General features: G+C 36.6%; 1 protein-coding gene across 3 annotated transcripts; it reads left to right on the top strand.

The window, feature by feature from the left end:
• Positions 1-35,267: 35,267 nt before the first annotated feature.
• On the top strand, positions 35,268-176,154 carry Gabra2 (gamma-aminobutyric acid type A receptor subunit alpha2). Of its 3 annotated transcripts, XM_042257494.2 has the most exons (11): positions 35,268-35,378; positions 36,335-36,422; positions 38,851-38,966; positions 99,129-99,196; positions 123,441-123,661; positions 125,290-125,372; positions 129,995-130,138; positions 131,172-131,324; positions 161,830-162,032; positions 167,754-167,933; positions 174,571-174,985. In XM_042257494.2, the coding sequence occupies exons 2-11, from the start codon at positions 36,352-36,354 to the stop codon at positions 174,865-174,867; spliced, it is 1,536 nt and encodes a 511-aa protein (XP_042113428.1). In that variant the 5' UTR covers positions 35,268-35,378; positions 36,335-36,351; the 3' UTR covers positions 174,868-174,985. The 3 variants fall into 3 exon arrangements, with proteins under 3 accessions (XP_042113428.1, XP_006979733.1, XP_076402533.1); XM_006979671.4 differs by lacking the exon at positions 167,754-167,933 and having other exon boundaries at positions 174,571-176,154; XM_076546418.1 differs by lacking the exons at positions 35,268-35,378; positions 167,754-167,933 and adding an exon at positions 35,658-35,774 and having other exon boundaries at positions 174,571-176,154.
• The last annotated feature ends 101,460 nt before the right edge of the window (positions 176,155-277,614 follow it).

The raw sequence follows: 277,614 nt of genomic DNA, 5'->3' as shown, positions 1-277,614 counted from the left end.
TCTCTCTCTCTCTCTCTCTCTTTCTCTTAACTTCTCATTTTCTCTTCTCTCACCTGCCCCTTTCAAATGATCATGTTTCTTCTTTTCATATAAAAATTAAGTGGAATATATTAGTCTTGAATAGTTTCTGTAAACTGGCTGATATGATCACTCTCATTTCCAACTTCTTTAAGATAGCTAACTTCAGGATCTTCTCTTCTACCTATTTTTGTAGTACTTTGCCATATTTAATTTTTTTATTTTAAAATGGTGTTACTGTGTAATGTACTAGAGAGAAAAGAAAAAAAATGTTTTCCCCCCCACGGGTCATCTTTCATTGAAGATATATTTTCTAACTCTGGTAACAGTATGAATTATATATATAAATTAATGCTCAAAATATTTTATTATACAAATGGAAATAATGACTTTTAACAATGGCGCATAACCAAATACAATTCAGCACCCCAGAAGATATCATAAGCTAGAAATCTCAAGATGGTTAGAAGATACATAATTCATTGTAAAATGTGTGGAACATTTTTGAATTAGTCAAGGCTATGGTAAAGGGTGGACAAAGAGTATGATCCATTTTGACTGACAATTTGAGGAAGTCAGTGAACTCTTTGAAAATGTGATAAAAATGCTGGTGTTTCCCTAGTTCAAAGTAAAGAAAGGAAACATAAAAAGTTAAAAAGTACATGGTGAAAAAAAAAAAAAAAACATCTCCATGCAATTTGGAGATGTTTGCTGTTTGAGTTGTGAGTAGTTACATGAAAAGTAATGCGCAAGATTACTTTTGCTATTCCTATTTCTACCCAATGAGAGTTTATCTTAGCCCCAGCCTCAAACCAGAATCTTTTTCTCACCAAGCTAGGGACATGATTAAACATGCCTTGTATTGACATGGTTTGATGAGACACAGAGGGCGCCTCGTGGAGAAGAAATCCACTGTACACATGCTACATGAAATGGGAATTAGATAAGGGATAAGAAAGCAGTGAACCCTTGAACACTGACAAAACATGCTGCTCAGCAAGAGTTGACTTTGAGCAGACATCTTAGAAGACACTTTCTCCAGCGTAGGATTTACCCTCTCTGCTGAACTTTTGTTTCATTTGTGTGGAGTGATTTTCTATCATATTGCCTTGTTAGTTCAGCAACCTTTACTCATTTTCCATGATGTAGCATAATTTTGACAATGATGAAGTGAAATTATAACTGGAATAATTACCAATAGGCATTGAGTAGTTTGTTAGACGGCAGTTACTGGATATGCACAGTCACTGGTCAAGAAACCCATTCTGGAGGAACCCTGATGTAGAAGGAAATGATAGACAGAAGGCTTAGTCAGTCAGCTTAATATCACACAGGTGTTCAGTGACAGAAGAACTATTATCTTTGCTGAGAATTGCATTGCAGATTAGTATCCCTTCTTGCATGTTTCCAACTTGCCCTACATTGTTCTTATTGTAAATCTTATCATATAGTGAGATACAATTGCTCACAGGGTCAAGTCAAGGGGAAAAAAGCATCTTTCTGATAGTTTCAGTGTCTCCACTAATGAGTCCTAACAGCTAGCATATAAGAAGCACTTAGTAAATGTGTTTGAATATCAGCATCAATGAGTGAGTGACTGTTTGGGTAAATAAATGAACTTAACAATTAGAAAAAAAAACATAGACAAGTACTGAATAAATGGAAGAAATATCATCTTCCCTCTCCAACTTGGCTAACCAGTGGTAATTCTGCTATGTATAGGACAAGGTTACATTCAGTCTGATTACTTGAGGCAGGGCCTACATGCCTGAATTTACAGCAATAATCAGCTAAGACATTTATGTGACCAAAGCATGAGTCATAAGAGCAAAATTTTTTTAAAAAATAGGTGAAAATAAATAATAAGAATATATTTGTTTGGCCTACTTTACAAAAACTATATGTGGTAGACTGAATATAATTGGCCCACATAATCTCATAAGAAGTGGCACTATTAGGAGATATGGCTTTGTTGGAGTGGGTATGGCTGTGTTAGAGGAAGTGTGTCACTGTGGGGGCTGGCTTTCAGGTTTTCTATGCTCAGGATACTGCTCAGTATTTCAGTCAACTTTCTGCTGCCTGCAAGTTGTAGGACTCTCAGCTACTTCTCCAGCAACGTCTGCCTGCACACTGCCTTGCTCCCTGCCATGATGATAATGGACTGAACCTCTGAAACTGTAAGTGAGACACCTCAATTAAATGTTATCCTTATAAGAGTTGCCATGGTCATGGTGTCTCTTTACAGCAGTAGAAACCCTAACTAAGACACTATCCAGTACCTCAGACTACAGAATAATAAATATATGGAGTTACTTTGAACTAATACAACTTCTGTACAGAAAAAACAACCAAAGTAATAAAAGACAGCTGATTAAATGGGAGAAAATATTTTAAACCCAAATATTAGATGACCTCACACAATAGGAAAGAAGTAAATTACCAAATTAAGAAAAAAAATAAGCCGATGACTTACATAAAATTTTCCCCTAAGAATATGTAAAAATGGCAACATACATAGAAAAGATTCTTTAACCCCACTAATCCTTAGGATTATGCAAAAAAAAGCATGGTGAGATATTGCCTTCTGCTCTCAGTTGACTACTATTAAAATGAGAAAGAAACAGCAGTGATCATTTAGAGAATATGGGACTCTTGTACATTGTTGTTGAGAATGTGTATTGGTGCAAACATTATACAAACCAGTACAGTGGTCCCAAAGAAATTAATAATGGAGGTACCATAGAGATTCAGCAATTCCTTTGTATACATGGCTATATCCCCCAATGCAAAATCAAAATCATTGCCCTATAAAACATCTGCATCTCTCTCTTGTTCTTTGCAGCATTATTCACAGTAGCCAAATTATAAAATAACCTAAGCACTCTCAGTGGTTGAATGGGTAAAGAAACTGTGCCACATATGATAACTGAGCAAAAGATTTGCTACAATCTAGATTAACCTGGAAGATGTTCTCATTGGGAGAATAAGTCAGACCTGTAACAGATATACTCATTAACATCTCCTGCATATGGAATCTTAAAATGCTGAACACTCACAGAGAATAGAATGTTAGTTGCCAGGGGCAGAGAGTAAGGAGAAGTGGGAGAGCAGAGGCCATGGGATCACCAATCATGGATAAACAGAAGGAATAACATTAGAGGAGTGTTCAAGATGAACACTATTGTCAATAATACTGCAATGGACTTGGGAGTTGGGCTAGAAGGCAGATTGTAGGTGCTCCTGGCACACACACATAAGAGAATGTTTGTGTAAGTATACAAAATGGGAGGTAGGTTATCTTCTCTACAATAACTACTTAATTATACATACATATATCAAAATCACACGTTGTCTTCCTTGAATATGTGCCATAAAATAAAAAACAATCTCATGAAAGATCATGTAGAATTTACCCATTTTTCCTGTTGGTACCAACTGGAAATTCCTACCTTAAACATGAAGCTCTATCACAATGATGGGAACTTCCCAAAGGCAAAACTGATCATCATCTTGTTTACTAGTGTGCAGTGGACCGATCACTGGGGTTTCTTTAATGAAACTTTCTGCTCACTCAAATCAGCATAGTCCTACTCAATGCAAATGCATATGCTCCTTTACCACTGAGTCTTCCCCTAAATTCTTCCTCCATTCCATGCTCTCTGCACAGGACTTTCTCAATGCAACACAACACCACATGGGGTTAGAATCTACCACCAATGAGAAGTCTTTGTTTTCCATAGACATGCTGTAAATGCCATCATCTAAACTTACTTGCAATATATCAAACACAGGGGTTATTTAATGGAACTGTCTACTCAAGTCAGTTAAGTTTTACTCAATGCCAACCTAGTTTAATGATGTAAATTGTGACTATTTCTTATTTCCTATGACAATAAATGTATCTCCTTTAGAACCTCACAAAGTTCACTTTCGACACTGTTTATTGGCATTCAGTGTTGTACTGTCTTCGACATTCTTTTTGGTGTTTTTTTTGTTTGTTTTCATTTATTCATGCTACTTTTCTTAATTTGATGGTCAGCACTGAGGACAGAGACTGGGTCTAGCTGCCTGCTGTCTGTCATGGGGTCTCTCCTCTTGGCTATGTGGGTCTAATGTCTGATGACTGCACATGCTTCTGCTCCTGGGGTGAGCATTGATGAGATGTACTCATAGAAGCACATAATTCCAGGCAGGAGACTTGCCAGGCTGAGTCACCCAGCAGCTGCAGCCTGTTTGCAGTATTTTTCCCTATCTGGGTGTGAGAATTAGGAATAAAGGAATCTCAGCTTGAGGTGTAGTGAATAGAATTGGGGTTCCTATCTTTCACAATTTGATAATTCGCACTTCTTCCTTTTGAGTCTAAAGCAGATAGCATAATGTTAGCTGCATATAACAGAAATGGCTTCAGTATTAAGTAAAAGACAAAGGGGAAAGTTAAGAGATCCACAATGATTCCAGCCTTAGTTAAATTTATAAATCAGTGCAATGTTGGGAGCAAGGCCTCCTCCATCTTTTTGTGATGCTCCGGGTGAAATCTTTTATAAAATGCAGATGGTGGCAAATTCAGATCGAATCCTTTGTTGAAGATGTCTATGTCTACTGGAGGGACAGAACACTCTCTTCTTTCTTGACTCTGTTTAGAAGGGAAGAAACTGTCTCTAGAAGCCAGCATGATTCTTATTTGTTGTTTGGTGAAGTGGGGTTACATTCTTACCCTTACACAGGTAAGGAAGAGGACAGAGAGAAAAAGAAAGAGCAAGTGATGGGGGTTGGCTAAGAATGTACAGTGTGTGACTGTGATTAAAAATACTTTTTCCTATCCCTAAAATTTGATAAAATGCAGATTTTATTTGTTTACACTTAAAAAGTAACTCTCAGAACTGAGGAACGTGAACTACCTTGAGTGTGGTGACTATTTTATAAAATAAAATTATATAACTTAAATATGAACAATTTTAATTATCAAATATACTCATTGAGTCCATTTATGTTTGATGAAGTTGGGAGACAAAAGAGTGGTGGAGTAAGAAAGAAATTAGAGGGAGAGTTGTATCCAAATACATTATATGCATGTATGAGTGTTAAATAATTTAATTAAATCTATAAGTAATTTTTACAAGAAAACGATTTTAAGATTCACTAATTTTCTGTAGGACAATAGCCATCAGAATAAAACAGATACCTTTGCAAGTAAGTAGGGTCGATGGTTGGTGAAGTTACCATCCAACATGTATAGTCTATTATCAGTTAATGATCCCACTACAAAAGGTAGGCAACACTCCTCTATTCTCTTTGTTTTCAAAGGATAGAAAAGCCCAAACAAACAAGCAAGCAAGCAAACAAACAATCAAAAAACCAGTTCAATTCTTTGGGGTGTGGTGGGGTGATATATGCAGTTACCAGTGCATGAAATTTTCCGCCAAAGCATTTTAGTGGGGCTGGGGACATACCTCAATGGGTAAAGTATTTGCCTTGAAAGAAAATGGATGTGAGTTGGATCCCCAGAACCCATAAAAAATGCCAGAGTGTGTTGCTGGTCATTTGTAAACATCAGAGCTGGGGAGGTAGAAGCAAGCAAATCTCTGGGACTTGTGCCCGGCCCAGCCTACTTGGTGAGCTCAGGCCAGTAAGAAACCCTGTGTCAAAAAAAAAAAAATCTATTACATATGCCTCTCTGTGTGTGCTAAAATATTGTTGTAATTAAGTATAGAAGTTTCTATAGGACAGTATTTTGAAAGTGTAAATTTGAACATGGAAATGTTTTCCTACACCAAAACATAAAATCAGGAGATAATTATCCCTGTCCCCTTTTCTGTTACTTTTTTATGACAGTTGATTTGATGGTTTGGGAGACTCTGTTACCAGGCTCTCACTCTAACCTCTACTCTACTCCCTGTTCCTTGTAATCTCTATGGAACAAATTCAGACAAGACGCATAGAACTGTACTGAAGAAGAGTCTATTACAGAGTAAAGTATAACAATTTCAAGGGGTGACAGCAGGGAATGACCAAAGGTATCATTTCTTAATTTACATTTTCCATAAGTATTGTATCCTTCCTTCCTTCCTTCCTTCCTTCCTTCCTTCCTTCCTTCCTTCCTTCCTTCCTTCCTTCCTTCCTTCCTTCCTTCCTTCCTTCCTTCATTCCTTCCTCCTTCCCTCCCTCCCTCCCTCCCTCCCTTCCTTCCTTCCTTTCTTTCTTTCTTCTTCTTTTTTTTTGTTTTTGTTTTTTGAGACAGAGTTTCTCTGTGCAGCTCTGACTGTCCTCAAACTCCCTCTGTGGACCAGGCTGGCCTCAAACTCACAGAGATTCATTGACTCTGCCTCCCTGAGTGCTGGAATTAAAGTAAAGGTGTGCACCACCAGTGCCCAGCTTGTCTTCTAAGAGCCCTAAAATAAACAGTTTTCCTGAAAGGCTTTTCCTTGTTCAGGTGACTGACAGTCCCATATTTATTGATTGTCAGTGGAAGAGGCAATGGTATTTTGTTGCTCTTTACCAGAAAGTCTTATGAACTTCTAAGCAATTCAGAAGGCCACACCTATACTCAGAGCCCAAGTAATAGTTGAGTTAGCATTTTTTTTTAACCAGAGATCAGAGTCCTGTAATTTCAGGTTCTGATTTTACAAGCTGCTGATTTTGATGGAGACCATTCATACCCAGTGATCTTCAAGTTGGCAAGGTCTGACCAGATCACTAACAATCCTAGGTTTGTTGGTATTACAAGACGTTAAATATAAGTATGAAGTCATTGAAAATATTGAAATATTGAAAATATTTCAGTTAAGCATGTAAAGTAGTGTGAGTGTTATTAGTCCAGGCCAGCTTCAAACTTGCAGTACTCTTGTTTCAACTTCCCCAGGCGCTAGCATAACAGGCATGCACCACCACTCCTGACAAGGTGAATGTTGTGTATTGTTATCCTTATTACATTTATATTTAGTATCTCTATTTGTCAGCTTATAGGAATTTTGCAATAAATGTGCAGAACAACAGTATGGTAACTGTTTCATCCAGGCTTGACATGACCATCAATGTCACAAAACACCGTGATTGTTATACCCTATAGAAGACCTTAACCTGAAGTCATGGCAACAAAATAAGAGCAGTATAGATGATGGATAGGTCTATAGTAATAGTAATAAGGCTCGAACACCCCACCTGCAAGGAAGGGGAAGGATCAAGATAGTCCCTTCTGAGATTCGATCACTCCTTCCTCCTGATCATGCCGCACTTGATCTTGGGGAATTCTAGAATATGTAGGTGATATAGTGTGGAGGAGAGGGATTGAGACGTCAGTGGTACATTTGTTGGTGAATCATTCATACTGATGATGGGAGTGTCTGATGGTGCAACTGCCGGAGAGTTACCCAATTCCTGTCAATAAGCCTAGTAAACATATTGTCTCCCCTATATAGACTTGCATGGGGTCCTTTCTTTGATTTGTTGGCATCCTTCTATCTGGGAGGCAGGGAACCACAGAGTGATTTACTTATCACAAATTCTCAAGAAAATTCCACTAACATCAAATCATTAAGATGAATACTCAGAGAAATATACAGTGGGTGTATATAGTAGTTATTTTTCTTATTACTTTGACCTACTACGTAATAAGAGGTAACAAAGTCTGACAAACATATTTTGTCTCATGGTTTAAGAATGGATAGAGTGTGTCATTACAATACAGTCATTGCATCTGCAACAGGGAAGCAGAGAAGCATATGGACTTTGAGCTCCCGTGGTTGGAGGGAGGAAAGGAAATGAAAGGAGTAAATGATGCAATTATATGTTAATTAAGTGAAAAAATTAAAAAAAAAACACAGAATTTAATTTATGTGTATGTGAAAGGTAGGGTGAATGCCATGTATTCGTGTGTATGTGGGTGATAGTAGAAGCCAAAAGAGAGCATCTGATGCTCTGAAGCTGGATAGGCAATTGAACTGAACACCTGTTCTCTGAAAAAGCATCAAGTGCTTTTAAGCATTGAGTCATGTCTCCAGGCAGTATTTCCCACTTTCTGCTTAGTCTTAGGATTCCATTCCATGCAATGATCCCACCCAAATTCCAGGTCAGTCTTTTCTGCTCAGTAAAACTTCTTCGGAAACTGATACCCAGAGATGTATCTCCAAGGTGATTGCAAATGCAGTTAAGTTGACACTGAAGATTCGCCACCTTGGTCTTAAGACACTTGGCAATAATTTTGCTTCAGATCAGCTCCTTCCAAAATATGCTTTCTCAAAGACTGTGGAAAATAGAATGTCATTAAAATATTTCCACTCTTCATTTGTTCTCTTAAAATCACTTTGGATATAATACATCCACTTACTTGGGTTTTATGCTACACATGCAACCACCAGTGCTACTGAAGTGTTCAGAATTGCTTAATGAGCTTTGTGTGAACAGTCTTAAAAGGTTAAACTTAGATTACGTCAGGTTTCTGACATGTATTCTATTTGACTAACCATATTATTCCTTCCTCTATCTCTTTTGAATAGACTGATAAGATTATTTTTCTCTAATCTGTCTGAAAGAAATACTAATTAGAATAAGGCTTTTGAAAGAATAAATTAAGATTTCTATGAATAAATTATGATTTTTCACAACATCAAATTTTAAGAAATTAGAAGACATTTATTGCATATGGGTTTTGGCCCAAGGGCTAATTTGACACACTAATCCTCTGTGAAGCTTTCTACCAGTCTCTGCCATCTAGCCCAGTGTGATTCCCATCCTAATTTGGGTCTCTGCAAAGTATTTATGAGACTTACACTCCAATTATTTTACTTACCACAGTGCACCACAGTTATTTGTGGATACTCTTAAACTACAATCCTCAAGGACTCAGGGAGCACTTCTGAATAATGTCTGTATGTCTAATAGTCATGCAAGTGCCAAGCTCACACTGGGTGTCCAATGCCTGTTGGAAATAGCTTGCTCAATTTTGATGCCTTACTTTGAATTACTCTAGCTACTCCATAAGAATTGGAGCCATGCTGAACTGTCCATGAAAGGAGATAACTGTAGGACATCATGACACCTTTTCCATCTTTATTCCTTTCTTTTGGCTAGACTATGTCCTGTGAGAGTGCTCTCACAGTCTGTACTTCCTTATCTCTGGATTCAGTCACTCAAACATATTGATTAGATAAGTACTGTATGTTGGTCACTGGTTTTCAATGTGGGATCCATTAATGAATACAACAGTAAATAGAAAAAAAAAAAGGACTGCATTCATGCTGTTTACATTCCGCTTGTTTGCATAGAAAGAAGAAAATAGATAGCTAGGTGGATACATAATGTAATGTCAGTGTGTGATGCTGTAAGAACAACAAAGTATATAGAATGAAATAATGTGAAAAGATGTGCCAGTCAGTCATCAGAGACAGCAGATACCAGGGATAGGATTCTCTAAGCAGAAATCAGTATACGTAAGAGACTAAAGTAAAGTATGTACCATGTGCCTGGCACATGGTGACGGGAAGAGGGCTCTTGTTGCTATAGCTGAGAGGACATAGAAATTGTGGTAGGAGAGAGGCAGCGTGGATGCTGATATTGTAGGTCCCCAAAGGGAGCGGCACTATTGGGAGGTGTGGGCTTGTTGGAGGACGTGTGCCACTATGAGAGCAGGCTTTGAGGTCTCTTTTGCTCAAGCTTTCCTCGGTGTGACAATCCGTCAACTTCCTGTTGCCTGCCTATCAAGATATAAGGACTCTCAGTTCCAGCACCATGTCTGCCTGCACACTACCATGCTCCCTATCATGATGATAATAGACTGAGACTCTAAAATCGTAAGTGAACCACCCTAATTAAATGTTTTCTTTGTAAGAATTGCTGTAGCCATAGTGTCTATTCACAGCAATAAAAACCCAAACTAAGACAGGTACCTTGCAGGCAGCATACTTTGTAAAGCCATGGGTATCATGGTATATGCACAAACATACTCATAAATTAATACATTTGGATAATATTTTATACAAATGAGGAAACAGAGGTGATGGTGGACAGAGAAGTGACTACGTGGATAATAAGAGTGAAAGCAGGCTGATGCAAAGCTAATGTCATTACTCAGGAATGCAGTAGTAATAGTTTGGATTAGGATGCCACTAGAAAAATGATTGAGATGTGCTTAGTTTCTAGGTTTATTTTTTTGATGAGCAGATAGGAAGTTTAGATGGGTTATATAGGTTTTCCAAAGGTGGATCAAGCTCCATGAGTTTTGTCCTAAAATAATCTTAGAAAGATAGAACTCTTGAGTAAGATAGGATTCAGTGCAGGGTGGGCAGAAGGAAGTCAATGAATCCCATTAGGAAATTATTTAGTGGCGACTATGAAATTCACAAAGAACATAACTTGATTCCTATCATCCTGGAGGATGGCAAGTCCAAGGTGAAGGAACTGATAGCTGGTGAGGGCCTTCCTGCTCTACTGTCATGCTGTACACAGTGGAATGATCCTGGAGGGCTTAACACAGAACAACACTTTCAATGAAGGCTTTCACCCCACTAGCAAGAGACAAGATGTAATGGTCTCCACCTCTTAAAATCCCCACCTTTTATCCATCATGTAGGCCACATGTACATTTTGGAGGGGACGTGTTTAACAACTGGAAGGGCTCTAAGTTTATAATGCATACTAGACTATAGGTTCAAATTTTGAATTTTTGCAATGACTTGTAACAGTGAATCTAGCGAACACATCTAGCAATTAACTATAGAAAATGAATGGAGGAAATGTGAGAGATCTGTAGTGGGAGGAACTCTATATGTGTGAGCTGAAACAGAAGAAAAGCCACCAGGCCCTGAGAGGAGGCAGCTGTTGCAGTAAAGCTAGAGGGATTTGGTGCTGGGCTCTCCTTTGTATGCACCACAGGAAGTGATGCTGCAATAGAGATATAAAACAATATTGAAATTATTTGGACTGACTCCATTCAGTTACTCCATTCAGTCAGCCAATGTTTAAAGCGCCGAGTCATCCACTGTGGGCTCTGTGCTCCTGATCCTATCAGTTAGTCAGCTGTCTGGTCTTGCACTTATAGCAGTTGTCGGGGGGTGGGGAGGGGGGAGATAGCCCAAATGCTTGCACTGATTCCATTAGATTTATGAACAGGCTCAGAAAAACAATTTATCCTATAATGTCCAATTATGCTAAAACTTGCAAATGCTTTGTATTATAGTAAAAGCCTTCTATTGGCCTACTGCTAAAAACATACATCCCAACATCCCCTTTAGAGACATGGCCACATAACCCAATGTTTTTTTCCCCCCAATTGATCCTATATCCTGAAGGTTCCAATAATGCCATAATTTTGGATAAGGCCTTCGAAATATGAGATTGGGCTAGAAATGCAGCTCACTCTTAGAATGTCTACATAACATTCATGAAACCTTGAGTTTGACTACCAATAGTACATAAGCCAGATGTGGGGACACATGCCAGTAATTCCAGTACTCTGGATATGAAGGCAGTAGGTTCAGAAGTTTGAGGCCAGCCTGAGAAACATAAAACTATGTTCCATAAAAGAAACAGTAAAATGGGAGCTTTTATAGTAACATAGGAGATTTAAATATCTTAACTAATGTCTGTTATTGAACAGCCTAGGCTTTATTCCAGGTCTTTGCTGTAGGAAGACTAGTCCTCTTTGATTGCTTTCTAGCTAGATACTCAGAGGGGCAGACAAGCAGAGTAGATGGAGATGCCACTCTCTTCTTAAGGCTTGCCATGTGAAGCTGGTTGACAATTCAATCTGAGCACTATGATTTGAATGATGATAATAACAGTACCTTTATTCCTTTTGATCTATTTTTAGTTGATGAAGTATTTTCTTATTTCTCATTCAATCCTTATAATTTCTAAGCATGGCATATAAATGTGTCCTATCTCTATGTTACAGGTGGTGAAAGTTAATCTTCTTGTCCCAAATCACATTATCCAACTCAGAATAGGAGAGTGAAGAATCCAGCAGAGGGATCAGTGGAAAGCCTAGAAAATGGTAAAAAGAGACTGTCTGAGAGAATTATTAACATCATGTTTGAAAAAGCATTTAAAAATTAGTAAAAAAAAGTTAGAAAGTAATGATTTTTTTTGGGGGGGGAAGAAATGCTTTAAATATTAGGATATGGATAAGAGAAAATGATAGCTGGCTTCTGGTATAAAATATTTAAGAGACTATACTCACTTGTGTGCATTTATGTATCCAACAAGAATTAGAAGTAAAAACACACAGACTCCTGAGAAAGATATAGTGAGCTGGTTTTTAAAGGCATAGTTCTTCACATAAAACAGCAGGGACAATGGAAAATATTAGGATTTAGGTAATCAGGACATTATTGTGGTTTTTATTTCTTTAAGTTGCATTTAGAGGAAACTGCTGGGAAAAACAGCTAATGGGTTAAAAACTATGTTTTCTCTAAGGTGGGGCAAATCTAATTTGAGATAGGTAGTTTAAGTTTCATTGAAGGTCTCTGTAATATTTATATGTGTGAGCATATCATACCAGTTAAAAATGACATTGATGTAAGTTATCTAAAAAAATGTTCAATATTATGGGAAGCCCCCAATTAATGAATTTTTACCTTTAAAATACAGAATATTCAGTAGTACTTTTTCGGATTTTGAAGTTTTATATTTTTTATGTTTGTGATATGTGATCTGGTACCCTCTGCCAGTGCTGAGGAAGGACAGTGAGTGAGCATGAGCTCCTGGTCAGACACATCATCTCCAGTATTAACAACTGTTACGCTCCAATGTGCTACTCCATTTTTAAACCTCATTAGGTTAGAAACACTTTTTACATACCCTGTTTTTACCCCACAGTAAAGCTATTAAACTTTCTCTCTGTAAGTTAAACATCATTTGCTGTCAGGATAGACTATCCACCCTTGGTCACCTGACACAAGTTAATTAGCCCACAAAATCACACAGAGATGGAGATAGAAGTGGAAGGTTTTATATAGTGATGCCGGTTTACATGAAACAATATGGTGGAGGAAGGTAATAATGGATTCAAAGAGAACATTTAGAAGTAGTTATCTTAATCCCAATAAGAAAGTTCAGGTGGGGCTGGAGAGATGGCTCAGGGATTAAGAGCACTGACTGCTCTTCCAGAGGACCCGAGTTCAATTCCCAGCACCCACATGGCAGCTCACACCTGTCTGTAACTCCAGTTTCAGGGGACCCTGACACCCATGGCAAAAACACAAATGCACATAAATATAAGAAAGTTCAGGTTTCTGTTAAAGTATTCATACTCTTTTTATTAAGAAACTATTATACATTTTACATACCAATCACAGATCCCCCTCTTCCCTCCTCCACCCCTCCAGTCTCCCACTCTACAAACCCCCATTCCCTCCTACAAGAAGGTAAGGCCTCCCATGGGGAGTCAGCAGAGCCTGGTACATTCAACAGAGGCAGATACAAGCCCCTTCCCCTGCCCCAAGGCTGTGAAAGGTGTTCCATCATAGGTAGCAGGCTCCAAAAAGCCACCTCATGCACCAGGGATGGATTCTGATCCTACTGCCAGGGGGCCTTTTAAACAGATCAAGTTACACAACTGCCTTGTTTATGTAGAGGGCCTAGTCCAGTCCCATGGAGGCTCCGCAGATACTGGTCTAAATTTCATGAGTTCCCACTAGCTTGGTTTGGTTGTCTCTGTAGGTTTCCTCATCACGATCTTGATGCCCTTTGCTCATAGAATCCCCCTTCTCTCTCTTTGACTGGATTCATGGAGCTCAGCCTGTGTTTGGCTGTGGTGTCTGAACTGGCTTATCTCAGTAATCAGATGGGAAAATACCCTAACTGTCATCATAGAGCCTTTTTCCAGTAACTGATGGAAGCAAATGCAGACATCATACTCTTTTTGAGAAAGACCTGCATATACTTTGAGGCAGAAACAAAGGATTAGCAGATAGATCACACACAAGAGAAAGTGGGTTGTCAGTGAGCACGGTACCATTTTTGTTGTGGCACCATGAAGGATGAAATTATCATTTTATGGAAATTTGAAAAGACCTGGAGGATACAGACTTCAGGATAGAAATCAGTAGTCCTGTAGATCTGATGATTTTGCTCTGCCTAATATGCTTCTAAGTGGAATACTTGGTAGGTACTTAGATATATGAAGCTGGACTTGAACATGGCTAAACTAGAGATCTAGACTGGAGAAATAATGTGTAGATGGCATTTACACGTACAAATGAATACAGTTACCTAATGAGTGAGTGTAGACTGAAGAAATGCAGGATGAGAGCAGAGGGCCGGTCCCTCTAGCTGTTAGAGATAGGGAAGGTGAGATGCTCAAGAAAAGATGAGCGAGGAGTTATAGCCAGAGAACTAGAAACTTAAGCTGACAAAGTGGTATCTAAGAATCCAAGTTAAGAGATTGGTATTTCAAGGATGCAGGAACGAGAAACTGTAGCTAATGCTCTTGATGAGCTGAGTGATGACTTACATCAAGTGACCCTTACAGATATCAACAAAGAGACAGCAAAAGACTTCAGGTTTGGTAATGGGGAAAAAAAAAAAAACTCTGTCACCTTTTCTCCGAATAATGGGAAGCAAGGCTAGCTAGTTTTTAGCCAAATTTATAAGATTCATAATCAAAGGAGCATTGCAGAAAGACTTGAAATTTTGTAGGTTGCCCAGAAAAGAAACACACGCAAAAGGGCACCCAAGGGAGAGATGGTGACTAATCTTAGTGAAAGGCATACAGATGATTTTCAAGAGAGGAGAAGGAAAATCAACTGGAGAGCCCCCTGGGAATCTGCAAAGCCACTCTCTGATAGTGTGATGATGTGACTATGAAATGGCTCTCATGGGTTCATGTGTGTGAACCCCTTGTCCCAAGTTAACAGCATTGTTTGGTGAGGTTATAAAACATAGCAGAAATGGCTCACTGAATGAGCCAGCTCTCCTTCTAGTTAAAAGTCTCTCTGTTTCTTAATCTGTTGAGTTGTTAATATGACATCCTGCAAGATCCCACAGCCATGGAAGGTGCCTTGATACCTGATCTGTTTTCCCCACCATGATTACTGCATGCAATAAACAGGTAATCAGATAAGCTCTGCCTTCCTTAAGTTACTTCTGCCTGGTATTTTGTCACAGTGACAATAAAAACAATGAATATATGCAAGTTCAAAAACATAAAATGCAGACTTCTTTCCAAGAGCTGTCCGTAGAGTAAATCCTTCGGTACCCTTTTCAGTCAGGACTGCCTCCCTAGAAAATGGTTTTCTGGGATTTATTCTTTGTTAAGGCATTCAGAGGCCAAATTACCTGTGGTTCAAGAAGGTCCCTGTAAAACCACTCTCTGAGTAGACTTTGTTGTCATCCACACAGAAATGGTTTTTCAAACATGCTATTTAAAAAGGGAGTGGTGGTACAGCAGCTTTCAGCTTTCTGGAAGATTTTAGAAGAAATCCTTTGCATGGAGGGAGTGTGCTGCAGGGGTGGGCTCTGTGGAAACAGCCACTGGAAAAATGATGCATGGAGATACGGAAGGTAAGGTGAGATTTTAATGCTGCCCCAGGAAGATATAGATGCCAGCAACACATAACAGCTGCCAAGGAAAGTTTAAGGCAGTGTGCAAAATGTGGCCTGTGAGAGTTGCCATGGGCATGCAGCCAGCAAAGCCGTGGGGGAAGTGCTTTCCAAGGTCTTGGGATGATGTGTCCCACTGCAGTATGCACCATATGATAGCCATGGAGTTTGAGGATTTAATCTATTTAATGACATCCTAGATTTTGGCCTTGCATTTGGCCAATCACTCTAGTCCTCTATTTTTTCTCATTTGGAATAAGGATATTGACACCATGACTGTCATATTTGAAGTAGCTTCATTTAGTGTTTTATATTGACTGAGAGCTAATACAGCCTTGAATCTTTGAGTCTACTCTGGAGGTAGACTTGGGAGCAATGCCAATAGCATACCTTTATACTTTTCCTCAAACAGACACTGTATCTTAGTGTTACAAAAGATATTGAGGAAAGATAAGGCAGAAACAAAGAATAGTCACAGCTTATGTGAGCCAGGCAACTCAGCCTTCTCCAAAAATGGACACGACACGTTCAGACTATGACAAAGGAACACAAATGAATACTAAATGAATATAATATGCACTTGAAAACTTCTCATGTAAGATATTATTTTCTACATTATATTCTATAAAGGTACTATTATAATCTGCATAATAAAGCTACAAAATTATATAATTTACACATGTACCTTTATAGTGTGTTTTACACATTTATTAACTTCTATTATTTTATAAGGAAGTATTAAAATGAAAATGTCCAAGGAAACTTTAATATGAAACAACTTGTTGTTTTATGGCTGCTTATTCTGTGAATTTCTTCTTTTTTTTAAAAAAAAATTAGATCTGGGTTTAACATATTCATTTTGAAGCTTAAATATTCACCACTCAGCGTTTTGCAAATTCCTTCATAGTATTTGTTAGCAATAACATCCCTTGGCTCTTTCGCCAAGTAGCTGATATCCAGATGCTTGTAAGCACAATAATGTGTTGGCATAAACTAATTATTCACCACGTGCAACTATTTATACATCCCGACTACATTAGGAAGATATGAAAGCGATTTATAATTTCCTTTAAATAGCCACATGCACCTGCAGGCACTTTTGGCTCAGTAACACAAAAATGAATGATAAAGATAGGTTAGGCAACTTTGTCCTTTATGGCTTTAACACTTTCAATAACTATGAATAAAGCACTTCCTGTGCAGCGTTGCAAATACAATGGCAATTTCCTCTGTAAGTTTCCCAAATGATACTGGAGTATTACAGATCAGAAAAAAGGAGAAAAAATGGTGTTCTGATTTCTATGAGTTTGTAGAACTTAAGTAGATATGGTAGTTATGTTAATAATGTGATAATAATTTTTGAGATAGAGAAAACTGGGAGGTTTGTAGTCTGGTGGTGATGAAGATGGAGGGAATATGTGGAAGAGCAAATATGATTTAGGTCCATCATTTTGGGGGTTAATGTGTCTCTTCTAGCTCAACTTACATTTTAATCACTATAAACACATACAGCAGTATGTACAAATTTTTAGGATCTCACAGATACACCTTAGTTTCTTTGGAAAGCAAAAAGAAATAAAATGTAATAATAACCAGTATGTAACAGCAAATACACCCTGCATTATGATCGACTTTACATTTCTACATTTCTTTCTCATGGTAAAAGTGGATCATTATGAAGGCAGAAGTCCTCAGACTTCACAATGGCCCATCATCTTGAATGAGTCACTTGGAATAACATCCTGGTTAGATAGCATCCTCCTCATCTTCAAAGCTGAGGAAATATCTAAGCATACTATCATAAGGTATTCACAATCTGCTATAGGACCTCATATATGGTGAAACAGCTCCATCAAAGTGAATTGCCACTAATTTGGATCTATTACCAAAGCCAAATTAGTTTTTGAAAACAAACAAAAAACTAAAATATATTTTTTTGCTATATTGATACAGAGGAAATTAGTGTAGAAATTTGGCAAGTTTATATAGTATCTATTTATTGTGAATATCATTGTTGCCTTAATAAAGTTATAAAGGTAACAGCTTAACCTTAGGCACAAAGCAAAAATATGCCGGTATCCTTGGCAGATGAAGAGCCAAATAATACGTGGATTATTTTTGTTCCTTTGTGTCTGTTGGCATTTTGATGTTTTATAAATGAGTGAAAAATCTAACATTCTTTTTCTTTTTGAGACACTTTTATGGTAAAAAAAAATTGCAAATAAAAAAAAACACACATCAAAATTAGCCAGACCAAATTACTATATAGCACAATAAAATTCTAACAGTTAATATAGTCATTTGTAGTGGAAGCTGTGGAGCTTCTAATTGGATTCTGTGCTTTTATTTCACTATCAAATGTATTTTTATGTGCTTATCTATCTATCGTCTGAAATGAAATATTCATTACATAGGTAGAACTAGAAACATGATTGTCTTTATATCCTCTTTCATTATTTGAGTTCATTACCTAAATATAGATAATTTTTTTAAAAAAATGTATTCATTATTTTGCATGTGAAAGTGTTTGCCTATGTGTATGTAAGGACACCAATGTGTATACAATGCCAGTGAAGGTCAGAAGAGGTTGTCTGTAGAGATTTGCTTTAATGTGAAAGAGAATGTAAACATTTTGCCTCTACTATGAATTGTAGTAGAATAAAGAAATATCATTTTAATATGTCATGTTTCTTGGTACCTCATGGTGACAGGCAGGGCTTTAGCAAAAAAAAAAAAATTATTGGGCATTATTTTGATTGTTGTCTGCTGCTTTTAAGGAAAAGAGTACTTGAAGAGAGAGAAGGGCCTGAGCATTAATCTCCCAAAGAGCTTGATATAAAATGTCCATTTGTAACTGGGGGCAATACATATTGTCACAAGGCCAGATGGTATAATTATTTGCTTCATTTTCTATTATTAAAATGTAGTATTCTTATTAGCTCTTTAACTATGCCTCCCTACCCCTCGTATAAGATAGGACAGAACCTGATGATTCCTCTGTCAGCAACTTAGACTTGCTAACCTTTCAGCATTTGTTTTTTTCTTTTAGCTTTTTTCCCTCAAGTTCAAGGCTATAAATCTGTTTTCTTTGTATTTCCATCTCATTCATGGGGGAGAAATTACAAAAACATTCTTTTGTAACACTAATCTTAAAAGGTCTTATTAATAATAATTAAAAAACCCTGAGACAGATATTAAATGCTGAAAGATCAGAGAAACAGAACAAGCCACAGCCAACTTCACGTTATCAACTCCTCAGCTTCTTCTGTTTCCACAAATCCTCAGACTAAAAGCCTCTGAGTCCTCACTCCTGAGGTGTAGATGTAACCAACTGTCTTATTAAATAAGAAACATAGTACCAATGCAAAGAAGAAAGCCAAGAGGTCAGAGCTAGGAGCTAAAAACCTTACCCTTCCTCTTGTGGTGGTCCTACCTCTCCAGCCAAGAGACCTACCTCCTGTGTTTTTGTCTTTATATAGACTTTCTGTTCTGCCTTCTCATTGGTTGTAAACCCAACTGTAGCTTGAGTTTTCCTGCCTTGCCCACAGTCAGGACAAATCTCTGTCACCCGCCAGTCCCACAGCCGCTCAGACCCAACCAAGCAAACACAGAGACTTATATTGCTTACAAACTGTATGGCCGTGGCAGGCCTCCTGTTAACTGTTCCTATATCTTAAAGTAACGCATTTCTACAAATCTATACCTTGCCACGCGGCTCGTGGCTTACCAGCATTTTCACATGCTGCTTATCCTGGCAGTGGCTGGCAGGCAGTGGCTGGCAGCGTCTGGCAGCATCTCCTTCTGCCTTCCTGTTCTTTTATTTCTCCTCTCTGTTAGTCCCGCCTATACTTCCTGCCTAGCCACGACCAATCAGGTTTTATTTATTGACCAATCAGAGCAACTTGACATACAGACCATCCCCCAATACAGCCAAGTGCAGACCATCTCAGACACCTGCACTCAGGCCCATGGTCCTAATCATCCTCTATGCAAACCTGCTGGGTAACGCCACAAGGAACCCAAGAAGGGCTCCCACAGGACATACATTAACATCCCACAGCACCCAACCATATGACTGCCTCGTCACTGCCTGTCTGTACAGATCTCCAGGTCTTCTATGGTTGGTATTGAGATTAAAGGCATGTGTCTCCAATGCTGGATGTATCCTTGAACACACAGAGATCTACCTAGCTCTGCCTACCAAGTGCTGGGATTAAAGGTGTACACCACCAACGCCCAGCTTTCGCTATGGCTCTAATAGGTTTGACCCCCAGGCAACTTTATTTATTAACATACAAATCACATTTTAGTACAAATAAAATATCACTATACTGAGAGTCTCAGCTGAATTGCTTAAAAGCCTCTAGTTCCTGGTCCTCACACCTTATATACCTTTCTGCTTTCTGCCATCACTTCCTGGGATTAAAGGCATGTGTCTTTCCCAAGCAAAGACATGAGATCTCAAGTGCTGGGATTAAAGGTGTTTGTTACCACTACCTGACTCTTTTCCCAGTGAGACCTTGAACTCACAGAGTGATATCTGCTTCCCAAGTGATAGGATTAGAGGTGTGTTCCATCACTGTCTTGTAGCTGAAGTTTTCCTGTGGCCTGTGGTCAGGAAAAATCTGTCTCACCCATGGGTCCCACAGTCACTCAGAGCCAAGTAAACACACAGAGGTTTATATTAATTAAAACTGCTTGGCCATTAGCTCAGGCTAACTACTGACTAGCTCTTACATTTAAACTCAGCCCATTTTTGTTAATCTATATGTTGCCACATGTTCAGTGGCTTTACCTGTGTACTGTTACATGCTGCTGTAGTCATAGCAGACTGGTGTCTCCTGACTCAGCCTTCCACTCTCAGAATTCTCCTTCTCTGCTTATCCCGCCTATACTTCCTGCCTGGCTACTGGCCAATCAGAGTTTTATTTATCAAACAACCAGAGCAACACATTCACAACATACGGAACATTCCACAGCACTATCTGGCCTCTATGTCTAATTTAGTGGCTGACTCTGTCCTTTGATCCCCACATAAGTTTATTAGGGTGCACAACATATTGGGGTACACAATATAACACCACATTCTTTGGCTTTGGCTTAGATAATCCAACAAAAATGTTCAACAGTTGTTTTCATATGGTCTACAATTGTTTTAGAAATAAAACTTTTCTTGCCCCAGTTCATCTACTTGTAGTATAAACAAAACCCATTCCCACATCTATTTGCAGAGGGTAGATGTAGCTGGGAGACAGGCTTTTCTTTCTATGCTGATTTCAGTCAACATGTACCACCATGAAACACTAGTATATTTTCTTAAAAGTCAGTTTCTCCTCAATCTCTCATTTTCAAACTTCCTGGTTACTTCAAATATATCCAGAACACCAACATAAGCTAAAACCAACTTGATCCTTTACTAAATGCCAGGTAAGCACCATTAATGTTCCCTGGCTAGAAATGGCCCTTTTCTTCTATGTCTCTGCCACAATGAAAGTAGTTGTTGGCTCAAAATCAGCAAAGCAGAAGATGCTTAAAAAGCATTTAACCATAACATTTTCTAGGCTTGGGAAAATTCCATTGTTTTCATCTAGGCCTATGGATGGACCACCATCTTTCGGAAGGCTTTATCCTCAATGGGATATAAGAAATTTGAATAGTAGAATCTCTTGGCCTTGTCAATGAGTCTGATTGAAAGCTATCTCCAAGTCAAATGCTTTAATAAACCCTGTTCTGCTTAGCTTTGAAAAGAATATGGGTCTTCTTAAACATCTTTTAACTTTTTACATGTCTAAAATCACAATATCATTGCTAAGAAAGCTACTTCTCACAGGTTTTGTGCTAAGTAATTAACATGAAGAGTATGATTCACAGTGAGATTTTATTAGTTTAATTAAGATTCCTTAAGTTATTAGTTAAATTTAACTTATTCGTGCTCATATATTATACTAACACTAAGATTTTAAAGTTAATTATGCCTAAAAATATAAAGAGTAAACTATCTCACTGAGGGTACAAGAGTTCTTCAGGGAATTTCTAAATTATCTAAATCAATGATAAATGAATTAGTGGTGTTTTGGCACTGTTCATCTTTATGGGTCAGATACTATCTTTAGTATAAATGAATGGTGGTGTAGATTTAAATGGTGCTTAAGGACACTTGTAATATTATAGTCTATGAAACCCTACAGTTTGTGTTTTTTTAGACATCATATATTGTCAAGCTGTTCATCAATTTAATGGACTATACTCCATTTGGTTGAAGAAATAGAAATGTCATGAAAATACAAAAGATCATAATAAACAATGATGTGAGAAGAGGGATACAGTGACTTAGAATTCAGGACCATGATTTGTAGTTCCAAGAGCATAAAGAGAAAGCAATTCTCAAAAGAAAAAAATAAATAAATAAGTGAACTACAGTAAGAGTTGGGTGTGGAAGAATAAAGCAGAAGTTAGCTCATCACAACCCAGCATTGGGTAGGAATGTCAAGCAATATGCTCTGTTTCTATGTCTAAAAGGTCAGATCTTGGAGAAAGCACAGCAAGGCTGACTTGAGGTTTGGCCATTAAACTGTTTCCAGGGCACACTGTATTATTCTGCTCTAGTTATTTTAAGAGCCCAGGGTAGGATTCATTCTTGGATGCAACTAAATGACCTATAAGCACTGGTTCCTATAATACGTCTAGATTACTTGCCCCAAAGACTTGCACTTTCTTAGCTAATGTTAAGGACAGTCATCCCATTACTTACTTTGATATTGACATGCAAAATCATGCTGCTAGTGTATATCATGAGAAGATGCTTATTCTCTGCTTTGTAACTACCTTTCTGTGTCTGTCGGTCGGCTCCACCTTGGCACTTGTGCTTTATTCAGATTCACATTCCTTCCAACAACCAGTAGAAAAGCCAAAGGCTGAGAATTCCTGTTCATCATAGACATACACGTTTGTTTTCTAGACAAGTGATTTCTTGACAATTGGTAGGCTATGATACCTGATACGATTCCATCTGCTCTTGATTAAATTTCACTTCATCTTATCAGTCTTAACGTACTTTTATAAGAATTAACTGTTGTAAATTGTTGATGTTCAGTATATTTTGTGAGTTAAATAGTAGAAACCTTTTAGGATAACCCTGGAACAGGAATGCACTAGTTGGAAAGACAGGAGTGCTAAAGGAAGTAATAGTGAGCAGGGAACACAAATATGGATGCTCACAGATATCTCCCCAACACAGATGCTATAATCTCTGAAGGCCAATTGTTTTAGGATCTTCTGACCAGGGCTGGAATAACCATGTGCAAGAGCAACATTGATTTGAAAGAATCAGTGACGCATAGATCTGTTTTCTGAAGTATGTCTTGTTAAGCATCCATTTCTGTGCTACACAGAGGTGGACACAGAAATAAATTAGTAGCTATTCCTTTCTAGGAGTTCATGACCCACTGAGGAGATGGATGTCTATCATTTCAGTAGAGTGACAGTACAGGCAGAGGACCATGCAGCAACACAAGGGAAGTACACCAACACACAGTGATGCACGCAAGAGCTTTTCCCTTAAGTATTTTTGGTCTAGATTTCATGATCATTCACTGAACACTTTCTTGAGGTGTGGTAACCCTAGTTTTTCCTATTCTAATCTAAAGTCTAGCATATTACTTGATATTTTACAAAGTGCACATAAAATACTTTTACTCATCTTTTTTTAAAAGATGATTTTTGATTTACGGAGGCATTTTTTGATACTAAGTGTATAACAATTTTGTTAGTAGTCTTAAATATTAACTGTTTAAAATGTATAAAACAACCACTTTTTATAGCACTACTTTTCTAACCTATCATTCAGATTTTATGCATATCTCAGTCCAGAGGGTAGTGAATTTTTTGACTTTCAGGGAAAGCATGAAATAGAATAGGTTCTTTGGGCCATGTAGGTTCACTCACAAATACTTAGTTCTCTCATTATAGCACACAAGTAGCCATTAGATAACACTTCTATTTCAAAATGGACATAGTTTTGGTCAAATAATGCTACATATACAATAACAGTAGGCCAGGCACACTCTTGAAGCCTAATTGACTAGTATTCATTATACATATGTGTGTATGTCAGAGTACAGCTATTCACTTATACACTTATGAACTACTAGCCTGTTTCTCTGGTTGTATTCCAGGATTTATAGAAATATGGGCCAGAAAACAGTTCATCAGATGCAAGAGCTTATGACTAACAGACAAATGAAAATTGTAATAAATATTTAATGAAACTAGTTTCCTAAAAATAAGGAGAAACACCTTAAAACAAGAATGAAAAGGACATCTTCCAGTTTATTTATTTCCATTCCTTCATGACACCAATATTTCTAAGAATACTTTAAGAACCTGTATCTGTATGATTCTACACTCCTACTAAGTAACAGTAGATCATCCCATTTGAGGCAGAAATTAGAAAGCACAGTTTATGAAGATGTTCACTTGCTGAGCACTGACAAAGACTTATATGGCATCTTATCTTTTAAAGGTAAGAGTCCGCTAATCTCCAGGATCATGAACTCTTTTACACCTGCAGACTCAGTCTTCCAGCTTGTGAACCAAATACACTATTTTGTCAGCTCCCTTAATCGAATCCTCTGTCCCACCTCCCTCTACATACATACATTTGCTACTTACAGTATATCCCTTCTCATTGTACATAAATACAGAGAAATAGTGTCATGCTCTTCATTTCATTGCTCTTCAGGAATTCTTTATCACTGTGGCAAAATCTCAGTTTTAGGACTAAAATTTTAAATTTAGGTATAGGAGAGAGTGGCCTTGAGAGTAATAAATGCGGTGCTTCTTATCCATTGTTCTATATGTTTTCCAGCAATTACTTATTCAGTGGTCACTCTGAATCATTGGAGATACACATTTAAAGAGTCAATGTTATGTAAAAATAAGCACAGGACCTGAAATTATGGAACATATAGCATATCTGGTAGGCAGATGCCAATTGTATCACAAAACAAATGGAAAGGAGTTACCAGAAAGAAGACACATATCAGAGAGGAATGCAGCAGAGGTTGATGTGGGATGCTAGGGAAGAGTTTTTGAGATGCGCTTCCTATTCCACTTTCAGTGAAGAATGAATGAGTAGATACAACTGAGATGAGGGTGGTGGTGGTAGGAGCTTTCCAACACAGGCAAAGAGTGATACAACATCCCATGACAGGATGAGAAATAGCAGCCAGGAAGCTGGCACATTCTAAGAACCAAAAATAGGCTAGTGTTGATGGAATGAGGGAACTGGTAGCCTAGGACTGGACAGCAACTAGATTATGTAAGATTTTGGCCATGATAAAGATTTGGGTCTTAACCTGATGAGAAGTAGGAGTATATGAAAGGCTTTAAGGTCTGCAGTGACAAGACTAGACTGCTGTAGGAAGATCAGACAGATAGGTATGGGGGGCATGTGGCTATTCATAAACAATGTTTAAGGATTTTCTAACAGCTTGGTGTTCATTTATTAATTTATTTGTGTGTTTTATTCGCTTGAGTATATTTCCATAAGTTAACATTTATTGAGTGTCTTCCACATGAGAAGCACTGTGAAGCATAGAAAGAGATATAAATCAATTTTGGCTCTTCCAAGAACTTATTAAAGATGAGTAAATTTTTCTTTGGGTAATTTGAATCTTAACTTACTGCAATGGCTTGTACTTGAATGATGCTGATTGACTAGCTAAAAGTACTTTAAAGTGAGAAAATTTTGCTTCAGTGAATTGTGCGATGACAATAGAATTTATATTAAAATCTGTGACTGGTTGGCCTTTTCTGCCTTGTCAGGCATCTCTGAAAATTGCTTCAAGTGCTCACACTGAAATTTTAGGCTAGAATTGATTTCTTTTGTTTTTTCTTCATGTAGTAGAAGTTGGAGATATATTCTTCACATGATTCCCTACTCAGATCCAGTTTGCTTAATCATTTCTCATCCACTTGAACATTTAGAAGTTGTTATCACAGTTCAGCCTCTTTTTCTAGCTCTTATTTTTTTTATACATTTCTTCATGTTATTATCATCTTCTTTTAAAATATATTTTAATGTTATACATTATAATATAATACCTTCCATATATTTTAACAACCAGAATCGTGTTATAACTCAATGAATATCATGTACCCACTCAAGGTCTGCCACCATGGAGAAGGATAAAGTGATGTTTCATAAGAAATGTTTGTCAAGAACAACTTATGACTTTTTATCCTTTGTGTTTATGTAAAGAAAGACAGAAAGATGAAAGACAGAGAGATGAAAGACAGAAGTACAAATATCAATACAGTCAGTGGGAAACAATTGGGACACTCTTATGTAAGCAGATAATTTGGGGCTATTATTTCTGAATCTTTAAGAAAGTCTTCTATGATTGAGAATATTTGACGTGTGATTCCATTATATAGGTTGTTCAAATAACATAGCATCAAATGTCATAGTGGTAATCATCCTTCTCCTTCTCTTTCTCTTTTCTTCAAGGGTCATGATAAGTCAAATTATTCTTATAGTTGTACTTTACTGCAAGATGTAGAAGCATAAAACAAATACTTGTTTTCTTATATACTACACATCCAATGTAAGTTAGCTAAAAGCTCTGATCTTTGTTGTTCACTCTTGGGTATCCACAGGCCAACAGTTTAGGTCATCACTCTCCCTGGACAACTAACAGGGAAGAAGGCAATATACTGTATCTGATCCATATCAATCTATACCCAGCTGTCATCTGGAAGCAGCTCTTATTTTGCTCACATTTCCTGGTCAGAGTCAGTTCTGTTGGCCCCTCTATTTTCAAGGGGGAGCAGTCAAACTGAAAATTTCTCTGTTTTTTTTTTCCTTTTGTGTAATGAGTCTTTTTCTGTCCTACCAGCCAGCTCCCAAATAATGACATGGAGACTTCTTATTAATTATGAAAGCTCAGCCTATAGCTTAGGCTTGTTTCTAACTATCTCTTGCAACTTAAATTAACTCATTTTTATTAATCTACATTCTATCACACAGTGTTACCTCTCTTCCATCTTGCACTTCCTGTTTCCTCTTTGTGTGTCCTGGCATCCTGTGCACCTAGATCCTCCTCCTCTTCCTTTCTTTCCTGGAAATCCTGCCTAGCTATTGGTCATTCAGCTTTTTATTACAACAACCACAGCAATGTACCTTCACACAGTATACAAATATCTCAGAACATCTCTCTTCTAACTGAACACCAGAAAGTACATTGTTGTTCCAGAGGTCTCACAGAAAAAAGAAGATGAATTTCTGGTCACATTAATTTGAGGAAGTGACAAGAATGGGGCTGCTGGATGCCCCCAGGTTGCCAAGTGAGTTTGGCTCTTTGAATACTATAGCTATGGGTCTCATTTTTTTTTTCAAATCCCAATTTGTGGCAATTTTATTATTTTAGGTAAATTAATGGCCAATTCAAATGCAAATAATCACCTGAGTTTTCAATATAATCAATACAATATGTCAATATAATACCCTTGAGTGGATTTAATGTAGGGATTCAAAAAGAGAAATGTAGACAAGAATGCATGTGCACCTCCAGCAGACATTCACATTCCTGTTTGCTTAGTCACCTTATCTGTACATGTCATTAACCCATGGTCTTTCCAAAGCCAAAGACAAGTTACTTGCACAAGTGTGGGCTTAGGCTATACATACATACTAATGGAGAAGGAGGAGGAAAAGGAGCCACTATGGAATGAAAAGGAGATGGCAATGCAGTCTGGGTAGAAAAAAAAAAAAAAAGAGGACATGGTGTACTGAGGACAGGAGCAGGAGAAAATGAAAAAAGATTGGGGGAGGAAAATGCTATATTCACAAGAAAGAAAAAAGTATGAATGGATGTTTGGCTCTGATTGATTATTCTGTGAAGGTTGAAGCTTGACGCTTGGCAGGACAGAGTGGATGTGAACATACTCATGGGAAAAATAAAAATCAAATGATTTGGTAAAGTCAAGGGCTGTGAGTAAAAGTGAATTCCGTCTTCTACATGTAGAGTCAGGGATCTAACAGCTTTCAAATACTTCTGTAGTAACAACAAGGGCTGTGTATTGTTGCCTACTAGCCAATTATTTTCTGTGCATGTATATCAACCCACGGAGTCCTCATGACAGCCAAATGAAGTAGGATCTGCAACTGCTTTTATTCTTTGTGAATGAGAACTAAGACACTGGAGCTAAAGAATTTGTCGCAAGCCTCATGGTTAGTAAAGACTGTCAACAAGATGTTCATCTAGGTGTTAGATGGTTATGAACTCTTAGCACAGCCGTTTCCCCTCACTGTCCCTAAAGGAGGTTTGATGGTTTACATACCTATGGAAGCACCAACATTCTTGTCTTTTCTCACTAATTCATGGGTCATTCATCCTTTAATTGATTCATTTTATTTATTCCCCAAGAATTTCCTCAAAGACCATAGAGATATCTGGCTCTATCTGCTCACCTGGAAGAAAGAGATGACTAAGATAAGACTCCTACCTTTAAAGATCTCTAATGACATTATCTTTAAGAAAAGACACAAATAGAATAATAGAGGCTCCCTCCCATGGCCTGGGTCCCAGACTGAAAACAACGGGAAAACAAGAAGATCAGCTAAGTGCCACCAAGCACCTTTTATGGTGTGAATGTTTGTGTCTTGCTCAAATTCCCACACTGAAACTCTACTGCCTAAGGTATTGGGTGTGGGGTCATTGTGGGTGGTATTCAGGTCATAGATAGGAATCCAGCCCTAATGAATGAAATTAGGCCCATATAAAAGAGGTCCCAGTGATACATAGTTCATCCTCCTTTATCCTGTGAGGACAGGGTGAGAAGTTACCTTTTGTGAACCAGAAAGTAGCCCCTCAGCAGATACTGACTGCATTAGCCCCAGTGTCAGGCTTTTAAGCCTCTAGAACCATGTAGCAATGATTTATGTTGTTTAAGAGCTTGCTGGGTTATGGCACTTTCTATAACAACACAAAATGAGATAGGATATTTAAGTTCAATTAAATGGTTTAGGTCCCATGCCAAATGCCTGTCCTAAATTGAGTGTGGTTATGAATACAAGTATGACAAATTTACTTGGAACTTGCAAATAATTTCTAAGGGTGAAACATGAAATGTTCATCAGTAGACTATGGAAGTGAGTTTCCAATTGGTAGAGCCATGGGAACATGAGGGTATGCAACAGCCAACATTTCAAAGAAATGGATGAACTTTGAAGGTATAAAGCATATAGAAAAGAGAAGATGCTAGAAGGAAGAACGATGACATTGTATATGTATGAATCACATGCAAACACACACATGCACATATATGTGTGACATGAGATGGTCAATGTGATTGTATTAAACAAAATCTAGGGTATTAGTGAGATATTCATCTGGATATTTCTATGAGGCCATTTATTCACATTTCTAGGAAGGATGACATGAGGGGAAAAAAGACAGCCTGAATGTAGGAGGCACTGACCCAAAGCCTGGGTCCTGGATTGAATAAAATGGGAAAATGAGAAGACCAGTTGAGTGTCAGCATGCCCCCTTTTCTGCTTCTTGATCTCACCCAGTATAAACAAGCTGTTATTACCAAAACTGCAAAAACACTCTGGTTGCTATGTCTTCCCTGATGCAATGAACTGTATCCTTTTAAAATGCTACCCAAATAAATCTCTCCTTTAAGTTTCTTCTTATGGTTTGAACCACAATGACAAAAAAAGCTAACTACTACACAAGACCAGTATAGAGAGGGCAGAACTGAAGCTACAGTCAAATGTGATATGCAAAAACGTTTGGTAACTTGGACTGTTTCTAAGAAATGACTCTAAATAACTGAATGGCACTCTTATGGCTGTTAGGCCTTAGAAAGGCAAATCAGAGAAAGCTGTGACAGGAGAGAAGCTAGCTGGCAGGCTACTGCTTATTGGTACTGAAGTGCTGCAAGCCAGGAAATAGTGAAGGATGATAGCAGCACATCAACAATCAACGTGTCTATGTAGTACTAATGGGGTGTTGAGAAAGCAAGAGTCTACTTTTCAGGATGCAGATCTGATGAGGCCTAAGTTAGACAACACCAGAAGTGGAACCTTTTGAGAAAAGAACTGATATCTAAGTGGTGGTGTCCAGTGATGTTTTGGAACTGAATTTGGGGGAGTTACTATCAAGTATTACAACTGAGACCACCCAAGGTCATGCCATCTTTATTTCTGCAATCAAGTCTTCAAAAGGGTTTAAATTTACAAAGGTCAGCAATTATTTAAGAACAGCTGTGAGCAAATCACTCTGGCAAAGGCAATGAGTCTCCAAGGACAATGGTCTATTAACTTGCCATGGTATTATTCACTCTTTTCTTTGAAATAATTCATTTCTATTTTCTGTTTCATATTTCTGATTGACCATGAAATACTCACAATCTGATTGTGTATTTTTGCTTTTTTCTTCTCAAAATATATGTGTCCTTTCTATAATAGTTAAGAATACAAAATCAACATTTTCTCATCAGTAAAATGGAAATAATAATAGCTTAATTCTTATTTTCAAAGATTACATATACTAATATATACAAGGTATTTATAAAATAAATTGTTCTACAAGTGGAATTGCCATAAGTTCATTATTTTTGTTAGTATTTACAGGACATTCTCAGGCAAAGGCTGTTGGTGATATTTGGTGATACAGTAGCATGCCATTGAACAAAACTCATAGTGAAATTTTCTAGGAGTGTTTTGGGTTGAATGATTGAAGTTCCATTTGTTCTTTAGGAACAGCTAAATAAGCCAAAAAAGAAATCTATTGATAATTTCACAGAAAGGCAGCAATAAATTTCTTATAAACTAGTCTGTATGTGTGTAATTGTATAGTCAGCTTTAAAAATATCAGAAACCATCAGTGTACACCGAATGTTTGATATGTCCAATTTGTAAGTTGAATAAGAATTTGTAAAACTACTTTATAAATATTTACTGACTCTCTTTGAAGCAAGTAATGTGTGTAGCTTAATCCAGCTAGTATACCATGATACATTTAGCACTAATGAAATGTGACCCAGATACATTAGTGTAAGAGAGTAGCTTAAAGTTTATTTCTTTATAAGACTAGTTACTCCCACTTTACAGCTGTTTTTCTTTCAGAATCTGGGAGTCTAACCATCCATCTAAATACAGCTTTCAAGGAAAATAGAGTTTGATCAAGCTACAATTTTGACTTGAGAATTGCCAAATGGGTGTTTGCTCCAGTTTTCTTTTCATTTCTCTGTTTTTGTTTTTCTAACTTGGTAAATATGAGAAAACAGACTTATACTCAAAGCATATTTGGGAATTATTAAGATATTCATGTATTTAATTTTGTAAACAAGGTTGTATGCTTTAGGTCCCGATTTGCATCCTCATTTGGTGTTTTTGTAGGGATTTATTTACTTTAAAGACACATTTACTTACTTACTTTAGGGAAGGGTACATGTCATGATATACACATGGATGAGTTGTTTTTCTCTTTTAACCATCTGATCCTGGAGAATCAAACCCATGTCCTCAGGCTGAGCAGCAGGCTGCTGCCATTGCTGAGCCATTACACCCGTCCATATATCTTCATTTGAATACAAGTTTATTTTACACTAACACACTCAACATTTCACATATGATGAGATGCTGGTTTAATAAACTCACTCTTTTTTTATCATTTTAAAGTATAGAAAATCAAATGAAAACTAAATAAAATTTGTAAAAATGTTATTAAAATGTTCTCATTAATTTTGTTTATTCAGTTATTTAATACAGCTTTTTTTATCACACATTGTTTGAACATTCTTATATTTTCTTTTTACAGATTTGGAAAAATTGTTTGGGAATTTTATACATGCATGTAATGTATTTTGATCAAATCCACTCCCCTTTCCCTACCCTCCAATTCCTCCACAATCTCTCCTACCAATTTCCCCTCCCAACTTCATATGTGCTTTTATTTTCTCAACCCACTGAATCCACCTAATGCTGGTCTGTATGTACTTGTGTGTAGGACCATCTTTTGGAGCATGGGTGGTCTCTTGCCTCATCCCTGAAGAAAACTTACTCTCCCTACCAGGCAGCTATCAATTGTCAGTAGTTTTTCAGCGTGGGCTGAACTTCATGAACATATGCTGGCATTTTGTCTAGTTTGATCTTGTGTAGGTCTTGAACATATAGTCACAGCTATTCTGAGTTCATGTGTGCAATGGCCTTGTCTTGTCCAGCAAACACTGCCTTGTTGTAGACTCCCACTGTGTCTGGCTCTTACATTCTTCCCACTCTCTCTTCTGTGAAGGTCCCTGAGACTTGAGAGGAGGAGTGTGGTGTGGCTGGCCTATTTAGTGCCGATCACTCCACACTTTCTTATGCTCTGCACATTGACCAATTGTCTCCATACTAGCTGCCCTATACTGTAAACAGAAGCTCCTACAATACACTCTTAATGTATGTATGTATGTATGTATGTATGTATGTATGTGTATATATATATATATGTGTGTGTGTGTGTGTGTGTGTGTGTGTGTGTGTGTGTGTGTACTATTTGCTTTCTGTAAGAAAGCTTCAAGTGCTGTGATGACCTCTAGTCATGTGGAGGTCTTGGAGTAGCAGTGCCCAGCTGGTCTGTAGAAATAAAAGCAACAGTTTTTGTACCAAATTTAAAAATTATACAGTATTATGAGATATAAAGAAAAATGTAGCAGAAATAAAAGGTCTCCAAACTTTTCTGCTTTCTTTTACTCTTGGATTTCATGTGGCCTTGGATGCTGGAGATGTAGTGTTCCTCTCATTCTAATCCAATTTGGATGAGTAAATCAAATGGGTTCAACACTAGAGGTTCTGCACTGGCCAAGCATGGATGGGAATGGATTTACTGATAACCCATTAGCTGTCCGTTTTTCAGGGTCAGCTTCTCCAGGACATGCTCCAAGAGAAATGGGTAGAAAAAGCTTAGTCACCAACCCCAGGCCAGTCTCTTCAAGTCCAGGCAGTTAACCCACACTCTATCATAGAGAGCTCAGAGGAAAACCAGACTGCATTCAGACCTTTGAAGAGATTAGAAAATCCCAGTACTCGGGCCAGATATCTGTCTGGATATGGCTTTGAGGCAGATGGATGCTCTCGGCTCTCAGCGTTTCTGATTCCCATTTCCTTTAATGTGCCTTGAAGTTTAAATCACTGATATCCAACATCAATAGAAATCATAAAGCATTTTCTGGGGGGGATGACTAAAAAATCAGAATTTTATGATATTTAAACATCTAGCTTTACTCTAGGTCCAGTAAATGTGTATCCAAATCTTTGAACTGTTTCAACATACACTTTCAAAGAAACTAAGTGGTGGGAAAAAATAATCATTCCAGACAGCTTGCTTGAACTTCATGAAGTTTCTCAAATGCAGACAGATCATATGTCAGTGAGATTTTAAGTTTAATCACAGTGTTAACAGACAAAGCTGATTTTTTAAACAAATCACTTCAATTCATAAAAGTTTTAAAATGGAAGCAAGCAATTAGAATCAGAATCTATTTTCTTCAATAACAGAATGAAGAGAAAAATAGTGGTAAGAAAGCGTCAGAATAGAATGTGAACATACTTGGAGAGATTATGAGGTTCGTGAAAGAGAAATTTTGTAGGGGCAATGTCAAATAGAGTTGCATCGGTCAAAATATAGACAGTTGAGAAGTGATCTACATGGCCTAATGAGAGAGTTCCTAACAGTAACTGACACACGGGAGCAGAACAGGAAGATGCAGCAGGAAGTGGAGTGTTCTCACCAAGTAGAAGACTCTGGGTTCCCTGCTTGCAAGGTTTTAAATGGCATGCTTTTTATCTTTGTGAATTTCAATTAGACTCCACAATGGGCAAGTCAGGAAAGGAATATTAATGATGGAGGGGGAGGAGACTGCACAGTGCTCCTTCCGTCATCAAGCCAGCTAACTAAGAGCAGATGTTTGTTTAGGTTATAACATTAAGTGCTCATTGGCAAAGTGGTGGCTTATATATTAAAAGGAGCAACTTGAAATATTTCCATTGTAAAGGTCCCCCCCCCCATCATCTTCAAAGCAAAGCTAATACGTATTGTAGATTAGCACTGCCTGTTAGGAAAACTGCACCACCTAGGGAAAAAAAAATCTGATTTTTTGGGGGACCCAACTACCAAAATTTCAAGTATTTGTCACATATTGACTCTGAATGTAAACAGACATACTAAACTCTCCTCTTTTTCCTTTTATAGTGTTTCACGTTTATAACAACTTTTGGGAAAAGATAAATACCAGCTCTGATTTGCCTGAGTAGAATGTAGGTAACGTTCTGTTTCGTGTGCAGTACAGAAAGAGGAAAAAAATATAACAGAACTCGTTTCTTTTTCATTTGTTTCCCTTTTCTTCTTTTTCTTCTTCTTTTTTTTTTTGTTCAAGCTACACGGTTGGATTTTATCGCCCCAGATAAAACGAAAGAAAAATCAGACAGATCAAGCACAGAATGCTCAAAGTGTATGATGGCATTGGAATTACAAGTCTCTGCCACGAAAAAGCCCTAAAGGGGGAAAAAACCTCAAACTTCTCCATCTCGCTACTGTCTGCAGAAGGCGCTGAGAAGGCGGTTGCGGGCCCCTTTGCTCCAGCCTAATGTAAACTTTTTATAGCTCTTAGATTGAGTCTTGATTACCAGGTAAAGAGAATACCTGGCAAAGAGATTAGGGAAAAGCCATTGCTGAAAGCAGGCAGGAGGTTTCCTGAAGTGGAAGGTCGGTCCAGGGCCTTCACTGACCGGCTCTGGGCAACTCTCCAGCCCTCCTAGCTTGAGGGGAAATTGGTCCTGATTGCAGGAGTGCGGAGGAATGAGAGGTATATCCAGAAGGCTAAGGAAATCAAAGAAACTTCCTGCTGTGTAATTCCACATAACGTGCATTTAACTTGGTCCTGCGTGGATGCGCTGATGACTAAGTAAAGGCGTGATTAGCCCCTTCGCCCTCCAGTGGGAGCCATACATCGTTACCTCTTCCAGGCAGCCACATCGCTCCACCAGGGATGATGTTGGGGGACCAGCGGCAGGGAACAATCCGCAGGACCTAGGGCCTCACAGACACATACCATTCAGGGTTCCTCACCCACACTCACCAGCAGCGCCCCCCTAACCCTCACACCAGGAAGCTCGGGGCCTCCGGAGAGCAGCTCCGGGCGGGGCGTGGGCTCTGCTCCTCCAGAACGGTGTGGGCGCCGGGCAGCGGAGCTCCGGGGCTCACTGGGGTGCCCCGCGTCTCCCCGGCTTGACCGGGATTGGGGTGGGGGTTGGGGGGTCCCCTATTCCCAGGAACCTCATTAGCCCTCCTCCTCAGGCTGGCTCCTCCTTCTCCAGGCGCGGGGCTCGTGCCCGCCGCTGCCAGCGCGCATCGCGCATCGCGCCTCCGCGCCCCCACCCCCGGCTCCTGCCGTCGCTACTCCCTCCTCCTCTTCCTCCTCCTCCGCCCATCACCGCCACTACGGACGCCTTCGCCGCCTACTCCTCGCGCGGCCGCGGCTCCTCGCGCTCTGCTCCAGCTTCCACCAGCCCATCCCTTTGCTGCCTGTTCCTTAGGCTGCTGCAGTCAGTCTCTCTCTCTCTCTCTCTCTCTCTCTCTCTCTCTCTCTCTCTCTCTCTCTCTCTCTCTCTCTCTCTCTCTCTCTCTCTCTCTCTCTCTCTCTCTCTCTCTCTCTCTCTCTCTCCTCTTCTCCCCTCTCTCTTCTCTGTTTTTCTCCTCTCTCTTTCTCAAGTTTTCCATTTCCCCAGAATCAGAGCTACTGGAGGAAAACATCTACTTCTGCTTGCTGTTCAGGTAGGGTCGCAGACATTGGTGGCAGCGGGCGACCTTTGCCCATTTTCCTCTGCCTCGCCAGCATTTAACCCCCCCCCCCATCTCCCCAACCCACTCCACTCTTCATGCTCCCTCGAAACAGAGGCTCCCCTGCCCTCCAGCTTCCAAAATCCAATTCCAATGTCCCTCCCCAGGAACGTATTTGCAACTACAATAAAAACCCAAGAGCCAGTCCGGCGGCAGCACGCTGGCCCGGCTCTTTTACAGTCTCCAACTTTGCACACAGTGGCTGCGCTGCCTGCCTGCTTGGTGTTTGATCCTAACGCCTCACGCTCTTTTGGTTAATCTTGGCTCTAGAGCAGCTGTCCAACGCAGAGTTCGCAGCACTCAATTCCCACCCTGCTACCTCCTGAACGTGTATGTGGGCAAACGTGGCTGGGCAGGGAGAAGGATTTGGATTTCATTTTCTATTTTTTTTTAAATTTTTTTTGGGGGGGGGGCGGCGTGAGAGGGGGGTTGTTGGGGAAAGTGAAGACCCGAGGACTGCAATTCACTGGAAGGAAAAAGACAGACATTGAAAAGTAGGCTGCTAGCTGCTAGCTTTTCCTGCTGTGCTTGCGGAGGTGGTCTTCGCTGAGAAGGCGAGGCATGGAGTATCCATCTCTCCACCTCTTTTCCACTCACTCCTCCGATCTATTCCTTCGTAAGCGCATGTGTCAGTTTAGAGTCCCGGGTGTTGTCATTTCATGTGTGCACAGCGAAGTGTTTGCAGAGGATAGGGTTGGGGGAAGTTAAGTGGCAGGGGGGAGAGGAGATGAGGAGCGTCATTCCGCCTCCTCCAGTCATCTAGCCCTACACCTATACACCTAGTGCACTGGAGGAACAACCCTCCCCACAACTGAGATGACATTCTTTGGGGCTTACTTGGATGACAGGACTGAGGACAGTTTTAATTTAATTTTGTTTTTCTTCCATAGCTTCGCAAACAAGGAAGATGGAGACAAAATTGAACACCTGCAATGTACGGTCTCTGCTGCTTGTTTTCCTGGTGTGGCACCCAGCCAGGTGAGATGTTGTGTTTGATTTCTTCGTTTCAGGTATAGCCGTGATTTCTAAATGCCCCAAGTGTCTCTGTGATCTTTCAGAGTACAGAGGTTTTGAAGAATTGTTTTTAATGGAAATGTATTGTATAGGAAATTGACCCATTAAGTGTCTGAAACTCGAAAAAGTTTGCTGATCTTTTTTTCTTAAAGCCACAAAAAAAAAAAAAAAAAAAAAAGAATGAGCACATTTTCTATATGAAGCATTTAACTGAAGAAGAGACTACCCTATCAGGAGTTTATTAGTGCAAAGGATGCCTGCAGTTAAGATACCTATAATGTCAAAATCTGATGAGGAAGCCAAACTATGCTTGGAGATGACAGAAAAATATCAGCTAAATGATTTAAGTGGCAACTTAGGTTTTTTTCCTTTTCTTTCTGTGTCTTCCTTTGCATTTTTGTTTTCAATCATTTGGGGCTTCTATAAACAACATAGAAAACCCAAATGATATGTGAGTCTTAAACCTCTAGGTGGAGATAGTATACAACTTGACAATCACAAACAATAAAACAAAAGCTTGATGTATGAAGCAACTTTTCATCTCATTAATTTAAAGGTATTTTTCTTTTCAGGTGGCTACTGATAGAAAAGAGTACTTATTTCAAATGTGTGATTTTCTTCTTTTGCCTATAGTCTGCACAGAAGTAAATTTGATTAATTTAAGCAATTTCATATTAATTGCAGTCTTTTCTGATTATAAAAAAATAAGCAGTGGGTATATATCATTTAATGCATTTAGGAAGTGTTTATAAACCCTAGAAGAATTAAATTTTTTAAGGATTTTTCTGTAGCCATTACTTTTTAATAAATATTATAGCATTTTATTATTCCCTTTAAGAGTTTTGACCAAATAATCTTTAAAGTGTGAAACGATATTTTGAAACTGAAAAGAAGTCCGTTTGGAAATAATTTAATTGGGAAATACCCACTCTAACTGAATATTGTCTTTAGAAAGAGAATATGAAATATGACTTAACAACACCTCTGAGTGAAATCTCAGACTCCTGTGACTATCTTAGTGAGGGGTTTTAAAATTAGCTTAAAGTAGGCAAAAAGAAACTTTTGAGAGTAGAGTGTATGAACTGATTTATTTATATATATGAGGCTGTTCATCTTCTTGTTCACACTTTAATATTCACTCTGGTTTTCAAAATGTTAGCTTCATGTTTGTTGCCAATATTGATTATTATGAGTATTGTTAGCTACTGTTTCTGCATTCATTTTGATGTAAAGGGTCTCTGTCAGTGATGTTTTATATGATAAACATTGACTAGAATGTAAGTACATCCAGTCTTTGACTTTAATGGCATAGATGATTTATTATAAATTAATAACCATTGAGAACTACCACCAACTGCTTAACTAAATATCACTCTATTCATTTTCTATTCTATATTTGACCAATAATGTTCACGGCAGAATTTTATTCTATTATATAAATGATTCTTTTTTGGGGACAGTAATTTAAATCTCTGAATCATTCTGAGAAAAAATGGCAATGAAAAGGGACACTCTGTTTTATACATTCAGTTTCTTTGGTACCAAATTGCTGTCACAAAATCAGGTCTCTGGCTTTATGACGGAGAAATAATGGAGAAAATCCCTGCTTCCAAAGCTTTGCTGGGGATATTTTAAGACCATTCCTTACCACAAATTTATCACCAAAGAAGAGGTAACTGGACACTTTTATCTTTATGTAGCCCCTTATCTCTCTTCTGAGACCACTCCAAGGACCTAGCCTTCCCAGACTCTGAGGCTGTGTGTTGCTGCTGCCTTCAGAGCCCACCTCCATCTCCTGGTCACACTGAAGCCTGGCAGCCTGCCAGTGGAGTTTCCCTGATGTCTATATTATACTTGGCCATTGGGTGGAGGTATACCCCAAGTCAGGAAATTTTCTTGGTCTAAAAATGTGAAAGGCATAGAGAAATAATGCTACATATGAGAACGATAGAGGAATTTGTACTACCAAGATGGCAGTTTATTTTCCAATTAATGTCCACAACACTGAAGAAACATTTCAGAAGTCTCTCTAGTCATTACACTCCATCTAACTGCTAAACAATCTTGCTGATAATGTTTGCACATGAGAATCTGTAAACATGGTATGTTCTATGCAATAGATTTTTTTCATACAGAATGCTAAGTGTCAGAAATCTCAAAGTGTTATAATTATGCTTCTGATATTCTGATATTTATTATCCATTTTTAAATAGTATATTTAGTGTTCCTATAAGTTTAGTACTATTTATAGAGTGAAAAAGGAAAGAAGTGTGTATCACTAATGGCCAAAGCAGCCTCAAATTCAGATCAAGTAAGAAGAGCATGTTGGCACTTAGCCAAACACTGTATGCACATATATAATATATACCAATTTGTGAAATTTTCTATTTAGGTTGGTGCTGGCTAACATCCAAGAAGATGAGGCTAAAAATAACATTACCATCTTTACAAGAATTCTAGACAGACTTCTGGATGGTTACGATAATCGGCTTAGACCAGGACTGGGAGGTAAAAATAGTTCTCCTTTATCTTAAACTGTCACAAAACAATGACTTTACAAGTTAAAGGCAATATTCTCACCTTAATATATTTCATTCATGAAGACATTATTAGGCATTTGAGGTCCTAGGTAACAGAAATTAAGATGCATAAAATAAACCTTATTGCTTTATTTTTGCACACACCTAACATATGTAATATATATTGTATAGAATGCTCACATTTATATGGAGACAAGTTTGTGTGTGTGTGTGTGTGTGTGTGTGTGTGTGTGTGTGTGTGTGTGAAGAGTTTTCTAATTAATTTATTGGAAAAAGCCTGTTTTTCAGTCATTAAATATGTTTACGATTATTTATCTGCTGTACCTGTGTTACTTAATTACCACTTTTCACAGATGTCTGTTTTCCCGATCAGTATAGTTGCACAATAATAATTTGACACAGATGTCTTAAATATGTAGTGGCTATAAACCTGTTTTACAAAGTTGTCACACAGTTTATTTTCAAACTTCAACAACAATTTTCAAGTAAAACAGGTTTTTTTTTTTTTTTTTTTTTTTTTTTTAATCAAGGAAAGTAAAGGAAATTAGGGTTGGCTAGTGTGCTGTTTTAATGACCCTTTAGCATTGCTAAGTGACGCTCGAGTCAGATAAAAGTTGTGTAGATGTAGGACTTCTAAAATATCCCAAGCCATGACATTGTCACTAATGTTCTGATTTTTAATTTGAATTTTAAGATTGTTAAATATTTATCTATTTGTACAGATACAGTTATGTTACAGAAACTTTAGTTATGAAACTACATGTGATAAATATGACTATATACACATACTTAATGAAATGCTTAGTTGATTCAAAAAATGAGACAAATTAGCTGTACCTTCTATGCCAGGTAATGACCAGCACAGTTACTTGGTTATTCCAGCATTAACAACTTAGTTAATTCTGCTGATTGGGGTTTGTATTCAGTTGGGCCCGGTGGCACACGTCTGTGATCTCAGCATTTGGGAAATAGAGGTAAGCTGATTAAGGGTTCAAGGTCTTCCTTAGCTACATAGTAAGTTCCAGTCCAGCCTGAGCTACATCTGAGTTTGTCAAAATCTGGCACTGACTTAATGTGTGAACTTTTATACTAGTAATTTATTTCGATAAAGATAGACAGTTGTTTATTTTAAATGTATCCACGGAAATTTTCCAGATGTGTTCAGAGTGGTAGAGAAGCAGCCAAATTGACCTAACTTGTTAAACAGTATGCCATTTAATTAATGTTAATATTCACTTGAACCCTTGAGTAGTATCTTAAGTTTAAAAGAGGACCCAGGGAAGAACAAATGTTTCAAATATGACACAGTAATAAGTTGCATCACCAAGAGATTATTTTATCAGAAGAAAAGTTTAAAAAACCAATTAATTTTATAACAGAAAACATAAAGCAGAAAAGTGTATCTCCTTAATACTGGCTATTTCTAGCTAGCAGGAACATAATAACTTGCTACTCAAGTTAGAAAAAAATGCCAGCAAACTCTTACCATACTCATACCAGAGAAACAAGCCTTGCGCAAAGCCACCAAAATTCATAATGGTGGTTTAAAATGTGTATTGTACTAGGGTAGCTCTTTTGTCTCAGACATAGGAATTTTTATTTTTAAATAAATTGCTTGATACAAAATAAACTGGAAAATGTTAAAGCTAGATCTTGAACTTCATTTCTTTTCAGTTTAAAAAGCATTTTTTTTGCTTTTGAGTTGCATGGCGGGGTAGGAGAGGCTATCCATTTTTTACTTTGGCTGTTTCTATGGTCTCTATCTCAAATTAAAAATTCAATTTGCTTACATTCATATGTGGTTCCCCATTATTTTGTTACTTGGTTTAATGTAATATATTGTGTCCTTTCTTTGGTTACTCCTTTTCTTCCCCAATGCCTTAATAATGATCATCTGCTGTTATTTCATGATCTGATTATTCTTACTATGCCGACACTGCTAATTTATGTGTGCCACTCGGTTCTCTTGATCACATAACTTTGTGGTTCCCAATTTGATAGATGGCATTGAGGGTACTGGAAGAGCATAGGCTGTGCATCAAACTCTCTAGAGTAGTATTCTACTTCATCTGTCTCCCACAACGGTGACAGAGCAGAGAAACCTTGATTCCTTTGATTAAAATTGGATGCACTATGTCTACCTTTCTCCTTCACAAGCTGATTAGGAATGTTGCATAACAACACCGGGTACACAAATGTGTGCCCCATACTAATATTTCAGCAAATCTGTCTTCTTTCCTCTTCTCCTAGTATCCATGCTTCTCGGGGTGCATTTTTTTCATATTAGGTCAAATCCCATCTATTTTGCACCTCAAACTTTACTAGTTTCTTTTGAGAATGCCTGCCATCTGCTCCTTTGACCTTTGACTATATTATCTCCTGTTACTAGAAAGGCTTCTATTCCACTTTTTTACTGCTTAAAAAATATAACATTTCTCTGAAAACCATTATGATGCCAGTGGTCTTTAGCACAGACTTTCTTAACTGAACTGAAATACCAAAATTCAATTCTCTCTCTGTTGAACTTCTTTAAGAGTTGCTATTTCTATATCTCACCTAGAACTTATTACGTGTTATCTTGTATTATTTATTTCATCTTTATGTTCCTCTTGTTACCTTAATGAGATCAAATGGACATTGAATCATAAGTCCTCTGTGACTTCTGCAACTGGATATTGATTTGCCTATTGTTGCCATAAAATAAATGTTGATTTCTCGATTAACTTTCTGCCATCTGGAAAATGGGACTACTTGTGTCTGGCTGCCCTTTCAATGATGAACGCTGAGGTGAGCAGTGTGACTCAGTGAGAAAAATGAGTCTTTTATTCAGAAGACTTACCACATCAGCTCTTGTCCATAGCACTTGTGTGAATTTGAAACACTCTTCCTCTGTAGATGCACAGTTATTATTCCTGAAATAAAGTTTATATTACAATTCCTTTGATAAATGTTGAATATGATGGCATATTCAGTGCACTTAGCAAAGTTATGTGCATATAGACAACTCGAAAATGATTGAAAATAAACGAAAGCCTGTGAAAGTTTTTTTACATGTACTCTAGAAAATTTAAATGATTATCACCACTTCTGCAACACAGCATTTGTTCTTTTTATTTGTAATTAAATCTATGTATGTGTGGGTGCATGTGTACATGGATGCAGGTGTCCTTGGAGTTTAGGAATGTCAGATTCTCCTGGAGTTGGCATCGCAGGAAGTTTTGGGGGTGCTGGGAAGTAAACTCAGGTCCTCTTTGAGAACAGTGTGCACTCTTTACTGCCTAACCAGCTCTTTATCTAAAAGTCTTAACCTGAATGCACATTATGTTACTTGAAATAGAAAGTTCAGGTAAATAATCTGTGTCATATTCCAGAAATTAATCAGGGAAATAATTAATATTCACTTCAATAATAATCTACTGAAATGAACATCTTCATTGATAGCTAATCAGACAGCTAATCATAAGTGTTATTTTAATCCATTTTAACTTAAATCTACATAACAATAAGTGAAATTATTCACCTGCCTTTGCTACTAGACCTCACCCAGAGAAGTTCCTTAGACACTCTGAGACTTGGTATTTCCTTTGGGAAAGTGAGAACAGTGATATTTAATTCTGAGAGAAGGATGGTATATTGAGATTAAGATACATGGCACAGGTTATGCAATATATTGAATTATACATTTTTAAGGTTTTAATAATTAAGTTAGGTCCTTTTTAAAATTTAAGTCATGTCATACCATTTGCCTGTTCAGGACCCCGAAATCACACCCTGTTCATCCTGCATTGGACATCTGTGCATTCCTGAGGGATTTGCCTTCCATTCATTCTTTGACATCGTCTCATGTAGCTCTCTGTTTGCATATACTTCTTCAGTTACATCTTCCTGTTATGTGAACACATTAGGACACTCCATGTTTTCTTTTCTTTTTTTTTTTTTAAATCTGGCTGAGAAGTCTTTCAAATGGTTAGCTCACTAAAAGACTGACATTTGTGTTTAGACCAATTTTATGGGGTCATTGGCAGAATGAGTGTGTATACAAGCCTCATATATTTATGACAGTTAACATTCACAGAGCTCAGCAGTGATAACGATTAGAAATGACAAGCCTTGATATTTAAATTATGGATGCGGTCTGCGAAATTTAGATTGAGTACCATGCGTAACTACAGTTTTGAAAAGTTGTTTTGAAGAGCTTGTCTAGAAAATATTTTCCTAGTGTTCTTCTTTTATGATCTGAAATCATAAGAAGTTTAATGCCTATAGTCATGAAAGACATGAGGCCAGGTCATTGGTGTGTGATCTGAAGGACAGTTTCTAAGTTAAGTCTTATCCATAGACTGCGGCAAGATGCATGATCACTTGTTTCTATGAATTGTATTACTTCAGATTTTATAAAAAATAAAACATAGACTATTCAGGTGGCAAAAATGTACAGAAAAAATCAATGTCTCTCAGAATGGATATAATCAATAATGACTGAGATAAGCTTTTTCTACGGGTCTTGAAGTCTGTTGCCCTAAGATGCTAATTAAATAATTTTTGGTATATAACTCAACCTTTATTCAGAGTTTTTTTTTTTATTTTTAAAATGGAGGTAAAATAAATGACATATTTTCCCCCCTTCGGTTTTTTCGAGACAGAGTTTCTCTGTGTAGCTTTGCGCCTTTCCTGGAACTTGCTCTGTAGACCAGGCTGGCCTTGAACTCACAGAGATTCACCTGCCTCTGCCTCCCAAGTGCTGGGATTAAAGGTGTGCACCACCACCACCTGGCTGACATATTTGTTTATAAGGGGTTTATGCTATTGTGTACATCTGAGTCTTTTGTACAGTGTTGAGTAAACAGAAGATGAAATATTTGTAGATATTATCATAGTTACTGGTTGGACTACACATGCAGCATAGACAATATTCAGTATTACACTTGCTTTATAAGATTGTGACTTTTAAAACTTGTTAACTTTTGAGCAGATAAAATGTAATGTTTTGTATTATTTTGTTCTGGTTTTGAGGGAGGGTCTTATTTCAGCCTTGGCTGGCTTGAACTTGCTATGTAGGACAATCTGGCCTTGAATTTAGAGATCTAACTGCTTTTGTCTCCTGTACCAACATTAAAGGGATGCACAACCATGTGTTTAACCCGAAGATATTGTGTAGTGTTAAGGAAAATAGATAGTTGTGTTTTTCCTTACTCATTCAGTCTTATTTGTCCATATTATCCTGTATATTTGAGAGATCTCTGCAAACAAAATCAATACAAGAAAGAAAAATTCCCTTTGTGTTGTGCTTTGGGATTATCATGAAATGAAGCAATGTGGAATCATCAATGAATGAAAATAGCTTTCTTTATAAAGCAAGGTTGTAGTCACACAAGGCACACTATATAATGTTGGTGATGATCACCAAAGCTAACCTAACCTGGGTGGTGTCAGAACATGAATGGAAAAAATTGGGTCTTACCACTGTGCCTCCTGTAGATAACGATTTCAGATCTAATTGTATGAAACGGAAGAGTTAAGGTGAAGACAGGGAAAGCATAGTCTTCAGTGTATGCTGAAAGGAGGAGATTGAGCTGATCTGCTAAAAAATTGTCATCGCCAATGGAAGCAGTGTGAACCACAGATGACAGAGGTCTCTGCTTCTCTTAAAAGCTGTGAAGTCTGACATTAGCCTCCACATCCATGCAGTTGAGGATGAGTGCTACGCTCCTACAAAGGAATAATGAAGCCGAGCATCTAGCTTGCTTTCCGTTATGACAGAGACTCATGGGTCCCCTAGAGAACCTGCAATAGGATAAATCTGGGGAAGAAGAAGATTTCTAGAGCCCATTTTGTGCTCAATACCAAGTCTGCCCATTCCAGTTGACCTACAGGTCACAGAAAACACTGCCTTTGAGATTTCAAGAGTGACAAAGGGAGTATAAATTGGAGAAATTTCACACAGGTATGTAAATAGGATTCTATTGTATCGGTAACGCCAGCATTACCGATACCCCTTTACCATGTCTGAGCGAAGGGCTGTGGATTAAAAAATAGAGACAAGAGACAGCGGGTCATTCGTACAATTGGATGTCGAATGCCGTTTATTGAAAGAGGGAAGAAACCTTAAATACATACAGGCTTACAGCACAAATGGAGGAACCCCCGGAGGGCAGAAGTTCGCTACCAATGGTCTACATTCCAGACCCAATGTTCTACATTCTTGCATCTAAGTTGTTAATGCCCCAAATGCAGGATACACAAACAAGGAACTTCCCTTAAGCATTCAGAAGGGTGGATACCGGCAGGGAATCTGAATAGGGAGGACATCTGATCGAGGTCAGCAAGCAAGGCCGCAGCCACTCCCAGTCGGGGGCCAGGGCCCATGGCGCCCACATTCTATAAAAGTGCTTATGTTGAATATCAAGTCATTTGTCTTTTATTCTTTATTGAAATATGTTTACAGGAGGTGTTAAAGAAGGCCTAAGCCTCTAGTTTCCTGTGATGCAATACCACTAGGCAGATGCATACCGAGGACATCATTTTAGTTTGTCAGGGACCCTCCCAGGTCTCTTAGTCTGGTATGGGACTAGACTACGGATGGCTTCATCATAGTCCCTGCTAGGTTAAGCAAAACATGTGATGATGTTATATACAGCATTCTGAATTTTTTTCAGTAATTTGTGGTTTAACTGGCAAGTGTCTTTGCATTTCTGAACACCCTTCCTAACACTATGTGTTGTTTTTTACTCCATGCACAAAAGATGCTAAGGCAGGCCTCTTCAAAAATTGGTGGTGTTTGATAGTTCAGCAGAGTTTTCCCTAAATTTGTTCTTATATGCATGGACAACTTGTACTATTTTATAAGAAAGGCTTACTAAGTGCATTCTAGCAGGAGTGTGCTTTAGACTAGATATAACTGTGCTTTCAGAGGGTGACATCATTGAAAGGCAAGACACATAGATACTATCAATGCTTTATTTATTATTATTTTGCCTCTTAGAGGCAAAAATAAATACATGTTACTTACTAGATTTACTTATTCAAGCACTTAGATTCAGTGCAGTTACAGCTCTCTCCCCACCCCTGCCAATGGATATAGCGAACATATGAATGACGCATTCATTTGTTTCAGTGTTATTTTTCATTAAGTGTAGAAAACCTGAGTCATTAGTGGAGATGGCCAAATGAATAGTTTCAGCAGTTTGCAATGCATTACTGTTCAGAGGAATGAATCAAATGAAATTATTTTGCTATTCAATTACTTAATGTGTATTGAAGATATATGACATGAAAGACATTCCTGGATTCAAAGATGGTGTTGGTCTCATGGATTGGAAGTTCCTTTGGCTGAGGGGCAGAATAGACATGTGAGTTACCGTTCTTCAAATGACTTTAAACATCACCATGTGCTTCATGGAAAGGCCAAGCTACTGAAGCCCAGACAAATCAATTACTTTTACTTGTAACATATAACTGAGAAAATCTGTAGTTACACATATGCTTCCATTATTCTAATTAGTCATTGAGAATTTTCTGATATTAGTTTAAATGTTAGAAGAATCAATTCCTTTTTGTTTGTTTGTTTGCTTATTTTGTTTTGTTTGGTGTCTGTCCTGGGTCTTGCTCTGTAGACCAGGCTGGATTTGAACTCACAGAGATCCGACTGGCTCTGCCTCCCAAGTGCTGGCGTTAAAGGTATACACCACCGCCACGTTGCCTAGAAGCATCAATTCTTACAGATGCTGAGACAAGTACAATTCCATTTGAAATTTCTAGATACTCCTCACTTACCTTACAGAAAATATATGCCCTTTCCTATGGAACGTGTTTTGATCTACAGATACATGGAAAAATAGATAAGCCTGAAGTATATAATAAAAACAAATACAGGAGGAATGATCTGTTAAGCAATATGTTTATTTCTTTTGAATTTCTAATTTTTTGATACAACATAGAGTCCTAAAAACTTGTTTTTACCTTGAAACACCCTCATTATCTAAGGTACAGATAATTTTACTTACAAAATGACCTTTAAGAATGAAATTAATACTTAGAAATATTTCATTCAGATCTCATCAAATTTAGGATACTAACATATTGTAAGATATAGACTTAAAATTTTCACTTTATACTTTGATTAACTGCCATTATATAGTGGATTTGATATGCTTTTTACATTTATTATGTCTTTAATAAATTCTAAGCCCATTATAGGAAAACAGGATTTCATCTACATCTTAATTTGAGTGGTGGGTAAAATTTAGTTTTTAAATCTTCTGTATATTTCTCATAGTTTTTTTTAAATCAGTGTTTAAAGCATTTTAAGAGCAACAAAATGCTTCATATAAAATTTCAAAAGTAGTCCTGTCTTAAAACGGCCTCCTTTTTATTAACACAAAGGGGAAATAAATGTCCTTATTAAACTCAGTATGTTATCAGCTTTTTAAGGGAATAAGTACAAAGTGTTCCAGCATTACCTGTGGTGACATTGTCTGTGAAGAAGCATTTTAGTCTTCTTAAAAAACTTGCTTGATTAGAATATTACTAAATTGATTTGATATGTGGCCCATGACAATTCTTTATCCTGTGTGGCTTAGAGAAGCAAAATGGGTGAACATTCCTGATCTAAAATCTGATAAAATAGTAAAGTCTTTGCTTGCTGACACAGTTGGCATGAATATCCATGAAACAGAAGATAACTAAGATAAGGCTATTTTCAACTGTTTATGAAGATGGACAAGGTCTAAACATTTCTGTAAGTGCTTCAAGTATTTAGAATGGTGCACATTGCAATTGGATTCTACCTGTAATTAGAGGACTCAAATTATAGTCCAGGGTTAGAAGAGATTGAAGAAGGGTCATGCTTCTATGTGTCTCAACAGGATTCCCAATCAATGATGTATCCTTAATAGCATTCCCAAACTTTTTGTTTAGGTTTTGTTCTATGGTGATATCTAAGTATTCTCATATAGATGTAAATAAGCATTTGGGAACAAAAGGTAACCAGGTCTGACAGCACAGACCTACAACTAGGGAGGCTGAACTGGGAGGATAATGAGTTCAAGGTTAGTCTGGATAACAGAATGAACTCAGGGCTGACCTGTGCAATATAAAAAGACCATATATTAAACTTAAAAGTAGAATAGAACAGGGCTGGAGATCTAGCTCAGGGATGTACAATACCCTGAGTACAAGTTCAGGTAGTAAAAGAAAAAGGAAGGTGAAAGGCTCATGTGCTTTCAGAATGAAGTGTGATGTGCATTTAAAGTTTTGGGGTACAGAAGAGGACTTCAGATATGAACTATATGAGTGGTTTGGGAGGGAAAGACCTATCTTTTGGGAGACAATTAAAAACAGATTCAGAGTTTTTGATCTACTCTCAATTACATGTAAGAACATGTTAGAAGCAAAATATGATGAATTTCTATGCAGGTCCTTGGGTTAGAGATCTATAGTACATTTTTATTATATGAATTTCTTAGAAGTTGCTACACCAGAATTAAGCAGCCCAGGCATAGAGAATTGTGATGAATGGAGAAAATTCATTTTTGTTACCATAATTGCATACAGAAACTCTTCAGATTCTAAAGAAATGAAATAGTGGACTAAAATACCCGACAGGTTTACAAGGAAGATTAGAATTTGCATACCCAGAAAGGAAGTCTTAATTAAAAGAAAATGGAATTTCAAGGTTGGTGTTTCAGTCAAGTAGAAGGGAATATGGGAGTCTAGATTTAATTAGTTATCTAGGGCATGTAAGGGTAATCATTGAAGCAAAAAGAATGTGAACTGGCGATTTTACTGGGGAGAATATAAGAATGATTACATGAGTTGGGAAATCTTTGAAGTGTTTGGAAACTACATGGGATGAGCTTAGATGGTGAACAAGTGATGAGAGAATGATTGTGAATATTTTGTGGCCACTGTCAAGGGAGTAATAATGAAAATATTACTAAGAGAACAATGTCACCTGATAACTGTAAATTAAAAAGAGACATCTTTTATGGTTACCAGTGGCTCTTGACTTAGTAGAATTTACAGGATTAGATCAAGATAACTAACATAAAATCTGCATAAAAGCCATTCTATTAATAATGGTTATATTAACTGTGTATGTATGTTTCCACATAAGTGTAGAAATCAAAGGATAAACTTCATTCCTCATTTGACTTCCACATTTGTGTGTGTGTATGTGTGTGTGTGTGTGTGTGTGTGTGAGAGAGAGAGAGAGAGAGAGAGAGAGAGAGAGAGAGAGAGAGAGAGAGAGAGAGAGAGAGAGAAATCTTGTTAGCTTGATGCTCAGAAATCAAGCTAGACCGGTTGACCAAAGATCACTAAGAATCCACTCATCTTTACTCTCTCCTCACTGAGATTGCACGTGTGCACTATCTTGCTTCGGTTTTGTATGTAGGTATTAAGGGTTGAGCATAGGTCCTTGTACTTTCAAGACAAACACTAACTTTGAGCTATCTTCCTAGGCCCTAGTGTCTGGATCCTTTAAAGTAGAGCATGAGGCAGATGGATCAGTGAGCAGAATATTGCTTTAACAGAAGGTTCTTTTTAGCTTTCATTCCTTTCAGCATCCCACATAATCTGTAAGGTTCTTGGAGATATTTTTGGCTGTCAACAAACTGAAGGTTTGACTCATAGCTTTATACTGGGAGGGTCACTTAGGATTTACATTACTATGTGTGAAACACATGGGTGGTGACGTCTCATGGGATCAAGCTGTTGACTCAGGATGGAGACATTTCCATCTTGGGGCATGTGAAATGATAACATCACTGGCCTGTCATACTCCTTTATCTGTTACTACACCCCATTTGGGCTTTTGTCATTTTTGGTAACAGCTTCTAATAGAGGCATCTCTTTCCCAGACAGTTACGGGAGGCAGCTGCAATTTCAGCTTTTGTTGCCATTGTCTTGAAACAGCTGGGATGTTAAACAAAATCTACCAGCAGATGAGGAAGTGGGCAGGTGTATGTTTAAGTGACTAGATCTAAAAGTTAGTGGGGCAGAAAACAGATGGCTCCCCATCAAAAATTTTCTCCTCTAGGGAGCTGTTTTGTGGCCCATCATCTCTATAATTTGCTCACTCATTGAGATAGGGTGGTGTGACATAAAGATGTGTTTGTCTTGAGACATTGGAAGATATGATATTCCTAAGTAGCTTTTTATACTTCATGTTTAAAGCCAATTGCAAAGAGGGAAATGAGCTCATTTGCATTAGAAATTAATAATCCAATATAGGTGAAAGAAGAAAATCACAGCAGCCTTTAACAATTAACAGTGTGGTAACCTGATACTTAAAATTTTAATCTGCACTGACTACATTATGGGTTCAGTTTCCTATAAACCATAGGTGACTGGCACTGACATAAAGACCACAGACTTATCTAGGAGTGGTTATGAATTCTTATGATGCCAGCTCTTAGGAGCTTCAGAGATTACAGCATTCCAAATACCAGGCCAGCTAAGACTAGGACTCCGTGACATGATCTTGTTTCTGAAAAGAAAACCATCTTCTATAGTCTCTAATTTCATCCTTATGTGTATCACTTCTTGTTTTCCTTTAATTGTTCTCATTATTTGTAAATCTGTAAACACCACCCCTGAGTCCATGCAGTGTTTCTAGTATGTAGTATGCATGTGTTACTAGGCTTGACCACTGGCATTGCATAGCTAATTAGGGCGCTCATTTTGATTCTCCCTTTCTCAGTAGTCATTATCTGCCTGTAGGTCTTGATAATAATAATATTAGTAATAATAATAATAATAATAACTTAATGTTATTATTATCATTAGTCCTTTGAGAATCTCTTCCAGTGAATTTTGATCATGTTTATCCTCTCTCCACCAACTCTTGGCAGATTCACTTCCTTTCCCTTCCAATGTAACTTCATGTCTCTTTTCCACCATTAAGGGCAATTCATGCTGCTCAGCATTGTTGAGTGGATAGCTTTCCACAGGAGTGTGGTCAACTTATTGATGTTCTGCTCTTAAAAAGAACTGATTCTTCCTTTCCCAACAGCTATCAACTGTCAATAGTTCCTTGGCTAGGAATAGAGATCACCGTCCAATGCCCTCTCTTTGCCGATCCTGGGACTTCTATGGGGTTCCAGCTATCCTTACCACCATAGTTACCTGAACAACAACAACAACAACAACAACAACAAAAGAATCACTCGAGAATCCGGTTCCTGTTGTCAAAAATAAGTTTTCCCTTGCCTCTGATTTCCACCTTTAGCTCATAGCTTTATGAAGTGAAGAAAAATGTCTGGGAAAGGGAGTGTTTGCCTTAGGGTATTTTTGCCCTCAGCCTGACACCTGTCTTATTTCTCCAGTGAAGGCATTATTAAATGTGTTTATTAATTTTCTGCTCTGTAAAATGGGCATGAGTCACCAGGGTGGTCTGAATGTGTGTGTGTCTCTTGTGTTCACCATCCTGCTTTCTGACAAGGTTTCCATTATACCTATGCTGTCAGCATATACCTATGTTCCAGCTCACGAGGGCTGAGATTATAGGAATGCTACACTTCATTTTACAATTCCAGGAGGAATCAAAAAGACTATGAAGCAAATAGAGAGGTGCCTTAAACCCTCCTTAATTTTTTTTTTTTTTGCTTTTAATATCTTTTCCTCTTGAGAGTCAGGAGTTCATAATTTTTCTTTCTAAAAGTTGGTACTATCATTCTTCATCTTCATCAGAATATAATCATAGGTATATTTATTCCCTATGCTAATATTTTGTAAAATTCTCACAACATTAATTTAGGTGTGTAATCTATATAATGTAAAATATACTTTGTTCAGTCATTAATACACTTTAGTTATACCATGTACTACAATTGGCATATATGTTGAAAAACTGAAATGAATATGACTGAGGCTGAAAATGTGGTGTGGTTGGCAAAGTGCTTGCCTAGCATGCACAAATTCTTGGGTTCAATACCCAGCACCTCATAAACCAGGTCCTTTAACACATGTTTATAATCCAAGTTCTTTGAAGGTAGAAGCAAAAGAATCAGAAGTTAAAGGTCCTTTTTATTTAACCACATAGTTAGTTTAAAACCAGCCTGGGCTACATGAGATCTTGTTTTAAATATAATGGCATGGTGGCAATTGCTTTAATTAGTATTTTTTAAGTATTGTAGTTAACTAGTTGGGGGGTATCTTAGTTAAGGTTTCTATTTCTGTGAAGAAGCACTATGACCATATCTACTCTTATTTTTTTTCATTTTTTAAATTTATTTATTAAATTTAATTTTACATATCAGCCATGGATTCCCTTGTTCTCCCCCCTCCCGTTCCACCCCACGCCACCCCCCAACCCTCCCCCGCCTTCCCCCAGCCCACCTCCCATTCCCATTTCCTCCAGGGCAAAGACTCCCCCGAGGATTGAGTTCAACCTGGTAGATTCAGTCCAGGCAGGTCCAGTCCCCTCCTCCCAGGCTGAGCCAAGTGTCCCTGTATAAGGCCCAGGTTCCAAACTGCCAGTTCATGTGCTCGAGAGGCCCACAGAAAACCACAAAGACACCCCCACAATAGACGGCTGGCAATGGTCGAGAGACAGCCGGAACTGACCTACACTGGTGATGGGATGGCCAAACACCCTAATAGTCATGCCAGAAACCCCATCCAAGGACTGAGGAATCTGCATGCAGAGATCCATGGCTAGGCCCCGGGTGGAGCTCCGGGAGTCCAATTAGCGAGAAAGAGAAGGGTTTATATGAGCGAGAATTGTTGAGACCAAGGTTGGATAAAGCACAGGGACAAACAGCCAAACGAATGGAAATACATGAACTATGAACCAAAGGCTGAGGGCCCCCCAACTGGATCAGGCCCTCTGAATAGATCTCTGAAGTATTCGAAGGCCACCTGGCCAAACATCCTCATTGTCATGCTAGAAACCCAATCCATATCTTCTCTTATGAAGGAAAGCATTTAATTGTGGTGGCTTGCTTACAGTTCAGAGCATTACAGCTTAGTACATTATCATCATGATGGGAAACCAGGCAGCAATGGTGCTGGAGAAGAAGCTGATTGTTCTTCCTTCTTGACTCACAGGCAACAGGAAGTGGTCTCCCTGTCACAGGAAGTGAAGTTTGAGCAAAAGAGACCTCAGAGCCTGTCCCCACTGTCACTTCCTTCAGTAAGGCCACGCCTACCTCAGCAAGGCCACATGTCCTATTGGTGCCAGTCACTTTGCGGGCCATTTTCTTTCAAACCACTGCAAGGGTTACTAATTAAAATTAAAGTTGTGAAGGAAATTTATATCAATAATGAATTACTACTTAAATTGTATATATGGAATTATGCTGTATAAGATTTTCCCACAGATAAAATCTAAATGGCAGAGAATTATAAAGCTCTCTTTTTAAATGAAAATAATGATAATTATTATTATGAGCATAATTTACGCTACCAGGTTTGGTTTTGACCTCCTAGACTCAACCAGTTTTCTCTTCTCATCTTCCTGGCTAGTTGGGACTACAGTTGAAGCCACCAAGTTTAGCTTCTTTAAATATTTTTACATTACTGTTATAGTGTATCAAATTTTCACTTGGATGAAATAAAAATGGCGTTTTATAAACATTATATATGATTTATGTTAGAACACCCCAAGGAGACTGTATTATGAACCTGGGGGATCTTTTGTAGTTAAGGATCTATTACGTTTTTATTTTAAAGAATTAAGAGAAATACGGGCCTTTCATTGATCTAGGTAGTTGTGATGGAAAAGTGTCTAATATTTTAAAACAAAGTACTATTGTATTTAAGAAAAAAACCACTTTTATTAAAGCTGTGCTTAGATACTTTTTATCCTAAACAAAGTGGGTAGATTCTTAGACACAAAATGCATGTATTAGATAATCAACAAGTTTTGATAAATCATTACTATTACTGTATCTTCATTCCTGAATCATGATCTTAGGCCTATAGATAGGGATTTGCATATGTTCCTTCCATCTAAAATGTTTCCTCAATTTTATAGATTGGTTCAAGGCAAATAGAGTAGAAAATGAATTTCTGGGAACACAAATATAAAAGCATTTTTTTCTTTCATTGTAGAAAAATAGAGAAACAGTAGGTGTCTCGATACAAGCGAGCAGAATAGGCTTCTCTGCCTCTGATGTCTGTCCAGGCTGGAAGCACATGGACTGCTTTGGTCTTTTGATTCTAAGCAATTAGGACCTTGTACAAAACGAGGTACTCCCACTGCATGACAACGCAGGCCGAGAGTTCTCAGATCTGCTTAAAACTTGAAGCAGAAGTGATTGTTAGAGCTAGTGATAAATGAATCAAATTGTGTTCACCACTGTTTATGTTTCTAAATCTTGCTCTACTCCACAGGATAGTGATGTGAAGGGCAACATCTCTCCTAAGCTCATCCTTCAGGCTGTGGTAGACATTCTAGACAGACTCTTCTTAAAACTGGTTCTTCTTCCCCAGTTTTCAGTCCCCCACCTTCCTCATTACTTTTGTCCTTTGAATTTTTTTCTGTTCTTTTATCTTAAGTGTGTCCCAATATTCTGTACTTCAAGAATTTTCCCAGAACAATCTCACTGAAGCCCTTACCCATAATTATTACTTGTGAGAAGATAGTTCAACAAACTTGGTTTCTAGTTCATACACTACTTCGTGGTATGAATTTGCTCATTATTGTCCAAATGAACTCTCATTTCTTACCCTCACTCATTTTAGGTATAAGTATAGAACATTTAAAGTGAGCCACATGGCTTCTGACTTTGGTTGTTATTTCTTCTACTCACAGCTGTTTTGTATGAGGTAGTTCAGATTCATAGGCTTTATTTGGGTGGGTTTTTTTTTGTTTAAATTTTAATGTATTTTTTTTTCATTCATTGACTTTTTTGTAGAAGCTGTTGCTTCTGCTTCAAGCATTTTTTCTTTCTTCATGTTCTATTTAAATACCACTACTTTGGGAAGCCTTATTGGACTACCAGGCACCTTCTCCACACAGACAACTTTTTTATGAGTAAATCACAGGGTTCCTACACCTGGTAAAGCTTTGATGTTTTGTATACTGAGTACAAGTTATCTAAATGCAGAGATTTCTGACATCTTGTCTGGTGTTCTATCCTTAATATCTAGAAGATAGACAGTAATTGTGTTTGCCTACTAGATGGATTCAAAGATGAGTTGCCTAGTTTCTTATAAATTTCTCAAAGGCAACTTCTGGATATGATACTCAGAAATTTATTTATTTATTTTCTCACTTATTTATTTTGAGAATTTAGAACTCACAGTTTTGCCCATGGAAACTACTTTGCCTACTAAGGCTTTTGTGTGTGTGTGTGTGTGTGTGTGTGTGTGTGTGTGTGTGTGTGTGTGTGTGTTTGTGTGTGTTTGTATAATGTTATTATTAGTTGTCAAGCTGCAACAATAGAGCAATTCTGACAATATGTTTTTCTCATCTCATCTTACTCCTATGAGTCACTTGACTCACTCATCTCGCTAGTCTATAGTTTAAGAAGTTTAAGAAATCAATCTGACATATTGGCCTGTTTTATTTACATAAACAACTTAAAAAGTTTGGAAATCGGAATATTCTCCTTCTCTTTTAGAAATTCCAGCATATGAGTTAACTCCTCTTATAATAGTATTTCACTGAAACTGGGCGACAGTTTCTGCAATTACAGAAATCTGTATGTTGCTGGAGTTTTGACCCAGTTTGCATCCTTCAGCAAAGTGAACTGCTAGCCATTGCGTATCATGCTACCCCAAGAAGCACTGAGGTGGAGACATCTATCCCCATGCTTTCATGTTGCCAGGTTTCTTTCTTTTGATTGGATTAAATTATGAAATCCTAGGCTCAGCATTCCTCCTGGATTTGTTTTACCTCGAATCCAAACTCTGATCTCCAGTCTGTGTAATACAGCATTTGATAACAACAGGAAGGAGGTATTCACTTAATGGCTACCCATTTGCAGGACAAAAATGGGTTGAGCTCAGCAGTTTGGAGGGGGAGTCTCTGGAGAGTATGTTAACCAGTGGGAATGGGCTGAGTCTACCTGGTTACAATTGTGTGAGTGCTGGAAATCAGATTTTCCAGACATTCAATTATTAGTCAAAAGCTGTTGAAAAATCTTGAATTAATAGACAATTTCCCAGTTTTTATGTCTGATGATGATGATTATTATTACTATCATCATCATCATTTTGTGTGTGTGTGTGTGTGTGTGTGTGTGTGTGTGTGTGTGTGTGTGCGCATGCCATACAGTGGACATAAGGAGATCAGAGAATAGCTTGTAGGAACTGGAGCTCTTCCTCCTTCACAAGTCCTCAGGTATGGCATAGCCTGTCTTTACCTGATGAACAAGCTCTCTCAGTGAAGACTTAGTTTTCAAAGATCAATAAATTCCAGTTGAAATAAAAACAAACCGACTCTTGTTTTTCCCCCAAAATACACACCTGAAAAGCAATAAAGTAGTTTGCAACTTCTGGCCTTAAACGAAATGAGCTGTTTGTTCGTTTGTTTCCTTTTCTTCCTTCCTTCCTTCCTTCCTTCCTTCCTTCCTTCCTTCCTTCCTTCCTTCCTTCCTTCCTTCCTTCCTTCCTCCCTCCCTCCCTCCCTCCCTCCCTCCCTTCCTTCCTTCCTTTCTTCATTTCTTTCTCTCTTTTTTTGGTGTTGGTTTGTTTATTTTCTATAAAGGATGTGAAGGAATGAATTAGAGAACTTGTCAAACAGAAATTAAACACACCTTTAAATATATTGTTGTAATTTTTCAGTTCTGTATTTCACAATTCATCAATGTTCTTGACTTTGATGTGCATGGTCCGAGATCTGGATTTTGTCATCTGTCCACAAGCTTATGTTTTAAAATGATATTTTCTTTTATCTTTCTCTCAAAGTACTTTATTTCATCTGTGAAGTAAAGAAGAACAGTAACTATGGATAGTGATATGATCTGTTACCAGATAAAGTGGGCTTGATACAGTCTCTGTAGTCAAGCTATGCTTTGACTTCCAGTTTTCTGAGCTTGTCTTCAGTTTTGTATGAATCAAGACCTATTTCTTTTAATTGGGCAAATGCATCATGGGGAACTAGGTTTTTGCTGTAGTAACAACTTTCAGTTCTGCTTTTCTCTCATATACCTTGTATATAATCTAGACTTGCCCACTGAGATGGGATGAATCTCTACAGATGGACTCACCTACACAATGTCTTCATTGCACTCTCTGAGAGATGATGGGCATTCACAATGCTAAATGCCGGTGACTGGAGCTATGGGCATGTGGCTAGGTGCAGCCAGATGTCAGCTGTGACAATCTCATGTAAATGGAAGTCAGAAATTATGTCAAACTTTGACAAAGGAGAGAATGAAAAACCTGTAACTTAATTAGAAGTAGAAATGGGAATATTTGGCAAGTGTGGTGATATTGTGTTCCCCAAAATATTGTGTACCCCAGTGAACTTATCTGGGGTCAGAGAACAGAACAGCCACTAGATACAGAGGCCAGAAAATGGTAGCACACACGCCTTTAATCCTGGCATTCCAGAGGCAGAGATCCATCTGGGTCTCTATGAGTTCAAAGCCACACTGGAAACAGCTAGGTGTGGTAACAAGAGCCTTTAATGCCAGGAAGTGATGGCAGAAAGCAGAAATATATATATATAGCGTGAAAACCAGGAACTAGAGCTTGTTAATATTTTAGGCTTTTGAGCAGCAGTTTAGTTGAGATCCATTTGGATGCAGACACAGAAGCTTCCAGTCTGAGGAAACAGGATCAGCTCAGGAATTGGTGAGGTGAGGAAGTTGTGGCTTGTTCTGCTTCTCTGATCTTCCAGCATTCACCCCAGTACCTGGCTTCAGGTTTGATTTTATTAATAAGACCCGTGAAGATTCATGCCACAGGCAAGTAGATTCATGACTGTCACCATTAGCAAGAAGGAGCCATTGCTCTAGTAGTGACTAACCATTCACACTGCTTGGTGACATAGGTTGTGTTTCAACTTAGGATTTGTAATTCCACGACTATTGGTATATATAAAATGCATAGTGATTTTATGGAATTGTGTTTTCTTTGGCACAATAAATTTTTGGGTACAACTTCAAAGTCATTTTTCTGAGTTCCTAAGACTCAAAGCTTTGCTACAAGTCTAGACATTTTAAGGGAAATAGTAAAAAATTTCAAACTCCTGTGACAATAATTACCAGGAAGAGTGGAGTTAGAGGGGAGAGGAGCAGGGTCCATGCCTTCCTTGGCTTCTGCTGTCCTCTTAGTGTGAACATAGAGGTGTCTAACATTTACTATTGGTTAATCAATTAAGAATTTGAATATGGCATTCATGGCACATCCATACTTGAAGTTCTTGGGTTTCCAGATATTTGGATACTTAACATTCAACTTTATATCTAAATATTGGTGGTTTAGACTTATGATACTTATCACAGTTAGTTTCTTCAGAAACAGTGTTAATTGCTAGATGAATTCAATTGCTGTGTTTAGCCTAAAGTCTAACAGCATATAAAAGTCACTAGAATGACCTTGAATTTAGCATAATCCGATAGGCTAATTCACTGTCTTCACTCTTACAGAAACTCAAACCAGGAGCACAGACTCCATGGCTTTAGTTGTCTTTAGAGCATGTATCACAGTTTATAACACTACCAAGAAAGATCTGGAAGTGCCATTAGTTGAACATGATGGAATTAAAAATGGAACTTGTATAGCACAAGTATAAAATGTGTTTCTATGTTGAGATTGTGCAAAACTATTATTAATTTTGTATCTACAGAAGCTATGCAATTAACTATAAAAATGAATATCAAATGAATGGTATTATCCTACATGTTTTGAGTGTTAGGAACAGTATTAAATATATATGACTTATTTTTTGCAAATCCTATGAGATATGTAAATAATAATATCCCAGTTTAAAAGTGAAACAATGAGAATTAGTGATCAATTCTTTCTTGTCACTCAAACATTTTTAGACAGAGTTAGCATTCCATACAACACATATTTTTCATAGCCCTTCACCCCAAATTTCATCCATAACTCCTAAATCTACCAAATACAGTGAATGGTAATGGGTATATCTCTGTCTGGGTTTTGTATTCTGGATTAGCTGTGTTCTCAATGCAGTTTTTATACCTATTGATCAGATCCTCTAAGTCTTAGTTTCTTTTCATTAATAAAAAGATCATTTATGGAAAGGTTGCAGAGAGTAAACAAAATATGTGTAATATTGTAATGAAGGTAGGCAGCATGTGATAAGTACTCATTCATAACTTACTTCATAAGTGAGTGCCCTTAAATTCTGGTTACTTCACATAATGTAGAGGCTTACTCATAGTTCACAAAGTGATATATTAAAAGTAGTGGTCTTGCGGGGAGGTGGTGGTGCACGCCTTTAATCCCAGCATTTGGGAGGCAGAACCAGGCGGATCTCTGGGCTTTCGAGGTCAGAATGGTCTCCAAAGAGAGTTCCAGGAAAGGCACAAAGCTACACAGAGAAACCCTGTCTCAAAAAAAAAAAAAAAACAAAAAAAAACAAATTAGTGGCCTTTTGCAAATAGGACACACAAATAGATTTACTGAGTGAATCAATTGAGTTTTGTGATCTTCATGTAAGTCTCTATTCCAGAGTTACCTGTGATTAAACCACGTTTGTTTCCAATAGTATTCTGTAACACAACACTCCATAAAATTTGTTATTTGTATAGGAGTCCTTGTCTTACATCAGAATTAACAGGATGTGAATTGTCAGTATTTGAATCTACCTTTATGTAAATAAAAGACCCAAGAGGATTTCTCAGAAATCCTCAGCAAAACAAGTATAAAATGATCTAGGTTCTTCAGAACTTAGAAATTCAGACTCCCACTGTATCTATACACATATATATCTAAAAATAAATATTAAATATATGAGAACTTCAGAGTAGTTACTAAGTTCTGGTCATGTGATTTCTTCAAACTTTGGATAAGATAACTTTAAAAGTAATTATTAAGTTTTATTAATTATTATTGATATTAAATACTATAAAATTATTACTAAGGTATTATTCAGTGGACAACTATGATGATTGCTATCATAACTATTATATCAGACAGAATTCTAACCCCTTTGTGCTTGCTACATGTTTCACATGCCCTGCAAAATCCCTGGGCCTTTGACTACCATTATAATCCCATAGTTAGCATTCACTATTTAACACAGTTTTTTATTTAACATAGAAGGGGAAAATACTCAAGATGGGCCTGACCTCATCACATGAAGCTTTTATATCTGAATGCAGAGGTCTGAAAAAGAAAAATCAGAGATATTTGAGACACAAGGGAGAGCCTTCATCCCTGAAGATGAACATATGATGATGACTGCTGATGGTCTCTGAAAAGTGAGATTTGACATTCACCAAGGAAATGAGGACCCTCGATCTAAAACTGCATCAGCCAACTTGCCAACAACCACATGAGGCTTTAGAAAAAACCACAATCCAGTTAATACTTTGAATTCAGTCTTCTAAAATCCTGAGAAGCATCCCTTCTTCAGGGACTTCTGACCTACCAAACTGTGCATCAATGCTCATTTATCCAGTGAGTTTGTATTAGTTTGCTTAAAAGCAATAGGAAATTAATATAGCTTTTAAAAGCTGTGTTTCTTCAAAGCTTAAATTGTGATAGCCATAATAAAGTTAAAAAAAATCATCTCATTTGATTAAAGAGGTATTTTAATCCTTAGGCCATTGAACTATTAAACTCATACAAATTAGGTAATATTCACATACACAAAATTATCAGTATATTATTCAGACTTACATTTTTACTTCTATGGATTTAAGGCTAAGTGTCTTGTGTAGCCCTTAAGTATGTAGGAACAGATATTTTGAAGATGAATGAAATGTCATTTACAGAATAAAAGTTAGTTATGACATTCAATCCTGTTTTGTATATTTCTGAATGCTCATCAGAAAAAAATTTCATTTGATTTTTATATGATAAGCTTACTAGCTGTGGATGTTACAGATTTCAACCATTGTGTGTAAGTGAAATTTTCTTTTGAAATACTACAGAGAAGTTGAATTAAATCCAACAATTTTGGGGTGTCAGTTAAAGCTCAAAGCTATCATTTATCTGACTGAAATTGCATGGTACAAATGGCTCCCTTTTAAAGTATATTTTTGATACATTTATAATGTTAAATTTTATTTTTATTGCTTGTTCCTGCATTTAATAAATGTTTCTTAAAGCCGTTTTAAGATTGTTAATATTCTTATGCCCTTATTAAATATGTCATTAAATATTCTTAGAATATTAACTTAATGGCTGAAGGGCTGAAACACCACATATTAGAAGTTCCATGTAATAAAATCCAGTTTTTCTTTAAGCATTTAATTACAAAATTGTTCTTTTAGCTTGTTATAGATCATTCTATATTCTTAAACAGGCCAGTAGCTTATCAAATTTTAGTTAATATATTTCTGTCTCTGTTCCACGAAGGTTTTCCTGCTCTTTCATTTTTGGTGGTCTCTTTCTTTCTCAAGAATTTAGTTGCTTCCTGTGTACATGATTCCAGAATCATTTTCTGGCTCAGAAATCTCACATGAGCTCAGTGTGTGTGTGTGTGTGTGTGTGTGTGTGTGTGTGTGTGTGTGTGTGTGTGTGAATGTGCGTATGTGTATGAGTGTGCACGTGCCTGTGTATGTAGTGTTTAGTTTTTGAGACCCTAGATGTCAAATACGCTGTCACTTGTGCTCTATACGAAACCCTCATGATCTGTGCTATTTGTAACTAATTAGTGACTTTTGTGAAGCATAGACTTGGGAAATAATTTGTAGGCAGTAGAAATATAACTTGTTTTACTAAATAAGGTGAAAGGAGAGAAGCTAAGAGAATACAAAGATGTGGCTGTTTGGCCTCATTTCTTTTTTCTTCTCCTTTTTAATTTTGTGTTTTTAAATACATTTTAATTAAAATAGAAATACATCCCCTTTCCTGCCTCCTTTTCCTCCAGGTAGCCCCTCCTAAGTATTCTCCCTCCAACTTCTTCCTTGCTCTCTTTTCTCAAATCCATATCTTCCTTATCTATGATTGTCATTGGTATGTATGTATGTATGTATGTATGTATGTATGCATACATGTGAATGTATGTATGCATGTGTGTATGTATCCTTTCATTATTGCTAAAAAGTACCTGAGGTACATAAATACAAGCAGAGGGAAGGCTTATATTAGTTGCCGGTTTTGTGTGTGCTAGCCTAGGGATGTTTGACTTGGTGATTTGTTGTGTTGATACTCTGTTTTGGCAAAGCATATAGTAAAGGAAGCCCGGTCGCCTTATGGCAGGGCAGCTAATGAGAGGGAATAAATAAGTCACTCCAAGGACATTACATAAACATTTACTCCAAGGACACTTCTCTTGATAGGACGACCTACAGGAGGCTCCACCTCTCAATGGTTCCACCTCTTCTTCACAGCACGGAGTTAGAGTCTAATTCAGATATTAAAAAAGAGGATATTCAGATCTAAACCTTAGCCCAAAGAGTGGAATTTACAAAGGGAGAAGACTGAATTTCATGTAAATTGGAAAGATCTATATTATAGTATTATTTCACCCACCTTGGCTTCTCTTAAAATATTTCATTTATTCTTTAAAAATGTTACACATGTAAACAATGCTACTGCTATCATACCCACCTTCCACCACCCCAACTCTCCTCTAATCTCTCCAACACATCTTTTCTCCAATTTCACATCCTTAAAATTTTTGTTTAAAGTTTCTACTTCATCCATTTAGGGCTGTCCATATGTTCATGGATGTATGGCTGTCTACTGGAGCATGGGCAACACAATTGTGACCACTCTCTCAAAGAAAAATTACTCTCTATTCCCCAGCAGGCATCAACTGCCAGTAATTCTTTTCAGCTATGGTGTGTGGCCTTTTGAGTTCCTCTACAGTCCTTGCTGGAACTAGCTTGATTTTTGTGCAGGTCTTGTGGAGGTAGCCACAAGTACTGTGCAGTTATGAAAACAACAGCCACACATTTGCTTTTTTAATAAATTGAATGTAAGAGGTAAGTATTCTTAAATATATCATTCCACTGTTTTAGGGTTTCTAGTGTTGTTATAAAACACTGTGACCAAAAGCAACTTGGACAAGAATGGGTTATTTTTTTTTTTTTAAACTGGCTTATAGTCCATCATCCAAGGAAGTCAGAACAGTAATTCAAGAAATGAGCCTGGAAGTAAGAACTGATGCAGAGGCTGTGGAAGAATGCTGTTTACTGGCTTGCCCACTACTCATGGCTTGCTTAGCCTGATTTTTAATAAACCCAAGAATACCTGCCCAGGGGTGGAACCACTCACAATGGGCTGGAGCCACCAACATCTATCACTAATTTAGAAAATATCCCTCATAGGCTTGCGTACAGGCCACTCTTTTGGATGAATTTTCTCAGTCAAGATTTGTCTTCCCAAATATGTCTAAGTTGTGTTAAGATGACAACCAACCAGCACAATTGACCCCTTGTCCATTTGATGTTACTATTAAATTACAACCTTTCTTTTCTTATATGTCCCCACAAGCTCATAATAATATCAATATCATAATATTAAATATATTTCAAACTTTAAACATTCCATAGTCATTAAAAATTCAAGGACATTAAATGTCTTGTCTTTTTTAAACACCCTAACTTTCTTTCAACAGTCAGCATCTCAATGACATTAAAAAGTTCTATAAAAGACAAAAATCTTAGTCTATTAACTGTGGGCTCCCACAGAATAAAATTAAAAAAAAAGTTACATACCCTCTTAATCCAAGATGGAAGAGTCAGTCACAATCAAGTAATATCAAAACCAAAGTCCAACACTGTAAAAAGCCAAGTATAGAAATCTGGAATTCCCTCCTGATGCTTTGGGTTTCAGAGGGCTTGGCAAATCCACTCCTCTGACTCTGTCCCCCATAGCTTGCTTCATAGACTCATGCTGGCTCTACTCCAGAGCTATTGTTACTTTTAGTGTTTCTCCCATGGCACTGGCATCTCCAAAATGCTGGAGTCTCTGTTGCAGCTTGACTGCCCTTCACCAATAGCCTCTTTTGGACTATCTTCAAGGGCACTGATTCTGCCATGTGATGCCAAGTCTCAGCTTCTTTCCATGACCCCTTCAATTCTGCAGCTTCTATTGCACGTGAGGTTGCACCTTCACCAGTTGCATCTTCTGGCCTCTTGCAGTGCCAAGCCTCCATTGCTGTCCATGATCCCACCAGGCCTTCAAACCAGCACCACCTGGAAGACTCTAACACATTTCAAAGTTAAGCTTCCAGCACAAAGTCCAGCCTTGGCCTTTTCAGGACCACAGTTTCTATTTGCTTACCTTGAGGGAATACTTCCCAGAATATTTTGTCTCAATGATGCTAGTCTCTTCTTAATCACTCCTAATTTCTCAGCTCTAGCTAGCAGCATTAACTGTCCCCACAAAATAAAGGTTTCACTTTCATGGTCTGGTCTCTTGTTACTCACAACCTGTTCTTCAGCCCCAGCTTATCAGAACACAGACTCTTCATTTTAAATATTATATAAATGGCTCTCTGGAACTTCACAAACCAGACCTCTATCATCTGCATTTCTCTCAATGCTCTTAACTTCCAAGCTCCCACAGAACATCCCCTGAGATCTGAACACTCAGGGACATTTACAGCCCAAATGCTACCATAAGCTTCTCCAAAAGGCTTGATCAGATCTGTCACAGAACTGTCTCGTATACCTGGTACCAATTTCTGTCTCAGTTAGGATTTTTAATGCTGTTATAAAACACCATGACCAAAAGCAACTTGGAAAGAAAAGTGTTTATTTAATCTTGCTGCTTTCAGTCCACCTCTAGGGAAGTCAGGGTCGGAATTGGAGGAAGAAACTGCAACAGAAGTCATGGAGAAGTGCTGCTTACTAATTAAGCAAATGCCCTATAGGCTTGCCTACACACCAGTCCTATGGAAGCATTTTCACCAATGAGGATTTTTCTTCCCAATATGTCTGTTATGTAGCATTGAAAAATTCCAACCAGCACAGTCCATGATAATTGGCACACAACATCCTTCAAGAGCTATTATGCAAAAATGTTTAATAATTAAGTGGATCTTTTGCAGATATTTCCTTTGTGTATCTGCTAACACTTGGGTTTTCTCTTTTTTATGTGTCCACCAGTGGTTGTGTGAAGGGTTGTGGAGGAGGACTCATGTGTGCGCACATACGTGCATATGCCTGTCGAGCCCAGAAGCAACACTGGGTGTCATCCTCAGGGACTCTGCCCATCTGCTTTGAGGCAGGAGCTCTCATTTGCCTAGCACTCATGAGTTGTGCTACAACAAATTATTAGCAAGCCCCAGGGCTCCTGTCTCCATACACACAGTGATGCACACGTCCTTCATTTTTAACTTGGTTCTGGGGATGAAACTGTGGCACTTATGATTGTGAGCATTTTACCTAGCAATTGAACTTTCTCTCCAGTCCATCGAAGTTTTGCTCTATAATTACCAGAAATACATTTGGAAACTGCTGACAGAAAGTTTATAGATATCATCTCAGATCTTTTACTTAGTGGCAGTTTGTCATTCTGTTGCCATGTAATTATTTTTAAAGGTATTTTTATTTATAAACTCGAATTTTTTGTTAACAAAATGCCAAGTAACATCTCCTCTATAAAATAGTGATTTTAAATTTATTTATTCCTTGCTTACCTAGCTTGATTGTGGTACAACTGATGAACAAGAATGCATGTTTTTTTATATTTTGATGAATTTTCTTACACATATACTAGTATACTGATACCACAATCAAGGTGCATAAGTAAACTTTCCTACCATTATTGTTTTGCACTTCTTTCAAATAATCCAATATTTTATTAATTATTTGAGCATTTCATATTTGTATACAATATATTTTCATAATGTTCACACCTCTACTCTTTCCCCTACTCCTCACATATCCAGTCTCCATTTTTCCACCCTCCCCAAATTCACATCCACATAGAAAAAGTTATATTTTTATAATCTGATATGTCCAGTTTGTGCTGTGAATATGTTCATGGATGCTTGGTCATTGACTAGAGCTTGGTGGACTTCTCAGGACCCACACCTTTAAAGAAACCAGAATCTTCCTGTCCCAGAAGCCACCAACTGTCAATAGCTCCTAAGGTATGGGGTCATGGTTCTGTGACCCCTTCCTACATTGTACTGTTAGAATGTTAATTTGGTGCAGGCCACAGTAATCTCTGAAGAGAGAACTACAGCTGAAAATTTGCCTCCATTGGATTGCCTGTCTTCTGACTGTATCTGTAGGATATGTTGATTAATTATTGAGGTGGAAGGGCATGCACCACTGTCTGCAATGCCATTCCTGGGTAGTTGGTTCTGGGTTGTATAAGACAGCAAGCTGACTGAGGCAGTAAACAAGCCACTAAGTAGTACCCCTCTGCTTTACTTCTTGTCGTGAGTTTTTTCTTTGGCTTTCCTTAGTGATGGGCTATAACCTCTAAGCTAAGTAAGCCTTTCTTCTCTAAGTTGCTTTCAACCACAGTGTTTCATTTACGCATCAGAAACCTTGTTAGAATACCCCTCTATGATGGAACATTGAATGAGATAATGTCGTGCTGACAAGCACAACTGCTATGCTCATGAATGAAGTGATCTGCTGTGTCTAGTAGACAATGTTTAGGATCAGTCCTCCTGGGCCTCTGGGTCTTAGGATTTTTCTGCGGCTTATTCTGAGATGGTCATAAGTTCTGTCGTGAGGAACAATGATGCAGATGTCCCATTGTGACTAAGAAGGTTATATGTTCCTTAAATAAAACCAATTTCTGAAGAATTAGAAGATATATATGTGGCTCCCTGACTACCAGGATAGAAGATGGGATTCTTCTGTTCTTTGCCCCACTTGCTCTTAGGAGAGAAGCATCTACTACACTGACAATCTTTAGGATTTCTGTTTATTTAGCATTGTAATGTAGAAGTAAAGATCACTAACTACATTAGGGTGCCTTTCAAGCTGAAGGTCATTAGTTTTAGGGAAAAAGCTATAGGACTCAGCAAAGATGTTTTAATATTAGTTACTTTTTATATTATAATAGTAGATATTTAAGTGACAATTATGGAGCAAAGAAAACCATACTTGTTCATCATCTTATATTTAACAGTTTTAGGGGGAGCTGACAGTACATTTTCTTAAATCTAGACAGAGTTAGGTATCATAAACATGAGTATCTACAGTTGAAGTTAGGAGCTAAAGTGTCATTGAGTAAATCACTAAAATGATGAGTTCAGTCGCAGTATGCAGCTAACTGTCAGGTGCATAGATAGCATGAATGATGCTCCAACTTTGATATTCAGAACCATAAACACACACATACCAATGTATACTCAACCATGATCACTCACACAGAGACACATATACATAAACGCCCAAGTACATTAGCACATACACATAAACACACTCAACACGTAAATAAATGAACACAAATACAACTCTACCAAACACAATATTTTCTTTATAAATATATCTTTATAATTTGGATTAGTGAAATTTATTAGACTTTCAAATGGTGAATGTTTTGGAGAATTTTAGATGCAACAAATATTTTGTATGAGAATATCACCTTAACTTTGGAGCAATAGAATTTCAATACATTTTACAACTTAATTGAACAAGTTTTGACATTATTTTTCAGTCTGATATCTGTAGCTTGAAAAAGTTTATGTTTCAAGAATATATTTTGATAAATTTCTCTGGTACCTATTCTTTTTATGACCCATATGTAGTTAAACTATGAATTTTCTGTTTCAAAATAAAGATGAAATTGAAGATCCCATCATTTGATAAATAAAAGACATGTGTTTATAATAGTCAACTGAACATATAAATAAATGAACTTGTTGATGGATATTGATTAATTGTGCAAATAATCAATCACTGTTTACCTATACAGGATATTAATATGGCTAAGATTAAATGGCCCAGTCATGGGTGGATAGATAGGAATCTAAGTGGGCAGATTATACCAAGTGGCTAAGACAGAGTGTGAGACCATTATAACTGACATCATATGTATGTGAAATATTTCTCTGATGGAGACAGTAGCTTTGCATGGACCTAAGATCAGGGTTGTAACCATTTCCACACTACATTAAAAACTAATAAACATATAAGCTTGGAATCCTTAATTGATCAGTGCATGCAATTGAGATCAAGATTATTACAGGTATAAAGAGATATGACTCCATAAGTGTAATTATTTAGTGGTAGGCTATTTATTTCAAATGGAACCACAGAAATAAAATTAATACTGTCTATCACAATGCACTTCACACCACAATGTGTTGTACAATAGATGCTTTTGTAAATGTTGCAAAGCAAATGAAAGTAAAAATGAAAGTCAACTTCCTTGAAAGGTAGAAAATAATTCCCCCCACGACACAACATTCCAAGTTAAATACCAGTATTCTTTTAGAAGCTAGGAAGTTGTAAACTATTTCTCTCTTGCATTATAAGTGCTTCTTAATCTCAGAGACAAGAAAATAATTCATTAATAGCTATGGTTGTTCAGATATGATTTGCTTCCCTTAGTGAAATGCAGATCATTATCATCACTGTTATCATCATAATCACCATTATCATCATCAACATCCACTGAAAGATTACTCTGCTATAGGTATCATTGTGTATTCATATACTATTCCATGTGATCTTTATAGTGATATTAATTTTATAGAATTATTTCAGTGTTACTCAGTGGAAATTCTGTGAAGTTGACATTGTCATTGATCTTTTCACTGTGTAACCCCAGACTCTAGGACAGTGAATAGTATACTGTTTGTACTTGATAAACATTAGCTGAATACTACTTCCTCATGAGGAACTGAAGCTCTTAAAGTATATGTACATGTTTAAGATTGTAAAGATATTAATGGAAAAAGTTAAGATTTGGGTTGAAGTCATCTTGCTCCATGAGGTCATCATATACTGAAGTATGCAAAGTAGGAAACAAGCACAATTGCCTCTCTCACTGTTCAGAGACTATGGGGCCTGGAAATAGATTTTAGGGATGGATTTGAGAGGGAGATGGCATTGTTTCAGGAGAATTAATGAGGTGAAGACATCGAGTAACATGATGCAAGTAATGATTTAACAGGGTGGGATCTTTGTCGTCTTATTTCAAGTGAGAAGTGTTATAGTTCAGTTTCTTTTCTAAGAACTGCCAATACCAATATACCAAATGCCAACTAGACATGGAAAAGGGAAGCATAGAGATCTTTCAATATTTTGGTTGATAAGGCTAGTTTAGAGTGTGTGGTTACTCAAGCCATCAAAATCAAGTTCTATGATATCTCACCCTAGGGATTGTGGAGGTTTGTGTTGGCCCGTCTGAGATAACTGTTTTATGTGTAGAGTGCTAAAGATGCAGCTAGGAAGGTATATTCTTTCAAACCTTCATCTGGATCACAAGTTGATGCAGACCTGATGCTCATCACGAGAAGCAAAAAGAGAAAAATCATAACTAGGCAGAGATCCTAAGCATGCTGGAGAGGTGGAGCTGATTATATTTATTTCCTGTTCCCAGTCTTACTTGGGTGATATCCCTATTGCTCTTTCAGGGAATGTAGGAATAAGTAGTGAGTGTGTCTGTAGATGTTACTTCAATAACATTCATCCTAGGGAGGGAACTACCCATGAACATATCAAGCATGGAAATAAGTGTTTTCCACTAAGCCTTATCTTTATAAGGCTGTAGCTGTTTCTTGCTATGTCTTCCTATCACAGAATATGGAATATATAAATCCTGGAGCTATGAACTTTCTTCTTGATCATACTGACAATTTTGCAGTACTGAAATTCTCATGGACATGGTTTTCATGTGTGCACATTAAGTTCTTCATGGGATCCTTATTCTGACATATTAGATTGATACATAAAGGAGAGGGCAACCACTCTGTGCTCAGTGAGGTTTCAGACATGCTGACAGTTATGAGTGACTTTCCTTATGGCCAGGGGTGTGACAGTTGAGGAAAGAAAAGAAAAGTAGAACATCAGCACCAGGATTTGCTTTGGCACATCTGGAGAGAGACTGGATGGAAGGATAAAATTGGAATTCTTCAGGGAAGAGATGCTAATCAGAGCAAAAGTAATCTGACTTTGATTTCAGAGAGAACATTGGGACTATGAAAACTTCCTGAGGAAGACAAAAGAGAGCAGTGGCTGAAAAAATTGATTTTAGGAATGGATTTGAGAGGGAGATGGCATTGTTTCAGTAGAATTAGTGAGGTGAAGGCACCAAGTACCATGATGCAAGTACTTATTTAACAGGGTGGGATCTTTGACATCTCATTTCAAGTGAGAAATGTTACAGTTCAGTAATTTCAGTCAAGGTAGAGATAAGCTCTGAGTCTCTTGGAGTAAGTAATAACTCAGTGACATGGTGAGAATGATGGATGGGAAATGTAAACACAATTTTTAAAATCATATTTGGTTCCAGTCATCCAATAAACTGATAGAGCATGTAGTTCTAAAGAGCCTTGGAGATTCTTATTATATAATTGACATTTTAATTAGCCTGGTGCTATTCTAAAGTAATGTGAACTATTGTAATAAGTACATGTAAACAAAGTAAAAATCTGCAGCGAATTTGTTCTGTATTTCTTCAGTAAGTTCAAGATAGTACCCTGTGCTGTATAGATATAGTTATTTGGGGTTCCTGTGCCCAGGAATTTCTTTGGCAGTAGGAGAATCAGAAGCATTGTTTATGTAAATTAGCTTCCCTACAGGTGGCTTAGGTAATTCATTCTGTAATTTTTTTTGTTTGTTTATTTTGCACATACCCAGTCTTCTCTTGTTTAATTTAATAAGAACATTAACTTAAAACAGTATTTTAGAATGCATTTTAAAAATGTTGTTTGCAGTTAAAGGCTTGGCTGTAGGGGAAATGGAACATAGTCTGACCCCACAGGATGTGTTATGTCTTCATGAACTTGCTAAGGAAGGGACAACTGCTGTTTAAAGTGCCATTGAGAAAGACAATCTAGTGGAGGATTTTTAAAGTATGATTGATGTTGAATCCTATAGGAAATTGCTGTTTTGTGCATTGAAATGCTTGGAGTCTGTTGAGTGTGTATAGATTCCTCTGTGTTTGTACCCAGAGTCATGAACCATTGCCACTATGAGGGCTTTCAGGTTAAGAAACAATAAAAAAAAAAACCAGGAAAAAGAATAAGAAGCAAGAATTGGGATTGAAGCATTTAATATAAATTGCCAGCACTGATATGACTCACCAGCCAAATGAGGAAGAAAGTGAAGTGTTGGCGTGGGTGGAGGGTGCCTCAGCAGGGAGTAGAGAGGATATTTTTATCAGAATGCACACATTGAGAGTCTACTCTGTACATGGCTGCCTGTGAGGTCAGTATCAAGTGAGTTGGGATGTATAATTGTATTCAGCCCCCTCTCCCAGGGAAACTTGGGATCGAAGACATAAATTGAGCCAGGAATGACACATGACACAGATGGATATAAATCCATCCAGTTGGATGACAAAATTTAAACTTGAAATACAGTTATGGGTAGAAAGGGCAAGTGCTTACATCTGCTCTGTGTACTAGGAAAGTTAAGGACGATGTTTTTTCTGAAGCTAGGATTCAGTGTTATTCTTGAGACCATGGTCAAACTGGACAGAAACTAGTGACACTCATTGACAGTGAACTGATCAGTTGGTTTATATGACCTCAAACCAACAGTTTCAATGAATAAAATCAGTTATCTAATGTGTCATTGTTTGGGTTTTGTGTTAGTTAGAAGTAAAGAACAGAGGTCAAGTCTTAGAGATGCTTTGCAGTTATCTCTAAGGGAGACCTGAGAATGAGGATAGGATGTAATAATAATAATAATAATAATAATAATAATAATAATAATAATAATAATAATTAAGTAACAAACTGAATTTTGCTCATGGACTAGAGGGATGGCCCAGCAGTTAAGAACCTTCTTACCCTTGGAGAGGACTCCAGTTCAGATACCAGGGCCACATCAGGCAGGCAGCTCACAACTGCTTGTAACTCCAACTCGAAGGAAGCTAGTGCCCTCTTCTGTCTTCTGTGGACATTCATACAAATATCACACACAAGCCCATCTCTCTCTCTTTCTCTTTCTCTCTCTCTCTCTCTCTCTCTCTCTCTCTCTCACACACACACACACACACACACACACACACGCAGAGAAATAAAAATAACAGCAAATGTAAAATCTATTATAAAACTAATCATTGTACTCTGTGTTTTATTCAATGCACTCTGTGTTTTATTTACCTTTCTTTGTGAAAATTACAAGCCAGTGTCTTGTGAAGACGTTTTTTAAATTTACTCTGGAGTAACATAAGCCTGGATTATTACTTTCTTATCATCAGTCCAGAAAACTTCAATTGTTTCTTACACATAACAGTCTTATGCTTATACAGAGCTATGCAGTGAAACAAGTTTTACTTTTAGCATGTCACAGACAGTTAATATCCAAGCTTTAGCTTTAGTGTTGAATATAAGTCTCTGCCCTGCCTCTGACACTTCCATACTGTGCAATCTTGAACAAACAAAAAGTGGTGTAGAATATCAGTTTCTGTAGCAGCCAAGAAGAGCAATACTTACCTCATATATTTTATGAGAGGAGATAAGATAATTGAGCAGAATACTTTCAAAGCACTGGTATATAATTTCTTCAAAGATAGTGTTTGTATTCCTTTTTTCTTACATTTGATTATTTGGTACATATATGTTGAGCATCGAGTATATGCTATTGTTCAACCCACTGAAGTCCATTAGAGGCCACCATAGGTTCCTGGTGCTCTAAGTTTCCATTTTAGTGAGTGGGACAGAATAGTCAGCAGAGGAAAGAAGTAAAATACATGGCAGGTAAGTGAGTGATAAATGAATTGAGGAAAATAAAAGTAAATGTAAAATAAGACAGAGGATGAGTAATGGGAAAATTGGAAGTAAGGTATTTTTTTTCCAGTTTACATGGAACTGTTAATATTATTCTCATTGAGACACTGACATTTTAACTAGGACTTGAAGATTAAGGAAATCACTGTAAGGAAGGCTGGGAAAAGATTTGCTGGAAGGAAAGCAGGCAGCCCTGGCAATTTAAGGGGTAGGCAGTGCATTTCTAGAGAAAAGAGGCCAAGATGATGGAAGGCAAGGTTGGCAGGAGGGAGTTGAGTTCATGTGAGGATGACACAGATCATTGAAGACCCCACTGGTCATTATCAGAACCTTGACATTTACTTCCTAGTGAAATGGTGAATCATGGCAGTGTTCTGAGCACCAGGTTTGGCCTGGTTTGATGACATTTTATGAAGGGCACTCTTGTGTGCTGTAATGACACTCTTGGTCCAGAGCAAAGACAGAAGCAGCAGAGGAGTCATGGAGATGTCACAGATCCCCAGGTGAGAGACAGTGGTGGTTGAGTTCTGGAGGGGCAGCAGGACCCCTTGTACATTTTGATGGTAGTATCAACAGACTTCCTCATGGAACAGATGTGTGTGAAAGAGGAAGGTCAAGGACAATCACAAACTATTGGCCTAAGCATCTGAAAGGATGAAAAGACACATGATTATTGTTATTTCAAGATGTGTGGCTACTTGACTTGAACAGTTCAAAAAAAAAAAAAAAAAACAAAACAAAACAGTGAGTATATCCATGTAATTCCACATTCTTTTTTTTCTTTTTAAGTTTTTAAATTTTTTTGTTCATTTCATGTGCCAACTACAGTTCCTCCTCTACCCTCCCCCAGCTTTCCCCCAACTTCCCCACCTGACCCATCCCCCATCCACTCCTCCAAAAAAGGAAAGCCTCCCATGGGGAATCAACAAAGCCTGGTACATTCAGTTGAGGCAGGACCAAGCCCCTTCCCCCTCAATCAAGGCTGAACAAGGTGTCCCACCATAGTGAATGGGCTTCACAAAGCCAGCTCATGCACCTGGGATAGATCCTGGTCCCACTGCCAGAGGCCCATCAAACAGACCAAGCTACACAACTGTCTCCCACATGCAGAAGGCCTAGTCTGGTCCCATGAAGGTTCCACAGCTGTTGGTCTAGAATTCATGAGTTCCCACAAGCTTGTTCAGTTGTCTTTGTAGATTTCCCCATCATGATCTTGCTCCCCCCCCCGCCCCCGCTCCCCTTGCTCATTGAATCCCTCTTCTCCCTCTTCGACTGGACTCCTGGAGCTCAGCCTGGTGCTTGACTATGGATCTCTGCATCTGCTTCCATGGATGAAGGCTCTATGATGACAGGGTATTCTCTAATCTGATTACTGGGATAAGCCAGTTCAGGCACCCTCTCCACTATTGCTAGTAGTCTTAGCTGGGGTCATCATTATGGATTCCTGGGCATTTCCCTAGCACTAGGTTTCTTCTTAACCCCATAAGGGCTCTCTCTATCAAGATATACCTTTCATTGCTCTCCTCTGTCCCTCTTCCAGCTCAACCATTCCATTCACACATTGCCTCCCATCCTCTCCCCTCTACAGCTTCCCCAACCCTCAGTTTACCCAGGAGATCTCATCTATTTTCCCTTCCCATGATGATCCATGCATCCCTGTTAGAGTTCTCCTTTTTACCTAGCTTCTCTGGAACTGTGGGTTATAATCTGGTTATCCTTTGCTTTACATCTAGTATCCACTTATGAGTGAATGATACCATGTTTGCCTTTCTGGATCTGGGTTACCTCACTCAGGATAATTTTTTTTTTTCTAGTTTCATCCACTGCCTGCAAATTTCATGATGTCATTGTTTTTCACTGCTGAGTAGTACTCCATTGTGTGTATATACCACATTTTCTTTATTGGTTCTTCGGTTGAGGGGCTCTAGGTTGTTTCCAGGCCCTGGCTATTATGAGTAATGCTGCTATAAACATAGTTGAGCAAGTATCCTTGTAGTATGATTGAGCATCCTTTGGGTATATGCCCAAGAGTGGTATCATTGGGTCTTGAGGTAGATTGATTGCCAATTTTCTGAGAAACCACCATACTGATTTGCAAAGTGGCTGTACAAGTTTGCACTTCCACCAACAGTGGAGGAGTGTTCTGCTTGCTCTGCATCCTCTCCAATATAAGGTGTCCTCATTGTTTTTGATCTTAGTCATTCTGACAGGTGTAAGATGGTATCTCAGAGTCATTTTGATTTGCATTTCCCTGATGACTAAGGATGTTGAGCAATTCCTTAAATGTCTTTTGGCCATTTGAGATTCTTCTATTGAGAATCTGTACCCCATTTTTAAATTGGACTATTTGGTATTTTGATGTCTATCTTCTTGAGTTCCTTATATATTTTGGAGATCAGCCCTCTGTCAGATGTGGGGTTGGTGATGATCTTTTCCCATTCTGTAGGCTGTCATTTTGTCGTATTTACCATGTCCTTTGTCTTACAGAAGCTTCTCAGTTTCAGAAGGTCTTATTTATTGATTGTTCCTCTTAGTATCTGTGCTACTGGTGTTATAATTAGGAAGTGATCTCCTGTGCCAATGTGTTCAAGGCTTCTTCCTACTTTCTCTTCTATCAAGTTAAGTGTAACTGGATTAATGTTGATGTCTTTGATCCACTTGGACTGGAGTTTTGTGCATGGTGATAGATATGGATCTATTTGCAATCTTCTACATGCTGACATCCAGTTATGGCAGTTGCATTTGTTTTCATTTTTCTCATTATACAGTTTGGCTTGTCAAAAATGAGATTTTTATAGATATGTAGATTTATAACAGGGTTTTCAGTTTGATTCCATTGGTCTACATGTCTGTTTTTATGCCAATACCAAGTTGTTTTTCTTAATGAAACATTTATTTATTTTTGTATGTGTGCAGAATAGGTGCTAGAAAAAGTCTAGTTGTACTACCAAAGGGTATAGTGGTGATTCTGCACAAAGAAAACAGAAGACAGAGAGATAAAAAGACTATTATAAAAAAAAAAAAAAAAAAAAAAAAAACCAAAAATTTTTGCTCTGCTCCAGGCTCTCAGTTTGGTTCTGCCTGTTTATCCCTGTTAAATATCTGGCTTATGCACTCTGCTTCAGCCACTCTCCAGAGTCAATATGGATGCCACAGCCTTTGTCATCTCAGACAATATTCTGCCTTAGGAGTGCTGAGGGTTATGTGACTTCATTGTTCTCTGACGACATAGACGATAATTGCGGCGCTGATGGAAATGGACAATGGGTGAAATTACCTGACTAAATAAATTCCTGGACATCTGTCTAAAATTTCTTTTCCCTAGGCAAAAAGGCATCTCAGCTTTTTTCTCTATGTGCTGTTATATCCTTAGGAACTAAAGAGAACTGCTACCATGCTTCCAGGAAATGATACATTTTATTTCTGTATCAGATTTTTATCCCTGTGAACATTTACAGATGGGATATATAAAATCCTTCCCACCGAGAGAAGAAGAAAACATTATTATTTCTGGGAGGGCCAAAGGAAAAATAAATCACGTAGCTCACTTTTTCTTCTGTTTTCCCTTCATAATCTGTGAGTCACAAATATAAGCAAAACGTCAAGGTTCAACAGTTGTAAATAGAGTTCAGAGCGGTAGTGTCAGTTCTAAGCAGGAGCTGTGGGTGGGGAATGCCAGGGACCAAGTGGAATGGGCTGATTTAGCTGTAACTGTCTCTGAGCTGCAGACTCTCTGTGTTGTTATGGCGTGAGTTGCAAAGGCTCATTGACAGTAATTCTCCACCTTTACAGCAAAGCCTCACAGTTCCAAGTTCAGCATTCAGTGAAGGCAAGCATGGGGTGAAAGTCTTTGATCTATGAGCTGGGGTTGTAGCACAGCTGCCTTTGAAATCTATCTGGAGAGCTGAAATAGCAGCATAAAAGACTATCAGGAATGGCAGGAACAAGCAGGGCTGAGCAGGTGGGAATCATTTTCTAGTCAAACCCCAAACACATTAATTTACAAGTTTAGACAGCAGTAAACATTTTTTTTGTGACAAGTGAGGCTAGAAACTCAGTTTAATACTGGGGAATGTCCAGTACTTTATAACATTTATCTGAACACAAAAAGAAAAAAAGAAGAAATGGAAGAACAAGTTTAAAATCAAGTGAAATGATGGCAAAACCAAGAATATTTATAATAAAATATTTTATAAGACCCAGTTGCAGCTGAAAATTTATGTTTTAGAAAATGGTTAGAAAACACTTTTAAAATTTTCAAGCAAGGTTGCAATCCTGTTTTTTGTTTGATGATCAGTTTTTCATATACCAGTCTTGAATGTTATTCATTTATTTCTTCAAATGTTATGTCTTTGAGAATAATGTTTGTAAAACTACATTTCTAGTCTATTTTTTGTTGAAAAATGTTTAAAATAAAAGTATATTATTGTTCTGAAGAACAGAGACAACATTAAGATTTGAAAATACATTTTTAGAAAAAGTAAAAGTTTAATTCTTACTCCTTAGCTCTGTTTAGGTCATTTTTATCCACATCGACATCCAAAAAGGCGGTGGGAAACACTGTAATATAAACAGTACTGTTGATGGTGAGAACAGCTATGAAATGCTGACTTCTGGGAAATAACATGACTGTTGGTACACATCAACTCACAAAACCTCTGGTTACCTTCCTCAGATCAAGCCATTCAAAATCTCAGCACATTTAGGGAAGAGGTCATGAAGTCTCAACCTTGTTGTTAATGTCTTCTTGGGTGGGAGACACACACTGCTTTGGGGATGTGTCTGCTGGCAGCTTGCCCACGTTCCAGCAGACAGCCACACATCCATGTTTATATGGGAAGTACTAATTGAACTTGGGGGGTTATCAATAACTATAAAAAAGAGAACATGAAGCTGGGAGAGGGGTAGTTTTCAGGGCTCTAGGGGGCATTAGAGGGAAGCAATAGTGGATGGATGCTATCCATATACACTGTATAACCATATGAATTTTCAAAGAATAAAATATTATTTACAATTAAAAAGGAAGAAAAAGTGAAATTAATTTGTATTAGGCAAAGAATACTGAGTTTGAGAACTTGCATTCAATCAGTATTAGCTTTTTGTGGTAATAGCCAGGTGTGGCTCCCACAACAATTTTGAAGATACTTGAGGTTCCTACCATAATGTTCATTTCATAGTTATGTTTCTTTTGGTTTATTCATTTCTCTCTGATATCTAGAAATTTTATTGTTACTGTCAAGTCATTTTTCTATTATTTTTTATACTCACTTTCAGGCATAGACTTTACATCTAAGGGTTTTTCCCTATGTAGATTTTTAAATCTCTTTGAGTTCTCCATATGTGCTTGTTATCCTAGTGGTAAGTCACTTCTCCTTCTCTCTCTACTCTTCTCTGCCCTACACTACTCTACACGCCCTCATCCTACCCTACCCTACCGCAGTCTACTCTATACTACCCTACTCGGCCCTAGTCGTCAACTCTGCTCTCCCTACCCTGCTCTACCCTACCCTGCTCTACCCTACCCTGCTCTACCTAATTTACTCTTCTCCTTTCTTGCCCTTCTTTCTCCTCTGCCATCTCTTTTCTCTGTTCTTTGTTTTCATAGTTACAACCTTGATACTCTTTAATGAACAAGAAGATGTGGTGATTTTTCTTCTTAAAAGAGAAGCATACATTATAAGAAAGGTGTGGTCTGGGAAGTATCCAATGTGATTTCTCTTTAGCTCCCAGCTCCAGGCCTTCTGGTTTTTTGTTTGTTTGTTTGTTTGTTTTTGTTTTTGTTTTTTGGGTTTTTTTTGCTCTTATTATTTGTTTTAGCTCCCCAGCTCTGAGCAGTCTTTGGCTCCCTACATCCACCTTTACTTATTATCACCTCTCTTCTATCTCTCACATGAGCTGTTGGCATTTTTGTTTACTCTTTTGTGTGTCCTTACTTTATTGACATTAACCCATTGACTTGGTTCTTTACCCTCAAAGACCATGGTAAGCATATGCTACATTCTTTGTCTTTTGCCTAAGATAGTGAAGAGCATTAGAGACATTTAGCATTTTTTCTTTTCTTTTTTTTTCATTAAAGAAGGAAAACAGGAATAAAAGGATAAAGAAAAGAAAATCCATTTATTTATCTCTGTATATATTTAGTACTCTTGGGAATTTATGAAGATAAAATAATTTTATAATTAACTTGAGGCAATTTAGTACCAAAATTACCATATGAATCATATATACATATACATACATATATATATATATATATATATATTTTATTTTTTAAGAACAAGATGGCATATTTGTATATATTTATATAGTTTATACTTAAACATACTTTATTCATCTATATCATATATCTTTTAAAAACGTTTTACTATTTCTATTTTTTTTCTTATTTTGAAAACAGATATTTTTCTCTCATAGTATTTCCTGATTGTTTTTTTTTTCTCCCTCTACTCTTCCCAGTTCCTCCCTATCTCCATTCCCATCTGTATTTACCTCTCTGTTTCTCAATAGGAAACAAACAGGTTTCTAAAGGATGATAATAAAGTAAAATAAAATATAAAACAAAAACTAGCACATCAGAATAGGACAAAACAAACAAACCAAAGGGAAAGAGCCCTAGAAAAAGCACCAAACAGATACAGATGCTGTCCCACTCATTTGCACACTCAAGAGTACCATAAAAACACTAAACTGGAAGCCACAGTATATACTCAAAGGACTTGTAGGATAAAAAGAGAGAAAATATGAAAATAAAGCCCTAACACAGATATGAGACAAGGAACCTCCAAAGATGTTCCTAAGAACAAATGCTAGAAGCAGACACAGTGCATCTATTATGTTACATACAGAAGACAAGATGAATGTTTACTTGACATACTTTGTAGAATGAACTTTAGTTGGGTAACTGGGTTACAGGTGTCTTCATTATTCTATATCCCCATATATGTGCAAATGACTTATAGTTACTTCATAGTATATATAGTTTTATAATGGCACCATTCAAAAGGCCAATAATAAAATAAATGCAACGTCTTTTGTACTGCTATGTTTTTGTCTGATTTTATATGATTGAATCTTAGACTTTGTGCATGGTAGGCAAGTGGTCTACTAGAGTGCTGATTCCCCACACCTGTAGTCTTTGGCCTTTTATTACTGTAGTGCTTATGAGAACTCCATATGAAGCCAGAGGAATATGCTTCAGTATAGTTTCACCCCTTTTAACTGTTAAATTTGGATAAAAGATAAAATAAATACATTAACATCAATTCACAAGGTGATGATGGAGATAAATTGAACCTAGAAGAACATATTTTAAAAGCTTAATAGGTTGTAAATTTCTATTGTTATCTCACATTGGGTGTTCAGCAGATATGAGGAATGCAAAGAGTTGTGACTTAAGTTTCCAAAAGTTCCTAATTACATATTAGCTTTAGAGTATTCATAATATTTCTCAATATACATAGCTCCAGGAAACAGCATCTAGAAGTCTGTGTTGAAGTTAATTACTTCAGGAGCTATCTTCTTTCCCTTTCTGTTCCTTTAAGCTGAAGTTATTGTTGAGGAGAAAGTGATACTATCATCAAATGAGAATATCAATAAGCTCTGTGCCACTGTGTTATGAGTACAGTTTCTTCTTGAGGCTGATCCAGGAGATTCAGGGAAAGATAGCGACAGCTTTAATATTGCCAACAAGGCTCTGCGTGCATTCCTCTTTGGAGTGCTAGAGATGAAAAAACATTGGATTGTTGAATGTGAAATCTCAGCTCTACTTAAAACAAAGTAAATACTCTGAAATCCATGGTTTTGAGCATTTTAATCTAGACCCCCATCATTAAAGTTTTTTGTACCCCCAATATAACTAATGCAGCTTAGCATTTGTCATCATAATAATTTTCCTATAATTAATAGATCCAGTTTATTCTTGAATAGAATATACTATCCAGTAAGAAGACAATCCAAATGAATTCTCTATCTCAACATTATGCTTCTGAAAGTGACATAAGTAGATGATGACAGAAAGCCGAGAAAAAGAAAGTAGAACATTCTAGGAACATTGTTTTGCATAATTCTATATGGTTTATTTACTTATTATGTGTTGTTGCATGCCTCTGTTTCTGTGCTTACATACGTGTTTGAATGCACGTGGAGACCCAAGACACAAAAGCAACCTTTGGGTAACTACTTAGATGCAGTCCACCTTTGTTGTTTGTTTCTTTTTGTTTTTGTTTGTTTGTTCTTGTTACTATCTTTCTTTGACACGCAGCTCAGCAAATAATCTAGGTGGCCTAGTTAGCCAGGTATATTGACATATACTATTTAACTCTGCGTATATGCCTGTTGCATGCTACCTAGTGGGATAAGTTGCAGAAGGTGTTATTCCTCAATTGTTCTCCACCTTGTTTTGAGGCAAGATTAATGAGCCTGGAGCTTGCTCATTCAGTTGGAATGGCTATCTACCTAGCCTCAGGGATCCTCCTATCTCCATCTCCCAAGCACTGGGATTATGGTTGTATACCACTGCACCTGATATTTAGGTGCTGGACATATGAACTCCAGGCCTCATGCTTATGACGTAAGCACTTTATTGACTGAACTATCTCCTCAAACCTTGAAAAAGCACTTTTCAAAGTAATGAGAAATGTGGTCAGAAGTGGTATTATGTGAGTATAATGAAAAGATTATAAATGCTGGGTAGAGTATTTTAACTCATATACCTTTGGCATTAGTATTACCCAGAAATTGTGGGTCTCTTTTTGTGGTGAGGTTGTTCAAGACAGGGTTACTTTGTGTAGTTTGGGTGCCTGTCCTGGATCTTGCTCTGTAGACCAGGCTGGTCTTGAACTTACAGAGATCCGCCAGGCTCTGCCTCCCGAGTGCTGGGATTAAAGGCATGTGCCACTGTCGCCTGGGCCGAATTGTGGATTTTACAACATTAAGATCTTCAGTGTGTTTTGATTTGTAAAGTATTTTATTGTCTTATTTAGATGAATTTAGCCCTCATTATATGTTGTATATTCAAATTATTTCTTATTATAATGAATATTGAAGCCAAGTAAAACTTTGTATGAACATAGGTTTTATATCTGAATCCTCTTTACTCAGCCGTTAATCCAGTTTCTATCAGTGGCTCTGGGAGCAGCATAATTGGGACTAATAAATGGTAATCTATCACACCCAGCTGCACTTGATCTCCTGCAGCTGTTTTGCTAACTGATCTTTGAAACCTTAGGTCTGTAGCAAGTGCGTGTGCTCAAGATGCCATCTTTAACAACATGGTGGGTGCCAAAGTCCCTGGGACCTCTTTCCAGGAGAATAAATATCACTCCTAATAAAACTGTGTCTCAAAAACAATCCAGCTTCGGTGCTTGTTCAAGGCCTAGGCTGAGTTGATAAAATAATGCCTTGAGGGTTGTAAATGGCCTGTGACATCACATACACTTTGCCTCTGTGGAAGCATTCTCTGCCTCAACTCTCAGGCGGGGTGCCTTTGTGTTGTACTTAGTAAGCCCTTGGTAGATATTTGTTAATCGAACCAAATGGAACTAAATGGTTCCTATTAAACCAACGCGAAGCAGTCTGTGCTAGGTCTCCTCCGGCTCTCCCCTTGGATTTCCTTCAGTGCTACTTTGGGAAGGTCTGTGAATTTAGCCCTCTCACCAGAGTAAACTAAATCTACACGTTAGAAATAGACTTCACAGGGAGAATAAAATATTCCCTCTCCTTGACCTAGGTGACATTTCTAGGGTCTGGAAGAGTCTCCCAAGATGTTGTTGACAGAGAGAGTCCCTGGAGTGATTTCAAAGAAAGATGAGTCTCCTGCAGTCAGACATCATTACAAGGGACTATGCCCTCGAGGCTAAGTTTACCTTTAACATCTGTCTGTAGCCTACCCAAGAGGCCAAAGGTTTCAATTCTTAAAGAAAATGGGGGGATTGACTGACATTTGTAAATATTTAGATATTTTAGGGCACAATGTGATGGAATAATATGTAGAGATTATGTGGAATGGGAAAATCAAGTCAATTTGCATATCACTTCACACACTTAGTTAAGATAGGTAAAATTGGACTCCACCTGGCCAAACATCCTAATTGTCGTGCTAGAAACCCCATCAAATAACTGAGAGAACCGGATGCAGAAATCCACAGTCAGGCCCCAGGTGGTGCTCCAGGAGTCGAATTGGTGAGAAAGAGTAGGGTTTGTATGAGCGAGAACTGTTGAGACCAAGGATGGAAAAAGCACAGGGACAAATATACAAATGAATGGAAACACATGAACTATGAACCAATAGCTGAAGAGCCCCCAACTGGATCAGGCCCTCTGGATAAATAACATAGTTGATTAGCTTGATCTGCTTGGGAGGCATCCAGACAGTGGGACTGGGTCCTGTCCTCAGTGCATGAACTGGCAGTTTGGAACCTGAGGCTTATACAGGGACACTTGGCTCAGCCCGGGAGGAGGGGACTGAACCTGCCTGGACTGAATCTACCAGGTTGAACTCAATCCTTGGGGGAGTCTTTGCCCTCGAGGAGATGGGAATGGGGGGTCGGCTGGGGGGGAGTGGGGGGGAGGGGGGAGAACAAGGGAATCTGTGGCTAATATGTAAAATTAAATTTAATAAATAAATTTAAAAAATGAAAAAAAAGATAGGTAAAATTCTTTCAATAATTTTGAAAAAGATATCAGTATTACTATACTGTAGTCAGTTTTAGTACTGATATTTTTTGAGACATTTACATAATGTTTTCTAAATTGCTGTTTTAATTTACACTCCCACTAAAGAATATTATAGTTCCTTTTTTTTTTGTATCTTTGTCAATGCTTGGTATATCTTGTGTGTTTGATAATGTCCATTTTACCAGCTGTGGGAGGATGTCTTGTGGTATTGTTGTACGTTTCCTTGATGGTTAGTCATGTTGAATATTTTTTATTGTAACTGTTGAGAATCCTATGTCTTCTTTGGAGAATGTTTAGTTCATTTCTTTTTTCATTTTAAAACAGAGCTATTTGTTTTCTTTCTGAGGTGTTTCAATTTCATAATATTTCTGTATGAACCATTTGCCCTTTACCAATAGTTTCACTAATTCTGTGTTTGTATCTTTAATATTAATTGCTTTCATTTGTTTCTGGTTCCTCTATTCCATTCCATTATTCTGTCTGTTTTTATGCCAGCACCAGACTGTCCTTGTCATTATAATCTGTAGAATCATTTGCGGTCAAGCATTGTGATACATCCATCGTGTTCTCATTCCTTACTATAGTTTCAGATATTCATGCTCTTTTGTGGTTCCATATGAATTCTTGGGTTTTTTTTTCTAAATATGTTAACTGTGACATTGAAATTTTGATGAATATTATATTAAGTCTGTAGGTTAACTTTGGTAGTTTAGCCATTTTCATGATATTAATTCTGCTAGCTCTGGAGCATGGAAGATCATTTCATTGTCTAGTATCTTCTTTGGTTTCCCTTTTCAAAGTCTTGAAGTTTTCTCTATAGAGTTCTTTTACTTCTATTTCTTCATCCTTTTTTACTTCTTTTTAATTCCTAAGTACTGTTATTGAGATATTATGGATAATGTATTTTCCCAATTTCTTTCTCTGAGAGTTCATTATTGGTCTAAATAAATGTTACTATTTATTTACATATTTATTTTGTGTTCTGCAAATTTACTGTAAGTGTCCATTAGATATAAGCCTTTTCTAGAAGAATCTATATGGAATTTTGAGTATGGAATTGTATAACATGCAACTAAGGATAGTCCAACTTTTCTTTCTTTCCTTCCTTCCTTCTTTCTTTCTTTTTTTCTTTCCTTCCTTCCTTCCTTCCTTCCTTCTCTCTATCTATCTATCTATCTATCTATCTATCTATCTATCTATCTATCTATCTATCTATCTATCTATCTCTATCTCTATCTCTATCTTTATATTATTTGTTTGTTTTTTTGTTTTTCAAGGCAGGGTTTCTCTTTGTAACCTTTACTGTCTGAGAACTTGCTCTATAGATCAGGATTGCCTGGAACACACGGAGGTCTGCCTACTACTGCCCCCCTAAATTCTTCTTTTTCAATTTGAGCCTTTTTATGTCTTTTTATTGCCTAATTGCCATGGCTAATTGAGCACTATTTGAATAAGAGAATGGGGAATAGGCATCCTTTCTCCTTCCTGATTTCATAAGAAGTGTTCTCATTTGTATCCATTGGTTTTAATATTGGTAATAATTTTGTTACACATAGCCTTTACTGTATTGAGATATGTCCCTTTGATTCCTAATGTTTTTAGGACTTTCATCAGGAGGGCTTGTTTCGCATTATTGTATGACTTTTCTTGGCATCATTTAGAATGCTTATGTGTTTTCTGAGCTTAAATTTATTTATGTTGTATACTAACAATTATTGATTTACATATGTTGAGCCAACATTGCATTTCCTGGATGAAGCCCACTTGGTCATGATGTATGGATATCTTAATGTATTCCTGAATTCACTTTGCAAGATTTTTTTTTGCTGACAGTTTTTTTTTTTTTTTTTTTCAAGAAGACAAATATGGTATGTATTTACTTTTTTTTTTTTTCATTTTTTTATTATTATTATTATTATTATTATTATTATTATTATTATTATTTTATAACACCATTCAGTTCAACATAATAGCCACAGAATCCCCTGTTCTCCCCCTCTCGCCCACCCCTCCCCCCAGCCCACCCCCCATTCCCACCTCCTCCAGATCAAGGTCTCCCCCGAGGACCGGGGTTGACCTGGTAGACTCAGTCCAGGCAGGTCCAGTCCTCTCCTCCCAGATTGAGCCAAGCGTTCCTGCATAAGTCCCAGGTTTCAAACAGCTAACTCATGCAATGAGCCCAGGACCTGGTACCACTGCCTAGATGCCTCCCAAACAGATCAAGCCAATCGACTGTCTCACCTATTCAGAGGGCCTGATCCAGTTGGGGGGCCCTCAGCCTTTGGTTCATAGTTCATGTGTTTTCGTTCATTTGGTTATTTGTCCCTGTGCTTTATCCAACCTTGGTTTCAACAATTCTCACTCATGTAAACCCTCCTCTTTCTCACTAATTAGACTCCCAGCGCAAGATTTTTTTTTGCTGACAGTTTTTGCAACTCTGTTCTTCAGAGAAATTGGTCCATAGATTTCCTTTGTCTTTGCTTGGTTTAAGTAACAGGATAATAGTGGCTTCATAGCATGACTTTAGTGATGTTCTTTCCCTCTCTCAGTGGAACAAATTAAGAAGAATTAGTATTGAGATCTAAAGTTTTTAGAATTCAGCAGTGACTATGTTTGATTCTTAGCTTTTCTAAGTAGAAGTTTTACGTATTAGGTGATGTGTCTAGTTTCCTGATTTTATTGATTGCATTTTAGGATTTTATAAGAGAAAGCATCTCCCATGCCAATACTCAGTCTTTTACATTAGATCTTTAACCATTTCGGGCTTTAGTCTGTTTTGAGTAGTCCATCCAGCGAGGGTTTGCACAGAGTCCAAGCTCATTCTCTTGTAGAGAGTCTGCCAGTTCTTCTAATATGATCAATTGAAGAAATGGTTCTTTCTCCACTTGTGTTCTTGGCACCATCGCTTATCGAAGATTGACTATAGATTCCTGTTTGTTTCTCCTACTAATTTCTGACATGATGAGGCTATTTTCCTCCTTCTCTCCCTGCATCTTTTTCCCAGTATCCTGGGATGAGTGACATGAAGGCTTACTCAGGAGTCTTCCTTTGTCACCAATCTCTTTTTGTTACTACATATTTGATTTTCTCTTGTCTGCCAGGGTTTTCTGGTCTATAGGCTATATACTCAGTTATCATCTTCCTTACACAAAACAAACCTAATATTTCACCATGGCATATTCTCTCATTTCCTTTACTCTACTTAACCTCTACACATATGCCTTCCTCTGTTGGTAGTTCTCTAAATCCAATTTTCAGATACCAGATTCTTTGACCTGCCTGTGAGCTTTAGCAATCCCCTCTTCTTCATAGAAGTAACAACTGCCTTTGTAATGCCTTTATGTGTTGTTTGTGCAAAATCACAGCTCTCACCTCAAAGAGGGATAAGAGTTTATTCTGCAGTAAAATATTAATGCCTGTTTAAGTTATCTAAATTTCACTTGTCAATATGGCAACACTGTTATGAAGTTTTTGTTATAAAAGAGAAAAGAAAATCAGAAATCAAGATACTTTTCAAATATATTTTTGAGTCCATCAGCTAGGTGAGTTGTGTCAAATCAAAGGAATCTCTTTTTTTTTTATAATACTCAAAAAATGGCTTGTTTACTTATCAGATTTGATTTACTAGCCAGCTTTGTGGCAGTATAGTAAAAGCACCGGTCTTGCTCAAAGCAGGGGGCAGGTGGTAGAGGGGATGGAAGGTGAGGCAGTGACTGGATGAGGTCTCCACTGGCCAGACCGTCTTGCCCCAGTACAAAGTTTCATGTGAGATCTAAGAGCACTGAACATGTCTCTGTCTGGTATATATTTGGGGTCACAGGATTGGAGGAGGTAGGAATGAGGCTCATTCTCACTGGTGCATTGAGATCAGGAGGCCTAACTAAGATGAGCCATAGATGACGGCAGCCCCTCTCCTTAGTCCCATCCAGAATGCCTCTCAGACTAGACTCTAGCACAGATCCATGCAGGCTCCATGCTTGCCTCTTCAGTCTCTATGAGTCCCGCTTAGTTGATTTTGTGGGTCATGTTCTCCTGGTGTCCTCGACTCATCTGGCTCCTATATCCTTCATCCTCCTCTTCCACGGGATTCACCAAGCTTGGCCTAAGGAAATCTCTATTACTGACTTCAGATACTACCTGAAGACATCCTTAACTTTTGGGCTGGTGGAAGCTAGGGGTCTGTTTGTACATTCCAAAATGACTTGACCACAGTCACAGGATATTAGATCAGACACAGTGGTGGACAAGTAATGTCTATTAAGGGGGGCTAAAAATAGCTTAATGTAATTTGGTCTTAGATTTGCAGTATTAGAACAATCATGGCTCTAAGCCATTCACCGTCTTTGTAGAAAGTTCAGTGTGAAGTGATATTTCTTTCCAGGAACTTTCATTCACAGCATCTTTGGGGTACAGTATTTTCTGCTGCTTTTTATTCCAGTACCTTTATGCATTTCCTTTATTTACCTAATTTCTTGGCTTTTTCTTTCTGATTTCTTTAAATTGTGGAACTGCATTCTTATTCTTTGTTGGTCTGTTCTCTGGTTTAATTAATCCACTTCTCAGACTCCACTATTGTAGTATAAAATAACAGTATCAAAAATGATACCTAACCTCTCTGGATATTGTTAACTAGCCTGACATATTTATTATCTCTCCTGCTATGGGCCTTAAGTTTCACATGAACCCAGTGAAGTACAAGATGGAGCTACAACTACCTTTTCAGTTTTCATCTTAAACAGTGAGTGAAATATGTAAGCAAATTTTGCAAAATGCTGGGAGGTATAGTTTTTATATTATAAAGGGAAGAAGGAAATGATGTCCTCAAGATAAAGAGAGGGTGTACCTTGAATTCCAGAGTGCAGGTATGGCCCATTGAAAAAAGAAGCTGATGTCTGAGAAAGGGGCTCAAAATATTATTCTTCTAATTCATTAGAAAGTGGTTTGAATGTAGTCTACTCTACATAAATATTTGTTCAAATAAATAAGGAACATAAATAGACTTCAGTGAGGTTAGAGAGTAAACTATGAATGTGAAAAGAGGATCTTTCAAATGCTTGCAAAGACTGACAAAGTTTGATGACTAGCCAGGATACAAATGAGACAGACCACTGAACAGTAGCAGAAGACACAGAAAAGGCTATGTATGCCATAGTCATCAAGTATTAAAACCTAAGGAATCTAAAGGGCAAAGCTTTTGTTTCCAGTGAGATAAAGAGAGATTCTAGGCTGTTATGAAGTCAAGTGGCACAGTCTCATCTATGATTTAAGAAGAGACAGTGGATAAAACACACATGGAGTGGCAGAATGAGGTGAACAAGAAATCTTCCCTTGCAAAAAAGCAGCAAGAACACTGACAAAATTATATAATTGACTTTCATAGATCTCCGGAAATTAACCAGAAACTTGTAACAATCCCAGGACTACTTAGAAAGAAAACTCAATATATCACAATAAATCTATTGGTTTCTCTGGCATTTTAACTTTTCTTATCTTGTCTACTTTTCTGTGTTACATGCTCAATTTGAAAACTACCAGCCTGGTAACTACTCAAATCATGAAACGCAGCAACCTACAAATGACCAGAGAGTGAAACAAAGCTTTCTTTACAAAGTCTCCAGAAAATGGTTGCTTTTAGACCTGTGTGTCCATCCTCAGGGCTTGTCTTCATTTAACTTGACACTGTTGACTTTGTGCAGGTAACACTATTCTCGAGACAAGTGCTAGAAAGAAAATCAGTGGCTTTTGTTTTGGTTCACAGCTATTTTAACAGAGACACCAGCTGCAGTTAAGAAGAACTCGATGAAAAAACTTAAAATGAAAAAAAAAAAGTGAAACTGGGGTGATAATGGGGATGGGAGGGGCATTAAAACTTCACTTATATTTCTGAAAACCTAAAATCCCATGCAAAAAGGCAGATTAATTTCACATGTTTTGGAGAAAAATGGCAAGGTCTTTCATTCAGTGTGGTCTTGGTTTTTGTATAAGCAGGAAGGGAAGGCCCAGACAGAGCTATGAATCACCGGGGAATCTTGAAGACCCTATTGCAGCCCTCACGTGATCTCTCACACACTTCTTTGGATTAAGAGACTTAACATTTCAGTGGATTGAAAATGCAAAGAATATAGCTTTGCAGAAGTAGTCTTACAAAGACACACACAAAAAAATAATAGTAAAAGTCGCAAATGATAACACACATAATGATGGGTGGGGGTGTGAGTTTCTGATTTGTGGTTACCATATTACAATAGCTAAAATGTCAAGTTTTCAGCTAAAGAATTATGACTCACACAAGGAATCAGGGAAACTAGTTTCATATATAAACTAAACTGACCTTTACTCTGATATCACACTTTTTTAGACAACTTAAGATTCCACATGCTTAAAAGCAAACAGAAAGTCATTATGCAGCTGAGACAATTGAGTAAACGATGTTCTGTCTTAAAATCTTCCTATTTTCTTTAAAAAACAGTTATGTAAACCTAGAGCTGTGCAGTGTTAGTGATCTGAAGATGTAGAAAGATGTACGCTCATTGACTCAATCTATGTGAGTGAGGGTGTGTAGATCAAATTGTCAACAGAGTAATTTTTTTTTACAACATAATTCTTTATTGATTCTTTGGGAGTTTCACATTATGCACCCCAATCCTCCCAGTCCCTCTCTATCCTCCCCTCACTCCTGCAGCATCTACCCCCAGAAGAATCCCCCCTAAACAATTAAAGACAAAATAAAAAAAAAAAACCACCTCAGTCTTCCATTCTTCTAACACCTCTTCATGCAGTATATTGTTTTGTCCACTCAGCCCCACCCACAAAATGTTCATTGCAATGTGTCCTTGGTCTGGTTCAAGGTCTCTGGCACATCGTCATCACTGGACCCTCACTGAAACTCCTCTCAGACATCCTGCAGTTTGTTATCTTTCTGCAGGACTAGTCTTTCACACACTCCAGCAGGTCATAGATGAGACAGATGTTAGGGTGGGCCAGCCCAAGGCCCAGGATGTGGGTCTGGGTGGTAGCTGAGCTTGTTGGTCCAGGCCACTGGGACTACCCCCGCCCCCCCAGGCCAGGGGCAGAGCCAGCTCTCCTATTAGTATTAAGTTGATGTTAATTCCAGTTAAATAATTCTGAGAAGGCTAAGGCAATAATCTCCTGCTCAATAATTAATGAAACAACTCACAATTCTGTCATAGACATGGAGTTAAAATTATATGCTAGAAAATAGTTATATAATAAAAGTAAAATTAGGAATCACAGAAACAGGTAAAACCATTTAAAAGGAAAAAGGGATGTTTCAAATATAAGACTCAGAGTCCTGTATACCCACATTTGGTAACTACCAAGGAAACAGAAGACTTTAAAATGGTAAAAACCAACTAGACCTAATACATATGTATGGCCCATGTCCACCACCAACGACAGAATTAAGATTTTGTCAACTGCATATGAATCTTCTGTGACCTTCGTGGCCAAGGGATTGACCCAAACAGAACAACAAGAAATGAAGAAATGCCAGAGAAGCTGGGAAATTTTGGGCTCTGGAAGAGATGCCTGGAAATTCTTCATGTTTAATTTATACATCAGGAACAGCAGAGCTGGGCTAGCTAATCTCTGTAGGAGGTCTCTGTAGGTGAGTAGACCATCATCTGTGAGGAGGAAGCTACATGCAGTGTCTGTATACATTGATTTTAGCTAAATATCAAAGATTGTAAAAATCTTTTTTATTCATATGGTTTTGACAATGTGAGACTGACCCAGGGGAAGATTGGCCATTCCAAGGGGTCTTAAACAATAAGGTCCTTGACATAGGCATGCTTATGACAAGAATACACATTAATTTACTCTACACATGAATCACTAAATACATTAAATTTAGACCAAATATCAGGTATAATATATTTAGGAAAAATAAAATCACAGCTTGTGTACTTTTTTTTTAGAGTTCATTTCTTTTTTTTTTTTATATTTTATTTTTATTTTTTTTATTTTACAGTACTATTCAGTTCTACATAATAGCCACAGATTCCCTTGTTCTCTCCCTTCCTGCCCCCCTCCCCTTCCCCCCAGCCCACCCCCAATTCCCACCTCCTCCAGATCAAGGTCTCCCCAGAAGACTGGGATCGACCTGATAGACTCAGTCCAGGCAGGTCCAGTCCTCTCCTCCCAGATTGAGCCAAGCGTTCCTGCATAAGTCCCAGGTTTCAAACAGCTAACTCATGCAATGAGCCCAGGACCTGGTACCACTGCCTAGATGCCTCCCAAACAGATCAAGCCAATCGACTGTCTCACCTATTCAGAGGGCCTGATCCAGTTGGGGGGCCCTCAGCCTTTGGTTCATAGTTCATGTGTTTTCGTTCATTTGGTTATTTGTCCCTGTGCTTTATCCAACCTTGGTTTCAACAATTCTCACTCATGTAAACCCTCCTCTTTCTCACTAATTAGACTCCCAGCGCTCTACCCGGGGCCTAGCCATGGATGTCTGCATCCAGATTCCTCAGTCCTTGGATGGGTTTATGGCACAACTATTAGGGTGTTTGGCCATCCCATCACCAGAGTAGGTCAGTTCCAGCTGTCTCTCGACCATTGCCAGCAATCTTTTGTGGGGGTATCTTTGTGGATTTCTGTGAGCCTCTTTAGAACTTTGTTTCTTCCTTTTCTCATGTGGTCTTCATTTACCATGGTCTCCTATTCCTTGTTCTCCCTCTCTTTTCTTGATCCAGCTAGCATCTCCTGCTCTCTTTCCCTTGACCCTCACCCTTCATGGCTCCCACTCATGTCCAGGCTGTTCATGTAGATCTCATCCATTTCTCTGTGTCTTTCTTGGGGTCCCATTTTCCAGGTAGCCTCACTGGTGATGTGAGTAGCAGTAAAATTAAAATTAGAAATCAAAACCAAAATTAATTTGAAAAAGTGAGAAAGTCACACACACACACACACACACACACACACACACACGGGGTGGGGAATACATTTTCACAGGTATAAGGGCAAAATCTAAAAGAATAAAATAAAATGGGGCTTTTAAAATATTTTGACATGAATGAAAATGGACACATAACTGACAAAATACATTTATTATTTTAGTCATAGATGATAGTTCACACCTGTAATCCCTGTATTCAAGAGACCAAGGTAAGAGGATCAGAGTGAGTCTGTGGCCAGCTTCAGCTTACAGTGAGTTCCAGGCTAACTTGGGCGACAGTGGGAGACTTTTTCTCAAAAAGTAATTAATTTAATATATGTTATGATACAAATACTCTAAAAACTAGGAAGTAAAGACATCTTGCTTAATGAAATTTAGGCCAAAAGCAAATATGTATAGAAATCCTTCCAACCTTCCTACTTCACAGTAGATTATTGTGAGAGAATAGGATTACTGTTAGAAAGGTGCATGCCTTGGAGTACATCTTAAATACCTTTATTTCTACTACTTCATTACCTACTTCATCTGTAAATTTGAATGACAGTATGTTTAAATCAGATAATTCATCTAGATCCTTAAACCCTTGAAACTGTAAGACTATAGTGTCAGTCACAGGGCAGAGAGAGATTAGTAATAGCCTAATAATTCATCCAAGGAAAATTCTATAGTGACTGAAAATAACACTTTCCACAAAATCTGCATTCACAGGTTCTTACAGAGGGACTGTGGAAAATTAGTTTGCATCTATCAGTTGTTAACATACTTCTGGAAGTGCCCATTATGAATGTGTTTCTGTTCGCATGAAATTGAAAAACATACTGAACATGATTATTTCGTGTTTACCACTGTTCAGTATTTATTGAAATTTGGTTAATACCATAATAAATTAGAAGTGTCAAAAGTGTAATATGCAGAAAATGGTACTTATAAATTTTTCTAGTTCAATTGCACATAGCCAGGGCTAGAGCACGTTCCCTGGACTTTAAACAGGGAAGTAAGGGAGTAAGAACTTTTACTGTAATTGAGTTAGTTTCTTGATTAGGCTTAAATAATTGCCTATAGTAAGTTCATTTGCTGCATGTGAAAGATCTCAGAAATGTTTTATGCTATTGCGTTTTATCCTATTTTGTATTTTTATCATTTCTATTCTTACATATATTATACCTATTTAGAGATAATAAATTTTAGAATTTATGCGTTTGTGTTGGGGGAGGATGAGGAAGGAGACAAATTACAAAGAACAACCTCTCAAATTATTAATGTTTTATGGAAAACATGTTTTTGCTCTTGCCAAGTGCTAGAAGGTTTTTTTTCTTTTAATTCAAGTGATATTGTATACCGCATTACACAATAGGCTGACTTCTAGTGAGTTTACCTCAAATCCATTTTGACAAGCTTTTAAAAGGAGTGCTGTCTACTTCCTCTTCTCATGTCTCCCCATCCATTTACTTTCCACCCCACCTTGTTTTATGCTGGTACAACCCTCCAGAAATCATTCATTTTCAGTCTCTATAGGTTGTCCCTGGTTGTAAGACCAAAAAATCGATTTCACTAACATCACTTAAAAAAAAAATGACAAATCGGCTTTCTGCTTGTTTTCTTTTGACTTTTCCTGTTCTCAGTCTCTTGTCTTTCTTTTGTCCGAACATCATTTACAGTGATTAGAATCTATGCCCTCTCCTCTGACCCAGCTTAGCCACACTTAAAAAGGGAACATAGCATTTCTAATTAGATACTGCTCTATGATTCCAGTTCTTCCTGCAGTTCCAAGCCACCATAAATACAGTGACCTTCTTCTCCTAATTATAGTCGATTGACTTCCTTTTTGACACAAACTTCTGCATTTTATTCTGGTTGATGTTTCTTTCAGTCAGCTGCATATGCTGATCTTCATGAACCTGACCTGTTTGCAGGATTTGACTTTGGCATGTGGAATCCTCCATCTGAATTATCTTTCTTGCATTTTGCTGTCTTAGAGAGTAGTTACCACCATTGAACACCAGAAAGAATAAAACTGACTTGTATATCTTTTCCAAGATCCCCCCTTGACATTGGTAACTGTGACCTTGTTTTAGTACTATAACTTTTTATGTTTCCCCTCTTTTTTTTTTTTTTTTTTTTTTTGGTTTTTCAAGACAGGGTTTTTCTGTGTAGCTTTGCGCCTTTCCTGGAACTCACTCTGTAAACCAGGCTGGCCTCAAACTCTCAGAGATCCGCCTGCCTCTGCCTCCCGAGTGCTGGGATTAAAGGCGTGCGACACCACCGTCCGGCAATGTTTCCCCTCTTCTATGATGTACATTATTCACGGACATTTTGCATTGCTTACTTTTACTCTTAGATATCAATCTTTATTTATTTTTAAATTTGTAATTTAAAAATATATTGTTTTCAGATAATATATTGTGATTATGGTTTCCCCTCCTCCAACTTCTCCCAGATCCTTTCCACCTCCTCCTACCCACCCATCAAAATACACACCTTCTTTGGCTCTGCCTCATTAGAAAACAAACAGGCATCTAAAAATCCCACTTGGGATTGTCTAAACAAAAATGCGGCTAGACCCTGGAGTCCACTGATTTTTCACCTATCAATTAGTAGCTATTGATTGCCTGTCTTATTTAGTCCACATCTTGTTGAATCTTCATGGGTGCAGCTGCATTGTCATGTTCAGAAGACCAGCAAGCAACCTGGTTCTCTGGTTCCTACAATAATGTCTGTCCTCTCCTGTGATTTTGCTCTGAGCCTTAGGTGAGTAACCCAGACTCAGAAAAACAATTGTCATATATTCCCACTTTTTTTAATGAATCATACCTCAAAATCTTCAGATATGAGTATAAAATTTGAAGTAACTATAGGAACTATGAAACAGAAAGGGAGAAAAAGCTATACTAGAACATAGATGATATGGAAAGGAAGCAGAAAAATGGGGGGGCTTTAACTGTGGAGGAGAGGGGGAAAATACAGTGGGAGAAAGAGAAAGGACAGATAGTTAACACTTAAGAGTATCTGAAAAACACATAGGGGACCTATTTTTTAAAAAATGTAATTAAAACGTGTGTGTGTGTGTGTGTGTGTGTCTGTAAAACCTGCTCTTAATTTGTTCATCAGGGAAATCCAAAAGACTTCAAATATAGAGAATTGCCATTGTACTTGGTTGCTTCCCTGAACATTAAATGAAGCCTCTACTTTTTGAACATAGCCCACAGTGTGACATATTTACTTGGAGGTATCAAGCCAGACCTGAGCTAGAAGTCTCCTTCCTAATGACTAGCTCTCATAATATCCAAAGCTGCTATGCAAGCTTCTAAGGAAGAAAAGAAATAAAAATTCTACCCACATGTAGAGCCTTCAAAAAGATCAGTAACCTCCTAGCAAGATTCCACCAATACTACTTTAGTAGTAATTTTTATCTTAGTTGTAACTAACAGCTTTCTAGTTGGACTTAAGGTCTTCTCAACAGGAGACAATTCATTATTTGGACTGTAAACCTCACCAGCTACCCATGACTGGAGAGGAGAAACATTTAGATAGAGTCATCAAATTTGGGAAGCAATCATAGCCAGGGTGAAGGCTGATGCACTTAGGCTGTTCATGAAGACCACCCAGGACTTGAGAGGACAACACATGGATCCTAAAATGCAAAGATCAAGGTTTCTACCAGCCAGCTTTGCTTACTTTGTGATATCCATAAATTTAATTAATCAAAACACTGTCCCATACACAAATGACACAATTTTACCCTGTTATGATCCATAGACACAGCATGGAGTAACTTACAGACTGTCTTTGGCAACCAGTGTCACATGGTTCATACATAATATTGTCTATATAGTCTCAGTTCTCTTTTACTCTATACCTTTTTCTTCTTCTGTCTTATAGAAGATCAAATCATAATTAGACATTGCAATTTGGATATAGAAGTTGGGAAAGTTGTTGTGTGTCAAATGTTTGTCATTGTCACTAAAATATGTCATTAATTTTTATGTTCCTCTGTACATCCATCCACATCAGTATCCTCAAATCTATGCTCCCAAGCCACATTTTCTAGGCTCAGATGTCATAGAGATAACTGTTTGACACTCAACATCAGATACTGCCTTGCTGGCTTTCTCCTTTCCTCAATGTGCATAGCTGGATTTCTTCTAGTGCATATATTATTCATCAAGGACTATGAGGTCATAAACCATACATCCATTTCCTTTCATTCAGGTCCCTTTATATGTCTATTTCCATCTTTGTGGCTTCTCTTATACACTCAAAGTTCTGAGGCTCATCTTATTTTTCACCTTCCTGCTTATAGTTGGCAGCTCCTGACAGCTACCAGATGCTGACAGTACCCTTTACACATTGCTTGTCATTAACTTAAGAGAGATCGTTATTCACATCTTTAGCTTGCACATTTGTGCCATCTCTCTTCTCCAACTTTGCCTCTCATACTAAGGGGAATAATTTTCTCTCGTTAATGCAAAACCTCTTTAATACTGTAATTTCTCTTCCCTGAAACATTTTAATTGGATGTTTGTAATATCTGAAATTTATGTCATTTGTGTAGTGAATAAATGCATGACTGATGCATTATACGAGTAAAATAAAATCTTAAATTTTGTTTTGTAATTTTTTTTTATAATAACACATATAGGATAGAACCATGATAATAACATAATTTGAGAAGTTCACTCCAAAATGGAAATGCATGACCTTTGTTTAAAAAAAAAAGTCAGCACCACAATCTGAGAGAGCAGGAACAAAAATTAAATCAAGTGCAGGACTTTTCTAAGAATGGGATCTTGTATTCTGTACAAGTTGCATGCCCAGGAACTTGACCCTGTGTATGTGTTTCAGACAGGTGTCAGAGGGAAAGAATTGTATTGATTTATTTATATGTTGAAGTATCTATATAATATAGTGTATGGAGAGGTTTCTGTCCTGCCAGAAACTTCCAATTACCTGGCAGCTGCTTCCCAATTACCACACACAAGCTGATGTTAATTATAAATGCTCGGCTGCTAGCTCAGGCTTATTACTAACTAGCTTTTACACTTAAATTAACCCATAATTAGTATCTCTATTTAGTCATGTGACTTGGCACCCTGTAGGCCCTGCCTACAGTTCCTGCCTGGCTAGTGGCCAATCTACATTTTATTAAACCAATTTGAGTGACAAATCTATACAATGTACAAGAGTATTATTTCACAGCAATAGAGTTAATAAATACCACTTAAGAAATGGAATGGTATACAAAATAAAGTGGAATAAATATGTGAATTGATGCACTTTCACTGTGCTTTGACAAAGAACATACAGTAAATGGAAATACATAGTTAATAAGAATATATGTTTATTCTCAAGTCTATTATCCATTGTGGTACAATGTATGGGTTCAGTGTGAAGATTCAGAAATCAGGTTACTTGGGTTTTAAAAGCAGGCTTTGTCTACCACAGTAGGTGTGAGTCTTGGTAATGTTTCAGTTTACCACAGTACATGTGGGTCTTTGGTAATGTTTCAGTTTACTGGGCGTCACTCTAAACACCATAAGAATGTTACAAAGAATCTATGGTATAGACTTGACATGTAAATTATTCTATCTTAAGTCCTTTAAAGAACACCCAGAGCAGTAAAAATTTTAAGCTTTCTTTAAAAGTTTGTGTATTAAAATTCTTTTGTTGAAAAGGGATGCTTTCTTGTTTCAAAATTATATGCATAGATTGCTTCTTTGTAAATTAATACCTCTTATTAGATGGGAAATGTTCCTTTATATTGTTCATGTGGAATTGCAATTTTACAATGACATTAAGCCCCTGATGGTGGAAATAAATGATGTCCTTAAATTTTTAATTTAAATTTGAATATCTAAATCCTGTTTAATTGATGAATTTTGTTAATTAGGTTACAGTTCATAGGTTACATAATTTTAGAATCCAATTCATTTGAACCTTAGCATTTCAATCAGGTATAAAGAAATTTAATGACCAAGTTTTTTGGAATTAATACAATATAGAAAATCAAGTTATTTGCTTTTGCTTTTTTATGTTATTAAGTATTAAGGCTATATATATGTATAGTATAGTATAGTATAATTATATGTGTATATATATATATATATATATATATATATATATATATATATATATATATATATATGGGTCACATTTATTTCTGATGGTGAACAGTTTGTTTTCTTTATTTTAGAGAAAGATAGATTGATTTGTAAGCTAAACAATTATTCTTGTGTGCAAACTACGAATCTCAGCCATCCTGAAATGAATCCGAAGTATTAGTTTAATCATCAAATTTAGAATATCAAATAATATGCCTGAACTACTGCCAGTGTTAATGATAAATTTGTTCAACTAATTTACTTTAGATGGCTTTTAAGAAGTTATTCATTATGAACAATATAATCCTTCAAAAGAAACTCTAACCAAGCATGCCTTCCAAAGAGGAATGCACAAGTACTTCTAGGCATAACATCTGTGAGTTGTGAAGATTGCTTGGAAAGTGTGAGGTGACACTGTCACGATCACTCACTTCCTTACCACACCTTGTGCTCAGACTCTTTCCTCTCTTGCAGATTTCACTATTTAAATCTATGTCCAATTTCTTCTTTTCGTATTAGACAGTATTACTGAAGTCTTCACTAACATCTACGTGACCAGTTTTGGCCCTGTCTCAGATACAGATATGGTGAGTTTGTTTGTTTGATTGTTTTTCAAATATCAAATATGTTTCTTAACCAATTGGAAACTGGTGGTAATTTAGAGTCAGTATGTATCATTATTGTCACAGAATTCTTTATATATTTCATGTCTGGACACATGAGAAAAAAAAATTGAGGATGTATTTCTTTTTTTTCTGTGGAACACATGTCCAGCTAGGAAGTTTAAATGAGCTCATTATATACATCTTATATTTTTCTCCCCTAAAGTACCTACCTAGATGTGATGTTGCATTCAATTACAATTTATGTAAAACAATTATATTATTGGTGATGTTGTTCTGGAATGAAGGCATTTGCTCAACTTCCATATGACCTGATGAGTTTCATAGGCAGTTGCTTCTCACCAATTGGTGGTATTACATGAAGATATCCTCATGTCATAGAGGAAAGTGGTTGCCTTGTTGTACAGTCTGCACACAAAAGAAGCACATGTAAACCAAGCCGAAGAAAACTACAATGTTGAAATTACTGGATTTTGTTGAATTGATGCTATTTGTATTTCTTTAAATGAGATATATATTAGAGAGAAACTGGTGGGGTAAGATAAATTCTTAATAATGTGTAAAAATGTTAGTAGTCATCCCTCCATTTCCAAGGCTAACTACAGTGCTCTGTAATAGAACATTTTCTTGAAATAATGTTTTCTCATTATTGCCATGTCATATTATGCCATATCTCCCAACTGATAAATGCCTTGATTCTCCCCCCCCCCCCAATGTGGACCTCTCTTTTCCCATGCTACCTCTCTGTCAACTAGGAGGCTCACAATCTCTTTCAGTCCTCAGGCATTCTCTACTGAAGACCCTAACACTTTAAGTTCCAGGGAATGAAGATCAGAAGGGATGGCTTTGTTGGTTTGTGTCCAGTCCTTCCACCCTTGTCATCTCTTCCCATTTTATTATGATCTCTCTGCCTTCTGGGAGTGGACAGAAGTACCACCTTTACAATCATTTGCTTTCTCTCCCATCAGAACGAGCCTTCTACATCAATTAATTTCTTCTATGACCAGAATGGTGGACAGGGTGACAGGTCGTGAGGCTGAGGGAAGAGCGTCACTTTTGGGCAAGCTGTTGACACAAAAATGGTGCAGTCTTTCAAATTCTTTCAAAGTGACAATTGAAAGGCTTCTTTTTCTACAATAGGAGAGAGACACAGGGACAATTTTGGAGCAACAGGAAAACATGCTGTAGAACCTAAGCTTCCTCTGTCCATCAATTACCTGCTTTAGTTTTTATTGTTTGATTTTTTTTTTCTCTTCACTGTTAGGGACTGACTTCAGAGCTCTACTGCTCAACTACTGTGCCTGAGCTCCTGACCTGAAATATTAATCTGTCATGTTATGTAGATCAATGAAAGTGGACAGGACCTTGAAATGATGTCACATACCTATGTAGTAGCAATACATAACCCAAATCTCATAGGCTGGTTGTAAAATGAGTTTGTGTTAAAAATGCTTCTTGTTTTAGTGAGGCTACCTTTAGTAAATGTCTACAAATTTTAAATATGTAAATAAATATTTAAATTCTATGTAGAGAAAACAGGGAAAGGGAAAATTTTATGAAGCACTATATTGAAAAGCCAGTAGCATAATATGCATATGATTTGTGTTGTACTACTAGCTAAAATGCAAAGACAAATTCTATGAAATGACCAGATATCAATAATTCTGCAATGTTTACACTTAGTGTATTATGAATATAAGAAGTAAGTTATTGTAATGAAAGTTTTGATTTTTTAAAGGGGATATTTTTTACCTAAAAAATCTCACAAATGAATAACATATATATTTATAATCAATTTCTAATAGCTTATGTTTTGTGTTTGGGGATTTTTAGGAAAAAATACTCAGGGTCAAAGGCGAGTGTGGTAGCATTCACATGTATCATCAGTACTTCCAAAGTGGAGATAAGAAGGTCCCAAACTCAAGGCCATTCTGGGCCCCACACAGTGTGAGTCTCTGTTTCTAAAGTGAACCAGAGAAGTGGGTGAGGGATGGAAGGAGGAAAGTAAGAGAGAAAGGAAAGCACAATTGTATTATTTCTGGTAAACTCTGTGAAAGTGTTTTTTTAAACTACTATTTTTTAAAATAGTAGTGATAATATATTTTATTACTCTTTCACTTCCACTGAGATAATAAAAAATTTACTGTTAAGTATATAACCATGAAGAACAGACCGATTTTTAAATGAATCTGAATTTCACTTGAAATACTTTGGTCTCATCAGTGAATAGAACCCAAGAGCATTTATTGAAAAAACTATTTAGTATGATTAAAATGTACTCTTATTTGGTGAAATCCTTGCATGTTACAATAAATATTAAAATGTGCTCACATTTCCAACTGCATTTAATTTAGATTGACTTGAGTGTACTTATACTTTGTAACATTTAAAGGAAATATCAGGTTTTGTTTTAGTTTTCTTTGTGTATTTGAGGGCACACATGTCCTAAGGCTGTGTGTGTGTGTGTGTGTGTGTGTGTGTGTGTGTTCTTATGTGTTTTTATGAATACTTATGGAAATATTTTGCAAAATGAAATCGTCATTTACAAACTCCCTGAAAAGCTGTCCTTTAATGCTTCTATCCTCAAACAATCTCATATATTTTCTTCATAAGATTTCTAACTTTGTGTTTTCATTTGTGTATTTGGTTCACTAATAGTCACAATTAATTTCTTTGGAGGAAGTATTATTAATCACAAAACCAAAAAATGGCAATGTACTATATCGTCAGTGTCCACAATAGAAATATCAATGAGCATATTACTCAAAGTAAGGGACAAACTTACTGGGATCTCACCCACAGACAATAACTACAGACAAAGAACTGCAGACTGTTGGGATCCCAGTGATCAGTGCTGTTACTGGCTGTCCAATCCTGAGTGGTCAGCCTTGAAACTATAGACACACTATCAACAAAATAGATGTATAGCAGGCTTTGTATTTGCATACACACATGCCTACACAAACATATTTGTGTACATATATATGTGTGTGTATGTAACCAAGGACACTAAAAGAGGCTATTGTAAATGTATCTTAGGCATATGGGAGATGTTGAGGAGAGAGTACATGAGAGGGGCTGGATGGAGGAGAGGGAAGCGGAAAGTGATGGAATTCTATTTCAATTCCAAACATAATTTTTTTAAAGTATCTATATTAGGAATATGAGCAGGACAATAAACACAAAACAAGCGAGATCCAGGAAAGGTGCAAAGCTACACAGAGAAACCCTGTCTCAAAAAACCAAAATAAATAAATAAATAAATAAATAAATAAATAAATAAATAAATAAATAAATAAACACAAAACATTATTAACTATTAAAAGGTTTATTAGGCATTGAAAGGGCTAAAATAGCACTGAGAGCAAAGAAATAGAAAACAACAGAATGCATAAGCAATTTGAACCCGGGAATGAAGGAGGACGCTTTAGGATCTGTGATTGGTATGTAAAATGAATAGAAAATTTCTTAGATATTCCAATAAAACATTTATGTTATGTGAAAAAAAAAAAGAATTCCCTTGTCCAAGGCAGTGAGCTCAGATTTTAGTGAAGAACATTCAGCAGCTTCAGGAAGCCCAAGGTGCAGCTGAGGAAGAAACGTGTGAGGGGATGTGTGTCTCCTAGGACTACCTTTCCTGGTGACTGAAAACTCATAGCATGCCAGTCCTAGAAGCTTTGCCTGAGAGGAATCACTAAAGGACAGGGAGAAAAGCTTCTTCCTCTTGCAATGCATTGGAGTGTCCCTCCAGATACCTCACTTGACTAGACCTGATACCACATAGCTAAGAAGGGAGATGCTGACATACTCCATCTTCTAATCCAATTCAGGGAAAGGGGGTAGGTTTATAGGTGAGACAAAAAATATGGAGCATGGGAACACATAAGAAAATATGATAGAAAGATGATTTAGAGTGAGGGACAAGATCTATACTTGTCTAGATCTAGGAAAGACGTATGAAATTAGAGGAAATTTATTTTGAAATCATATGTATACATATACATGTCCATGTCTATCTATATCTATATCTATATCTATATATTAATAATATATTAATATAATAAATATATTAATAATATATTAAACATACATAGAAGTAATATAGCTCACATTAACACACAAACTTACATTCCAAGTGTGCTAGAGGAGATTAATCTGATGTAAAAGAAATTGGAAATGTTGTCAATATAATATTCATGCATGAAATTCTCAAAAAGAAAATTTAAAAACGAGGAAGCAATAGAAATATTAAAGAAAATCCTCATCAACTTTGTGATGAGAAATGACTTGGCTTTCATGATGACAAGATGAAATGTTTCATTCCTGATTGATACTTACTTTGCAGATAAGTTATAAAAATAATGAGGGCAAGTTTAGACTTTTGTTTAGTGAAGACTTGAGGTAATCTAAACAGACATGCCCCAAAAGGGAAGGAATAACACACACATTTTTTACCTACAAGTAAAGCAGGATATGGGAGCATATGGTTCATGTCTCCTAGAAGCAATTTGTTAATAAGAACAAATAAGACATTTTCCTTCCTTTTAATAGTGTAACTGCAATTCTTTCAGTGAGCTACATAATCTGTAGCAAAAATTAAACCCTTAAGTTCTCCTGTTCAGGTAAGTGATGTAGATTTGTTCTGACATTAGCTTGAGAGGAAATAGCAGCATAGCACAAGAATTAAGGACCAAATAAAAAACACCCATGCAAACATACACATGATACATATGCATGGACATAAAGACACATGCTCACACTTGGCTATCAAAACCTCATTATCAAGCATGATTGTCCAAAGAGAGTTGTGCATTTGAGTTATAGTTAATGATTCTAATTACAGTGTCAGCAATTAAGTTAAAAATCTTTAATTTCAGCATTAAAAAATTAATGAGTAAGAAGGTAATTAAGCTTTAGAAAGTCCTGGTAGCTAACAATGGGCAAAGTTTTTGGTAGGTGTGCACACTACAGCAATTTCTCCCACACCTGACACACCCCCATGTGTTTGCATATAAAGAAATATGTCATTTCTATAAAAGACATAGAAATGTCTTCTTTTGTATTTGTGAACATTTCATTGCATATGTATGTTTTTCTGCAGTAGCCGTACAGCTACAAATATTGCACTCATGCCTATAAAAAGATCCACAGTTCAAGCAGTTGCTCTTTGCTCCATGGTAGTGCTATAGCTTGAGCATTGGAAATTTTAAGTAGAATTGTCTGTTCTCATCCTTGGCATTACTAACAAATTACGCAGACAGGTAAGCGTGACCTTGACATACATATTAATTACATTGAGCTACTTGGGTCATATTTTTTCACCCTCTCTGTAAGTACAAAACACATTATATCAGAAATCTAAGAAGCCAATGCAATGTTGTGTAGTTCAGAAGTACAGAGAGCTGTAAGCTAGTAGTCTAAGTGGAAAATTCACATGGGACTTCCTTGTTATCCTTCCTCACACTGTCATTTGTCAATGTAGCTGAATTAGGGAACTTGGCATGCGATGTATATCAGAAGTGAAGTGATGATGTTTGCCCATTTTAAAATTTGTAGTTAAAAATTAGATTCAGGCTAATTATTGAGCCATTGGAATGTGAAGGTTAGACCAGAAGGCTACTTTCACACATCAGATATTTTCAAGCCCTATACAAGAATGTGTAAAAACGCTTCACAAAATGAGATTAATAAACACCTTATTAGGATGTTCTGAAGATCGTTAACTAGATGTCTTCTGGGTTCATCTAAAAAAGTGATGTGTATTAGGTAAAAAGTATAATACATCTGTAGACTTAGATTCTGTGTGGTCCTCGGATCCTATAGCAGGTATCAGATGAGGGGAGAAGGGAAAATGAGCTAAAAAGAGACTTTTTCAGGCAAGGTGCGACTGTCAGCTGGGTTGGGACAGGTTGGGACAGTTGTGCTAAAGGAGAAATATGCTAGTTATTTAAAACATATCTATGCATACATCTGATGACTTGTTGACCTATTGGACACAGACGTTGAAGAAAAAAATAAGAGTGAAGGTTTGGGGACTAGGTAACATTTCCAGAAAAGAGGATAAGTGAAGAGCCCACCCATTACCTTTTTGGGGGCAGGGAGAGTTGTGTAAATTTGGAACATCAGTATTAAATGTCCTGGTTTCCTAGAGACAGAGTGATATTTCTCAACCTCCACATTCTGTTGTAAAATTATAACTAAACCATTATGATTTCTTAAATTAGAGTGATTTTTAAACTAAAATTTGCATGGACTGGAGACATAGATCATCAATTAAGAGTGCTTATTGCTCTTGCAGAAGACTCAGTTTTGATTCCCAGTACTTATGTTGAGAAGATCATAAATGCCAGAAAACTCCAGCTCCAGGGGATCTGACACCCTCTTGTGGTCTCCGCAAGAATTTATAGACAAGTGGCAGACACACAAACACACAGAGACGAAGACACATAGGACACACATACGAATTTAAATACAAAATGTTCATCTTTACAGTAAAACTGGAATCTAACCTGAGTGAAAAGGAGTTTAACTTTAGTCCTCATCACTCTCCACTTCCTGACAGTGGATGCAGTACCACAGGCTGCTTCCTGCTCCTTCTGAGGGACTTTTCCATTTTTATGGGCTTTACCCTCTGGCTGTGAGTAAAAATAAAACTTTTCTTTCTAAACACAAATAAGTGAATAGAAATACAGAGAGTGGATTCTTGATTCCTAAACTGCAAGTCTGGAGGTGTCTTTCTGTTTAGGCAAGTAATCCAGAAATTGAATGTGTAGATTAAGAAGAATAAATCTTATCCATTGCTGTCAACACCCGTCCATTTTCCAGGGCATACCTTACAGATAGCCTGGCAGACATGAGATGATCTCAGATCCGACAGCAGGATTCCAACGGTAGCAAGAAGAAGAAGAAGAAGAAGAAGAAGAAGAAGAAGAAGAAGAAGAAGAAGAAGAAGAAGAAGAAGAAGAAGAAGAAGAAGAAGAAACAGCTTAAAGAATATCCGTAAAGGACTGTATTGCAAAAGTAGTGAGATGAAAACTATCTCCTTTCCTATGGCAAAGCTGAGGGAAAAATTGCTTAAATATGTCATTAGATTAAGAACCAGGAGGTGTTTGCTGATGGTGGCAAAAGCAGCCAGATTGCAGTGGGCGGAGGCATGTGGGAAGTGAGGAAGTGGAGAAAGAGTGGAGGCAAGGTTTTTAAGCAGCATGGCTGAGAAGGAGGTGCTGCAGAGGGCAGCCGTTATAAGGCATTATACCTCTCAGTGAGGCTTTTATTTTTAAAGATGGCATTGAACTTCTCACTGTTCTCTGAGCATGCCATTATCACTAACAGCTTGCTGCCCTTGTACATAATTCCTCCCAAACTTGTTATACTGATCTACTGCTTTGCCAGCTGGATTTTTTTAAATGTAGTCAAGGCTACACTCAAATTTAATTTTCTCTAGTGCTTTTTTTTGCTGTCTTTCCAATAGCAAATATTTCCTTGTACTTCACTTTGTAGTTTTCTTACGTGTGTGTGTGTGTGTGTGTGTGTGTGTGTGTGTGTGTGTGTGTGTATGGTATGAGTGTGGGTGACTTTGTATCCTGGAATGTAAAGATCATTGTCTTGGCATAGTTGTGTTTATATAATTTGATAGAATTAATAAGCAGATAATGTGCCCCTGACAAACTTGGGATGAGAGGTATGTAAATAGAACAAGGGTCTGCCCTCAAATTAATCACAGTAAAATGAGGGAGGGTGCTAAAACTAACTAATTTTAAAAGAGCATGATAATGGTTTTATCAAAAAAGTTACAAATAAGTACGATAGTAAAGGGATTATAGGGAAAACATCTAGAATTCTCAATGGTTTGTAGGAAAGGAAGTTTAGCTGAGGAGGGCAAAAAGTCCTCTAGTTGAAGAATGAATAATCCTTTAGCACAAATTGATAGTGAAATGTGTAGTTCACTACCACTAGAGCTGTGAATATTCAGGAGAGCGGGGCTGGAAAGGTACTAATAGTCTGTCTAGGAAGGCTGCTGTAGCTAAGTGAGCCCCAGAGCTGTGTTCTTGTGCTATCCTTGACACCTCTGGCTCCTACAGTACTCCCTCCCCTTCTTCAGCATGATTACCTGAGCTCCTCCTCATTTTTGGCTGCATCTGCTCTGAGCACTTACTGGATAAAACCTCCCTGATGACAATTATGCTAGGCTCTAGTCTATGAGTACAGCAGAATACCATTAGCAATTATATCATTGACTTTTTTTTTTTTTTGACCAGTCATGTTTGGTTCTATCCTACATTTCTGGGCTATTCAGTCTCTGGTTACTGGCTCTCTATGCAGTGTCAGATAGGGGCTCCCTCTTTTAGCATTGGTCTTAAGTTGGACCAGTTGTTGTTTGGCCACTCCCACAAATTCTGTGCCACCTTTACCAAAACATATCTTACAGGCAGGACAAATTATAGTTCAAAAGTTTTGTGGTTGGGTTGGTATCCAAGTCCTTCCAATGGAAAGCTTGCCTGGTAAGAGATGATAACCAGTCCAGGCTCCATATCTCCCATTACTAGAGTCTTTGTTAGGATTACTCTTGTAGATTCCATGGCGTTTCCATTACAATAGGTTTCTACCTCACTCTGCAAAAGCCCTGCAATTCCAGTGTCTCTCCCTCCATCACTTTCCCTTACCAGATTCCTCTGGTTCTCATTCCCACCTGCACCCAGTTCATCACCAAAACCTATTCTATTTTCTCTTCCCTGGTAGATCCATGGGTCTCCCCTTGAGCCCTCCTTCTACTTAGCTTCTCTAGAACTGTGGATTGAAGCATGCTTATCCCTCACTTCACAGCTAATATTCACTTATGAGTGAGTACATACAATGTTTGTCTATCTGGATCTGGCATACCCCACTCAGGATGTTTTTTTTTTTTCTAGTTCCACTTGTTTACTTGCAAATTTCCTGATGTCATTTTTCTAATAGTTCTGTCATACTCCACTGTGTAAATGTAAATATGCTACATTTTGTTTATCCATTCTTCAGTTGAGGGACATTAGTTTCCAATTACTGGCAATTGTGAATAAAGCTGCTACTAAAATAGTTGAGCAAATGATTTTGAGGAAGGATGGAGCATCCTTTAGGTATATGGCCAGGAGTGGGTCTTGAGGTAGATTGAGTCCTGATTTTCTAAGAAACTGTTCTATTGATTCCCAAGTGGCTGTACTAGTTTGCACTCCCACTAGCAATGGAGGAGTGTTCACCTTGCTCCACATCCTTGCCAGCATCAGCTGTCCCTTGTTTTTCATCTTAGCCTTTCTGACAGGTGTAAGATGAAATCTCAAAGTCCTTTTGATTTGCATTTCATGGATGCCTAATGATGTTGAACATTTCTTTAAGTGGCCATTGGAGAGTCCTGTTGAGAATTCTGTTTAGATTTGTACACCATCTTTAAATGGATTAATTTTTTTAAATGTCTATTTTCTTGAGTTCTTTATATATTTTGAATATGAGCCCTCTGTTGGATGTGGAGCTGGTGAAAATCTTTTGCCATTCTGTGCATTGCCATTTTGTCCTGTTAGCTCTGTCCTCTCCTTACAGAAGCTTGCTAGCTCCATGGGGTCTCATTTATTAATTGGTTTTGCTAGTGGCTGTACTATCAGTATTCTGTTCAGGAACTCGTCTCCTGTGTCAATGCATTCAAGGATACTCTTCGTTTTCTCTTCTATTAGATTCAGTGTATCAAGATGTGTGCTGAGGTCTTTGATCCAATTAGACTTGAGTTTTTTGCAGAGTGATAGATATAGATCTATTTGTAGTCTTTTATGTGCTCACATCTGGTTATACCAGCACCATATATTGAAGATGCTTTCTTTTTCCATTGTTTATTTCTGGCTTCATTATCAAAAATCAGGTGTCCATAGATGTGTGGGTTTACTTCTGAGTCTTTGATTATGTTCCATTTAACAACTTGTCTGTTTTTATTCTAATACTCTGTTTTTTATTACTATAGCTCTGTAGTACAGCTTGAAATAGGAATAGTGATACATCTGTAAGTTCTTTTATTGTACAGGATTGTTTTAGCTATCTTGGGATTTTGTTTTTCCATAAAAAGTTGAGTATTGTTCTTTCAAGTTCTTTAAAGAATTGTATTGGAATTTTGATGAGGGTTGCACTGAATCTGTAGATTGCTTTTGGTAAGATGGCTATTTTTACCATATTAATCCTATGGAATCATTAACCTGGAGACCTTTTCATCTTCTGATATGTTCTTTAATTTTTCAAAGATTTTAAATTATTGTTATACAAGTCTTCCACTTGCTTGGTTACAGTTACCCTGAGATATTCTTTGTGGCTATTATGGAAAGTGTTATTTCTCTGATTTCTTTCTCAGCCTGTTTGTCATAGGAGGACTACTGATATTTTTGAGTTAATTTTGTAGCCACTTCATTGAAGGTGTTTATCAGCTATAGGAGCTCCCTGGTAGAATTTCTAGGATTGCTTATGTATACTATCATATCATTTGTGAATAGAGATACTTTTACTTCCTCCTTTCAATTTGTATCCTCTTGATCTCTGTTAGTTGTCTTACTGCTCCAGCTAGAATATCAATTACTATGTTGAATAGAGATGGAGAGAGTGGTCAGCCTATCTTATTACTAATTTTAGGCTTGATGTAAATTGCCTTTATTATGTTTATGTATGTTCCTTGTAACCTTAATTTCTCCAAGACATTTATCATGAAGGCATGTTGGATTTTGTAAAAGACCTTTTAAGCATCTAATGAAATAAACCCAATCTTTTTTTTTCTTTCAGTTTGTTTATATGATGGATCACACTGATAGATTTTCTTATGTGGAGCCATCCCTGCATTTTTGGGATGAAGCCTAGTTGAGCTCACCAATTTCTTTACTTAGGCATTTGGTGCTATGAACTTTCCTCTTGGTGCTGCTTTCATTGTGTCCCGTCAATTTGGGTATGTTGTGCATTCATTTTCATTGAATTCTAGGAAGTCTTTAATTTCCTCCTTTATTTCTGTCTTGATCCATCATTATTCAGTAGAGAGATGTTCAGTGTCCATGAGTTTTTGTGTTTGCAGACCTTCTCTCTCTCTCTCTCTTTTTTTTTTCTGTTGTTGAAATCCAGCTTTAATCTGTGTTAGTCTGATAGGATGCAGGGAGTTATTTCAATTTTCTTTTATTTGTTGAGACTTGCTTTGTGACTGAGTATGTGATAAGTTTTGGAGAAATTTCTGTCAGGTTCTGAGAAGAAGGTATATTGTTTTGTGTTTGGGTGAAATGTTCTGTAGACATCTGTTAGGTCCGTTCGTTGCATAACTTCTGTTAGTTCCCTTATTACTCTGTTCAGTTTTGTCTGGATGACCTGTAAGAGTAGGGTGTTGAAGTCTCCCACTATTAATGTGAGACTTGATGTGTGACTTACGATTTAGTAGTGTTTCTTTTACAAACTTGATTGCCCTTGTGTTTGCAGCATAGATGTTCAGAATTGAGATGGTATCTTTCCATTGATGAGTATGAAGTGTCCTTTTCCATCTCCTTTGATTAATTTTGGTTGGTGATACATTTTGTTACCATTAGAATGGCTACACCAGCTTGCTTCTTGGGTCCATTTGCTTGGAAGATCTTTTTCTAATCTTATATTCTGAGGTGTGAAGGGCTTGATGTTGAGGTGTGTTTCTTGTATGCAGCAGAAGGTTGGGTCCTGTTTTGTATTCATTCTGTCAGCCTGTGTCTTTTTGTTGGAGAATTGAGAACATTGACATTGAGAGCTATTAATGACCAATGATTGTTAATTTCTGTTATCTTGTTGGTGGTGGTGGTAGAGTGTGTGTGTGTATGTGTGTGTGTGTGTGTGTGTGTGTGTGTGTGTGTGTGTGTCTGTTTCCCTTCTTTGTGTTTTGCTGGTGTGAGAATATTTATTGTCTGTATTTTCATGGGTGTAGTTAATCATCTTGGGTTAGAGTTTTCCTTCTAGTAACTTCTATAGGGCTGATTTTGTGGATAGATATTGTTTAAATTTGACTTTGTCATAGAATATCTTGTTTTCTTCATCTATGGTGATCTCTAGTAGTCTGTGTTGGTACCTGTGGTCTCTTAGCATCTGTGGGACATCTGTCCATGCCCTTCTGGCTTTTAAAGTCTTCATTGATAAGTCAGGTGTAATTCTAATAGGTCTGCCTTTGTATGTTACTTGGCCCTTTTTATCCTTGCAGCTTTTTTTCTCCTCTTACAGCTTTTAATATTCTTTCTTTGTTCTGTATACTTAGTGGGGTTTTTTTTGCTGTTGTTGTTGCTGTTTTTTATTATTTGACAAGAGGATTTTCTTTTCTGATCTAATTGATTTGGTATTCTGTAAGCTTCTTTTGCTTTTATAGACATGTCCTTCTATAGGTTAGGAAAATTTTCTTCTACGATTTTGTTAAAAATATTTTCTGGGCCTTTGAGAAGGGATTCTTCTCTTTCTTCTGTTCTTATTATTCTTAGCTTTAGTCTTTCATAGTATCCCAGATTCCCTGGAAATTTTGTTTTAGGAGATTTTGAGATTTAATGTTTTCTTTGGCCTATGCATCTGGTGCTTCTATGGTATCTTCAATGCCCCAGTTTCTCTCATATTCTATCTCTTGTATTTTGTTGGTGATGCTTCCATCTCTAGTTTTTGTTAGCTTACTTAGATTTTCCATTTTTAGAATTCTCTCAGTTTGCATATTCCTTATTGCTTCTCTTTCCAGGGTCTTGGGCAGTTCTATTTGTTTCCTTCCACTGTTTGTTTCTTGGTTTCCTTTAAGGGATTTATTCATTTCCTCTAAATGTTTGTGGCTTTTTGGCTTTCTTTGAGGGATTTATTCATTCTCCCCAATTGTGGTGTGTGTGTGTGTGTGTGTGTGTGTGTGTGTGTGTGTGTGTGTGTTTTCTTGCATTTCTTTAAGGTATTTTTTCATTTCCTCTTTAAGTGGCTCTATCATCCTCCTAAAGTTGGTTTTAAGTTCATTTTCTTGCGTCTCAGCTGTGCTGGAATATTCATGCTTGATATAGTGGGATAGTTGGGCTCTGGTGCTGACATATTGCCTTGACTGTTGTGGATTATGTTCTTTCACTGGCATATAGGCATCTAGGTTTCGTATGCTTAGGTGCTGATTTCTGAGTGTGTCTTTGTTGGATAGGTGTTTTGTTCCTTGGTTTGTTTCCTCTTTGGTCTTCTAGCCTTTGTGGTCTGGATTTCTGGCAGCCTGCCTGACTTCTGGGCCAGCAGGTATTTCCTTCCAAGTTGGAGGCTGGACTTCTGGCTGTTAAATTGGCCTTTGTTCCAGCAGTAGGACTTCACTCAAGGTGGGGGGTTAGGACATGGTAATGATGAAGGAAGTAGGGATTGGAGAGAGCATGTGGGTGGGGGGCTCTGAGAGAGTGGATGAAGTTCATGAGTAGGCAGTCTATCTGAAGTTCTAATGGCAGATCTGGTCTCTGGTCCAGCAGTGAGTCTGCCTAAGTTTACCTCTCTGTTCTTCTGGCTGGTCTGGTCTGCTTTTCTGGCTGGTGTGGCCTGAACTTGTTCTTCAGATTCCTGTGGTCTACACATGTTCTTCTGACTGGCATGGCCTGCACTTGATTAATGGGTATTTGCACAAGCTGTGGCAGAGGCACAGCAGTGGGGATGGGCAGTCTGCTGATTTTGTCCTTACAATCAATGCCATTTGTATTATAGACCCCTTTTATATAAATATTGGGCATTCATGGGACTTCTCTTATTTTTTTAATTGCAAAGTTAATGTAAACTATACATGGCCGGTTATCTGATAGCATTTTGTTACGGCATCTATGGAGCCGGTCCCCAGTCCTTGGCCATTTGTTGCTGCTTTTGCTTTTCGGTCTACAGTTTTTCTCTGTTTTGAAAGAGTGGATAACATCTTAAAGGAGATCCGTGCCAGTGTGCCTTCCCCCAATATCCAACTCTTTCCCAGAGACTTTCCCATATATTACTTCCTTTCATCTTTCTAAGAATTTTGGCAGGTTGGTTCTATTACTATCACACTTGCCAAAATTGAAATGAAATAAAAACAGATTAAATAATCTGTTCACCAGAAAATTCCATAATCTACCTAATTTAAGAAGCAATTCTTAGCATACATTTTGTATTATGTACCACTATTTTAACTTTTGATCTTGTAATTGAGTTTGTTTGGGGTGTGCAAAGAAGATATTTTTTTTTCTTGATGCATATACTTATAGTTTCTTTGTGGGGGACTCAATCCTGTTTTCCACATGGCTGTACTAATTTTGACCCTCATCATTACTGTGCAAGAAAGGGCTCCTCTTCTTTATGCCTAAGCCAACATTGAACTGTTACCTTTTTTATCCTCTTTTTCATATAAGTAAAAATCTTTTTTTATATAAGTAAAATCACATATCTTTGTGATTTTCATTTTCCTTGTGATGAGTGATATCAAACCACTTCTGATATATGTGTAAGCTACTTTTAATGTTTTATTTAAAAAATTCAACATTTAGGAATTTTAGTCATTTATTTAAATTGTATTGTTCTGTTACTGAGTTATGTTTCTTTCAATCTATACATTTTTCAACTTTTTAAATGTGTTTTTAGTTTCTCTTGGTTAGTTTTGCTTTTGTTACTTGGATATTTGGTACACACATTCTTAAATATTTGATAATAAAGGAAATCTATAAGAAGACCACTCTCCAACAGTTATTTTATTTTTTTCTAGAAACTTTGCAATTTCAGGTTTTATGTTCAGATCTGACATCTTTTTTGAGTTCACTTTCATGTTGTGTGGAAAAGAAGGACCCATTTCATTTTTGTGAACCAGGATTTCCAGTTTCCCCAACACAGAGAAGCAGAAAATATGAAAGAGACATTCTATTCAGAGATAGTAACACTCAAGTCTCAGTGTTTATTCCTGTAACTTCCCATAGTCCATTAATTTTCCATATCTGTGACCATTGTCCCTTTTTTGGTCTATGAAAAGGGGGTATTTCACTGCGATATCCTGACTCAAAAGGGGGTGGATATATACGACATAATGAAAATATCATAATATTTGGAAGCACAGGGTTTGAAATGCAATTTAGAATTTTAGGAATTTGAATTTTGATGCTGAAACATTTCTCATCAAGTGATAGAGATAATTTGAATATTTAATAAAACAATTACAAATTTTAAATGACATAAATTATTTCAGGATGATTTGCTATCCCTGCATTATATTGATGAGTGATTTTTGAATACTTTTGTTAGGTATGCTTTAATAATATACTGTAAGAATAAAACTGTACTGTATCACTCTCCCATTAATTATTTAAATTTCCTGACCATTAACTGCAAAGGGAAAGTCCAGTTATTTCATCTCCACATTGTTAAAATATCTGTGTTGTTTTTCAAGTTTCTGTTTGATTGAAAATGCTTGTGTACAAGACTTTACAATCTTATACCAATTGGTTTTATTGATATTCTGTTGATCTTAAATGTCCTACCCTTTGAGATGTTTGTGATATTAATACTTTAAGTCTGTTGGTTAACTCCCTTCAAATACAAACTCATGAGTCTGAGGCTAAATATTCTTGTTTATTTTAGGATTATTTTCACTTATTATATATCACCTTCATTAACCACATTTTCCTTGATTGTAGGAGAAATAGAATGTATGGAATTTACTCTGCAGAAGTTAGCCTTTATTAGCAAAAGAAGGGGAATAATTAAATAAATTTAGTACTTTTAAATACACTTACTAGTTTCAAGTAAATGAGAAATCATGCAGGGATCAGTCCTACAATTTGGTTATGTTTTAGTGAGTAGATATAATTTTTCAGAAATTGGCTATGAGCATTGACTTATATTTAATGTAATTCAGCACTAAAGAATATGCCATCTTTGCTAAGTTAATGGGTCCTTGAAATTGTGTTTATGTAGCAGGCTGTGCAGAAGAGAGCGATTTCCTTGTTTGCAGGACAAATTATGGAAATAACACTAAAGAAGTTTGCTGTGTAAATGGAGAATTTTAGTGTTTTTAAAAATATCACATGTAGACAGCATATTTGTTTGGGTTCTACCCATAAAAAGCTTAGAAAGAAGATATTTATTTACTTTATTATCACATCTAAAAAAAAGATAAAAATGATTAAGTGTGTGTGTGTGTGTGGTTTTTTTTTCTTTTTTTTTTCCATTAAGGATTTCCCCCTAAACCCTGAGCTGTACTGACCTTCAGTTCTGCATTGTTACTCAATCATCAATTACATTTCTCTTTTATTTCAGTTGTAGTTGTGCTAAAAATACGTATGTCCTTTTTGTTTCCTTTCTTCTGAACCATGCTTTTGTTGTGCACTCTCAACAGTGGCTGCTGGCTCCTGAATTGTGATGCACATTTGTAACACCTATCCACCAATTTTAGATGTTTGTCTTCACATTCCAGATGCTTAGACTTTAAAATGACTTGCTACTTGCAATGGTTTTGTTTTGTTTTTTCATTAAATAGTGTTCAAAAGTAAGCTTAGCTATATTTTGAATAACTATTAGAAATATACACTTACAAATTTTGGAGACAGCTTATCATTTTTAAGTGTCCAATGAAGGCACAGAATGGCATATATTTCTATTTTCTACTTGTTCTATGCAATTTATTAATATTTCATTTTTCTGTGTCATAATTTTAGTTTGTTAAGAGCATTTTCTCACTTAATTCAAGTTAGTTTAATCAAAACTCATTGAACTTGGCATTCTCACAGTCCACTGAAAGGAAGCACACTACTCAACTATGCTCAGTTATATCTCTATGGATGAACTTATAAACACAATCAGAATATGTTAATTGGTACAGGAAGACTGCCAGTTTTGTCTTACATAAGATACACTATGCTTTACGTTTGGCAAAGCTTTATATGAATCTTTATATAAAGATTTATATATAGCTTTATGAAAATCATTATATATATTTATATATATGTATATATACTTTATATGTAAATATATATATAGAGAGATTGATGCTTTATAAGAATGAAAATTCTAATTTTCATACAACATATAAATGATATGCTTATTACAATTCATATACCACCATTTTCAGTGAATTACCTTCCTTCTGCTTACAGGATTGCTTTCTATTTAGATATAGTTCTTTTGCTTAAAGTGACACATACCTAATTATAATCTGATGCATCTCTAGGCTTAGATAATGTAAATTTCATTTAGGTTTCAGATGTGCTCAAATTATTCATTGAATAACATCTTTTCATTTTTTTCCACATTAAGAGTTAGTATCTTCTGTTATGAAGACTGAATCCCAGCTCTAGATTTTTACATACTTTTGTGTCTTTCACACTTAACTATACAGTCATCCGCCAAAGAAAAGAGTCATCTCTAACCCTACTAGTAAGCCAGCTCAAGTGGGTAACTTACTTCTGCTGGAAAACATTTCATGAGCTCATGAGCAATGGCTTGAACGTGTGTGTGTGTGTGTGTGTGTGTGTGTGTGTGTGTGTGTGTGTGTGTGTTCTTGTCATTGTTCTGAAAAAATAAGCTTTTCTGACCCATGATTCCTGAAGGAGGATGAGAAATGGTGAAACACTTCAAGCTAAGCTGAGCTACTCCTGTGTTCCTATGGGATGGTAGTCTTGTGAGTGATTATCTGATCCGCAAAGGCAAACCCACCTAAGATCAACCTGAGCCCAGGATAGATAAATCATACTGCTTCATGATTGTGGCACCTATAACAAATGGCTCTTCTTTTAAGCTACAGAATTTTCTCTACTCTCTAATCCTAAGATTTCCTTGTGTTTTAACACTATTTGACATTGTTATTGTTGATATTTTTGTGCTTCTCAACTCTTCTGGAAGTTTAAATGTTCTTTCTATACTTTGAATGCACACACACCCACACACCCATATAAATGTGCCTTTTATGATTCCTTTTCTGTCATATTCTCTCTTATTTGTTTTCACCATTCACTCATAAAGACTCTCTATATATTTTCTCTTCTAGTCTCATCACTTCATGTCTCCATTAAAACAATATAGCATGGGGGCATGCCCAACACTAATGTAACAATAAATGTAAGCAGACAGAATTATTGTAGATTATAGAGATGGCTAGATTCTACAACAAAATCTTTCTCCTAAAATCTTTAGTACATTATAAAGTCTTAGTCTCATATCAACTGTAGTAGGACTAAAAAATGATAAAACATAAATATGGTAAAACAATACATTTATCAATACAAATATATAGTCACAATATTTACAATGTAAAACTGAAAAAAGCCAAAATGGAAATTACCAAATATTTTTAAATCAACAGTAACAAAATTATTCTTTATGTCTCACACACACAGTAAATGGCTGTATGAAAAGCCTAAATGTGAAAAGTAGAGGTAGTTCATTTTTACAGCAATATTATGAATACATACATGATGTTTTATATATTTTTATGTTATTTATTTTAGAGTAATATATTTTGTCCTGCTATATAACGTAGATGCTGTATAATATAGAATATGTAAAGTGCATCTGTACCTTTATAAGACACAATCAACATAAAAAGAAACTAATTAAATGAAATGAAGGCACAATTAATAAAATATCAAAGTATTTTAAAAGACAGGTGGAATTTATTAGTTCAAAAATTTACAGACATCTGTCTGGTAGTACTCTGAATCATTTATACTAGTCATGTAACTAGCTCTCATAACTTTGTATGGGAGGGTTGAAAAAGAATGTTCACAGTGAGATTGTGACATTGACCAACTGGAAATGGAAAAAAAAAACACTTAAGGGCAAGAAAAGATGTCTATATTGTGAAATAATATTCTAATACAGTGACTTATGGCAATAAAAATGAACCAAAGTGTTATATAGAATATAAATAATTACTGTCAGTGATATAGCTAAGAATGCCATTTAAATCAGTATTTAAATTGTGATAACATATATTTTACATTTGTAAGCACATGAATGAAACTGATAAGTGCCAAATTCATGAAAAACAGTTCTTCAGGGATCAGAGGAGGATAACTGAGAATGAATAAACAAAGGAGTGAGGTTTGAATATTCTTTTGGATAATAGTTACAAGGTGTTTGTAACATTGTTAATTAATTAAGTTTTTTGTGCTAGATGGATGAGAAAAGAGAGAGAGAGAGAGAGAGCTCATGTGCAGGTCGGAGCACAATTTGCAAGAATTGCTTTGTTGTTTTTACCATGTGAGCTACTGAAACCTAACTGGTTATTATCTTCCTGGATAGCAAATATCCGTTCTCACTGAGTCAACTCAACATTTTTGTAATGCTTTTTAGACATTTTTATGTCTGGAAGCAAAATAATGTAAAGGACATATGAATGCCCCCATCCCATTCTGGAAAACTTGTAAGATTCTTGGAAGCCAAACTAGCAAGCATACGCTAGTGATTGAAATTGTCTTCCAATATTGCAATGCTTTGTACAGGAGCAAAGAGATCTGCTTCAGTTCTAAGTGATCAAAGAAAAATAAAGCTCAGGCTGAGTTTGTCCTTTTGGGGAAATGGCAGGGAATGTGGGCTGTTAACATTGCCTAAAATGTCATCAATTTGCCTGGTGGGAGCAGGTGTAGTGTATTGAATATAAATGGCCCTCATAGAATAATGTGTTTGAAAGCTTGTCCCATAGGGAGTGGAACTATTCGGGGGCCTTGATGGAAGAAGTGAGTCACTGTGGGAGAAGGCTTTGAGGTTTTGTGTGTTCAAGCTATGCCCAATGGCACACGGTCTCCTTCTGCTGCTTGTGGATCAAGATGCAGAACTCTCAGCTCCTTCTCCACTGCCATGTCTGCCTGCATGCTGCCATGCTTCTTGCCATGACCATGGTGAATTAAATCTCTGAAAGTGTGGGCTAGCCCCAGTTAAATGTTTTCCTTTATAAGAGTTTCAATGGTCATGGTGTCTCTTCATAGAAATAGAAACACAAACTAAGACAGAACTAGGTTCCAGGGACTGGGATATTGCTGTGATAGGCCTGACTGTGCTTTCTTTTTGGAGAAATGTGGATTTTGAAATATTGAATTAGAAAAGCAGTAGAATGCTTTAAGCAAGGCTTAATTGGCCATACTAGTAAGAACATGGATGACTGTAATGCTAAGGGTGATTTAAACTGTAGGGTCCTGGCTCAAGAGGTTTCAGAGGTGAAGAATTTTAATATGTGGCCTAAAGACTCTTCCTATGCTATTTTGGCAAAGAATGTACCTGATTTTTGCCCTTATCTGAAGCTGCCTGAGGCTAAGATGAAGCATTTTGGATTAATTGCATTGGCTAACAAAATTCTCAAAACAGCCTAGTATTGCCTCTGTCATCTCACTGTTAGTGTTTACTCTAATGAAAGTTTATAAAGAAAATGAGCAAGCCGAGTAAGGAAAAACATAAAATGTAAAATTTGAGGAGAAAAGGAGCACCTGGAAGTGGAATGGAGTTAATTCATGTGTTCAACAGATTTTTTAAAAATGGAAAAAGGAGTGTGGTGACCTCAGGACAAGATCCTACCCAGATAAATTTCCAACTTCTGACAAGGAATTAAAGAAAAGTTTAGAGCTGGGAATGTTGTTGCAGGCTTTTAATCCCAGCACTCAAAAGGCAAAGGCTTGGCAAATCTCTAAATTCAAGGCCAACGAGTTCTAGGACAGTCAAGCTTAGGTAAAAAGGAAGCCACCAAAGACAAAAAAATGGTGAAGATGTAATTGCATGAGGGGGCCATGTTCTAACCTCAGCAAGCAGCAGAACTCAGCAGCTTTGGCCATGTGTTTCTGGTTTTAGAAGTAAGGATACAAGAAAAGGGTTGTGGAATCTCCCTCTGTGGCCAAGGAGAGCCACTGAGGCCAGGAATGTATCTGGGGTGTCCCTTCATGGAGGCCTAGAATAGCCATTCTGTGAAGCTGTGAAGATGAAGCCTGCTTTGCTTTAGAGACCCCAAGATGTTAGAGATGCTGGAGTTGTGGATACCTGCTGAGGAAAGCAGCTAACAAGAAGTGTAACCAGCCCATGGAAAAAAGTGTGTTGTAGTCAACAGAGCTGAAAGGAGTGGAGATCTGAAGAGGATTTTGACATCTGACATGGAGATGGAGATGCAGAGTTTGGAGTTTACACAGCTGGTTTTCGGTCTTTCTTTGGTTCAGTATTTCCTCACTTGCTCCTTTCCTGCTGCGGGGTGTTCTGTATGTTAAATGTGTTGCTCTGATTGGTTAATAAATAAAACACTGATTGGCCAGTAGCTAGGCAAGAAGTATAGGCAGGACAAGGAGAGAAGAGAATTCTGGCAACAGAGAGACGCTGCCAGCTGTCGCCATGAGAAGATGTTAAGATACTGGTAAGCCACGAGCCACATGGCAACTTAGAGATGAATATAAATGGGTTGATTTAAGATATAAGAACAGTTAGCAAGAAGCCTGCCACAGCCATACAGTTTGTAAGCAATATAAGTCTCTGTGTGTTTACTTGGTTGGGTCTGAGCAGCTGCAGGACTGGTGGGTGAGAGAGATTTGTCCTGACTGTGGGCCAGGCAGGACTGGAGAAAACTCTAGCTATACTTCCCCTATGCTTTGGAATGTTAATGTGTAGATGTAACTGTCTTGTTAAATAAGAAACACAGAGCCAATGCAAAGATGAAAGCCCAAGAGGTCAGAGCTAAGAGCTAAAAACCTTACCCTTCACTGCTGCTGCTGTCCTCCTCAGCAAGAGAACTACTTCCTGTCTGTCTGTCTTCTTATAGGCTTTCTGTTCTGCCTTCTCATTGGTTGTAACCCCAACCACATGACCTCCTCATCACTGCCCATCTGTACAGACCTCCAGGTCTTCTATGGTTGGTATTGAGATTAAAGGTGTGTGTCTCCATGCTGGCTGTACCCTTGAACACAGAGAGATCTGCCTAGCTCTGCTTCCCAAGTGCTGGGATTAAAGGTGTGCGCCACCACCGCCCAGCTTTTGCTATGGCTTGCTATTAGCTCTGACCTCCAAGCAGCTTTATTTATTAACATACAAATAAAATCACATTTCAGTACAAATAAAATATCACCATATTAATGTATATCCTGTGCCATTCTATGTTGGAAATATGTGGATCTTCTTTTTGATTTTGATTTTACAAAGAATACAGTTATTTGAGATTGAATGCTTGGCCAATATGCTTTATTGGGAGGTATGCCCTTGTTGGAGGAAGAGTGTCACTGTGGGGGTGGACTTTTAGATCTTATGTGCTCAAGCAATGCCCAATGTGGCATATAGTCTCCTGCTGCCTGGAGGAGAATCATGATGTAGAACTCTCAGCTCCTTCTACAGTACCATTTCAATCTGTAGGCTGCCATGATTCTCACCAAGATGGAATGGACTAAACCTCTGAAACATATGCCAGTCTTAATTAAACTTTTTTTAGTTATAAGAGTTGCAGCAGTCATGGTGTCTCTTCACAGCAATAGAAGCCCAAACTAAGACAGTAGGAAACAAAGATACTCTTCTTGTTGGAGAGATTTGATAGGCACACTGGTCTTAAGGACAAGAAGTGTTCTTAAACACTGTTTTTAAGCTATCCTTTAACTCTGTGCTTGTAAACTTTGAATACTTTGTTGTTGGTCTCCAGAATATGATCACCACAACATAAGGATATAAAACTTCAGAAACATAAAAAACTTACCTTAATTTTCCAGAAGTTGAAAACTTAAGTTTGAAGCTTTATGCAAAAGTTTTAAATTTCTTTAATTTCCCTTCAAAAATAAATGTCACATGATTGGGAATTTTAGGTAATTCTAATGGAAAGGAATATTGCATGGATGCTTATTATAAGGAAAGCACAATTCTTTTAATTTAGCTTTTCTATTTCCATTTAAATGAAATTCCACATTAAAAAGTGATTATCTAGGTCATAGAGAGTGTTGGTAAGATTGTACAATGGAATGTTCCCCTGGATATTAGGATCATAGCCCAGAGCCACTGTTCATCTCCTGTTGCTGTTGGGAATCTGTGAGTGATACTCATCATCATCTCCCCAACATTTCGATGGATCATTAGGCAAATTTGTGTTGATTTATACTTGTTCAAAGGGTAGATGTTTGCAATATGAAACTTATCTTTTAATATAATAAAACATTATTTAAGTGTAGCTGCTACTAAGATGCCTATTTTCAAGCATATGATGATTTGATGATTTGGTTTTACATACAATAGATTGTTTTTGAGTTTCCAATTTGAGGTGTATAATAGAACATTCCTATTACTTACGTATTTTTGTACAAATATATAGACAGTAATAGAAAATGGTATCCAACAGATTATTAGTAATAGTAATCACCATTATAAGTGTATATTTCATCTAAAGTGTGTGTGTGAGAGCGAGAGAGAGAGAGAGAGAGAAAGAGAGAGAGACAGACAGACAGACAGACAGACAGACAGACAGACAGACAGACAGAGAGACAGAGAGACAGAGAATGAAAATGTGCCATAGGGAAAAAGTGAAATGGGAAAATGAGTGAGAAGCAGAGTTCAGCTAAACTGAAATATTGAAAACTGATAGCATAAGAATCATGAGCTGGTATATATGACTGTAAAAACATGCTTCACGTGATTATTATTTGAAAAATTCCCAACTGATTCAACAACCTGTTTTGAAGTCGTCATTTACTGTTTTTGAGTTCATCATTCACTAACTAACTTGGCTAACATTATGATGCATCACCATTTGTTAAGAATTGAAGAAAAACAAAACAATATTCAACAACTTCACTGTCAACAGAGAGTGATGGCTCCTGCAGATCTGACAAGACATGTAAAAGGTGTTTCTTAATATTTATTTATTTTTTGCTTACTTACTTATGCTACTAGAAAGCTTCCTGATCAGTTACTCTTGGAATAACATAAAGCAACTCATACAGACCTGCCCACACACACACCAGCAGGCAGCACCTTTAAATGATGCACTAAGTAATGCAGTTACTTTAAGAGTGTTCAACTGACAGGGGAAAGACAAAGTAAATTTGTTCCCTTCTTTTGCAAGACTGTAGCTAATTATGCAAATGCACATACTCTTCCCCATTGTAATAGGAAACATTTCCTGATAACCTAAAGGACTAATAATCTGATGACTTTATTTCTCTCAATATAGCTTTCTGTGAACTATTCATAATACACTCTTTTTTGAATTTTATAGTGTGTTATTTATTCTAAAATATTTACTGTTTTTTAAAGGAATTGTCATTTTATATTTTAGGAATACACCATAGATGTTTTCTTTAGACAAAAATGGAAAGATGAGCGTTTAAAATTTAAAGGTCCTATGAATATCCTTCGACTTAACAATTTAATGGCTAGCAAAATCTGGACTCCAGATACCTTCTTTCACAATGGGAAAAAGTCAGTGGCTCATAATATGACAATGCCCAACAAGCTGCTTCGAATCCAGGATGATGGAACACTGCTATACACCATGAGGTAAGCTGTGATATGCTACAAATGACTCTGTGAAACTATGTATTCAACAGCTAGTCAGGGTACCCTTAAATAGTAGCACAAGTGTAACATTTTCCTAAAATTACTGAATTTCTCATATTTTGTTTTATAAAAGTTTGGACATGTAAGTAATTAAAATTAATTTAATTTTTAAGCTTAAATTTCTCCTGGTTGTTAAAATTGATATTTTTTATATTCTTCACATTCCATTTCAATTAAAAACACTTTAGTATATGTCTAGAAATTTGTCTGTAGAAGCACGTTAATTTACCTTTCCATATCCCATCTTGTAGCCTATCCAATTTTAAATGATCATTAAGCACATATTTTTATTAATATGTATATAATGCTTTTTATAGATAAAAAACAAGCCATAGTTTTTATGTATTAAGTAAATTGGTTAAATAAAATCATGTATTAGGCTTAACCGTATAAAATTACTATTTTATGATTAAAAATAATTATGTAACAACAATTTCATGCAGTTCATCCCTTCGTGAAAATATAGAAATATGTGTAGTTTAGTTGTTGATCATGATGATTATTTTGATATATATATATTTCTGATGAATATTTTAAAATAAATAAGCTTATGACAAGAAAACCAAAAATTATGAACTTACTAAAATGGTGTAGATTCTAAAGTTAATGATTAATGAAGGATTTGAAGAACAAAAATGCTGCTATTAGCACTATATTTACACAAACATCATGTTCCATGCATTTAATGTCTTATAACATTATATGACAAGTTAAGTACTAGATTTCAGCAATTAAAGCTGTTGAGGACTGATTTCTAGATGACCATTGCCTACAATGGTTGCACTGGGTTAGTCTTTCTCCTATTTTTGAATACTGCAATACTTAGATGTTGCAGCCTTAATGATGTTATGTTTTAACCATTTGTTCTGAAGGATTAAGGTCCAGAGGTTATATAATGTTAAGGATGGTTACAGAGGGTTCTATTTAAATACTGTGTGACTTTCATGCCAGAGTTGGCTGATGACTGCCTTTTTCTCAGCTCAGTTAAAACAGATTTGTCTTTGAGTTCAACTTAGTTCTTATTCATTCACTTTGCTGTTATGTGAAATGGAAATAATTAGAAGTGTTGTTCATAACAGATTTTCTATGAATATGCTATGCTCTATATTATACTCAGGTATAGAAAATACATTTTTAATATTCATAGACTTGTATCCATAATTTATCCAGGAATTACTGTGAACAATGTATTTTTGGAGATACATCTATCTATATTTACCTATATCTCAATAAATATCTACCTATATAAGCATAAGATACTCATTCAAAAATGGCATATCTTTAAGGAACCGTATACTGAAGTATTACATCAACTTTTCTCTATAGTTGATGATATAACGAGAAAAAAGACACTCTTTCCATAATAGAGCTATCAACATTTTCAGCTATTAAATATTGATAGTGATGTTAATGGCAAACCTATTTTCAAATACATATATAATTTATTTTTATTGTGTTTAAACCTCTACAAACCTAATATAAAACTCCAATTTTATTAAAAACAGTAACAAGTGATTTGTCTTGACTAGCAAATCCACTTAAACCAAGAGTGGAATTTTGGCTTCTAGGCTTACAGTTCAAGCTGAATGTCCAATGCACTTGGAGGATTTTCCAATGGATGCACACTCATGCCCACTGAAATTTGGAAGCTGTAAGTATAAGGGAAAAAGTATGTGTAAATCATTAATGTCACCAGTAGTCAACGTCTCTGTTGGATCATGCAGTTTTTTCCATATTATTGGATGCTTAATAATTGATCAATATGATACACAAGTGAAAGACATGGTTAATGCCTTAAAGGAACTAATTGGAATGTCCTATGACTCACTCAAGTATTTTCATACATCTTTTTTCAGTCCAAAACATGATTTCTTTTATTACTAATAAACTCTGTGTTTTAGTTTGTGCATAAAACTAAATCAAGGACTGTTGTAGAGTCAGTATTATACTTTATTCATATTTTCTCCTGGTGATACCATGTTAAAAATGTAAAATAGGTTATTTTTTGTCATCTTAGAGTGAATTATATATGACAGATTCTACTCCTTGTTTCCTATTTGGCTATTACAAAGGTCAGAGAAAGAGATGAAACCCGTGCAGTTGTCTGTCTACCATTGACCTGTTGGGAGAAATTCTTTTTCTCCTCAAAATATATTTAATGAAGATGATAACACTCGATGGTTACACTTCAGCATCTTCTGTGCACATAGAATATTTCTAAAAGTTTCTGTGCCTCTGGCCATTCTCTAGGTCACTGGGTTCTATCTTATATGTCAAGCAGAAGTATTCACACTATAGAATAATGGAAAGAGCAAAGTAAGATCATCTTTCTGGGCCCACAGGACACTCCAGTCAGGTTCAGGATTAATTCAGCAGTGCAGCTGAGCAGCCTCCTTCTGTCTGAACATGCCTCCTTCCCTGACCTTTTTAGAAACTGTGCTCTTTCTGATATCCCATTTTTGTGCATTCTGAGCAGCTCTGGGCTTTGCTTTTACTTCTGTTAAATAGAAGGTTCCACTTCTAACCTGATTAAATGTATGACTGATTGGGTGAGTAAAAATGTATCTTCTCACAGACTACCAAATCAATGAAAATAGAATGGTCAGTGAGAGAATGCAGATTCCTCTATTGTTTTGAGGATGGCCATTTCGTAGAGAGGTTCAAGCTTGTTTGCTTTGTATATCCTTGTAGCAGGTGTCAGTTCTTAATTTTCTCTGAGAGCCTCCTCTGGGCTTAACCACAAGCCTTTCTTCATTGCCATGGGAACCATCACTTCAAAACTGGCATTTCTTCCAATATTATTTAAGATAGTCAGTCATGTTATACAACGTAAACACAGTGTTGAGAAAACCAGAACAGATGCAGCAGAGAGACTCATTTGCATTGCATAAGTGACATTAAAGACAAACTTGAAAAGCTTTGGCACCCAAAAGAATTTATGCAAGATGCGGTAATGATATGGAAGGACAAGTGTTTTCAGTAGATGAGGTATTGTTACTGTGACATCAGATGTCAGTGGCAAGATGCCTCAATACTGAAAATGAGATAAATTTGCTTGGAATGGTTTTATTTCAAATTGAAAGCTTCACAGAGAGCAGCTACAAAGTAATAGGATGTGGGGTGCCTGAGATTATGATAGTTTGCTCTATCCAGAATGCACATGGTCAACACACAAAGTTTCTGTTCCTTATTCTTTTTCTATGTAATTATTACTTATTTTATTTTGCTTTCTTCACATTCATATTCTGACACACAGCACAAGAAGTTTATTCACTCTCTTATTTATCCTTGTGTATAGCAAGTGCTTGAGGCATCTGTGCTAGCAGTATGGACAGCAGTGTGATAGGAGAGAACAATCTTAGCATGCTGGCACAGACAAAGTTGGCAGAAACAACCGTGACATTATCTTGTAGCTATTTCTTCCTCTCTTTTAGAAGTACCATTATTCTAAAATCATTGAATTTCTGGATCTTTACCATCCTCCTCAAATAAAGAAGCATCTTTTCTGTATTTGTGCAGTTTAAAATCCATTATTGTTTTTCTTGTATCACCTTACACCTATATATTTTTATTATTCCATTTGACTTGAAACTTCCAGAATGTAAGTTTTGTAATATTCTGTACATGAGCCCCAAAGAAACTGAAAACTTACATTTTTAGGATAAAAGTTCAAAGTTTAAAATGATCTAGGAATATATTTATTGATTCCTGAGTTTTAAGCCAGTGAATATGCTTATGTATAATGCAGACTAGCATTCAAACATAGATTGCTTGAATGAATTAAATAAAATCACTCTGTGAAATCCTAGTTTCAAAGTGGGATTTATAAGAAAGTTGTAAAACAAACTGCCATCTCCTTTTAAAAACATGTTTTCTTTTCTACTATTTTTTAATTATGTATATATGTGTGTGTTTGTATGTTTGTATGGGGTAAGTGTACATGACTGCAGATGCTTACAGAAACCAAAGGAGGGCATCAGATCACCAGAAGATGGAGTTTCAGGAATTTGTGTGGGTGCTGAGAACCAAACTCTGGTTTTCTGGAGGAGTAATACCTGCTCTTTACTGACCCGTGTCTCCAGCCTATAATCTCCGTTTATACTTTACTAATCAACATAGTGATGGCCTCCTGGCTCACCTGTGGGTTTGAGCATAAATGTGAACCTCTGAGCTGCATGGGATATCATTCTGTTTCCTGTCCTCTCACTACTGTAAAAAATGTAAAAACAAACTGTAGACTACTTAATGAAATGCAGCAAATTCTTCTAATAGGCATACAAAGGATCAACCATTTTCTATAATGTGTTCACAGACTATTATCCGATATGCCCATTGAATGTAATTTACACAGCTTAGTCATCAACCTAACAGGAACTAATTGAGAATACTAACAAATGAATCAGATAGGCTTTGCTCATCTGTATCTCATAGTCTTTAAAAGAATATCATCACTTTTATAGACTTTCATTTCTGTTAGTTATGTCTAATGATAATATGAAAATCCAAGCAATGTTGGTTTGATATTTGAAATTGTGCATCATTGGAAATGCTCTTGTAGAAGGGACCATGATGTTTACTCATGAGGGAAACAAAACAAGCCACTTGATGAACTATAAATGAGTGCTTATTTAACTACATTGCTAACTTATTACTTAATGTTTTCAGTGGCATCACAAGTGATTATTTATTTGAAATTAGCTAATTGGCAATTTAGACTCTAGAAAAACTAGATTTCATATGTGAAAATATATAAATATTTCTCTATGAAAGTATGTACACACATCTATACCTATTTTTAGAATATTTCAAGTATTGTTTAACATAACATAATTTACTTGAGGATGCATAAATCCATATATAAATATAAGGAATATTTCACTGATATTAATATTAGTAGCAACATTCAAAAAGCCATATAAAATTGAATGCCATTAAAAGATCATATAGCTAATGACAAGCATATATATTAACATCCACTGGGTTGCACCTGATACTTGAATGGAAATCAAATTGGGTCACAGCCTTTACCTTAAGTTCAGTAGTAGGACAACTTTGGTACCATGAAACTATGTGCAAAAAATTTTACAGAAACAAAAGGAATATGATTTCAAGTCTCATGGGGACCTGAAGGCAGATATATTGCTAGAAAAAAGATGGTCCTGTTTCCTCCCTGGTTGAGAATGTCACCATCATGCTAAACTTCGTTTTCCACACAGCCACATAAACAAACGTACAAAGAAGTTCTCCAAAGGTTGACCATAGAGCAGGGATTATTCCTGTCATATTTGCAGTTGTGAAGAGGCTCTCTGCACAAGGGTGAGGATTCTCAGCTGTTATAACCAGCACACTTAGAAGGACAAAGGAAAGATCTGCAAAGGGAATTGCTAATGCCTCAACTCCAGAGGAAGCTCATTTCTGATAAGCTCTTCATCATTAGTCAAATACATTTCCCCTTTCTGTTAATCCTCAACTTAGCTGGAATGCTATACAACTTACTCTACAATGTTGGTATTTATTAATTAACTTATAAATGAATATGTTTGAAAAATGAATCTATAATATGATGGAAGTATACAATCTTCTGCTTCATTTTTTATGTCAACAATTAGTGCTTGCCGGGCAGTGGTGGCGCACGCCTTTAATCCCAGCACTCGGGAGGCAGAGCCAGGCGGAACTCTGTGAGTTCGAGGCCAGCCTGGGCTACCAAGTGAGTTCCAGGAAAGGCGCAAAGCTACATAGAGAAACCCTGTCTCGAAAAAAAAAAAAAAAAACACAATTAGTGCTCTAATGAAATGCTTTCATTCATGATAACTAAAGTCATTATCTTTTAACTAAATAATTTTAATATACATAAAATGTATTTTAGATTACAATTTTAATTTCACTGGGGGTTACCATTTTAAAATGAACTGTGTGACTATCTTCATTGCTTTTTCTCACAATGTCTTCCTCATCGACTTCAGTACTGAGGGAACATTGTGATCATCTTGGGGACCAGTGATTTTTACTGGCTCTAAAGAGGAATTTGATCACCACCTCTCAAAGTAGTACCAATGAAAACATTTCCACGTTCATGATTAGTTCTCCTGATTTTCTTCATCCCTATAATTTTAAAGTTACAAATTCGAAGTACATATTTTCCTCTAAATCTGTGATCATTCAAAGCTTGTCTGTGAGTAAATAGTGATTTTATGAAATCTACAATGGCATATCTATCGTTCTGTTAGTGTTCTTATTCAAATGTTTACGATATTTGTTTCTCATTTCTGACAGATGCATACACAACATCAGAAGTCACTTATATTTGGACTTATAATGCTTCTGACTCTGTTCAAGTTGCTCCTGATGGGTCTAGGTTAAATCAATATGATTTGCTGGGCCAGTCAATTGGGAAGGAGACCATTAAATCCAGCACAGGTTAGTAACATTTCCTAAATAAATCTAATGTTCCCCCAAATTAGTAGGTTAAAACAATTAAAAATAGGTCAGAAAATTTAAAACATTTTACCCTTGAGCTCTATGGTCTAACACACCAGCACAAATTTCTTGATAGTTTTTTGAGACATTCCTAACCTTAGATAACTCCTTTGCTAAATCAGCTTCTGCAACAAGATGCCAAGGAGACTCATATGTGCATGCAAGTTTCAGAAACCATGTTTTAAAACAAACTTACTATATACATACTTAAAAATATTTATCTTCTCAGATCAGTCAACTTTAGCATTTATCTTTAAAGTAGTGAAAACAATTTCCCTAGTTTTCTCATTTTTTCTCCTATTGTGGATAAATTATGATTATTCAACCCTTGATTTCTGGGAAATTGCCACTGGCCTGCAGGGAAAGCTCCTCTCTTAGGCCATCCGCAGTAAAGAAAAAGGCAGCTGTGCAGACTAATTATCTTACATCTGGCAATAATCAAAACCATGGGAGAAAAAAAAAGAAGGTAGGTGTGAGAATTAGACAAAACCTACGGAAGCAAATTACAGCTGGCATATATAGAGAGAAAGTCAGAATTGGTGACAGAGTTTAAAGTGAAAAATCTGGACCAAAAGAGCAGTGTCAGGGATATGATCCAGGAAGGCTAGAATGAAATCAATTCCTGCAGCAGCATGGAGGTTGTACCAGTGGACATGAGGGACCCAAGCCAAGAAGATAATCCACTAGCACAGTCTTTAGAATCCTGCTGGGGAGTGGGCATGAGCTAAAGAGAAAAATGAACACCATGTTATGGGGGCATTAGCAGTGTGGGGTTGTTGATGCTGTGTAATTCTTTTAAAAATACTCTTGTTTTAATGAGACATTTCCAATTTTCATGTAATGTATGTGATCGTTTCTTTCCCTCTATTTTTTTTTTAAGCAGGAACTACTCTTCCTCTAATCCTTTCCATTTCCAAATTGTTCTGACTATTGACAATTCTAGTTCCTTAAGCTTCTTAAATTCTCCTTCCAGGTGAATATACTGTAATGACAGCTCATTTCCACTTGAAAAGAAAAATTGGGTATTTTGTGATTCAGACCTATCTGCCTTGCATCATGACTGTCATTCTCTCCCAAGTGTCGTTCTGGCTTAACAGAGAATCTGTGCCTGCAAGAACTGTGTTTGGTGAGTGAATGCCTCCAATACAGCACGTTTTGTTTCGCAGTGTGCTTCCCACAGTTTCTTTCTCTTGATGCTCATCATATCCAGGCCTTGTGATGTGTAGTGCAGGGCATGTTGGTTCTATTTTATAAATGAGAAAACAGAGGTTCTGAACTGTAAACTATAATCAATACCACACTATTTTAAATTACCCAAATATCTTGGAACCACATTTTGTTATTTTATTTTTATTTTTCTGTTTAATCACACTACTACTTTTTAGCATTCATCTCTCTGCTAACAGATGAAGATGTTTTTGAGATTTTAATTCAGAGTTGAAGAATATTATATCTAAAGGCTTTCCATGACAAAATAAAGGGATTGATCACAGAATCCTGGAAGGGTGAGGCACGGTCTAATATGGTTCTCTGGTGATCTTTGCCCTGGTACATACCAGCATCCAAAACCATGAGGTACCAAAGAGAGAGAGTATGCATGCATCCCAGATCTAAAGGGCCTCCCAGTGGCCAAGCTCCATGGGCAGGTACCTCAAGGTCATAGGCAGATGTAAAAGCTACCTGCTACCTTACTAGGGGCTGTGCTTCAGGTCATGGCTTAAACAGCTGTCTGGTAATAACTGTTTTAGAGGTGGGCAGTAGAATTACAGATAGAGATAGGGTTCAAGGCCTTAATGAGAAGGGGATTGAAGTTCATCTTAATACAATGAAACTTCAGCTACAGCACACATTTGGATAATATTGAGCTAGACTTTCTTTACTTCCATAGGGACATTTGATTTTCTTAATTAAAAACAAGGAAGGGAATTTTCAATTTAAATTTTCAATTTAATGTAGAGAATATCATGATTTTCGGCTGTCTATATTTACTTTGGTTTTGTTTTGAAATGACGAAACGTATTTATTCTGTGCATTTTAGATGACATAGAAAGCCATCCATTTAAGTAGTGTATTCGATACCACCACCTCGTCTCCTTTGTAACTTGTTCTATTGTGTAACTGAGACTTCCTTCAGCTACTTTAAGACTGAGATTTAAGGCACACATCCCCAGGCCCCCTCAAAATTCAAGTTTTTAAAACAATGCAGGAGAATTTGACAACATTTTCTTGCACAAGAACTAGATTATCTTTGTGTCTTTGTGTTGGTGGTACTGTCATTCAATTATCAGAGTATTGTTGAGAACTTATTTTCAGTACTGCACCAGAAACTGGACAAGCAAAACATACAGAATAGAGCTCCTGCATCCTGGTTGTTTGGTTAGTGGATGGAAGCAGACTAACTAAAGGATAATGGCAATATGGGAGGAAGACTTTATTGCAGAGACACATCCATTAAGATATAGAAACCAAAAGGTTCTTCTCTTAGTCAAAGCCAATGAATAAGATAGTGATTTGATATTTTAGATATGTCTTAAAATGAGTAGGGATGTTATAAGCAAAAGAATGGGCAAAATCATAACCCAGGAAAATGGCATGTCTGGTGATAACTGTTTCAGTGGTGGGCAGTAGATTTACAGATAGAGATAGGGTTCAAGGCCTTAATGAGAAGGGGATTGAAGTTCATCTTAATAGAATGAAACTTCAGCTACAGAGTAAGCAATCCTGTTCAGTGTTCTGATGTCATGACACTGGTAAATCCCTAAGCAAAAGGTTTGTTATTTAATATATCCTATATGTTTTATTTTGCTAACTTCTTTGTTCAGTATTATTGACACATATAAATCTATACATAGTTAATGTATATAATCCAGAGAGTATATAAATGAAAATGTCATGGTCATTACTTTCCAGTTTTCTCTTATTCCTTTCCATTATTATGTGCATTGGGGGCACTTATTATAAAATCCATTTTTTGATATAATTTATTTATATCACACAGCATTGTTAGTTAAAGACATTATGCTGTGTGATAGATTTACTAAAATGTTTACTTTTTAAATTTATTCTTTTTATGATTAATATGATCCTATTTATATTATAGAAAAATCTGGCAACCTTGTAGAAGCTGAAATATAGGAAAAACCCAGGGGCATTGAGCCAAGGTTAGAGAGACACTTAAGTAGTCCAATGGAATAAAGTGATGTTATTAATAAAGAAGATGTAGGCAATGGAAAAAAAAAAGGTAGGGGAAAGACCCAGGAGTTTGGGTAGATATTCATCAAAACTACAGAAAAATAAAAACCTAAGATAATATTTAAGGTGACTTTTCTTTATTTCTTTAGGTGAATAATGTCATGTTGAACAAAAAAAGGAAAATGAACAGTAGAAAAGTTAAGAAAATTAGTGTAGTTTTGGTTATGTAGATTTAGATTTTGAAGTTACTTGTAATATCAGGTTTCCATCCAGTAGATGAGTGGGAATAGTGTGTAGAATATAAACAAATACCAGGGCCTGTTAATAAACATGGGAATCATTGGATACCAAGTAATGGAATATATGGATCTAGAATTTACAGAGCAGATAAATTAGTTGGGTGAATGTGGGGTCAGAGGAGAGAATCCTTATGAATTTTAAGTGGTGAGATTTAGAGAATTAAAATCTGAATAAAATGATTAGAAAATTAGGAAGAAAATAGAATTTCAGCATCACATAAACAGGTACATAGAAAGCTAAACATATAATCTTCCACTGAAGTCCAGTCAGCGTCATAGTAAATCTTTTTTTCTATTTTATGGGACTGTTTTAGAAAGAGCTCAACAGATGCAATATGCACTAGAAAAGGATGGAAGACCATTTTATACTGGCCAACTATTACTAGGCATACACCATTCCCTGGAATGTGATTGGTTGTTTTGGTGCCTTTTGTCTTTTTAGTTTTCTTTTTTCTTTCTTCCTTTTTTCTTTCCTTTTTTCTTTCCTTCTTTCTTTCTTTCTTTCTTTCTTTCTTTCTTTCTTTCTTTCTTTCTTTCTTTCTTTTTTTCTTTCTTTCCTTCCTTCCTTCCTTCCTTCCTTCCTTCCTTCCTTCCTTCCTTCCTTCCTTCCTTCCTTCCTTCTTTCTTTCTTTCTTTCTTTCTTTCTTTCTTTCTTTCTTTCTTTCTTTCTTTCTCTCTCTCTCCCTTCCTTCCTTCCTTCCTTCCCCTCCCTCCCTCCCTCCCTCCCTCTTTCTTTCTTCCTTCCTTCCTTCCTTCCTTCCTTCCTTCCTTTCTTTCTTTCTTTCTTTCTTTCTTTCTTCCTTCCTTCCTTCCTTCTTCCTTCCTACCATTTCTTGTTTATAAGGGTTTTTTTGATCGATTTTAATTTTTGTTTGTTGTTTTCCTTTTTTTTTGATAGAGAGATGGAGTTGGGAGAAAGGATGGGAAAGAGCATGAAGTTGAGTGAGTACTGAGGTGGGGAAGAGTTGGGAGAGTGGAAATAATAAAATCAAGATATATGAAACTATCAAATAAAATTTTAAAGAAAGAAAGGGGTAAAGGAAAGAGAATGGAGAAAGTAAACTGAGTAATTTTGGTTTTAAAATGTATACATATCTGTATAAAATTTTTGAGGATGAAATTTAAATCAAGATTTATCTACAAAATAAACTGTGGCTTAAAATTTTTAGCATGTGTTTATTTAATGTCAATGTTTTCTTTGCAGTAATAGTACATGATATTATGAATTCTATTTAATTGCAAACCATTAAAGTGGTTTACATGAAGTGGTTTATATGTTGGATATTTTCCAAACACATACTTTTTTCAGTATTTTTGTGCATAGTGTGTAACAAAGTAAATTACATATAGTCTAGTAAATGATTTGATGCGTCACTCACTCAATAGTGCACTAAAGAGTTAAAAAGGCAGCAGATTTCTACCTTTCTCTTTAGGTGCTTTGTAAATGCGTACATATAATGGCACCAATCAGATTTCATTACGCTTAACACATATTTGGTCTTGAGCATGTCTCACTCATAATCTGGAATATAGGTGCTTATTCTCACTGCCATACAGTTCAGAACTTATGTTCTACATGATAACAATAAATGTGTACCAAATAAACTGGAGGAATTCACATGAACCACGATAATGGATAATTTCTCAGTGTTAAGCTCACTGTATATTTATACATAATTAGAGTAAGGATATATTCTATTCTGAGCATCAGTACCTATTTTGAGTACAAAAAAGTGAAGCAAAGCCACACAAAATATTCATGTATAAAAGTTTAAATAGGGTACTTTAAAAGTGGAGGTATGTTAAAATAGTTAAGAGAACATTTCGGAAATGGAAACAACATGAGTAAAGAAATGGGCAAAGATCCAGAAAATGATGTGAAATATTGAAACATGCAGAATAGTAAAATGCACACTGGAAAGAGAGAGAAAACTCAGAAGAAATCACTGATCTACAGAAACAGTTAGGAACTTTCGTCCAGTGTACATGGAATATTACCCAAGGTAGATGATGTTTGGGGTTACAAATCACTTCTCAACATGAATAAAGTGATTACAATCATTACAAGTTCCTTCTTCAAAGTATAACATCCTGGCTCCTGCAGCTGCTCAGACCCAAGTAAACACACAGAGACTTATATTACTTATAAACTGTATGGCTGTGGCAAGCTTCTTGCTATCTAGTTCTTATATCTTAAATTAACCCATTTCTATACATTGCCATGTGGCTTGTAGCTTACCAGTATCCTTACATCTTGCTTCTCATGGTGGCGGTGACTGCAGCATCTTCTGACTCAGCCTTCCACTTCCCAGCATTCTCCTCTCTGCTTATCCCACCTACACTATACTTCCTGCCTGGCTACTGGCCAATCAGCATTTTATTTATCAATCAATCAGAGCAACACATTGACAGCATGCAGAAAGACATCCCCAGCACATGGGAATGAAATAAACATGTAAAGAACCAGCTATCCAAATATTAAGCCACTTAGGAAATCAGATTATGCACAGAGCAAGAATATGCAAATACAGTGGAGCAAGGTTTAATCATCCTGAGTGAGGTAACCCAGACTCAGAAAGACAAACATGGTATGTACTTACTCATAGGAGGATACTAGATATAAAACAAAGATCACTAGACTGCTACTCACAACTCCCGGGAGGCTACCTAGAAAACAGGACCCCAAGAAAGACACAGGGATTGCCCAGTGACAGAGAAATGGATGAGATCTACATGAACAACCTGGACAGGAGTGGGGGTAATGAAGGGCAAGGTTTGAGGGAAAGAGAGCTTAGGGTAGTATGAGATCCCAGCTGGATCAAGAACAGAGAGGGAGAACAAGGAATAAAAGACCATGATAAATGAAGACCACATGAGAATAGAAAGAAGCAAAGTGCTAGAGAGGTCCACAGAAATCCACAAAGACACCCCCACAATAGACTACTGGCAATGGTCGAGAGAAAGCCCTAACTGACCTCTTCTGGTGATAGGATGGCCAAACACCCTAATTGTCGTGCTAGAAACCTCATCCAACGACTGAGGGAACTGGATGCTGAGATCCATGGCCAAGTCCCAGATGGAGCTCCAGGAGTCCAATTGGCGAGAAAGAGTAGGGTTTGTATGAACAAGAATTGTTGAGACCAAGATTGGAAAAAGCACAGGGGCAAATAGCCAAATGAATGGAAAGACATGAACTATGAAACAATAGCTGAGGAGCCTCCAACTGGATCAGGCCCTCTGGATAAGTGAGACAGTTGATTAGCTTGATCTGTTTGGGAGACATCCAGGCAGTGGGACTGGGACCTGTCCTCAGTGCATGAGCTAGCTGTTTGGAACCTGGGGCTTATGCAGGGACACTTGGTTCAGCCTGGGAGCAGGGGACTGGACCTGCCTAGACTGAATCTACCAGGTTGAACTCAATCCCCAGGGGAGTCCTTGCCCTGGAGGAGTTGGGAATGTTGAGTGGGCTGGGGAGAAGGCGGGGGTGGGACGGGAGGGGGGAGAACAAGGGAATCCGTGGCTGATATGTGGGATTAAATTAAATTATAAAATTTTAAAAAATAATAAATAAATAAAAAGAATATGCAAATACAGTGGATCTAGGCTTAATCATAATTATAGAATTTATTAAAAGCAATGATTAGAGGAAATAATAATTAATAGTATTTAATAAGTAATTAATAATAATCTATAGTGATTAATATCTATGTTAACAGAAAAAGACTCAAATAAATAATCTGAATTATCATATTAGATCATAAAATTTAAAAAAATGAACAAAATGACTATGGAGTCAAAGAAGTAAGAGTAGAGGAGAAATAAAAACATAATATGAAATCAAAAGCTTAAGTCAACAGAACCAAAAGCTTGTTCCTTTTAAATATCAACACAATTTGCAAACCACTAGACACAAGAAACAAAGACTAGAAACCTAAAATTGGTGTAGACTTTCCTATCAAGTTTACATAATGTAAGCAGACTAGAAGAAAATTAAATGACAATTCTACACCAACAAATTAAGTAATGTTGATGGAATAGATTTCGAGAAAAATACAAATTTACTTAAAAAAAAAATCTCAGCAGATTTAGAGTAAGAAGTTCCGTGAGTAACTAGAACATAAAAATATCTAGTCCCAAATGGAACCCATGGTGAATTTGACCAAACTTTCATAGATTTAGCACCATCTTCATGACTGAGCAAAGCAACACTAAATTTGAATACCAGTTATTTCTCAGAATTGAGATGCAGAGATATTTTCTCAGGTACCTATTTCCAGCTTTGAAAATTACTGATTAAAAGCAAAAACATGATGCTGCCAGAAATAACAGAAGTATTTATGTTAATGACTTCTAAACTAAGGCTTCATAACTTCCAAAGAACAGAAAATAGAGATTTTATGAACAATAAGTATATAGTAATGAAAAAGAGAACTTGGAGGATAGTAGAGATATACCAAAGGGATTTATGTAAATATATGTTATATGAAATAAATAATGGTTTATTTGTTCAGTAGAGAATATAAGGAAAATGACATTTTACTAAGGTCTCTACAAGGTTTTCATGGCCTAAAACATAGACATGAAGATTTAAAAAGAAACCTGTACAAAATACCCATTCATATAGAGGTGTGATGAAAACATTAATTTATATTTAACCCCAAATCAGCAAATGGTGTCAGTGTTAAGGCTACCAAATTTGACTCTAGAAAATATACAAATGTTTTAAATGATTTGTGATAAATGTGAAACATAAAATTGAAAAGTAAAACTTAGAAGCTGGGGAGAGTTAAAAGTCAACAAAATGGTTGCCACATAAACAAGAGGACCTGAGTTCAGATCCCAGAATTCACATATGAAAGAAAAGCAAAATAAACAGAAAAAAAAAATAGGATAGTAGCATGCTTGTGAATGCCAGCTCTGAAGTAGTGGAAGCAACAGGAGTCCTTGAGGATTACTCAAAGACAGAATACATCAATTACCCAGCACTAGGCCAATGAGAGACCCTGTCTCAAAAAACAAGAAGGCCAGGGAGACAATTCAGATTGTAAGAGCATCTGTTTCCAGCCTACAACCTAACTTTCCCTACACTCATGGTAGGAGAATAGAACCAGCTCCTGCAAGTTGTTCTCTGATTTCCACATGCCCACCATGCTGTGTACACACACACACACACACACACACACACACACACACACACACACACACACAAAATGTTTGAACACTTAAATAAAAAGAAGAAAATTATTTTGGAATGTTACCTAATATTGTGCTCTGGCCTCCACACACATGCACACCTATCCATGAACACCTGCATAAACGTAAGTACCAGCATACACATACACAACATGCACATGAGAGAGGCAAGGGGGAGATGAGAGAAAGAGAGTCCAAATAATACATGATTTACAATAGAGATGTGAGGACTAAAAGCAGTTTCCTTTCAAATGGTTGCTGTTAAATGGTGAAAGCATTCTTGGCAAAAATTCTGAAAGTTATTCTTTGCAATTAATATAACTGCACATGATGTATGTATACAGGGGCATGCGAAGGGCAGGAAATGCACTGAATTTTAACACTTTTTTTAATCATGAAATTTTTATTCATTTTTACATACCAACCACAAATCCCCCACTCTTCTTTCCTCCCACCCTTACTGCCTGCCTTCCCCCTGACACTCACATTCTCTCCTCTGAAAAGGTAAGGCCTCCCATGGGAAGTCAGCAGAGCCTGGTACATTTAGCTGAGGCAGGTCCAAGGCCCTCCCCTTGTATTAAGGCTGTGCAAGGTGTCCCACCATAGGTAGTGGGCTCCAAAAAGCCAGTTCATGCTTTTTGATGGATGGATCCTGATCTTACTGCTAGGGAGCCTCTTAAGCAGATCAAGCTGTACAACTGTCTCGCTTAAGACAGAGGGCCTAGTCTAGTCCCATAGATGCTCCATAGCTGTTGATCTAAATTTCATGAGTTCCCACTAGCTTGGTTTGTTTGTGTCTGTAGGTTTCCTCGTCATGACCTTGATGCCCTTGTTCATAGAATCCCTTGTTCCATACTCCATCCTTCTTTCACTGCTGCGGGCTTGTATGGGTGTGGCTCACCTAAGTGATACACAGTAGTTAACATAAGCCAAATTTCTAGAGTTCTACACTCTCTAAACATTTCACTTAAATTCAGACAGGTTTATAGAATTTCTTTTTCTTCTTTTTTATTTTAACAAAATAAAATATGAAACAATAAAACAAAAACCGTCACATTGAAGTTGGACAAGGCAAACGAACAGAAGGAAAAGATCCCCAAGAAAAGACTCTACAATCAGAGACCCACTTGATCACACACTACTGTAAAATTACTAAAGTGAAAGCGATAATATATATGCAAAGGATCTGGTGCAGGCCTATGCAGGTCCTGTGCTTGTTACTCCTGTCTATTTGAATTTATATGAAATTTGCTCAGTTGATTTGGAGGGCCTTGTTCTCTTGATGTCTTGCACTGTTCCAGTGCCTACACTCATTCTGCCTACTCTTTTAAGTTGTTCTCGTGGTTTGTTTGGTGTTTTGGTTAGAATTTCTTCTTATAGGTCATTAAATCATCTCCCCCTCCTCTGGTACAAAGCTTTGAATAATTTACCTTCTTTAAGAAACAAAACAAAACAAAACAAAAACTGTAAAAGTTAAGTTCTATTGCCCTGAAAGAGAGATACCAACTTCTAAGATCATTCTACCCATGAATAAAATAATAAAGCAAAGCCAGTAATAAGTAAACAGAGAATTAAAAATGCATATTTGTGATAATACAGATTTTCCTTTTTGGTACTTTGTCTATTCACTTTGCAGTTATACTGGGTAATGTGGAGCCAGCCTGATGTATTGCATAGATAAACATTCAAAGGGACTGTCCTTGCATCTTCTGATGATAATAATAATAACATCATTGAATTTTTCTCGGTGCTTATGCCCAATTCATTCACACCAACAAATACATACTGAGCATCTATTTGTCAGCACTGTTCCAGAGCCTTGGATAAAAACAAATAAGGCTGCCTTCATAATGAGGCATTTGCTCTCTCTTGCCAACGTAAGGAAGCACTTGAGAAAACTTTTAACCACTTCCAAGATGCCCTCAAAAGTGAATCTTGCATTCATAATACACAACCCTATTTGGTGATACAGCAGTGTGTGTGTGTGTGTGTGTGTGTGTGTGTGTGTGTGTGTGTGTGAAACTATTTTGCTGTGGCTTTCAGATGTTTACATTATTTAAAATCCTGTATGAATAAGAAATAATTATGAAACACGACACTGCCCTCACTCAAAGCTAGATTTTTTTTTAGTGTTATATATGTTTATAGAATAATTGTCCTTGTATTTTTTCTTTAATTATATATAGAAAGTCTAAATATTGATCTTTTTCTTTAGAAACTAAGCTGGAATGAAAAGACCCATTAGTGTGTGGGCGTTTAGCGCGAAAGATGAACTTCACATGCTTAATTGCCTAAAATGTTCAAAGTGTTGTAATGTGTGTATGTATGTGGGGAGAATGAGTGTGTGTGTGTGTGTGTGTGTGTGTGTGTGTGTGTGTGTGTATGATAAATATGAGTCTGTGTGTATGCTTATTTGTATGTATTTGTATGTGTGTGTAAAAGATCAGCAAAACTTGATGTGTCCATCCTCTCTTCTCCACCTTGACTGAGACAGGTTTTTTTTTTTTTTTGCCTCTTCACCAAGGTATACTGGATTAAGGATGCTGTGCCATTATCTCTGGCCCATGAACATATTTGGGGGATCTAATTTCAGATAATCAGGTTTTGCTTTTAGTCACTGGGTCATTTCCACAACACTAGCTTTAAAGAATTTTCAGGATGTCATATGTATTTTGAATAAATATGACACCAAACTCCAAAGAAAATGTTCAAATTGCTTTTTCTTTCTTCTTAGTCCTATGGATTCGGTTGGTTGAAATGACTTTTATAGCATAGAATCCACATACAGTTCCTTGAGCAGACAGAGATGCCCTTTTTGTGTACATGAATTTCAACTACAGGTTGTTCAAGACCTTTGGTCAATTAATGAGCTCCTTGCAAAGCCCTATCCAATAATCTTTATTTAGCCACCTAATCTGAATTTACAACCAGAGGGTCTGAGAAATTGCCTTGCTGAGTAAATATGTATTATATTATTTTGGCTTTGTTACATATTATGTTGTTTCCCAGTGGGTTCTGTCAAAGTCAAGACTCACAGTTTTGGTTATGGAGGTGGTAAAGTCATGAGGGATGCTTACTTTTGAGATACAGGGCATTTTACTCAGGCCTGGCCCTGTAGTTACTGTGGAGTGTCTTCTAGCAGGCTTTTTAGCTCTTCTGTGACTTAGTTTAATTTCTCTGTGAAACTGGGCTAGTAGTAACCTCACCCTTATAGATGAGCTTAAGGGAGTTGTAATATACACTGTCATATGCATGCCTTTTTGGAACAGTCATTATGATTATGGCACAGGATAAATGCTGTGTAAGTATCTTCAGTGATTATTATCTGGTTTCTGACCTATCTTTCCTCTTCATATGAAGACATATGTAAAGGGCAGTCTGCCCAATTTAGACAGAGTAACAGTAATCACTATGAGACATAATCTTAGAGGAGTCATAAACTTTGAAGGTCTGGCAGCAATATATTTGGGCTGAAATTCAACTTCTTGGCATCTGATCATCAGGGGTTGGTTTTCTTTGCTTGTTTGTTTGTCTTGAAGAGAGTGTCTGAATTTTTGGGTGTAATATAGCAGTCGTTAATTCAGCTTTAGTTTAGTAGTATGATTCAAGTCAATTCAAGTAGCAAAATTCAATGCAAGTAGTGAAATTCAATTCAAGGTGGGAGGGATTTAATTCAATTCAAGTTATTGTTGGCCTCTTTTTACTTCATTCTTACTAGGTGTGTGGACCTGTTTAACACCCTTAAGAAGCACCATTTTAGAAATTCGAGCCATCTACTAATGCTGTCATTGAATCTTATTTGTTAGACATAGCTCCCATGCTCTGAACTGATACAATTCTCCTAGGCAAAAGTTGAGTCACAATCAAATAATGAGTTAGTGTGTATTTTCCATCACCTTGAATGTGGAAGAAGAGGATTCGCCAGGAGGAAAGAAAAGTTGGGGCCTGATTTAGAGGAAGTACCTATCATGCACCCATGTTCTATTCTTACATCTCATTCTTATGCTGAGCTTGGCCATGTATTAACTTTCAGCTTGAATAAGAACATTGAAACAACCAAATGAGGACCTCCTCTTTTCCATGATATCTGTGTAGCTTACACCTTTTCGTCCTTGGAATGTTTCTCAGTGAATGTATCCTCAAGAAGATGAACCTAATGGACTGGTTGAACTTAAAAATGTTCTCTCTATCCTGACCATTGCATCGTCAGTCTTGCTCCATTTCTTTTCTCTATTACATATATCATCTTTGATATCTGAAGAGAAATGCTTTCTTTAATTTCTGTCTTTCCAACTATGTTAATTTTCTTCCTTTTTTGTAATTCTAAGAATGCCTGGCTCATAATAGATTTTCCACAAATATTTATTAACACAATTAATTCATTTATGCTCTGTCAGAGAAAAAAAGATGGCCATCACATAAGTATAAGGAAATGATCATTGATAGAAAACAATATAATATGAAGTAGAATAATGTAACTATAAATTCTTAAAATTGGTAAGTGGTTTAATTGTAATGTCTAGAATCATTTAGTACACCTGATCTATTGGTTTTCTGAGTACTAACAACAATGAGCTGGATAATTTAAAGGGCAGGGAAGAATATTCCATATTTCAAAACACTAGAGAACATAAATTACCAGAGAATAGTTGAAAAAATGAATGTTTAAATTCTACTGTGGCCAGGCAGTGGTGTTGTGGTGGTTCATGCCTTAAATCCCAGCACTCAGGAGGCAGAGCCAGGTGGATATCTGTGAGTTTGAGGCCAGCCTGGTCTACAAAGCAAGATCCAGGACAGGCACCAAAACTACACAGAGAAACCCTGTATTAAAACAAACAAACAAACAAATGCTACTGTGCAGCACATGTTTAAATGTATGAAGACTTGAATGCACATATAACATATAAAGAGGCATCTTAGGTGATATTTTTCTAACATATGAAGATAATTCTATCCAATATGACTTTTATAGAAGAACAAATAACTGTGGTGCAATAAATTGAACAGAAACTAAATGAAAGGGAATTTTATGTTACCAATTTTATAGTATAAAGTAACTAACTCCAATACGATAATAGATAAGCAAGTGGTAAATGACTGTGCATAGTTAAGTGGTGGGTATACACCAGTAATGAAGAGAGCCTGTATCAGCTTGACTCTATTGCTAGCTAGAAAAATCCATTTAATTTCTATATACTCTAGGTTTGTTGCACTGTAAGTGGATACAAACACATGCTAAATCCATTAGCAGAACACTAAGAGGAAACATGAAATAATGAATGCAAGACCTACTTATATTTTTTGTATCTGAATATATACAAATTCTGTAAAGGAATATAGGTCATTAAGAGTGCTGATTGGCAATAGCTAACAAATTACATATATGTTCATATATATGAGTTTGGATGATAACATTTTTACTATAGGGAAAATAAGATTTGTTAAAATGTAGAGGGACTCATATCCATGCATGAGCAACCCTTGACTGAAATCCAGTTGAAGAGTCCCCTGAAAACTTCCAGTTTATTTACCACAGTCTCAACACTGTGTTGCTCACCTTACCCAGCTTATTTTCCTGGCTAGGACCCATGGATATATTAATTTGAAGGCTGTAGATGAGGGCAGGCAAAGATAGGAAAGATCACTGTGGAAGCCTAAGGCAAAACAAACAAAGCCAAAAAGGGTAGCTGGTATGCAAATGTTAGATGAGTAACAGTTTCGGTCTATGCAGCTAAAGAGATGGGGAAAAATGATTATTTTCACTGCAATCCACAAGAAGGTAGGTGTTAGCGGGAGTATAATGTGTGGATGGTGGCAGGGTATGAAAATAATGAGCAAGAAGACTCTACATGGCAGAGTTTATTCCCAGTCTCCGTTTTTCAAGAGCCACCGGCTGCACAGTGGTAACAGGAGGCATACCTGGCATCTCAGAATTGACTTTGGCACAAGGCAGCACATGCTAATCAGATGCAAGCTGCCAGCCCACCAGCCGCCTTCCTCCCTGCTGCTGTCACAGTCTCATCCCAGCCATCCCACTGCCAATTAGGAAAGCGACTGAAGCAAAATACAGTAATAAGCTATGGCAAGGAAAATTAGAGAGCCTTTTGAGTTCTAGTTCAGGCTGAGATGATTTGTCAGTAATAATAGGAAGCCCACCTAAGCTTTATTAATACAAATGAAATATTATCATTTTTCAGTAAGGGCATAAGAAGGTGGTTAAATTATATGCTATTGTTTAGTTGGTCAACTTTGTGCTAATTTTGAGGTCTTGAAAAGGGCTTGTAAATATTAACTTAATATAGTCATAATCATTTAAGACAGTTAAGCCACTCTCATTTGTAGCTCAAAAACAATATTAAAAACAGCAATGTATGGACACCTTATTGATACCATATGCTGAGCTAGATATGTCAAATTTATTGGTTGTTTAATTCTGAAAACAGTTTCCTAGTTAGGGGAGCAACATTGCCTTCCTATTTTCAGACAAGAAAACTGATCCACCAAGCAAGCTATGCAGAGGGTCCATAACTGGTGTAATCTCTCTATAACCCCTTTTCCATTATCAAACATCAGGTCAACACCAAAGCAGCAATTTATATATTCTTTTTTTTTTTTGAGAATTGTTTTTACTAAAATCATGTCAGAACATGAGGCCAACACTAAGATCTAAATTCTCATCATCACTGTTTGCATTCAGCAGATGAATTTTGAGGAGTCTTCTGTGCCTTACACTATAGGTGAAGTTTTACTATCTATTACTAGACTAAGACTGATACAATAAAATAAGTTCTTAACATTCTTGTCTCTCCTGTCCAAATCTTTTTTTTTCATTTTTCTTTATTAAGAAATTTTCTACTCACTTCACATACCACCCACAGATCCTCTCCTCCATCCTCCCACCCCCCAGCCCTCTTTCCCAAGCCACCTCGCATCCCCACATCCCCAAAATCAAGGTCTCCCATGGGGAGTCAGCAGAGCCCAGCACACTGAGCCTAGGCAGGTTCAAGCCCCTCCCCACTACACCAAGACTGTGCAAGGTGTCACACCACAGGTACTGGATTCCTAGAAGCCTGGCCATGCACAAGGATACTCCTGCCTGGGTGTCCCCCAAACAGTTTGAGCCCAAAAAAAAAAAAAAAAAAAAAAAAAACCGTCTTCCATATCCAGAGGTCCTCCTGGTCTAGTCTGATGGGGGCTCCAAAGTCACCAGTCCACAGTTCATGGGCTTCCACATGTGTGGCCGGTCATCTCTGCACATCCTTCCATCATGATCTCCACGTCCTTTGCCTGCAGAACTCCTCTCCTGCCCAAATCTTATAGTTTGCATCTTAAAGCAAAAATACTGCAGTTAGGCCATCTCTAAGCATGTAAACTACATCATTATAGTCCCTAGAAAGTCAGTATATTCCAAACATAATTTGACAATTGTCTTAACCACAGTCTAAAAACATTCACCCAATATTTTGCCTTGGAAATCCTCTATGAGCTATTTATAATGTTATAGGGTGCATAAGGAAGACTGCAGGTATTGAAGTTTTTTTCTGTCGGTAATTTTGCTTGTTCTGTTGATTCAGGAGTTGTTATGAAGAGCAGGTAAGCCATGAAGGATACCTTCTCCTGCTTCAGCTTCCCATATGTTACTATCATCTTGATTTCTCCTTTGGCTTTAATTTGACTTCTGTTTTGAAGTGCAGCTTTCATTTTCAGCACTTACACTTTGAAGTTATAGTATAGAGAACAACAGCTTCTCTCCTCTGATTCTTCCACTGTTTTATAGGTACATGCCATTATTATAGTGGGATATGTTTACTTTTATTACAACAATCTTCTGAATGTGCATTTTTAGGTTTCAATTTTAAAAATTAAAAAGCTACTAGTGAAGTTCAAGTGTTTTATCATTTCAAGGAAATAGTTTCTAATTGGATGATCTTTGTGATAAAACATTTTCTAATGTATTATTCATCACAAATAACACAATATTTTCAAGCAGAATCACCTTAGGGAGTTATAAAACGTCTCCCAAATGATTAACATTTCCACATTCACCCTGCATTTTGTGGCAATGCAATTTACAAGAATGAAATAGAAAATAGATTTGATAACAGTGGGGAGTTTGTACAGAAAAGGGCTTTCTTTGTTGGTCTGCTGTTCTTTTATTGTCTTATTGTCACAGTGCCAAATGTATTATTTTATCTTCAACTCAAGAAATCACAATATTACTGTGAAACTTAGCAGCAGTCAAGTCACACCACGTTTGCCTGTAGTAGATAAAGGAGAACAGGTGTCTCAGGCATCTGCAGTTGACTCTTCCTACATCTAATCTTTCTTTAATGTGGGTGGTCCTGAACAAGCCTCATACCAGAAATCCTGAGATTAGATATGAGCCATGCTAAATTGTTGGAAATTACCTTTTCAATGAGGTACACTAGGAATCGACAGGTTATGTTTGCAAAAGTTTGGTCTTAAATGATAATGACAATGCAGGATCCACTTGATAGCAACTGGTTATCAAACTATGCCTAACTAATTAAAGAGCTGAATCATGTTCGTTGAGACATTTAAGGACAGAGAAGTTTAGTCACGAATATCAAAGGTTTAATGAATCCAGAATTACAGATCTATTTTGAAAAGATTCTCAGGTTTGGAGACACAATGGAAGAATGTAGAGGAAACCAGTAGAAGGCTTTATGTTCCCCTTTCTGATGATCCATGCTAAATTCTTTCTCCAAGTGGAAAATGAATAACTAAAAAATATAATGCCCGGTTCTTTTTGGCATCCATTTATATAGTTCAATGTTCTTCAATGTTTTTCTCAGTCTACCACTAGATGGGACTCTTACATCCTTACTTTGCATTCTTAGCATCTTTATCCACCACTTGTCTTGGGGGGCTTTGGAGCATCATAATCAAACAACAGAAGCTACAGAATTCTGAATTAGACAAATTCTATATGAGTTATTTGCATTTGTTATTGAAAGTTTGTAAAAAAAATATACTCTAATCCTCATTGTAGAGGTAAAGTCAATGAGGTACAGTATGAAAGGGGGAAGAGAGAAGGACAGCATTATAGTTGTTGGGTAAGTGTAAATGCCAGAAGCATGTTCTTACACTACCTACCCAGAGTCCAAGAAGGCATCAGTTCCATTTCTCATGTGGAAAGGTTTACTGTGGATTAGCTGCAGGTGCTGTGCAAAATCCATCATCTTATGTAACTTAAAATTATGTTTATACTTTGATGTAATTAATTTATGTCACTTCTCAGAAGCAGGTAGAAGAGGCATAACCCCATTTCACTTCAATACCCATTTTTTTCTCTAAGTATAGGCATTTCCCAAACAATTAAAACCATTCTATGAATTCTGTGTCCTTGACATAGAATCCTTAGAGGCTTCACCAGTAAACTGTAAGGTTAGATAAGTGATATTAATATATGTTATGAACCTATAAATTATTTTGAAGGAAAATGCCCTTTTAAATTCTTTGCAAAGAGTGTGGGGTTTCAAGTCAGGCTGTCTGAATTTGTATCTTAAGACACATTACTGCTTGATGGTACTGTGATTTTCAGTAGGATTCTTGAGTTCAATTTGCTTCAGTTTTCTTGTCTATTCATTAAACTAACTGCATCAGTTAATGCATTAAAGATAATCTCAGAGGGTGTATTAATGTTTCATTAAGGAATAAAAGCAAGCAAGCAGACAAACAAAAATTTGACTAAGAATTTTGAATTTTCCCATGTGCCTTCCATCTGTCTGTGGTTACTGGACTATATCTATAAACTCTTATCTCTCTCTCTCTCTCTCTCTCTCTCTCTCTCTCTCTCTCTCTCTCTCTCTCTCTCCATCCACCCCCGTGTGTGTGTGTGTGTGTGTGTGTGTGTGTGTGTGTGTGTGTGTGTGTATGTGTGTGTGTGAATGAGTGAATAAATTACACAGTGAATTCTGGGAAAAGCAAGTCTTCAGGTTTTATTTAATTCCAAATATATACACCATGTCTACAGATTTCTACATATCTATCACAGAAATAGGTGTCTCTTTTTTTTTGTATTATATTTATTTATTCATTCATTCAATCTAAGGAAGTTATGTTTGCCAGGCACTTTGATGGGTTTTTCAGGTGCAATGTTAAGCAAAAATGAGATAGCTGTCTTCAGAGACTTAGCAGTCTTAGGTAAGGAACAGATAAAGAAACTCAGCACATTTGGTTAATTATGCTATGATAATGTGAAAAATACTCTCTGGTAATACAAAAAGTCCTCACAGCAGAACAGGAGTACCACCCCTATTCACAATCATGTATTTATCTATGCTAGTATCTGAGTTCCCAAATTACTCTGAATCTCTATGTGTATGATTGTACCTCCAGTTTTAAATTCACTGTGAACAAATTTCATTCTGTTTTTGAAAGTCTTTTAATGTCTTACAAATTTAAAAGTTACTACCACCATAGATGTTAAATTGACTTAAGTAATATATCTTTAGGGGCGTATTAGTACTAGTATAATTTTGTTAAAAGTTGTGATAACAGTATTAAAGTAAATTTATGGTCCATGGTTTCTCACAAAGTGTTATCAAGGCATTTGGGACTTGCAGTGGGGATGAGGCAAGTTTATTGATTAAATGAGAATAATGGTAATAACAATTTGATTTATTGAATTTTCCTTTTGTCAATTATAATTTGAAAACAGCACAGGAAAAGCTATCACATAGCAACCCTCTATCTAACAATATTATGATTCATTGAAATTCTGAAATTAAGTTTTACATGCTTTCACAGGCTGCCTCTTACGATTAAGGTATCAGTACACAGTGGCCTACTAGATTATCTGCGTTTCCTACTTAAATTTTCTGGTCACAGTCAGATATTTGTGAATTTCCCTTACTATTACAGCATGTATTAACATACTCTTTCATTCTCAAATGTTGCCTGTATTATATTGGCTTATTACTTTCACAGGCTTTTATTCAGCTTTTTGAGTTGCAAGTCAGTCACAAATACCTAGAACAAAATAATAATTAAAAAAAAAAACTCCCAGAAATAAATGACAGGCATCTGACTAATAATAGAGGTCTCATTTTTAAAGTCATGTATTAATGTTATGGAGGTTGAACTAGAGATTTCAGTTCTGACATCTGCTGAAATTGTAATCTGTCTTTCCTATTCTTACAACAAACCGAAACTGAACAAAATGAAGACTAAGGTGTCTCATTGCATTCACAAGTGAACCAAGACGACAGGGAAAGTGTCATTCCAAATTGTGACGAGACAGGCAAACTCAGAGTGACACAGCCAAGAACTCTTACCTGGAAGAGAAGCTGTGGGGGCCGTATGCTGGTTGGAACATTTTCATAGTAATTTTGATGAATTGCCTGGAACTGAATCCGTGTTAGTGTGAGAACGAGACACTTATCAAGCTGTAGTCTTACTGCACATCACATGTATATTAACTGTAACTAAGAATCTTTACTAGATACTCAAGAAAGATCTGAGAAATATGGTCAGGGTCAGGGCAATAAATCATTTTGAACTTTGCCCAGACCCTCATTCACAGCAAAAACTTCAGAAGAACATGCTTTCTTGGCTAGGAATTCTCCTGGTGGTAGAAATGAAAATTTCTGTATCCAGCCCATCTGTCTTTACTTACTTAACCCAAAATGTAGGACAACTCATAGCTATGATTATCAGGGCTTCATGGAAATAAACATGCTATGAATGCTGTAGCAAGTTAAGCAGCTAGAAAAATGAAAAAAAAAAAACAGCAACAACAAAAACATTTATGACTGTTGTAACCTGGGACAAAGGTCCACTAGAAGTGAGATGTAGTGAACAGCTCACAAACTAGAGCTCTGCCTTTTATCTTCCCATCACACCATCACTGGACTCCAGCAATATATCTGTGGCTTACACACGAAAGAACTGAAAGAGACAGACCTTCTCTGAGAAGGAATATTATAGGAGTTGAAAATCTTTAAGACAGATAAATGGAACACTTAGGAATTCATCTCAAGTGGTACATATATCTATGGCAGGCATTATTAGGACAACATAGCAAACATTAAACTATAGAAATTAACATAAATCTTATACTACAAGTCTACCTCAGTTCCCATTCCCCAATGCATTACAGTTTTCCATAACAACATAATTTCATGATATGACAGAAGGTAAAATAAAAGCAAATACAAAAATGACAAAGCCAACACTAAAACTATGATATGTTAGAATTTCTGGATGAGAAGTGTAAACTATATTTGATACAGCCATTAATATTTAATGGATTTGCTGGTAAACATAATGGACAAGGAAAAGCTGGGTAATGCACGCAGAGGGATGTAACTAGGTAATAATCAAAAGGAAACATAGATTTCATTTTGTGCATGCATGAATTCCCGAGGGCAAAGAGAAAATTAAATGTAACAACGGGAAGCATTGGGATTAAAACAGAGTATGGAAACAGAATTCAAGGAATGGTTTCAGCAGGAAGCTGTATAAAGAAAAGACTGGTGAGTTTCCATGTATAGGTCATTGTAAAGTTACCAAAAGTTATTCAGACAGAAATATAAAGCTAAACACTAGTTGGAGAATCCTAGAATCATTACAACTTCTACATATATTAAATATTCATAGTTGGAACATAAGAAAAAGAGGAAAATAAGAATAATATAAAATAAGTATTTGAAATAATAATGCACAAGAGATTGCAAGTATTAATTACAGACCAAATCATAGAAACCAACTCAGGAAGGTCCACGAGCATCAATATGTACAAATTTATAAATAACCTCCCAAAGGCTTCAAATTTGAACCAGCTTGGTCTCTAAATAAGTTCTGGACCATGAAAGACTACATAGTGAGACATTTATCTAAAAAAAAAAAAAACACAAAAAAAAACCAAACAAACAAAAAAAAAAAACCTACCTATATATTGAAAACTACACTAAGCAAAAGGCATTCATAAAATCTTGGTGTGGTGTATTGAAGAAGGAAAATGAAAACAAAACCCCAAATCATCAACACAATTATAGGAAAGTTTCTGAAGTAATCTTGAAATTGAGCTCTGATGCCATGGCCTTGCTTAAAATCTCAACTTTATCTTTTCTTCCTGCATCCTTCTTCCCATTCCTCCTGAATGCCTGGTTACTGTGTTCTTGAGTCGTGCACATGTTATTTACTCATCTAGTTGATTTTTTTTAAGTATCATTTTACTCCCTACCACCTATTTCTCTCCAGCAGTCTTGCCAATCCTGTTGGTATAGACAGACTGCCCTATTGTTGGTTATCAAGTTATCTAGCACCTTACCCAATTGTAGTGTAGGAAATACTTGTGTTCTTACTTTTTAATGTCTCTAGCAGAATGCATCTGACTTTTCTCCACAATGTCTAGAAAGTGGGGATTCTCTCACAAAAGAAGAGATAGACTTTTGATATTATAGTAATAAATGCATGATTTTTCATTCTCAATCACTAGGGGAGCAGTTTAAATAAATAATTATTTACTCAATAACTGTGTAATAGGTTACTACATTCCACTAGGCACCTTTTTTGCATTTTGGAGAGAAGACAGATAGGCTGTAATCTATACAGGCAAATAGGGTATAGGCTTGTGCAAATGAAGAGGCAAACTGAACAGGACAGGAGATAATTAACAGATGTAAGGACAGGTCAAAGATGACCTCAAGGAAACGAGTGCAAGGACTGTACACCCTGACCTAAACATACTGAAGTGTTCATAGTATGGCTACCATAGAGGGCAAGAGTTTTTGCTCTTGGTTAACATGTGTGCCTACAGTAGTAGACTTCAGTTATTATTAATTACATGAGTTTTCAAAATACAAAAGAAGGGAATGTGTACTGGAGGAAAGAACACAGTTTGAGCCATGTACATTTACCCAAACTGACAATATATTTATGCCTTTGCACTTGAAGTTAAAATCTGAAATTGGTGTCATTTAGATTGTGGACGCTTTTCATGAAAAGTGAGCTTTTAGAAGCAAAGTGCTTGGGTCTGGAAATGAGCTTTGGATGTAGTAAATGTGCGACATACTCATATAAACCAGAAGAATAACTTGTCCTCCCTGCAATCACATTGTGGCTGCACAAGCTGTAAACAGCACTTTCCAGATCATAATTGCTTCTGTGTTCTCACAAAGTTTGAATTAGGAGAGAATGAAATAACTAGATTTTATAACAAAGATGAATGTCTAATTTACACCTAACATATAGAAGCCTCAACGTTTTATTGGACAGGTGCAGAGGAGTTGTAAGTTACAATTGTAACCTTTATCAGTGTGGTAGAAATGTATTCTAAATATTGTTATGTTTGAGAAAGAGTTGAGTATTGTTTTGTCCATGGTAATAAAAAAGACAGAAAGAAACATTTTTTATCAGACTCTTGTTTCTGCCATTTCTAGCAGTAACCAGCAGGTGGTATCAAACAATGTTACATTTCTCCTATTGCACTTTTTGCTTCTGATTATTGACACTTCTCTTTCTTAGCTTCTACTACACACACTAACTCTCCTCCCTCCCCATCTCACTTTCTATTCCTTCCCTGTCCTTACTGTCTTTGTCTTTCTGTCTATGTTTCTCCCTTTTTTCTCTCTTTCACAGACACACACACACACACACACACACACACACACACACACACAAACACACACACACACACTTGCCGCACAGGTCATTTTACATTATCTTTATTATTTAATTCTTGAATTCACTTACAAGCTGTTAGTCTTTCTTCACAAGTACAGTGTATATTTTGAAAATAGGAGGATCAGCTTCACATTCTGCTCAATGGGTTTCAATAGCAACACTTTGGAAAGCACAATTTTAAAACCTTACTTTAAAAAAAAAAATCTGATTAAAACAAAGGGAGCAGTGTAGAAAATTTTCCAAGGTCACAGGTTGCAACTCAGACCTGGCAGTGGCGACTTGTCCTTGTGTGGTGTTGAAAGCACTCTCTCTGATTTGACTTTCTTCATTCAACACATATTTCATCCCAGCACTTATGGATGCCTTGCTTAGAGGCCATTGACAGAGACGCCAGGAGTAAAATACCAAATAAGCATAGCAAGGTTTGTTACTATTCACATTGTTACATAAATGGAAACCATCTTATACAAGAAGTAGGGGTTAGATGTGTCCTTTGTCATCAGCATTACTCACATATTTCACATATATGCAGGTATTTTAAATAATGAAGCACTTCAGGGTGCTTGTCTTTATGTTTTACTGAGAAAGATGTAGTTTTCCTAGGCAAGGTGTGTACTGCAGAGGTCACATCAAGGTGAGAGGGAGGAACGCTGGAGCAATGTTTGGGAATAGTCATTTACAAAGTGCATGATGAGCTAGCAAGATGCCATTGTTGGAAGACACTGCAAAGTTTTTGAGCTTTCCAGATAAGTGCATCCCTTCCTAATGTTCAGCACTTTCTGTTTACGTTGTAATGAGAACCATCTGGGCTGAACCATTAGACACAGAAGCTGGCATATGAAAATCGTATCCTCCTAGTGAAAGGGGAAAAGGGAGAGATGGAGGGAGGGCAGGAGGAAGGCACTTTACAGATGAAGTTAGCACCATCATTGTCAGATTCAAAAACCTTTTGAAAGCAAACAGGTACACGGGGGAAAGATTTGAATACGGTAAAAAGCTAATGGCTGCACAGAAGACTCGTATTGAATCTGCTGTCACAATGTATTCAGTTCCATGAAGGGACCTGACACTAGTTTTAAGTTCTGAGTACAAGCTTTGAAAGAAAACTGAGCTTATGATCCTCGATCATTTGAATTTGAATGATACTTACTTTATAAAAATTAATGAAAATATAATTATAACACTTTTCCCTTCCCATCCATCCCTCCAAACCCTCAAATTCCCTTCCCTTCAAGCTTTCTCATACACACCTCCAACTCCCTCATAATTTGATGGCCTCTTTTCCTTTAAATATGTGGTTACATACACACGTGTGTGTGTGTGTGTGTGTGTGTGTGTGTGTGTGTGTGTGTGTGTGTAAATACAACAAGCTCCTGGATTTATACAGTGTGACTTATGTGTATAGGATTTCATGGTTGACCATTCTGCATTAGATAACCAACTAGGGCTCATCCCTAGGGAAATCTAATTTTCCCTCTCTCAGCAGTCCATAGTTTCCTATAGTTATTTCACCTTATAATGTCAAAACAAGGACATTGTCATTGCCTAGGTCGTGTTTAGGTGGCTGTATGGTCGAGGTCTTGTAGGTACAGCTTCTTTGTCACCGAATGTGTCTTCCACAGTGCAGACAAAGGTACTTGCACATGGAGTGAACATATGCATACAACACACACACACACACACACACACACACACACACACCTATTTACATACAAAAAAGAGTAAGCATTGTATACACTTTATGGTGAGTCACTGTAAGACTCCTCTAAAGGTGTGTATTGGTTTTTCAAACTCCAAACTTCCCTGATATCAAAGCTGGAATCTGATGACTGGGGATATCCATTGAAGTTATTTACAGGCAGAGGCTTTAGTGTTTAGACTTCCTTAAGGCAACAAGAAATATATGGAACAAACGAATAAAGGGAAGGCTGGGGAATGAGCTGTATGTAATAATTGTGAAAAGCACCGACATATTTCTTGGAGTCTATTAAGGCCACAATGAGGCCAAGGTTACAATATGTGCTTAGGAGAAGCCTGAGCCAAACTCTTATGTTCTCTCTTCTGCTTGATCTTAAGAGTTCACACAAGCCAAACAATGTATGCCAGAGTAGAATCATAGGTTTCCTCTTTGAATGTTGACAAAACAGTGTTTATGTGTAGTAAACTATACACAGAGCTGCTTGGGAAAAATTAGATTGTTTCTACTTTTAGGCATTTAAGGAAGAGTCTGTGCCTTCATAATATAGATGTCTACCAAGCTAACAAACAGACTTCTGCGGTCCCAAATTAAGATATGAATACAAATGTGCTTGCATGGTATTAAGACAATACATTACAAACAAAAAGAACCACAACTGGTGTTTCACGTGAAAGAGGCACTCAACATTATTAACATTTCACAATTGTGAATAACTATGAAGATCAGAAGACATTGGAATCTCATATTCAGTGTGTTGAAAAACTGTCACTGTAGCAGGAATCTTAAAAGGTCTTATTAATAAAAATCAAACCCAGAGCCAGGTATTGGGGTGACTGCTGGAAGATCAGAGAAGCAGAACAAGCCACAGCCACCTCACCTTGCCAATTCCTCAGCTGATCCTGTCTCCTTAGACTGGAAGCTTCTGAGTCCTCATCCAGAATGAATCTCAGCTGAACTGCTGCTAAAAGTCTAAAAGCTTATCAGCTCTAGTTCCTGGTCCTCATGCCTTATATACCTTTCTGCTTTCTGCCATCCCTTCCTGGGATTAAAGGCATGAGTCACCACGCCTAGCTGTTTCCAGTGTGGCATTGAACTCACAGAGATCCAGATGGATTTCTGCCTCCCAAGTAATAGGATTAAAGGCATGTGCCACCCTTTTCTGGCCTCTATATCTAGTGGCTGTTCTGTTTTCTGACCCCAGATAAGTTTATTAGGATCACATGATATTTTGGGGAACACAATACCACTACACTGTCACCCTATAATTCTAACCAATCAAAACTAAATTTATAAAACTCTGTAAAGATCAATTAGTCTTGTCAGAGTAACTACAAAATAATAAAAAGTGTGAAAACATGAAAATAAATATACGTATGATGTGCCAGATTTTATCCTCAGTATCTACTTAACTTCAGGTGTACAAAAGCAGAGTAAATGTTGTCATTAGCAGAATTTCAGAAGAGTGTCATTAGCCTGGATATATAACAAATGCTGGATAATAACAAATCCACAGAAGAAAGGAGCAACTGTGAAGATTACTCTATGACAAAATGTAAAAGATAGTTTAAATATATATATATATATTGAGCATCTTGTTTTACTCAGATTCTGAAGTTAAATACACAATGCGAGAGCTATATATACAAGTGAAATAAGTGTAAAGGAATAATGGTATAATTTGTGATGGAGTTATAGTAAGCTAAAATGTGTATGCTGTTGATATATAGTTAGCATTAATCTAAATTATGTTATCATAAATTTTAGTGCCCAATAAAACCACTAAAAAATAGTTTAAGGTACAATGTTTAAAAGTATCAGGTTGTTCTCTGTTTCTTTTAACAAAACAGGTGTTCATATACTTTATAGACGAAGAGAAGTCATTTTTTTCAGGCTGAATTTCTAAGATGAAGTGGATCCATTTATCCATTTGCTTAGCTTCTAATGAGAGCCTAATAGTGGATGACATCAGAATGGTTAGGAGTGCTTCCTGAAAAAAAAAAATCGATAGTAAAACACAAAGCCAGGGCTATTCAAGGACAAGCCTTAAACAAACGCTCTCTCTCTCTCTCTCTCTCTCTCTCTCTCTCTCTCTCTCTCTCTCTCTCTCTCTCTCTCTCTCTCCCCCTCTCTCCCCCCTGGGTCTTGTGCTTCCTTTCTTCTATCCTCCCTTCTCTTACTTTCTGTATCTTTGCTTTCTCACTCTCTTTCCTTGCTGGCTTGCCCCCCAAATAGAATCTCACATTACCCTAATGTGCATTACCTTAACATATTTGGTGACTGAAATACTAGTGATGGTATAAAGGTGAAACAAAAAGTAAAATAGTAGAAAAAAATCAGCATTCAAAAAGATTTTAAAAATCCATTAAGTTTTAGGTAGCTTGATCAAGAATAAAAGAGAGAGAAGTCTCAGATATCCAAAAGCAGTTGGGGCTGGCTTATATATATATGTTGATATATGCACTCTGTCCAGATGTGGTTTTCTGCGATGATCTCCATTTGTTGTAAAGAGTGGTTTGTTTGATGAGGGGTGGTAGTTACACTTATCTGAGGATAAAAGGATAAAATTTCAAATGCAGTAAGGAATTATTCTGGACTAGCAAAGTGATAGTAATAGAGTCTTTTCTAATGTTCATGACTTAACTATCCCTAGGAAGATGACTAGGTTTTCAATACCAGGCAAGATTTCCATTCAGTTAAGTTCAATTAGGCAACTATTTGCTATCACCAACTTTTGAACCCCACTATTGCTCCTCTATCCCCATCTTGCCATTCTAGTCACTGCTGTCCTTTGTAGGTATTGGAGCTGGGTCAGACTGTGAGTTTCTTCCCTCCTCTGGCACCTTTCATAGTATTTTCTGGAGCCATGGAAGCTAGGCTGCAGGAAAGAGGCTCTTTAGGTCAGCTCCAGTTCAAATCATCCAAATCCTATGTCTTAATAATGTGTCTTCAGCCCAACTGGCATCTCCCCCTCTCTCTCTCTCTCTCTCTCTCTCTCTCTCTCTCTCTCTCTCTCTCTCTCTCTCTCTCTCTCTCTCTCTCTCTCTCGTGTGTGTGCCTCTTTGTGTAAGGGGGATATTACTAGTGAATATAGGAAAAAATGCAAGTCACATGATTATTTTGCTAACTGTTGTATGCTGACAGTTTGGAAACTTCAAATGAGCCAATTTCTAGAAAAAAAAATAGTTGCTCAAATTCATGTAGTACCATAAACAAACTTATAGTAAATAAAGCTATCAGCTTTGGGATGAAAAACTTCCAACCAAGCCAAGTTCAGTGTCAAATGGCATCTCTAGTGGGTTCTACCAAATAATGAAGGATTGCCATTAATCATTCAGAAACTCCCTGTTTCATTCTATATACAGGTATATAGGTACATTATCAACAGAACAAAATAAAACAAGGAAAAACAAACCAACACACAGAATCTTTGAGAATTTAGGTATAATTCTCTTAGCAGAATACAAGAAAACTGAACCAGGCATGTTTTAAAATAATTCAGCATTCTGGCTACAATTTATCATAGGAATGCAAGGTTGGCTTGCCATAAAACTCAGCCATTACAATGAAGATTATTACTGGCAATTGGGGAAAAAAACTCCTATTATCTCAGTAGATAAGTAACTTTTAACAAAATAAAAATGTTTTCATTATAAAAATGTCATAAAAAAAACCTGCAATAGCAGAGAATTTCTTCAGCCTTTTATAAAGCATCTAACAAAAACTACAGATAACATGTATTTATAGGAAAAGGACAAATCTTTTCTTTTTAATATTATAAAGAAGACATTTCTATTTTTACTAATTGCTTAAATATTATACTGTTTCTTAATAGGAAAATTAGAGAAGAAAAGCAAAAGGCATGCAAAATGGAAGAAAAGAAGTAAAACTGTATTTGCTTATAATATAATTTTATATATAAATGACATCTGTAAATAAACAACATAAAATATTAGAGCTATTAAAGATATTCATCAAATTTTTAGAGTACAAAATGAAAATGCAGTTTTGTTTCTGTTATGCCACCAGTGAATAATTTAAATAATGTTAAAATCATTACATTTGTATTAGCAAAGAAGTAAATGAAAAACCAGTAAGCAAATCAAAGGTTTGAAAGATGTGTGCACTGTAACCTAGTAGCTGCTAGTAGATTCTGTGGGAGGAGCAACCTTCTTTTCAGTTAGATAGCTACTGAGTAAACCACCATGTTCTAAGGGATACTTTCATATCCGTAGTCACACAAATAGCCTGGTTAAATTCAATGAGTCACAAAGCAAAACAAAAGGAATTCTTGTAGGCAGAATGTCTTTTCATTCTTGCTTATTGTATTGTAGTCATATGAATACACACAGTTATACATTTGGATGTATCCATTTGTCCATTTGAACAAAAATATGGAAAGAAAATATCCGTCAGTATAAAACCTTTCAATATGGTGCATTAAACATCATTTATATCTATTGCAAAAGTATTTTTTAATGTTTTTCACACTTTTTAAAAGCCCTTTAATTACTTTTACTTAGTGTGTGTGTGTGTGTGTGTGTGTGTGTGTGTGTGTGTGTGTGTGTGCATGTGGAAGTTGAAGACAATTTGTGAGAATTTATTCTCTTCTTCAACCATGAATCCCAGAGATTGAACACAGGTAATCATCAGCCTTGATGACAAGTGCCTTTATGAGCTGAGCCATCTTGCTGGAATTATGAGTGTTTTTAATATGGCTCAACAGCAGGTGAGATCAGTTTATTTTCCAACCTTTTATTTCCGCAGTCACCACCATATTCTCTGGATTCACTCATAACTGAATGGAATAATTGTTACTTTTTGCTAGTGATTTTATTTTACATGAGAGGCCAATGCTGCCTTATCCCAAGGGAAAGTGAAACATAAAATAGCCCTCAGATCTTCAAATTATCTAAAGTGGAGTCTATTTCCTTTGTCTTGGTTAGGGTTACTATTGGTGTGAGGAAGCACTATGACCAAAGCTATTTGGGGAGGAAAGGGTTTCTTTGACTTACACTTCCATCACTGTTCATCACTGAAGGAAATCAGGACAGGAACTCAAACAGGGAGGGAATCTGGAGGCAGGAACTGATGCAGAGGCCATGGAGGGTTGAGTCTTACTGATTTGCTATTCATAGCTTGCTCAGCCTGTTTTCTTATAAAACCCTGGACAACCAGCCTAGGTATAGCACCACCCTCAATGGGCTGGGTACTCACCCATCAATCACTAATCAAAAAAAAAAAATACCTTAAAGGTTTGCAAACAGACAAATCTCATGGAGATTTTTTCTTAATTGAGGTTCCCTTCGGTCAAATGACTTTAGCTTGTATCAAATTGACATAAAACCACCTAACACATTTTTTTACTTTTTTTTTGATGCTGTTGATTAGAACTATGGCCTCATCCAAGCTGGGTGACTACACCATTGCTGAGCAACATCCTTAAGCCATTTACTTTCTTTATCTTTTGTATATCCCCCATGCATGCAATTAAGCCTCTGTGGGACCTTCAGTTGATTGTAGCCTTTAATAGCTGGTGCTATAGCTTCCTGCCTCACTTAACACCTTCTTTTTTCTTATAAATGTGAGTTGTTTGGCACTAGAAAGGAATTATATATATTTTGGGGGGGGGGGCGCAAAATGTATCAAATATCCTTTAATTTGAAAATTTAAAACGGCTCCTCACATATGGATACTACAATTACATCATTTACCTCTCCCTTTTACCTTTTAAAATCCTCCTGTGTCCTCCATTTGCTCTCAAATTTATGAATTTTTCTTTAAACATTGCTACATATACATAAAGACAGACAGCCTATTGACTCCACTTAGTGTTGTTTATATGTATTTGTGATTAGAACTGACCACTTAAGACTGGATTGGCTAACAGGAGCTTTTCCCTGGAGAAGATATTCTCTCTCTTTCTACAACAGATAATTTCATGTATTTTTTTCATCTTCAAATGGGACTTTATAATTCTTTTCAAATGCAGATTTTTATTTTACAAGTTTTGTTCCTAGCAGTTTGCTTTATTTCTAACCAAATTTGTGTAATGTTACAAAAGAGATCAGACCTCTTCAAAACCAGAGTTAATTCCATACATACACAGCATTACTTAAATAAAAGAAAACATGTTAATCACTTCTCAATCATATTCCCACTGTAATTAGTGTGAGGGTTTGCTCAGGTGGTTTCGCATGATTCATCTAAATAAAACAAATCAATGTTATTATGAGGTATTGTCGATGAGTTCTTATGTTAATGCTGATGAGTAACAGGTCACTCTACAGTGCCTGTGTTCTGTCATACCTAACAGTGCCACACTACTACCAGTCTTTTTAAATATCAACGGTACTAAGAGAAAATGGAATCAATGCAGAAGAAAGTGAAAAAAGGAAGACACTTCCAGGCTCCGTTTGGTGTCTCTATTTCCAGAAGTATTACCATACTGTCATACTAAGTATAGCCCACTTGAACTCTTTGCTAATACTTTCTCGTGGGTAGGAATAACAAAATAGCTTCCAGAGAAGGAAAAGAACAACGTTGGGATACTCTCTCTTCCCGCCACTGACTGTGCTCCTGTTCCTTATCTTTTACAGGAGTGACAACTGTTCTCACCATGACGACACTCAGCATCAGTGCTCGAAATTCTCTCCCCAAAGTGGCTTATGCCACCGCCATGGACTGGTTTATTGCCGTTTGTTACGCATTTGTGTTCTCGGCCCTAATTGAATTTGCGACTGTGAATTACTTCACCAAAAGAGGATGGGCTTGGGATGGGAAGAGTGTAGTAAATGACAAGGTAAGTGTGAGCTCGCTGCTCATCTACTGAAGAGAATTTTGCATACATTCAAGCTTGTGGCAGAGTTCTTCCTAAAATTTGATATTGAGAAATTCGGTATCAACTTTCAAAAGTTTGTTCTTGCTTGAAATCCTCTTAAAGTGCTCGTAATGGTGACACTTCTTAAAACCACTCCTCAGCATCTGTGGGGTTCTGTATCCAACAGTGTTGCGTTTTCACACATGCTCTCTCTCAAATTTACAGTAAGAAGTGTATCTTCTTAATTCTAGTCTTCCATAGTGAAGTATGTCAAGCTCATTATAACTGTTTATTGGCTCCAGCTCATATAATTGACCAATAAGTGTACTGGAACCCAGGTCTGTCTACCCATAAAATCCATGCATTTAATCTATCATGAAACATTAGGATAGAGCTTTGAAAAGAAAGTGAGCATTAATTTCACCTATTGAAGAATTTGTGGCTCTGACAGTGGGTCAATGACTCTTCAGCCATCCGTATTTCTATACTACTTTGTAAGAGTGAAGGTAGCACTTTATCTTTCTGATACCATATGAAGCAAATACGTGGAAACTGAAATACCCAAGGATTTTTAAATTGCTCATGGGGTCTAATTGGGGAAAACTAACTTTTAATATTATTTTTAAGATTATTGACACATACATTTTCATGTCTCAAGTATTGAGGCTAATGAGATATTTGTGTATAGATATATCAATGGTTTTATTTCTAATTTTATAAATTGATATTTGCTTTAGGAAAAGACTATAATCTAACATGCTGTAATAATTTTAGTAGTGGTAGAATATTCTGACAGTTTCTTTGAACACTTTATTATATGATTTTTCCCATAAAATTTTGTACACCTTCGTTGTGATTTGATTTTTGTTTTAGTTATTTGAATATATATACATATTTCATTTCTATACCTTGTTACAGTTTAATGACACAAAGCTTGAATGTTACAGTTTAAAACACTTGTTCTTTTTTCTCATTTATAAGCTATAGAAATTCTAATTATAGTTGTTAGTTTATTTGTACATGACATTTATCTACTAACAGAAGTGGTGATGATATTGAAAGGGACTTAATCAATTTTCTATGCCTAACTTCTGGTTGATTCCAGCATTTCCATTACATTTTATTGTTGATTTTTGTTTTTTCATTCCCCACATAGTGAATTACTTTTCATTTTATTTATGTGATTACTTCTCTTTAACTATATTGGTTATACATATACTTTTTCCGTAGACGGGGTGTGACTAGGATGGTGCACCTAGTTTCAAAGTTGTTGTTGGGTAAATTATATTTATTATAAATATGGTAATACACCAATGAGAGAGCCTATTTATCTTAACTGAAATGTGTTAAACAACTTTATAATGCTGTGTTTACATGTGTACTTTATCCAATTTCTTTATTAAAATGAAATTAGAGCTATATTCCCTTAACTTACTCTGAAAATAAGGAGGTATTTAGAGATGAAAGAAAATCAAGTCCAGTGCTAAGAGGTGACTAGCTGCCCACAGACATTTCACTAAATCCTGCCTTCTGCTTTAATTTAATTAGATTTGATTTTTAGGCTGATAAGGGTTTTCTTGACATACAGAATTTTTTGTCCTTTTACAATCAGTTGCCCATAGGTAGTCCTTTTGCTTTGAGTATTTATAAATATAAGTGACTAAAGTCCTATTCTCAGTCAACACAAAGAACATCTAGCGCCCTTAAATGTTTTATTAAAATACAGAGTATTAACTTGACACATAAAAAAAAACTTAGAGATATATGTCCACACTGTGTGTTGAAAAACAAGAAATGTGTACTTAAATTTAATCTATCTAGACTCTAGACTTTACATACAAGATTGTGAACAAATGATATTTAAGATTTTTATTAAAAAATAGTTAACAAAGCCATACATTTATGCTTCAGCTACTTTTGAACCCTAGGGTCTTGAAGAGCCTTTATACTATGCTAGCCTCAGTTGTGACATGAGCAAAGAAAATTTCATTCTTAAAAGTGTATCAAAGAGTCAAATTCTAAAAGGACACAAGAGCCCCCAAGTACTTCTAAAAGACCCTATGCCTTGTGGCCATTCTCTAGCCCCTAACTGGGCTTCCACTTCTGTTGCTTAAGCCTCTGGTGCTTTCTCAGACTTATTCCACCCCTTGTTACTTTCTTGCTTTAATTCTTAGAAATGACCTTTTGCTATTTTACTACCTCATTCATATTTTCCCGTGAAGAGGCTTAGCTAACTTGCCATAAAAGCAAAGGAGGATCACCCAGATCTTACATCATTGTTTCTCTCCATCCCGATCCCCTGAGTCCACTGTCCTTTTACCACCCAAGCTCTGTGAAATGAGTTCTCCCCTGTCATATTCTTTTCCTTCAGTTCTTAGTCCTCTGTGCCGAGTTTCTTCCCTTCACTGCCCTGTAACTGGCATTCCCTAACTTAATATAGCATGTGAGTTTTTCCACTTCCCCTTGGGATCCTCACTGAGCCTTCTGCTGCTATGTTGAAGACACTGTCTTGGGTTCAACTGTGCAACATTTTCTCTTTTCATTAAGAAATGCTTCAGTAATGTCAGCATCCTTTGCTCACACTCTGGCAGCTGCCACAATTCATTCCATCCTGTGAAGTCCTGTGCCAGAGTCAGATGCATCGAGCTTCTCTGGCATGCTCATGTTCCCCAGACAAAGCCAAGTCGGCCTTCTTAGATGCTTTTGCTTGTGTCTTATTGTTTGCAATGTGGTTCTCAAATTCCAGGTTATACTGGGAATATTTGCAAGATTCATTTGCTGTTACAAATCACATAATTCTTGCTTGTTGTTGACACCAATTTCAGTTTTTGATGTCATTTCTGAGTACTTCTTTCCAATATTATTGAGTCCCGTTAAAAGTATAAGTATGTATGCTTTCTTGATTTTTGGAAATACTTTATCATTCTTTGTGAAAGAATGGTTGTAATTTAAGTCTGCCAATCATTATAATGACAGCTTTGTTATTTTAATAAATCATTTACTTCTGGTCAGTTGCACAGTATCTTACATATTATACATATTCAGTAAATATGGCCTGAATTATTGAAGTATTGCCAATTCAATGATCTATAACCAATATTCTTGTCTTACAGTTCAACATCATATCTGTATTATAAACTACATCTTCCTTTTATCTCCCAGTATATATATATATATATATATATATATATATATATATATATATATATATATATATATCCATCATATATATGTGTTCATCATATGTATCTACCCATCATGTGTATATATATGACTATCATACACACACATATCCATCTTATTTCCTAGTTGTTCCCATCTGACTTTAACATTGCAACCTTTGAGAACTGCCTGTGCTGAAATATTTCTAGTCATTTACAAATTTTGTGATAAAATGTCAAGGATTGGGGCTTGAGAGTTGGCTCAGCAGTTAAAAACACTGGCTGCTCTTCCAGAGGAGAATTGGATTCCCAGCACCCACATGTTTACTGACAACTCTCTGTACCTGTAATGGCAGGGGGGTTGACACCCTCATGTGCCCTCCTCAGGCACTGAAAACATAGTCAGTATACCTGCATACAAGCAGGGCAAACACTCAGACACATAAAATTAATTAATGAATGAACTAAAATGCTTTAATTAAAAAGTAAATAATGTAGAAAGTTGGGTCAGAGTAGCTGCTTCTGGTATGTGTCTGGTGAACTGTTTGTACCCTGTGGGAAAGTCTCTTGACTCAATGTTCTTAACAATGAAATGGCACCAGTAACTTCAGCTCAGAATCACTTAGGTGTTCTCAGGCACTGGAAAACCTAGTGTTAGTGTGCAACGGTGGTGTCTGTAAAATTATTATTAATGGGCAATAATGTAATCATTAATAAGCATGGATATTAGCAGTCTCTTTACACCCCCCCCACACACACAAGAAAAAAAAAGACAAAGAAAAAGAAAGAATAGCAAAGCAAAGAAAATGAAACCTAATCTACTTTTGACCTTTTCTATGCTCATGTCTAGGTACTTATCAGAAATTGATACTTCAGTCAGGAACATGGCATAATGTCACATTCCAACAAATAGATATTTCTCAGGATCTGTCATATTGACTCATGCTAATTATCCTTCCTACAAACCTCATGATGTATCTCACTATTATTTTACAAATTATTTACTGCTTCCTGCCTTTAATCAAGTTTTTCTTTAACACACATTGATCTCTTAAAGTTACCTAAAACACAATGCAAATCATTTAACTTTTCAGCTCTATGATGAGTTACCTAAGATAGTAATTCAAGGCTAATATGGTCGAAATATGTGGTTTCCTTGCATGATGAGTGATAGGTAGAATTTTCTAAAAGTATTGTGCATTTATTCTTACAAGCCTGTAAATGTCTTTAGTTTAAGGCTGAGGGTTATTTTAGTAAAATGATTTGGTTATGGACACACATTTTACAAGTGTTGAATCTGAAGTACACGCTATCCAGGGTTGGTGCGCATATTCAGCTTTAACCTGTTACAACTCACAGTCATTTCCCTCAAAATCTTATGGCTTGTCATGTCTCTAGTATTTACCATGCTGCATCTTCTTGGTGTAATATCCTCTTTCTTTCTTTGACTCCAAATTGAGGAAAATAAAGTCTTGCAGACTTCCATAAATAAATTTAACCCCTCTGATTTTCCAGAGCACTAGGCAGTAATTTGATTTCTATCAGTTTCCCTAAATTATAGTTTTATTATAAATAATTATTTTTACCACTAGATTAGAAAATGGGAGAATTATGGTTTGTCTTATTAACTATTGTGTCTTTTGTCACCTAGCATACTGTCTAGCACATAATTGACCTTAGCTCTCTTTTCAAGCATTGTTAGCTTTAATTCAATTCTCTGAATTGTTTTTCACTTATAAACTTATAAACTAAGCTCAAACTGGCCAAAAAAAAAAATCAGAGAATACACAAGATAATAAATCACACAAAATACAGCTATAAAGATATAATACCCAAACTTATGGAATGAACCATTGTTCTTTGATTCATTCTATTAATTTGTAGATAACACCACATTTTAAAGTGTATTTATTCATTTATTTTCATTTATAAATTTAAATTTTTATCTTATTTTGTATATGGATGTTTTGTCTACATGTATGTCTGTGTGCCAAGGGTGCCTGGTGCCCATGGAGGCCAGAAGAAGGCATCAGATCTCCTAGAACTGGAGTTACAGATGGTTGTGAGCTGCAACATGGGTGCTGGGAATTGAACCCATGTCTTCTGAAACAGCAGCCAATGCTCTTAATTGCTGAGTCATCTCTCCAGTCCCTTGTTTGCAGTTTTGACATTGTCTTATTCCAAAATAATTTCAGGTAACTTATTAAAAAACTATGTAATCAAATTATAATATATTAAAATTATAAAGTAGAAGTAGAGAAATAAGAACAGAAGAAAATTAGGTTTAAGTATTCTGTAATAGCTGGCCCACTGGCAACAATTCACAGTTGTAGTTATACTTAACATTCTAAAGTTATTACTCAGCAAATTTCTAGCTCTGTTTGGGGCACTATGTTTTGAATTAAAAAAAGAGAAAAGGTAAATTTTCATAAAGAAAAAATTTCTGTTGCTATTATGTTAGGGTGAGCTGGGTACTATATCAAGTGATGTCATTTTTTCACAATAAATGCTGTAATGAATTTCATATTAATGTTTCTTGTAGTCCCCTTCAATAAAAGCTGAAGGCATTATATTCACACACAACTCAGTGAAGGCATTTCTTCAAGGAGCTAAACTAATATGGTCCAAGTATATAGCTTTCTCATGGTCCAGTTTAAGCCAAGCAAAGCCTTTAGAGTACTTACAGAAGCGGATGGACTGTTTAATCTTCACACACTCTTCTGTAAGTATAATTTTTCTCAGTCAGGATGGTTAGTCAGTTAATGGTAGTACTATCTGGCCAGGGAGCATGTTGCTGTTCTTCAAGTACTGGACTTTCCAATGGTCATTTAAAAAAAAAACTGTAAAATGACCATATGGCATTGTAAAAAGAGCATATATTTGCCTATAGAAACCTTGGTTTTTCCTCCAGGGCCTGTTACATTGACTATTTGATAGGAGTTCTCACATGCCTCCTATAAGGGCCAATTTCTGCAACCACAATAGTTATATTCATTCATATGACACATCTTCTGATTGGTGCCCATATTTAGGTAGATGATTTTTTTTTTTGGTTTTTTGAAACAGGGTTTCTCTGTGTAGCTTTGCACCTTTCCTGGAGCTCACTTGGTAGCCCAGGCTGGCCTCGAACTCACAGAGATCCGCCTGGCTCTGCCTCCCAAGTGCTGGGATTAAAGGAGTGCGCCACCAATGCCCAAGGTAGATGATTTTTTAAATTTGCTAGTATGTTACTTCTCTGCCCCATAAAGGATGTCAAGTGTATAAACAATTATGTAAAAACCTTTGGATTCAGCAATCAAAATTCTTCTAGATCTGAATTGTATCAACAATTCCCAATAATGTAACAAAATCAATATATGTTGAGTCTTATCAAATATATTTTTACTAATATTTTTATTATTTGAAAGTTCCTTGCACATAAATTGATCTTATCCATTGATCACCATCTCCCTCCTACTCCTTCAGTATACCTACCCTGTCTTTCTCCTAGATTCGTGTTCTCTCTTTGCTTAATTTTGCTATTAATTATCACTTGCATCCAATTAGTGCTGCCTATTTTCACATGAGTGTGTGACCATTCACTGTGGCAGGAGCAAACCAACAAGAGGTATATAGGAGAGTTTCTGTCCATCCCCTACAGTGATGAGCTTTGTTACATTCTTCATTTGTTTCATTTTACTTCACTGACAACTGAGCTATCAACATACTGTATAACAATGTGATAGTTTATTGTTTTTTACCAAGATCTATATAAAAATGTACTATTTGTTCACTGATCAAAAGCACCACCCCTGACCCATTATTACTTTATATACCACCCAAACACATCTTGCCCAGCACCACATATAAGTTGAGGCTACTTGTTCAATGTCTAGTCTTCCACAGCTCTACATTGTGAAATTGTGTCCCTTGAGATAATAATGTAGTAGAATTGTGAATATGCAGTTGCTTTTATTCCTATCTAACAAAGTATTTCTTTTGTCTTATAAAGCAGATTACTTTACATTACATTTAAAGAATTATTTAAACTTGTTTTTTAATAGAATCCTTCCATCTTGAAAAGCATTTCTGAGTCAGCTTTGGGCCAGCAACTATGCTAGGATCCCTGCAGGACATTCTGTTTTCAATCTGCTTACAGTTAAATGAAAAACAATGGAAAAAGATCATGTATGTGTTATTACAGCAACTAGTGTCATAAGGCTATGGTAAGACATGGCAAGGCCACTTAAGGCAAACAGTAGGAAGTGATGCCTCACTGAGTGTGACTCAAAGCTCAGTCACTACTAATATAACAATGGTACAAACTCCAGTGTATCAGACTTAAGGACCAATACATGTTAATTATGAGATCATGACTGAAATGTGGCACCATTCACAGGCTAAGGAATGTGCATGAACAGCAAATGGAGACTTTTAAGCTGAGCTTATTTTCGAATGATTTCTGTTTTAATTATGAAAAGACACAAACAAAAACAAAAATATGGTGAAATAGATGGGTTGAGTGCTGTAGAGAGGATTTCTTCTTATTGGTCATATATATATATATATATATATATATATATATATATATATATAATATATATATATATATACCAATAATTTCTTTAAATTAGTAAAATATAACACTGTTTACTTGCCTTTGTTTTCATAATTCTCTTTCTAGATGAGTCCATTTTTAATTGTAATGTTACATTTTTAGAAGTTTGCTTCTGTTATTTAGCCTGGATTTGTATCACTCTGTTTGCTGCTATAGCTCTCCAAGTGACAGAGAATGACTTACTCCATGCCTGAATATTGAAAAAAACATGTTAAGTTAGCCTATAGGGAAATAAGTAGTAGGAAGAATGAGAAATTTTCTAGTTTTTTTCAAGATTCAAAACAATACAGAAATATCACAGAATGCCTTCATGGCAATGAGTTCTTTTTAGTACAGTTAGCACAACAAGTTTTATTTGATGATTTCTCTTCAAGTGTATATGTAGGTATAAGCCAAGAATTAAACACCAAAGTAAATACAGCTGAGAGAGGTCAGTGTATCATGAAATACAGAAATATTCCATTGTGGTCTATCTTGATTCACAGCCTGAATAATATTCAAATATCTCCTTATAATAATGTTTATCTCAGCTCTATTCTTGTTAATAGAAGTCAATATTGAACCAGGCAAGGTAATATATATATATACACATAAATAATATATATAATTATTTTATTTCTTAAAAATAATGAAAAGAGAATGGTAAATGTAGTATACATTATATATTGTACTTCCAAAATAATTTTATAGTGTTTTTGTTAATTATTTGTAAAAGACACACATTATAATATGTATTTGATCATAACCATCCCTTATCTCCCTCTAATTTCCACTAGAAATGCCCCCACATTCCCTCTGAACTGGATGTCACTCAAATTTTATGTTGTTTATATCCTGTGTCTAATTGTTGCTGCCCTATGTGTATGTGTATGAGGTTAAACACTACAGCATGAGCAAGCTACCAGTGACCACACTCTCAAGGAGACATAGATCTCCCTTCTCCAAGGACCATCACCCAGAGTAGCTCCTCAGCTAGAAACTGAGCCTCATGAGCCCTTTCCCCATTTGTGCTGGAATTTTGATTGTCTTGATTATGTACGAACCTTCTGCAGGGAACCTGAGCTCACAGTGCAAAGCTATGCCTTGTCTTTAAATCAGCACTTCACAGGATATCTCCCTTCCAATGGCTCTTACATTATTTTTCCTCCTCTAATGTGATATTTAGTACCCAAGCTTTAGAAGAGGGGATTGATATAGATGTCCCAATCATGGGTCAGCACTCATGTTCATTTATCCTCAGCATTTTGATCAACTGTGTGTCTCTGGATTGATCACTGCCCACTGCAAAAAGTAATAACTCTAATGTTGAGAGCAGTACACAATTATGGGCATCAACATGTATATTTGGAAGTCAGTTTGATAGTATAATTATTGATCTAAGTAAAGGTAGTAGCCTCCTCCTAGGACCATGAGTTCTTCACCTGCCAACCCCAATTTAAATACCAAGTATGAGTCCCCTCTTGTGTTACAGATTTTAGATCCTATCAGAAAGTATCTGGTTACCCTTATATCATCTTGTCTGAGAAGTTAGTGTTGTAGTATATAGGGGCCATGCTGGGTGAGACACATCATGTCATTTCTTCTGCACTGGGATGCTTAGCATCTTCCATCACTATGAAAGCTAGTCATCAGGGAGGAGTTCTAGTCAGTGACAATCTAATTTCACTAATGCATCTTCATGTTGTAAGTTTGCTATCAACTCAATAACATATTTCTCTGTGTATATTTAATTTTAAACAAAGAAGAGCATTTAGAATCATCATTATTTTCAACTGCAGTGAGAAGAACAACATTATCTTTAAACAAGATATATCATGAGCCAGCAAAGCTGTGCATGCTGTGGCTAGGATTAGAGGATACCGAACACCATATGGAGGTCTTATACATCATCCAGTGAACTTGTTAGAGTTCACATGCCAAGAGCTAGGGTGTATGACTGTTAGACTTTCCTTGCTGTTGATATGAAAATGGTATAGTTTCTAACTTCCAAAAGAGTGTTTTGATGGCAGGTCAGCCATTTGTTTCTTGCTTAGCCCTTCTCTAGATTTGTGCATTTATCTTTAGTTATTAAAGCCATATTTTATATATATATATATATATATATATATATATATATATATATATACTAAGATTCACTTTTTTCTTTTACAGTTGAGACAATAAAAAATTCAAACCCATTTTAGAAATGCTACTCTTTTCTTTCTTTTTCTTAAAGGAGTCTGCAGTATTATGACAAAGCAAACACAAAGCCACACAGATACCCAGACTGCTATTTGGGTAGTGACCACTGGCATAGGCGTTTTGTTTATTTGCCATTCATGTACATGTACATTTTATATGTTTTTTATTCATTCTTGATTTTACTACTAACTTTATACACTTAAAATTGAGAGAAGAATCATTGGTCAAACTTAAAATATCATTTCTATTTGTAATCTTACTGCAACAAAATATATCATAAGCTAACTATCTTAACTCATACCACAATTTCTAGTTTAACTTTAATGCCCTATTTCCATGAAACTCTAGAGTCTTTCCATTCAGTGTTTTTGTAGTCTTCTCTAAATACATAATACATTATATCATAATCAAAGGCTATGTACCCTATTACCAGTGACCATTGTCTAGATTATTATAAGTAACAAATGTCACTCCACTTCTCTTGGAGGAAATGATTTCATAATATGAGTATGGCACATGTTAGTTCAACTGTTTACCACAGACAGTCAGTGTGGCGTTTTTATCATTATCTCTCCCTTTTATCCAACCGGAAGCTAGAGCAGAGAGTGGCCAAATGCTTTTTCTCAAGGTTCTCATGCTCTTTAAGCTCAGTCATATTTTTTAGTGCACTTTAGATATATTTTAAACAACCACAGAGCCATGTGTCATGCATTTCCTGTATTGTTAAATATTTTTTTAAGGTGGGCATAGTAATATAATTTTCAACTAGGGCATTTTATAGAAAAAATACTCCAAACAAAAATTTCAGACAAAATGTCATTGCAGAATTTGGAAAGCTGTCACCTCTAACTGCTGTGACTTTTCCCCCAACCATTTCATAAATGGGTGTCCTTGTCATACCATAAAACTTCCTTTTAGCCCTCATTTCTAACCTAATAACATGGGGCTAAAGTAGAACTTGCTTCATATCTTTTATCCTTTTATGTAACTCATTTCTGGCTCATTTTTTGGCATGTAGATAAATCACAATATGTTTATATTATATAATAACCGATAAATAGTATTTGTATTTTCAGGTTCCATTTATCACACACACACACACACACACACACACACACACACATGTAGTTATAGCATATATATATATATATATATATATATATATGCTATAACTACCCCATGAAAGATATTTATGGAAAAGTTTCATGTCATGTGCTGAGGTTACAAAGATCAATATGACATAGATCATCAGCTTTCAGTGAATTCAGAGTATAGTGAGAACAGATATCAATTAAATAATCACATGGTAAAGAAAGTGCTTATATACTTCAATAAGTGTTATGGTGGACACAAATTAAAGTACTCTGAGAGTGAAAGTGTGTGTGTGGGGGGGGAGATTATTTTAGGGTTAGTGTATAGGCAAGGCATTCCATGGAAATGATATTCAAATTCAGGGCAAAATATGAAAGGAAACTAGTCATGTGAAAAATTGGGTGAGTAGAAAGAAGGACTCTAGCAAGCAAATATTTGGAAAACTAAATTTATTTCGCAGGGGTTCATATGTAGTGAACACAAAGAAGGAATGGTTTAAAAGTGCTATTTGTATTCCATGGTCCATGAGCTACTGTTGGAGAGATTCAAGAACAGGAGTAGTGTGGCCTAATTTGTTTCCTAAAGCTCTTCCTGTAGCTATAGTGGCTAAAGACTGAACAGGGTTAGGCCAAACCAGAAGAGCACAAAGGGGAATTGTCTGGAGCAAGTGATAGTAATTGAGACAAGAGCTACTGATACTGAAACTGGGGATCCTTCATTAAGGGGCAGTCGTGGCGCACCCCTTTAATCCCAGGACTCGGGACGCAGAGCCGGGCAGATCTCTGTGAGTTCGAGGCCAGCCTGGTCTACAGAGTGAGTTCCAGGAAAGGCTCCAAAGCTACACAAAGAAACCCTGTCTCGAAAAACAAAACAAAACAAAACAAAAACAAAAACAAACAAACAAAAGAAAACAGAAAGAGGTTGGTGGGTTTAGGGAAGCTGAAAAGATAGAATTCGTATATTTTTATTACAATAGCAATTTGTAGACTTCTATATCCATTAAGTCACATTTTTTTGCAGTCTTAAAATATTACCTTATAAGTTTACCATAAGGTGGAGTTCTGCTACGTGGAAAAATTTGAGTCATTCATTGTCGATGATCATAACTCTTCCTTAAAATCCTTCCATTTGACTTAGTTCTTCACTCATTAATTAAAGAACCATATGTGAGTGACTTGTAAGAGTAAAAATATTATTACAATATTGTGAAAATTTTATTAATAATTGCATTTTCTACTGTTCATTTTCCATGTAAACAACAAACATTGGTTCTCTGGGAAAATGGTGCCTGTATTGTGCTCTATGAGTTTTCTCACTAAATGATTTTAGGATTTACTGGCTGCTCAATTTACTTTTCCTAATTTCTCTTCTCTGCAAATAATGATGCATATTTTAGTATCTTCTCTTTTTTTCTAGAATTTAAACATGTTGGAAATTTTTAAGAAGCATGATAAACCCACACTCTATTAATTTTTGTGTTTTCCAATAGAAAAAAGAAAAAGGTTCCGTCATGATACAGAACAATGCCTATGCTGTGGCTGTTGCCAACTACGCCCCCAATCTTTCCAAAGATCCTGTTCTCTCCACCATCTCTAAAAGTGCAACGACACCAGAACCCAACAAGAAGCCAGAGAACAAGCCAGCTGAAGCCAAGAAAACCTTCAACAGCGTCAGCAAAATTGACAGAATGTCTAGAATAGTTTTCCCAGTTCTGTTTGGTACATTTAATTTAGTTTATTGGGCTACCTATTTAAACAGGGAGCCTGTATTAGGGGTCAGTCCATGAGTCTAGACATTGGTTACCTTTTGGCTATAGCAACATTACACTTGGTTTATTTTGCTATGTACAGTCTTACTAATAACTGCTAATTTATGTCCCAATATGTACAGTATGTATATAGTGGTAGAGCTTACCAGTAGACCTCTAAAGGGGACCTGCATTTGCTAACTCATGGAAATACAGGCAGAAAACATCCCGTGCCAAGAGCCATTGCCTTTTAAAAAGATTTACCTGAGGACCTAGTTTAAAGTGGATTTCAGATCACGAATTTATTTCCTAGTGTTCTAATTATGATGAAAGTTGAGAATCCTCTGTCACCCTTTGCAAAACCTTTGATTTAGATATTACACTAAAAAAAGTCTACTGTTACCTAAGGATGATCAGAATTTAACATTGTTTCTCAAATATGAGTTCTGCATATCTGAATCTCTGAAAGTCTAATCTGCTCCCTCCAGGAGAGTTCAGAAGCCCTGCTAGTGTAATGGGAAGCTTGACACACATATGGAGAAGCTAGAGATGTGAAAACAGCCTTTAATTACTATGTAGACTATCTATAGCCATGTACATATTACAAGCATGACAAGCTCAAATAGCTATGAGTCACCATGACAGGATGTTGATTATGCTTACATTTAAGAACTATTGGAATGTCACGGTCATTCTATTTTTAGCTTGAGAGTTTATTTGAATGTGGTAAACTGAATCTTACAGCTCACTACAATCATTGGGAACTACCTAACAGTATAAAAATGAAGATAAATGGACTTAGTTTTCGAGGCACATGTTGTCAGCTGACTTTTTCTGGTGCTGGAGAGTGGAAGAAAGCAGCCATCTTGACTGCGGTGGAACAAAGTTCATTCATGTCAGACTAGAAAGCTGTGCCAAAAACTCCAAGCGATGAGAATTCATAGGTGTCCTAGGTACAGATGAGCACTTATATGATTCTCTTCTTTCCTGTTTACTGCAAATTCTGCCTTAAGGCTTCTTCTCATCAGGAATCAGAAGCCACTAATTATAAAGGAAAGGGCAGTTAGTTGGCACATTTTTCTGTCTGGAAAGCAGCTCTTTCAGGTAAGAATTAATATAAATCTGCTTTTGTAAATTGCAACTTTAAATTTCATTGACTCGAATTTACAGCAGCTTTGTATACCAGAAGAGGTTTTGGTAAGAGTTGAACATTTTTAAACCACAACTTTAAAACATCATTGACAGATTATGGATTATGTTACACACACACACACACACACACACACACACACACACACACACACACACACACACCATGTAGCTAAATTAGAAAACATGATTTTCAATTTTATATAACTACTGATTATTAATAGTTAAAATTCATTTTTTTCTTTTAGTACTTAAAGACATTATTTATTCCCCTGGAACATGCTAAAGTTAACAGTGTGTTTTTGTCAAAACCAAATTACCTTTGACTGACACGTACATTAGCAGTTATTAGTTGACTTTTAAAATTAAACGCAACTTCATGATGATGTTTTTGTAGAAAACTAAGTAGTCAAATAGTGGCATTTCTTGCAATTTTGTACAGTATTTGAGTATATATAGTGCAAAAGAGGTCTGTTCACAAAATCAATAAAAGGGGCATCTTCTGAAATAAGCAAACTCAAACAAAAATATACCTGCTGTTCTTTTGCCTCATTCAACTTTTTGATTTTCTTTTCTAGTGTGGTTGATTCTACTATGTGCTTTGCATGATTGTATTAATACCAGGGTCACAGCTGCATCTTATTAACAGAATTCGCTATAAAGACAGCCTTGACATTAAAAACTTCCTCACGAAAAGTAATTCATAAACCTTAATAAAATTATTACATGAGCCAATAAATGTATTTTGTTAATTCCCTTCCAGTCACATCTTCTTTATTATCTAAATAATTTTAAAGTGTGAATATCATCCACACAATGAAATAAAAGATACCTGTTTTCTTAAATACTTATACATTGAAAAATCTCGAGAAAAACTTAGGGAAAGTTGCAGCTGTGTGTGAAAGACTGTAATATTTGAAGAAAAGTTGTTAAGATGCTTTCTGTGGTGTGTGTGGCCAATGCATTAAGAAAAATTTAGGGTGGCTGAAGAGAGCCTAAAGGTTATCAGTACATATTCCTCTTGCGGAGGACTTGATTTCAGTTCCCAGCACCCAGACAATGGCTCACAAGTGCCTGTGACCTCAGCTCCAGATCTGACACTCCTTGCAGGACTCCATGGGTACCCTCAAATATGTGTGCACATACCTCATTCCACATAATTAAAAAATGAAAATGAATAGATTAAGCCGGGCGGTGGTGGCGCACGCCTTTAATCCCAGCACTCGGGAGGCAGAGCCAGGTGGATCTCTGTGAGTTCGAGGCCAGCCTGGGCTACCAAGTGAGTTCCAGGAAAGGTGCAAAGCTACACAGAGAAACTCTGTCTCAAAAAACCAAAAAAAAAAAAAAAAAAAAAAGAAAATGAATAGATTAAACTTATACCATGCCCCTTTATTCTCTATAAGTTTCATTATTATAAATATGTACAAATGTAAAAATAGTTCTAAATAGTTTTCCACAAGTAATAAGAAAAGATCTTTCTGCTGTGATTATGTTGATGGTAGAACTTTTGCTAGTTTTTTTTTTTCAGATGGAGTAGAAATCTTACCATTATTGTGATTCCTTGAAATAACAGAATTAGAATTTTTTTCATTTCAGTCACAAAAATCATATTTGACTCTAATAACATTCTCATACAAATTTATCACTGTAAGAGCACTTTTCAGAAGAGATATATCATATATTAATATTTGCTTTTTGACTCACCAAATGGTTGGTTAATATGCTCTAATGCTGTATAAAGACTTAGACAGTCATGGCGCGTGCAGAATGTACTTGTATAGAGAGATGTAAGCACATTATATAGCGACTTCTCCAGCTGTCACTTACTTTTACTTACTGTTTTTACACTCCCTCAGTCCTGTATAAACATCATTGGTATTTCAGCCACATACTCCAGGTGAAGATAGTGTATTCTTTTCCTTATAAATAACTAAAGACTTCTATAAATCTGTAAATTAAATTAATACTGAGAATTTATGTGCCTACTATGCTAAAATGTGGGCTGTTTTCTTTTTTCTCCTACTTTCTTTAACAATAAATATGGTAATAAGGTAAATAGACCATATCCATTGATTTTTTTTTTAAGCTGGCAACCCAATAGTTCAAAATATTTTCAGGGATGTATTGCAAATTCTCACAAGTCTGGATGAGTGAACTTTTTGACAATATTTCTAAAACATTCTCTTAAATAGTCCACATTTTGTTAAAATTAACAAAAAAAATATTATTTCACTTACAACTTCTTTGGCTAGTATATTTCAGTTAGATATAGATACAGTCTAATACTTATATGGAGAGAAACTTTTCTCCTCATTTCACAAGTTATGTGTGTTTGTTTGTACTCTTGGTTGAGGGAACTGAATTTTGATACAATAGACTGTATGGGATCTCTACAGTGCAGATATTTTGGGAAAACAACAAAGCTGTATGGATATTTACCATTGTACTTTGGGATGGCCTGTCATCATTACAATGAAAAAAATGAAAGCAGTTTGTTCGATTCTGCCCGGTCATGATGCCTAGGCAGCTGTGTTCTATGTGCTTTTGTGTACTTCAGAGCCCCAGACACAGATCTGTGAGACAGAAACATTTGTTACTTAACTGAAATCTGGAGACATAACACTAAATGTGTGATACCTGTTATAAAATTTTAAACATCCCTATACATGTACATATCCTTGAAGCAATTATTAGATTTATTTTCATTTGGCATGGTTCAAACTTTCAAGGGAATCATGAGAGAACTGGTTGCCGACTCAAAATTCTATTTATTTTCCTTTATCATTGGTCCTATTAATACTTTTCCATTTCCTTTTATTAGCTTGAAGATTTTGTTTAAAGTCAGTAAACTGTATTTTATTGAGGCATTTCATAACACAATCTGAACTGTATTGTTACTGTCTCACACAAGAAGAACAGATCTATTTGTAAAGGTTAATAGCAGTACAATGAGTGCAAGGTTTGGTTACTAATTTCTACACAGAAGCGGTCTCACCTGAAATTTAAAGGTTAAAGAAGAATACAATGAAAAATGAGGAGGGGCACAGTCACCTTTGTTTAGAGCCATGAGAGCCGCACTAGAGCGACTACCGACATGTAGACCAGACAAATTACAAGATAGTTCTCTATTGGATTTTGCCTTAAAATGAAAGTAAGTGCTTATTAAAATTACTATTAGCATTTATATTGAATTTAATTAATGTTTTCTTCAGGTTTTAGCAGCTCATATTTTCAGCAAATCCCAAAAGCAAAGTGAGAAATACATATCACAGGGAAAAATGAGGATATTGCAAATTGAAATAAGTGAAATATTTCTCCATTATAGCTCTAAAGAAGGCAGATAATTTATACACACAGGGAGAGAAGTATATGTACTTATTTATACATAGAAATATTTAACAGTTATGAATATATCATTATATGTATGATGACTAAATATTAAAATTAATAAAGTTCCCATAAGACATCTTTGGGTAGGAAAAATATAATAGTAATAATATATCTTCAAAAACATAAAAAATCTTAAATCTGAGTACATAATTAGACACTATATATCCCATCATCATTAATTGAAATATTCTATTTATTTGATTATATAGAGAACATCTTTTATAGGACATTTTTACCCCATTTCAAAGAAAATTATTTTGCATTTAAATTATAATATCATGAAACATTTCCAGAGGATAATATTTAGCAAGGTTTTATTGTGTATTGCCTTCTGTGTCTGTGGTATAGTTTGTGTCTGTGGTATGGTTTGTGTGCTTGTGTGTGTGTGTGTGTGTGTGTGTGTGTGTGTGTGTAGTGGGGGGCACTGGGTGGTGTTCTGGGTATGAATGAAAGTATATCTGGAAAAATTTAGATTAATTTATAAAATCTGAAACATTTATTTTTTAATGTATATATCATCACATTTAGCTCCTAATGAACTGGCAATTAATTTAGCAGAATAGCTTTTTCACTAGAGGAAGCAAAACATAAAAGTTTGAATTGAGCTTGATTCAGAGAATAAAGCATCCCTTCTCTATAAGTATAAATATGTTCCCACAGTGTTTCTACTTGGTTTTTTAAGTCATTAATTATTTTTACATTTCTTTTTTTAAATGTATTTATTTATTTTACAGCCCAACCTTAGTTTTCCCTCCCTTCTCTCCTCCTTTTCCCTCCCCTCCCCCTCAATCCATTCCTCTTCCGTTTCCATTCAGAAAGGGGCAGGCCTCCCATGGGTATCAGCAAAGCATGGCATATTAAGTTGCCATAAGACTAAGCACCTCTCCTCTTACTAAGGCTGGATAAGGCAATCCAATAAGAGGAATAGGTCCTCAAGAGTCAACCAAAACATTAGGGGCAGTCCCTGCTCCCATAGTTAGGAGTCCCACAAGGAGACCAAGTTACACAACTTTCACATATATGTCAAGGGCCTGAGTTGGTCACGTGCAGATTCCCTGGTTGTCGGTTGAGACTCTGTGAGTTTGCATGATACAGTTTAATTTTTTCTGTGTGTTGTCTTGTGATGACCTTGCCCCCTCTGGCTCCTACAGTCCTCCCTCCTTCTCCTCAGTAGGATTCTCTGAGCTCAGCCCAGGGCTTGGCTGTGGATCTCTGCATCTGTTTCCATCAGCTACTGGATGAAGGCTCATTGATAACGATTGGGGTAGTTAACAATCTGATCACAGGAGATGCCCAGTTCAGGCTACCTATCCACTACTGCTAGGAGTCTTAGCAGGGCTCATCTTTGTAGATTTGTGGGAGTTTCCCTCGAGCCAGGTTTCTTCCTGACCCCAAAATGTCCCCCTTTCCAGTCATCTCTTTCAGTACTCTCCCCCTCCATCCGTCCCGGAACCTGATCTCTCAAGTTCCCATGCCCATCTGATTCCATCTGATTTTGTAAGATGGAAAAATATTTGAATTTCAAATTTCTCATAGAAGTCTCTGAAATATCTATTAAAAATCAAATTTCTAGGAATATGCAATAAATCTTAGAATGTAACGAATATTATGTTCTGTTTCATATTAAAATTAAATATCCGAATGACCACAAATAACAAATGATTTTTAGTGATTAATTTCACAGATTTTTAAAGTGAATAATTTTGAATACATTCTAATAGAAAGCTAGTTGCATGCTAGCCATGTTCTAAACTCACACACAAACTCACACACACACTCACACACTCACATGAAATATTGTCCCATTCAATAATTACAAAAACTGCAATAACTTTGTGATTAGAAGTTATGCAAAGCTTCAGTTTTATATAACAAGAACATCAGTATAATATATAACGTTAGTGAAACTTAACAAAGAATGCCTTTTTTTTTTTGGTTTGCATTTATGCTGCCATCTTTTTGAGAATCCATCCATTAAGAAAGCCTCTATCATACCCTATAGTATGAGAAGAGACAGGGAGAGATGATGGTAGAGGAAGAAGACCCATCAACCTCCTTTTGGACCCCACCCCAAATAAAGGTCCAGATAATGTTTGCTTTAATAATTACCTAATGCCTACTGCTTCACATAGGTTAAGTGTTATTTTCTGTGCCACCCATAATGTCTTTTTCATTAAAAACCTTTTTATAAACTGGAAACACACACACACACACACACACACACACACACACACACACACACACACAATTCTGGTGAGGATGCAGGAAAATAGAAACAATAAATACTGCTGGTGTAAATCTGCAGCCAAAAGAGAAATCAGTATGAATGTACCTCAAAACTAAACCTAGAAGCACCATATGGCCTGGCTATACTATACTCAGACTTATACCAGAAAGGATCAAAGTCTTTATATGTACACCCCATGGCATTATGACTGTAGCCAGGTTCCAGATACATTCGAGGTACCCACTGACAGATGAATGGATAAAGACAAATGTGATATTTAATGGAGTATTATTTATCCATTAAGAAAAAGAAAAATGTGATGTTTTAAAGAAAGTGGGTGGAACTGGAGCTCTTCAAGTTACTTAGTGGAATAATTGAGACCCAGAATATTTCCTCTGATATGCAAGTCTATGCTATAAATGTGAAAGTAGAAGAGTGACCGTTTGGTAAGAGGGAAGGACTAGTGGGGAGGCGAGAGTGACCAGAAATAGTAACAGGGAAGATTATGATCAGAATACATTATTCACATACACTCACATGTCAAAATGAAACCCAATAGATTATAATTAATGCATACCAATAAAAAAGAAATACAAGAGTGGTTGGAGTGTGTCAAACAAACAAACAAACAAACAAACAAACAAACAAACAAACAAACAGAAAAAACCAGAAAGTCTCTACCAAAGTTTCAACATGTCAAAAATCAAGGGAAATACACTGTGCATTAACCCAGGGTCCATGTGTGTGATGTTGCGCATTCACTAACATTCGTTACAAACTCATTCTTTAGACTTTCTTAAATTTTTCATACTTGGCCTGCACATGCTCATCAGATATTTTAAAAATTCGTAAAAGAAAGTACTGCTCTGTTCATTTTTTTGTGTTTTCTTATTTTAGCAGTAGTTTTCTTATTTTCTGTACTGTTAGTTTTGCGAAACCCAAATATATTGGATTTAAAAGATTTTACATTAATTTATCACAACTTTTGTGATAATTAATTATATGTAGAGGGAAAAAATCTAGTTACCACATGACTGTTATTTCTGCGACTGTAGGGTAGGAATTATTTCACTTGGCATGGTATTTTCAGCTTTCATGCCTGTGTAGAAGATTTCCTTTCTTGCAACAGACTGTAGAATGTGAGCTAGCATTATTAAATGACTATGAAGAAATTACTACAGAAGTTATCTTACAGATTTGTTTCCACATTCTCTTCTTCCTACAGTGCTTAAAGGTAGGAGTTGGGCTTTGCTTTCAGTCTAGCATGTTTGTGTATAAAGAGCAAGTGACTTTCAGCTACTCAGCCACCATGGCCACAGCTTAAACTTGTCCCTCTTGGTTCCTTATTGGTCTCTAGCATCTGTGCCCTTCTTGGGTTGACTTTTGATGATAATGTATTGTTTGGTAGTTTTTCTTGAGCAAATAGAAATTTAAGCTTTAGTAATATTTTCATTGAGGAGTAGGAACTTCAAAACATAATCCTCTAAGAGAAGTCTTACGTGGAAACATACATTTTTATTGCTTTTTTTGCTTGTCCCTGAGATATATTTTTACTTAATTTAATGTTTAATTAGCTGTGTCTAAAATTCTACCATGAATTCCTTTTGGTCAGAAGAAAAAATATTTGTAAGTGAAGTTATTCCTCTTTAAAAAAATGAATAACCACCAAAAATGATCCCTATCATTCTTGATAAATTGAAGTCAAATATAAAATCACATGTACAGATACATGGAGAAAAAAATGAAACTCCAACGTTAAGCATGCACAATCATTACATGTACTTTGAAATTTTCTGGGTGATATACTTCAATAGTAGATTCCTGGTTGGAGAATATATTCAAGTACTAATCAATATTTGTAATTTGTTCCCTAGCTGTCATTGGGAAAAGGCCACTGCTTTTTAAAAATACTGTAAACAATTTGACATTATTGAATGTGTAGTTATGTTAATTGAATTAAAAACTCATAATCAATTATACACAAATCAAGCTAAACATCCATCTTTTTGTATCCATTAAAATTGATTCAAATATATTTCATCTGAAACTTGTGTTTTTTTATAATCTAGTTAGTATATGACTACTTAACAAAATACAATTTATTGTAAATGTGGCTTTTTATATTGAGATATAACATTTTATAGTAATGACTTTAAATGTCCTTTGTTTTTAATCTTTTTAAAATAAAAATTTATATAGTGAGAAAAGCTATAAATCTAACCTTACCTTTGAGTGGAAATCATGAAACGATAATTTTAAATTGTCAAAAAAAATTCATACTATGAAAAGCATAAGTTCACCCAGTAAATTGGCTCTTTTCTATAATCAACTATCATGTTTACATGAAAATATAAAAATAAAGTAAATATGACTTCTATTTCTTTAGACAGACTCAAGTTCATCTTTCTATATATAAACCTGGAAATCTGTCAGTCTCTTTCTGGATCTATTTAAATAATTCAGTCTTATTTAAACCATTTATTGTCTTAGTTAATGCATTATTACTGAGATCATTTCAATAAAATGCTTATAAATATTAAAAAGGTATATAGAGAAAACAAAAATTATCAGCATGCTAAGTTCCTTAGAGTATTCCTTAGCACTAGTTGTTAAAACCACCAGAGTTTTTTAAGAAGTACTGACTAACTCAGACATTTAAGAAAGAAGTAGGAAAATTTAAAAAAAAAATTCCTCAGTAATTCCACTCTATGGGTTGTTCTATGTGCCTTCTCTTATAACACACAGCCAATTGCTCTTTCTAATATTATTCTTTTTTGAAGACCTCACCTTGCTAATCTTTACATTTTATTTTAGTCAATAGTATATAAGACAAGGTGAATCATGTAATTAAATAATATTTTAACAAAATACAGTTGATAAGCTGCACTATCAAATCAAAATAACATTAATTTTCAGTAATTATATTATTTTAATGCAGTCATTTAAATTTCTCTCTTACTCTTTGTGTTTAATAAAGTCATAATATGAGCAAGTTGAAGACATAATTGTCATCTTCAATATGTGACTTTTATTCAAATATTTTTAAAATAGTCACACTGAGATGTTTTTGCAGATATTTTCCTGAAATGAATATAATCAATTCAAATAAAGAAATGAGAAATGACTACTCCAAATTCACATTTTTGTAAAATTGCAGTCATCAGAATATGAAAAGATTTGTCAGACTATAACTCATTTCAGTAACATCAATTGCTATCCAGATTTTGCTTAAATCATTTAACTATTAGTTTGCTATAAATAGAAACACTCATGTCACCTTTGTTCTGAATGATCCGAAAAGAAAAAGCCAGTCGTCAAGGGCTTCAAAAGGGCTAAAAGCTTTGTAACACCTTTCAGCTGAAATGACAAAGAAAATCCTGATATAAAGAATGAGACTTTCATAATAATAATCACACCATGAAGAGGGTTGCAGGTTGATTTGAAAAGAATTCGTGTCCTCAAGCCCTCTCCTTTTGACAGGTTTCCAGATTCACAGAGAAATCTAGACAAACCAGTAACCAGATGCAGTCTCTATTGAGAAAATATAAAATTCTATGAAACATTCTTAGTATGAGAAAGGAGGTATTTTTTTTCAATTTACTTTTATCCATCAATAACTGACCATGTATTTAAGATTAACTGAGCTCACCTGTGGAACACCAGATTTTATTAATAGCTTAAAATATGTAATATTTATTCTATAAATCAATAGTTTTAAAAAATTTAGATACGTAATAATAAAAACATGCACATTAATTATTGATGTATATCAGCTTTTTGTTAATGTAGGGGGAAAGATTGTTTTGTTTTATTAGCTTTTGTTTGTTGGATTAAGACAAAGTCTTTTTCAAAATGTAGCCCAAGATACTTTGAACTCCTTACATGGCACAGGCTGGACACCAAAGCGTGTTGATTCTCTTGCTTTGGTCCCTGTAATTTGGTCCTGTAATTTGGTCCCTGGATTGCAAGCACTGAAAACTAATTTTTTGAACTGCCCTTCTATTGACCTTCGTGAGCGTTATCTATCAGTATGACAAATCCATAGAAGAAGGAGTTTAAAGCAGAAATCTTGTTTTCACTTAAGATGTTGAAGTTTTAATCCTGAGTCAACTCTCTCCATTGCTTTGAGGTCTGGTAAAGCAGAAGCTTGGTAGAGGGTTGTGACAGAGGATGGTTGCTTACCTCATGGCTGACAAGAAGCAGGGAATCAGAGAGGTGGAGACAGGAGAAAAGACACACCCTTCTGATCCTGTGACCTGCTCTCTCTACCTAAGACCTGTGTTCTTATGGCCCAGTCAGAACTCAACAACATGTTAACCTTTTGATTGACATCACTGCTTCTCAATTGCACCACAATGTAAGGTCAAACCTCAAATGTATGAGCTTTTTGAAACATTTTATTTACACCAAGATCATATCATTATCTCTACTTATATACATGAAAGGCCACATAAATGGAGAAATAAAATTGTCAATACTCAAAATGCATTATCCTTTCTACTTACCTAGTCTATCTGCAACCTCAACCACAGCTGTTTTCGTTTTTTTTTTTTTTTTTTTTTTTTTTTTTTTTTTTTTTTTTTTTTTTTTATCGGTATGGTTAAAGATCACTAAGGTAGAACTGACAAAAATCCTAAATTTAAAATTTCTATTTGTAGATTGTAGTGCATTCCAATCACTGTATTCCTATTATGATATTTTATTATTCAATCAAATAATCAGTTATATTGAATTTCATGACTCACCTTGTTGACTTTAACAAATACTGAGGCTTCCCTTTAAATCATATGTTGTCTACTGATTTTCACTATTCTATCCATCTTGTCTTGAATGAAAGCAAGAGAAAACTAAAACTAATTGAAACACAAAAAAAGGTCAGAGAAAAATAAAAGATACCTCTTGTATTTAAAGGAAATTTTTTTTTTTTTTTTTTTTTTGGTTTTTCGAGACAGGGTTTCTCTGTGTAGCTTTACACCTTTCCTGGAACTCACTCTGTAGCCCAGGCTGGCCTCGAACTCACAGAGATCCGCCTGCCTCTGCCTCCCAAGTGCTGGGATTAAAGGTGTGTGCCACCACTACCCGGCGAGAGATCAAGAGAGATTGGAATTAAGCTGAGGACTTTACCTTTGTAATCAAATAACAAGACCTCAGCTGAGTATATCAGCTCAACAATTTGAGTAAAATAATTTAATAGAAGCAGTTTCTTCCAATCTCCTAAATTATCTTGAATAAAGGGACATATGTGGGCACTGGGTCATCCCTTTACATAGAGAGACAATGTCTACTGAGGAGGCACAAAGGCTCCACATACTTAGAAATATTGGGTAAAATACTAAAAACATACATTTTAATTTTGTGAAATTTCAAAGTTGAAAGTTGAAAAGATTAAGAAGAAAATAGGTACTATGCCATCAAAACTCATACAGATATATTTTCTAATTGATACAAAACAATTACTTAAGGATGACATAAAATAATTGCTTATTTATTTTGCATGTACAATAGACACACACACACATATATATATGATAATAAGGGAACATGTAATTAGTATATTTCACTGTATGTGTGTGAGTATGGATGTGTTTGTGCACTTCCATTTTCAAAGTTGTTATTTACATAAGAATGTCTGTCCATAGTGAACCATGTCAATGTAGACCCTCCAGAAATATGGGAGGTCCTTGGGTCTGAGGCAAGCAAGTTGTAGATAATATGTGAGGCTCTATGGGACAATGTTTAAATACTTTCCTATTCTATGCAATCTAGTGCTAGAAATATGTAGAAGTTTAAGGTCAAACAAGTTATTTGGCAAGACATCTTGCACATAAATTGCAATCAACAGGTAGCAATGGCAGGATCGTGGCTAAGAAATGAACAGAACTAGACTAGAATTCGAATTCATGCTATAAAGGAAAGGAATGTTTGGTTGTGCAACAGAAATGGCACAAGAACATTAATTGTGTCTGCATTATTAATCTTCATGACTTTCTGTTCGGTCATACTATCGTTGGGCATAAACAGAAGACAAAGCTGTGAAAAGTGCATACAACATTGGTTTAGTTTGGACATAGATCTTAAAGGAGAACCCACTAAAGCCATTTTTCTAAAAGTAAACTTTCTAAGTCTATTCTAAATATGGATTTTTATGCCCGCAGGTAAGTATAGCTGTCAACCTCACCAAAAGAAACTTCTTTTTCCCACAGACTAAGACCATTACAGAAAGCCACAACTAGTCAAAATTGAGAACTGATTATGATGTGTCTAGCTTCAACTGATATATCTACATATGACTTCTATACTTACAGCTCAGGGAACATGGTAGAAGATGGGGAGGAAAGATTGGAAGAGCCAGTAGACTGGGAAAACTGCTGCAATATTGTGTCTTTTAGATAAGACAGGAAAGCTATATCCAGGAAATCTCAAGGATATGGCTGCCTAAACAAAAATGTATCAATGGCAACACCACTTGGCATACCAACATGCATGGAGAAAAGCTTATAAGGCCATATATATATATATATATATATATATATATATATATATATATATGAACAATAATAATTAAAGAAAATGAGGCCATGTCTTTGAGATGGAATACAAGGGCATGGGAGGGACTGGAAGGAGAAGAAGGAAGAAAATGATGCAAGTATATTTATTTAAATTAAAAAAAAACATTCTAAAATTATAAAGAAAAATAAAGACACTAACAGAAGACAATGATTAAATAGTTGTCTGCCCGGCAGTGGTGGCACACACCTTTAATCCCAGCACTCAGGAAGCAGAGTCATGCAATCTCTTTGAGTTTGAGGCCAGCCTAGTCTAGTCTACAGAGCTAGTTCCAGAACAACCAAAGCTGTTACACAGTAAAATTTTGCCTTGTGAAAACAAACAAACAAACAAAAGAAAAACTTATTAGTTGTGTGGCCTGAGTAAAAGGAAGTATCATTCAAAATATTTCTTCTATGTTTCCCAGGGCTAGATATTAGCGTTTACCCTCAGTATTAATTTATCCCATTAAATATGTATTCCATATGTTATTATTTAATAATAATAAAGTTATAATTTTGGGACACAAATAGTGATTACATCTACTAATTAAAAGACGTGATACTAGTTGTTTTTTTCATCTGTGTGTTAATTTTGTTTTGTTTGACTTATTTGCTATCTTGTTAGAGATTAGCAATCTCGAAGCTCATTGAGGATGGGCATCTCTCCTCCTAAGGCAGCTTTAAGACTTACCTCTCATATCTCAGTTAACACAGTATTTTATGAACGGGGAAGTCCGTTTCTTAAATTGCCCCTTCTTAGGATTTGAAATATCATGTTAGAGGGAAGAAGGTTTACATAACAGGGAATGCTACTTCCTCTAGTAAGACATGGATAAAGCACAGCTGTTTCTTATGTGTTGTAATCTACCTCTTTAGTTCCCTTTGGTCTATACTTTTACATCTTTTTTGGTCAAAGGATGCTATGTTATTTGTTTCTCTGGCCCTAGGTAGAGGCATGGCATTCTTGAAAAGAACAACTAATGTTATCATCTCGCTAAAAATTGACTCTGAATGCATCTGTCAATAACTTTGACAGAAAAACACCTCTCAGCAAGATGTGCCATCCAAACAGTTTAGAAACTAGCAACAATGTACATCTTACCTTTGCTGGTAGATGGTACCATGTCCCCTTTGTCATTGCTCCCCATTGCCATGCAAAAGAGTGTCTCCTCTTCAACTCTTCCCTTGGTCACTGACAGTACTCATCCCCTAGGATTCTATATTAAACTTTGTCCTCTATACTGCACTCAGAGCCTCATCTGAATTCCTTTTAGAGGCTAGAATAAGATCCTGGAAGCAATGAACATTTCTTGAGACAACACATTACAACATATTCTGAAAGCACAATCTTATAAATTCACTTTTTGCTGAGAAATATGAAGTTCAATATACACATAATGGCACTAGTAATGACAATATTATGCATAAATAATGTCTACACTATCTTGCAGATGTAACCATCTTGTTAAATAAGAAACACAGAGCCAAATACAGAGTTAAAAGCCAAGAGGTCAGAGCAATAGCTAAGAGCTGAGATTAAAAACCTTACCCTTCACTGCTGCTGCTGTCCTACCTCTCTGCAAGAGACCTACTTCCTGTGTTTGTCCTTTTTATTGACTGTCTATTCTGCCTTATCATTGGTTGTAAACCCAACCACATGACCTCCTCTTCACTGTCCATCTATACAGACCTCCAGGTCTTCTATGGTTGGTATTGAGATTAAAGGCGTGTGTCTCCGTGCTGGTGGTATCCTTGAACCACAGAGATCTGCCTGTCATGTGATCAGGATTAAGGGCATATGCTACCACTGCCAGACTTCTGCTATGGCTTGCTATTAGCTCTGACCCCCAGGTAACTTTATTTATTAACATACAAATAAAATCACACTTCAGTACAAATAAAATATCACCGTACTATCAGGCCCTAATACTTAGTAATATGGAAATGATGCAGTTGAAGCTAATTTTTTTTTATCAACAACAGGATCAAAACACTAGATAATCATTTATTATTTTTAGATACTGATTACTTAGCTATTATTTTAATAAGCCATAGAAAATATTACATAAAACAATAAACTTACATAGGGAAGTGTCATATATTTTTTTCTTTCTTTAGAGAAGAATCATCTGGACAAAGTTTTGACGTAACTAGTGGCTAATAATAGCAGAGACTGTTATTGTGGCTTGGCTACACAGTTAAAGCAGTGAAATAAACAGAACAGTAGCAATAGTAGGTCTAATATAATGGTAATGAGGTTATTAATACTCCCTTAGGGAGGATGGGGTCCTGGTTCAGTGAATTGAAGTTAGGTATTAAGATGAGGTTACCCAGGATCAAGGAGGTCTTTTCAATAATGGAGCTATTTTTCATCACAAGTAATAGCTAAGCCATATTTCTGTCAATAATAAAGAATATATATCATTGATTCACTATGCTGGACTTTGGTGCAATTCATTCTTTGATCTGTTGTTGGTGTTTTAAGCCATCTGAGTAGTCTTTTCTTCATATTTCGGAAGAAGAGTAGCACAACATTTCTTAGCTGTCCTACTTGAGATGTTGCATTGGAAGAAAGTCCTGTTGCATCCCTAGTTGTTCCATAAAGAAGAGGACCAGGAAGTCTGTTGAATGATTTTGCATTCTATTTATGTCAGGGAATCTACTCCTATGAAATCTCAATAACAATGCTTAATAAACAAGGCCTCAACACAATTCCAACAGTTATCATTCAATTTCAATGGGGGAAACTCATGGGGCCCAAACCCTTAATGAAGAGCTATAGGGAGTTAACGCATGGGAGAAGGAGATTTAGTCTTTCCCAGGGATGAGTCTCCTCATTGGTTGTTACCACTAGAATTTGTACATGTAGGCAACATTGGAAAGTGTCAGTAGCTTGTATTTCTATGTATATACACAACAAAGGTTAGAGAAAAGTAGTCCATGAATTGGGACAGGGCAGATATGGGAGGGATAGGAAGAAAGAGGAGGAGGGGGATTTATGTAATTACATTTTAATTAAATGAAAAAATAAAAGATAAGTACTGATTTTACTGCTCTTGTCACTCAATGTTACCTTTGTTAAAACTTGTGTTTGCATACTGCAGGGCTGATTCTGGACCCCTATGTTGCTCATAAACACTCAGTATTTGTTTTCTACATTAGTCTGTAGAATTCTTAATGACTGGAGTTACACTCATCCTTTTGGACGCTTTCTTCTCTCCCTGTACTCATTTCCTGCTATCTTTGGAAGTCCTTGATGCAAGCTAGACCCTCCCCCCACTACCTCCCTCGTGTATCAACCTCTTGTGGAGGTTCTCACATCTTTGGTATGCCATTTGTATAATCTGAGAAGAGGCAAATGATTAGCCTCAAATCATGTTTTCAGTATTTTCTTTGAATTAAATTTACAGTTTCTGTTAAGTATTTAGCTTTAAAGTGAATTGATCAGAATATGGAATGATTATGTATTAATATTTATTGAGAATTCATGAAAGTCATTCCTTAACCTACAGAAAACTTTCAGATCTCAAAATTCTGGCAACTGACATTAGCCAGAATATCCATGAGTATTGCCCATTTCATCCCTACATTTTCTTCTAAAATCATGCATGACAATTCTAGTTGCTTCAAAATAAATTGAATAATGAAATGTTTTGGGAGCCAGAGGTCCATGACCAAAAACTCCTTAGAATTATAAATTTCCTAAAACCTAAGGCATCAGGAACAAAATCGAGAACTACATATGTCTCTTTGGGAGGGGCAACAATGTCACACTTTTGTATGAAGAAAGGAATTAAAGATTTGATACAATCTGTCCCTTAGAAGATATCCTGTGGTCCCAAGGAGGCTCCCCAGCTGTCAGGCTAGAGTCTGTGAGCTCCTGCTAGCTTGGGCCAGCCTCTGAATGTGGGTGACAGTTGTGTGGCTTGATCTGTTTGTGGGGACCCTGGCAATAGGACCAGAATTTATCCCAGGAACATGAACTGCCTCTTTTAGAGCCTATTCCCTATGGTGGGATGCCTTACTCAGCCTTGATGTTGGAGGAGGGAGGATGTGGCTCAGTCCTGCCCCAACTTGGTATGCCAGTCATTGTTAACTCTCCAAGGGAGGCCTTACCCCCTATGAGGAGTGGATGGGAGGTGGAGTTTGGGAGAGGGGGGGAAAGGAGGGAGGAAGCAGGAGAAGGGGAGGAAGGTGGAACAGTGGTTGATTTGTAAAATGAAAAAAAATCTTAAATAAAAAAAGAAGATACAGAAGATAAGGTGGCACATCAAAATACTGATACACAGACAAAGAGCAAATTTTGAGACAGTAGCAAGTGACTTTTGAAGTTCAAATTGAGTTTTCTACTGAAATATAAGAAAAAAACTGGATGTGACACAACTCTGAAAATATAATAAGAGGGGGAAATCTGTAACAATCATTTTGGCAAACACTTCTAAACGTGACAGTGGGAAAGATTTTTAAACAAGTAATTTTCAGGCCTATTGAAAAGATAATGGAGTGTAGTTCTCTTTTGGCATAGGCAACAGCTTACTCTGTCCAGGAAATTACAGGGCAGCAATGCAGACCACTTGGGCTTCATTAAGAAAAACACAGCATTCTGCAGACTGGGAAAGCAAGTTACTCCTTGAAACAGAAAAGCCCAGGAAGGCACCCATCCCCTATCTGTTCTCTCATGCAAATAACATTGTAAATGTTTTACATTATTTTCTATTCTCTGTCTTTGTAGGGAAAAAAAAAAAGAGTAAGTTCTGGTTTTGAAATGAATCCAGCTGCTCCTATAGGTTAAGAAAAATGGGACAAGTGGATATGCATATTTAAACCAAGTATACAAAAGAAAAGTTATTTGCAACACAATAATCGTAGCATGTAAATTAGGAAAAAACAAGGACTCATCTTGCTGAGCTTCTGAGCATGCTGATCACAGCTACATGTGTGTCCACTCTTGATGTGAGTCTAATCATACTAATAACTTCTAAAAACTGCGGAGTAAACTCACACTTTGAACACTGAGCTCCTCTTATTAAAAATTTGAACACTGAGCTAATCTTATTAAAAATATGACTACCTTAATAACACATTTTAGTTTAAGGATTTCTTTAAAATCTTCAAAAACATTCAGAAGCTCAGTGAGGTATGATTCCCAATCACTCACACCAATAGAAATCAAAAGAATAGATTTATACATTGAATTAAATCCTAAAGTCAAAGAAATCGGTTCATACATAAAATTCAACCCTAAAGTCAAAATACCTTTCAAAGCTGTATTTAAAGAATAACTTGTTCTCCAGATTTTATGAGCCAGATTTTACATGACTACAAGTTTTAACATTTCCAGACAGAACTTTAAGCTAAAGCAATGGGGGACAGCTACTGAAGACTAAGAGGAGATCCTTATAAACAGATATTTTCAATGCCTATCCAAGTTCTATTCATAAAGTGACCTAGCAGACATTTTACAAAATCCTGTTCCTAGGTGTTGGCTACATACGGTCTACTATTAGATAGCTGCATGGGCAGTAAAAATCTGTTACAATGTTTAGTTCTTCACATTCCTTTACTCTGGTTCTTGCACTGAATAATTCTGTTCATATTTCCTGTCCCAACTAGGGCTCCCTACCACAAGAAATGTGAAGAAATATAGACTACAAGTGTTCTTACTTTAAGTCACTCTCTGTTCACATAGATTAGCATTATTATTCTGCTGATTTTTATGCATCACTTTCATATTTAAATTTATAGAAAGATTTCATCCTGATTGCTGAAAACTTTGATTCTGAATCACATATTGTAATTAGGTAAATTATCAAAGTCCTAGGTAAAATCTCGAGTGTCCTTTTAGATAAAACCTGATGGACATTTTCTTATAGAATTACAAAGATAAATACCATAATAATCCTTAACCAGGTCATAATTAGTTGCTCAAATTAACCTCATTATATTCACCTCTTCCTTAAATATCATCAGTGTATTAAGATAGGTTATGTTCATTATAAGAAAAGTCTATGAATTTCATATTCCTATTTTCTAAACTATAAGTAAAATAGAACTTGTTTGTGCTAAAATTCTACTGTTTATATATATATATATATATATATGATATATATATATCATATATATATGTGATTCTTCTTATATCTCATAATATAGCTAGAATTTCTAAGAAAACTCTTTCAATAAGCCTTGGCTGGTTAGTGTTAATATGGTCATCTTTCATTCTGAGAACTTTGAGAGTGGAGAAATGTGAGATATTCACTGGTTATCCCTCTCTGGAGAACAGAAAGTAATATAGATGAGAAGCCTTGACACCACCTTAAAATGCAGCCATACACAAATATTTTCATCTAAGTAGGGGTTTTATACAAAGGAAGAGCCAGTTATAGGTTATTTGCTTTTTTGTCTTGAAATTAGGTTGTATGAAGTTCTTTATATATTTTGGATACAAATCTTAACAGATTCATGTTTTCTTCCATTACTGAGGTTCTTCGTGAAATTTTGTTTACTTTTTTTTCATTTGTAGAAGGATTTTATTTGAATATAGTCCCATTTATCTACTTATGTTTACTGTTTTGTGCCTGAGGCCATGTCAGAGGAAGAGCAGGTGGCAACTGACTTCAAGGGATCAGCCCACCAGGATGAAAAGCTCTGATGGGTGAATGTCTGATAGGCAAGGCTTCCAAGAGCCTTGGCCCCAGAATGTTTCCTGCCAGTGTTTGTCTTTGCATGTTTGCAACTACCATTTTTTTTTTTTTTTGATATCTGGAATGGTATGAATGGGCATGGGGAGATCCCCACTGCCTCTAATGTAGTGTGATTCTCTTGGAAATATACCCGTTTCACAGGACATTTTTACCTGTGGATTACTATGAAGATGATTTCCTTCTAATCTGTACTGTTTAAAGCAATGATTTTATACAATTATAGTATCACTTTAAGTCAAATTTTGATAACTGAGTTTTTAATAAGTGTAGTAAAAGATTATGATAGAGATTAGTTTAGTGGAAATGCTAACATACGTAAAAAGTAGGATGAAATGTTGCCCCTGCCTCTGATAAAGCAGAGGCTGCAGAGGATTAAAAAATATAAACAAGGAAGTGACACACAGCTAGAACACATGAGTTTCTATTGAGGAACATTATAGACTGTGGCTTAAATTAATGAATAAGAAAAACAACTGAGTCCTAATAGCTCAGCTAGCTTACATCTTTTTAATCTTAATATTGGGAGAAGTGTTCACAGGTTTCAGAGTGCATCATAGCTGAAACAAAACTTTGAAAATAACTTGTTTAGACTAAAATGATTTTGAGAACAGCTATGAGGTGAAAAAACCCAAGGAAACAATCTAAAGCTTTAGAAAGGAACATAGTTGAATAGGGACTCATTAAGGTCAGGGAAGAAGAATAAAGCAGCCTAATTTTTACTAGCTAATGTGCCTTTCTTGATAGGATTGCTTGATTTCCAAAGGTGCCAATTAATTCCTTATACCCATTTCTGCCTTCAGATTCCCAATATAAGAAACAAACAAACAAACAGACAAACAAAAAATCTGTTGATCAGAGAGTATGCACCCTAAAAATTTGAAGTAGAGATGACTGTTTTTTCATATATAAAAGTTTAGGTTTGTGATTCTTCTAATATTTCTGCTATTCCTTCTGATTTAAGGAGATTATTGTTTTACTTCTGTAAAAACTACTTCTGTGATTTTGCAAAGTTTTTCATAAAATCGGTGGATTATTTGAGTAGTGTAGATATTTTTAATATTCATTTTTACTATTTATTAATCTATTACCATAGGACCATTTGTCTTTTATCTTTAACTTCCTTAATTTCTACATTTTATAGTTTTTGAATAAACTACTTTCCCCCTAGTTAAGGTTATTATTATTTCAATCTTTCTGATTCATTTTTTTTGTGAAAGTTTTGTCAAGTTCTCGCATCATTTTTCTTTAGTAGTGAATTGAAAAGCTACCAATGAGACATTTCTCCAAATGGCAATCAGGTTAAAAAAAAAAAAAAAAAGGATTTAACTCCAATACTCAAGAAAACAAAAGATAAAGCCAAAATGAGTTGTTACCTCATTGTTTTGAAGTAGCTACTCCAAACAACAAAAGCTAATGATGCTGACAGGGTTGTGCTGAATATGGAAGTGTAAATTGATACAACTACCATGGTGAATAGTATGAAAGTAAGTCAAATAATTAAAGCTTTGAATTGCCATATGATTCGGCAGGCCCAGTTCTGGTGTATATCAAGAAATTGAAATTAGCTTCTTACAGTGATATCTGCTTTCTTGTCATCATTGCACCATTATTCAAAATATCCAAGACATGGAAATAATTTACATGTTCTCTGATAGATAAATAGATAAAATGTGATATAAAAACTAGTAATGTCTTTATCATTTAGTGTTAAAAACAAGGGACATCTACAACAACATGGATGAAGCCAAATGACTATGCTAACTACATTAAGCTAGTGACAGAATTATAAATAGCATATGACACAATATTTAATAAAACATATTTCATCTCACCAGAGAGTAGATATGGTTGTCACAGGCTGGAGCAATTGGAAATCAGAGAAACAGTTTGAAAAATGTTAGTTTAAGGTGAGTTTCATTATCTCTCCATTACATTTTAGATTTAATCCATGCCATACATTTTTTGCTAAAGTCTTCTTATACTCAAACTCATACAATAATATTCTGTATCTAGGTGGTTTTTATGATGCTCTTGGATTGAAATATCTGCGTATCTAGTTTAGCTACAGGGAATTCTGGAGCCCCCAATAGATGACTTGGCTGTGACTTGGTTTTGTATGAATTTGTTTCTTCTCATTAACTGAGGCATTCCCTTGCATCATAAAAATCTAATTCATAGACATGCAGACAATGCCAAATTATACAACACATAGTACCAGGCATGTCTTGCTTGTTCAGCAAATGTATGAAAACATATGGTTGTTAGTATTATTTAAATCTACCAGCATAGGGCTATCCCACTGTCTTCATTATTCATGTACAGCACTTAATTGAGAAGGAAATAAGCTTTCAAAAGTAGAACATATAAGTGTCATTTCCATTTTTCAGCTTTTGATAACCTTTTGGGATTTGCTGTTCAGAAATGACACTATGAATATTAACATTTGTTCTTTCTTTTCTTCATTCTCTCCCCCCATCCAACCTGCTTCCCTTCATTCTTTGCTCCATCCCTTCTTTCTTCCTTTCTTTCTTTCTTTCTTTCTTTCTTTCTTTCTTTCTTTCTTTCTTTCTTTCTTTCTTTCTTTCTTTCTTTCTCTTTCTTCCTTCCTTCCTTCCTTCCTTCCTTCCTTCCTTCCTTCCTTCCTTCCTTCTTTCTTTCTTTCTTTCTTTCTTTCTTTCTTTCTTTCTTTCTTTCTTTCTTTCTTTCTTTCTTTTTTCTTCTAAGACATGAGTTCACCATGTAGGCCTACTTACTGTTGACTCTACAATTCTGCCTTAACCTAAGCACCAGATTACGGATGTGCACCTGTTTCTAACAAAGCTATACTATCTGTGGCTAAGAGAACAATAGTCTTGCTCATATTTCATATAGAATTATTTCTTAGATATTCATAAAGTGTCACTGTTATACTTTTACATAATGCTCCACCATCCTTACAAATAATAAATGCTTATAATAACTGATGATCTGGGTTAGCAGATAATTTGTATTATCTGATATTTTAATTTATATAAACTCTATATATTCAAATTAAAATGAAGGAAATTGTACCAGGCCTTGAATAACCAGAGCTACATATTTCAGAATTGATATGTCTACTTCTAATTTTTGTCCTTAGTACCATAGTTCATGTGATTAAACATTAAAGACTAGATGCTTATAACCAATGGAAACATTTATTTTATCCTGGAAGGCAGGACATTGGAGAAAGGGCTCATACTGACAGATTGGCAGGGTTCTTTCTCTGTCTTCATACTGCATAAAAGACCAAATAACATTCTGAGGGAGGATGTGCTTATAAAAACACGAACTTGATTCATTACCTCATCACCTCTGAGAATTTCTTCCTTAAAATATAATCACATTAAAAATTGTTATATCTTTGATTGGGAGCACAGTATTCATCATAGGTTCAACTCTTATCCCACTTGGATCATAGAAGCCTCTAATCCAGTATGCCATGATGTTGTAACAGGTTCCCATATATACATACTCATAGATGTTCAGGATAGCTTTGACCATCAGCTGTGTGAGTATCTACAGCCAGGCTATATTTCAGGATTTAATGCTTAACATACTTGACTCTGTACAGATTTCCATTGTCCTCTTTGCTCCTTGAAGTAGGAAAAAATAATACTTCACTATTGTCAGTACTTTCTACTGGGATACACAATTATTCTGTTGTTTTCAAGATGGCCACTATTTTAGTCAGAATTCTTTTAAAAAACAGAACTGAGAGACTATAAAAAAAAATCCCTCTCTGACATGCCCAGCTGTTTGGGTTTAACTTGATTCTAAATGTAGTCAAGTTTTGGCAAACAAGATTAACAATCACATCCACCTTTCCATTCCTTGCTTCTAATTTCCATAGTTTATTTCTTACACGAATGACTAACATTTATTATGCTATATTTACTTTGACTAGCCACTTCAAATAATTTCAGAAACAATTATGCATCTACTATATTCAAAATATGAGAGATGTACTACAATCACACCCACTTTACTAGGGTGAAGACTGCAGTACACTGCCCTTAGACAGGCTGCATAAATACAGCATCAGGCAAGAAGAAAGCAAAGGATCAACCATCAGTTTTCCCACAAAATATTTATGAGTGCATGGAACCATGCCTCCACATGTATATAGTAATATATCTTCTCCTTATAGTCTTTGTAATTTCTTCTCAAGTGAATATATAAAGACTTGTATGGCTTAAGTAAAACAAAAAAGCTGTACAATAAAAAAGTTCATAATGTAAATGAAAATTTTTATTTAAAACTCAACCATTGCATTTTATAATTCTTGGAACTGACATTAAATTCTTAAAAATAGTTTGATAACTGAAATATTCTTAATTTCTTTTATTTGTCCAAGACCTGAGTAATATGTAATCTTTGCTACATTTTACTCTTTAATAAAAGTTTGAACAATTGCTCTTCTTCACTTGGGAAGACTCATTTAGCTATGCTGCTGGAAGCTATTTTGAATGTGGTGACACATTAAAATGTTTTTTCTTTCAGACATAGCACCTTACAAGACCTTCCTCATTTAATTGCATAGATACATGAATGTCAAGGGAACCTGAGGGGAGGAACACTAATTTGATGATCTAATGTTCTGTTTTATAACCATTAATATCATCTTACAGTATAATGAGGGAAAAGTCTAGTACATACTAAGAATCATTTTGAATATTGCTTATACAGAAATGACTAATAAGATAAGAGCTTCTGTGGTTCTCTGGAGGTATATGAATCACTCTTTAAACATATTCTCAGGGAAGATTTGTGCAACCGTAGAATCCTACTTGCCACATTTCCAGAATCTGTAAAATGCCTTAAATCATGACACAAATGAAACTATGGATTGTGAAGACTGTGCTAATAATTAACTCTCACACTTACTTCAGAACAGTTAATCATCTTTGGGTTGTATAATAATTCCAATTTACAGACCAACTTCAATTGCCTATCTTCAAAGTAAGCAGTCATAATTCCAGATGATAATTCAGGGCTCAGAACGAGAAGCATATTAGAAGTGTCTTTTGTTGTTGTTTGTTTTATTTTGTTTTTGCAGTTCCTTTTCAGTCTCTGGGACATATAGACAGCACAAAATATATGACTGGTGTCCAGCAAATTAAATACAGGTGAATATTTAGAGAGCTACCTCCAATCTTAATACTTAGATTTTCTAGGATGTTTATCATGAAAGGATTTTTGGCATTTGTCAGACAACTTTTCTGTATCTAACATGATCACATGGCTTCTGCCCTAGTCTCTGTTTATGTGGATTTACATATGGATTTACACATGTTGACCCATTCTGCATCTTTAAGATGAGGCAAAGTTGATCATGATGGATAATCATTTTATGTATTCTTGAATTAAGTTTGCAAGAATGTAATTGAGAATTTTAATGTATTTACAGGGAGATCAGTTGATTGTTTTATTTTATTTTGGGTCTTGCATATCACATGCCCACTGTCAAAGCTCAAGGATCTTGAAGGAAAGGGAGTGTATAGTGATTGTAAGTGCCTGAAGTAGTGGATAACATTAAGGAAATTGTTATCTAGATGCAGCAAGAAAATTACACATATAAACTCACAGCAGTTTCAACAGCGTGTTAAGACCTATGCTGCTCCAACCAGACAAAAATCCCACTAAAGTGAGGAAAAAGCTGACACAAAATCCCACCACGGGATGAAGGTCTATTAGTGTTTGATGAATGCTGGGAGAGGGGTTCATTTTATTTTAATTATGCAATCTGTTGTAGGCTAACCGCACCCCAGGGCTCAAAGCTGAAGAGGAAAGGATGTAAGCATGGAGAAGGGAATTATAGGAGGAGTTGAGGGGAGTGAATCTATTCAAAATGTATGAAATTCTCAAGGTATTACTAAAAATAATGATTAGAAAGCAAAAGTTTCATTGTTGTTTGTTTTTAGCAACATAACAAAAAGGTCATGTGTAAATGGGTGTCTTTGTTTGATGAAATGAATTTTCCTGGACAACCCATGAATGATTGACTCTTGGGACCCCTCACCAACTTCAGAGTCACTTCATCTGCCCATTTGGTTCTATTGTTTGTTTTCACTTCATGTTGGTGAGTGTTCAGATGTCTTTTCAAAAAATAAATAGTATTTGAAAACTCTTTGTGGATGCAAAGACATTAACAACTTTCCACCAATGCAAATTCTCATACACACTAACATAAAAGTACAGACCCAGCAGAATTACCAACTTAGTATAGTGTGTTAGGAACAGATCATCTGAGAGCCAGCCCCTTTGCTGTCAGTTTAAGAAAGCCTACATTCATGTATGGTTCTCCTTCTTTTCTGTTTTCACATCCAATTTCTCATCAGTCCTTATCACCAGGAAAAACTCTGCATATCAATTATATAGTTATCTCAGTATTTTGTTCTGTAATGAAACATTCTGACCAAAATGTAATTTACTGAAGAGAGTTTCTTTTGACTGTGTTTCGGAGAGTGCTAGCGTCTGTGAAGGCGAGCAAGGGGCTGGGGAAGGACGCTGGCTGGACATATTCCGGTCACTGTCCAAGGACACAGAAAACTGGAAGTGGGGCAAGGCTCTACATTCTCTAAGCCTTCTCCTAGTGACACACTTCCTTCAGTAATGTTCTTAGTTCTAAAAGCATGTATCTCCCCAAACAGCACCAGGGACCAAGTGTTCAAATACAAGATTCCATGGGTGACATCTTCATTCAAACAACCACATTAGACAAGAGAAATCCTAGGCCGGGCGGTGGTGGTACATGCCTTTAATCCCAGCACTCAGGAGACAGAACCAGGCAAATCTCTGTGAGTTCAAGGCCAGCCTGGTTTACAGAGTGAGATCCAGGGTAGGCACCAAAACTACACAGAAAAGAGAGAGAGACAGAGACAGTGACAAAGACAGAGAGACAAAGACAGAGAGACAGAGACAGAGAGACAGAGAGAGACAAAGAGACAGAGACAGAGAGACAGAGACAGAGAGACCTTGAACCCACCAACTTTTATTTTCCCCTGATGCTGTTGCTCTTTAAGTCCCCCTCTCCATCTGCTTAACAAGTTGCTTTCCTCACATCTCTCCACTCCTGCTGACCATCTGTGCCCCGACAGGGCCTTCTAAAGCTTCAACCTAATCATGCCAGGGTGTTGGTTAATGAATAATCACAGGAAAACTAACTTCAAATTAAATGTGATGTGACCTTTGTACATATCCTAAATTATAAGCCACATTTTATTGCCTATTTTCCTTGAGCTTCAAGCATCTTGTCTTCCAATCCCTGGAGCTGTTGTCTGACCTTCAAATGGGCTGCGTTTTATCTTTCCTTAAAACACTGTTCTCTGTTTTCCCACTCTGCCTACCGTAGACCCTTCCATATTTCCCCCCTTTTCATTCATTCTTTGTGTCTTTCACATCATGTTCTCCATACCATTCATTTCCCTATTCCTTTGTATGCACATTCTGTCCTTGCAACCTCCCCTCCCCCCAAAAAGTAAAATAAAATTTAAGAGAAAAAAGGAAAAAAAAAATCAATCTCTTCATAGAAGCTGTAGTGTGACACAGTGAGTCAGGAAGTAAACCCTTTAATTCATATATCTTTACTTGCAATTGTTCATTACTGGGAGTCATTGGTCTGGTTCCAGGCCTCTGGTTTCTGCTACGCTATTGATGCTTGGCTCTCACTGGAACTCCTCTTGGTCATCTTGCTTGTTGCCCTGTGTTCTGGAAATCCTGAAGCGTTGGCTCTGCAGGACTGTTCCTTCACATGCTCCAGTAGATCACAGATGGGGCGAATTTGGAGTGGGCCAACACATGACCCTTGTTCTGGGCCTGGGTAATTGCAGGGTTGGTCAGCCCACCAGCCAGCTCTCCCTTGCCCTCACCACGAGGTTGGGGAGTCCTGCATTGCCCTGGTGAGTTCACCCCTGGCAGCTATAAGCAAGGAGCAGGGCCAGTTCTTCTGCTTCATGTCCTCAGGGTCAGATCTCCCACATCTACCCCTTCAGGGTCAGCTCTACTGTGTTGCCCAGGTGTGATGTAGGGGCCACTCTCCCTGTAGCTGATAAGGGGAGGACTACCTTTCCTACTTTTATGACCTCCGACCTCAGGACCAGCTCTCCCACCTGCCTTAGGCATTGATGGGCAGTGGATGGGGGGAGAACATCTGCCACCCTGCCTATGCCTCCACATGACAGATGAGTCATGGGGACAGCTTTCTTATGCTAACAACTTCTAGGCTAGCTCACCCACACCTCTACCAGTGGGTTTGGTTCTATTGTACTGCCCACATGAGGTGCAGACCCTTCCAGATTTTAAGAAATAGTTTTAAAACTGACTTCATTTGTAATATTTTATGTATATATTTACAATTCTAGTTCAAGACTCCTTAGAACTAAAATTAATGATACTGAATTTGAGATGTGTAGAGAAGTACTTGTTAAAGAATTGCACACTGATTTTCTTCCCACTATAATATGTCTTTTAGTTCAGTGTTGCTAAGACTAATAGTCTATGGCTTCTGGGATTTCTGTAGCTCATTTTAAGATGTCATTTTAATGACTCTCAGAACTCATAGTTCTTCATGCATCTTATATTGAACTGATGTGATTTTTTTTTTTTTTTGAGACAGGGTTTCTCTGTGTAGTTTTGCACCTTTCTTGGAACTCACTTTGTAGACCAGGCTGGCCTTGAAATTACAGAGATCCACCTGGCTCTGCCTCCTGAGTGCTGGGATTAAAGGCGGGCACCACCACCACCCCACTGATGTGATTTTTTTCTACTTGTATCTGTAATGAAAATAATGAGAGGTTAAAATTTATTTTTGTTTCATATATCTTAATTCCATTTGGAATATGATTAACTTCTACAGCCATATAATATAATTTATGAACAACTTTTGAAGAGTTTTGTCCATTTGAAATTAGACCCCTAACCTCTCCAGTTCAGAACACTTGATGCTAATAGACCCACTAGAGATAATAGAAGATAAATAGATTCCCATTTACAGCAACAATCTCATCCAACCCCGGTCATTTCTGAGCATTAACACCACACTTTGAAAATGATTTTTGACATATGATATGGCTTGGTTTTGTTTGCCATTTTGCATAAAAAAACACTTCAGAAACAAAAATTTTTAAGGTGATTTCAGTATTTTTATAATGCTTTTTTTTAAAATAGGCAAGTGAAAAAAGAAAGTGCATTGACTTCAAAAGGTTTGCAAAGGCAGAAATATTAAGAAGTAACATTGAAAGAAGGAAACAAAAATTCCTATTTTTTTTAAGACAGGGTTTCTCTGTTTCTCCATGTAGTTTTGGTGCCTGTCCTGGATCTTGCTCTATAAAACAGACTGACCTCGAACTCACAGAGACCTGCCTGGCTCTGCCTCCCGAGATTTAATCCCTTCTGGGATTAAAGGCGTGTGCCACTATTGCCCTGCCGAAACAAAAATTCTGTAAGTATCCTAAATCATGAATACTGAATCTGTGAGTTGAAACCTGTATGGAATAGCATAACCAAATGTAGGTGTCCTGAAAATTTGGCAACTGTAAAATGTTTCTGGACATGCAATAGCCAAACATTAATTAACTTAAACATAATAAATTAGAATTGTTTCTGGCAGCATTCACTCATGCTGTTTCATGCAACTTTATTGGAGCTTTGCTTCTGAACACACATCTGCACTTCGCACCTCACATGCCTTCATATCATGTGGTACCAAGGAATGCTTCCCCAAACACCTGGACTCAGGTTCTAGACTACTGTGTGTTTTTAATTGCAGTGTTCTTACTGAATATCCTTGTTAACATGTCATTAGGACCTTCTCAGTCTGTTTCATTGTGTGTTGGTTCAAGTCTGATCATTCTGCAGTAGATAAACAATAAGGAGACCCATTCTTAGGAGAAGTTAATCTTTCTTTTCACAAATAATTAAGAAAATTAAAATACTGAGCATATATACACCAAAATCTTGTGTACACAGTTTCATAAACAACAAACTAATGGAATTAAAGACACACATTAGCACAATATCAAAGATAGCATATGATTTCAGCACCCCACTTTTTCCAACAGATAAGACATCTGGACCAAAAATAAAGAGAAATCTCAGAACTAAATGACATCTTACATCAAATGGACCTGACAGTGTCTACAGGATATTGCACACACAAAGAATATGCATTCTACTCAGCAGCACATGGAAGCTTCTGTAAACTTTTCAGCTTATTAATTAAAACAATTTTTAATTAACTTTTCTCAATTGAGTTTTAATGTAATTGTTGAATTAAGTTGTATTTTGTAATTGTACTTTGTTGGCTACAGATATTGTTTTCATATATATATATATATATATATATATATACAAACACACACACATACACACATACACCTGTGTGTGTGTATGTGTGTGTGTATGTGTGTGTGTGTGTGTGTGTGTGTGTGTGTGTGTGTGTGTAAGTGATAATTCCAGAACTCCAAAATGGTGGTCCTAGATTTCAAAGTCCATTAAAACATGTAGCTCTATAAAACAGTGTATTGTTGCACTGAAAAAAAATATTTACTAGTAACACTAGAGGTAATAATTAGAATGTATATTATTTCTGTTCAAGCATAATAGGGGTACCCAAAGGTTAATTGCTATGCTACAAACACTGCAGTGCTTAGATTCTTAAGCAGGAAGCATCAGGCAATGTACTTTACTTGAAAGTTTTTAAATAGAGATTCTTGTGTAGTTTGTGTTTGCCTCATCTCGAAGTTAGGTAAATATATGATTAAATTTACAAATATCACTTGGAGAGACCTGAACCAAAGGAATATATTAAGTTATATGAAAAAAAAATGTAATTTGTAAACTGTAGAAGTTTTGACTTTGTTACTCCTCCAAACTGCTCAGCCTGGACTTTATAGATAAATGTAATAAAAATTAAAACCCAATAAAAGAAGGTTGTAGTGATTTGAAAAAATATTTTATGCTTATAAAAGTGTAATTTTTCAAGGTTGACTACATTGATCTTTGAAAGTTTGGTGACATGGTACTGTGTTCCCCAAAATATTGTGCACCATAATAAACTTATCTGGGGTCAGAGCAGAACAGCCACAATATTAAACATAGAGGATAGGAAGTGGTAGCATGTGCTATATGTGCCTTTAATCCTAGCATTCCAGAGGCAGATATCCACGTGTTCAAGGATACAGCCAAGCATGGTGACTCACGCCTTTAATCCCAAAAAGTGAGCCTTTAATCCCAGGGAGTGATGGTAGAAGGCAGAAAGGTATATAAGGTGTGAGGACCAGAAACTAGAAGCATTTGGCTGGTTAAGCTTTTAGGTTTTGAGCAGCACCGTTCAGCTGAGAGCCATTCGGATATGAGAACACAGAGGCTTCCAGTCTGAGGAAACAAGATCAGCTGAGAAGTTGGCCAGGTGAGATTAGCTGTGGCTTGTTCTGCTTCTCTGACCTTCCAGCATTCACCCCAATAGCTGGCCACAGGTTTGATTTCATTAATAAGACTCTTTAAGATTCCTACTACAGTTTGGTTAAACTTAAACAGGCTGAGTACACAGTGGGATATCTGGTTAACTCTTAAATGAAGTTACAACATGTTATTCACTTTTCTGTGAATTCTGCCAAAGGTTCAGTCTCTTTGGAATCAAGGGGCATTTTCAAAAAGATGTATCATTACATATAGGGCATAGAACATAGATATGGAAACTGCTCCTAAAATTTTGTTAAACTATCGAGAAAGTTGTGCTCAAGAAAAGATTGGAAGAGGAATGTAATTTTATAGGATGTACAAAATTCATCACCATGTAGATAGCAGCTAAAGAGCAGGCAGAGTATTAGGCTAGTGAAGGAAAATCAACTGAGACTAGATAGGCTGAGATACAAGAGATAAGTTACAATTATGGCAGCAGATCCTACACAGCACATTAAGAAGTGAGAATAAACAATTCAAAATAAATAACCAGTGAATGAACACCTAGAATGCACTACTGAGCTTTTAGGATTCTTATCACCTAACTGAATACAGTTTTATGAATGACTGTTAAGCTTGGACAGCTTGTTAGAAATCACTAATGTAAAGTAAGAATGGCCTTCTGATTTTATGTTCATTCCGTTTGAAGTTAATGTTTCCCAAAGGCACTGTAATTATTGTTATGGTTGTAGAAAACGTCTTTTGAATCTAATATCATATATTCTCTGCAATAAAAGCATAGATTTTGGAGGCTGTGAGTGATTCTGTTCAGGATGAAAGTTAGACGAGAAAGTTATTGGTCGCTTTACAAATGAAAGTGACAGGAAATACAAAGGATGGTTTTAGTCACAACACTAAAGGTCCTTTGTAAAACAGATCACATGTATTTGTCCATTTCACTCAAGAAAATATTTGGTTTTTAGACGTTTGTTTTTCTTAATTTGATAAAATGTATTTAATGCGCTGTGGGATGTCCTGTATGCTGTAAATATATGTTGCTATGATTGACTGATAGATAAATAAATGCTGATTGGCCAATAGCCAGGCAGGAAGTATAGGAGGGACTAGCAGAGAGGAGAATTGGGGGAACAGGAAGGCAGAGGAGAGAGACACAGCCAGCCACCATGAGGAGAAGTATGATGTAAGACACCGGTAAGCCACGAGCCACGTGGCAAGGTATAAATTTATAGAAATGGGTTAATTTAAGATATAAGAACAGATAACAAGAAAAATGCCATGGCCATTCAGTTTATAAGTAATGTAAGAGTGCTGTGGATATCACTGTGTATAAATAAAACACTGATTGGCCAGTAGCCAGGCAAGAAGTATAGGTGGGACTAGCAGAGAGGAGAGAGGAAAAGGACAGGAAGGCAGGGGAAAGGAGACACCAGCTGCCGTTCAGGGAGCATCATGTAGAGGCAACAGGTAAAGCCATGGAACACGTGGTGACATATAGATTAACAGAAATGGGCTGAGTATAAGAGTAAGAGCTAGACAATTGTAGGCCTGAGCTAATGGCCAAACAGTTTAAATAATATGAGTTGCTGTGTTTATTTTATAAGTAGGTTCCGGGTTTGGCAGGAGCTGGGGAGAAATTCTCCAGCTACATAAGATTCTGAGTGATTATTTTATAACTGGGCTGTGGAACTGTGGGGGCTTGGCAGGACCCAGAGAGAAACTCTCCAGCTACATTAATGTTGTGAATTATTTCCATTTATAAGATAAACAAATGTCTAAACTATTATTAGCCATAATATTAAATCTTACTGGATGATGATAATATGCTTGACAATGCTTTATGGATCCCCTGTGTATTAAGAGCCTGGATGAGAGAGAAAGTAAGCAGTTTAGGGCTCCTTTGAAGAAAAAAAAACATACACACAAGTAACATTACACAGACTGAACAGGTAATATTTAGGAATATATATGTTTATACATATGCATATTCAACAATAATTTGTGTAAAGGAGAGGCCATGGAATTGATGGGGAGTGAGAAAAAGTGGTGAGGACTATATGAGAGAGTTTAGAGTAAGGAAAAGGAAGGAAGAAATATTGTAATTTCAAAAGTAAAATATGAAGATTTGTAATAATAAAACTGAAAGATTTCTAATAATAAAATTAAAAGATTTCAGATAATGCAAGTGACTTTTTCATACTCATACATCTAATATTAATTTTGAATCTGGGCACAAATTACCTCATGATAATGATCGAACTGATATTTTTCTGCTGCAATACACTCATATATAAACATCACATTAAAATAGCTTAATTTTTTTTTAGTTATTAGAGGGATGCATGCAAGTGTGCAGGTGTGTGTGTTTATATGTGTATATTTATGTGTGTGTGTGTGTGTGTGTGTGTGTGTGTGTGTGTGTGTGTGTCTGTGTGTTAAGTTCTGAGGACAGTTTATGGGAGTAGTTCTCTTCTTTTAGTATTTGGGTCTCAGGGATCTAATGCGGGTCATCATGCTTGGTAGCAGGCACCATTACCCACTCAGTCATCTTGTCAACCAATTTTCCACTTTTGTTCTTTAGGCTAGGCTTACTGAAAATGGATTAGTTTTCAGTAATTATGTAAAAGCATTATGATTTTTGTCATAGGAAAAATGATTAAGTGTAATTTACTAAAATCTTATGTACTTATAAAGTACAATTTAAGTGACCGAAAAGTCATTAACTCCGCTCACATATGTCAAATCAACAATAAATTCAGGCAGGCTTTTTTGTCACCTGTCATTCACCATAGAACCTTAGTGTGGAGAATGTATGTTGAATGTCTTTACGGTTCTTTCATCACAGTGATTTTGGGTGGGTACTATAGTGCAACGCCCGTGAGAGAGTTCCTTGAAACAAAAATGTCTAAGCTAAGAATTGTAAAATAAGAAGTAATTAGGGCAAGAAAAGGCTGCCTCAGAAGACTTCTGCATAAAACATATAAGTTGAAAGTACTCACAAGCGACATTGTCCCACATATAGGAGGGAAATGTAGACACAAACATACTTGAGAGGCTTAAAGACAGAAGTCAATGATCAATTAAATTATGTCATAAACGGAAAGAGATAATTCTGACTGTTGTGGTTTTTACTTTGGTACCTCGGTGAACAATCTGACCCTGGTAACTGAAGGGTAAAGGAGATTTCATGTGTCCTTGGCAAGAACATGTATGCATGTGCGTGTGTATACATGTGCCCACAGGTGGAGGTGAGAGGACAATTTGTAGGCATTGTCCTCCTTATACCATGCAAATTCCAGGGATCGAACTCAGGCATTAGTTTTGGTTGCAGCACCTTTACCTCCTTATCCGCATATGTTTCTACCAATTGTACATGTCATTTCTTATTGTCATTAATTCCCTCTATTCCATTATCATAAGAAATACACATATGATTATGTAGTTGAAATTTCTAGTGCTATATTATTTTAAAGTCAGCATTAGTATTATTTACAACTAAATACCATGCTTTTTAGAAATGAATCCTCTGACTCTCTTCAATCTATGCAATTTTCAAATTAAGTATCAATCAAAGGAATTAATGTTTTGAGCAACTTTCTTTAAAAAAAAAAAATCTGGGCCTATTATTACCAGCCATTGATTGAATTTCACTTGATTCTGACTCCTGTTTGTAAGTCTGAAGTCAGGGGTACATCACTCTTTTTGACTGTATGCAAAGATAAATCTTGAAAGGTTGGAAAATATCAAGAATAAAACCTGTCATGTTTTATTTGTGGACTAGTTTCCATTCTTCTCAAGGTCTCAAGTTACATCCTTTTCAATTGGTTTTCTGAGGAGGAATGAAAGATACAATCTAACATGCTCAGGTGTGATGATTCATTTTGCCCTCTGCCTCTAATCTACTAACCTCTGCATCATTTTTTATATTACCCTTTTCAAATGACTGCAGGATATTTTTTTCAAAACCCACTCAGTTGTAATATTTATATATTTATATATAATGTATATATACACACACATATATACATTCTATTTTATTATATTAAAGATTTTTATTCATTTTACATACTGACCAGAGTTTCCCCTCCCTCCTTTCCTCATGTTCCCTTCACCTCCCATTTACCCCCTCCCCACCCACTCCTCTGTCTCCATTCAGAAAGGGGCAGGCCTCTCATGGCCATCACCAAAACATGGCATATCAATTTGAAGCAGTATTACTCAGCTGTTAAAAAAAAAAAAATGACATCATGAAATTTGCAGGTGATTGGATGGATCTGGAAAAAAAATATCATCCCAGACTCAGAAAGACAAACATGATATGTTCTCTAATAGTGGGACAAAATTCTTGGGTAAAATAGAGGTTTATTAACAGGTGGGAATAATAAGGTTTACTCACAACAGAACAGAACTGAGACCCACCGCTGAGTCAGTTGCAGAGTCCAGCCCCTATGTCTAGAGGAGAGAGGACCAACCACAAGCCCCTTCACCCCGCCTGACATGGACTTCGTTGCCCAAGAGACAGTAAGGGTGTTCCCCTCCTCAGTCTTAACTGGTCAGGTACCAGAAAGGACCATGCCCTTTGACCCAGATAGCCCAAAGATCATTGGTTGAACTGAATGAATTCCCACAACACACCACTCTCTCATAAGCGGACTCTGTGTGTGTGTGTGTGTGTGTGTGTATACATACATATCTGGAGATTTACATACATTCATGAGAGCATGGCTCTGATTATTTCATTAACTCCCCAACTGTGGCCATTTTCTAAATTAAAAAAAAATGCAAGACTCAGGTGATTATATATAATGACACGAAGTTCCATAAACAAAGTAATTGAAAATGGGAATCCAAAGTTTTTATTTCTTTCTTAGTTAGTTTTGTCATTGTTGCAACCAAATACTTGACTAGAAAAAAACTTAGTAAGGAGGGATTTATTTTGGCTCCTAGTTTGATGAGATTCAATCCATCATGACAAGGATCATGAGAGTGCAGACAGCATCATGGTGGTAGAAGAAACACCCATCTGAGGAGACCCCCTCCTTTCTTCACATCTCCATGGAACAGGAAGCAGAAAGGGATTGCTGGGCTCAGTTGTATCTTTGCTTTTCTTTTTATTCAGTCCAGAATCCTATCCTGTGATAAGGTTCTGCACACATTAACCCTACATCTTTCTTGTTCAATCTAACAACTAAAAACACCCAATAGAGATGTCAAAGGTGAGCCGTCTACTTTGTTCTCAGTCCACACAATTTGACAAAAAATAATAACCATCAAGATTCCATTTTACTCTGATTTTCTTCCTTTTAGTTTTGGGATTTCACAGGAAACTGTTATATATAGTATTTTTTGGAAGCATTTTACAATGATGAAACCGATATACTCATTGTAGTCAAAGTGCTTATTGGGCATGGGTTAGGTACTCTATACATGTCAACTAAAACCTGTATATGGAATAGCTCCTTTCATCTGCTTTTTAGTTTGCCCATTATCATCCAACTTATAAGTGATAAAACTGATATTCAACCTAGTGAATTGTTTACACCTTATGGACTCCCTTAAGAATCCATTTGACCAAAGTATTCTGAAAACAATGCTAAGATTTACACAGAATAGTGCCTCTCAATAATCCATTATTCATGGGGTTGGGAGATAAGCCTTACACCAAGTTAAGTAAAGTAGTTTATCCATGTCATAAGTATAGATTTTCTTATGTTAAGGCTTTTTTTTTCTAAGTGAACACCATGGAGTAAAGAAGCTAAAGGCAACTTAAAATTAGACTTGGCATATTATCTCTGAAGCAATAATGATGTAATCTCTGTTTTATATACTCCCATTTAAGCAAGTGTGTTGACAAGCACAGTATTGTCTAAAAGCAAATAAAAAAAAAAAAACAGAGGGGTGAGGTCAGAGGTGATATGAAGGAAAACAATTTTTTTCTACTCAGTGTGCCAGATAGCTAAGCATTTGAAGATAAAAGGAAGGATCTTGGTAGTCCAACTGAATGCATGGATACCAATTTTATCTGAATTACAAAGGAAAAGGAATCTCAGCAGGCTGCAAGTCTTGAAGCATCACAGCTGACATCTGTGTTCCTTTCAGGAGTGTTGATAAGGACCTTCTAATTCAGAAGCATCATGTCTTGTCTGAAGCCTCCATCTTATTGAATAGGATTGGCAGTGAGCCATGTAAGAGCCTGGACCATGTTCAGGAATGACTGTATTCTTTTTCTCATGTACTTAACCATTCATTTTTGTCTTTAAACATAATACCTGATCTTAGCTTCTTTATGGTCCTCAATGCAAAGAAAATCAACTTTGCTGTGCATACACTGAATAATATAGCTTTTTAAAATAAGATGGCAGAACTTATTTTTAAATAAGATGGCATAATTTGTCCTTCAAGAGTCCCATAATTTCCATTTTGAACACTTTGGAAAAGTTTTGTCATTATTTATTAATACTTTTTTAAAAAGATTTATTTGTTTATTATGTGTTCAGCATGTATGACTGCAGGCCAGAAGAAGGCACAAGTTCTCATTACAGATGGTTGTGAGCCACCATGTGGTTGCTGGGAATTGAACTCAGGACCTCTGGAAGAACAGTCAATGCTCTTATCCTCTGAGCCATCTCTCCAGCCCTTATTGATACTTTTAAATAGCACAACAGACTTCTGTTTTTTCAAGATAGAATGTGGATTTGTCAAGAACCATTCTATTTGGAATAAATTTATACAGCATATATTTAAATTCTTACACTGGAATTTTCATAGTTCAAAAATATTTATAAAAACATGATTTAAATTTGAACTTATTTTAGAAAATCATAGACATTATGATTAATTAGCTAGTGGGTTAATATGCTTAATGAATATGTGTATCTATTAAATAAACATATGAAGAACAGAAAATATAATTAATTAAGGTATGGTCATTCAAAGAAATTACATGTAACGGTGAAAAGGTTGAGAATAAATGAAATTGCATCCAACATTATGGATAAAGATAGGTGATTTCATTAGAAAATGAGGTGAAATTAATGTATATGTTAAATGTATTTCCAATTGGAAGGTTATTAAATGGTGGTGGATGTGGGGGAATATGTATAGGAGGAATATGTTATGTTTCTCTCTCTCTCCATATATATATTATATATTATTTCATATAATATATATATTAAGGATTTCATAAATGCACTATTTGATATAAAATGAGAGAAGAACAAAGACTATCCATTTCTCAAATTATATGTCTCTAAGTGAGAGTTTTCCTCTCTATAATGTTGAGATCTTAAGGTACATGAGTATGTAGTCATCACTGAACATCAGTTCCTGCACCTGATCAGATTATTCTATACTTTATGGATTTCATGAATAATTGGCATGGATGGATGAGTGCCTTTGAACTCTTTTTGTCCGTAGGCATGGATCTTGACAGATATCATTTCCCCCTGCTTATAATAAGGCTGATATCCCACAGCAGTTAGATAGGTGAATTGAGTGGAGTTGCAAAGGCAATCCTAGCAAAAGTAGACCTGATGGGGATTCAGACTCAGCAGATGGAGCAGAAGGGCAGCTCTGTCACCCTCACTGTACCACCCTCTGACTTCCAAAGGTAGGAAACAGCATTTCACACTGTTTTCACTTTTGGCTTCATCCTGGAGTTTGGCTACATACCAGCATCCTGATCTTTAATATTCTAATCTGATTAATTCTACATTTTATACTGTTGAATGGTAGAAATTAATCTAGTTTGGATTTTATTTCAATCCATTGATTCTATTAATAAAATCCATGGATTACAGAAGCAGAGAGAGAAAGCTGAAACTCTATTTTCAGACAATCTAAAATATGTTAAGTAACACACCACTATACTTACACAATTTATAATTTTTAGTGTGTTTCATGGAAGACATATTTTAGGTCTAAGTGATATTGTGAGTGTTCATAGCCCTTTGCCATCCTTAAGAGTACCTGATTTTAAATAATTCAAGTGTGAAAACTGATAAATGGTTAAATATTAATAATGAGTTTCTGAGTTTGTTAGTTCTACTCTCCCTCAAAAATATAGAGGAACTGCCACTGCTCTGTACCTCTGCCCCCTTTTCTTCCTTGAGATAAAAAAGCACATTAGGAAAGACAATTTATCCACAAATGGCCACCTTTGGCTCCAGGATGTAATTCAAGGCAATACACTGCATTTGCAGGTGATATTGTTTCTGGTGATGCAGTCTTTATATATCTTGGAAGATACATTGTATCCAAAAATGGACTTTATAAATATTACCAGGATTTTTTTTTATTAATTGTTATTCTGTCTAATGTCTGAATTTTCCCTCACTGTACTAGAGAATGTTAGCACAGGATGAGACGCAGGGTCCATTGTTCAGATTCTCGACATCAATAAAGAAATATAAGACTGAAGTAAATAGACTAAAGCTACAATCTGTAGGTGGGCATGGTGGTGTACATCTTTGACATCAGCCCTTAGAAGTGGGTGCTAGAAGCCAATATCAGGTCTGCAAGAGATGAATATATTCACAGATGAGTTGTAGGGTTCCAAGACAATGGAGAAGAAAGCCCCCAGACTCAAATAGTATGCAAGATCAAAGAGCGTTTATTTACTGACATGTGGGATCGTTCACCTGTACAAAATGGCGACGACCCCGAGAAGGGTGTGCAGGCTCCTTTTAAACACAGCTAGGGGAATTTCAGGAACAGTTAAGTCATCTCAAACATAATTGGTCAAGCAAGTGGCAGATACACTAGTATACTTTTGATTGGCTGAGGTTTTAGTTTATTCATCTTTGGGCATAGTGGGGCATGTCCAGGCCTGTTTCAGGGGGTTACAGGAACTGTCCTTTTTTGGTCACTGTCTTGTGATACTGTGGAGGCTGGCTCAGGTCTCGTACATGTTTCTCTTTTCATCTCTGATGTCAAGGGTGGTGTTGACTAATGAAAAAAAAAAAAACTTGTTTGTTCTTAAAAAACTTAAACCTCTATCTGGTTTAAAAAGAGGGAAATTTAGACCTCTCAGAGCCATCTCTCTAGCTCAAAGCCTTATTAACTTTCATTTTATGTGTTTGAGTGTTTTTCTTGCATGTGTGTATATGTAGCCAGTGGAAGTGAGAAGAGCACATCTAAATTCCTAGAACGAGAAGTTATGGTTAGTTGTCAGCTGATTTGTGCATGCTATGAACCAGACCTGGTTCCTCAGCAAAAGCAGCAAGCTATAAGCCATGGCATTTGTAATTCTGTTCTTGATTCACCTCCTTTTGTGTGATATTTTGCTGTTCCATTAATTCATAATTATATTCTCCTACATTAGAAGGAAGTTCATTAAAATACAGGATGTTAGCAAGGGTTCAAGCGACAAAGATGTTCATGGGGAAGTAAAACTTACTCTCATACTGTTATTGCCTTTTTCTTCCAATGAAGTCTTCTCTTTTTGAATAGTGCAAGTGAGTGACTCAGAAAAGGAAAGATAACTAATGTCTCTCTTTTGTATTCTCTACTTATTTCTGAGTAGAGCCACGAGAATTGTTTTTCTCTTTGGAGCTAACTTTAAGTTTTATTTATTTATTTTTAAACAGGCTTTTTAAAAAATCTTATGTGCCTGAGTCTTTTGCTTGCATATCTGTGTATTGTAGCTAGACTTTTCCCCAGTCCTGCTTGGCCCAAGGTCAGGACAAATCTCTCTCACTAGCCATTCCCGCAGCCGCTCAGACCCAACCAAGTAAACACACAGTGACTTATAAACTGTATGGCCGTGGCAGGCTTCTTACTAACTGATCCTATATTTTGAATCAACCCATTTCTATTAATCTATAAGTTGCTTCACAGCTCGTGGCTTACCAGTATATTAACATCTTCTCATGGCAGCGGCTGGCAGTGTCTCTCTGCCTCAGCCTTCCACTTCCCAGAATTATCTTCTTTGCTTGTCCCACCTATACTTCCTGCCTGGCTACTGGCCAATCAGTGTTTTATTTATTAACCAATCAGAGCAACACATTTAAAATACAGAACATCTCACATCAGTGTACCATTAGCTTGTAGTGTCAGTTGAGACAAGAGGAGGGTGGTGGAACTCTTGGAAGTAGATTTACAGAGCCTGTGAGCTTCTAAGTAGGAGATGGGAATTGAGCTGGATCCTCTGGAATAGCAACCAGTGCTCTTATTACTGAGCCATCTCTCCAGCTCCTGATTTAAGATTTATTAGGAAATAAATCACTATGCCAAGAAAACACTTATAGAAGCCATTGTTTTAAATATATTTATTTAAAATCATCAGGTCCTTAAAGAAGAAATAAGAAAAAAAAAAGAAAAGAATAAAACCCATAGATGCAAAGTGTGTATCTTGGATAGGTAATTGTAATATTTTGTAATACTTCGTCATCAAATTTTTAGTACATAAATCTTTCTTAGAACAAAGTATAGGAAAAAATGAAACGTCTGACAACTTTAAACTAGTCACAGCATCACTGAGGAACTGAAGGGAGAGATTCAGAAGGCTAACATTGTGGTCAGGCCACAGCATTCTTCGCCCCAAGTACTGTTTTTGGTTTGCTTATCCTGCCCCCAGCATTTAGTTTAATATTTAATGTAATTGTTTTAGAAACATCTTTTTTGATGATCTGTGTGATATATCACTTTAATATTTATTCGTCTTTATCACTCTTTATCAATTCTTTCTCTGGTGTTTTCACTTCTTTAAATGTTACAGTAATTATCTGACATTACTGTATTTACATATATATTTTTTAATCTTCCTTCATGTATTCTACATTTGACAAGGGAAGTAAATGTATTCATCTTGTTAACTTTCCATGAGTATTTTCCAGACAGAAGAGGGATGCTGGAAAGGTTTCCTTTGTGATGAGTACACAGTCATTGGATATTACATGAAGAAATTAGAAAGAAATGGTAAGTGGGTCTTGTGTCTTTTTAAAAAGTGTGTGTGTGTGTGTGTGTGTGTGTGTGTGTGTGCGTGTGCGTGCACATGTATGTGCATGTGCTTGTTAGCTTGAATGTGAGTATACATGTATCACAGATCACTTGTGGAGGCTAGGGTGCAGCTTTAATATTCATTTGTAGCTCCCATCTTGCTTGATTGATACAAGGTCTAATTTTTTGTATTGCTGCATAGGCCAGGCTACAGGCCCATGAGCTTTGAATGACTCTCTCATCTCTACCTTCACTGTCATTGTAGCAAGTGGGATTGCAGCCGCTTTTACTAAATGTGGGTGTATGTGGGCAGGGGGCACTTTGCCCACTGAGCCATCTAACCAGCCTCTCAGGTAGAAAAGTGAAGTTGACAAAATTGTACATTACCCCAAAATATCCTTTGTGTAAATCAAAATAGTCTTCATCTAGCAACATAGTTCTGAATGTAAAGGGTTTGCTGGGTAGCCTGGTAACCTGTCTTGTATCTCCAGAACCTGCATAAATGTTGAAGAGTATCTATTTCACAATGTCACTTCCTGAAATCCACAGGTCAACAGTGACATGCATGTAACCACAAACACAGAGCACACACACACACACACACACACACACACACACACACACACACAGATTACAGGCACACACACAAACACACACACAATCATATGCTATGATCCTGGCAGAACTGTTTATGTATTTTGACATCTCTGAATTATTTTGTTAATTATGAATCAGAGGTCGCTTAACCAGAGTACTGCACCAAACAATTAATTCTCTAAGAATGCTATTATTCTACATTAAATATTTAAGCTCTGTAAGTATTCAAGATAGCAATAATAATTTACAATTATCTAAAATATGGCTAATAATGAAAAGTAAATATTATCTGAGTTAATTTGTAAACAAAACAGGATTTCTTCTTTTATAAATGCAACATTAATGTGTGTAGCGTTTAGGAACTCTGACTATGCACCAGGAGTTGTGAGGGAATTCCTATGACAGCTTTTACTGGGGTTTTGGCATATAGTGTTACTTCACACCAAGTTGGAATGAATATTCCCCAAATCCTAGCTTTACAGTCTTCATTTCTAACCATTAAACTCTATTTATTGTTTTACATTTACTTTGATCCTTAGTATGAATGTGTTTTCTTTAGAACAGTTATTTTTGCAGAGTAGCTTAATGATGATGATTAAGTCAGGAAATGCTCAATTCTGTACTAAAATAACATTTGAAATTTATAACAATTATAGCATGGGGTCACAAATTTAATAGATTTTTTGCTGCCAAAAGTGAAAAAGGATGAAAAGTAAAAGTAAAAGTCATCTATGATAGCTTCCAATTTTAACTATTGTCAAGAAATCTTTGGGTCAGAAAAATTGCAAAACTAAAAATTGCACTGGCAAGGAGGTGAATGTTCAGAGAGTTCAAAACATTTCAAGCTCTCAAAAACAATCAAAAGGAGTTTTATCATTTGAAAAACCATTGAAGCGCCTTAGTTCTCACGTGGTGTTAGAGACAGAAGTCCCCAAAATGTGCACAGACTTGCCACATAGCCAGATTGCTTGACCTTTGGCACTCAGGTGCACGTTTGAAATATAAGAATAATAAGCCCAGGCTTAACTGCCTCAGGGATGCTTAAGGATAAAATTAGATTAGGAATGTGACAGCTCTTTGAATTCTCTTTTCTTTTGCTGGGCACTTCCTGACAAGAATATTCTCCTACTCTGCTCTCTGACCTGTCTTCACTCTTGGGAATCAGTGTGTCTAAGTTGGGACTCTTCAAGCCTTTGTTAAGGCATCCTGGACAATTGCCACACCACACACTCTGAGGATTCTCCCTGATTCATTGCTGTAATTTCTGGAAGGAAGGAAAAGACAAGTTTTCTGGAGGAACGAACATTCAGAAAAGTGGTGAAAGTAATCTTAAAGTATTTTCATCTGAACTTCCCTATCAAGACATTGTTATATGCTGAAGTTGTGATAGTTCAACTGATAGTTGAAGCAGTGGATTATTTTCATTTATACTGCTTGCTTCATTCTTGCAATTCTCCTGCTATTTCCCATTTTTGTTTTCAAACACTCTTTGTTGTGGTGATGTTTTATTTGTGCTGAAATGTGGTGATATTTTATTTGTATGTTAATAAATAAAGCTTGCCTGGAGATCAGAGGTCATAGCCAACGTAAACAAAAGTCAGGCAGTGGTAGCTCACGCCCTTAATCTGATCACATGGCAGGCAGAGTCTCTGTGTGGTCAAGGACACAGCCAAGTGTGGTGACACACACCTTTAATCCCAGTACCATCCATAGAGACCTGGAGGTCTGTATAGACAGGCAGTGACAAGGAAGTGGTGTGGCTGGGCTTAGAGCCAATGAGAAGATAGAATAGCAAGGCAATAAAGGTGCAGGTTAGACAGGAAGTTGTGGTGGTAATCTAATTGTACTGAAATGTGATTTTGAATGTATGTTAATAAATAAAGTTGCCCGGGGGTCAGAGCTATTAGAGCCATAGCAAGAGTGTGGCGGTGGTGGCACACGCCTTTAATCCCATAGATCTCTGTGTGTTCAGGGATACAGCCAGCATTGGAGACATATGCCTTTAAGACCTAGGGGGCTGTACATTCAGACAGTGATGAGGCAGTCACGTGTTTGGGTTTACAACCAATGAGAAGGCAGAACAAAATACTATAAATAGACGAACAGAAATAGGTCTCTTTTCGGGAAGCTGGGACACCACTGGCGGAAGGGTGAGATTTTAGCTCTGAGCTCTGACCTCTTGGCTTTCTCTTTTACATTGTTTCTGTGTTTCTTATTTAGTAAGACGGTTAGTTACATCTACAGGAAGTAGCTGGTTCGGTTCTCTCGGGGGAAGCTATGGAGGCATGGTGAGTAAGGTTAACTGGTGTCTATCACTGTTACTCTGATCTCTATGGCTTGCACCCCTGTATTTGGCTCTGTGTTTCTTATTTAATAAGACTATTTAGAAATTCATCTACACTTTGTTCCTGTATGGTACAGATGAATTAACAAATTTGGCATGCTCAAACTTGCAGTCATGATATGGTTGTGATCTTGGTGATATTCTTATAATTCTGTCTACCACACACTCATGTGATTTTTTTTCCAGTTGAGTCTGCTAATAACTGTTTTTTTCTACAGATCATTTATATATTTAGAGAATCTCAACTTATTCATTTTTTTTGTATCTTGTTTAGTAAGCTTTACCTGCTGAAATTTTGTTTGAAACTATGGCAGCCAGTGTTTCATTGATTTTAAAGTTTAATTTCCTTTTTTCCTATTTTATTCTTTTAATTTCATTTTATTGTTTTCATTCTTTGACTTTTGTTTATTTGTTTTTAGTATTATTTAATGTTCCTATTTAAAAATCTTACAGTTGTCTCAGGTTTATTTACTCATTAAGACTATTTTCATTATTTGATTTAAAATTCTGAATTTAGTGTATAAGAATTTCTATGCCGTCTATTCTCTTGGTACTATCTATATTAGCACGCTTTTTTAAAACTTGATTGCCTCATTGATGCATCAAATGTTTTAGATGAATTACATCTGCTTGTTCTTATATTAATCAGGCTTTTATTTAAGTGTTTTTATTTTCTACATATGTTCAGAACATTTAGGAACTAAAAATGTTAGCTCCATGCATGAAAGTTGTGATTGATGACTTTAAAAGAATCTACATCATTGGATATTAATGGAAGGGAGACTCACTCTGTAAAAGTATCATGCAATTCATAGAATAAAAGATTAATTCTAGTTAACTTTTATTTATGTCTTTTTTTCAACTTATTTCTTTTGTTTTTTTGAGACACAGTTTTTCTATGTAATAGTCCTGGCTGTCTTGGAACTCATTTGTAGACCAGAATTGCCTCAAACTCACTGAGATCCAACTGCCTTGGCCTCCCAAGTGCTGGGATTAAGGTGTGCACCACCACCACTTTCCAATCAATGTACTTTGTAAAGTTCTTAATATATGTAATTTAGTAGGTATTGAATGTAACTTTATTACTTGATGTTTTAAAAAGAAGTAATTTTCATTTCTTAAATTTTCTAGTTATTGACTACTACTACGGATTTTGATAAATAACTGGTACTATAACCATTATTTAGATATAGTTTGTTTTAATAGGTTTTCATTAATAATTTTTAATTATCCAAGTACAAAACTAACTAGAGATAACAATATTTTGTCTCATTTCTTTTCAGGTTTATTTCTCACTATTTTTTTTTTCATTAAAAACACTAGAAATGCAACAAGATGAACATTAAACAAAATTAACATTGGCCTTGAGGCCTTTTCCCTTCCTCCTCCTTTTGATTTATTATTATTGTTACTACTATTACTATTTTCCTAGAGTCTCACTGTGTAGCCCAAGCAGGCCTACAACCGACAATGAGGAACACATTGGCTCATGACAATGGTTACAATGGTTCTGTATCAACTTCCCAAGGGCAAAGATTATAGACATGAGCCACCATTCCTGCATCAACAGACAGATTTACTGACTTCTTATTTTACACTCTGTGTTATTTGTCACCCTAAAATATTATTCTGTGAGTTGTATTGAGTTGGCTAGCATAAAATCAAATGAATAATTATTTGGCCTTTTAAAAAAGTACTTTCTAAAAGAGGTTTGGTAAGAGATTTTGTCATTTAAAAAATTCCAAGATGTTTGTTATGTTTTTTATCCAGCATGAGAAACATTTTATAATTTTAATAGGCTCCCTTGTTCATGTTGTGTTATTTTAAAAATACTCCTGGACTATTTTTTTTTAGGTTGTCAGGTTTGGCATCATATACCTTTATACACTGAAAAAATCTTGCCTGCCTGACTTTTTTCCTTAAAAAAAAATCTCATTTTATTTACTTATCATTTTAACTAATTTTTACATAAAATATATTTTGACCGTATTTTTCCCTTTCTTAACTACTCCCAGATAATCTATACCTCCCTACCATTCCAACTGTATGTACTTACTTCTTCCCTTCCCTCCCTCCTTTCTCCCCCTCCCTCCCTCCTTTCTCTTTCAGGAATAACACAAAATGAAGGAAAGAAACAAAGAAACAAAAAGAGACAAACAAGCACTCCCCCCACACATACATTGCACAAATACACAATGTCCACAATCAAGATAAATAGGCAAAAGACCAATAAGACAGAAACGTCAAAACAATCTAAATAGAACCTGTTGCCGGAGGGCTTCTCTCCAGGTTCCCCAAGCCCCGCAGTCCTTCTCAGGTCTTTGATGTGGTTGAAAACTAGATAGTTATAATTTCCTCAGTTATGATAAAAGATAAGTTAGATATAAAACCTTAAACTCACAAATATAAGATAGATAAGACATCTTCTTTAATATTGTAACTATAATTCTTGCTTGGTAATTGTTTTGTTATATGTAATTTTACCATGTTAAAGTTAAAACCTTCCTTTTTAAAAAAAAGAAGAAAGGGGAAGTGCTATGGATATCACTCTATATAAATAAAACACTGATGGCCAGTGACCAGGCAGGAAGTATAGGCGGGACAAAGAGAGAGGAGAATTGGGGAAACAGGAAGAAGGAGGAGAGACACTACAGCCACCGCCATGACCAACAGCATGTGAAGATGCCGGGAAGCCACCAGCCACGTGGCAAGGTATAGATTTATAGAAATGGGTTAATTTAAGATAAAAGAACAGTTAACAAAAAGCCTGCCACGGCCATACAGTTTATAAGTGATATAAGCGTCTGAGTGATTATTTTATAAGTGGATTGTGGGACTGCGGGGCTTGGGGAACCTGGAGAGAAGCCCTCCAGCAACAAGAACCAGAAGTTCAAAAAACGCCATGGAATTAATTTTCTGTTGACCAGTTACTCTGTGGAATGCGAGCTGCTGTGGAGAGTGGTGGATATACTCAGTGACACTCTACTGGAAAAACTAATTTTCCCATTGTCAGCAGGTATCAATTGCAAATAGATTTCTTTTTTAGGGGTGAGACCCCATTTTAACTTCTACATCTCAGTGCTGGGACCCCATGTGTCTTGAACATCTTTAACATGTGTAGGTCATAATTTGTTACCTGAATCAATCCTGTTGTATATGGAAGATACTGTTTTCTTGGAGTCATCCATCACTCCTGGCTCTTACAATCTTTCTGCTCTCTCTTTCACTTTGTACCTTCTGGGTAGGGGTTTGATGACTGGTTACTCCCATAGGATTTGTGCCATGGTTGCAACAGTATATAGTCTGCAGGCATGTCACTATTTTTAGTTATGGGATTGGGTGATATTGATGATTGTTTTTCTTCTCTGGTGACATACAGAATACCATGCAGCATCATAAATGCTAGTCAGTTGGTGGTGAAGCTTCTAGTTAAGTACCATCTCAACTTTTCTGTGTTTAATGACATAAATATGTGTTGTTTTCAACATTAGTATCTCACCATCATGCTTTAGAGAGTAACACATAGTTTTGGCAATAGCCTGTGGTATTAAAGCGATTCCATGGGAATTCTTTGTCCAACACCCAATGAGTTATAACTTACTCCTAGCTCTGGAACATTTAGTAAGTGGTATTAAATGTCCAGTTGGGGCATTGTCTCCCTAATTATTTGGTGACTCCACCTTGATATCTTTCTTATATGTATATATTTCAGGAAGCCTCTATAGCAGTAGGTTTCTGACATAGTTAACTGTTGTGATTTTGCACCGTGACCAAAGCAACTAACGAAAGCATTTAATTGGTGGCTTGCTTACAATTACAGAGGTTACATCATGGCACTGTTACAGCAGATCATGGCATTTGGGACATTGCTGGCACTGGAGCAGTAGCTGAAAGCTGACATCTTATTTAGAAGTTGGAGGCAGAGATAGAGATAATGGGCCTAGCATGGTTTTTAAAATGTCAAAGCTCAACCCCAATGACAAAATTCTCAACCCCCCTAAAACTTCCAGTAATAGTACCACCAGCTAGGTACCAACCATCCAAATATCTGAGTTTTGTTGCCATTCTCATTAAAACCAACACAGACTCCATATGGTTTCAGCAAATAAGCAGGGTATAATATTCACACAAAATAGTAGCCTTGCTATATACATTTGACAAATGGAATGAGAAAGAAATAATAGAAAGTATACCCTTTTGCAATAGCCTCAAAAAATATCGTGTCTTCACTCTAGCCAAGCAAATGAAAGACTTGGAAAATAAAACTTTAAGAAATTGAAGAAGACACCAGAAGATGGAATGATCTCAGACAGCATTTATTGATATGATTAATGTGGCAATGACCATCTTACCAAAACCATCCTGCAGATTCAATGCAATCTCCATAAAAAAAAAGTAACACAATTCTTCACAAAAATTGGAAGAATGTATCACAAATTTCTAATAGGTCTTTTAATTAAAACCCAGAACCTGATATTGGGGTAAATGTTGAAAGATCAGAGAGACAAAGGAACAAGCCACTGCCTCATCTCACCTCACCAACTCCATGAATCCTCTGACTGAAATCCTCTGAGTCCTCACCTAAAAGCTCCAGCTGAAAAAGATGCTTCTGCTGAAAAGCCTCTAGTTCCTATCTCCTCACACCATATATACTTTTCTCCACCCAGCCATCACTTCCTGGGATTAAAGGCATGTGTGCTATCCAGTACTGGGATTAAAGGTGTGTGCCACCACTGCCTGGCTCTGTTTTCTCTCCTAGATTGAGTCAATCTCATGTAGTCAATGAGATTGGTGGCTTTGAACTCACAGAGATCCAGATGGATCCAGTGCTAGGATTAAAGATGTATGCCACCTCTGCTTGGCCTCTATGTTTAATCTAGTGGCTTTTTTTTGTTGTTGTTGTTCTGTGATCTTTCAGCAAATTTTATTGTTGTACAGAAGAATAACTGAAACTTCATAAGGAAATAGTAAAAACCTAGGATAGATTAAAAATAGTCTGAACAATAAAGTAACTGTTGGTACAAATCACCATCCCCAATCTCAAATTGTAGTACAGAGCTATAGTAATAGAAAGAACAGCATTGTATAAAACAGACATAAAACAGACACGCTGATCAATGAGATTGAATTGAAGATTGATAAAGTTCACACAACTACAGATGCCAGATTTTTGATGAAGACGCCAAAAATACATACTGGAGAAAAATGGTATCTTCAGTAAATGGTGTGGGTAAATCTGGGTGGCTGAATACTGAAAACTGCAAATAGATCCATACTTATCACCCTACCACTAACTCAACTACAAATGGATCCAAAAACTCAACATTAAACCAGATAGACTGAGAATGAGCAAAGAGAAAGTGGGGAAGAGTCTTGAACTTATTGGCACAGGAAAGAACTTTCTGAACAGGACTCTGAGCACAGGTACTAAAAACAATTAATAAATATGACCTCATGAACCTGGAAAACTTCTGTATGACAAAGGACAGTATCATTTGGACAAATTAGTTGCCTACAGAATAGGAAAAATTCTTCAGCTATTAAACACTTGATAGAGGGTTTGTGTCTAGAATATGTAAATAACTAAAGAAATTTGACATCAAGAAGATGGTCCAATTAAAAAAAGAAAAGCATACAGAACTAAACAGAGAGTTCTCAAAAGATGAAACATGAATGGCTGAGAAACTCCTTAGTTCTCAAAAGGATGCAAATTAAAACGACTCTGACATTTCATCTGACAAGTCAGAATGGCTAAGATCAGTAAAACTAATAACAGCTCGTGCTGGTGAGGATGTGGGGAAATGACAAAACTCATCCATTGATAGTAAAAGTGCCAATTGGTACAGATACTACACAAATCAGCATTGTGATTCCTCGGGGATCTGGGAATAGAACCACCTCAAGATCTAGCTAAACAGCTCCTGAGTTTATCATACCCAGAAAACTCTGTCCTGCTACACAGACATTTGTTCATCCACACTCATTACTGGTCTAATTTTAACAGCCAGAAATTGGAAACCATCTATGTATCTATCAAGAGATGAATGGATAATGAAAATGTGATAAAATTGTATAATGGAATATTATTAAGGCATTATGAGAAATGATATTATAAAATTTGCAGGTAAATGGATGAAAGCAGAAATGACCATCCTGAGTGAAGTAAACCAGAACTAAAATATACATATTTTATGTTACCTCTTATGTGTGAAAGTTAGCTTTAAATCTTTATTATTTGTGCTACAATCTGAATAATAACAGAGATAAGGTACCGATTAAGGGACTCGGAGTTTGAGTGGATCTCCCAAGAGAAAGGAAGTTGAGTGTAGTAAATGGAGAAGTAAGGGGAAACTAGAATAGGAGGATTAGATTGGGAAGGGAGTGGGAGAGAAGGATCATGCCGGGACTGTGGGGAAGGACAACTGACAATAAGGCCATTCAAATGTGTGCACCCTTCACAGTGTAACGGTGAACACTTACAACATCGTATGTGGGCTAAATCAGCTCTCTTGGCTCTTCCTCTGGGCTTTCTTCACAATTCTTTCTTCCTGGAAATTTATTACTTTCCTTAGTTTTCTTCCCTCTCTTCTTAAGCATGTTTACGTAGGTAAAACTCCTCTGTGTGGCTCAATTACTACAAGTTTGATGGTTGTCTCAGCTCTGTAAGACCCCCAAACCTTTCTCACTAAGTTACACACTTATTCAACTTTCTGGAAATGCCTTGTTATGTTAAATCACAGGCAGCTGATCCGTAACAAAAGAAAATATAATAAAGTTTACTGGTTTCCGTGCACCTTATCTTCTGCTGTCCCTTAAAGTAATTCATACCAATTAAAATAATGGAAAATGGATTCCCATTTCCTGTTTTAGAAGAACATTCCTGATGTGCCCTGGCCCATTGGTTTAGAATGTGTTCCCTTTTCTTGTCATTCTCTCCCTTTCTCAACCTTCTTCATTTCAGTAACTAACAGAAAGAGGTCTCATAGTACTTATTAATGACATGGTCTTTCATATCAGACTATCTTGTTGAAAGATGGTGAAACCAGTCTGCTGCATGACACTAAGTTTGTGAACTCAACCTCTGTCTGCCTCCTGAAAGAGTACAACCCATTACAGTGCTATAATAATGAATTAATCATAAGTACATGAAGTCATAGTGCTTGTAAAAAGCAAGAGCTCAGTAAATATTTACTCCTTTTACAAAATCCCAGAAACTCTGTAACTGAATTATTTCTTGGAATGAGTGTAGCAAAAATAAAAATCAGACCTATCATGACTTGTACACATTTGGAGGCAAGATTTGGCCTGAAATGCAACTATTTATAATTTTCCAATTAGAATAAATAATTCATATTAAAATAGAATTTTTTAATATAATGGACTATGGAACCCATTTCCATTAGTATTATCATTAAATAAAATATGTGTGTACTCTATTACTATTTTTTAAACTATAAGAACATCTGAGGTCTGAATGAATACATGTGAACCCAAGATTTCTTGAAAAAGGGTCACTATCTCTACTAACTTTATGCATTAGTTTGAATACTACAAAATTTACTGAAGCCATCTGTAATTTCCAAACGCAGGTTAAAAATCTTATTATATAACCCACATGATTGTGTCCCAGCATTTTCATAATACATTTGCCTGTGGAATATACACTCTAGTACCCCAGTACATTAGCTAACATTCAAGAAATTCAGAGCACATAAATATGCTCTCTAGATCATGCAAGCACCAAACCCATCACAAAAACATTTAGTTATTGCTTTGCAGATTTCCTTTGATGCTAAGATTACAACAAAGAAAGAAGCAGAATTGGTGCTTGGGTGTGCTGTAATGCAGCAGTGAGACTGGAATATGACATTAGACTCAATTTAACAACGCTTATAAAAAGATGGAGAAATCCCTCATAGGGTGCACAGGGCTTAGTGGAGGCATCTTTTGGAGTCTGATATTTGCCGGTGACCATGTCAGAAGAGTAGCAGGAGGCAATTGAAGTCCAGGTGTCAGCCCACCAGGAGGAAAGTCCCTGATGGGTGAATCTCAGATGGGCAAAGCCCTGAGACCACAGATTCCAGACATGTGTGGTGATATATTGTGTCCCCCAGTACATTGTGCATCCTAATAAACTTATCTGGGGTCAGAGAACAGAACAGCCACAAGACAGACATAGAGACCAGAAAATGGTGGCACACACACCTTTAATCCTAGCATTCTGGAGGCAGAGATCCATCTGGATCTCTGTGAGTTCAAAGCCACACTGGAAACAGCCAGGCATGGTGACTCACACCTTTAATCCCAGGAAGTGATGGCAGGAAGCAGAAAGGTATATAAGGCATGAAGACCAGGAACTAGAGCCTGGTTATGCTTTTAGGATTTTAGCAGCAGTTCAGCTGAGATTCATTCTGGATGAAGACTCAGAGGCTTTCAGTTTGAGGAAACAAGATCAGCTGAGAAGTTGGTGAGGTGATGTTAGCTGTGGCCTGTTATCTCTCTGATCTCTCAGTGTTCACCCCAATACCTGGCTCCAGGTTTGTTTTTATTAATAAGACCTTTTAAGATTCGTACTACAAGAATGTCTTTTGCTTCTGCTGTGCCTTTGAATGTTTGCCACTGCCATCTTTCTTTGGTATCTGACATGGTGTGAACGGATGTCGGGGGATCCCCACTGCCTGTACTGTAGTATGTTTATCTCATGGGAAGAAATGTCCCATTCTACTGGGCACTTATGCCTGTGGATTGTTATGAAGATGATTTATTCCTAAGCTGTACTGTCTAATTGATAGTAATGTTAGTTTAAATAGAGTTTTAATGATAAAAATAAAACAAAGGAGTGTCACACAGCTGGAACACATGAGTTTGTACTGAGGAACTGTGTAGACTGTGGCTTAGGTTGATAATTAAGAAAAACAACTGAGTCCTAATAGCCCAGGTAGCTTAAATTCTATTAACCTCAAGGTTGGGAGATATATTCTCAGGTTTCAGAGTGAATCCTAGCTGAAACAAAGCTTGAAAGTAACTTAAAGTTAGACTAAGAAGTTTTTGACAAATAGTTGATGTAAAAAAAAATTGATGAGTGGGTATGCACCCTAAAGATTTAAAGTAGAGCTGGCTTATTGTTTTTCATGAATCAAAGTTTAGGTTTGTGATTCCTTTAAGATTCCTTATAAGATTATCTTTCAAGATAAGTAATAAAGTGATTGGTCCTTTCTTTGTAACTGCAAAATGCAGACCTGGCTGAGAAAAAAAAAAATGCTTGCTTACACTGTTAATCTATTATAACAAGTTGCTTGGGTCAGAATATACATGGGTTCTTGGGGATAATTTGTTTTTCACATGTAATATGTAAAATGTTTATTCATGTAAGAGATATGGATAACATGTTGCTTTTTACTTGTATTCATTGCAATCATTCACTTGAAAAACAGAATGTAACCACATTATAATTTTTATATTGCCTGAAAGATTTTACCGGGGTTATAAAGGAAAGAATAAAGATAGAATTAAAATGAGTTAAAAGGAAAACATAAAGAATGACAGAGTTAGAAGGAAAACATCAAGAATGAGAGTTAGAAGGAATTAGAAGGAAAACATCAAGAATAAAGATAGAGTTGGAAGGAAAACATCAAGAATAAAGATAGAGTTGGAAGGAAAACATCAAGAATAAAGATAGAGTTAGAAGGAAAACATCAAGAATAAAGATAGAGTTAGAAGGAAAACATCAAGAATGAGAGAAGGAAATTACCAGGAAAATAAAGAATAGAGAATACAAAAGAAGAATAAAGAAAAGGTCTGAAGGAAACCACCAAGAGTATGTGTAAGTTTCTTTTCCCTAATAACCTCAGATAAAAAAGTCATAGTATGCACCCACTCTGTGGTCTCCCTTCGAGCCCTGCTGTTGCTGCTGCTGGAGACTGGCTCCCAGGCAGCGATAGATTAATATTCCCAAAGAAAACATGGTCTGAACAGCAACAGCGAGAGCAAAGGCACAGGAGTCTGAACTGGTTAGAGGAGACTAGGGAATCATAACTTTATGATAGAAGTATCTTTGTTGTGGAGAAGAAGAAGAATAACAAGAGTTGGTGTTGATAGACTTGTTCAAGTGTAATTACTAACCAGAAAGCTTCACAATTATACATGAAAAATTCAAAGGAAAAGAATGATTTTACTGGAAAATAAGGATTATGTTCAACCTCTCTATCAATTGGCTGACTCTTCCTTTCCACACAGCTTCTGATGTTCTTTTCATTGGAATTCTATGCAACAGTTATTCCATGATTGTGATAAAGTAGTTTCTTTATTTTACAACTATTTTGTTTAACTTCCTCTAATGATACAAGGGAGAAATTTTAAAATGATTTCTTTCTCTGGGGATGCAGGCGGGCACATGGGTAAAAGGAGAGAGTAGTGGGAAGGTTCACCAAAACCGAAGATGCATGTAGAAGTCTTTATTAAAATATAGTAGTAACACACTATAGAAATTGGGGGTGCAATGTGGAAACCTAGTGCAGCTGAAACTCCCGGGAACCTACAAGTGTGACCCCAGTGAAGACTCCTAGTAATGGGGTACAGAGCCTCTGAACCAGCAGTCCTCTGTAACCAGGCAAAGCTTCTAGTGGTGGGACTGGCACATCAATCCACAGAACCTTCAACCTACTATGTGTCTGCCTACAAGATGTGCTGGGGTAATGGTGGCACAGACCTTGTGGGAAGGGCCAACCAATAACTGGTCCAACTGGAGGCCCACTGCCTAAGAGGGAGCCCATGTCTAACACTGCTTGGATGGCCAGCAACCAGAGGCTTGATATCCCAAAGACCTAGTATAGAATAAAACACACTGGCAAAGAAAAAAATAAGTAAATACAGTGATTTCTAATGATATTCTGCTATACTCAGGGATCAGTGCCTAGGCCAGTTGTTATCAAAGAGGCTTCATCCAGCAGCTGATAGGAGCAGGTGCAATCATGGGGCAAAGCCCAGAGAGTCTTGCAGAAAAGGGGCAGGAAGGATTGTAGTAGCAAGAGGGGTCGAGGACACCCTGAGAACACTGCCAACATAGTCACCTAAGAAAGGTTCATAGGGGCTCACAGAGACCGAAGCGACAATGTTTATGATGTGTTACTTTCAAAATATTCCTGAACTTTTTTCCCCCCTAAGTCATCAGTGGTAAATTGATCAAGAAACTTTCTTGCTGGAAAACTCCCATAGCTCTGGAAGCCAATATCAGGCTTCTAGGAAGGAAAGACATCATTGAGTTTGCCCAATGCCAAACCATGCATGCACACCGGCAAGATGTGTCAAGACTGTTTATGGTGACAACCAATTACTCTCTTAATCATCAGTAAAGGCTTGCTCCACAAGATGGAATTGATCCCTGGTTCAATAAGTATGGTCCAAAACCTTGATTATGTGTGTCATAGGAACCTGAAAAAACTAATATTTAGCTGGGCGGTGGTGGCGCACACCTTTAATCCCAGCACTCCGGAGGCAGAGCCAGGCGGATCGCTGTGAGTTCGAGGCCAGCCTGGGCTACCAAGTGAGCTCCAGGAAAGGCGCAAAGCTACACAGAGAAACCCTGTCTCGAAAAACCAAAAAAAAAAAAAACAAAAAAAAAACAAAAAAAACTAATATTTAAATGGTCATATTATCAAACTAATTTCTAAATATTGTGTTTATAGCTGCAGATTTATGTTGATTTCATGGAGATTGAAGAAGATACTTACTGAAGTGGGTAAATTCATGTAGAGATTTATAACTGTTCAAAGGGTTGAGACTAAGTGACTGGCAGTGCTCAGCTAAAGAATGTGTCATCGGTATTAACCCTATTAATCTCCATCTCATGGATATTTGGGAAGAAGGGGCAGAAAAAATGAGCAGGAGGATGATGAAGAGTTATATGAAATGTTGTGTTCTAGACACGGTCTAGCTGTTGTTCACATGAACTACTAGCAATGGTGTTACCTTCACAAGACCTGGACAAGGTCAAATCACTTGAAAGTTTCATCATGGAACAGGGTGTGTTTGCATAAACTCTTGCTGAGAAACTGTTGAAAATTAATGGCTGCTGGGGAAGGAAAAGTAACTTTCCTGAGACTGTGGCTGCTGGTATCTTGCCAATGTCACAGTGGATGAAGCCACCTCAATTTGTATATTGGCAAAACTAATAGGACTTAGTCATTAATCAATAAATAAACCAATAAACAAACAAACAAATAAATAAATACATAAATAGAAGAGGACATGAAGTTTGGAGGGACATGTTTTGGGGGGTATTTTGGGCAATTGGAGACAGAATGGCAGATGTATAAGAACAAGATGCATTGTATGCGTGTATGAAAATTACAAAGAATAAGAAAAATAGTAAAAATTCTCTTCTTTAACCATATGGCTTAAAGATGTAGGTGGTCAGAAATGTATAAAGCAGATTGTCAAGACTCTTGAGAACTTGAACAACATGTATTGGTGGGAATTTTTAGCAATATTTTAATAACTAGGCTTTAAATTACTTAAACTAATGACAGGAATAGGTTAAGATTTAAGATTCACTTGATAGTATTTAGTATCAACAACCAGAGTAATAAATAGCATTTATTGCAGTAGGAGGAAATTAATAAGATTTTAATTTCTATAGAAAATTTCAAGTTGTCCAATTGGATAGCTCCAGTGTATAGTTTCTATTTTTTTTATTTAAGACATAAACATAAATGTTTCAAAATATCAACAACATTGGGCACTTGAGTTAAAATAGAGGCAATGAATAACCAGTGCAAGGCTAAGCATTAGCCCCTTTGTACCTGCAGGCCTCCGACTGCTATTCTGAAATTATAGGCTTTTGGTTCAATACTCAATATCTTGAATTGAAATTGCATATTTGTTTTGTATAACTGTTTAGAAGTTTACTTTCATTTAAAAAATCAACAATCAATTGTGTTTTGTTGTTTGACAAAGAAATAACATTGGCCTCTATGATTTAAGAATAACTACAGTAAGGTCAGTTCTGTGTCAACAATATACCATGAATAAACAACTGAATTTTTTGAGTGAATAAAGAAATTGTAGACAAATATAGACATTTTACTTCTTGTATATTTTAAATGAAAATAGATTTTTTTCATACAATATATTCTGATTCTGATTGCCCTTCCCTCAACTCCTCCAAGATCCCCCCCAACTCCCCACTCACCCAAATTCATACCCTGTCTAGCTCTCTCTCATTAAAAAACAGACATAGATCTCAAAAAAGATAAAAATAAAACAAAAGCAAACAAACCTGGATAGGACAAAACAAACAAATGAACAAACAGAAAAACAAAAGGCCAAGGAAAATGCACAAGGAACAAAGACATAGAGGCATAGTTAACAGCAGACACAAAGATTATATTAAAACACATTATCAGAAATCATAATGCAGAAACAAAAGACCTGTAGAGTAAGAAAACAAACAAACAAAATGCCCAGATAAAGCACTGGAGACACAAAAACTCCAGAAATATCACTGAGTTCATTTTGTATTGGCATCTATTGCCGAGCCTGATCTTAAGAGTAGTTTGGTTCCCTAGTGATACTCTGTTGGAGTTGGGCATCACATGTCCAATGTGGACTGATGGAGCTTCCTTCTGCAGTAGATGGAGATAAATACAGAGGCCCACAGCAGGACAAGTTGCAAAGAGTGACATACCTTGGAATACTTGATCCTGAATGGGATGCTTCCATCAATTCTTTCTTGAGGATCAGTAAATCCTGTGGAAGGGGAAGTGCAAAGATTGTAAGAGTCAGAGGAGAACAAGAACACAAGGCCCTCTAAACACAGCAGGACCATTTTATACATGGAATCCCAGAGACTGTGGAAGTATGCACAGGGCCTGCAGAGGTCTGGGAGTAATGTGGTTTACATTTATTGATTTACATATATTGAATGATCCCTGCAAATCTGGGATGAAGCCTACTTTATCATGGTGGATGATCTTGTTGACATGTTCCTGGATTTGTTTTGCTTTGTTGACAAACCTGGCTTAAAAATCAGAGATCTGCCTGTCCCAGCTTCCCGTGTATTGGGATTAAAGGCAGGCACCACCACACCAGATTTGGTTTGGAAAAAAATTTACTGACAAGTTTTGTATCTCTGTTTTGAAGGAAAATGAGTCTGTAATTCTTTTAAGTATCAGGGTAACAGTAGCCTTGTGAAAAGAATTTGGCAATGTTCCTTCAATTTCTATTTTTCAGAATGATTTGAGGAGTATTAGTATTCATTCTTCTTTGAAAGTCTGGTAAAACTCTTCTCTAAATCCATCTGGCCCTGGGAGTTTTCTTTTCGTTTTGGTTGGGATACTTTTAGTCACTGTTTCCATTTCACTAGGAGTCATAGGTCTGCTTACATTGCTTATCTAAACTTGTTTCAACTTTACTAGGTGGTATGTATAAGAAAATAACCATTTCTGTTAGATTTTTTTCAATTTTGTGGATTATAGGGGCTTTTAAAAGTATGTACTTTGGTATTCCTTGATGTCTGTTGCTATGTCCTCCTTTTTGTGTCTAATTTTATTGTTTTGGACCTTATCCTTCTGCATTTTAGCTAATTTGGATAAGGGATTGTCATCTTACTGATTTTCTCAAAGAATCAACTCCTTGTTTCATTGAATCTTGGTGGTGATTTTTTTCTATTTTATTCATTTGAGCCCCAAGTTTATTATTTGTTGCCATCTACTCCTTTTGGGCGTTATTTATCCTGTTTTCTTCTAGATCTATCAGATGTCCTCATTCTTGATTAACCTTGGTTTGAAGTCTATTTCATCAGAAATTAAAATGGCTACACCAGCTTGCTTCTTGGGATCATTTGCTTGTAGTATCTTTTTCTATGCTTTTACGCTGAAGTTATGTCTATCCTTGACAATATGGTGTGTTTCTGCATGCAGCAGAAAGATGAGTCCTGTTTTAGCATCCCATCACCTAAGTTGTGCCTTTTTTTTATTGGCAGATGGAAACCACTGATTGTGAGAACAGTGTTTGTTGGTTCCCATTATTTTATTTTATTGTGGTTTCAGGCACCCATCCTTTTGATTTGCTGGTCTGGGATGATTTATTCCTTGTGTTTAATTGGGTGTAGTTAACCCCTTAGGTTCAAGTTCTCTTTCTAGCACCTTCTGTAGCCCTGGGTTTGTAGACAGATTTGGTTTTATCATGAAATTTCTCTCTCCTCATCTACTGTGATTGAAGATTTTGCTGCGTATAGTAGTCTTAGCTGGCACCTGTGGCTTCAGAACATCTTTGCAGGCCCTTCTGGCTTTTAGAGTCTCCATTACAAAGCTAGATGTAATTACAATAGGTCTGGCATTGTATGTTACTTAGTCTTCTTCATTTGCAGCTTTTAATATTCCTTATTTTTTTTCTGTACATTTGGAGTTTGGATTATTATGTGTCATGGAGTATTTTTCTTCTGATCTGGTCTATTTGTTGTTCCAGATGCTTCTTGTACGTTGATAGGCATCTCCCTTCTTTAGGATAGAGAAATTTTCTTCTATGATTTGTTGAAATTATTATCTGTGCCTTTGATCAGGTCATCTTCCTCCTATCATTCTTAGATTTGGCCATTTCATAATGTTCCATATTTCTTGGATGTTTTGTACCTGAATTTTCTTAAGTTGAACATTTTCTTTGACAGCTGTATCCATGTCTTCTGACGTGTCTTCAATGCCTGAAAAACTTTCTGTCCCTTGGATTCTGTTGGAGAGGATTGCCTGTGGTTTTCCTGTTAAAGTTCCTTAACTTTTAATTTTCAGGTTCTTTCCCTTCGAGTTCTCTTTATTGATTCTATTTCAACTTTCATGTTTTGAATAGTTTTCTACATTTCTTTTAGATATTTGTTTGTATTTTCTTATGTTTCATTAATGTATTTATTCATATCCTCTTTAAGGAACTTGATCATATTTATAACAGATATGTTGAAGTCCTCATCTTTTGGTTCAGCTATATTTCATTCCTCAGGGCCTAGTGTAATAGGGTTGCTGGGATTTGGGAGAGACATAGTATTCTTGCTGTTATTGGTTTTGTTTTCACACTGGCATCTAGACAGACATGTACATTTGTATTGACGGTAATTTTAGGTGTTTGTATCTGGTCTTGTCTTTGTTGGGTGGGTTTTCAGGTACTTGGGCTCTGTTACCATCTTTGGATATGTGATGGATATAGCAATATGTGGTGACTGTGAATTACCGAGTAGGGAGTGCTTCTGACTCCCTGTCAGATGTGATCCTGGGGATCCCAGGTTGAACTTGTTTCTAGTTATTTGGAGCTTACAAGTCAGTATGGAGAAGGGACAGGAAGATGGAATCTGTAAGGATCCACAGGAGGGAGAAACTCTGTGTCTGCCTTAAAGACCTGATGGTCTGGCCAGATTGGCCAGTGAGAGAGTGTCTAAGGCATTAGTGGGTGAGACAAAGGGATGGATTAAGGAAGGAATTCTGTGGGAGAGGATCTACTTAGTTCCATGGGGATAGGGGCAGAGAAGAAAGAGAAGGCACAGCAGGTGGTCTGCTCCAAAGCTGGAGAGAAGACTGGAAAATTGGAATAGAGAGTCAGGAAGGAAAGTGATTACCTGATTCCCTGTCTACAGGCCAGTGGGTTTCCAGGGAGAGTCAGTCTTGGTTGTTGGAAAGCAAGACTTCTTATATTTGTATAATTACTCCATTGAATTCTTAGGCATTATTCGATATTAAGTCAGGTTGTAGCTATGAGTTTCTGAATAGAAAAAGGGAAACATGCCACGTATTTCAATGAACAGGTAGCAGGGTGAGGTTTAAGGTCAATTTTGCTTTTTTCATATTAAGTGTTTTTTGAATCATAGTAATATATGTTTTGTATGCACAGTTATTTTATGTTTGTTTCATTACCTATGGAATTCCAGGCCTACATAAAGTAACATGTGCTGTTCATAAAGGCTAGGTGATGGAAAGGTAAGAACACATGGCCTTTGATGTAGAAAGAAGAGAACACTTATATGCTTTTGATGTTTTCAATCTTTATACAATGAAGATGGTGTCATCATTATTTTATAAGTAACAATATTTAAATAAACTACTAAAAGTGGAAAATACCAGCAATAATTTGTATTTGGAAAGTTATACAAAGACCTGTGATACAATAGCTTGTGCTACTGAAATGCCATGGAAACTTTAAGAAAGGGGGTCTAGTGTGAGATTTTCTGTTCATTAGGTTTGTGCCTTTTAGGAAATTGATCCATAATTCTTTTTTATTATTATTTTATTTTATTTTACAATACTATTCAGTTCTACATAACAGCCACAGATTCCCTTGTTCTCCCCCTTCCTGCCCCCCTCCCCTTCCCCCCAGCCCACCCCACATTCCCATCTCCTCCAGAGCAAGGCCTCCCCTGAGGACTTACATCGACCTGATAGACTCAGTCCAGGCAGGTCCAGTCCCCTCCTCCCAGATTGAGCCAAGCATCCCTGCATAAGTCCCAGGTTTCAAACAGCTAACTCATGCAATGAGTCCAGGACCTGGTACCACTGCCTAGATGCCTCCCAAACAGATCAAGCCAATCGACTGTCTCACCTATTCAGAGGGCCTGATCCAGTTGGGGGCCCCTCAGCCTTTGGTTCATAGTTCATGTGTTTCCATTTATTTGGCTATTTGTCCCTGTGCTTTATCCAACCTTGGTTTCAACAATTCTCTCTCATATAAACCCTCCTCTTTCTCGCTAATTAGACTCCCGGCGCTCCACCCAGGGCTGAGATATCACCTTACGCCTGTCAGAATGGCTAAGATCAAAAACACTGAAGACACTTTATGCTGGAGAGGATGTGGAACTAGGGGAACTCTCCTCCACTGCTGGTGGGAATGCAAGCTTGTACAACCACTTTGGAAATCAATATGGCGCTTTCTTAGAAAATTGGGAATCAATCTCCCCCAAGATCCAGCTATACCACTCTTGGGCATATACCCAAGAGCACTTGCTCAGCTATGTTCATATCAGCATTGTTTGTAATAGCCAAAACCTGGAAACAACATAGATGCCCTTCAACTGAAGAATGGATAAATAAATTGTGGCACATATACACAATGGAATACTACTCAGCAGAGAAAAACAATGACATCATGAGGTTTGCAGGCAAATGGATGGATCTAGAAAAAATCATTCTGAGTGAGGTAACCCAGACTCAGAAAGACAAATATGGTATGTACTCACTCATAGGAGGATACTAGATGTGGAACAAGGATGACTGGACTGCTACTCACATTACCAGTGAGGCTACCTGGAAAACAGGACCCCAAGAAAGACACGAGGATCGCCCAATGATGGAGAAATGGCTGAGATTTACATAAACAACCTGGACATGAGTGGGAGCAATGAAGGGTGAGGGTCAAGGGAAAGAGAGCAGGAGATCCCAGCTGGATCAAGAACAGAGAGGGAGGACAAGGAATAGAAGACCATGGTAAATGAAGACCACACGAGAAAAGGAAGAAACAAAGAGCTAAAGAGGCTCACAGAAATCCACAAAGATACCCCCACAAAAGACTGCTGGCAATGGCTGAGAGACAGCCAGGACTGACCTACTCTGGTGATGGGATGGCCAAACACCCTAATAGAAACCCCATCCAAGGACTGAGGAATCTTGATCCATAATTCTTAATTCTCCCTTTCCATATCTCATTTCCTGGCCATGAAATGGACAGTTTTTCTTTTTTGTGATGTGGCTCCCCATATATAGCTAAAGCTCTAGGGTCAAAGAACATTGACAGAAATCCTTGCAAAACTGTACAAAAATATACACATTTGTCCTTTATAATTTAATTATCTCAGATATTTTTATAACTGCGAGTTAGCAGAGTAGCTCACCAAATTTACAAGCATATATTTATGTACTTAAGTATCAATATATGAGTCATCTGTCTATCTCTGATCATCTGTCATCTCTCTGTCATCTGTCTGTCACCACCCTCTTTCACCTGTTGAACATTTTACTATTTCCTGTATGACCGTCTTGACAAAACCCATTCATGAGCAAGAATAAGTACAAATTTCATTTTTCTCTTCTTTTTAACTGTCTTCTATTTGCTCTTCAGATGTTAGGATGATTTCTCATTTATTTTTCAACAATTCTACAAATTCTTACGATGATTATATTGGCTTGAATACGAAACATCTCCTTCAGATTTAGTTTGAATATGAATTATCTCCTATAAACTTAGTTGGGATGTTTTTCTTCAGTCAGTAGGGCCATTTTGGGAGGCAGTTGGACATATAGGAGGTGAGGCTTACCTAACAGAGTCCATCATTAACCGTAGGTCTTTGAAGACTAGTACAAGGCTGTGGTCCTTGGCTTCTTGGTGTTCTATGTGCTTTATAGCCCACTGTGATGGAAACAGCCCTTAACACAGCTCCTGCAGACATGAGCTAACCTGCTCTGTCATTTCTGCTTTGCTTAATAGACTAAAATTCACAAAGCTATCAACAAAATACTGCTCTCTCCTTCTTTACACTGCTTCTGTTGTGAATATAAGTATTAGAGTATCTAATGATGTGGGTTAAAAGACTATTTTCTTTCTCATGTATTTATAATTTAGAAGAAGGAGTGTGTATGTGTGTGTGTGTGTGTGTGTGTGTGTGTGTGTGTGTGTGTGTGTGTGAACTTTTATAACCATCTGACTATTCACAGCTTTCTACAAAAATCATTGTAGTTTTTCTGTATTTCTCATAAATTGCAGTGTAATAAATTTTCACATTATTTGAATTTGTATCTGGGGACATAAACAATCAAAGAGGTTACAAGATCTTCTATCCTGAAGCGTGGGAAGTACAGACTTAAACTTATGTATTCATTGTGCTTGTGGTAAGCTTTCCCCACAGACTCTGACTAAAATTACTTTAGGAATGGAATGCTTTTTCAGAGGCTTCTGGGTGTGGAGAAAATGAGGTTAGTACATAAACAGTGGTTAAGAGATGCATAAAATGATTGACTTAACACTCATGCATGCTTGAATGCAGCATTTATCAAATGAAGCAGATTTCCTCATACAGTGTATCCATGTTCCTATTGTCCATTTGGGGGCAGTTTATTCATTCTCTTGTATTGCAATACCCAATCATATTTCTCAGACATCATTGCTAGTAAGTAATCTTCTTTATTGTAATATGTGCTCATCTTGAACATATTCTGGTTCCATCCTTGTGAATACTGGAAGAGAGAAAATAGATTTTTTTCAGAGGCAACTTCTTTAGAAAGTGTGTTACCCACACTGATTGAAAACCGCCAACTGTCATATACATTGGCCAAAAATATGGAAATTAAAGGGTGCTTTGATGGAATATAATATTATGAAAGTTCTTTAAAGTTTGAGGTTACAATACATTAATTTTAGCAACTCTCTTGTGGCAAGCTTTTCTTGTTAAGTTGAGATGTTATCTGTGTGTCATTGTAATGTTCATAATTGACATACATTCTTCTATCTGTCCTTCAACTTTACTATGGCTCTGTGACTTGCTTTGGCTAATGGAATGTGTGGATTTTTTTCTGCATAGAAGCCTTGAAATTCAGAATATTGCTAATCATATTTTATTTCCCTTACATGATAACTATAAGGGCAATTTGAGATAGCAGTTTTTGTAAGCACAGTTCTCTGAGAACCTACAGTAAGCAGGGCTTTTCTGCTGATTGGTGCTTTACATGGAGCATAAATGTAAAATATGGTGGTTGTCTAATTCTAATGTCAATTGTGTCTGCAGCATAACAGACCCTCTTCTGGCAGATACATGCTATTTGAAAATCATTTATTTACATATGATACTTAGTATGTTAGTTTTACTTTAAAAGCAGCTTGACTTCCAAGATCCATGCTTTTGCTATCCCTGAAGTGTGTGTATATGTATGTGCTTTTATTTATATTCCTAAATATGTAAGTGCAACCTTCTCAGTCTTTATAATGTTTCTTGTGCGTATGTTTTCAGAGCTGATTGTTTTGTGTTGAACAACCATTTGGTTTGCTTGTCCTTTTGGAAAACTATTTCCCCTGCTATTTGCCTAAAGGCATTTTGTATAAGACTGAGGCCTGTTGAGCTTCTCCTGTGCACATCAGCTTGCCTATCACTGTTGCCCTTGCTCAGCTCTTGTTTAGAAAGTCGTGGTGGTGAGATTTTATGTGTTTCAAAGAGATCAAAAGGCTGTGGGTGGGTATATAGCAGGGTTTGGGGGGAGGAAACAAAAGGGGTAATGATGTAATTATAATCTCATAAATAAAGGAAATGTTTTTTAAAGCTACCTCTTAGTATTGTGTATGTGTGTTTGTACATTTGTATGTGTTTGTATATGTTTGTGTGGGGAGTAGTTATGAGGGAACTGTCTCAAACCAGTTGTCAAGGCATACACATAACACTTTCTTATGAGCCAACCTGGAGTCTGCCTGAGGGCCTAGCAACAGGTGCTGTTGGAGCTCCTGATAGTACCCAGTCAAGGAGGATGACTATGCAATGTCACCAGATCAGGACACAGACTGGGTGCTGGAAGGAGGGTGTATAAGGCTTTCCCTGTTACTGAATAAATGCCTTCTTACCCCCTCCCCTGAAGGAACCCTTAGGACCCAGCAACATGTTTATATATCTGTGTGTTTTTTGTGTGTGTTTGTAGGATTTTACTTCTGTGTATATGTGTCTGTGTGTGGGTTTTACTTATTGATTTATTTACTTACTGTGTGTGTGTGTGTGTGTGTGTGTGTATGTGTGTGTGTGTAGCAGGTAAGTGGATTTATGTGGCATGGGATATTCTTGAAGGTAAGAATAAAACCCTGTGCATGTTGCATGTTGGTTTTCTTCATTTCCCGTTACATGAGCTCTGTGGATGTAACTCAGATTGTCAGACAAATGCTTTTACCCTGGAGCCAAAATACTGGCCCATGGCTTTTAGTTTTCTCTTAAAATCCAAACAAAAGTAGGGTTTATTTTTTGCAAAAATAATTAATGGTTGTGAATCATTACTAAGTTATTTTAGATATAACTTTTAGAATTGTTTGAAATTTTCCAGTTAACTATAACTACCACCTTGAAGCACATAATGGGCAATTGAAAACAGTTATTTGTCTTTAACTGTTAACTGGTTAAATACTTAACTATACATTTTTTTTTTCAGGTGAGAATTTAAAACTTAACTTATCAATGCAAAACTAGACCCTAAGAGGGACAGGCATGAATCAACCTAGGCAGGGGAAATAGATAAGATCTGAGTAAACTGAAGGGATCAGGGGAGGGGAGTTGAGAACACGAGGGGACTTGATGGTCTACGTTGGGGAAGGACGGAGAGGGAGAGCAATGAAAGAGATATCTTGATAGAGGGGGCCATTATGGGGTTAGGGAGAAGAAACCTAGGGCTAGGGAAATTTAAGGAATCCATAAGGATGACCCCAGCTAAGACTCTTAGCAATAGTGGCAAAAGTGCACGATCTGGCCTTCCTCTGTAATCAGATTGGTGACTACCCTAACTGTCACCATAGAACCTTCATCTAGTAACTGATGGAAGCAGATGCAGAGATCCATAGCCAAGCACTAGAGTCCAGTTGAAGAGAGGGGGGGAGGGATTATATGAGCCAGTTGAAGAGAGGGGGGGAGGGATTATATGAGCAAGTGGGGGAGGGTCAAGATCATGATGAGGAAAACCACAGAGACAGCTGACCAGAGCTAATAGCATGGACTCTGGACTATCAGCTGGGGAGCCCACATGGAACAAAACTAGGCCCAGTGAATGCTGATGGCAGTTGTATGGCTTGGTCTGTTTGTGGGGCCCCTGGCAATGGGACTAGGATTTTCCCCTGGTATATGAACGGGCTTTGTGGGACCCACTCCCTATGGAGAGATACCTTGCTCAGCCTAGATGCAGTGGGGAGGGGCTTGGTCCTGTCTCAACTAGATGTGCTAGGCTTTGTTGACTCCCCAAGGGAAGGAGGCCTTACCTTCTCTGAGGAGTGGATGAGAGGTGGGGTGAAGGGTACTTGTGGGGAGGAGCCAGAGAAGGGGAGTAGGAGGAGGGAAGGAGAGAGAACTGTGGTTGGTATGTAAAATTAAAAAAAAAATTAAACAAAACTTGAATAGTTGAATTCCTAAACTGTCACATCAATAAAAACCTGGCCATTGTTTTCACTGGCTAGTGTTTTTAATCAAAGCACACAACTCTTAATTAACAGTGATCTATTTATAAAGTATAAAATAATCATGTGTGATGGGCTGATGTATTTGCATGATTTGATTTCGTCCAGAATTTAATAGTAACCATAAATTGTATGTTTATAAATACTCCAAAGTACTTCTATGTCAGGGTTAGTAGATAACACGGCATGCCCTCACACACTCAAGATACTTGTCATATATTCACTAGTATAGCAGGAATTAGGTATGCCACAGTGCTACTGTTCTAGAAATGCCCATCCTGTCTACTATACGCCTACTTTGTATAACAACATAATTTCTAAATAGTTTGTAACTCATAAATATGGAGGAAACAACAACAATGACGATACTTTAATTAAAATAGTATCATCACATATTGCAAATCTTTCCCATGATGAATCTTGTCATTTCTATCTGGAAACCACTCATATTATAACAAATGTCTACTATGTTTTCTTATACAACCATTTTATTTGTGATCTTCACAAATGACTAAAGTTTCCTAGAGCAGACTTATTGTTGACAGTTTCTAACCCTCTGATATATTGCACACTGACTCACTAAAGTAAGCCAACTGTAATATCCTATACAGATCAGACAAAACAGAAGTAAACCAAGCATATCATTGGAGTCAACACAATGGCCAACATCATAATTCTTCTGAAGTTTTTAAGCCAAAATGCTTACAAAGGAGAATATATTCAAATAATCAGCAAAGGATAAGAGGCTAACAAAAGTATAGTACATATACATAGTGAAATATTATTTCTCCATCGAAAAATGGTATGTTGTAATTTGCAGGACAATAAAGGGTAGATATCATCTTATATGAAATGATCCAGACATTCAAAGAAAAAATATGACATTTTCTATCTCATACTTGAATTTGAAAAAAAGATGATATAAAGTTTAATCATCATTACTAGTGCATAGGGCAGGTGGGGAAATGAGTTAGAGGGAGACTAGAAAATAACTTTGAAAACACAGACAGAAGAAATAAGTCCTCATGTTCTACATAAAAATGAGAAGGTGATAGGTCACAGTCACCTAGCGTATATCTTATGATTAGCTAGGAAGGAGAAAGTCAAAGATACTGAACACAAAGCTATTATAGGGAAGTAGAATTATTGACTGTGCTGATTTCATCCATGTATAAAAATAGTCACAGAGAACCCTTATATAAACACAATTATTACGTATTTAGCAAAACAGAAAATATATATATAGTATTTTAAGGACACCAAAATGCTAATTACCCTGATTTCATCATTGAAAAATATGTATTTCTATAGATTTACCACAGTTTATTTCATAAATATGAACAAGTAAAGTGATGATTAATATGAATAAAATCCACTTTGAATTCACCTTTATTTATTTCACCAAAGTAAACAGTTGATGATTTGAATCTTGGGAAGTGTTTACATTTTATTTTATTTTATTTTATTTTGGTTTTTCGAAACAGAGTTTCTCTGTGTAGCTTTGCCTTTCCTGGAACTCACTTTGTAGACCAGGCTGGCCTCGAACTCACAGAGATCCGCCTGCCTCTGCCTCCCGAGTGCTGGGATTAAAGTCGTGCACCACCACCGCCTGGCTGTGTTTACATTTTTATATGCAGGCTATCTACCATAATATTAGGATTCTGATTCCCTATGTGTAATTAACAATATCAAACCACAAACATCATTGCTCTCTGTTTTTTGTGGAGGAGTATTATGAACACCTTAGTGGTGTTCCCACATGCTGTTTCTATGAGGTCTGTGAAATCAGTAAAGTCACATGTAATGTGCCCTGCCAGAATACTAAGCAATTAGTAGATTTTTAATTGTTGATTCTAATTACCAATATACTTACTTTGTTTATAAAACAATGAAAAAGACCATAATACCAAGAATTTATAAGATTTACTTTCATGAATGATGAACAACATTACTGAAAAAAATGTTTAACTATTAAAATTACGCAAAGATTTCATGATCTCAAGTGTGCAGAATGTTGGTAGCCTTCAAGTTACATTTTTGGCATAAGCAGTAAATAAGAGAATTACTGTCTCTTCTCTAATATCTAACCTTCAGTTTGACATTTATAAATCATCCCTCAACCAGGTGTCTTCCATTTCACTGCAGTAATATTATGGAGGAGCATAATCGAGGTATAGACATATTTTTACAGAAGAGAAACAATGCTTTAAAAAAGCACTGAGGAATGTTTGCTTTTCTCAAAAGAAGCAGCAGAAGTGAAGTCGTGAGAGGCGTGTGTTTCACAGCAGAGTGGATCTCTGCACCAGTGAAACAATGAGAAAGGGGGCCTCCAGATAGATCTAAAACTCCAAATAAACAGCAGTGGAAATGATGAGAAATCAAACATGAAAGGAATATAGATATCACTCTGTGGGTGACATGAAATAAAACATGAGGAAGGATATTGCTTTTCTCTTCTTCTCAGTAAAGCTATCAAGTAGAAAAATGTATAATTAGGAAATATAAACTGATGAATTAAACATTTCTTTAGCTTTTTGAGATTATCATTACATCATTTTCCCTTTCCCTTTCCTTCTTTCAAAGCCTCACATATAAAGACCTGTACTCTCTTTAAATGCATGTGCTATTTTTCACTATTACTTTACACACACACACACACACACACACACACACACACACACACACACAATAATTATATGTGTGTGTTCATGTACATGTATACATAAAAATGTTTTTAATTGAAGTAAAATTATATACTTATGTCCTCTCCCACTTTGTTCCCTCCATATCCTTTTACGAATCTTACCTCCAACCTCTCTAATGTTCCTCTCTCAGGCTGAGAGCCTCTTTTTCTTTGATTATTGTACAAATGTATAAACATAACCTGCCTGGTTGATTTATGAGAGTGAAAGTGCTTTCACTTCTCTGAGAATCCAGAGGCCTAGACACAAGAAGGAAAGAATTTCATTTTACAAAGACTCAGGATCCAACAATTAAGTAGAAAAAAAATTTCAATTCTTAAAGTTGTCAAGTAAGGTCCTTCTTACTGTTGGGTCACATTTTAAGATTAACAGTTACAGATTAATATTTGTATAATGTTTGGTTTCATAAGGATTGAATCAATTTTGAGATATTTTTGAGAGTTGGAAAAACAAATTTCATTGTCTAAATATATAAACAAAAGATACAAATAAAAATTCAGGGTACAACTGAATTAATCTGCTGACAGTTCAGATTTTTTTGATACCCAGCATACAGAGGTAATCTTTATCTTCCCTTAAAGACTTACTCAGTCATTTGATATCATGCCTATAAAGTATACCAGTTTGGACTCCTTATCATTCTTTGTATGTCAAACCCTAACATTTACCCTTGACTTAATTTGTCTACTCAACATAAAAACTCCAGACTCCAGTTAAACTACTAAAGACTTTTTTAATCAGCAATAGTCAAAAGAAAATTAAAACAAGAGTCAAGAGTAAATTAAACCAACCTTCAATTTATCCATAGGTGGCTGGATATTTACAGGAAGAAAAAGGAGAAGGAACATGGGCAAACCATCACACTGAGAGAAATGAAAAATTGCACAATTATTCAATATATTTGTGCCAGATGTTCAGTAACAGGCTGTGATCATGGAGGTCAAGACTCCATCTTCCTACAGAGATTGGGGGATAGAAGCTCTTTCTACAAGTCATGACTGGAATCAACAACAAATTATTTGAGTAACCTTGAATTTCCTCAAGCTCTTTATGGGAAGATTGAGGGACATTACCTTAAACTATTAGAATTTTTGTTAGTGACTGTTCTCTCCATACTATAGAATCATAATTATAGCCTAACAGGGGAGAGATTTCAAATGAGGTCTCCTAGAGTTTGGTCTGGATATGAATTTGTGGTACCATACGAGATCACACAAAGGCACTGGGCAGCTCACCCTCTCACCTTCTCTCCTTTCCTATCTAATCCACAGCAAATCCGTCAAGCACAGTGCCTTGTTTTATTGCTTATTTTTTTTATTTCCCAACTACAAATACCCTTGGCTATGCCCCCAATCAGTTCTCTAGTGAAGTATCAAGTCTTGTCATAATGACTAATGAAACACTCCACAAGTTTTGCTTGTTACCAGCACTATCTTTTGCTCCTTTTAAAACAGTAAAGAGGAATGTTTATTGTAAGATCTCCACATTTCCCAGAGTCATAATTCATCTTTGATAAAACTACTGAAATACAAAGTTGGTAGTGACATAAATAGCATTTATGTGGCTGCTATGTAAAATGTTTAAAATAAAATGTGACTTTAAATATTTTTTTTCAGAAAAAAACAAATAAACAACCTCAGCCGGGTGGTGGTGTACATCTTTGATCCCAGTACTCAGGAGGCAGAGCCAGGCAGATCTTCGTGAGTTCAAGGCCAGCCTGGTCTACAGAGTGAGATCCAGCACAGGCACCAAAACTACACAGAGAAACCCTGTCTGAAAAACCGGAAAAAAAAATTATTTTCAGTTGCTGTGGAAACATCAAACTAAGACAACTGGAAATTTGCCAATGTAGCTGTGTGAATCACAGCTGGAAACATCTACTAAAATTCCTAAGCTGATAAATAATAGTAAGAGAAGATAATAGTATATATTTTATATATAGGATGGTGTGGTTAAGGCTGCTGGTACTCTAGATCACAAGTTTGTGACTGGTGTGAAACAGAATAATAACTGAAGCTTATTCTCAAGTAAATAAAAAAATACCATTTCTGAGTTGCCTTTTACTTTATAGATAAGGCCCAATATTAGCTTCTTCTTAGTATTTCCTAATCCTTAGATTATAGCTATCATCATGTCAATCTGTGTGCTGAAGACTTGTCCATGCTAAGCCTTATGTTTTCTTTTTGAGCTTGATTTTTGTTTCTGTTATGATAATGGGTCTGCCATGATGGTTTATCTATAGAACAGGTTATGTTCTACTCTAGTCCAGTAATATGCTATGGTTTTCATAGCTGGACACTGTAGCTAGAGTTTTCTCCAGTCCTGCCTAGCCCATGGTGAGGACAAATCTCTCTCACCCACCAGTCCCACAGCCACTCAGACCCAATTGAGTAAACACACAGAGACATATATTGCTTACAAACTGTATGGCCAGGGCAGGCTTCTTGTTATCTAGTTCTTCTATCTTAAATTAACCCATTTCTATAAATTTATACTTTGCCACATGGCTCGTGGCTTACCAGTATCTTACATGTTGGTACTCATGGCAGTGGCTGGCAGTGGCTCCTTATCCAGCCTTCCTGTTCCCAGAATTCTGTTCTCTGCTTGTTCCACCTATACTTCCTGCCTGGCTACTGGCCAATTAGCATTTTATTTACACAGAATGATATCCACAGTAGGGCACTGTAAAGTACATAGACATTTCTTCAGAATGTCCTGCAGATGTTCCCTATTAAAAAAAATAAAAACACTGAGGAAAAGTATAGGTACTCTACCCTTGCATCTCTTTCCTCTTAGTATGTGTTTGAGTTTTGTTGCTTTCTTTATGCTACATGTACAGATCTTCCATTCCCTTGATTCATAAATTTTGTACCTGACATCTTTTGTTTTTGTTTAACTAATTTTACATCAGCATGTGTTTTAACTTATGACTTGAAGAGACAGAATGGTTTTCTCAACCCCTTGTGATCCAGGTTTTGAGATATTTGCAATGTGTAACAAGAGTCTATAATTTTAGCACACAAAAGCAATCATTATCAAGTTGGTTGATATAGGGGTTTGGATTAATTTTTTATGGAACCCTTTTCTAGAAACATGATAAAACTACATTTTCCCACATTTTTTTTTTTTTGGAGCTTGCATCCTGTTCACCTTAGCCAACAAGATTAATTGCTATGAAATTTGAATTTGGAAATAATATAAAAAAGAGGTGTACAAACATCGTCCCCCTTCTTTCTTTCTCTCTCTTTTGCTCTTGAAAAGTTATAGATATACTTGTGTGCTCCAAATGCTGGAGAAGGATTCTCGGTTTGTAGTTGTTACAGGCAATTGTTCTTGAAGACAATGATTGTACTAGTGCCCATCTCATCCTTCAATTCATTACTGACAGAAGGTTAGGCAGTCATTCCTAAAGGTTTACCACTGAGTCTTTTTTGATATTTCTTTTCATTTACCATCCTAAAAATATCCAAATGGTGCCTAACACAACATCACCAATTAAGAAAAGGGTATTATCATTCATTGATTTTTTTTTTTGCATCCTGCAGAGCTTCTAGGAAAACAAGGGCAGATTTTATCTAGTTCAGTGTATTGTTCAAACATCATGATAGACATATCAAAAACAGTAACATATGAAAGCATACTCTGAGAAATTGCTTTTATTCACAAATGCATACTGTCAGGTTTGAGTTGTACATTTGGAAATAAAGCTGAGGCATTATTGTATTTCTTTAGCAATAAATAAATTTAAAATAATGCTTAGCTTCAATTTCCATAAAATTTGAACAGTACGTTGAAACTGGCCCATAAGACACATTAAGAATATTAAGTATACCAATAGAATGGAAGCTAACATGCATGTCAATACTCAATACACATGCCTGGGTAAGAAAATAAATTCAATCTATATCACATTTAGGAATGAAAATCCTGTCATACAAATTAAATCCATTTAAATGAATATTTTTGAGCATTTTAATAGAAAAGCTTTACTCTACAATTTCTCTGTGCATTCATCACTGGCAGCATGAGTTAAGTGATATTTTAATTAGATTAAGAAATTATCTTTCGAATTAACTGAAGAGGAAAATATGGAATTCAGAAAGAACTACACTTGTGATAGAGTCCTTAATCTTTAATTATCTTCTAAAATGTTATATACTTCAGTAATTATAACTACATTATTCATTAGAATTGAGGTGCATTTAAAAAGCCATGCAGAATTGTAAGTACGATAGCAAAATTGTTTTTGAAAGAGTCAAGAAAAGTTTCCACATTTAATACCTCACTGATCCATTGTATTTGCTTTAACTACACATACATCTTTCCTCAAAATTCTAACCACACCTCAATCATAGCAGCAAATATTTGTCAGGGTTGGGATATGGTCCTGACATGTGAGATATCAAATGATTTATTGTTTAAATGTTCGTATAGGCACACACATAAGCATTATTTAAATGAATTGTGGTTTATAAACAGTTTGGGGAAAATCTCAGGGAAAAGGGTCATTAATAAATGTGATTGACAGACACCGTAAAGTAAGAAGAACAGCAGTAAATGGGGAAATCAGGCCCAATTACCTGTAAGTTTCTTTCAGCCAATTCAAGTGTCTATTTCTATCTTCTTGTACACTGAGATTCATGAAAAGTTTACCTTGGAGTATAAAATTTCATAACAAATTGAGAACAATTAACTATTTTAACAGAATATTTTTAAATGACTGGTATAGGTAAAGACCTACACTTTCAGGGAGGTAATTCAAGTCCACAATAGTCCTTGGGTTAATGGTAAAAACATCATGTAAGACCATTTCTTCTTTTATGAACTGTTCCTCTTTATGAGGCACCACATTGCTTTTCTTTGTGATTGTCTTTATTCATTCATATTTTATTCAATTTATTTTTAAAAGCATCAAGGCCCAGCTGTATCCCATGCACAGTGTAGAGACATGAAGATGAATAGTGCTCAGTTCTCTCCTCAAACTCTCAGTTTACTTAGAAGACAGGAGCTAAATATAAATTTTCAAACACAGTGGCAAATGCTCCTGTGATGTTCAGTATACTCCAACAGAATCAAAGCTTTTAAAAACAGAATTACTTCAGCATACTCAAATAGAATTAAAGCCTTTGAAGGCAAAATTATTCTTGTTTTTTTTTTTTCACTCTGGAGAGCAGATCTTGATTCTTACATTCAGAAAAGTCCCTTGTGGTTCATACATCAATATGCAACAGTGTCTGAATATACTCATTTTTGTCTTAACTCAAAACTTTTTGAAGCTGATAAAAATATTTTTTGTTCATTTATGAAATCTATATGGAATTCACTGCAATATTATCTATGGTGAATGTGAGAAAGAATATCTTCTGTTATTAATATCTAGCACTTCATATGTACCAATTAATAACATTTTTAAAAAACAACAAAAATAAAACCTGTGGTCCAGATTTTACCTCCTCCTCTTTTCCCCTGTAAATAGCATGGGGTTCTTTTGCATATCTTTCGGTTTATGCTGAAATTTTTTTTTTTTTTACCAAATACTTAGTAGTGATATTTCTGCATCAGTATGGATGATTGTCACTCCTGTATATTCTCTTGGGTATCATTTTCTGCTTGCCAGCTAAAGATGGGTTGTGGTGGTATTGTGTTCCCCAAAATATTGTGTACTCTAATAAATTTATCTGGGGTCAGAGAACAGACAGCCACTAGATACAAAGGCTAGAAAATGGTGGCACTCACACCTTTAATCCTAGCATTCCAGAGATAGAAATCCCTCTGGATCTCTGTGAGTTCAAGGCCACATTGGAAATAGCCAAGCATGGTGACACACTCCTTTAATCCCAGAAAGCCAGCCTTTAATCCCAGGGAGTGGTGGCAGAAAGCAGAAAGATATATAAGGCGTGAGGACCAGAAACTAGAAGTATTTGGCTGGTTAAGCATTTGGCTGGTTAAGCTTTCAGGCTATGGAGGAACACAGTTCAGCTGAGATTCATTCTGGATGAGGACTCAGAGGCTTCCAGTCTGAGGAAACAGGACCAGCTGAGGAACTGGTGAGGTGAGATAGCTGTGGCTTGTTCTGTCTCTCTGACCTTCCAGTACTCACCCCAATAAACGGCCTCGGGTTTGATTTTATTAATAAGAACTTTTAAGATTCCTGCTACAATGGGTATCTTAGGATTTCTACTGCTTTGATAAAACACCATGGCCAAATGTAAATTTCAAGAAAAAAAGGATTAATTTTGTTTATACTTCAGGAAACATTCCATCACTGATGAAGTCAAGACTGGAACTCAAGGCAGGAAACTGGAGGCATGAACTGTTGAAGAGACAAGGAGAAGAGCTGCTCACTGACTTGCTCCAAATTGCTTATCCAGCCTATTTTCTTGTAACACACAGAAACATAAACTCAGGGGTTGCACTGTCCACAATGAACTGGGCTTTTCTATGTATTTATGTATATGTGTATGTATGTATTTAATATTCTGCCTGTAGTTTTCCTTCCCTCCTCTCCTCCAAGTCCTACACACACACACACACACACACACACACACACACACACACACACACCTTTTCTCTGCCTCCCCAACCCCATCCACTTCTCCTCCATTTCTATTCAGAAAAGGGCAGCTATCCCATGGATATCAACAAAACATGGCATATCAAGTTGGAATAAGACTAAGCACATCACCTTGTATTTATTTATTCATTTTTCTTTTATTTATTTTATTTTACAATACTATTCAGTTCTACATAACAGCCACAGATTCCCTTGTATTAAGGCTGGCAAGGCAACCCAGTATAAAGAATCGGATCCCAAAAGCCAGCAAGAAAGTCAGAGATAACCCAGCTCCCATTGTTAGGAATCCCACAAGAGGACTAAGCTACACAACTGTAACATATATGAAGAATGCCTAGATAAGTCCTATGCATGCTCCCTAGTTTTCAGTGGTTAAGTCTCTGTGAGCCCCTATGTGCCACGTTGGCTAATTCTGAGTTTTCTTGTGGTGTCCTTGACCCTTCTGGCTACTACAATCAACCCTTTCTCCCCCTCTTCTGCAGGATTCTGTGAGCTCTGTCAAGTGTTTGACTGTGGGTCTCTGAATCTGTTTCCACCAGTTGCTGGATGAAATGTCTCTGATGACAATTGGGCTAGATTGCAATCTGTAAGTATAGCAAAATATCATTTAGGCATCATTACATTGGCATTTTTCCCTCCAGTTCTTTTTAGTTCTATCCTAGGTCCTTGTGCCATCCAGCATCTGGTTCCTGGCACTTCAGATAGTGTCAAATGTGGGTTTACTTTCATGCCATGGGTCTCAGGTTGGACCAATCATTGGTTGGCCACTTCCACAATCTGTGCCACCCTTACTCCAACACACACCCTAGGCAGGTCAGATTGTAGGTTGAAGATTATGTGGGTGAGTTGGTGTCCCAATCCTTCCACTGAAAGTCTTGCCTGGTCACAGAAAATGACTAATTTAGACTACATATCTGCAACTGCTAGGAGTCTTACTTAGTTGTGGCCATCCTTGTAGATTTCTGGGAGTTTCCCTTGTACCACATTTCTGCTTGACCCCCAAATTCCCCTCTTTTCCAGTCAGCTCTTTCAGTACTCTTCCCCAACCCCACCCCACCTGATCCCTCATGTTCTAATCTCCACCTGCCTCAAGTCTACCCACAAAATCTCTTCTATTTCCCCTTCACAGGGATATCTGTGTGTCCCTCTTGGACCATCCTTGTTACCCAGCCTCTCTGGGTCTGTGGATTATATCATAATTATCCTTTACTTTACAGCTAATATCTACTTATAAGTGAGGATTTTCTTACATCAATCATCCATCAAGAAAATGAACCACAAGCCAGTCTGATGGGGACACTTTATCAATTGATGTTCCTTCTTCCCAAATGACTCCATCTTGTGTCAAGATTACATAAAAAGAGTGTGGATGATGGGTTTAATTCATGTCTCATTTGCTATAAGATTCTGCTCTACATCACATGGAGCCCACATTGTGCAGAGGGTAGATACATGGTTACTGTCAATAACGTTTCATAACTGACCCTTTAATCATGTTTCAGTCAATAGCACATGGACCACATGCAAGGGCAAATTCAATGTAAATTTAAGTTACCAGAATATACAGCAGATTTTTACTGGGAACCCTGTCCTGCTGGGAAATCTTACAACTGACAGTCTTCACTGTTTCGTATTATACATAACACTAGCTTCAAATATCTCTGAGATATTATCAGGCTTTTGTTTTTTACTACCACAGAGTAGCTTAAGGCTTCAGAGACCATAGTTTAATATTTGCTTATATGATTGATTTTTTTCTTTGTACTATTCCCTGTAGTCATCTTTACTGCTTGTATTTCTGTGCTTGATGAATTATGTTCATCTCTAAAACACAGTGACCATTTAATCTTGTCTCTGAGTAAGCCTGTGATGTCTCTGATGAGAGAATCTAATAAAGACACTTGAACTGATGTTATGTGAGACTGACTACTTAATTAATAAATTCTGATGCCCTGAATTTAATCTGCAATCATAGAGGCCTGTTAACTAACCCATGCATGTAATAAGCAAATTAGAACGAACAAAGGAAATCATGGAGGAGCTATCCTTAAAATTTAGATGGCAAAAGTAGTTTTAGTTGCTTAAGTATTCAAGTCCCACATTTCTTTATGATTACAGAAATCGATGCTTCCTGTACCATTAATATCCAATTTGCAATTTTCTTCTTTGATGTTTTTCTAGCATCATGTTACTTAAATAAAGCAAATGTGCTCTTAGCTTTAAGCAGCCTCTTCAATCCTTTGAAGTATGGTGGAAAGCAGTAGGATGCTGTAGTGAGAAAGTCAGAGATTTAAATATTACTTTTTCTATTAGATGCTGTGTAACCTTAGGCGACTAATTCAACTTCTCTGGGTTTCCATGACTCCATCCACAAATTATTATAATAATGTCACAATATCTTTCCAGTGACTGATGAAAATAATAAACCTATGAAAGAAAACAACACAGATCCCATCAAGAGCAATTGTCACTTTAATAACAGCTATTATTATTTTGTTCTACTGGCATACTAAATCTTTAGTTGTTTTGATTGTGAATATTTTAGAATAATCTACTGACTACCAGTGATGATTATTTAGAATATTCTGGGATATTTCAATTAGTCATTTTTTATTCATTTTACATATCAACCACAGTTCACTCTCCCATCCCACCTCCTACTCACCACCCCCTGCCTCCTCCCTGACCCACGCCCCATATACTCCTCCAAAAGTATAAGACCTCCCATTGGAAGTCAACAAAGCCTGGTACATTCGGATGAGGCAGAACCAAGCCCCTCCCCGCTTCATCAAAGCTGAGGAAGACATCCACCATAGGGAATAGGCTCCAAAAAGCCAGCTTAGTACACCAGGGATAGATCCTGATCCCATTGCCAGGGGCCTCTCAAACAGACCAAGCTACACAACTGTCTCCCACATGCAGAGGGTCTAGTTTGGTCCCATGCAGGCTCCACAGCTGTTGGTCTAGAGTTCATGAGTTGCCCCAAGCTTGGCTCAGTTGTCTTTATAGATTTCCCCACCATGATTTTGACCAACCATGCTCATAGAATCCCTCCTCCTTCTCTTTGACTGGACTCCCAGAGCTCAGTCTGGTACTTGACTGTGGGTCTCTGCATCTGCTTCCATCAGTTACTAGATGACGGCACTAAATGACATTTAACGTATTCACCGATCTGATTACAGGGCAAGTCCAGTTCAGAACTGGTTTTCTTCTCGCTTCTCAAACTTGACTTTCAATTTTGAAGATTACTTTATTTTCACACAGAAAGCTGTAAAACTAAAAAGGCAAAAAATGAGTGCTAAACCAGCACTGCAGGGATATCCTAAGTTTGTGAGGACATGGAAAGAAGGTGCCATTATAAAGGCATTTTCACTATAACAAACGCATTATTGTATTTTATGATAAAGCATATTTTATCATAGAAAAAAGTGATGTAAAAACATATTTTGAAGAATTTTAAATATGGAGATATGTTTTGAGAAAGCACAATTAAAATATTTACCTTCAAATTAGAAAGCAAATTCTGTCATTAATACTAAATGTTAACTATATCCCCTAGATAGTCAAAGGTCACATGTAACTTTGATTCTTTCTATAGAAAAGTTACTCAAGATTCCTTTGTCACTTTTTATATTCAGTATTTTCTATTTTCTTGAGAGCAATCTCTTGGTACAATTTTTGAAATCAAGAGTTTTTAGGGAATTTCTTTTAAACCTCCTGGGAAAATCTTTCTGTAAGGTTTTGACTGTAGACCCTTTGTAGACAGAGCTGAGGTGTTTATTGACCAGCGTTGAACTACATCTACCCATATCACCATTGATCTATGTATCAATTTTCTGTGATCTTAGTTAGGCAAAGTCTTTTCTAATGGTCTCACAAATTTTAGCTTAACTTTTGATATATTAGTGTCAAGAAGAAAAGTTATTCAACCAAATGAAAGGGAATGGTTGAACAAACATTCTAATCAGAAAATTAATCACCAGATTTATGTTTGTGGAGATAAGCAATTGAGTAAGAAAGAGTTACAGATCTTTGAACTGAAGTAGGAGTAGCAATTCAGAATTTTGAAAAATAGACAGTATAATTGTTAAAACACTGAGATACTTTATATATTTACTGTGTGCTGTGTTTGTGGGTGTGCATATATTTGTGTTGTTACCTATATATCTGGCTCTACTTGGGTCATGAGTATTAGAACTAAGGTCACCATATTTGTGAGACAAAAACTTTTCTTTTTGTTTTTCACTTGTTTTATTGGCAATAGAAAAGTGTGCCTAATTACACATCTGAAGAATCTGCTAGCAATGAAGAATGCATCTATTGTTAGTAAAATACAACCACCTTGGGTCTTTAACACAAACATACAGTGCTTCACATGAGATGGCTATGGTTCAACAAAGCTGTTTCTTGAGTGCTTAATTGAGCTACTATAAACAGTTCAAAGAGTGAAGTAGCCTCTTTTATGCAGTAACCTCACACATCACCATCTTAATATGTCAATCCCTTTAAATTCTTCCAAAAAGACCACCTTCTTGAAAGCCAATCCTTTTTCACAGTATCTGTTTCTTTCTATTTACTTAAACACTGAGGAAACTGGTCCTTGTAGTGATTTGGTTTAGCTGGTACTAATGCAGGAGTGCTCTCTAAGACACTATTGTTCAACTGACTCTGTTCCCACAATTAATCTCTGATGTCAAAATTTACTGTATTTATTTGCTCTCATGGACTAAATCAAAGGGCACAAATCCTATGCCTGTGTGGATAAGGCTTCCTTTCTGTATTGTAGCCTGCCCAGATGTGTTGTAGGAGTGCTCCTTAGGGAATGTTACCAGAGAAAGATCTACAGGTGTGCAGATGCGTTTAGCTGCCTAGTTTTATCCTGAGACGGTCTTGTTGTGCCTCTAAAGCTGAACATTGAATTCACAGCCTTCTACCTCAACCGTCTTAGTGTCTGCTTACTAATAATGTTAGAAAGAGGGTACCACTCTTGTAGTTCAGGCTATGCTGGATCTCAGTCTGTAGCTCATTACATTACATTCTCCAATTCAGAAGCCCTAAAGCCAAATAATCAGTGATGACCAGACTGTGGCTTTTCTTTTCTTGGGAGTACTGTAAACACTGCTCCCATTCCTTGGTGAAGGGCAGCAAATTTGGAGTTTATGTAGCATACAGCTATGTTGTGTGCCATGTTCCTATTCCCTCTGGCTGTTTTCATGTGGGCATGGAAGTCATCCTCAGAGTTAGGAATAAAACAGAGATAGCTCTTCAGTCCCCTTGTTCTGGTACCTTCCCCAGGATCACAGGTCTTCTTTCAGGTAACCATAGACAAAGGCTTTTCTTTTCTTTTTTTTTTTTTTCTTTTTTTTTTGTTTGTTTGTTTTTTTTTTTTTGTTTTTTTTGTTTTTTTGAGACAGGGTTTCTCTGTGTAGCTTTGCGCCTTTCCTGGAACTCACTTGGTAGCCCAGGCTGGCCTCGAACTCACAGAGATCCGCCTGCCTCTGACAAAGGCTTTTCTTAATGAGTAATTTCCTTAGCTCATCAGTACACTTATATTTAAATACTATTTCATTAATTCTTTGAGCATTTCTTAAAGCTTATTTTGACTATATTCTATCCTGTTCCCCAGTGACTACCAGATTTCCCCACGCCTTCCTACCTACCTACTTAACAAACTTCATCTCTTCCCCTTTTCTCCCCATGAGGTCTAATTTGTGCTACACCAATACATGTAGGTGTAGTGCTATGCCCTGGAGTGTGGTCCAACTACTAGGGGTCACACTTTTAAAGAAGAGTCTCTTTGGTGGCTCCAATTGCTAATGCTTCTCAGATGAGGTTGGAGTTTGTGCCCATGCCTCCATCTAAAATGGGATTTTGTCTGTGTTGTGTTTACACAGGTCTTGACATTCACTTATTTTCTTGAAAGTGTTTATTTAAAATGCATAAGTATCACATATACTTTATATATGTAGTAAATATTTTAAAGAGTAATAAGATTGAATGTGATCAATGTAAATATTATGCATGGATGAAAATGTCATGATGAAGTTTTACTTTGTATATATTATCTAACAACTAATAAATAACTAAGATAATAAAGATAAAAATAAAGAATAACAGTATAAGCCTCACACATTGTAGTAATGCCTGATTGTTTCTGCACTTTGGGTGTCCTTTATTTTTGGTAATTATGGTAATCTAAAATTGCATTTAAAATTTTATTTTCATTTGTTTTCTTTTTCTATTTCTACTGCAATTTGGAAAACATAGCTTAAAAATACTCAAATTGTTTTTTTCCATGTCAATAAAACCATTATATGAAATAATTGCTGTATCCATTATACAAAGCAGAAGATTGACCTCTTGAAGCTAAGTAATTTGCTTATTAGAGAATCCAGCATATCCAACATGGACATTTTTCATTGTATTAATTCCTAAAATAGCAGAAAATTTATGTTTGTACTTATTAATCCTAATTCTACATGGAGAGTTTTATGTAGGAAGCTTTTATGATTTTTTACTGCCTAATTTGATCTCCATTTGGCTTCAGATATATACAGTTTTACATTGGATCAGGTCTGGTAGGTGGTTGCACCTCACCATAGACCTTTATTACTATATTTCATTTTAACTTACTCTTTGAAAATTTTATGCATGTTTACAAGGATATATAAATATATTTTGCCACAATTTCTTTCTCTAGCTTCCTCTGGATCCTCCCTCTTCGAACTTCATGTCTTTTTCTCCTTTAATAAAAAAATACTAAAATCAATTAATGTTGTCCATATATGCATGGGTAAAGGCCATCAATGGGAGCGTGGCAACATGCTCGTAGCCATATCCTCTAAAAAGATGATGATTTTCCCTCAGCAGCTACCTGTTCCCAATAGCTCCCCAGTTAAGGGATGGGGTTGTCAATAACTCCTCATCAAGTCATACTGGAGTTTGGGCTGAGTTGTTACAGGGAATCAGAATAACTTTGAATGAATAAGTAAAGTAGCCATGCCATGAGTAGAAGGCAGATTTCATCAGACTCCTCCATATCCTCTGGATCTTACATTCTTTCTTCACAATGTTCCTTGAGCTGACCAGTTATTAGTCTGTAATAACTGCTAGCTTCTGTAAAATGAAGCTTCTCTGACTAAGGCAAGAAAGCACAGTTGCATAGCAATAAAGATAAATATTTATAAGGTGTTTAGCAACATGACCTTTTAACAACGTAAACATTGTAAGTTTCATGCTAGGGCCTATGACCTCCTCATCCATGGCTTTTGACAAGGTTTACAGCAAAATACAGTCAAATACCTCAAATCCAACCAGAAAACAGTCAAACAGCTATCGAACAATGGGGCACATCTTGCTTGGCAGGTAAGTACTGTATCATGCACACAAGGGAGACAGTTGGTACAATTAACCCTTTTCCCCCGTAGTAGCCTCTTCTAGCACTATGGAAGCTACTCAACACAGAAGGATTTGTCTAGCTGAGATTTTTTTGTATGTCTTACAGCCAAAGCGTGTGGTACCTTCATTAATAGGTCTTACCAGGTAGGGACCAACCACTGACAACAGCAAAACGTTGTTGGTTTGGATACATCTGTATCATCCCTGACCAAACACTCATGTGGGATATCCCATGCCAGGCACTGTGATTTTTGAATAATAATCAATATTATCTAGAAGCAGCTTTTCCCACCCATGTGAGGTATTTCAGTTTAACTCCTTTGTGTTCTTAATAAGCCTGAGCAAATAGCCATACAGTTCATAATTAATATAAGCCTCTGTGTGTTTACTTGGGAGACTCAAGAGGGAGAGGTTTGTGATGACTGCCCACTAGCCAGGACCCAAGAAAAATTCCAGCTATAAATGGCGCCCAGATATGGAACAAGAATTTCCACCCAAAACCTGAGAAAGCTTTGAAAAAGGGTTCTAAAATGGAGCCAAGTGTAGCTTCCTAGTTGTGTATCTCAAGAAAATTGTGATAGAGAGATGCTGAGGCCTGAGGGCTTGAGCTACACTATGGTGAGTTCGCAGTGTGCAGACATGAGCTAAGCAACATAGCAGATTCCCACCGACATACACAGTGGTGTCTCCAAGCCATGCAGCATGCTGCATGGTGGATTTAGCTTTTGCTAGTATGTCTGTACTGACACACAGACACAAAAGAGGTTTCTGGGCAGCACTCTGCTTCTTAGATACATAGACACACTGCTTCCTGGAATTGTCAGTAGGCATACTTCTGCCATGTTGGGAAGCTGAGGTGGGTGGAGTCAGCAGGCAAGGCTGTCTTGTTGGCCTTAGCCAAGCAGTTTAGCAGTTTAAAATTACTCCTGATCAGAGAAGGATTATAGGTTCAGATGAAATAAAGCCCTAAACAGTTTACAATGTGTGGAAAAATATATGTAGCCTTGGAAGAATAATTTTGTTATACAGTATGTACATTTTTACTCTTGTTTAAGGTATGATGTTTATACAACTCGTTTAAAAATATAATATATAATTAAGAAATATAAATTAATAATCAAACTTATAGTCATGTAAGTTGTTTTTATGTATAAAAAGATATATTTCAATTAGGTAGGTAATCTTCAACCACTTCAAAGACCTACAGAATATGGCATTTAAAATGTTTCTTTTTCTTTTCTTTTCTTTTCTTTCTTTCTTTCTTTCTTTCTTTCTTTCTTTCTTTCTTTCTTTCTTTCTTTTTTTCTTTCTTTTTTTTTTTGAGACAGGGTTTCTCTGTGTAGTTTTGGTGCCTGTCTTGGATCTTGCTCTGTCGACCAGGCTGGCCTTAAACTTACAGAGATTCACCTGGCTCTGCGTCCTGAGTACTGGGATTAAACACATGCACCACTGCTGCCCAGCTTAAAATGTTTTAAAAACTTAGACTTTTCTAGAAAACGAGACATGTGCTCCTGACAGCACCAATTACTACTGTGGGATAATGCTTTTTTACATTCATTTAATAAAATTCTGATTGGCCAGTAGCCAGGCAGGAAGTATAGGTGGGATAAGCAGACAAGAAGAATTCTGGGAAGAGGAAGGCTGAGTCAGGAGATGCTAACCTGCCGTCCATTGAACAGCATGTAATCGCACACAAGTAAAGCCATGGAACATGTGGCAACATATAAATTAACAGAAATGGGCTGAGTTTAAGTCTAAGAGCTAGTCAGTAGTAAGCCTGAGCTAATGGCTGAGCAATGTTAATTAATATAAGCCTCTGTGAGTTTACTTGGGACACAGGAAAACTTCAGTTACAAATTACTTCAAGGAAGATGATGGGCTGGGCACTGAAGAACCTCATTAAGGAGTTTGCTTTCTTTGTGGAAAAAGTTAGCCAGTGGGCAGATAAATGCCCTTGTGTCAACTGATTTACAATATCTTGTATAAACTGGACATGCAGGATCCATAGGAAGGTGACCATTGAACTTTGCAAGATGAGATGGTTCATCAGGTTCTTGCTTCACAGAGGAGACTGCTAGACATTCTACAGGACACAAAGGAAAAATTAACTGAGCAACTAGGGCTATAGACTGAAAATGGATGCCCCAACATTGCAGAAGAACTTTGGGTGACTGCCCACATAGTCAGCTGTCTCTGTCATTCTAGATTTTTAGAAGTTGTTTACAATGTACTTCTGGTTTACTTAGGTAGTATTATATCCTTTTGGGGCCTTTGATGTACTTTAAAACTAAATAGTTATATTTTTTCTTGTTTATGATAAAAAATTAGATATGAAACTTTAGACTCACAAATACAGGATAGATGATAAAATATTTTCTTTAATTTTGCCAAATACAAATAGACTAGACATTGTAACTGTAATTCTTGCTTGATAACTGTTCGTTATATATAATTTTATTATATTAAAGCTAAAACCTTCCTTTTTGATTAAATAGAAAAGGGGAAATGCTGGGAGATGTCTTTCTGTATGCTATGAATATATGTTGTTCCCATTAGTTAATAAATAAACTGCTTTGGCCTATGGCAAGGTAGCTTAGAGGCAGGTGGGAAAAGAGAAAGACAGAAAAAGAAAAGATGGAGTCTTGGGAGAGGATAACCTGCCACCCAAGGAACAGCATGCCAGCAGACTGGTAAGTCACAGAACACATGGTAAAACATACACTAATAGAAATGTGTTAATTTAAGTTATAAGAGCTAGCTAGCAAAAGATCTACCATAGACTATACAGTTTGTAAATAATATAAGACTCTGTGTGTTTGCTTGAGTCTGAGTGGCTGCGGGACTGGGTGGGACCAGAGAAACCTTCTAACTACACTTTCAAATTATATTTTGAATTAGATTACTAATTAGTAAGTTTACAAAAAGTCTTTTTCATAATCCTTCGTTTAGGTTAACATATCATTTTCCCCTTCCTCTTCTCCATCTCTCTGTCTCCATATATACTTTGACCCACAATACCCTTCTTTTTTGTATGGCATGTATTAAACTATTACTCCAATTATAAGATGCAGATTGAGAAAAATAGTTTTAAATCATGAATCCTTTAAAATAAATATGTCTAGAATATATAAAACACTCATAATTCTGTAATAATAATGATATTGGCTTATTACAATAAAAAATAAATTGAACATATAGCTCACTACAAAAGGGGTACACATGGTAAATTGTATATCCCAGAAATTCAACAGTGTCATTTATAAAGGAAATGCAAATAAAAGACAAAAGAGACTTCATTATATCAAATAAGTTTATCTAAAATATAGCAATGCTGAGTGATAATGTAGATTTAAAGAAATATTACATATTGCTGCCCAAATGTGAAGTCACTTTGGAAAGTAGTTCAGTAGTTCATATGTAATGTATAAAATATATCCATGTGATAATATAATATGTGACCTAGAAATTTCCCTACTAGTCATCCACCCAAGAGGGACAATGCATTTGTCCACAAGAAGACTTATATGCAAATGTTTATAACACTAATGTGGTAGCCAATGGTCAAGCTATTGTTGAAAAGATAAATGTATATTAGAGGATCTATGCAATACAAAATTGTTTATCAATAAAATGATCAATATATTGATGATGTCTAATAATAAAAAATCTTCAATTTATGCTAAATATATATGTGCATAACATTGAGTAAATTATGATTTCATCTGTAGTGCAGAGTTACATATAAAAACTATACAGTTAGGGATTACATCAGTGATTTCTAGGTATTATCTAGAGATAGAAGCTTGCTGCTGGTAAAAGGAATACAATATTTTAGCTTGTTTTGTCCATTTGACTCATTTTTTTAAATATATAGTAATACTCATGATGCATAACTTGCTTGACAATGGAATTGTGTTCATGCCATTTTTATGATATGTTGGTCAGAAAAAAAGATCACTTCACAATGGGTACCTCATATTGTATGAAGAATATTATATATTTCAAATCCATGATTAGTAAAAATGATACAATTTGCATGATTTTGCTTACTAAAGTTATCTTTTTCATTTGTTTTTATTTCTTAAACTTGAGATATTTACCAAATAAATAAGTGTATTATATCTTTAATAATAGAAATCATGAAATTATTTTTTCCTTCCTCAGTCTTAAATACACTCAGCTTTACATTTTTTATGATGTAATTTTTCTTTTTCAGTATTTTCTTATCAAATTTATTTATTTTAATCCTAAATGCAGTTTCTCCTCCCTCCTCTTTTCCCAGTCCCTCTCCCAACCTTCCCTCTGCCTGCAGTCCTCTCAGAAACCACTCCTGTTCAGAAAGGGGCAGGCCTCCCATGGGTGTCAACAGAGCATGGCATATCAAGTTGTGGTAGGACTAAGTTCCCCCCTCATATTAAAGCTTGGTAAGGCAACTCAGTATGAGGAATAGGCTCTCAAAAGCCTGTCAATGTGTGAAGGACAGGCCCTGATCCCACTGCTGACTTATGGAAGTAGACCAAGTATTATAACTGTCTCACATATGTAGAGGGCCTAGATCTGTCCCAGATGAGCTCCTTAGCTGTCTGTACAGTGTCTGTGAGCTCTTATGGGCCCAGGTTAGTTGTCTCTGTGAGTGACCTTGTGGTGACCTTAACCCCCTGGCATGTAAAAATCCTTCCTCCCTTTCTTTGAAAAGATTCCTGGAGCTCAGCACAGTGCTTGGCTGTGGATCTTTGCATCCATTTCCATCAGTTACTGGAGGAAGTCTCTCTGATGACATATAGGGTAGTCATTAATCTGATAACAGAAGATGGCCAGTCAGGCTACCTGTCTACTATTACTTGGAGTCTATCAAGTAGGCTTCATTACAGAAATGCAGGGATGGTTTAACATGAAAATCTGTCAATGTAATCTGCCCTCTAAGCAAGCTGAAAGAAAGAAAAAAAAAAACCCACATGATTGTTTCAAGATGCTGAAAAAGCCTTTGACAAAATTCATCACCTATTCATGATAAAGGTATTGGAGAGATCAGGGATACAAGGAACATATCTAGACATAATAAAAGCTATATACACTGTATGCTGTCAAGTAACATCAAACAAAATGGAAAGAAACTCAAAGCAATTCCACTAAAATCAGGAACAAGAGAAGGATATCCATTCTCTCCATACCTATTCAGTATACTACTCAGAGTTCTAGCTAAAGTGATAAGACAACAAAAGGAAATCAAGGGGATACAAATTAGAAAGAAGGAGTCAAAGTAGCATTGCTATTTGCAGGTATTATGATAGCATATGCAGATGATAGATGATAAGCTACCCCCTAAAATTCCCACCAGGGTACTCCTACAGTTAATAAACACTTTCAGTGATGTAGCTGGATACAAGATTAACTAAAAAAAAAAAAAAAAAAAAAAAAGCCAGTAGCCCTCCTATATGCAAATAATAAATGGGCTGAGAAAGAAATAATGGAAACAACACCATTCACAATAGAAACAATATAAAACAGCTTGGGGGTAACTCTAACCAAGCAGGTGAAAGACCTGTATGTCAAGAACTTTAAGTCCTTGAAGAAAGAAATTAGAGAAGATATCAGAAGTTGGAAATATCTCTCATGCTCATGGATTTGTAGGATTAACACAGTAAAAGTGGCTATCTTATCAAATGCAATCTACAGATTCAACGCAATCCCCATCAAAATTCCAACACAATTCTTTACAGACCTCAAAAAAAGTAATACTCAGCATCATATGAAAAAACAGCTAAAACCAACCTATTCAATAAAGGAACCTCTGGAATTATCACCATTCCTGATTTCAAGCTGTACTGCAGAGCTATAACAATGAAAACAGCATGGTAATGGCATAAAAATGGACACCTAATTTTTGGCAAAGAAGTCAAAATCATACAATACAAAAAAGAAAGCATCTTCAACAAATGGTGCTGGCAAAACTGGATGTTGGCATGCAGAAGAACACAAATAGATACATATCTTTCACCCTGCATGTAACTCAAGTCCAAGTAAATAAAAAATCTCAACATAAATCCAGTTACGCGGATCCTGATAGAAGCGAAAGTTGGAAACAGTCTCAAATGCATTGGCACTGAAGACAACTTCCTGAATAGAACAACAGCAGCACAGACACCGAGATTCACAATGAATAAATTGAAACTGAAAATTGCTGTAAGGCAAAGGATACTGTCAATAAGACAAGACAGCAGTCTACAGAATTGGAAAATATTTTCACCAACCCAACTTCTGACAGAGGGCTGATAGCCAAACTATATTAAGAACTCAAAAAACTGGACATAATAAAACAAATAATCCAATTAAAAATAGGGGGCAGATCTAAACATAGAATTCTCCACATAGAAGAATCTCATATGGCTGAAAGATAAAGAATTGTACAACATTCTTAGCCATCAGGGAAATGCAAATAAAAATGACTCTGGGTGTTTTGGGAATTCTGTTATTCCTACCAATGACCTATGGGAACGATTTGGTCCTATGGGCATGGTTTTCTCTGAAGAGACCTGACCCTTTAAGAATTTGAAAGGAGAGGGTCTTGGGCTGGTCAGAGCAGGAGGGAGTAGTGGCGAAGCATGCCGAGCAGTTCAGCTCCCTCTCCCCTGGGTGGAATGGCAGCACAGTGACAGATGAATCAGTGAGGTGTTTCAGCTTTGTTCTCTGTCGTGAGTGTACCTATTTGGTTACCTGTTAATAAACTTGATTTTACCCTAGAATTCAGTCCTGCATTATCTGAGATTCCATCTTAACACCTGTCAGAATGGCTAAGATCAAAAACACTACATACAATTTATGCCAGAGAGGTTGTGTAGCAAAGGGAACACTCCTCCACTGCTGGTGGGAGTGCAAACTTGTACAGCTGTTTTGGAAATCAATATGGCACTTTTTCAGATAACTGGGAATCTACCTTAAGACCCAGCTATACCAATTTTGGACATATATGCAAAGAATGCTCCATCATACCACAAGAACACTTGCAAAACCAAATTCATAGCAGTGTTATTCTTAATATTCAGAACCTGTAAACAACCTAGATGTCCTTCAACCAAAGAATGGATAAAGAAAATGTGGTACACTTACACAACAGAGTATTACTCAGTTATTAAAAACAGTGACAGGAAATTTGAAGGCAAATGGATGGAACTAGGAAAATGTCATCCTGAGTGAGCTAACCCAGATCCAGAAGGACAGCCACAAAGAGGCTAGGTAAAAGGAGGTTTCCATAGAGGGTTGCATGGAGTTCCTTAGGAAGGGGAAATAGAAGTGATCTCCTGGGTAAACTAGGGGCAGATGGGGATGGGATCACGAGGGATCGGTTTGGAGTCAGGATAGAGGGGGAGAGTAATGAAAAAGATGTCTTGATGGGGGTGGAATTTTGGGGTCAGGTAGAAAGCTGGTACAAGGGAAACTCCCACGAATCTACTAAAGTTATCTTACAGCCTTCATATGACTTTTCTCCAAGGAATTTTTGATTGTTAGAGTCAGTGTGTCATTTTGGTTTAACCCCATCTACACATCTAATAAATGGTAGCATCATTCTTTGTACAAAAAAAGACTAGGGAGTATATCTACAGCATAATGTTTTTGTTTGTGCAACTGCATCATGTCTCCTTTAATTAGTACCAGAAGTAGGTAAAAATGTACTAGACTTTATTATAGTAATTCAGATGATAGTTTTATTATCATACTGTGATAATGCTTTTCCTCCTGTATTCATAAAATAGTATGATCATTTACTTCAGTTCTAAAAACAAATGAACAAAAAACCTATAATAGTTTCATAGTTTGGGTTTGTATAGCAGAATATCACAGAACGAGTGAGTAATTTAAACATCAGTCATGTGTTTCTTATAATTCTATGCGTTAGGAAATACAAGCTCATGAAGATATCTGATCTGTTGTCTGACAACAGCCTATCTTCTACTTGAACCCTCTATGACCACGATGAATTTTCTCTGCCATGTTTTTTCTTGCAAAGGCAGGAATCTCATTTGCAATGGCTCCACCATCACAACCTAGTTACATCACAATCATTCATCTTTTTCATATCAACAAATTGGTCAGAACTTCAAATCAATGGATTTTAGGGAAAACAAAAACAAACACTGTGGTATTGCCTGACTCATAGGTCTAGAGATCAACCCCAGGGCATCATCATAAAAGATCAACATTCTACAAACTGAGTTATATCCACAGCCCTTATATGAAAGAGTTTTGTTCTTCAAATTATGATGACTGCTTTGTGGGCTCTGCTGTACATCGCTGCAATCAAACACACATTTGCTCTGGTAAATTCTGCTACTTACTCCGGCAATGCTTTAACATCATCATTCCAATGAATGTTGGAAACGCTTTTATGTTGACTCTCAGAAGTATTTCCCATTGGCAATCTTGATATATCGGCAATAACTGTTACAGGGTTTTTAGAATCTGGTGAGACTTGTTTCATAAACACATTTAGGCTAAGATATTTCAAAAACTCAAGCATGTACATAGGGGTGCCTAGCAAGTCTTAGAGAACTTGAAAATTTAATCATTCCTCCTTAGAACTTTGGAAATGAACATTGTGTCCAATTGCATTTCAATTTAATTAGTATAGGTTACCACAAAACTATTAGGAACATAAAACTGTTAAGAGACACTCTTACTCCTTGTTTTAACAGTTTTTTAAAATGTTTTCAGGACTAATGTTCCCCCAGAGATTCATGTGTGAAAACACATTCCTTAGCTTGTGTTGGTATTTGAGATGCTCTGGAGACTTTAGGAAGTCTGATCTAGGTGGAAGAAATAGGTAATTTGAAGCATGCTCTAGAGGCAAGGATCAATCTGGTATTTTATTCATTTCACCACAAGGTGAAGATCCCGGTCCCCCTAACACATTTGCCACAGTGATATATATTCTGCCTCTCCGAAGGGGAAATGTCCATGGAACAAAGGGCTAAGTACTAAAATTGTTGAAATCATGAGCAAAAAGAAATATCCCTCCAGTTGTTTAAGTCAGTTGTTTTGTCCCAGTAACACAAAAATAATACAATATCAAATCCAGATTCTCTCCTCCATTTATTCACCACTTCAATACATTTATCAATTGAGTATTATAATCCTTCCATGTTGATTAAACACTTTCAGAAGTAATACTCATAAGAACTTCCCAGATTTCTGTGTGTAAAGATGATCAGCACTTTTGGTGTTTATGTCATCTCCCTAATGGACAAACGGACTTGATAATAACAAGTATGTCATTATAATTTTTAATGCAATTTTTATGTTTCTTGGTGGGCCAATTGAAGAACAAATGAGAGGCAAATATAAAGTAGAATCTTTTTCTTCCTTTCTCAGTTGCTCCGTTTCACTCTCTGTTATAATGGTCATGAGAAATTATGTTATTCTTCAGCTGCTAGTCAAAGTCACATAGAGAGACATATTATGGGTTATGAACCTGATGAGTAGGGAGTTAGGTACTGGATATGACCCATCAGAAGTGCCCTAGGGGCTATTATTTCAATGCAGATCTACTAGTAAGACATTTTGAAAATAAAATATATTAGGCTATATACGAGGTGAGTTGAGTAATTATATAATAAAACTCCATCAAAACCCTGAGGGTTTTCATTAAATGTCAGGCTACAATAAATCTTCCAGAACTAGACCTCTTTCCTTTAAGTGTCCTGTATCTTAAAGAATACTGCATACCTTTGAAAAATAGCTGATTGAAAGTCATTCTTCAGAAATCCTTTCTCACTTTTGACATTTTTATGCAATGACCCTCTAAAGTGAAATATGAGAGATTTTCATGTTAAATATTGTCTAAAATATAGTCACTGAAGTAACAGTACTGGTTAACCAGAGGAGAAAAGATGGAATTCTAAGAAATATGGACCATCTCCTTAGATGCATGTGCCATTATTCTTTTGTAGAGGGTATTATCATGCAGCAAGTCCAGACTTGAATTCAGAAACCTTACTCTCTAGCTTCAAATTCTGATTCTACTGGTCACTTAATAACCCAGGAAAATTAACTCTCTGTCCTCAGATTTCTCACTGGCAGAATAAAGAAATAATAATAATAATAATAATAATAATAATAATAGAAGTTTGAAAAGATTTCAATATGCTAAGCTATCCAAATCAAGTAGAAGAACCAATCCTTAGTGAACTATCTGTATTACCCAATTGTCAGCTCTTGATAGGTTATATTTATTAAAGGGAAAAATAATACAAAATTCCTAATCATCAAATAGCAATAGTTTAGAGAATAGATATAGGTTAAATGAATAATCACTAATCTATTTTAAAGTAAAAACACAGCATAATATAATAAATACCATAGATTTGATAGAATGATTATTTTGTTTATTTTGGTATCTTTAGCATATTAAAGAGTTCTTGAGTTCCAGGTGTTCTGTGGCCTTCTTGACTTAATTGAATTAATGAATTATTATCAGACAGTAGTATCAGGAAGGAAAAGTGCTGAGTACCATTAAATGTTATAACTGGAGGATTAATTCACATTGAGAAGCCAGAGTTTCTCAGAGGACATATTCTAAGAGTTATAGGAAATGACTGAGTACTTTAAGCAAAATAAAAAATTCATATTTTTAATTTCAAAATAAATATACTTACTGATATATTCTAACAAATAAAGAGACAAAATAGGAAGTAAACAGTGATTGTAAATGACTCAGTAGGAGCTGAAGCCACTTCAAGTAATTTTCAATAGAGGTCTAAAGAGTTGTATGATAAATATTCATAATTAGTATTAGTATATGCAGATATTGATATGGGTATTATTGGAAAAGATAAGATGCCGATATAATAAGAAAGTAAGATGAACTGATATTTCATGAAGATAAAAATATTAATATTAAGAAGACATAAGTTCATTTAATGAAGTTTAAAACCATAGCCAAACACATGCAGAGAGGGGAGAAGACAGGAATTTGAAAATGAGGAGATTGCCAGCTGGCTCAAATGTAGGTGAGCGATCATATCGGAATATCTACTGGTTTTATCATCAGAGCAGCATTATTGTCACAGAAACAAAAACCAAAAGAGTGTTTAGTGAGTGAATACGAGATGAAGCAGGAGGAAAGGAAACTATGGATGAGAGCCAAACTGTGATGACAGAGGACAAAGATTATTTTTTTAATTTTTAGATTATAATATAATTTCATTTCTTTCATCTTTTTCCTCCCTCCAAACCCTGCCATTTATCTCTCCTCATTCTTTTTCAAATTCATCAAGGCAAGTACTCATCTACTCATCTAAAGTATATATGCAAATGTTAATGGTGTACACAAGGACCTATTTGCATGTTAGTGAAAAAATTAGACACAAAGGAACATTTTTTTTTTTTTTTTTTTGGTTTTTCGAGACAGGGTTTCTCTGCATAGCTTTGCGCCTTTCCTGGAACTCACTTGGTAGCCCAGGCTGGCCTCGAACTCACAGAGATCCGCCTGCCTCTGCCTCCCGAGTGCTGGGATTAAAGGCGTGCGCCATCATCGCCCGGCGACAAAGGAACATTTATATATAAAATACCCCATGTCAACACCTCAGCTAGACATAATGTAATAGCAAATAAAAACCCATTAGAGGAATGGATTATCTCTGATTGAGTTGTTGGCCTGTGGGTTCCCATAGCTCTCAAAAATTCACTGGCCATTGCCAATGTTATTGATACCCTCCAGAAATTACTGGTAACATCTCTTTGCTGAAGGCAACATAATCAAGTAATAAAACAGAGAGAAATCAAGTTGGAATTGATGAAGAATCTTTTTCTCTACAATGTAGAAGGTGTTATGAATGCTATTGTAGGATAAAAATAATCATCAATCTTACCCATCACTGAACCCTATGAGTTACTAGAATGACCATCTTGTAATACTAGTTGTAGAAATGTTATGGATGCAAACATACACTTTTTTAAAAAAAATTTGCTTTAAGACATGCCCTACAAGATAGAACATCATTTATATTTTCAAGAATCTACGACTAGATAGATCATAGACTCTAGGGGAAAGTCTAGAACTATTATTCTGTTAATGGACATAGTACTAAAATGACTCTAGTGCTGTATTGCTATACCCATAGACTAGTGCTTGTTTCAGCCTTCATCAGAGAAAATTCTTTCTTCAGTAGATCGAAATTAGCACAGCAATCCCCAACTGGTCAAAGTGTGGAGAATGAGTGAACAGGGTCTTCAGTCCTAAATAGTATGTACCTTACTCATCCCCTCTCGCAGAGCTCAAAGAATATTGTGAATGAGAGGGCAAAATGATTTTAAAAGGTGGAAGATTAATTTAAGGAAACAAGATTTTTCTGCCCCAAAGTTACAGTTTCACAAATTAATGCATCAATGCTGACAGCACGCACAAGACCTGAGCAAGATCATGCTAAATCAAATTCTCTCACGGAGAAAAGAGGTGGATTTGGAATCCAACCCCTGTCTGAAATGCTATTGGTATGCAATAGCTGGTGAGAGAGAGAGAGAGAGGGAGAGGGGGAGGGGGAGGGGGAGGGGGAGGGGGAGGGGGAGGGGGAGGGGGAGGGGGAGGGGGAGGGGGAGGGGGAGGGGGAGGGGGAGGGGGAGGGGGAGGGGGAGGGGGAGGGGGAGGGGGAGGGGGAGGGGGAGGGGGAGAGGGAGAGGGAGAGGGAGAGGGAGAGGGAGAGGGAGAGAGAGAGTTTTCTTTAAGGGCATTGCCTTAAAGCAACCCCTCATCAAAGCAACACAAATTGGATTCAGTAGGTTAAGACAAAAAAAAAGAAGACATGAAATTTGCTGAGTAGGGAATTGGGGTAGATCTTGGAGGAGTTGAATGATAGGATAAACACGCAAACACACAAAAATCAATTATATGAAACACTCAAAGAATTAAGGAAAATGTTATTTGAAATAGTCACACATATCCCCCAAAGTTCACAAGCTGAAGACTATGCCCTTGGTTTGTGGATGTAACCATTAAAAGATTACTGAAACCAGTGGGCTTAATCAGTGAAATACTCTTCTGGTAGACACATAATCTGATGTGATTATTAGGGGTTTGTGGTACTAGATGGCTGACTCTGGTTTAATAAATTGGTTACTGAGTGCCAACACCTGAAGACTATATTCTGATTCTAGATTCTTATTCCCAACTCTCTTTGTAAAACATACAAAGTGGTAACTTTGTATGTTTTATCCTGGTGGTAAAAATGTGTCTTTTGAAAATTATTTATTACATTTATTTATTTCTTGTGGGGCATGTACATGCCATAGTGTAGGTAAGGAGGTTAGTGTACTTGTGCTGGAGCTGGTTATCTCCTTCTAGCATGTGGGTCTCAGGGATCACACTCAGGTAATTAGACCTGATGGCAACACCTTTTCCAACTGGGCAATCTGGCCCTGATGTAACTTTTAATAGTAACAATGTGCTTGCTTATTCATATAAAATTGAAGAGTTAGAGTAAAGGTTTGGTGGGATGATTCAGCAAGATAAAGGAATACAGAACTGCTTAGGATCTCTGGAACTTATAGGAGAAATAGGTAATTAATACCAAAATTTGGTCTCTGACACCAATAGGCAACACACTAATTACCAAAAAAAAAAAAAAAGTCAAAAAAGATAGTCAGCATACAATAAAAAATAAACTAATAAAAAGCCCAAACCAATACACACCAATAAAAATGAAATAAATCCAAGTTACAAAAATAAAATTTAAATAAACAAGAACATGAAAAAATTTCCCTAAAGTTTGTTTTTGTGAATTTTATGCTATTTGTGTTTTTTTTACTCACCCTCTCCCCATTCTTTGTTTCTGATAGCCATGGATTGATAATATTTCTCTGCTATACTAAACACAGTGATATTCTTCCCCCACTTTTTAACAGCTATTTATGGACCACAGTCTCAAAAGCTATGAACCAGACAGTCTTCTCTCTTTTAGCTGTCATTTGTAAACTATTTTTATAGTACAGAAAAAAATACTAACACAACTGAACATGTATATCCAGTACTCAAAAATGCCACAGGCCTGACCCATATTGCAGAACAGTAGTCAGTGAGAAATCAATAAATATTTCTCAGAAAAGTGGCAATCAGAAAAATGAAGTGTCATGCAGACAATGGAGGTTGTAGCCCCATAGTCTAAGAGCTAAGTATGTGATAAAAGCTAATACTGTGCTATTTAGTAGTTACGTTTAGGATTATGGAGTTCATAATAGAGACATATCAATACAGATAAAAATCAAATAAAAATTTACCTTTTCTGTGAAGAAGCCAGATACAGGGAGAACATTGAAGGCATTATAAGATTTCATTCATCTTCTCTGGGACTTCAGACTCAACTGTGTTGTCACTTTGACAAGTTTACTTATATTTGAAATATACCATGAACCGTATAGAAAAAATAGCTAACATTTGGAGTTTTTTCTATTATCCAAACAATTAATTATGTATACCACTCAATGTAATCCTGAAAACAATTTGTACAGTAGGTAGAATTTACACACACGAACACACACACATCCATAAACTCATATGTAGATATCTGTATATATAGGAGCAGATAGATAGATAGATAGATAGATAGATAGATAGATAGATAGATAGATAGATAATAAATGATAGATAAATAGAATGGATAGATAGAGATAGATCTTAGATTGATATGAAGAGAGAGTGATAGAGAGTGAACCAGCGAGAGAAACACCAAAGCATGGGCTATGCTGTTGGCTCAGTGGATAAAGTGCTTCCTTTCCAACATGAGGACTGTAGTTTGGACCCCTGACAATCTCATTAAATAGCAAACATGGCAGGTCGGCATGCCTATATACCTCATTCTGAAAGACAGAGACTGAAGAATCCTAGGGTCTCACTGGCCAGTGAGGCTACCCCATCAGTTATCTCCCTCTTTAGTAAGAGAACTTGCCTCAGGAGAAAAAAAAGTGGAAAATGATGGAAGTAGTAATCTAATGTTGACCTCTGGTCTCCACATGTGCATATATACATACACTTGCACACACATGCGCATGTGCAAATACACACACACACACACACACACACACAATCATGTGGAAACAGCATTTCCCCACAGAAAACTAAAACAACAAAAGAAATAAACTAAGGCACAGAGTTGTACCTTTCTTATCATCTTATTTTAACATCAGCCTTTTTACTTGGATCATGGTTTATGGTTGGAGCATTTGTGGTTCTTGCCTGTTAGTGTCAGGGCTGCACATGACATCATCAAGCCGCTGTATCACTAGTCATTTTTACAAGATGAAAGATTGGCAATGCTCTCAAATTCTGGTGTGTGAAAACCTTACATAGTTGTTACTCTCACACTTAACCCATTAGGTCCAGAGTGAAGCCCGGTTTTTGCCCCCTGTAGGAATAACAATTGTTTTATTCTAAAGTGATTTCAAAATGAAAAGCAACCCACAAACCTTTCTAAAATGAAAAGTAGTATGACTACATATAAAACTAAGATATGAAGGGTTGGAGATTTAGCTCAGTGGTAGAGCGCTTGCCTAGCAAGCACAGGGCCCTGGGTTCAATCCTCAGCCCAAAAAACACCAAAAACAAACAAACAAACAAAACTAAGATATGTATTGGGTATGAGTAAAGTAATATATTGGAGTTATTTTATGGCTATGTTCTTTTAGCAAAATAAGATTAGATAATCATTCAACCCTCATTGTGGTTGAAAGTTATTTTGCTGAAGAGGGTAATTAACACAAGGACACACAGTTGACAAAGTGCAGAGACTGAGAGTCTCTGGAGCACTCAGCCCTGCATGGGATGTCTTTATCAAGCCCATCTCCTCGAAGCTCAGAGATCTATACAGAACAGGATACAGAAAGTCTGCATGAACCAGTGGTGGTGGATGACTCCAAGGAAACTTCAGATACAAAAAAGCTGATGAACATAAGGTTTCAGGGAGATTGTGAGGGTACACACAAAACCTGTACAGACTCTAATCAGATAGATTTCCAGGATAGACAAGGGGAAGTAGATGCAAAGTCTTACCCTAACCAAGAAGCTATTTTCAATAGATAGCTGCTAGGAGAGAAAAAAAAAAATCAATGTTGTCTGATGTAGTGTTACTAGATATATCAACCATGCTCCAGGTCAGGCCTCATGCCAAGTAACAGTTGGCCAAAACAAAACTGACTCCATGTTTCTTTTTTAAAATTAAAATATAACAGTGTGCATAACTTTTTTTGTTTAGTTTGTTGTGATATTTTGTCTTATTTTTGAGAAAAGAAAAAACATGAAGTTGAGTGGGTAAGGAAATACGATGATCTCTGAGTGGAAATGCACTCAAATATATTGTATAAAATGTGTTTAAATAAAAAATTAACAGGTATTGATTGTGACCCAGTTATTCAAATGAATAAAGAGTGACTTTAATTATAGTCAAGAAAAAAATACTATACAACTGTGGTATAGTATTCTTACCCATCCTCTTTTACTTGTAGCAAAGGCCTTCTTTTCCTTGGCACCACTGAGGGTCTACACTTGAATTCTTCATTGTTGGAGGAGTTTTTGTCTATTTCCGAGTATAGACAAAATATTAGTTTCTATTTACTGACATTTAATAGTCCACTACGACCCTTCCTCACTTCACAACTGCAACAATGAAAAATGTCTCCCAACATTACCAAATCTCATGTGGACAAAAGTGTCCCCAAATGAAAATAACCACCGCAATGAGCTCTTTCCAGTTCCTCACCTATAGCTGCTTCTGGCCCCCCAACCTTGAATCCACTAGGACATGTGGCCTGTTCTTCCCAAGTGTGTGCTCACGAGAAAAGGTGGCTTGTTTGATGGGTACAGTGGAGCTTAGTGTATTTATTCACAAACGAAGCTCCCTAGTCACTAGTCACCATATGCATATAGCTATTTTATCTTGTCCAACAGGAAAAACTGTTAGGGTCAAGTGATCAAGTCATAGCCCTTTGTAATCTGAAAGAAAAAGACCAGATAGCTTACTTCCATATTATATAGTATAGAGTGAACTGTAATTGACCATTCTAGCTATAGAGAGTGAAAATTTTTTTTAGAAGAATACCTCAGCACATATTGGGAAAATTATATTTGGAAAATATAGAAAACTCTCATTATTATAATCCTTTCCATTTTATGAGTGTAAGTAGGCACCTTGTGACTATCCAAGTCACCTTGTGACTTTTCCTTTTCATTAACTTCTTGTAACTGCTGTCAGTACTTTCCAGTAACATGAGAAGAATAAGAGCAAAACCTTTTTGAAGCCGGGCGGTGGTGGCGCACGCCTTTAATCCCAGCACTCGGGAGGCAGAGCCAGGCGGATCTCTGTGAGTTCGAGGCCAGCCTGGGCTACCAAGTGAGCTCCAGGAAAGGCGCAAAGCTACGCAGAGAAACCCTGTCTCGAAAAACCAAAAAAAAAAAAAAAAAAAAAACCTTTTTGAAAGCTATTGATGAGATTGTTCAAGATTACTGTTGTAGAATGTTAGTTAGACTGTATCATATTTCCATAAAAATGTGAAAAAAAATTCATATTAGGAAAGGCAAAGGGTAACCAGAAAGTATTTGAAATTCACTGGGTACTTCTGGTGAATTAATTCCTACCCCACTGG

This window comes from Peromyscus maniculatus, chromosome 10 (genome assembly GCF_049852395.1).
Source record: "Peromyscus maniculatus bairdii isolate BWxNUB_F1_BW_parent chromosome 10, HU_Pman_BW_mat_3.1, whole genome shotgun sequence".
NCBI lineage: Eukaryota > Metazoa > Chordata > Mammalia > Rodentia > Cricetidae > Peromyscus > Peromyscus maniculatus.
This window is presented reverse-complemented; position numbering and strand designations above follow the sequence as displayed.

Bases quoted from the DNA above. Each gene is read 5' to 3' on its own strand.
- Gabra2 (XM_042257494.2), top strand. From the start codon at position 36,352: ATGGAGACAAAATTGAACACCTGCAATGTACGGTCTCTGCTGCTTGTT. The intron at 123,662-125,289 runs GTAAGCTGTGAT...TTTGGCTTCTAG, and splicing joins ACACTGCTATACACCATGAG to GCTTACAGTTCAAGCTGAAT. The intron at 167,934-174,570 runs GTAAGTATAATT...GTTTTCCAATAG, and splicing joins TAATCTTCACACACTCTTCT to AAAAAAGAAAAAGGTTCCGT.